The following is a 288,358-nucleotide window of genomic DNA, read 5'->3' as shown; positions in this document are numbered from 1 at the left end:
CAAAGCGTAAAAAAAGATTCCTTTTTTTGTTTCTCCACAACCATTTGAGCCTGCATTGTACTGCTGCAAATACTGCGACTGTATTTGATTGGAGTGGTGGCTGGTGTTTGTTAAGTCACACATCCTTATTGTTCCCAGTGGACCTGAACAGGATAGCAGTTGCCATGGATAATTAAACAAATTTCTTCCGCAGGCTGCACTGGGAGTGAATTTTGTGGAGGTTTGCCAGTTGGTCAGGCTATACACAAGCAAATGGAAGAACTCTTCAGTCCAATTTATACTTTTAATAGCAGACAAAATGTGTCTCATTTCTAATCTGCAGATTTCTTGTGTGTGTGCCCAAAAGGTGATGAATCATGTTCATACCTTCAACTCTGCTGTAACACAGTGTGCTGTACAAGGAACACTCATCTTCATTATGTGGCTTCAGATTTCTGAGCACTTTTTCATTGTACCTACATAAGTGCCACCTGCAAAAGAGGTGGTGCCTTGTTTTGCAGTGCTAGACAAATTTTTCTGAACTGATTTTCTTGTCTTTTTTCTCAATATTTTCTCCTTAAATGACGTGTTGTTTCTTTGCTGGTTGCCTTGTACTGTGACTTTTAGCCACGCTAGCGGCATGGCTCTATGGATGGCAATGTTGGTCTGTGAGTCATGCAATTCATGTTCCCCACAGGATAAACTGTAATAACTGTAATAAACCAACTTTTCATCTAGTGCCACCATCAGGCAAAATGTTTATTTTTGTCCAATACTATGGTTCATGACCAAATATCTGCAAAACTAATTATATTCCCATCAGCCTCTGTACTTTGTGTTTAATGCTAATTTGCTAGTGTTAGCATGCTAACATGCTAAACTAACATGATGAACATGGTAAACATTACACCTGCTAAACATCAGAGATGTCAATGTGAGCATGTTAGCACGCTGATGTTAGCATTTGGCTCAAAGCACCACTGTGCCACTGTGCGTACAGCTTCACAGAGCTGCTAGGCTCCTAGACTGTACCTTTAGTTCTCAACATGCAGCATTCAACATGTACTTCTGCACAAAACTTGTACCAACTGAATGTTGCAGATAAACTTCACTTCTACTTCACATAAGTTTAGCCTGCAGCTTTTAACCACAAAAAAAAATAACTTGTTTACTATTCAACAGTCATTCTTCTCCCAATGATAAATCCTATTACTTATACTGTTGGTGTTCTTATGTTACTGTACATACCATAGCCAACCTGATCTGCTTTCTCCAGCAGGTTTTGGCTGTTTCCACATTAAACTTACCTCTGTCTTTAGCAATGAAATGATTATGAAAAGCTAAAGATACAGCTGGGACATGTTTGCATGCTTACTGTATATGTGTTTGTGAGTGTGGGTCTAGTAATAAAGCAGCTGTTGGCTCTGCCTCGCACTTCCAGATATCTCAGCTCCCACTGTTCTTGTCACTTTGCATCCTTCCATGTGCATATGAATGCTAAACCCTGTCTACGGATCCAGAAGGTTTGTCTGAGCATGCTCAGTGCGGGGGCTTAGGAGTGTAGGAGGCAACGCACTGCTGCTGCAGAGTTTAGTGGCTGCCTGTTTTTTACTGACAGCACTGAACAGCCAGCCCTGAGGAAGTGGAAAATATGTGGCTTCACTCGCCAGGATTATGAAAATGAATGACTGAGTGAACACTGGGTATGACATTCAAATCAAAGCCAGTATATCATTAAAAATGTATAGCTTATTTTTTTTAGAAACTCTTAAACATCTTCTTCTTGTTTCTTCTACTCACGGAATTGGCTTCACTATGGCAACACTGTCTTCCCCAAACACATGCCAAAGTAATATTTTGCGAATTTATTTATTTATATCCCCATATCACCATGGACACTGGTATTTTTCATGTAGGCCTAACTCAGAATTGTTTTTCTTCCTCTTCATCTTTTGGCTTTTATAGTGATGTTGATCACAAATATGGCAGGGTATTGCTGCTAAAATGATCAGTATGCTGTCACAATAAATGCCAGGATCCATTAGGAAACATGATTTTAGGAATGTAAATCACATTTGTGGCTGGTACATTGGCCCAATAATTAGTTTTGGTTTGTTTATTGCGATGTAATGTGCTACATGATATGGAATGTAAAGGCTTGGGGACATACACACATACATATACTTAACTACTGTACTTAAGTATGTTACTTGATATTTCTACTTCACTACATTGCAGAGAGATATATTGTACTTTTTACTCCATTATACATATACATATATATATACATTATTACTCCACCCAGCCGGATAGTGCCAGTGGCCTTTCTGCCTGAAAGGTTTTAGGAAATCAGATGTAATATAAAGAGCAACAAAGTCATTGATGGGAGGAGATTGTGGTGGATGAATGGGTAAAACACAGGGCCTTGATCCAAAAGACACCAGTTCAAAACTTTCCAAAACGATTTGGTTAGGTTTTACTTGATTATGCTTAGTTTTATGTTATGTTTAGTCAGCTCAAGTATTGTTCTTAGGTACACATTTGCGGTACTTGAGTATTTTTGAGTAACTTTTACTACTACTCCACTACATCTCAGAGCCAAAGATTGTATTTTTACTCCACTATATTTGTATGACAGCTTTAGTTGCAGGTTGCTTTTTAGATTACAATTTTTCATACCCTTCCTGTCCCGTGAAAATCATGTATCTCCTAATGTTACTTTTATGTACTTCTTAAACTAAATAAACTATTTAAATCTCCCTTGGATTAGCTGGAAAATGTTGTTGTCACAAAGGCTGTTTTTTTTAGCTCATGAAAGTTGACTTTTTAGAGACATGTGGTTCTAACTCACAGGACAGCAATGCTACAAACATGATCTTCTAGAATATAATGCATAGTTGTAGATTAAACTACCAACAGTATTAGAGTAGTTGTAATTAGCTCAGCCTGGAACATCTACAGCAGTAAAATGCAACATACACATTTATGCAGCAGTAATATTAATCCTTTCTGGCAAAAAGGCCTGAAGACTAACTTCACCCAGTACCCTGCGCTACCCAGCTGGGTGGGTCGTCCAACTGGGTTTCTCTGTGCTGTCAACTGGGTCACACATGATGTCCACTGGGTAGGTGGTGTCTGGTAACTGGATAGGTGGTGTGCACTTTGGGTGAGGTTTTGAATGAAATGGCTCTCCATAAGTTGATGGTCTCAATTGCTAGTTTCAAGTCTTCTTTAATACAGCAATTATGTTAGAGTAAAACAGACGATAGAGCAGGATATGCTTTAGGGCGTGGCTACATTATCAACCGTCCACACCTCTCAGGTCGACTGGGACAGGTCTGCTTTCTGTCCCCAGAGTCAAAACTAAACATGGAGAAGCAGCTTTTATGCACCACATATCTGGAACAAACGCCAAGAAAACTGAAGACTGAAGACATTTCTGTTTGCTGCTGCCTTTTATTAAATCATTTAATTTCTTACACTGCACTGTAACTTTTACTTTCCTGTTTTATCTTGTTTTTATTTTCTATTTAATTATTTTTAAGTGTTCTTAAATGTTCTTAAATGTCTTTTTATGTTGCCCTATGTTGCTTTTATGTTTTATGTAAAGCACTTTGAATTTCCTTGTTGTTGAAATGTGCTACAAAGAAACTTGCTTTGCCTTGTGATTGACAAGTCACTACCACAGCGACCTTTCAATCAGGATAGAGACGTAGCAATGTGTATCCCTCCCCAGCTCCACCCTCTTGTCCAAATATGGTCACTTCTGGCTCCAAAAAACCAAGATGGCGACGGCCAAAATGCCAAACTTACGTCACAGGTGACATTTTACTGCAGAATGAGTACTTTTAATGCTTAAAGTACACTTTGCTGATAATACTTCAGTACTTTTACTTCAGTAAGATTTTGATAGCAGGACTTTAATGAAGTATTGTTGTATTGGTACTTTTACTTAGGTAAAGGATCTTCATCCACCACTGCTTAGCAGCTAAGAGCAAAACAGACTGATTTGCTGACAATTTCTATGTGCAGCATGCCATAAAAACTGGTGAATAATACAAAATGTATGTGTCTTTTTAGGGTTGGCAGCAATATACTGCACTAACTCCAAGTAGAGCAAGTAAAGTCACAAATAAAAGGTGAAAGTCCATTGTGACAAAGTATAACAAAAGAGAGTCTATAGGTTGATACTACTAGGTTGAAAAACAAAATATATGCTTAAGTTCACTGCTTTGTAATAATTACTGTTTATAATTTAACTGTAATTACTAATATTCTGCACATACTTATTCTCCTTTTGACAGCGTAGCTGGCACAGTGCTGCTATGACTCTGCCACTCCGTGAGTAAAGTGCTCCTCTCCTGGGATCTAAACAAGATTGTGCAAACAACCACCTCAAGTCACGAAATGGTCTTCCTTTTGCTGTTTTTTTGTTTTGTTTTGTTTTTCTGTGAGACATTCAGGATAGAGATAGATACTGTGGGATAAAGACCTCCTAAAATGCAATGGTGACTATGACTGTGAGGAGATAAATAGAATCTATAAGCATTAAATATAGACAAGACAGAGGATGAGGGGGAGAAAAATAGACGCAGGAAGCACTGCGTCATGCTCTCCCCGAGCATTTCCCCAGTCCAGTGGAGTGAGAAACAAAAAGCCCTGTCTCCACAAGCAAACTGCAGGCTTACATAACCTGTCTTAGAGTCATTTTGTGATAGAGTAGACTGTGTGTTTATGGGCGATTGCTTGCATACATGTGAATTTGGCACAGACCTTTTGGTTCTATTTCAGCAATGATAGCCTCTCAGTTCTGGTGGGTGCCTGATCACCATAGCGACAAAAATGTGCATTCAGGATTACAGATGTACTTTCCTGCTATAGCTGTACAGATAATAATGATGATGGTGATTAATATTATTGCTGTGGACAGCCATTCTTCCGGGGTAGCCTCTGTTCCACTATGTATTTTTAGACAGGGATTTCTTTTTTCGATCCATGTTTTTTTATATTTTTAAAATATATCCACATGTAGATGCACAGCAGTTCACTTGGTACATATTGATATGTACGAAGAAAGTGTATACATCATATTGTAAACGCATTCTCTTGTCCCATCCCCAGACTCAGCTCTTTTCTTAAAGCAGAAACTTAATTGGTATGCATTGCTGTATAATAATATTTGTGTACCTTGTTATTTTAACTAAGGATTTCCATTTGTTGACAGAAGAGAGCTAGGTATAACGTACTGTGATCTTGACAGTTTCTGCAGGGAAAGGTTCCTAATCGTTTGCGATATGGCTGTTGGCGCAGCAAAAATGAAACTAATATGAACATAGTAATAGTTCATATAATTTCAAACTAACTTTTAAATGTTAAGTGTTTAAACACTTAAATAGATTATAGAAGAGGTTTGGGGTGTAGTTTTCTTCACTTATGTGACTTTTGGGTGGAGAAAGTACAGTAAAGCCATAAATGTCTAATTCATAAGGCAGACATAAAGATGTACTGATTTAATACAGGAGACTGTGTTAGTGATGTTTCACTTTAAGCTGTAATATGACCTCTTGTAAAAAGAAATACAACAGCACTGACGATGTGTCCAAGTATATTGTAAGATGAGCGCAAGAATATGATAATATTGTGCAATTTCAAGTAAAATTCTGTGAATGATTGTCATGCAATTTTATTTGTTATCACAATGGGAGAAGAAGTTGTAATATAAATATAAATATAAACTTTTACTGGATCATGGATCATGCAACTGTGTAGGCTCTAAAAAAGACTGAGAGTGAGGAAGCACAAATGCAAGACAGTAGGAGGGAGCATAGAGGAGAGAGGGCGGGTACAGTGGTGGCTGCTGGCGCTCTCTGCAGTACAGATATGCTGAGAGCACCAGAGCAGAGCTCCTCCACAGACCACAGCCGCAGGGCTCCCACTGCAGTCCCGAGGAAAACCTCACACAGAAATATATACTGGAGGAGAAACTGCTACCTCACAAGACAGAAGAAAAAAGAAAAAAGTGATCAGACAAATATAGATTGGAGGTGAGAAGAACTGGACGAGGTTCTTGGCTTTTTCTTGGGCGAACAGAACTTCCAGAGCACACGGCTCTTCACGTTTTACTTTTGGAGTCCATTTAATAATTTATCTTCTGCCTCATTTTGGTTTGTGGAACACAACTTTGCTTTTTTAAAAGTTTGACGTACAGGTCTGGATTTTTAATTTCCAGTCAACATCTCTGCCCATTTGGTCATTTTAGCAATTCTAGCACCGTTTCAATACGTGCCTCTAAACTTCACCACAGTGTGTGTGTGTTTGTTCCTTTGAGTGTGTGAGCATCGGTTTCTGACTGAGTGAGTGAAATGTACCTGAGTGAATAGTGGTTGAGTCAACAGGTACTCTGGTGTAATCGTTTTGTTTTTAAGCTACGTTACAAGCTTTATTTTGCAGGTGAATTATTATTTATCCCAGTTCTTAATTTTTTCTCCACAAGGATCCCCTTAAAGGACCTTAATATGTCACATCACAAAAACTACTGAGGCATATTCTTCTTTGCAATACGGATCGCTCTCCACATTATAGCAACATCCCCTGAAAGGACACTGTGGAGACACTTGCAAGCTAAAACCTTTTTTTTTTAGATATACTGGAGGAAACTGTTTTTCTCTGGTGAAGCCTCGGCCCCACTGATCCCTGCCACTACCTCAGGATGGCTGGCTGTACCAGCCGCTGCAGGCAGGGGTTGCTCAAATTAATCCAGTCCCTGCAGAGATTGGTCTCAGGAACTCTCACAAAAGGTACTGTGGCTTTTTACTCTAATGCAGATTCACTGTACATTGTTCACTTAAATGCACATTTACACAGTTCATAACTTTTGTTCATGTGTACTTGATTAGATACTATGTGGTTTTGTGAGAGGGCTATTAAAGGGATATCAGAGTGTCTTGAAACCCAAAAACTGTTGATATCTGGGATAGTGTGATCCAGTCGTGTTTTCAGAAAATAGTGTGTAAAAAACACAATGTTAGTGTCAATAGCCACTGATATCCCACAACTTCAATTCTTTGAAATACCTTCGCTTTAAGACTCACAACTTTTGTCAATGGAATTATAGCTTTCTTTTCCAAATATATACCATTTGCATGCCACTATTAAGTTCTGATATATTGTGATATACATATGGTCCAGGTCAAGATTCAATTCCCAAAGTGTAGTCTATTCATCAACAGCCTTATGTCCTGTCACAGTGTCCTTGAGCAAGACACTGAGCCCTCGCTGTAACATGGTTTGATGTGGAAATGCAATACAATTCTATACAATATTTGCATAACTGAGTTTGAACTGCTAATGTCTCTGAGGACAAACATTTGGTGAGTTTTAGACAATGGAATAGTATGATATACTGCAACTGGTGCTGTGCTGATGGCAGCTATATTGAGCCATCAGATCAGATGAGCCAGATAAGAACAGAGGATTTGTGGGGTGACAAACTATTTCTGTTACACAGAATTATGTTTATTATTTCTGACTTTTCACAATTTTTTGCTTTTTTTCTTGTAAAATACTGAATACATTTTATTCTAAAACAATTAAATGAAACAATCTGAGAAGGAAAATTCACTCTTTGGTTGAACTGCTCACATTTCCACAATGCCAAGGCCATGGTGTGATGGACAGGTACATCAGTGGTTGTAGTATGGTTTATTTTGTTAATAATGCGCATGTTTGCAGTAAACTGCCAACAAGGGTGTTAAAAAGGAAGGGTTTGCTGGGTTTGCCTATGGGGTAGCTTTTACTTGCGATGGATTAGGACTTCCTGTATGATCCTGAAGATAGCTGAATGATGAGGTCGTGTATGCGCCATCGGTACACACCCCTTACGCAACAGAAGCAATGCACTCTCAACCTCTTGTCGTGTTCATCATCTTCGTGCTAAAAGCCCTGGCTCTCTTTCTCCTCAGGACCTCCATCACCCTTTAGTTAAAAGTTACTTTTCACCTTCACAGCAAAAAACAAGTGCTGAGTCACCAAGTCAGAGTACAGCTGGAAGTCAAGTCACGACTGATAAAACACACTGATCTGCTGTCACTTCAGAAAAACCTCTGGTCTCATATATATTTAAAGTTAAACCTGCTCACTATTCTTTCCAGCATTTGTCTCCTCCAATAAACATGTAGTCACCAGCTGCTTATTTTCCAACCAGAAACATTTACTATCTAGCTCTAAATCATGTGCAAGCATATTCACTGCAATGAAGCGAACCTGACAGAGCAAACACACAAAAAGAGCAACAATCCCATCACGCTGTGATGACTACAAATTAATAAATTCACAAATTGACCTTTATATGTGTTTGGGATATTTACTATTACAAACTATTTGTAAGAATACAGCTTAATAGCTGGTACCTTGTAAAATGATGATGATTCTATTCAGGCATTTTCTACAGTTTCTGTCAAAAGTATTAAAATGCAATTGACAGGAGCAACAATATTACTGCTTCCCATATAAAGCAGAAATCCATCCAATTTTGATCTGTACTGTTTTATCTTCATACTGTTCAAGTGACCAAATTCTCACAGACCTGCACAGAGTGAAACTATGTGTTCTAAACTGGTGGCTTTGTCAGCTACTGTGCTATTCTTGAAATAATACAGCCTACTTATGGCTGCATGGGTTGACAATCTAGGTCATGCGATGCAGCCACATATCTGTAGTGAGACTTTGGACTATCCATCCTTTTATATAACAAAGAAATAGGTGAACAATTCCAAACCTACATTTAGTTGCTTGGACTAAATACCAAAGTAGAGTAATAATGTGGGGAAAAAGCCTGATGTTCAGACATTGTCCTGTGTGAGGAGGCAGCACTTATACACCTACTGTATATTTTTCATTAAAGAGTGGCTCTTTGGCTTAGTTTGGGCAGCATGAGAGCGAGAGACTTGAAAGTGGCTGCTTCATGCCAAAAGCAATAGTAAATCTAGAGCACAAGTTAAGTAATCTGTGCACACAAACTATTAAATTGAGAGCATGAATTATTAAATCGAGTGTACGGATTAGTTGTTTTTCTCCAAGACACCTCCCGAGCTCCCTACTGTCATTATTTGTAGATGCCAGTTATCTTACCCTCTGCACTGACCTTTTGTTACTTATGGTTGAGATGCTTGTGCATTGGGCAGCACAGAGGCCGGGTCTTCATTTAATTCCATAATTGAGTGTCGCTGAATTTATTAAGTGCCTCTAGTCAAAATACAAAATTATAAATTGTCTAAAATTGGGCCCAATGATTCTATCATTTCAAGCGACAGTGGGAATTGTTTAAGTTTTGAATTTATGGTTATTGCCTGCTAATGAAGGGAAAATAGCTACATAGCTTTCTAATTTAGCAAAACAACACTTGGTGCAATGAATGTGTGTTTTTAAGTGGGAATTATGCAATATCACATCCTCATTGTGATATCTCAGGATAAATGTGCCAAAGCTTTTATATACACATTTAAAAGGGGTGGACACACTAACAGTAACACTTGTCTAACACAATGCAATTTAGTACAAAAACACTAAGAACTAAGAACTTGAGTTGAATCAACATGTTTCTGATACAGACTCAATAAAATCTGAACATTAACACAGATACTTCAGTATTTTTTGTAAGGATATTGTATTAGATTGCATAACATATTGTGCATATGTTCCCATTATTGTGTCCATAAATGTAAAAAAAAAAAAACCTAAATAAAAGATATCCATGGTATGGTCATTTTTTTCTCCATGTAAATTTGAGGAAGGTTCATACAGTATAGATACACTGATACACATACACAATTTGTATTGTATTGTATTTCTCAACCAAACGTAATTCCTAATCCAGACCAGTCTTTTATGAATGTCTTAAATTTGATGGTTGTCCACTGTTGTCCATGTATTAAAATATCTGTCAATCAATGTGCATAATACCAGTTTGAAAGTTTGTGTTTTCATTTTTAACAACAGGGTTAGCTTTTGTTTACATTTGGATCACAGATCGTACCTTTAATCTGTCCAAAATATACGTTTTAGGTATATTCACAACCAAAAAGGGACTGAGAGCTCCATTTACTGGGTAATGTTTGCAAAACCATCATGTCTTTCATTTAATTTTAGTGGTCATGAAAGCAACATGGAAAACATACATATTCTTTGGGCATGATGACATATAAGATATATTCAAACAACAGAATGGAAAGAGTTGATCTTGATATATAGCACGTGAGCCAATAGTCTATTTTTTCATTGTGGTTGTAGTTGCGTTCTAGACTGAAATTTTTCTCTGCACAATTCACTCATAATCATGTCATCAGCTCTGCTCTGCAGATTGTGCAGAGGAACTGCATGCTATCATATGCATGGAAGATGACATGAAAATATGCACACACATGCGTATTCAGCTTCACACATGCAAGCACATCAGGTAGACTGAAAAATGCAAGTCCCTCATCTCCAACACACACGTATCTCCAGTAGTTTAGTTTGGTATGCATATTTGCCTGCACACACTTATACAGATTGTGACATGAACCATAAAACTCTGCCTGTTGACCTTTATATGTTCTCCGTACAAATGCAGCACCATGCATATTCATTTTCAGACCTTTAAACACTGCAAGCTGTAGTGTCAGAGTTGGGGAAACAGGGGTGGTGAGATGCCTTGGGCACTGACTTGCACTTGCTGTTAGTCTTTGATCCCTTGTGGTTAATGTATTTTATGGTCCTGAAGTGTTTATTTATACTTTATACACTTGTTTCACATAGTTCTGCTTTTAAAACTGTTTTGTTGTAATTTGTAAGGCCACAAAAAAATTTAAACTTAATGAGAAATTTGATACTGTAGCTGTTGACATATCTGAGACAAGCTTGCTTTTTTTCCTAAAAAAGCAACTGCTGCTTGATTTCATCCTTATGACTGCCGAACAACACTATCAAGTCAGTGTCCATGCATGCAAAGTTCCTAGTTTCATTTGGGGATGTGACTGATAGTGTGTCTGATTTATAAGTGTACTGGTGTATTTGAAAGTATGAATAGGAGAAAAGAGACGCAACTTGGGAAACGGATTAGAAATCTCTTTTATTGTGCAAACAAACAGAACATTTTTTCATTCAGGTGGTTAGAAGGAATCGAGGAGGCACAAACTGGGGATGACCAGGTAATGCGTAATTTGGACTGTTGTACTGTAATATCTCTACTCAGAATCACCTGAGCACCAGCTAGGCTTTACTGTACTGTACTGTTGTGTTTATTGTGTAATGTAAACAGTTATCAGCTTGTGCAATGTAAGGCTAATACTCATAATGGACATTAGCTAACTATTCAGTTAGCATTGGCAGCTAAATGAGCCACTAAGTAACTATCAACACTTTTACCCCTAACCCAAGTATTAACATTTCCATATGTGATAGTCTGACAAAAATAAGCTATGTATTAACATTAAACAAAAACTGATAACTAAATATTAAAACGGAAATGCTTAGAGTTAACTGATACTGGCTTGAATTTTAATGTAATAAATTAATGTAATTAAATTAATAAAGTAAATAAAATGACCCTGAAAATGTTCTCCCCTCGACATCATCTTGTGTTAAAGCAGGACTGTGTAACTTTTGAGAGAACAAATAACACATTCTTTCACTTACAAATATAAAGTTCAATTCATAAGAAACAAAATGCACTCTGACCAGTAGCTTATGGTGGCTAATCTTAGTAAACATTGCTGTATAACGGAATGTATGGAGTCAGTTCACTGACGTTATCACTCTACTCCACTTGTGCTACTGTTACAAATTGCTTTAGTTAAATGCTAAAAAGTAGTTTAGCATTTAGCATTATCACATAAATGTCATTTGTAGCCACAGTAACCACTGTTCAGCAAAAGTTACATAGTCTCGCTTTGAAGAATCCTGTTGAGACCAAAATGGTGAGTATTTTGATGTGTTTGCCTAAACTGTAATTTACACGTTCTTGTGTTTACACCATTTTCAGTATAGACTCAGGTCCTGTTGGAAACAGTAGGAGTGTGAAGACAGAAACCCACTCATGCTGCCCCATGCTGCACCTGTCCCTCGCTATTACAAGTCACATGTGTCCTCTAAGTGCATAACCTTGCAGCAAGAGTCGCATCATCCCCCACTGCGGAGACAGATTCAGATCTATGTCCCGTGTACTTTTACCTAACCTCTACTGTGACCAAAACATAGAGCAGAATTACCCAGCATTACCCTGCATTTGTGAACTGTTCTCCCCAAAAACTCTCTCTTCCTTCTCCTCTCATTTTTTCCCCCCATTCTGTGGCTGTGAAGGCAGTGGATTGGAGCTGACAGTGTGTGTCTCTGCTTTTAATTTTTTACATCACCTCACTACACACTTTTATGTAACCGCCTTCTTCTAGATTTATTTTTATCTCTTGCTTCCTCTGTGTGTTTCATTCTCCACATTAAATCTCTCCAGCCTCATTGTTTTACTATCTGATATTTACATTCAGAATGCCCTTTTGATAGACAAGTATTTGGTGCAGTGAACAGTATGGTGGTGGTTGGGTGATGTGTAGTATTGAAGTAGGGTACTATAGGTTCTGCCTACATGTTCATTGTTGTACTCTGTTCATTTCTGCTCATGTTATATTTAGTCAAGAGCAAAATGAGCTTGCAATAGTCCCAAGCTGCTGATTGTATCAGGAAACATTGTACTCTGCTGCCACCTGTTGTTCACAGAGTAACACCACAACATAACAAAAGAGGAGTGAGCTGGGAGCTCTCTGCTAACAACTTAAAAAAGAAGTTGTGACTGTTCGCCGTCTGAACCAGTTAAGCACACAGATACAGTCACCGTCATAATTTTACAATTTGTGACTGTGCTGACTTATATCAATCACACTCTTCTCTTTAGACACAGTTGAAAAGGTGTTCTTCAGCTGTTTTGTGTGGACAGTTACTTGAACGTGACTTTTGTGCTCTAAATATAATCCATCTCATCGAAAAGAGCCAGTGGTATATTTTTCCAAAGAATATTTGTCTTGTTTTGAGGGCACGGCTCTGTACAGTATGAGCGGCACATGATTGTGTGAGTGAGTACAGTGTGGAAGATAACAGGGCTTTTACTCCCCGCTCCCCACTTTTGTAACTTCTCATTCATTCAACATACTTGAATATACATTTTTAATACAAGACAAAGACAAAAGAAAAGATGTATATTCTATTTTGTTATTATTCAATTCCTCTTCTTGAAATACATTTTATATAATCAGTATTTTTAAAAACCTTGTACCAATATAGGTAGAAAAGTAATATTTGTTACAACCTACATTTCAAATAACCAAAATATGGGGGGTTAAATGGCTCTTCTTGTCTGACCAGTTAAAAAATTCAGTCAAACAGACCTGAGGCTCAGGCTGCGGCTTAAAGCACAACTAGTTCTGATCTGGAGTATGCAGGTGATAGAGGAATGTCAAGGTGAAGGAGAGAGCAGCAGAGATGAAATAATTCACTGATGGGAGCTCTTGCATAAGACTAGAGAACCAGTGGGGGAATGCAGTGGGAGATTGAAAGAGTGGAGGAAATTCAGAAATAAAAGTACATGTTATTTGCAAAAGAAAGTCATGCAGTCATGCATCTATTGATTATTATGGATGTGAATTGGAATAATGATATACAAAAGATAAAGTGAGTAGCACTTCATTAATCTTGATAAAATTTTCATTGATATTTCACCTTTTCAACAGGGCCTCAACACAGTCGTGACTGGTGAGTCCTGCCTGTTGGTGGTGGTGAGCTGACTTGTGGAGATCATGAACTGGTTAAAACATAATGAGAGATTATAAAGTCAGTGTCCTTGGTGCTTGTCACTGTGCAGGGTGATACGGTGCAGAAAGGCAGTTCCAGATGGCAAACATCTGTCATGGGGATTACAACTGGTTACTTATAGTAATCTGAATACTTAATTCTCCATCTGCAAATGTTTGTATGTGTGTTGATGTGTCAGTGCGTTTATTTCTATTTATAATGGAAGCTGTGGCAGGGAAAGATTGTTTAAACATCTGTGATATCACTTCATTATCAATTTTTATTTATGCGTCCCAGCCTGAGCTTAAGTGACTGTGCTGATTTTTCCGGGAAGTAAAACTAATGAATATTTGATAGACAAATGCAGGGAAATCACTGCATGAGATGCACGAGTGTTAAATGATTTGTATAGGTGAAAAGGTCACTTCTTTATTTTATGTGTGACAATATTTAAATGGTAGAAAATTTGGATGCAAAAGGGAACAGGACAGTAAGCAAAAGGTAGGACACTTTGCGTGAGAGATTTAAAATAATTATACATGACTTTATGTTTAATTAATCAATGCATTAAAGTTTTTACCTCAGCTCCACCAGGGCAATCACAGGACTGCACACACAAACACACACAACTTAGTGACCTGCATACTTTGTTCTGCGCAGTCCTCTGCTATTCAAACAGTGTAGACAAAGACATAGCAGGGATAAGTTTTCAAGGCTTGCACAACAATAACAGAATAAATATTCTATTTATGAAAGACTACAGAGTTTAACATCTGTATTTTGCCAGTCAATGCCACCGCACTCCTTTCACATGGATTTTGCTCTTTTTACAGCTCTAACAGAGAAAGTGGAACGTAACTTTCAAGAAACAAGAAAGCTGAAACGGCGTTGAAAAAATGGCAGTCCATGAATTTTTTAAACCAAGAGAGGTTTAAAAAATTCCCCCCACACACACACACACACACACACACACAAAGAAAGAGTGAGGCAGAGAGAGCATTTACATTTCTGGTCTGCAGCCAGTGGAATATTTAAAAAGACATTCACATTTTCTGAGCTTCACTCCATGCAGCACATGGATCTCTCATAGACCAAAGCAGTTGCTTTTTAAATGCCTCACCTTAGATCAATTTATTGAGAATTTTGATCTTCAGCTGAGTCCTGCAGAGAATCACTGCCCCTTTGTGTCAGATAACATATCAAATCCTAAAACAGAGTGTAGTGATACTGTATTTTTACTCATTAGTTTAAGTGGTAGTTTAAGTAGAAAAGGCATTTATAATATAATAAACGTTTACTTCTGCTTCCAACAATCCTGGTTGATTTTTTAGGCTCAGCACTTGTAGGGAAATAAACATTACTCACTCCCACTGCTTTCCTTCCCCCAATGCACACAGTCATTTTCTTGTTCAATTGAAGTTGCTCCGTGAAAATACAATGACACCGTTAAACACACATGTTTGCACCACAGTAAAAAAAAAACACTCACTCTCTGTTGCCCTCCACATTAGAATGAGAGAGAGAGAGGAAAAGGTCTAGCTGCGTTGCTGTGGTGAATTAACACACACACACACACACACAGACCAGTGGGCAGCCTTCACAGCTAACATATATCTACAGGCTCATTATGATACAAACCATGTCTCAGGGAGCAGAGCACTAATTTGAAGTGGTATTGGACTGAAGTCATCATTAACCGTCGTTGAGATGGTTGTGTGTGTGTCTCTGTGTGTGTCTGTGTGTGTGTGTATATATGTGTTAGGGCAGTAAAGAGAGAAACAAGTAATGACGATCCGTGAGCTTTAAATACATGTCCTTCACCTGCTACCATTCACTTGTCAGTTGTGTTATTCCTGAGTACAGCATCGGTTACCAGCACTCCACAATAACATGAGGGCATGAGGAGGCAGGGAGCTAGAAAGAGGGGGAAAGGATGACAAATGAGTAGAATGAGGCACAGAACGGAGGGAGTGGCGCAGGAGTGTGCAGCTTGTGTGTGTGATTGGAGAAAGAGATCAGAAAGCCAAGAGAATCAGCTCAAAGAAGAGATCTGAAACCAGTGAGAAGAGTCAACAGGGGCAAAGCCCCTTTAAGATACAGAGCTGTGGAGGCTGATAAAGACAGAACAACAGGCTACAAAATCGTGAAATAAATAGAGGACTATTACTCTGGGTTGTTTGACCAGGCTGGTTTCCACGGTGACAACATGGGTGCAGTGGTGGGCACTTTGACCATGCAAACCAAGCAGAGGAGACCATCCAGAGGTATGTAAACATTAGTCAGAAAAAGATGGTGAGAAGACAAAAGAGCAACAGAAAGCTAGACTAAACTGAGAGGGAGAGCAGAGAGAAATAACCTTAACACACACACACACACAGAAAGAAAAGATTCAGATAATAAGTTGGACCAGTTGTAATTGTGTTTGTTATTTTCTATGCATTGTACACATGCACATTTAACATAAGCAATAACATTTATATGTTTGCCATATGTCTGTGGAGTGACTCTACATTTTTGAACAAGGAAATCAGTCAGAAAACAGCAAAAATAGCCAAATGGCATATACATGCTAAGTACATTAACCAGTAGCATTGATGCAATTTTTATATACAAGAATATGGAAAAACAGAAAATAAGAATAGTTATTTTTTTAAATTGTGAGGGATCAAGTGAGAAGAGGTGTGAAGCATAACTCATGATGGAGAGATTACAGTATGCCATGAAGTAGGATGTCCTTGAAAATAACTAGAGAGCAAAATCACTGCCCCTGACTCTATGATTATGTGTGTGTGTTGTGCATGGGTGGTTGCCCGTTGAATGTGTGAGTGAGTGAGTGAGTGAGTGAGTGAGTGAGTGAGTGAGTGAGTGAGTGAGTGAGTGAGTGAGTGAGTGAGTGAGTGAAAGAGAAAGGGGGAGCGAATGAGGGTTCAGGCGAGAGCATGTGAATTAAAACGCAGCTCACATATCATACCTCTCCCTGGCCTTATGCTTGAGATCCTCGTTGTCATGGAGACTGGGTTGAAGGGGCACAAGAAGAGAGTGTGTACAATACAATACTCAGCTAGGATGAATGATGAATTTATAGCAACATGAAATAGAGACAAAACAGACGAACCAGCAAACAAAGCAATTACTCTTTGACGTTAGATGTAACACGCCACAAGACACCGGCAGTGCTTGGTGTTTGTTTTTGCACAGACGGGATAGAATCATTTGTCCTTGTTTTGATAAAAAGCCTTTCGAAAGCCTTTGAACAAAATAGAAAAATAATGTACTGAGGTCATCCTGTTTTTTTTTAGCTCCATTAAAGTTTGTCTTGTGTTATCAGCCATGCAGAGGTATGTGAGATAAGCTAAGACAAGATAGATGAGACTTTATTGATTCCCAGGAGGGAAAATAAGTATTACAACTGGGCAGAGAGGTAGGTTGAAGCAGTATACAAATAAAAATAAGTCAGAGTTACAAAGCTAAGTGTATACAATACGATGTCGTAGACCACTGAGCATACAGTAAATGTACTGTATATGTGCAAAACCAGCCAAAATCTTTTTTCAAAAACATGCTGGATATTTCTGTCTGGAGTACTTGCTGTTTGTGCCACCTGCCACCAGCACAGCCATTCTATATGTCACCAGCATGGTGGATACATGTGAAGATTTGAAGCAACAGCTGCTGTTGTTCCATGACATGAATGTTAAAAAATATATAGTAAAAGAAAATAGAAACTAATTGCTGTCAGTGTGAAATAACCTTTTTTTTGTCGTTAGAAATACAGGAATAGTTTGACATTTTGGGAAATACACTTGTTGCCTTTCTCGTCGAGAGATAGATGAGAAGATTTATACCACTCTATTGTTTGGACAGTAAATATGATGCTACAGCCAGCAGCCAGTTAGCTTAGCTTAGCACAAAGACCAAAAGCAGGGGGAAACAGCTAGCCTGGCTCTCTTCACAGAAAGAATCTGCCTACCAGCATCTCTAAAACTCACTAATTACAACATGTGCAAGTGACACATTGTGGTTTTATGGTTGGTTATGTGCCGGACGAATTCTTGGCTGGGGGCAGTAGCTTCCTGGAGTTTTGTCGTCACTGTGAGGTTGCAAGGCAACAAGCAGAGACTCCAGGCAATTACTGGATTAAACAAACAAGATATAACCTGTCAACCCTATCAGTCCCTGCGGAACACCGGCGTCCCGCTCACTGTTTAATGTTTAAGTGATGCTAGCAAACGAACCGATTGGTCTATCACACTGTCAATCAATAGCCAATAGCCCTGGTCCTTACAAGCAAAATGAGCTATCATGCTTCCTTGTGTGTTATTATGGAAGTCCAATCAACATGTGAGCATCAAAGTTAGGTTGTGTCCTATTCTACGTAAAGAACTCACTGAATAGTTGCTTCTGTTATTTATTGGTTATGATGCTTTTGTAAATATTTCACATTCTAGTGGTTGACCCTTGACCCTTATGAAGTCAGAAAGGTTAGTGACAGGGTTTGACTTGAGCAAAACCGGAGTAAAAGTTACTTAATCTTTATCTTTGTTTTTGTGATCACTAGCTTAGTGTTTGTCGTTCACTAAATCCCTCTTTTTTGGTCTTTTTTTGTTCTTTAAACATATTGTGTAATCCTATTCTGCCATGTGTTGTTCTCTTCCTCTCCCCTTTTTTTTCTTCACACTCTGCCACCTCCTTTCTCCCTCCCCAACTCTCCATGTCTCACCCCTCCTCTAATCAACACCTCTGCCTGTTTCCTTTTCTCACCCTCATTTCATTTCATCTGTTTCTGATCACACTATTTGGAAAGCAAATGCTCCCCGGCAGAAAGAATACATGTATACAAGCACAGCAAAACAACACCTCATGTGATGAGGTACTTTTATTCACTGGGAAAATAAATGTACAAATTGTGTTTGACACCTTTTTTTTAATCAGTTGATCCAATATACCCACCACTGTTCACATTCTGTCCATCCCCATGACAACAAGGATCAGGGAGGAGGAACATGAGCTCAGATTGGAGGAGGAAGATTGAGAGAAAGCAATACATAACCACCCACTCTATGTTCAGCTGATAACTGACAGTAAATATTCTAAATATTCCACACTAGTTCAGCATTCAGTAGTAGCCTAAAAAGGGGGAATCTGTAAAAAGGAACAACAAATCTGTCTCAGAATATGCTAATATCACAATAAATTGGTTATACTAGCTGGTGTAGTATCTCTCTGGATTATTCTTATAGTTTTCCATGCATGTGGAAGATCTCTTTCAAACTTGTATTTTGTTATTTCATATTATTTCTAAATTAGCAAAAAGCTAATAGGGTAGCCTCATAAATACTGTGTGTAACCTACATATTTGTAAGCCTTGAGAACATGTTTCATCTTAGTAAACACACGTAATTGCAAGTGTGCAGCTGCAAGTGGTGTACCGATGGCTTGGATCAAAACTGAAATCTAATAAGTAACAAGCAGAATCCAATTGAAAATGACTCAAAGATTGAAGTAGAAGCAATTATTCTTGTACAAAGACACAAATACAGCTGATTAGAGCTTACTTTCAGAACTTATCTTCGGATGCAGCCTCTGGGAATTGCTAAAAAAAAGTGGATGACCATCAGGATATTTGATATGAAATTCTAATTAAGATTAACTCTAGCAGATGATGCATGATACCAGATACAGTTTCAGTGTTGAGGATTAATCTTGACACCACTGTTGAATGGGCTGAAATGAATGGGTCACCACCTCCATCCAAAAAGCAGGAGTATCATATTCATTTTAATCTCCTTTTCTTAAAGGCTGACTGAGCCAGATGATGCTGACACAGTTACAAAAGCTTGTTTGGACTCACGTGTGTGCCTACATGTGAACATTTGTCAAGTCATTAATGTATCACTTGCTGGTCAGCTTTCATTGTGGAATTTAGCAGGACTGAATGGGGTTTTGATCCTTGTGTTAAAATAATTCATCCAAGGATAATATCAGTTGGTCTGCATAACAGCAAAATATATTGCTTATATCTCAGGGACCAGTTGGGATAAAAAAGTAACCATGCAAGTTACTGAGTCCACCTTGTGTAAATATGCCATCCTGCCACACCAATATAAGGCTGTATGTGTGTGATCCGCCTACTTTAGGTTTCATTTTTCTCCATTCTTTCAAATGTTCTGCCGCTGCCAGTGAATGCAATAAAAGACTTCCAGAGAGCACTTTATGTGGTTGTTTTCTCTTGGATGTTTGCTCATGTTTGAGAACTCATTGGTGTGTGGATTGTGTCCACTGCCGGATGTCGGGATGTTAGTATTGCCCTGTAGCTGGAGACAGTCGTAGTGACAAACACTGGCCCGCAGCAGGACCAGAACTCTTCACATCATTAACCACCATCCATCTCCACAGCACCCGAAACTGAGCACCATGTTGCCATTAATAAAATCCCACAACTCCTAAGGGCAAATCTATTTGTGAAGTACATGCTGTTATTCTCAAATCCAGCTTTTTCTCTCTTTTTACCTCTATGTGATCCTCTTTCTGCCTTATTTTTCTGCTGTCTAATGAAATTTTCAACGTGTTTCCTGCTGATTTAACATTCTCAAGCTTTGCTGAGTTGTCTCTTTCCTGTGTACTACAGTTTTCATATTTCTAAAGAATGGGAAGAGCATATGTTAATTATGCATTGTAAAAGTCTTGACATGATTCTCTGTAATAACTATTCTTTCTATCTCTCTCACTTTCTCTTCCCTGTAGATAAAACAGATGATGAGCTCGAGATGACAACGGTGTGTCACAGGCCAGAGGGTCTTGAGCAACTGGAAGCCCAAACTAACTTCACCAAACAGGAGCTGCAGATCCTCTATCGTGGTTTCAAGAATGTAATCCCACATTTTCTGATTTTATTATTACATTACTTTGGTACAGAGCATGAATTCCAGATACTTCAATTTAAGATTTAGATCACCCCAATTCCTGTTTACCCCTGGTGGTATCTAGCCATGCAGATCATTTCTATTTGAACAAGACTAAGTCTACAGCCATGATAGCGGCTCTGTGAGGCTGTTGTTAGGCACAGCAAACGTTAGCATGCTAACATGCTCACAATAACAATGCTAACATGCTGATGTTTAGCAGTTGTATAGGCTAATATTTACCATGGTCACCATCTTAGTTTAGTGTGTTAGCATGCAGACATTTGCTAGTTAGCACAAAACACAATGACCAGCTGAGACTTATGTAAATGTTATTAGTTTTGCCAGTATTTGGTCTGAACCAAAATATTGGACAAATTAAAACTTTGACCTGCTGGTAGTGCTGGACAAAAAGTCAGTTGTTGAGATATAGCCATAATCTGCTAGCATGGCAGAAATGTTACTTTCCTGAAACTATCTTTAACTGTAGCTGATGTATCCCAAACTAAAGACTTTGCTATGAACAATTACTGGGAACTATTTATTTTCTGCTGAAGGTAAAAAAAAATAGTGTTGACTGTACAAAATGAAGTCTGAGTTGTGTCAGAGTAAAATAATGTTAGAAAACAAATGTTAGCATGCCATTCATGGTGGCTGGCTCACATCTTAAAATATGTTTGTTGCAGAAGATACTCCAAGGACAAATATGATTAGGGTCACATGACTGAGACTGCACGGTTCTGGTGAATTCTTCCAACAAACAGGAAAAAAAAACATTGATGTCATTGAGTAGAGTAACCTTAATTCTTTTTTTCCCACAGGAATGTCCAAGTGGTGTGGTAAATGAGGAGACATTTAAACACATTTACGCACAGTTCTTCCCTCATGGAGGTAAAGTGCAATGTTACTTTTTCATTGCTCTGTGAAGCTTTTTCATAACAGGAGACCTTACACATTCATTTTTGTGTGTGTTGCAGATGCAAGCATGTACGCACATTATCTTTTCAATGCATTTGACACTACAAACAATGGATCCATTAAGTTTAAGGTAAAAACAATCCTCATCCTCCTTTGTAATTGCATTTTATGTCAAATATTGCTCCTTTCTTTATTCCATGTGCTATGATGCTTTCAGAATCTGAGTTTGTCTTCTGTTCCATTGCTGCCAGGACTTTGTAATGGGCTTGTCTATACTGCTGCGAGGAACACTGAGAGAAAAGCTTGAGTGGACGTTTCACCTTTATGACATTAACAGAGATGGCTACATAAACAGAGAGGTGAGACTGCGCTGTCACAATGTATACAGTGGTTTGTGTGCCATCTAAAGTCTATGTCTCACCACAATGTGAATCTTCTCTTCTTTCAGGAAATGACTGATATTGTGAGGGCCATCTATGATATGATGGGCAAATACACCTACCCGGCCCTAAAGGGAGATGTCCCACAGCAGCATGTGGATGCCTTTTTTCAGGTTAATTTCCAATACATAAGATTAACATCAATAAGAATCAAAAGTCAACATTTTTGTTAACAGTGACAGGTGATTTTAAATCCATTGTGTTTACTCTTAATGTCTCTTATCATATCCCAGAAGTTTCCCAGTTAACCTCTCTGGTTTTATAGAGACACTTTACATATGCATTCTGTACTATACATACAGTATACGTACTACACGTTTTTGAATAAGGCTTATAAAGTTTTATATGACTAGAAATCCTAGTCCCTACAGTCCATATAGCAACTATTTTTAACCTTTCTTTATTCTCTAGTTTGTGTTCTATAGTTTCTACAGTTTTTGTATGCTAGGTTCGCTGCAACATGAGCTCACAACACATTTCCACAGCAACATAATTATTCAATATTTGCTTCTATTTGATACTGATTTAAATTATATTACATTGTTTTTTCCATAGAAAATGGATAAAAACAAAGATGGAGTGGTGACTTTAGAGGAGTTTATTATAGCCTGCCAGGAGGTATGTATTGTCGTTGCTGTCTATTTCTATATGTAATAATAAAAGATGTAAAAAAATATATAAAAACATTTAACCATATGTTACCAACTTTCAAAAGAATATATAAAGAAACAGATCATAAAATGCATGAATGTACCTACAGTTACTTAGAGATGTTCCTATACATGTTTGTTATATGTATGTAAAAATACATTTAAAATTTGAGCATGGAAGTTAATTCTTGACCTTTGGGAAACAATATGTAACATTCAATCGAAGCACAGAAGTTCCCTTTCTAACCTCTGGAGCTGTCAACTGCAACAGCCAGCAGCCATACCAACATGTACCCTGTTTCTGCTGAATGACTGAAGCTAGGCAGGTGTGGGCATGGCTAGTACTTGGATGCGAGATGTCCAGGGAAAACTGAGTTGATGGCATCTCTTGATAAGATGTGCAGATGTCAGGGAGTCCAAGTTAAGTGTGTGGTGTGTGGGGCAGGCAGCTTCACTCTTTTCCTCCGGATCTCTGGATGAGGATGTTATAGCTTGTAAATATGGAAACAGTTTGTTTGTGCTTCTCTCTCACGCTTTCTCTCTGGATTAAGATGTTACTACAGGTTGTAAATATGTCAATAGTTCGTTTGATCGTGTAAATATTTAAATTGTTCGTTTGATCTTCTCCCTCCTCCATCCCTTTGTAGAATTTTAATTTTTTTCTCTTTTTTTTACTTTCTTACTTCAAATACACGATGAACCTGTAGTGAGTTTGTGATTATTTGACCAAAGATTTCTTAAATTTAGGTGATTGCTCCCTCACTGCACTGCGCTGTATGCAAATGGTACTTGATGGCGTCATCAACATACAAATGAGCATATGACGTCACCTTGCGACTTTTAGCGACTTTTGAAGCTAGTGCTAGCTACTTTCATTGGAAACAACTTGACGCATTTGTCACTAGATTTCAGACCCTCTTAGCGACTTTATTTCTAAAAAGCGACTATAGACAAATTTAGCAACTTTTGAGAGACAGCTAGTGACATTTCTCCCTCACCTCTTCTACATGATCCATGATCCTCTTGCGCCGTGTGCAGGCAGTCAGTAGGTGTGGCGTGTGGGGTAGGCAGGAGACGCCGTCACGCTGCTCGCTGGGAGTTCAGAGAGAGAGCAGCTGCACCGCGAGCTGCACAGGAGGGAGTCAGACATAGAAATGAGCTGCGCATGCCTGACAGTCGTGCCAGACATTGTGCCAAGCTACCAATCACTGATCACCATTTCTTTCCCGGCCTGCATTGTTCTTTTTCCCTTTGTTTCAAAGTTTTACCACTGCTGTGACTTATTTGTGATTTATTTTATATTTACAAGTAATAAAAAGCTAATCATGCATCCATTCTTCTCCCATTACTGCTTTAACTTTCTCACAACTGTTTCTGCTTTTCCTGGGTCCTTAAACTTTTGCTACCATGTCAAATTCCAAACTATACACAACTATAGGAAGGAATGGGAGTCGACCACATCGGTGTGGCACTCAAAAAGCTGCCTTTGCAGATTCTGTTGCTGCCACACATTTCCGGATGCACCGCACTAAGTGTACGGAAATGATGAATGGCGTGCTGGCACCATGCTTCCTTAAAAAATTAGTGGATGGTGTTGGTGACCAGAAATACAGTCTCCTCCACCGTGATGAATCCACCGACATTAGCGTGTCAAAGTACCTTGGTGTGGTGGTCCGCTACTTTAATGAAGAGAAGGAAACGGTGATCTCCACATTTTTAGATTGAGTTGATTGAGTTGGAGGGTGGGGATACCAGGTCAATAGCCAGAACTATTTTGACTTTCCTTGAGAAATGTTCCCTCAAAAAAGAGAACCTCCTGGGCATTGGCACAGACACTGCATCTGTGATGACAGGGGTGTACAATCTGTCAGTCTGCAACAGTGTCATTAACCCGTTGGCTAAAATTGATTGATGTGCTCAAAAAACCATTGAAGGGCACATCAGCCCCAAGCCATACCTTGGCTACACATGTGAGGCCAAGGCAGCAGAACTGAGCCTCTCCTCTGAAAATGAGAGCAATGTGCAGATGAGATGTGTGAGCTACACCATATCCTTGGCAAATGAGCTGATGGCAGGGCTCCCCACTAACATGGAGATATTGCAGCATATGTCTCTCTTTAATGTGGGGGAGACACTGAGGCACAACAAAAGCTTGGCAGACATGTCCAAAATTACCAGCCTTTTGGGATACTGTCCTTCCACCATTGACAAAGTCATCAAACAGTGGAGGAACATCCACCTGCTTAAGTGGGAAGAAACTGCTAACACAAGGGCATTCTGGAATGAGGTTAAAAACTGCAGGGATGCAGCTGACCTAAACCCATTTGAGGAGTTGGCCACTGCTGCAGTCTCTGTCCTCTCCCTCCCACTCTCAAATGCTGAAGTAGAGAGGCTATTCAGTCAAATGGGTGTGGTGAAAACCAAACTCTGGAGCCGTATGTCACTGCAGACCCTCAGCTCTATTCTATATATCAGATATGGCCTGAAGATGGCTGGGGATTCATGCTATGAGCATAAGCTGCCAAATAAAGTGCTGCAACTCTTTGGAACCTCAGCTGGCTATTCATTTAAACCGTGCCCCTCAAGCTCTGCACCTAAACTCACCATCACACAGGAGGGAAGCAATGAGGATCTTGATGATGATGAGGACGAATTCTATATATAGCCAAATACAGACACCTTCACATTCTTGTAAACAGATACTGATTCATAAATAGTTTTGCATGAATAAATAGATACATAAATAAATACATTGTTTTAGATAATAAATAGTTGACTCTTTATATGACATTCACAGTATAGAATAATATTTTCTGATTCCTCTCTGATATGTACTAATACACACACCTTTACATTCATGTAAACAGATACTGATTCATAAATAGTTTTGCATAAGTAAATAGATAAATACATACATAGTTTAAGATAATAAATAGTTGAATTTCTACAATACATACACAACATAGAACAATATTTTCTCTGATTCTTCTGTGAGAGTAAATAGTTCGTTTGAGCTTCTCTCTCACTCTTACTCCTGTAAATATGTAAATTGTTAGTTTGATCTTGTAAATATTTAAATAGTTTGTTTGATCTTCTCCCTACCTTTGTAGATTTTTTACAAACTTGTTTACTTAGAGTAGGGCATTCCCCGGTGTTCTGACTTATCCAAACATCAACATGTTCTCCAGAGTTTCGAAACACTTGAATCTGATGTGCTGTTTAATGTGTAATGAAAAATGATGTTATATCTGTAAGCTGCTGTCTTCATGCAACTTATGTAGCAGGGCTGACTATACATTACCATATACAGGGGTGCATCATTCTGCCATGATTTCTTGTCTTCTCTCTCCGCAGGACGAAACCATGATGAGATCGATGCAGTTGTTTGAAAACGTGATTTAGGACAAGAGGAGATGATGGCGACAAAGACATGGAAAATGAGAGGGCTTGGTGTGAGTGCGTGTGTGTGGATGCATATGTGCAATACGTCCGGTCTCTCCTCCTCCTCCCATCTTATCCAGCTGTGGTCTGGATGCAGCCCGATTGCCCCACAATGACTTGAATGAAAGGACTGTACTGGAATTTTAGCCTTCCTGCAGAGTTTTAACACACAATACAAAGTGACTGATGTGACAGACTTGGACGTAAAAGACATCGCTCTCAATTCTGTCTTGAAGATTGGCCTGTTAAAGATAAAGATGCTCTTATACATTACAAGGCTGCTCCCAACCAGCAAAGCGCTATTGTTCAACCAGCAGAACTTTTTTTTTTTTGCCCAAATATAAGCGCATGCTTTTGCAAGAGGTTTTGATCAATCTCCAAACATTTGTCACATTTGTTGTTATGGGAATTTGGCCATAAGGATTTCTGTATTTATCTCATGCATCTAGTGGTTGACAGATATGGCATATTTCAAAAGTCATGTGTTGGTTTCACTGTTGCAGTGACCTCTCTACTTTTGTGATGACCTGGCTGTCGCTTGCCTGCTGAGTCTGTCTGCTGCTTATTGTTAAGACTCTGTCTAAAGCTTACAGTAGAACGTCAAACAATTTGGAAACAGTACATTACATTGGTCTTGTGTGGTGTGTGTGTGTGTGTGTGCCTGTCTTTGTCTATGTTGGAACTTAGGTTTTAGTGAAAAGAAAGAAGAAATCAAGTCATTCGTTTTATATTTCCACCTGCTGCTTCGCTTCTTGTGGTCAAATCAGTGTGTTGTCAAAAATGTACAAAAAAAAAAAACCCCAAAACAAGTTTTGTGAAAAATGTGCATACATTTTGGATTTCGTGATGAAGTGCTCGCAAAACCAAGATGTTGAATAATTCATCGAGAGGGGCTTGTAATCATCAAACCAGTATCTTTATTTGCACAGGTGACCAAGGTGCAACTCGGAGAGTAACACAATGACAGTAAAATATTTGTATGGTACAACCTAAGTGATCTTGCTCAAAGGTATGTCATTATACAAGAAACAGTCAGATGGTAGCTGCTGGGCCATTCAAATACCACTGAATGGCAGCTTTGGATTGTTTTGATGACACTGAGGACAGCTGCATCTGTATTAGTGAACATTTGGCACTTTCCTCCTCCATCCAAACCCAATCTGTGATGTCACACTGACATACAGGTAGAGACAGAACAGGGTGACTTCTGTAGTTACCTGCACATGGTTTTCTTTGAGTCAGTGTGTGTTTGAAAGCACCACCATAATAGAAAACTCACTATGATATAGTAGTTTAAAGCACTAAAATATTCATCACTGTTCTTTTTGCTGTCAGTGGAGCAACTCTTTGCTGTATGGTACATGAGTGTGACATCACAGCCTCTGGTTTCTGATATCTGACAGAGTTGTTAAATCTCACAAAAATAGAAAGTTAATTCTAAGCCATAAGAATAAATATGTAAATTATTAAACTAAGTGGTGTTTTCTTTCTTCTTATGTGTGTGTGTGTGTGTGTGTGTGTGGGGGTCTGCGGTTGTGTGCATTTATTCTGTGTATGCTAAGAAAATGTATAATTTAACCATAAATCGAAGAAGAAACCTAAATAAATGAGTGGAGAAACATAATAAATGCAGGTGTTTCCATACAGGACAAAAGGAGTCACTGAATGGTTTGATATGTATGAGCATTATGTGAGTCATAGGCCATGGCCTTCACAGTCCCCAGATTCCAAGCCATTTGGCTCGTGGTGGCCCAATACCTTACTAAGACAGTTCTTTTCTTTAATTCCTCACCCATATGTATAATTCAAGATCAGCTATTCAAACAGAAAATGCTGCAGACATACAGCACAATAACACCCAACATGAATTTAGCCTACAAACAGAGATCCAGATTGGATAAAGCAATTACAGTTAGAAAAAAGCACAGGGATAAAGATCTCACTATAGGTTTACTTAGTTATCTTTAGAAATACAACTCCTTCTGGTTAAAAATTTGATCCCACTAACAAAATATAGAAAAATATTTTCTCTGAGGACAAATGGCAAAGTAGTGTAACTGGTAGTTGTTATTGCCATATATTGTGGTTTCATAATTATTCTGAAAAGCGTACACATAGTTTTGTAGAATGTTCATTAAATTATATAGCCTTCTACAACCTGCACGCTGGATGAATGAATGAATGACATTTTTATTATCGTGTCATGCATACAACTATGCCCAGCTCACATGGGCTAACAAAATCAATCAATCAATCAAACTTTATTTCTATAGCACCCTCCAACAACCGAAACTGAACCAAAGTGCTGTACAACATTAAAAACAAGATAAAAAAATAATAATGATAATAACAAATAATAATAAAAGTACAAATAGGTCAGCAGAGCACATAACAACATTAAGATAAAGAGAAGTGTCACAGGGCCACTGAGTGTTAAAAGCTATTCTAAATAAGTGGGTTTTAAGTTTGGCACAAAACACCACAATGTCACATAAGCCACATCCAATCCACTCAATCTGCACTGCAGACCTTCATTGTCCACAACAAAATTCATCACTAACAAATATTTACTAATACAGGACAGTAAATACTATTACTAATACTATTAAATAGTCCATCTCGCCTTCCTTTCCAGGCTTTTGAGACAAAGTTAGCTAACTCAAACACATCCGGATTAAACAACCATTTGATCATCTATACACCTGAATATTTCAGAGTTTTGTCTAACCATCTCGTGGAAATCTGACATTCTTAAATCATCACTGCATGTAGACATTAAATCACAGAGTTAAGAACCTTTTTTTCCTGCCAACCTCAATGGCCAGAGGAAAAATACCAGTTAGCAGCGGTTCAACTAGATGTTTGGCTTCTAGAAAAGAGAATAATCAAGGTGTAACATATTATTCAGGCCCAAATGTACGTCCTTAATTTTAATACAGCTATCAATGACGAGGGCTGTGCTGTGTGCTTTACACATTGTGGTACAGTGGGTGGCGCTGTTACTCTTGTTGGTTTTCTATTCAGCAGGAAAGAGAAGGAGAAGAAGACAGGAGGCGGAGTCCCACGTTAGTCACTGTCTACCAGTAGTAGTTGGTTATTCTTTTGTCGCAGACAAGCAGCAGGTTGTCAGCGTTTTAATCTAAAAAGAAATGAACGGGTTAGACGAGGAACCAATGGCACCACAGACCTTTCTTTACGGTGAGATAACTTCTGCATGTCGTGTGTGACTTCAAGATGTTTAACATTACGTGTCTTGATGTCTGACTGCTGTTATCAGGACAAGAAAACGAATAAATTCAGCTATTTAGTTACGTTTGGCACTCTATAATGGAAGGTAACTTAATGTCCCTATTGTAATATTAAGTCATTTAAAGTGTAATATCTTGCGTGCGTTATGAATCACTCTAATATTGTAGCAGGAGGTTAAAGACCTGGTGAACAGCGCGGCTTTAGACAGTCTGAGTTAGCCATAACGTTACACGTGGTTAGCTATCAACATGGCGGCGCCCATGTGTTGTGCACAATGTTGATATTTAAGCATTTTCTTTACACTAGACGTTGAAAATGTTTTATAGTTTAATTTACATCTCATTTTGATTAACTGAAAACTTTAGCTTAAAGTTAGACCTGAGTTTTTAGTCCGTCTGGAAAAGCCATCTGAACGTGGGACCAAACACATGCGGACCCTGCTGACTTCCTCCTCCGGATTTAATGTAGACCTCCTTACCTTGTTTGACCCTTTCCCAGCAAACACTTAATAATGGTTTTTGGCCATTAAAGTCGTTGTGACTGAATTAACTATCAGGTCACACTATATCAACATGAATTTATCAAGTTTTCTTGGATCATCTGTATCTCTGCATCCCAGCACCCAGTTTATATTCTTAACTAATTTAGAAGAACAGTAACAGTGTATTTATCTGCCATTGTTCTCACCTTCACATTTTGTTATGAAGCAACACCTACTTCCAATAGTTGAATTTGCACCACATAGTTTTCAGGGAAATAATTTCTAATTGAGGGGATTCCCTGTGTTAAGGCCATGTGGAAATATTCATATCAGTAGTCTGTGTGGCTCCCTCTTGTGTGCATTTGAAATATAGCACTTTACACCCAAATCATTGCCTGTCTGAGGGAAAGCACACTACAGTGAAGTCACCTTTTCACATCTGTCTTTTCGGTTATGTTTTATAAAGCAAATTACTAATCTGTCACAGGATAAAATCTCAGTATTTATATGCTTCAGCCCTCAAACTACTGCTGTCGGGACATTTTGCGCAAGTTGTTTTCTTATTTGAAATCTTTTCATCAGGGTGCGTGCTGGAAGCTGGTAAGGAGGTAGTGTTCAATCCTGAGGACGATGACTTTGAGCATCAGCTAGATCTAAGGATGGTAAGTACCCTGACATCTAAGGTGTTCAAAGGTGGCTTAAACACATGTCATTTATTATAACTTGTCAGATGTTCTATATTTCTCTGCTGGACACTATTTTTGAAACCACTTTTGAATTTTTTTCACCACTGTATATGGATTCAATCGATATTGAACAAAGATAAGGGTACAGTATATGCAACCGTTATTTTTCAGTATGTTATATATTATAGCCGTTATATTTTGGCTATTGCACTCACTGTGTACAGAGATTTACAGTTGATTGAATAAACCTAATTACTTGCTTTAAATTATTTTAAAAAAGGCATAGTGTCAAGTGGCTCGAGGCTGGCTAATTGAATAGTGTGCTCTGTTAGCAGCCTCTGAGAAATGGTGCGCCAATCAACATGTGGAGAATAAGGTCCCGTGTGCCTGGATGTGGCACAAGAAGCTGAATATGAATGAAGCAAACTGAATTCTAAGTGGTGAAACCACATTTTAATTAGTAGTTTAAATGTAATTGGTAGTTAAAAATTAGCATACTGTCTCATAAGGTGATTTAAAAAAAAATAAAAAATGTTGTACCACCTGCTCATGCTTAGTGCTTAAGTTACACTCACATTTTCTTAATGACATGCCTGAGGTTGAAACCCAATTTGAGTCTTATCTAAACACCCCTCTAACAAGGTCAATGGGTTTTTCCCCACTGTAGTTCTGGGGTACACACACGCAAACAGTCATACATGCTGGCCTCTTTGTTTCTTACAAATGTTCCACACACTCATTTTGTTGAAGCACTCAGGATTTAAATAAAATTCTGTGACTGACAGCAAGTCATGCTGCACACTGCATCTTTTCTGGTGTCACACAGAGCTCACAAAAAATGATTATCAGCATTCATAGTATAAACTCTTAACTGGACCTCATATGCCATAAATGCTGTCAAATGAGTAGAAACAGGAGGGGAACGCACCTTTTCACTTACTTTTGATAAAGGAACTGCTAAATTCCACAGAATAGGGCGCAGGCTTAACATACCTCCAGTTTATGTATCAAGAAAATGACTCACGATACATGCTACCATGGTTACCAGGTGATATCCGATAAATGGTTATGTACAGCGCTTATACAGATTACTTTCTTGACAGTTGACGATCAGCAGATGGATTTAATTGTATTGTTTTGGATTCCTGCTAAAATCACATAAAAACCATCACCGAATCATGTGGCTGGTCTGCTTTGCTTTCACACCACAAACAAACTGAGCCAAACAGGCAAACGCCCCAGAGTTTGTTTGAATCGAAGCAAACCGGTCAGGTGTGAAAGCACCCTAAAGGTTAACATAGAATTACAATCAACTGTTGCCGTGTCCTCTTTAGGCCTGTGTGGACCCCACCACGAAAGATGAACTTCACATGGTGGAGGTGGAAGGACAAGACACAGAGGGTCAGAAAATCAATGCAGCGCTGGTTTCACTTAAGCCCTCTACCCTGCCAAGTGTAAGTAAACGTCTTGTTTTCTTTGCTTAGGTATAAATACACTAGCACCCAGTTAGTGTAGAGCGCACCTTTCAACACCGTACAACGTGGATGCTAATGTTGAGTGTTTGTTGCAGGTGTGTCTCGGTGGTTTCACAATCACACCACCAGCGATTTTCCGTCTGAAGGCAGGTTCTGGTCCAATCCATATCAGTGGACAACACCTTGTCAGTGAGTATTTATTGCAAGCAAAAAAAAAGTTGTGTATATTTTCAGTGTCTGCTTATTGTGGGGATTGCTAGGCTTTATGCTTTAGTAACTAATTTCGATGTTTGAATAAGCAAGCTTCTATCATCTATATCTCACAGCAATATCCATTTGGTTTTGGTGGAAGTGTTTTAAAACTAGTCTAACATCTCTAAATTGTTCTTAAGTGATGGAGGGTGATCAGTCTTTTGATGAAGATGATGATGAAGAAGAGGAGGAAGATGTCACAACATCAAAGAAAAGACCTGCTTCCTCCCCTGCCCTCAAGTCTCAGGTTTGTTTTCCATCCTTTACTATTTTAGTTTCAAATTGGTCAAAATTCAAATGACCACAACCTAATTTTTACTTCCCCACAGAAAAAAATTAAAATGGACATGGAGGAGGAGGATGACGACGACGATGATGATGATGATGATGACGACGAAGATGAGTGAGTGTCAAGCTTCAAACACATTCACGCTATGCTAACCTTTTCAGATGACGAACACAGTGGTGTTCAAATGTTCAACGCTAAAATCAAAGTCTGTTCTACTTGTCAACTTAAAGCACATTTTTATCTAAAATATTACATATAATATGTAATTCAACAATAGTTTAAAACTTTATGAAAGTTTCCTTGTTATTTATGTCTTAATGACATGACATCAATTTTACAACTTCTTGCCACATTTGAGAATCCAATTTTTTCCATCTTTCAACAGCTTGATTGTTTGCAAGTGAAATGTTGATGTGCTTCGGTCCATGTTAAACATTTGATGTGTCATTCAAGTTGTTCGGAAACGGCTACTTTTCTATTTGGAAGTTTGACAGTGACGCTCCTGTCCACTTGACTTTGTGTTTAGGGAGTGCTGTTCTAGGTTAGTTTGATTTACAGGTGTGCCTTTAGATCTGCCTGTTTTTGTAAATGGAAATAACTTGGCTTCTGAGTTGTACTGCTACCTGAGTAACATAAAATAACAGTTCACATTGCATGTAAAGAGCTTTTTAGCATAATGTCTGTTAGTGTTCAGATATAATGAAACAGTGGGGGAAAACAAGATATTGCGGCTTCCTACAAGCCTTTCTCCAAGACACAGAAATGATTTGCATCCGTTCTAAATAACTTCTAAATGTATTTGATTGTATGCCCTTTTTTGTTTTGATATTTAATCTTGGGTTTGTTTGTTTTTTTGTTTTTTTTAGGGACGATGAAGAGGATGAGGACGAGGAGAGTGAGGAGGAAGAGTCACCTGTTAAGGCAAGCACCTGTTTGATAGAATTTTTGGCAGTTCCAGCTGAATGAACTTCTTTCCCATCTAACAGCTGCTAATTTTTTTACAGGCCAAGCCAACACCAACCAAAAAAGCCCCTGCTCAGAATGGCAAGAGTCCTAAACCCAGCACTCAAGCCACAAAGCAGGTAACAATTTGTTTTCATAAACTGGACTACTACTGAATAGCATGTTGGTTAACCTCTGCTTAACCATTGTTGGATGTCGTCAGTATATTCATATTTTCAAAAATTATAAATGCCTATAAAGTTTTCTCTTATACAAATTTTAATTTCTCCAATTGGTAAGACAAACAAAAACTTTCCTCTTTCCTAATATCTAAACTTGTTCTTTTATAGGAAAAGACTCCTAAAGGTAAGGGTGACAAGTCACCTAAAACCCCACCAACTCCCAAAGGAACTTTAACGCTTCCTGAGATTAAAGCCAAGATGATGGAGGCAGTGAAGAAGGTTGGTGTCCTTTTTTTTTTTTTTTTTTTTAAATCAGTTTGTTTTATTATCTTTGTCCTCCATTTTAAAAGGGTAATATATGGCATGACTAAAGACCGTTTGAATTTGCTCATTTGTTGTAATTTTTTCCATTTTACAGGGAGTAACATTACCTAAACTCCAGCCCAAGTTTGAGAACTTCGTGAAGCATGGTTATAGAGTCTCAGATACCAAGGTACAGTACAAGCTCATGGTGCCGGGCAATATTTATCACCCATTGTTGCCATAAATTATCTAGGAAAATTAATTAGGAAACTGTATTTTATAAGTTTATTTTGAGTTTATTGGCTATAAAATTTGGGAAAGACATGTTAACATAAACAAACAAGCTTGTTACTGCTGATGCTTCTCATTCATGAGTTGATGTCTCTCAGAATTAAATTTGACATTTTTAACCTACCCAAACAATTTAACTGAAATCTGGTCACGGTTAACTTTGCCAGTTACACATACAGACCTTTCCTTAACAGCTGCAATGTGTCATAAACAGTACTAGTTTACTGTACTAGCTGTAAACTGATGTCCTCCCATCTCAAGAATTTGACTGGAAGATGAATCTTAACTAGAGGTTAAAAATGTTCAGAATCAGAATGTCATTTTTTGTGATTTATAGCATATTTTCTTTTTTGCATTTTAGAGTAATGATAGGAAATGAGCATCTTTCAAATTAAAATTCTGATGGTATACATTTGTAAAGAAGGGGTGGCAGTCCTGATTGAAACTGGCCCAGTCTTTGTTGCTTTTTACTCTTTTTTTTTTTTTTTTTTTTTTATTTATTTATTTTTTTATCCTACCACTATTTTCAAATTGCACACAGTGGAAGTAATGTTAAAGTAAATACACTGAAATCTTTATGTACAGGAGCAGATCAGAAAGAATGTACACAGGAAAGAATTTGAACAGTGATTTGGTTTTGTTCCTTTTTGTGTTTAGATATTTTAAATGTCTTTGTTCCTGTCACATGACGTAGGCCACCATGTTAACACAATTTTTTGTTTTTTCTTTAGGTTGTTGCAGAGCTGTGGAAGTGGAGACAGACGGTGAAGGATGCTAAATAACAATCTCAGTGGTTTTATTATCCAATTTTATGACTTGTTTATACCCATAGCACCTCTCAAACCCTCTGAAGCCAAACTCTGTGCCTCACACTTCATTAATTCTAAGTCTAGTCCAGCTCCACCTGCCCTTCTGTATGAAGAGACTAGAGGGATGGTGATATGGATTCCTCCTCCATCACTCTCTCATTAGGGCAGAGAAATGATCTGGTTTGTTAAATAAACCCTGGGAGAACCTACTTACAAATCTGCATCTTTGCAAATCTGTAAAGAAAATTCTCGCTAGATTGTTGGCATCCCCAGTATGGAGAATATGTTTGGTTTTTGTTTTTTTGTTTTTTTTAAATATATATACACACATACACACACACACAGTAAAGGTTGATTTGGCCTCATGCAGAATAATAAAAATGCATCAGATTATCACACACACTTAAAAGCACACAAGACGAGCAACGAAGCAGCTCAAGAAACTTCATTCCATTTAACGGTCAATAAAACATTGGATAATGTCGGCAATCGTCACATCTTTTGTCAGTTTTGGTAAAGCAGAATTTTTGGTTGACGTCAGCAGTGATCATGATATTGATTGAGCAATATTGATTTGTCTATTACTGTCATGAACGTAAAAAGAAACTTTGCACTTTTTGAAATGTTTTGAGTGTTTATGCTATTGTGAGATTCCTTAGGTAAAGCTCCCATAACAAAATAAGTGTCCACTTAGTTTCAGTTTCAAACATTGTATCAGAATTTTTCATGTATTTTACCGTCCGGAAATGATCAACCATTTGGTTGCAACAAGATGTGTTAACCTTAAGGACACAGTATCACAAATGAAGCGGCCTACCCATTTCAGCACTGTCATTGGCATAAGTGGAGATGGGGTCTGTTTCACTTTGTATTGCCATGACTACTGATAGCCAATAGGCCAAAGGTTAAGAACTTAACTCGGAGTGACTGAATGCATGAAGGAACCTGCAAATAGTTATTTTTTTAAAATTGTGAGTTGCTTATAATTTTCCAAACCAGGATTTGAAGATGTTATAATGTTCTGAGAAATGTTCACAAGTTTAATGAAGCCACACATTCTGTACTCATTTGACCGGTTAAAGTAACATTACAAATGTAAATGTTGATGCATGAGGCCTGTTACAGCAGATCATTCCATGTTCTCAAGAAACAAGTACATGTTTGTATGACTTTATATATGCTGTGGGTTTGGATGGACTATCCCAAAATTGATTAAATAAAATGTTGAAACATTGCCATTGTTCTATTTCTCTGCAGTGAGAATAACTGATATTTGAAGAATTCATTTATCTGCCCATTTAACTAAATTTGATTTTTTTTTGCAGCAGCAGTTTACTTATTAAAATTTAATAAACAGAACAATGTCTTGTTTCTTTGGACATCCAGTGTAGAATCAAATATGTAAATTAGAAGTCATTTCTATCCTAAACCTGTCCAGAATACTTTTTTACTTAGTTGATTGTTAAAAAGGTGCACATTACATCCTGGGATTCTAAAAAACTACTGAGGAAATCAGCCCCTCATCTCAAAATATGTATTCTTTTTACTTGTATGATTTCTCTTTTAATCATGAAGTAATTGGAACCCAGTTAGGGGCCTCTGGTCTGCTCACAGGTCATGAGGAGTACCACTGAATGTGAAAACAGTTCAGAAAACTTATAAATTGCCTGACTAAAGTGACTAAAAAGCATCCCACCAGTTAATAAAGAATGAGCGCAAGAAAACAGTAAAAGAAAGTAGAAAAGTGTTTTCTTCCAACTGCTTTCTTATTGTCTGTACTTCATTAACAAGACATTATTATTCAAAAGCTGAAAGGAGTCCTCTTACATACACTATAATACTGATATTTCATGTCATGTTATATATCCCAAAATATAGTTCATGTTGCACTCATCAGATTCTGCAGCCAAAATGTGTTTTGTTTCCAGTATAATTATGGCACCAAGGGCCCATTTACATTTTACTTGACATTCTGTATTTTTCTCACTGCCAATTTTATGATCATGTTGTCCCAATAATACTTTTTCTCTCAGTGTGATGTCCTGGTGGAACATAGTATGACAAAGCATGTTTTAGTGAGAAATGTATAGGGGATAGCGGTTTTCTTTTACCTCCAAATCGCTGCATTACTGTGATTTGTGTGTCTATGATCTCTTATTTTGTTTCAGAATATAACACAATGTTGAGACTGAAATATTCAATTCAATTCAGTTAGCTTTATTAGCATGAACAAAAATATGTTGTTGCCAAAGCAACATATATTACATATAAATTACACAGGTGTCACATATGTATGTTGATTGTTATACAATACAGTACACTACAATTTTATACAATTTAATACAATACAACTCACTATTTTATAGTGATTGTAAATCCCTCAGTCTGTGGCAGGCAGATACATATTTAGCTGCCAGAGGAGCTGCTGTTCCTTCACCTATGAGACCTATCAGTTTCTCTTCTGGGGTTAACATTAGGGAGTTTGTTATTTTCTTGGCTATTTCCCCGTAGTGGAGAGAACTTCTCACAGTGGAGGAGGAAGTGCGTCTCTGTCTCTACCTCCCCTATCAAACTGAGCCTGTATTTGGTCAGGATCATCTGACAGAGTGGAGATACTCAGCTAATTTGTATTCTCTGTTTAAAGTCAAATAACAGTTTAGTCTACTTTGGGTTTTTGTTTAACTTCTCCAATGTTCTAAACATAGATCTTTTGACTGATTCACGGTTAATTTTATTCTGTTGTGTTGTTTTGAATCAGTGCTGATGGGAGCCTGGTCGGTTAGCTTCACCATCAGCTCTTGAGTTTTTAGTGCTTTGAATGGAAGTGTGTCTTTTGGACTTGAATTTAGATGTGTCCAAAATGTTATTGCCCATTTAACAGTAATGGGAAATGTCCCAGTTCTGCTCGGCAGGCGTCATTTGGTGTTTTCCTTTGAACGTTTAGAGTTCTTCGACAGAATTCAGTGTGGAGGGCCTCTATTGGGTGTTTGTCCCATGAGTCATGCTCCAATCTACTGAGCGGGCCCCAGATCTCACTTCCACATATAGCTATTGGTAAATTTACATTATCAAATATTTTTATCCAGATTCTAATTGGAATGTTAATGTTGAATAACTTGGTTTTTAATGCATACATTGCACTGCATGCTTTTTCTTTGAGTGCATTTATTGCCGTCTTGAAATTCCCTGATGCAGATATGGTCAGACCAAGGTAAGTATATTTTTTGTGTGTTTAATTTGGGTGTCATTCAAAGTAAAATAGTATTTGTTTTCCAGATATCTGTTGTTTTTTTTTTTTAAAGGTCATGATTTGGGTTTTCTTCAAATTTACCTCCACAGCCTAATTATGGTAGAATTGTTCCTGGATGGTCAGGTTATTTTGAAGACCATCTCTGGTTGGGGACAACAGAATAAGGTCATCTGCATAAAGCAGGTATCTTATCTCTGTGTCTCAGAGTGTGAGGCCTGGAGCTGCTGAATGGTCCAACTGGTCTGCAAGTTCATTTATATACAGGTTAAATAATGTCGGACTTCAACGGCATCTTTGCTTCCCACCGCGTCCTTGAGTAAAATACTCTTTGTTAATTTTCACAGCACACAGTTGTGCTTGTACAAACATTTGATACACCTATTCCACTTTGAAGGATTTTGAAGAAAAGTCCTTCATGCTAAATGGAATCGAAGGCTTTTTTTAAATCGATGAAACAAGCAAATGTTTTGCCTCCCTTGTTTTGGTGGATATGTTTGTTAATTACTGTGTATGTATAAGGTGTATATATAATCAGAGGTTTGGTAATTTAGAAGAAAGCCAATTTGACATTTACTAAGTATGTTTTTGTTTTTTTCTTGAATAAAGGAAGTATCCTGGAATTTAGGATTCTACAGAATAGTTTCCCAAGGTTGCTGCTGACGCTCTGAAGTTAGTCCCTGGTTCCAGACATCAGGGAAGCAGCCAGCAGTCAGTTTAACAGTATAATTATAATGTTCTGTCTCTGTTGTTACAAACTGTAGAACTACTGTGATTAAATCAAGGGTCACTTATTGCACACTGGCTAACAAAAAGTGTAACACCTGGACTGTTTGCATTTTGTTACCCTTGATCAAATCACTTTTGTTATAGTCGTCCTGTACTGTGTTTTACAGAGATTTAGAGAGAGTTGGAAGTGACAGAAAGTTGTTATCTTAACACTGTCACCAATGGTGAGAGCAGATGTTTACTCATATCGAAGAAGAAGTACATGGGCCATGTTCGTAAGCAGGATCTGTTGCATTTTGTTTTGTCAAGTTACCCTTATGGAACGGTTTTCCGCAGTGTCAGCCTATTTTGCTCAGCTCTTATTGAAACATGAGCCTGAACTATGAGTCACAACTGAGAATCCTGTGATATAAACCCTGATGGTTAGACCGTATGCTTTCCATAATAAATTGACAAATATATAGGCATTCTAAAACGAATCATAAATCATACACTATTACTTTAAACAACAACTTTGCAAAGGTGTAATCTCAAGAACTTCACATAACAGACAGAACCACACTAACATGACTGTAGGTGGACAGACTGGAATGATAAGTGCCAGAATAGCAGAAGCAGCAATCATGAGCAAAATGGCTGTATTCACATGAGAAAAATCTATTGAAAATTGCACATCATCCAACTTGAGTGTCATTTATTACCTCAGTATTGAACTAGTCATCTGACGTGTGGAGATGTACAGGTGATTCAAAAACAGTTGAGACAAAGGTACTTGAAAAGTCCAGGGAAAGCAGACAACTTCCCCCTTCCCCTCAGATTAAGAGTTTATTTATTTTGTGTGGGTGGAGAATTGTATCTAATATCAACTCGATTTAATTCAAGTTTTGGGGAGATGAGGCCCTTTTTTTTTGCATTGCAGCTGTGCTTTGTTATTTAGGCTGGTAGGCATTGGATGTATTTTACATTTTAAAAAAATATTGTCCAACTATATTGTGCAACTTTAACACAAGAAAACACAAGTCCCTTGCATATGACTCCAGTCATTCAAGAACCAGTGTATGTACATGTTTAGTTATTTCACAACAGTTTGGGTAGTGGGTTCGCTCATGGTAATGAGGCCACTTGAAGACCATTAATAACAGCGTGTGTGTCACAGTATTCAGCATTCAGAGTGGCCTGTGGGAAATATTCTTTCCCTCTCATTCTCGCAGATGGGAGGACTCCTTCCCTCCTCTTCTCTGCTGGAATTTAAAATAAAACTTTTTATTGGAAAACATTTGCCTCCCTGCATAAATTCTGACAACAATACATCTGTTGGCTCCTCTAATCAGTAAACTAGGGCTATTTATCACAGTAAATCCAGGCCATCACACTTGAATTATTACTGGGCATCACCCTTTTATCACCCTGACAGTAAAACTGCTCTATTTAAGTGGTCATTTATTGGAAGGTAATAATGAGCAGAAAGGGCTTTATGACAAATTAAACTAATCAGCAAGTGTTCATTTGACGAATACATCGACAAAGTATGCACCTACGCCCAATTATTATCATTATTTACATTAAGGATGACCCCAAAGCAAGTTCTCTCAAAGCACACCACAGTGTAGATATAAAATCTTGTACTGACAGAGGCAGACTGGGGTCAGGTGGTTTGGCCACTTAGGAGTGAAATCATTATCACTCTTTGGATCTGGCCTAAGGGGAGGAAAGAATAATGATTAGAGAATGAACGGCAGAATGAGAACAGAGGAAAAGGAGAACTAGAACAATACACTGCTGGGTCTAATAAATCACATGAATCATAACTTGGAGACGTATAATGACAAAGTGAGAGGAGATGAGACACAGTGTAAAAAGAACAGGAGGAATAAGGTGCATTCAGGTGAAAATGCTCCACTGTAGTAAAGTATTACTTCCCACATCGCTGTAACAGCTTAAAATGGATCCAAAACAGCAGATGAGCCAGCATACACAAGACTTTTACTGATACTTGAAAACATAATACACTATAATGTACAGTACATATAGCAGCTACCCCAACTTAAAGCAGTTACCTATATACACCACACGGTGGCAGTAAAACCAAAGCAACTTTCATTTCGTTAGCCATTATGATGCTGTGTATCCATCAACTCAAAAGAAGATGGCTTCCAGCCAGAGTACAGTGTGGCCCTGATGCTTTCAGATTCCTGCCTCAGTGAGAAAATCATCTGCAACCTGAGTCTGTCACATTTGCTCACCAACATTTCTAAATGCATGTTTGAGGATAGTGTGTTCAGAATTAAATAACATCTGCTCACGCCAGCTGTAGGTTTCACAGCATGTGTGGTTTATGAACTGGTTTTCCTCAACACTACCCCAAGGACTAAGCTAATGTGTACTTTATTATTGTACTATTGGTGTGTATATTAGTGGATAGAGCCCCCCCCAATTGTCTTATTTTGTAAAGCACTTTGAGCTGCATTTCCTTTTATGCAAGTTTACAGTTACTTTGCATAAAAGGCATTTCCACAAGCTAGAAACAGTCAAGTGTCCACTTTTATTTGATGTACAACACAAACTTCACAAAATCACAATTTAGTTTTAAAAAAAATTAATTTAGAGTGCAACAGCTATTGTGACTAATAAAAAAAATAAGCAGATGCAATAAGCCAGCCACATTCACACAAACTAATTATAGGACAAGTCAAATATAGTTCACGTCTGTCATGCTTTATGTACGTCAGCAAAAACATTGGCAATCTGAGTTAAAAGGAATCAGTTTACTGTAATTTATAGTTACAATTTCACTCCAGCACTTGATTAAAAACAATAGCGTACAGCGTTACTGAATGATTTGTCATGTTCATATAAATAAGGCACAAATACGTAGAGATAATGGTAGCAAATCACTGCTCAGGTGCCAGATGCTTAACCTACACAGTAACAAATGGTGTAAGAGTTGTCCACTGCATTTACTGATTTCTAGTCAGTGCATTCACAAACACAATGTACATTCTAATGCACTGTACACTGGAGCATGCAGCATGTGAAAGATGTTTTCTACATACCAAGTTATATAATATCATTAGTGTCTCACTTTAATTTGAACTTAGAGCTTTACAGGTTTACTAGGTGGATAGAATACACATCAGTAAGTACTGACTGTAGTTCCAGACAGGGCAAGGCCAATAGGCTCTTTAAGAAGTAAACAGCCGTCATTTAAAACTTTAATGCATTTGTTAAAAAATATTACAGTAACATTACAGAAACTAAAATATAAAATAAAAAACAGGTACTGGTCACCTCCTGGGATACATCTTTTCAACGTTTTAATCTCTGACATTCATGCTAATCCAATTCAAAGTGTTCCTTCCTTCAGTCCTGTCCTATTCAAACATATTCCTTGCTGCTGGGGGGTCTGGAGATGGGATACTTCGGTGTAGATTTGTTTTTGGGGCACGATGCTGCCAGCATGGCACCTCCTATTACAGCCAGGAATGCTCCAGCCCAGCCAATGAAGATGGCAGAACCAAACTCGTACCTTCAGAAAGAGAAGTTACAGTAAGTCAGAAGGGTTAACAGATGCCAGCTGAGCTCTAACTAATATAAAACAAACATGCACAACACATTCATCAGCACTAGGAGTGCTCACACACACACACATACGTCTGGCTACAGAAGGGGGAGGAAGAGCTTAAAGCTGGTATCTTAGACAAACCAGCACATCTAACATGTTTGGAGACATTGTATTGTGCTAAAAAGGTATATTCAGTTTATTGTTGGGTGGCAACTGCTCTGACTGGCGATGTAAATTTGATTCAATTTAATACAAAAATAAAAATAAAAAACAGCACAGGCACAAAAATTGCGCATAAAAAGGTGAAGTTTTCGGCTTATATGTACTTACTTGGTATTGACAGGGGTGAAAGGGTTGTAGAAGGCTTGGATGATGTCGTGAGCATACCAAGAGCAAGCAACAATGGCACACAAAGCTGTGGGAAAGTAAAGAAGAATAATCACTGAAACTGTTATGAATCCAAAAACAAACAAAAAAAAAAACAACAAAAAAAAAACAAAAAACAAAACAACAATATTAAATGGCTTCTTACATCCAATCAGGATGATAATGCCACCAGTCATGGCAATGCGGGACTTGCGCGTTTTGTCATCTCCTCCACAGTTGGTGCACTTCATTCCCATGCAGGCTACGCCCAAGCCAGCCACCGTTACGATAATACTCACAATCATGAGAGCGCGAGTTGCCTGGAGGGCACCTGGAAAAGAGGACAGGATAGGGTTAATCCATCAGTTAGTGTGTCAAATATTTAACACTTAATAGGAGTAACAAACAGTTATTGGCATTTGAAATTAATTTCTACAGTGATTTGTACACTTCTATTAAAAGCCTCTATTATGTTTTGCTTTTGTGGATTTAGAAGCCAACATTTGTAAAAAAAAACAAAAACAAAAAATAAAAGCAGTGCAAACAAACACTGTCCATTCATGTACAACACAGTGGCTTCTGTCTCTTGTGTCTCATTGCCGCTCCCAATAACAACGAACCACAGAAACTGTCTCTAACCGGAAGTGGGAAGAAACTCTGGGGTGGGGGGTGGGGGATTGGGTGTGTATGCATGCAAGTCAGAAACAGGTCTAACCAGGTTTCAGGTTTCATTATAAGGAAGACACTCCCAATTTCAAGTACTCACAGCCTGCTTATCAGCAGGTGGACATTTTGTAGGTTCAAACTACCATCCAGAATGATACAGGCCCTCTACAAAATGTGAAGAATGCCCAATGTGGCTTCAACTAAAGAGTCACAGTCTAGTTGTCACACTTTCCCAGTTTTGGTGTCAATTGTTCCTGAACTTCAGGTGTGTGTTTGTAGATCTTGAGCAGGTATTTCTGAATAATGAGCTATTATTTGTGCACTTGCTCCATATCTAACCACAGCTTTAATCACACAATGTTTATCAAAGTTGGTTTGTGTTCATATTTGAAGAGGCGATAAGACTCATTGTGCTACAGATATTGTATCAAACATTTTGATAAGTGAGATAGAAAATAATAAAGCAAAAATAACAAGAGACACATAAGCTATTTGGAGGAAATGGACAGTTTTGTGAACTTCCAACTCACAAGTCAACAAGTAACTTACAGTAGTAAGTGCATTGTAGTGATTATGTAGCAAGCTAAGCACACAGGGAGGGACCTATACATCAAACTGTACAGAAGATTTTCCTCAGTGGCATTCAGGCAATCCATTAGTTAAATTTGAAACATGTACAATGAAGAATCCAACGGTCGTGCCACCATTGACCCATTTAGCCACTGCTTTAAGATAAGTCATAAAGACAGATACAGTACACAAATTTGTGATTTTTGACTTGTTTGTAACAATTGTTCCAACTTCTTCATTTAGCTTTATGTTCTTCTTTGCTAATGGCCTACATGATTACCAATGAATAAACAGTTCATTTGAAATAAATTTCCCTAAACCACCCACACTGCCACATACCATAGCCCGGAGGTGGGGCCTTTTGTAATTGTTTAACCTGGTTAATGTATAACTGTTGAAACACTTCAAATTACACTAAATGCTGCATTTACTAGAACTTTTCCAGACATTATGTAAGTAAGAGTCAACATTTTTGGGCCGAAAACACAGCAAAGGATGGTTGCGTTAATTTGCTGCCCTCTAGGCCAAAGACAAAGCAACTGTTGTGGGGCTGGTATTTAGATATGTTGACTAAACAGTGGCTCATACAGGGTCTGTGTAACCTGTAACTACCTATGCTGTGTAATGTAAGTCCTACACTATAGGGGTTTCCACACATGCAGGGATAACTGTACTGACCAATGGCTATAGGATAATCATTGCCTAAGTGTAGAAGTGATGCACACATTCCCGCCTATCAAGTGGAAAGAATGTAAGAATTTGGCTTTTTACAAATAATCTCTGGCACTGAACCATCAAGCCGCTCTGCTGCACAGTGCAGGTGAGGCCTCAGTGTGGTTTAAACAAAAAAAAATATATATATATATATATATATATATATATATATATATATATATATATATATATATATATATACATAGGATTCTGAATGAATAAGAAGGCGTGTTAATAAGTGACTAAACCATTAGCCCAAAGCCACGGGAACAGCCAAATGTTGTAAAAGAAAGCTCAGGAATAATTGTCAAAAATGGCCGAAAGACCAAAAAAAAAAAAAAAAAAAAAAAAAAAAAAAAAAAAAAAAAGTTAGCCTACAGGTGCATGCCAGTGTGTTGCATCATTTCTTGTTACACGATTACAGTACTACATGTTTTTGTATAGGAGTCAAATTAGTTGAATTAACTTTGAAACGAGTTTCACCGCAGAGATAAGCTTCCAGTGATAAAATACACAGTAGCCCTATGTGACTTTAGACTTTTAGGGTACTTTTGAGGCCTATACAGAAAAAAAGTCAGATACTCAGGTGCTTTCAAGCTATTAGGCCTACCCATAATATGGATACAAATATAACAATTTCGATTCTTTGTACCAAAGGACAAGAATTTTGTCGACACATAATTTGAATCCAGTAATTGTGTGACTTACTGTTGAGCTGCAGGATTGAGTCGTAGACCTTGCACTGGATTTGGCCTGTGCTCTGGAACGCACAGGACATCCAGAGTCCTTCGTACATGGCCACCGCTGTAATGATGTTGTCCCCAACATAAGCGGACATCTTCCACTGGGGCAAAATTGTGCCAATTATCAATCCAATTACACCCAAAAGGGCCAGGGCGAATCCCAAAATCTGCAGACCCGCGTTGGCCATTTCACTTCTTCTTCAACGACTCGAAGGCGAATCAACAAAGACGACGTCCACCTGCTCTGAAGGTACAAATCCCCCACTAACTTACTCTCAATCTGACGGTTTTTAGCTGGGTTTGCTTTGTTGCTGAGGAAGTTGTTTGTCTGTTATTTTCTATGTACGTATTCCTTAGCTTTCTGAAAACAAGTTAGCAGACAACAATGATGTTTCACTTTATAGTCTCACGGCACGGTCTTCACGCACCTGTTCTTCAGCCGCACCTTGAATGGAAAGGGACTAGCGGGAGCGAGCTTTTTTAGGCGGTTTCTGTTACAGGTGGGCGGGGACGCGCACGCAGTTTCGACTCATCAGCCGTAGCGTCAAACACCTGAAGTTTCATGATGTCAGTGCTTCCTGAAACAGACCCCTACGCTGAGAGACGGACACCATAGATAGATAGATAGCAAACAAACCAAACCTGACAACCTACAAACGTGGTTGCAAAAATATATAATGAAGCTAATTTGATTTGTAATGATTTGGTTTGTATAATTTCTAATGAATATGAATACAATACAATTTTAAATGTCAAGTTTATCATAAACATTTTAAAATGTCATATTATTTGATCATACCAAAACAAAAGTGGACAGTTAAGAGCCAGCATGATTCATAATACTCCAAGTCTAACACTGGCAGATGCTTGGTAAGCAGAAAAACACAGGGTGATTCAAAACCACAAGGCATTTTACAACATTTAAAGCTATTGTACATTTATAATACATTAGAATAATTGCACATCACATATGGCTACAATATGTAACGACATAGTACATACAGTACAGTATATTGTAGGCTAATGTATTAGATCAGAATTATAACTCCAGCCTCCTATAAGAAGTTAAGTGCCTACAATCTAAGTATTTATAATACTATTTGTTGTTCACATATTTTCATGAATAGGTAGTGTAGAGTACCAAGGAGAGAGCCATTATTGTATTATATAGCTGTGTATTAAAGCCAAGACATAAAGCCAATACATACTTTGTGTCATGTAAACAAAGGCAACTGCATCCAAAATGGGAAGTTGCATTGATGTAAGTGGAAGTTGAGTGGAAAATTAAGTTCCACACAATTAAGATAATATCATCGGGAGACATGAGTCTAATAAATCACATTACACTGTGTGATGTGATCGACAGCCATTTCCTATTTTCAGGACTATATGTATATCTATTTTCTATAAGTAAGCTATTTGTTGTGCTCATTTGAACTGCTAAGTTCAGGGAGATTTAACCTCAAACATACTTATTAGTTTTTAATTATACACAAATTGAAGAATCAACATCTAAACATGGCAGTTGGGAGCCATGAGCTGGGGTACCCACTACCAGCAAGGGATCTGGCTTTTTACAAATCATTTCGATTACCTAATTAATTTTTATGCCAGACACCAGACTCATCATCTCTTACATCATATGGACCACATGCCTTTTTTCAGGTATTATATTCTATTCTATAAAGAAGTGGTATTGCCCTGTATTACCTGTTTTGTCTGAATCTTGTTTTACATATTTCCTGCAAATATCACACAGTGTGTTTGCATATGTTTGTTTATTTACAACCCAATGCTAAGTCTAAAAAATAAAAAGTATTACATAGAATAATATCACATTCTTTCACACATATAATTTTGTTGGCTTTGTAATCTTCATTTTCAACACGTGTGTGGATGTGTGCGTGTGTGTGTGTGTGTCTGTCTGTCATGTGCTTGAGTTATAGGACACATTAAATGGCTCTCTGTGCACTGCACAGACAGAAGCATGTGCTTTGTCTGCCATAGGTCAGCAGAATTGACTTAAAGTCCACTCTGCCATGGAGGAGGTGCATTTTTAAACCAGGAAAATCAACAAACAGCAGCAGGAGTGGCTCGCGGGCTCTGAGACACAGTTCAGAAGCTAAATGACAACCCAGATGAATGGGATAAAACAACAGTTGTAGGTATGAGCACTGTGCATTGATAGGTCCTGTTGTTATGACATCATATAGTACATCCAATTAATAATAAGTACATCAGATGTACTGTAGGCTTTCAACAAAACTATCCCCAGTTATTATTTGGAAAGCAGAGTATGAGTCAGGGTTTCCTGATGTTCTGCAGAGTCTGGTTAAGCTGATGCCTGATACTGTATTTACTCAAGTGTTAGACTACAGAATGTATGACTGAATCATTCCCTGCCAAAAGTAAATGAGATAGATGACAGGCTTTCTTGATCAAGGCACTTTCCTACATCTACTCACTGGACAATATAATGCGTTTGTTCTTTGTTGTCTTTATTATCTGTAGCACTCACTTCCCCATCAGACACTCTTCTGGGCTGGTGCAGTAAACAGAGGGAAAAAAACAAACTTTGTTTTTTTTTGTCTTTCCTGTAAATTAGTATATTGCATGTTTTACTGTCAGTTTTGTAATCTTTTCCATTGGTTTATATTCTGTCTTTACGTATTACTAATTATGTGAGCATATGTGGGCACCACCACCACCACCACTGCAACAAATCATTTCCTTAGTATCCTAAACACCTAAAGTAAACGCCTTCCTCCTGACACACTAGCAAAATGAATAATAATGAATCCAGGAAGCTCAGACTGGAAGTTTTATTTTCAGTAGCACTGTGCCCTGAGGGAGAATTGTTTTCAGATGACAGTTTGCTCTGACCAGTTCACTATGACAACATGAGAGGAAATCCCAGGACTTTAATGTCAGTTTTCAGCCGGATAGAGCTTTGCTCTAGTATTTGCTTGAGGATTGGATTTTCAAATTTAATCTTTGTTACATACATAAATGTGTACAATGGAAATTTTTAAATTAGGTACATGTTAATCTGACTGAATGGTGCCTGTAAGAACCACTTTCTCTTTTGACTTTATTCTGTGTTGCACAGCTACATTATGGTCTGGCAACAGCGGCTTGAAAGATTTGGAGTTAATTCAGTTACCTCACCAGCCAAACAGGTTTTATTGCCACCAAAAAACAATTTACAGGCACAAGAAAGTCTAGCAAGCACGGGCATGTGAATTTCTCACACATTTTTATTAGATTACATGATGAGAACTAAACATATACAGTGATTTTCAGGTTTCGAAAGTACTATGATACTTGCGCAACATTGAGACTTCAGATTGATACCCACAGTCAGTCTCTGAGTCATCATATACTGTAGGTAAGACACAGGAAGTAAAGAGTAAATATTTTTTTCCTCGTGACAATTTTCTTGACCTGTCAAATGACTCATCTGAAGACAAACAGATGACACTGAATGGAACAAGTTCAATGTGTTTACCCTTCGTGTCCACTCTGGGTCAGCTGTCTCAGTCCACTTTAACAATTTATTCACAGTGCTCTTGAAGGTAAATACCAAGTCATAATTGAAGTTTAATTTGAATGGTTTGTACAGTATTGTTTACTCTAGAACTACCCGAGCCTCCAAAAACAGAGGAGCAGTTATAGCCTTTAGTACTAAAGTAAATTTGTTTTTAGGTTGAATCATGGCAATGTAATTTCATAAAATTACTCACACTATTAAAAAGTTTTTCCCCAGAAACTAATGAGATGAAGGTTAATCTTACTGAACAATATAAGTTATTACTACAATCTTTCCCCAAAATTCCTTTGATATTTTGAGTCATAATTTTAGGTGGTTAACCACTTTTTTCTCTGATCAGATGTTTTCCAATTAGGATTTAACCTCGCCATTTGACACTTGTGTGTTGATGTTACCGTAATGACTTATTGTAATCCTTTTTACCCTGCGTGTGCATGTTGTACCATAATTCTAGGGAAAAGGCTGTGGGACAAGGTTATATGAGGCTAGATGAAACAAACTCTGAAGTGCAATGCTGTCATCTGGTGGTTACTGTGAATATAAAACAAAGCTATGAACGCAGCCTTTTTAGCTCGTGTCGTGGTATCAGTGCCTTCTTGTGTTTATTTAGAATCAATAGCTGGTTTATAGTGGAGGTGTCAGTGAAGTTTACTTACCAGAATGTATTCTCAGAATACTCTCTTATATTAACAGTGCATAATTATTGTATGGTTGAAATATTAAATAAAGATTTGAATTTTAATAAAGATCATGTGGCTACATTGAGGCCACCTTGAATAGTTCAGCCTATATTTTCAACCTTGAAAAATTTAATTAAATAAAAGAATTACACCATCAATTTTACACAAATCCTATATATTGGTTCCCAGGTTTGTTTGAACAGGAGCAGCATAACAAATAAACCAGTTCATGAGTTTGATTTCAGCTTAGAATCTTTTTAAAGCTTTAAAGCTAAAGAGACAGTAACACAAAACAAAAGGGGTAGTGGGGCCACGTATAGTGATCTATAAAAATAATGCTCCTAATGGAGGTTGTCCCTTTAGTTCAATTGTACTTTCCTGTTCTATTTTGAACCATTATTATCTGTGTTTTACCCATTTTTATTACAGTTGCAAATATGGCCTCATTCTTCCCATTCGAAAAGAATAGCACTGTAAGGCACCATTAATAAAAAATTTAAAAAAAAATCTTTTTCATGGCAACATTTGTTTCTTGTTTCACTTCTGGTGGCTTTGTTAATCATTTCATGATTATTTTTCATCCATCTGATGCTGTGTTATTGATAGCAACATCAATGAAAGACCAGCTGAATTGTGTGTAGTCAGAAGAACATTGGCATTCAGTGCTTGGAAAAACATAATTAAATGCAACACATGCACATAAAACCTCCAAGGTTGGGATTTTCACACGTTTGTTCAAATTTAGCATGTAGATGCCTATAATGGGACCATGCGCATACTGAGGGTAATTGTTCCTCCAGCTATCGTGAGAACTATATTTGGTTTAATGCCTTAATCCTTATTTGCTGCATTAAGAAATATAAAGCTCCATTCAGTCTGAGCGCAGACTGCTCCTCTCTGTGTGGGTTTGTTGAGAATAATCTTATATAAATGCACGAGTCATGCTTCCATGAGATTTGAGATGCCCCAGTAAAGCACAAGGAGGATCAGAGGAGGAAAGAGGGCTGTCTGACCCTGACTGAGGTCACGTCTCAAAGGGGAACTCGTTGTAAAAGTCAGTGACAGCCCAGAGCACACAATAATCTGCCAGATCAGATGCTGCTCAACTTCAGCTAGTTCTACAGGATGACTTGTAGCTTAATTATCCTAGTCTGTGGGACGTGAGCCCTCATCCATTTACCATGGTTCTCACTGAGAGATTGTAATGTCTAATTGACTGCTGAACTAGAAGTAAATGCAGTTATTCATCCATCTCATTTCAGTTAAATAATATTGGTTCTTTGAAAAGATAGATGACTCTTCAGTAGATCAGATAGATGTTAGTTTGTTAATCTCAGACCAGATGAACACTGTATATTGTCTGGGCTGGAGGTTTTTGATATCTTTTTTTTTCAGTTCAGCTGATTTACATCAACTTTTTCATATATATCCTGCATGTATGTGTTGTAAATTTGAGCTGTCACTGTTAATCTGCCATGCTTAACATGGAATTACCTGACAGATGATCTCTATTTGTGTCCAGATATTGTTGTTACTACTATTAATGCCATGGTTGATAGCTAGAAGGATGATGCAAAGAGGAGTGAAAGATGGTATGGCAATTGTGAAAGGTCATGAGCCAGATTTGTTAGCCCAGCTTTGTTAAAACCGAATAATTATGAAAGCCAAGATTCTGCCCTTCTTCAACCTTTTCACCCTGCTGGAACACTGGCACTCACCTTGGTGTGTATGTACCATAGTCTGGATGCAGCGGCTACTCTCTGTCTATAGAAAGACACATGCGCTTCCTTGATCAACTATAGGCCATGTGGACCATTTTTCACACACATTATGACATCAGATGACATCCCAGAGGAGCTCCTTTCACTTGTCATTGCTGTACATTATCTACCTGACAACCTCTTCATTTGCAAGTTACTATAAAACATTAAAAGAGTGTCTCCACACAAGTGTGCCAATGCGCAGCAGAAAGGCTGAAAATTCCATGGTCCACCATCACGCCAGAGGCTCCTCAGTCCCACTATGAGGGAAAGAAATTGCCCCAAGCTAAGAGGGCCATGAGGCAACTTCCCGAGTTCTTGGAAGAAGTCATAGTCTCTTGAGAAGATAACTCATATTCTTATACATTTTATAAATTAATTATAAATATATGTAATATGTCTTTAAAGGTTAAAGTGCATGTTTTCATATTTATATGACTATATAATAAAGAAAAATTACACCCTCAGAAACAGATTTAGTTCATCATCCTGAGGGGCTCAGGGACGTAGTTTTTTCTGAGTCTCTCTGTGTTAGACTTGTGGCTACAGAGGTGTTTGCCTAAGTGTAGAAGCTAGAATAGGCCATTGCAGGGGTGGTGAGGATCCTTCATGATCCTACTAGCTCTGGTTATGTACCTTCCTTGTGTAAGTCCCGCAGGAGTGTAGATCCGATGGTACGCTAGGCTTTTGCCCCCAATCCCCCCTTCCACATCCCTAAACACCCTAAGGCCCATGTCCCTGCTGCGGCACATGTCGGAGCTCAAAACACCAAAGCCACCTGGCCTGAAAAGCCTTTCAACTCCCTCTCCACCAAGGCTAGTCAATCAGGGCCGTGTTACAATTCTTTAAAAGACAACAAGAAAAACAACTGTGGTTTGTTTTTCTTGACCAAAGTTGGCCACCACCGGGGCAGTATTATATAGCCAATATACACATTCTCTGGGAGAACAGAGATCTTGGGGGGACTGACAGAGCTTCACTCTCTTTATGTCTGGATTGTTGGAAAGCATGCCCAACGTCAGAGTGGGTTTTGAGGGCAATAGCACAGCAGGACAGTAAATGTGGTATGGAACAGACATCTCCAATTAAAACCCATATCAACTATTTGGAGTTATTAGCAGTCTTTCTAACACTAAAACACTTTCTGTGGTCACCCATGGTCCCTCCTTTTGAGAAGGGACCTGCTCTCTCAGGCGCGTGGGCAGATATTTCACCCCCGTCCAAACTGTCTCGCTCTGTGGTAATTGGAGAAGGGCTAAAACAGAATTTTATTAATACTATTCAAAATGCCAGAGCATCATCCACCACATCATGTAAACTGAAAGTGGAGAGTGTTTTAGGAATGGTGTGGCACATGAAAAGCCCTGCATATATGTGTTCAACCCCTAAAGTCCACAGGCAGACTAAGCAAGGAGTTCTGTGGGGTTTTTTTTGTTTGTTTTGTTTGATGTAATAGGTGCTGTGGGTGCTTTTATCACTGAGTTGATAAAGTTTCATTATAGCAGGCACAAGTGCGCTCCCACCATGTTTTTCTATAGGCTGTCCTCAACACAAGCCCCATAAACTGCTTCAATATGAAATATGTTAGAAACACAGCAGGGAATTGCGTTTTCTTAATACAAGTGTCAAATTGCTATCCCAATTAAAATCTAGCAAAAAAAAAAAAAAATCTACTGGAATCAAATATTGAATTTGAGAAATAGCTTGAGAAATTGCTTTTCCATACAGATTTCTGTGTACATATTGCATGTACAGAGAAAAATGGCAAATGATGCTTACATAAGAGCTTGACGAATACAGCCTATATTAAACAACCAAACAACAACAAAAAACGATCAATTACATTTTATAATCGCCAGGCATAACCTAACCAGATACATACACCATTGAGAGTGACACCATCACAAAGATCTAACCTGGCAAAGTCCCCTCATCCTGCTCAGACTTTCATTTACGAAACATAACGTTGGCAGATAGCCTACCAAAAAGCACAAAGCCATGTTAAGTCATTTTTTAGGAGTATATAGTTTACACACCCCCAAAACATGTAAGCTTAGGCCACAAATGAACACTCTCCGCCAGACACATACATGTTGTATCTTGTAAGACAGATTTCAGATGGCTAAACAAACCCAAGTTGGTGGAAAGACGCTACAGAATTGAAACATTTTTGTTAGAAAGAAGCAAAGGAAGAAACAGACAGCTACAACAATAGCCTATGACCGGTGAAAGCACAAACTTTGAGGACAACTGGGGAGGCATTAATATGTCATATATGACATATTTCTTATCATTTATCTGAGAAACAAGCCAAGTTTTGTGACTGATTCATTGATATGCTTAGAGCAAGTTGCTCTGTCTCCTTAGATGTTCCTCTGCAGCTGCCTTTTTCTTTTATTGATTAAATCCTCATTTGGAGGCGTTTATGAGAGAAATGTTGCATATATATAATGCAGTCATCTAATATTACTGTATGTGCATTTAGATTAAATATTTAGATATAGATGCATATGTTTTTGTTAGGAAACAGCACGAGCACAGGCAAGTCAGCCTCTTGTCCAGTTTTTTAGCAACATTTGGAGTATTGCTTTTGAGTGAAAGTATGACATCTTTTGAATAACATGATCATTTACTTAGATAAGCAAGTGGCTGAATGAATAGGTGTATTATTAAGATAAATAAGCTTCTCTCTCAAGTCACCCCTCCAAATAACTTAGCCGTCTCATAGCTGCTGCAGTCAAAACGTACTAAAACCAGCACTGCCAAACAATTCCACACTCCCTTATAAGCTATAGGAAGAAAAGAAAGAATTGGGGCAGGTCAGGTAGTTCAGCCCGCCCCACTGGGACCTGCAGAGCCACCAACCTATGCCACCTGTCTCTCTTAGCTCAGCTGGGACCTCCAGTCACTTATTTTAAATATATTGACATACGTTCTAGTAGCAATCATAGCTTTAACTTTGGCATAATAAACTCCAAAATATATTTCCCTATTTGAATATATATTTTTTGTGATGTTATATGGTTTAGACTCGTCATTCATCAAAGCATACAGCTCATCAGGTGACTGCAAGGACAAATACAAGGAGGACAAATATGCAGACAACCTACAGCGCCTTGATCAAAGAGGAAAATAATCTAGCATTTTAGAAGGACTTAAAAGGAAAAAGAAGACAAAACATCAAAGGGAACTGCGTACAATCATACAAATATATGTTATTTTATTGAATAATATTCCAGAATAAGACATCTCCTTTCAATTCATGTAGGAGTTACTGTAGAAATGTACACAGGTCTGATGGCAAACATGGAGAGAGGGTGAATCGAGGGCTTGTGTCTGATACTGAGAGGGAGTCATCCCTAATGAGCCAAAGAACAGTGACGTATGCATGCTTTGCAAAAAAATTCCCATGTCAGTCTGGACAATTAGCAGTTATTATTGCAGACCACTGATTGCCTTTGTAGCCTGCAAATTCTGACTGTAGTCTGTTAGCCTGTTGAATTTATTTCCCTTCCTTGAGTGTAGGCTTGTAGTTCTCATTGCATATTGCTGGTCTTCATTATTCCTGTTTTCTGCTTCCCAAAGTGGTCAAAAAAGCCAGTACGTCCCTGTTGCTTGCTTTGGCTCTTATTGTAAGGAGTCCAACATGTGTCTAAATCCCTGGAAACACTCAGGAGGTGCCTGAGGATTCAGGCCTTCTCTCTGTGGCTGATCAGTGCCAAGGCCCATTTTTATTTATGGATTTTTTTTTTCTTTTAATCTTTTTTTTTTTTTCATTGTCAGTTTTTCGGAAGACAAGAAGATTGGAGTTTAACCAAGAGTCCATAAGAGTAGGGGAGAGAGGTTGTGGGAACTTTCTGGAAGACTTGCGTGACCATAACTCTGAGACTACCAAGGTCATTGCTGTGTATGACAGGACACATGTTGGCTTTAGGAGTTGTTATCCTGCTGTTTTCACTTGAATACATTGCATCTTTCACAAGCACACAACTCAGTCGCACAGTGGGATTCAGTTTGGGTGAAGTTCACTCAGGGGACACATCAGTGTGGATACAACAGCGCAGATCAAAGACAAAAACACACCAAATAGGGAGGAACATTTGGACAGCACAACAATTCTTCCTCCTTCTGAGGAGTTTGTATTAGAAAGGAAACATGACAAGGTAGAACAACTGAAAGACAATAACAAAAAATCATCAACACCGACTATTTAAGTACATATCTGAAAAAAATAGACCTGACATAGTACATCAGATATACACTACTTGTATTATTGACATAACATATATGTAAACTGGCAGCATTCCGTACATTTAGGCAATCCAGACAGGTTTTGTTGTCTGGAAGCATGCCACTACGTTGAATAGAGATCAAGGGGAACATTTTACATCCTTCACATTTTTAGCATTCCTCAAAGAGGCCACTTACTTAAACAGGATAAATATGATACTGCAGCAGCAACAGTACTCTGGGCTTCTGGGTTGTGCCCTTTAATATGAATGCTTATTTATGTAGGAATATTCAAACACAGTGTTGCAGCCAAGGCTCAACCTTGTTGAAGTATCATTTTTCAATATTTAATACTTGGAACAGTGAGCATGGCCCACATCCATTTTGTACTGTAATTTTAGGACTGATTTATATTAAATTTTTGATGAGATTTGCATAATTCAGTTGCCACAAACAGTTCCAAAAAAAATCCAATAGTTTGTAAACCTCACTTGGGTTTTGCAAGAAAAAAAAGTAAAAAAAAAAACTGTATTTCATAATGCTAAACTTTGTTTTGTTTATCCAATTTACTGTTATATATTTACTGGATACATTTATTCTGTACGGAATACTGTCATGGACCATCAGTAACTAAACAGTGACATTTTAGTTAAAAGAATTCAATAGGAGAGCACCAATCCAGTGTAAGGAGCTGTTGCATTTGGAAGCCTTGCACATAAAGCATAACAAGGCATCATAACCACATTAGGAAGCCATTATGCGTGCGTTATCATCACATTACAGCATGATGTCAACAACCGAACCTCATTATAAATTGTAGGAAATCAAACAAACAGTAAAGCAGTGCACTGTTAAAATCTGTGTGAAAATATGATTTCTCAGCACAGTAAAGCAGCTTTGAGTGTGAGTGGATTGATGTTTAGAAATTATGCATGCAAACCAAACAGTGTTTCTTTGTGCCTCTCATTAACAGTGTTACCTTTTAGCGACCGAGTGCTTCCATTAGAGGGAGCCAGTTATACACAGATTTTCCCCATAAATTGACAAACTGCATGGTACACATTTCAGTATGCATATTGGCACAGCAGTACTTGGAACAATGTACTGACACTGACTGCAAATAACTGCAGCATATGAGAATATAACACTGGAACGAAGTGTGATGTTGGACAGTGATGAGCTTCTTGTTTGATTACAAGGGTCTGCTTTTAAGATGGATCATTCAGTGGATTTTTGGGCAATTCACAAAAATACCAGAGCATCGTTTGAAATTTCAACATTTTTCCCACCTTGATTAAAAAAAGACAAGTAACAAAATCCTGCATACAGACATTGTAAAGTTTTAAAATCAAAAGATACATAGCTCAGAATAGTCTGATGTTGTACACATTAATTTATGTGAGCGTAACCTGGTATTGTTATATTGTTATATTACACAAATAAAATACCTTGTTGGCTCTTCATAATACACTTCAAATCAAATCTTAAGTTAGGTTTCCCTGGATGTTGGCAGTGTTGTACAGTGCAATTAAAGCTTTAAATCTCCACTGCACTGCTCAGACATTAGTGATGACTGCAGTTTAATATTCATTATTGCCTTTTGTTCCCACTAACTCTGATAAAGTAGAGGGATTCCCTGTTTGTTTCTGATAATCTCATAAGAACCTCCTAAGACAGCAAGTTAACTTTTAAATGTTTCAAGCAATGCCCATGGCTTGTAAGGTGCAACGTGCTTGTAGTTCTCCAATGACTTTTAATAGTTTAGGGACGTGGTTTATGTTATGCACCTGTGCTACCCTTAGCAGATACTGTATATGGCTCAAAGGATAGTATGGCTGCTGAGCCTCACACTGTTTCAAACTGTTTGAAATTCTTCTTTCTGTTGTCGTCCAACTGGGTTCTTTACAGGTAGAAATCAAACAACAGCCCTCTGAGTTCATTATGAACAAATGGATTTTGCTGTCTTGGGGAAGACCTTGGGGACATTTTTGCACCCATCGCAGGGTGGCTGTTCTCTCGTGTGTGTTTTATTGAGTCTATCGATCATTGTTTCAATCTCATGCCCTTTCTTTTTCTCCTCGCCTCTCTGTCTTGTCTTACCCTTAATCATAGATGCACACACACACACACACACACACACACACACACACACACACACACACACACACACAGAAACACAAACCTTATAAACACACTGTATGTATACACCTACACAGGTAACATAGTGTTGAAAAGTTAATGGGCTGTAGATACTGTAGGTTGCGGTTAAGGAGATGTGTGTAGGAAAAGGGATTACGACTTTAAATCTCTCATGCGTGGGCACACAAACTATATTGGTATTTTTATTTTCCATGTTACCACCTCGCTGTTAGCTTTGCAAGATAAATGTATTCTGAATGGAAAAAACAGAACACTTTCTGACTTCTTCAAACTACAATAACAAAGATCCTATTAATACCTCTTCTACTATATGGCTAGCTTTTTCTATTGACCTCACGTGACCATTTTCTCCCAGAAATTTTACATGCAAGCGCAGAACTAGTTAACAGCTCCGTGACCAAAATCCTACCTTCTGTTGCCTTCAATTCACTTACTCTGAACACATTCATCCTAAAAACACACTGTTCTGTTTCAATCTTCCTGTCTTACATTCTACTTTGTTCTTCACTTCACATTCGACATCAGACTATTTAACATTCTCTGTTCTTGTCTGTCTACTTGCAGTACCACCGTTGGACAACTTACTGTGGCATTCTTCAGTGTAACGATAAGGACTGGTTGCTTTTTGGGAGAGAAATCTATGGAGGATTTGAATCTCTGATGTTTAACATGATAAAGTGACATTTAAGTCATGGTGAGGGTTAAATCTCTGAGTTTAGTTAGGCTACTTTCTAGCTGCTTTAATGCACTGTAAAGTAGAGCTGCAACAATTCGATTAATCGATTAGTCGATAGATAATCTATAACTATTTTCATTATCGATTTATCGTTTTTGTCAAGCAAAAATGCCCCTAAAAAGTTGCTGTGATGATGTGATACTTTTCTCTGTTTTATATCATTGTAATCTATGGGCTTTGGACTGTCAGTCGGACAAAAAAAACAAACATTTACAGACGTCCATTTGGGCTGTCGGAAACAATAACAATTTTTCACAATTTTCGGACATGTTTTAGACAAAATGATTAATCAAGAAAATTATTGGCAGATTAATCAATAATGCAAGTAATTATTGTTTGCAGCAATACTGTATTGACTAAGAGAGAAAACTATGCCATAATGTCTCATTTTGGCATACACAATTCCCTTGCTGTTCCTGAGTCACTGCTTTGCACTTCCAAGTGCTTTCCTTTTATAGAACGGACTTACACTCAACTTTGAAATGTGAACTGGCATGAAGAAGCTCCCAGATTAAAAGCACAAATATTGAAAACTGTATGAGTACTGACAGCTAAAATACGCCTATAGCAATGTATACTACCTGCTCTGCATACACTTCTATATCCTACAGTAGTTAGGAATGCACAATTAGATGCCATACTAGGCTGTACCAAATTCACCAGGGAGAGGGAGCATTGGCTTGTCAAAAATAGAGATTTGTAGGTCTACAATGCAAAATCTGCTACAAGGACAAAATATCCAAATTTGAACTGCATGATATTCCCCCTGGAAAAGCCCAGAAAATTAAAGACTTAATGAAAAAAAGCAAAGCCCTCCGACTAATTTCCTCCATGGACCCCCTGTCATAAATAGCGCACAGTGCCTTACATGCCTCTTTGTCTTACATTAATTATCATATCCACATGCCGCATAAAACCCTGCCACGAATTTAGCTTACTTTGCTGCAGAAATTCCTTATCAACATTCCTCAAGAATACACCTGCTAATCCTTCACTCTTTCTAAATAACTGCCTCCATGCGCTGACCTCTTTGCATTTCAGCACCCCATTTCAGACTTACTCTCACCCTCAATACATTCATAAAGCCTTCATTTCACATTCTGTAACCCGTCTTCACATTCTGTTACCATTAAAATTAGACACCGTCCCAATGCTTTGAACCGCCTAGAGATTATCTGTGATTTTTAGTAACCACACAATGTTTGTCTTCCACGTCTCCCAACGTTGCTCTTCCTGACATAGCAAGGGACTTACTGCTGTCTGTGTATGTTGGTGGTATCCATGCACTTTGACTGAACACTGTGGTGACATTTTTTCCCCTCAGTGGATTACCAGAGCAGACAGCACCCAACAGCAGCCAGCCTTTGACACAACAACAACCAATGCCCTGACAGCTCCCATTTAGAAGCCTCACCTTCTATGAGGTCATTGCATATTTTTGTAAAATTGTATCTGATTGAGAGACTCAGTGCAAATCACATCAAACATTAGTTGATTGCACCTAAACAAAATATTGAATTAATGAAGTACCTTTGTAGGTTCAGTCCACATGAGGTTGCCCAGAGATCCTCCTCCCTGCTGTTTTGAAATGTATACAACTCTCTAAAGTCAGTGGAAATGGTACATAAGACGGATGTCACCTATTCCTAGACACAGACATAACAAAGACACAATGTCGTGTCCTGTCTGAAGGACATGGTAGAGGTTACCCACAGTATCTCAGTCTATCTCCTGCAGAATCTTACTGTGCATCCATACTGTAGAAGACATCCACACACAGGGGTTAAAACACAATCACACCAAGCATTCACTCAGACAACTACATTTTTGAGGGCGATTCTTCCAAGGTGATTTGATAAAGCTAGTGAGTGGATAAGCTGCCAGACATCCTCAGAATAACAAGTGTTCCAGCTCAGAGGCTCCTCTGGCTTTGATGTTTGCCTTCAAACCTGGCTTTATGCTGACAGCAGATGCTGAGTGAAGTATACACTATGGCTCCTTTTTCAGGTGACTTGAGTTCAGATCCACCCTGGGTTTAAAACATGACCCAGTTGTCCATTTGTAGCCTTTAACGAGCTAGTGCATTAATAAATGGTCACCTGGTAGAGAAGAGAGGCTGGTAAGAGGGTGACGCTCACTCTCTCACTCATTCACACACTTCATTTTTTCTTTGCTGAGAATTATCTTCTGGCTTGTTCGTACAAATATTGCTCAGATGTTTTGACCCTATCCACAAGAGTCTAGAGTAAAAACAATATTGATTTATGCTCTATTTTATGGCTCATCTTCCCAGGAAGAATAGTTGCTTTATTTTGTTTTATTTTATTTTATATGACACTCATGCAACCTCTCTTGTGAACTTATTTATATCATACTCGCCTTCTTGAATTCTGAAATCCTGATCTGGTGATTATCATTATCATAAGCATCACGATCATTTTTAATATTATCATCACTGCCATGCTGTTGTTGATCATATGTTTTTAGCACTATTATCATCTCAATCATCTTTTACAGACAGAGTTTCCATACCCGTGTCCATTTCCATCAGGCCTGTCATGAATTCCAATTCTTATCACAGGATTGGTTGAAATATTCAAACCAAAACAAACAAAACAAAACAAAAAAAGAAAAATAACTGCTATTAGTTTAATGTCATAAACTCTTCTTGAGTGTAGTTGTTATTTTGTCCACACACTTTCTCATGCACTCATCTTGCTCAGGTGACCTGACCTGACCCAGGATTCCTACTGATATCTTTCCCCTCTGAGCTGTTTCATCTCATTTTGAGCTTTAGTTGACCTTGGTGATTAGCTTAGCTGGTCGGCAGATGGTGGGTAGAAAGCTGGCTGGGCTACAGTGTCACCGACTTCAGAGCTCAAGAGGGGGCCCATGGGTGAGGATTATGATGCCGAGTCAGCGCTGGAAATGCGTGAGTGGTGAATATACAGTACAACAGAGCAGACAGTGGGTAGGCATGTGAGAAAAGATGAAAGTGTTAGTGGGACAAAGAAGCTTGAGCATGACAGAGACATGAAGGAGACTGTGCATTAGGAAGTCACGGGGGGCAGAGAAAGAGACAAACAGTGGGAGGGGGAGGTGGTAGTAGTTCTGGCTCAGGCCCTGGGCTTTCTTCTGTGGTGACAGGTGAGGGGGGACTCCTCTCTCAGGCCTTGTTGGCTGCTGATGGACTGTTGACCCTTTTATCCCTCAACATCTTGTAGTGCACTTTCGGGAATGTGGTGGCCGGTGAGGGCCATTCCCTCAGCCACCCTCAGTGCAGAATGGGCGACTGTGTTCCCAGTGTCACTGTTGCCCTTTGTCCCACCCTCAGTCTCCTGTGCTATGAGGCATCAGCCTTTGGAGCTTCTTTCTGTCCATTCTTTAGGGACGGCGAATCTGACGTCTTCACTGTCTTCCGAGGAGGACTCACTGGTTCACTGGCGAGTTCATGTAGCGATGGCTCCTTATACATCGCAACTGTGTGACAAAGATAGAAGCTATTGGTTAATAATTAAGGAGGTGATTAATGACTACGATAAACTGGTTTGAAATGTGCTAAAGTGACAAAAAGGACACAAACCCTCTATAACTTTAGGCAGGAAGTGTGCAGCTCCTTTGGTCTTCTTTACCCGGTTGCCCTTCATGATCTGGCCATCACGGTTGATACCGATATACCAGGAGCGGCCAGACTGGGTCTGGCGATAGAGCATGGAGGAGTATGTAACATAGTAGTTCTCAAACACACTCTCCTTGAACTTACACTCTGGAGTGAAGTGCTCCTGAAAATAAATATGGGAAAGGGGGAGAGATGCATTCATTTTAGCAAGAGAATAAAAATTATGTGCAAATGTCATGAGAAAACTCAACATTTCTTAACATTTGAACATGAACTCCAGTGCATGTAAGCACACTTGAAAAAAAAACATGGACTCAAGCAGTGAAATACATTAATTAGGAGACTGTTTCCTGAGGGAAAGGATGGATAGAATTATATCTGGACTTGTGTTTCTTTGAAAGCACCCTGCTCCTTTGGGACCAGCAAAACAAGGATGCATACTATACATGGACAAATAGCATTAACATCTCTGCTAAACACATTCCCAAAGGAAAAGGGCAGAAAAGATGAAAAGCACTAACACACCAATACAATATCAAATTCAATATATACACACATATTACGTACTGTTCATATAAAAGACTAATTCTGACATCAAACTGCAGTGACTGCTTCAGAGGCATCCAAGTTCAGAAAACCAACTTGCCGAGCCTATAATGAACAAGTCAAGTCAAATTTATTTATAGTATATAGCACATTACATACAAAGTAAGCTCAATGTGCTTCACACACAACAAATATGAACAAAATAAATTAAGACATGAATACAAATTTAAATACATATTAAAAGGAAAAAAATCATCCCCTGCCCACCCGGTCTTTAGGAAATTTGTAGGTTGGTGTTTATGACCTAATCCAGTTTTTGGAATCACTGTTTCTGCAGTATGCATATCCACATTTATTTGCTCTGTATCATGTAGCCTAAGCGGTCTTGGAGTGCCATATGTTATTGCTTTGTTTATAGTTAAAACAGTGACTTAAGTGAATACTTAAGCCACATTGTTACAAAGCATAGCCCAGCCATCAGTCTTTGTGCATTGCCTACTTTTGAGAGAAGCTTTATTTGATGCCATAGATATCTGTGTTATGAGCTCACCATTCAACATACATTTTAACTTCAAGGACAGCCATAAGAGGCATTAGCACAGTGGTTCCCAACATGGGTCAGGGCCTCTCCAATGAGTCACAAAATAAATCTGAGGTGTTGCAAATTGATTAATGGGATAGAAAAGAAGGAGAATCAAAAGTTAGGCAACACAAATTTTCTGTGATTTTCTCAAATCTTTGTTTTTTGTGTGTGAAATATTTAGCCTAATAGTTTTACATGTTTTACCCTCAAACAATTATTCAGATGAGACAATTTGAGAAGTCTAGAGGGGACCCACTGTATGTGGAAAAAGCCCAGCACAATTTCTCAAAGCCCATATGACATATTCATTGCTTGTTTTGTCTGACCAACAGTGCAAAACCCAAAGATATTCAATCTACTAGAATTGCGGACTAAGAAAAGCAGAAAAATATTCCAATTCAAAAAGTCGGAACCAGTGAATTTTTGGCATTTTTGCTCAAAAATATTAATTCAATTATTATTCAATTCAGAAAGTTGTTGCCAATTTATTCAGCGACAACTTTTCATTTTAATTTGTCGACCAATAGTTTCAGCTTTTTGTTTATTTATTTACTTAATTCTGTTAAAAAAAAGTTTAGAGGGGAAATTACTGGAACTGCTCACAAGAGAAGAGAACTGAAGGGAAAAGCAAGGTGAGCAGATTAAAGTAGTTTGTAAATACTAAATAAAGTGGAGAATTAAGTAGAATTAAAATTGTGAAATAAGAAATAACTTACTAGAAATAGCTGCTTGTAGGACGGAACTAAACCGTCTCGCAGACGCAATGTTATAGAGCCGTGCCTGGTGGAATCCCGGCGTAGACACAGTGTCTAAGACACTGCTTTATTTTAAGGGGTCACAAGCCAACAAGATTGGGAACCACTACATTAGCAGGTTTTTCAGACCCAGGTGTGTAGGAACAATAGTAAAAATCATTCCCCCAAAGGAGAATTATCCCTATTTATAGGCTACTGTCATGTACTGTCAATTATCCGTGACTGGCTGAATCTGAATCTGGCTATACTGTTGGATCAAACCCAACAGTATAGCCAGTTGTTGTAACTGTTCTAGCAACACTTCCCCTCCCTCTCTGTCCTCAACATCAGGACTACTGAACCCTGCATAATGTTGACTGGTGATATTAACCAATAGTGACAGATATACATCTCTCTTAGTCTCCGTCAGGGTCTCGACAGGGTCCTTCCCCTGTCAGAGAGCAAAGCCAATCTGCTGGATTGATTAAGTGAGAGCAGCAGGGCAGAAATGGCTGAGTAGAGAATTTCTCTGAGACTGAGGATGACAGAAGAGGGCCAAAGGATCACAACTTGGCATAGACAAGCTTTAATAAAGAGCCAAAAGTAGATTGAGAAGGTATGAGAGACCTCCAGTTTCACACTTATCACAGATCATCACTTGTCTCCTTCACAGGGAGGCGTCATCCTTTAGCTGAGAAGGCAATTCAGGACTGTGTGCCCTTTCTTCATCCACTCCTGCCCTGCTGCTCCACCACAGTTTATGCCCTTTTAACTGCTGTCTTCACACCAGAAAAAACAAGCCCCTACCCTCAACTCAACAAACTCTCCCACTACCATCACCACCACATCGCAGAGCTATTTTAAGATCCTCTGACAGGTTTGATACCTTCTGCTGTGCTAACACAAAGGGGATGGGATCGATAGATGATCTGCTTCATTCATTATTAATCAGGCCAGAGAGCGAGAGGGGTGGGAAGTGCGGGAGACAGAAGGGGAAAGGTAGGAGAGACAGGAAAGAAAGCAGAAGATCACTCGGAGAGGACAGAGGGGTTGCTGGGTAATGAAGGAGATTAAGAAGAGAGAAAGGGAGAGGCCTGCTTCTTCTTCAGGACCAAAGCAGAAATGCTGGGCAGACGAGGGCTTTAGTTGCCAGCACCCCACGATATAACACTCATGTCCAACAGGAAAGAGAACCCATCACTACAACAAAATACCCTTCAGCTCACCCTCTGAAATGACACCAGAGGTAACCCCTCTCCCAAGTCATCCTATAATTACCCTTCATAATCACTCCCCTGAAATTAGCCTAATGATAGAACCCACACCTTCTGTATTTCATTCAAGTAGTCTCCAAAGGTCTGGAGAAAAAAATCACACTGAGAGAGCAGACAATGTGATAAATGTCCTGAAAATTCAAAGACAGGCATATAAAGTATTTTTTCCTGATAACCTACCACAATGGCCAATATGCCTGTCACTAGCTGATACAAATATGTTGCTATAATTATTCCCATCTCTGAAACTCACCTTGAGGTAACCTCCAGACCTCAGGGTGTACTGACTGAAGATATCACTCAAACCACCAGAGTTACCTGCGCAGATGAATAATTGTTGAGAATGTGTTGAGGGTTGCACATTTTTAAGAGTGATGGGGGAATATGTCTATCTAAATGGTGGGTGCCCGGACTAGAAATTAAATAAAAACCTCTTTCTTCAACCCTGACTTATTGAGAGACTTGGGTAGCTTCCCTTCCATGTGTCTCAAGCCAAAATGAATTTAAATGAAAGCAGACGAGAAAGGTAATATGTAGCGTCCGTGCTGAGAATCCCCAAGATGGAAAGGAACCTTTTTATGATGCAGAGCATCACACACACACACCACCTCCTTCCTCATCCCTAGTGTCTGATTACATCGATTCTACCTGCTTCAGGAAGCTTAACTCTCCATGCTACCATACACTGGGACTGCACTTACCATGAAATAAGGACAGTGAAGTACTAATAATACACAGTTATAGGGCAGAGTTCCCTAAATCTGGCTAACATTTTCCCCTGCATATAATTAGGATATAGGAACAGGAATAAAAGCTATGACTAAAAAGATAGCGAATCCATGAATAATATTTAATATCTTGTTGACTTTCATTTCATCATGCATGCACAAGCATGAAATCAGAACTAATGCCCCTGAAAATGAAGCTCCACTTCTGGAATTCAAAACATGTTTTAGCATTTCTGACATGCAATTATTATTATTATTTGCAGTCCCCTATTTAGACAGCAGGGGTCACAGTGTCATGCAGGCTTCTAGCATCTATTGACTGTCCCATCAGCTCCCAGTGTAATCTATGGCAAACTGTGAAATCTGCCCAGCTGCAGTAATCCCACCATATTTCCACAGTACTGCATCACTGCTGCAGCAACCCACTCACATGACAACGTGAAATGTCAAGCTTATTCACAACAATGCTCTGTTACACGCACACAGACACATGCTCCTAATCTGTGTGTGATTGTATGCAATGCAGAACGCCACCAGCAGGGCATGTTGCTGATGTTGTTGTCGAGCCAGATGTAGATGCACTATGACACGCCACGTTACGTAAGTCAATAGGGAATATATGTGCTTATTAAGAGGGGTTTACAGAGGATGAGACTGGCAGTTTGTACTGTCTAGCACCACACGTGTATGGTCTGTCTGTAATGCTTTATGATAGCCCAGGGAGGCATGGTGCTTGCATGACAAGAGAAGAGTGGATAATAATGTGCAGGCACTCATGCCTCTGCAGTGTTGACTGACAGCTGGAAGGCCCCTGTCAATATAATGTAGCTGAGAGTGGAGTGGTAGCTGACATTCCCTCTTTGACCCTCAGTGACAGAGGTGACCGGCTCCACACTGCCTGCTTTCTTCATCAGAACTCTCCCTGCTTTTAATTTTCTAGGTTAAGATAGGACACAAAAAGTGGCGGTTGATTGCGTGTCATCGTCATCACCATAGGTATTTCATATCTTGCCAAATCACAAGGACTACGTTCTGAGACAATTTTAGAAGGAGAACACTGATACAAGGTAGCCTGTATCATGAGTCAATCAGAAAGGATAGGTTTTGCCTTCCGTAAGTGCTCTTAATTGGCTGCCTGGAAAAGTGTTTGTCATCTCTTTTCTCTTGCTCTGGCCAATTATTCTCTCTGCTACTTTTTCTAATGTCCACATTTTATCCTGTCCTGTGATAAAAGCGATGCTATCTTGCTGCTGGTGTTGTCCTGCATCTCAATGCAATCCTCCCATGAAAAGAATAGAAAGGACATTGCTTTTCATCAATAGGTCTCACGCTCTTTCTCTTTCTTTATCCTTCTCCTCTGTCTATCTGTCTGCCTTTCTCATTCTGTCTATCACACACAACTATCGCAGGCCTACACAGATCACAAACAATAGTATTTATTGAGCTGTTGTCCTTTAAGTGTTTCTTTAATGCATTAAAGGCCCATATACACTCTGTGATTGTGTGCTTTCCCAGGCGAGAGTTGACAACGGTGAGAAAAATGTGGTGAAATCTTTGGTCAATCCAAAAAGGCGGTCCTAGATTTCAGTGCAAGACATGTCCCCAACAGTCGATCTAAAGCTTTGGCGACGAAAAACAGCCTGTGACCAAATTCTCACAATGTGCTGTATATATACCTGCATAAAAACCATCCACTCTGAATAAGGCATGCCAAAGCGTGATTTTTGACTTGCTGCATGAGAGCAGCGCAGATGGATGACACGACTTGGTGACATGCCTCTGCATCTTTACATATTTCTATGCATTCTAGTTAGGGATGTCCCGATCAAGTTGCTGCTACCTGTTTTGTGCACTGTTCTGTGCTACTTAAGAAAGAGGGAGGGGAGATAAAATATTCTTTAGCGTCTGAGTTTAGCAAATCCGTGTATTTTGCCAACCTCTCTGTCTGAACTCAGTCACTTACTGGTGCGCACAAATAATTTTTACATCACGCACTCTAATTTTCACTTACAGTAGATATGCAGCAGAATGTTCGCACTGTAGAGACGGCTGTGGTAAAGGAGAGCAGCACTGCAACACTAGCCGGCTGAGGGGAACAAAACACAATACAGTAAAGTAAAGACAGGATCGGAATTTGACAGGCTTTATTTTGGCCAATACCGATCCTTTAAAATATGTCTGGATCAACATCTCTAATTCTAGCCATTCATCGACCAATCTGACATGCCTCAAAATTGACATTGTACATTCTGACAAAGATTACAACAAAGATTTTAGTTGTGTGTAGGGACCTTTAAAATGTAGAATTTGCACAAACACCTGCATGAAGGCACCAAATATTTACAATAACAGTCAATGTGCATGCCTAAATCTTGATTGGCACAAAAACTGTTGAAAACTTGCCTGTCAACAGTCATGTCAGCCTCCTTCAACACAAGCCCTTTTCTCTCTCTCTTACTCACTCTCTGTCATTGAGGAGTTTTCCAGAGCAGATAGATTATAAAATGGGGCACGAATGAGCCAAGCTCTATTTTTATATCAGGATCAGCCATTTCCTGTCGTCACCTACAGGTAGTGAGGCTGAGATTTATGTCTGAGACAAGGCAGCAGTGGCCTTCCTCTGCTTGTCATAGAGCCTGGCCCCACAACCTGACCACTAAATGTGTGTGCGGGGGGCATGAGAGAGGGATTCAAGGAAAAACTGCAAGTTATTCAGGAGAAAACCATCAGTTAAGTAGCAAAAGAGGCAGTATATGCAAGAAGATGAGAAAACAGCTGTAAGGAAGCGATTAGTCACTCTGTCAGTCACCTCGGCTCTTCTGAGAGTGACATTGATGAGCTGATTTATCGTAAATGAAAACATTCCTCGTTGGTGTCACGCACTCTCTTGGCGTGCTATTTAAACGTAAAAGCAAATATGAACATGCTCTTAGAGCACAACGATATGTATGAAGGGCCATATCATTCCACCTGCACTCCCTCCCACACCAGCCAATTAATGCATCGGATACACGATAGACAATAACATGGGGTCATAAAATCAAACATGCATGATATTACACAAGAAGACAACTGTTCTATTGCACAGCACCTATATCAACTCATTCTTGTAACTGTATGTGTGTGTACGTGCGTGTGTGAGAGAGAGGAAATTCTCTGAAAGAGGTCAGTGTGGGATGCAGTACAGCTATTGACTGGTGCTGAGGAAATCCCTTCTCCTCCCTGTTCACAGAGGCAAGGCACCAAAGTCTATTGCATGCTAATCAGGGGCTCAGAAGATAATAGGCGTTGACGTATTTGCCATAACTCAAGATTTAACTCTCACATGTACAGATGATGCTCGCTCCTTTACATCTCATCTGCATAAAACCGCTCTTGCATTCACTGCTTCTGCATATAATTTTCCAAACATTCTGCTGAAACCACAATAACAAATTTATAGAGGGTTCTCGCATCACGGACATTTTTTTTTCCATAAGTGCCCAGTAAACTGCACAATAATAGCCTGGTCACTGCTATTTATAGCAGCACATGTATAACTTTATTACTATTGCGCTATACAGACATGGATAGATAACAATGGCAGTCACAATAAGGTGTAAATAGTCAAAATTTCACATAATAGCCATGCATTATTAACCATTTAGCTATGGTTAAGTGATTTGACACTGATCACGTGTTACAAGTGTCATGAACATTGTTCAGGATGCTGATCAGACTACACAATCTTAACTGTCACTAACGCTATCCAGGGAGCTGATCAAACTGAAAGATTCACTAGCTGCCGAGATGGGCTTCATCACTTCCTTGATAAAAAATGTGTGGTTTTACACGATGTTAAGTGTTTTGGCAATACTATCATACTAAAGCAATGTTACAAGCACTGTCGGTCTCTAGCGCTATCCAGGGCACTGATTAGACTGCACTCTGGAAGCAGCACTGTCCAGTGAGTGCACAAGTGCTCTCACCAGAATTCCCGTTCACGGCTCAATCTTGAAACTGAATGCTCATGAAGACAATGCCTGCTGCTAATATAGCAGCCTATCTCTTGATTTGAAGATTTTGTGTAGTCGTAAGTTTACTGAATATATCTAATTTGCCACTTTTACTGAATGTAGCCCTTATGGCTAATTGGTTGATACCCCTTTGACACTTAATTAGACATAATTGAAAGGATACTTAAGAGCTAATAAGGTGCTTTACAGCATTGACTAAATTAGACAAAACAAGTTGTGATAGTAACACTCTGTCATGGGTATTGCACCTCAAAGAGTTCCTCATCTCTCTTTTCACCCTTCTGATTGAAAAGTCACCTGGCGTAATGTATGTTAATGTAATAAATCAATCAGACCAATCTTTTTTACCTGCAACTGATTACTAATTGCATTTTTGTCTTTGTCTGCAATATCATAGACTCGATGACTCAGTGATTCAGAATCTCGTGTAGTTCAGGCATTAGTTGATTACAAACTGCAGAACTTGATCTCAGTCATTATGTCAACATGCTTGCAAACATTCAGTCTTGATTGGCCTAAAAGCACCTGGCACCTTAGTAACATTTGGAATATGTATTAAAAGTGAGTGAAACTGGAAAACAGTGAGTGAAAGTGTAAAAGGTTATGGGGCTGTAAAAGGTGTAAAAGTACTGATCTAAACAAGAAAACAGAAACCGCATAACATGCCACGTTCCCACCTGCCCTGGACCCAAAATCTGTCAACAGTTCCTGCACTCAAGAGACCCCAGATTCTCCAACAGTATTTTTACACCCACTCTATCTCCATTCTTCCCTCCCTGTCTTTCCAAAACTAATTGGAACTCATGCAGGTAGTCTAACAGGTTGTCACCCTATCGCTCACTCCCCACCTCTTTGTGTCTCACCTTTTCCTCATGCACACTTAAACGTACACACACAGCTATCACACACTAACATGGCACTGCTTATGATAAAGCAACTAGTTTCTTGTTTTCTTGTCTGGCAGCGTAGAGAATTTACCGCCATGTATTATGCATACACATACATGCATCACATACTGCATAACTTGTGTTAAAATGATAAAATAATGTCCTCTGCAATTTATGACTTCAGCTCACTAGTTACACTATAAACTCAGGTCCACATCAGCCATATTATCCTGAAATAAGAGAGACACTAAACTGAAGTCCAACTAATAAAGCCCTAATTGGTATTACCCCTCTTAAATTCCATGTCAGTGATGTGGATAGGTAATAGCTTCTCTACTGGGCAGATATCAGGACCATGCACAACAAAACATGAAGCTTATATTCCAACCTGGACACTTACATTACTAGCCAAAACCAGAGCAATCGTATTTGGGTTTTCACTGAGATTTAGTGTCACAGCAACAGCATGGTTGAGATATGTGATCAAATAGAAATTAGTTTCTTCTGTGTACACATGACTGATCTGTAGGGCATACTTACCGAGGTATAGAGGTATCCTTCACTATTCATGGCAAGGTATAACCCTGTCTTTGCCCCCTGGATTGCCACTATCCGAAGTCCCACCGGAATTAAATTGAACTGTGCTAAAATGGGGAATAAAGTAGGAGAGATAGGGCACAACAAAGAGAGAGAGAGAGAGAAAAGAGAAAGTCAGAGAATATTGTGAAATCAAACTACAATAGTGTATAGCAGCTTTTCTGTTTTCATTGTATTAGACTGAATGGCTGCAGTGTCACTGCCGCATGCTATATCTCTCTTAAGCCCAAATGCTGTGACCTCTCAGAGTTTATGTTTATGTAAACACAACACCATGTCACCTTCACTATGCTTTACACTGCCTAAACCTGCATGATAATGGAAGTGTTCTGCTACACCAAATGGAGCTAAGGGCAAAGCCAGTGAAAAGTGGATCGATAGATACAGTATCTGGGTTGGTTAAATTACTCTGAACTTGTTAACAATAAAATACTCAACTCGTCAAGAAATAATGTAGGTTGTTGAATAAATATGATTTTAAAAAGCTGCCACATTCACACACTACACTCGGAAAAGTGGCCCATGTCTGAGTCCTGAAGGTCAAACTGTCAAATACAAAGACATGGATACTAGGAAGAGAACACTGCATTTTTAGCCATTCAGATTGCTGAAGGTCAGGATGAATATTCACATCTTCTCAACAATGGCAGTATCTCACTTAGAAGCACTTCAAGCTCAGGCAGCAGCCTTACTTTTTGTGGTTTATAAACTTCAAATACTGAGTTGCAGATCCAATCAGAATCAGTATCTGTGATTTTAACAGTATCAATGGCTTTTAACGATGAACACGTATGCCAAGGACACATTCATTTGCCAAAGTTTGACAGGCAGTTTGACGTGATGTCCCTCCCTATTAAAGACAAAAATAACAGTACAAATTGGAACAAATTTAACAGATGAGCTGACAAAATCCTAACTTTTGCCTTGACTCTTCAGCCACAGGGCCCCTATAGCACAGTGTGACACCTACTGTGGTTGTCTTTAGCTCAGTGCGTATAATGCAGCACTAACTTTGCCAAAGTTGGAGATTTGGAGCCCAATGAGGGTATGAGCTGTTCCATACTTGAGCTATATGATGATGAAAACTGCAGGTGTTACTTGCATTTAGTACAGTATGGCTTCTACCCAGTTCCTCTAGTAGTGCTAAAGACTAGACCGTGAATAATTTGGTTAAAATTGCATAACACAACCACAAGCAAAGACATGTAGGCTAAAAACAGAAACACACACACACACTCACAAAATGAGCTGCTTTCATCCCTCGTGCTGTCCATGGTGCCGTCAGGCTGCATCTGCAGGTAGTATCCATGTTGGCTGTATAGCCGGGTAACAATGCCCTTCAGCTGTGGCTCTGCAAGTGAGCACAGGAAAACAACATCGTATTAGACAGGTGCCGCGGCCAGAGGTCGAGAGCAGAAATGTCACTCATTGATTTACAGAACCTGAAAAAAGAAAAGGGTTAGTCAATTATGTCAGAGTTTAAAGAAACTAACCACAGAGGAGTTTTACTTTGTGCAATATTTGAAGATAAGTTAGAACATGGTTTATGTATAATATCTAAAACATTTAACTAGTTTTTTTAAATAAGACGATGTAGTCCCTCATTCTTCCAGGAGTGTTCTATCGTAGAAAAGGTTTCAGTCGTAGTCTGAAAACTGTGTCCAGATGACTATGACTGAAACCTTTTCTACCATAGTTTTTTTAAAGTTCAACTATTGTATGGATTGCATTGACATTTTGCATTCATGGTCCCCAGGGGATGAGTCTTAATGATTAATATGGTGATCCACTAACTATTTGTCTAGTGCCATAATCAAGTCAAAATTTTATTTTTTCCAATACTAGCTACAAAACTGACATCATTCAATTGTTGTTTAGTGTTAATTACTAAATGTTAGCATGCTAACACACTAAACTAAGACAGTAACAATGTTTAACATTATACCGGCTCAACATCAGCATGTCAAGATTGTCATTGTGAGCATGTTGGCATTTTGACGCTACCATTTAGCTCAAAGCATATAGAGCTGCTAGCATGGCTTTAGACTCTATCATACCATCGTGCAGTGTCGAAATGGTCTAGAAACACTTGAGACTTGTGAACTCATACAGTGTCAGTGTGAGGTATGGTTATATGTAATACCATACTTTAGGTTCTGCTCCTTCATTTCCAGTATATAAATAACAAAATAATCAGTTAAACATCAGTGTAACGACTTTAGGGAATTTTACCAGGAGGGAAGATGCCTGGCAGAACAGATGATGAGTGATCTCTGCCATCATTACCATAATAGAGGAACACTTATCCAACAAACACTTTATGGTACTACAAAAGAAAAGAATACAGCTATTTATGTTGTGTATTTCTTCTTAGAAGTTAGAGAAGTCTCTCTAGAGGAGAGAAAATATAAAAATATTCAGAACAAAAAAAAAGAGTTTAGGCTTTTAGTATTCAATAACAATTTCTTAGTTTATTAGTGAATTGCCCAAGGTACAGTTTTGGATAATTCACCAAACACTGGGAATGTATAACATACAATGAATCTGAAATTCTATAGCTGCTAATAATTCAACTAACTGATGAAGAAAATGCATGTATAACTTAAGCTAACACATCAGTCCACTGTCTTGCTACCAGTGGTATTTTTAGCAAGAGCTGGGGCCATCAGAGGATGAAGTCAAGTGAGAGAGTTAGTCTGTCTCCTGCTAAATAAAAGATATATAATCAAGGGGGCTGGGTGGTGGAGGAGAGGATGGAGGGTGAATAGAGAGGCTGAATGTTTCATGAGCGGAGTCCCTGCAGCCTACTTTGCGTTCATTTAAGAAACAGACAGAATATTTGCAACAGCTCTCAGACATCACCAGTGCTCCCCTCAAATACACGAACCACTCTCTGTGTTGTGGAAATCTAAGTTGTCTCCTGAGCTCAGCACCTCACTGCCTCGGCCAGGCTACTCCAACAGCAAGGAGAACCCTGCAGGTCCCCTAACTTAGCTTAAAGCTCAGTCATTTAGTCTGGTCGGTGAACTAACCAGTCTCCTTCAGTGCAGCTTCAATAAGGGAGATGAAACATGGATGAAGGAGCAGTTCATGACGGAGCCACTGGAGGATTGAGGGCCATCTGGGAGATCCCCCCCTGCTAAACCTCACCCATGTCCTCACACACACTCCCCAGGGAGGGACCTGGGGCACTGCGCAATCTGCCTGTCTTTTGTGGACTAGCATAGGGAGCAAGAGAGTGGCAGAAGATGTAGGGATGAGATCTGTAGGACAATTTCCCAAAGGAAGTGTGCCAGGGTTGATGCATCAGTGAAACTGTGACCTACTCCCATTGTTACATGTAAGCATCTGCAGCCCTCCCCATCCTCTCTCTGTCAAAGATGCTTGTCAAAACATTTCAGTGTCTCTACTCCTGTACTTTCTTCTTCTTTCTTCTTCCCTTTTCCATTTCATATCCTTTGAGTTATGTACACTTTCATCCCACCTAATAACTTCATACATCATCCAATCAGAGTGGGGAAGCCATTCATTACTTGTCCCCACAGATGCAAACCAGAGAGATGAGAGAGAGTGAGAAAGAAAGGGAAATAGGAGGATCAGGGAGGAGAGAAGTGCGCAGAGGGACGGCAGGGGAACAGAGAGAATGAGATGACACTGTCATTTCATTAAGAGTGACGGCTGTATGTGCTAGAGAAAAAGCACTTTTAGGACGAAATTCAATAGACAGCTTGTGCAATATGGCTGCAATCAAAACTCCCATGCTTGGTGTCAGGGACACTAAAACTAATGTTTCACTTAGAAGAGCTGGCTCGAACTTCAAAATCCTCATCCTCCAACACCAACGCACAATAAATTCTGATCCTGTGTAATGAAAGCATGCTCCCAGCTAAAACCACAACAGTTATGTTTTACTGCAGCTGCATTAGAAATTCATAGATGGTAAAACAAAGAACAACTTTGGTGCACTCTTGGCTCTTTATTACCATACACATATTGCAACTTTGAACTATTTAGGCGCAAAGTCATATTTTTGGTGCTCTAGATGTCAGTGTCCTCCTGAAGTGCACTCATGTTTTGCTACTGAGACTAAATTATGAAGTGGTTGAAGAAGTTGCAGACATTTAGAACTGGGATGTACATGTCAATATGTGGCCATAATAAGGTTTTTCAACCTTTACTGTAAACTGACAGAACAGTTCTATTAGAAGGAGTCACAAATAAGGCTCATAAAATCGGTTTTGTATTTTCTGTCATTACTATGATCAACATACACAGCTGTATTTGCCTGTACACCCAGCAGCGCATGTAATCTGAGCTTTCTTGACTTGAATTTCTTACAAATGTGCTGAAGAAGATTGACGATGGCATCTCAAACCTTTTACTGTGTGACTGATTTAATAAGAACAAATCACACACACACACACACACACACACACTTTTTCTGCCATTGTTGTTAATGTTGCAGGATGTTGGCATTAGGAGTAATACATCAAAACTTTAACAAACATGTCCCATTGTTGCGTAACACGCCCGTTTCATCAAAATACAAAGTAAAATGGAGTACATCACACAGAACACAAACACACATCTGTTTGGAAAATACATATATATTCTATAAACAAGACCCAGTACTGAAGATCTGTGAGGATATTTTCTCCTCCTTCACAAAATGTATAGGCTTTACTAATTTTAACAGTAATTATTGCAAAATCATTAACAATGCTTTCCATTTACATGCAGAATGTTTTATACCAGATACTTGAATAGCATGTGACTAATGCCGTCTTCATATATGGCACTGAACTGGAACACAGCTTCTTCTTTTTTTTTTTTTTTTACCTTCTGCTGCAGGGGATGAAGGAAAGGGGTACTCGAGAGATTGTCTATTGCATTTCAATAAATAAACTCCAAAGAGACAGATTTAAAAAAAGAAGGGTCAAAATCGAAGCAGCAGAGGCAGAGAGATTCTTGACTTTAGTCCATAGTATGGTTTAAGCTCCAAAAACACTGGATCCTATATTTCACATGATGCACCTGGAGAGCATCTTTCATTAGACCTTCCCAGCCTCCTAAATGCCCACTTCTCTCAAACCCAACTTGATGATGAGATGAGTTAACCCTGATGACATCGCCAGGGTTATTTTTTCAAACCTCGGAAGGCTCCATCCAGAGCCACAGAAGACATTATACAAATGTAGTACTCCTTGTAACGACTAAACTGAACTTCATGTGTAAAATCGCTGGAGTGATTTGTGTCCAAGCCACATAAGAGGGAGCACACATCACTAGGCAAGCCAACTTTCTTTCCCCTTCATAAGCCCTGGATAAGTACACTGACAGATAGTGACAAACTGTGACAGCAGTCTACCTCTGGTTGGTCAGAGAGTTGTTTACATGAGCAAAAAGCTTGTGTTTGTATCATGAGGATGCGTAGTGTGCACATGTAGTCTCTACTACTCCACAGGGGTAAACAGAGAAGATGATAACTCGGAAAGCTACTGACTCAAAGGTCATGTTTAGTGATTTGGGTATGTTAGGGCATACTTGTATTCAAACAGTAAGAGCATATTTTACATGGCAGGCAGCCAAAGGCAATCATAGTTTTATAAGACCATACCCCAAACAAATCTAATACAGTGGTGAAAAATACCTAAGTACATTTACTCAAGTACTGTTCTTAAGTACAATTTTGAGGTACTTGTCCTTGAGTATTTCCATTTTCTGCTCCTTCCTTCTTCTAATCCACCACATTTCAGAGGGAAATATTGTCCTTTTGATTGCACTACATTTCTCTGACAGCTGTAGTTACTAGTTACTTTTCATATTAACATTTTACAAAAAACAACATATAATATGCTGATGAAAACAAAAGCCTGGTTAAAGATTAAATCAGTGGCTCCCAACCGTTTTGGCTTGTGACCCCTTAAAAGTCCAGTGTGTAGGATTTAGTGGCATCTAGCGGTAAAATTGCGGTTTGCAGCCATTTGAATACCGCTTGCCTCACCCTCCCCTTCCAAGCTTGTAGGCGAAACTACAGTGGCCACGAAACTCGCACAGTGAGTTTGTCCGTTCTGGGCTACTGTAGAAACATGGCGGTGCAAGATTGCGGCCTCCGTGGAAGGGGACCCACTCCCTCTGTAGATAAAAACAGCTTATTCTAAGGTAATGAAAACACAACGATTCTTATTTTCAGGTGATTATACACTAATGAAAACATACTTACAAATATTATATTCTATAGCTCCTCCTAAATGTTACACACTGGACCTTTAAAACAAGCAGTGTCTAGTCGGGGCCCAAAAGTTTACAAAGAGAATGTATTTTTGCTTGACAAATTACTTATTTTCAGATTTTCCACTATTTTCTACTATTCCACTATTTGATTAATCGACTAAATTATCATTTCAACTCTAGTGTATGCCTTTTATTAAATGCTTAACAATTCAGAAGAGCCCTGGTGATTTGACATTAATGTGACACAACAATGTGAGCCCCCTGAGGAATTTAAAAGACGGCCTTTTTTTTTGCATGAAAGTGAAAAGGGAGGAAAGGCATTTAAAGGACTCATGACTGAAAAGGCAGTAGGTTGACACTGAAAGTGTGGTGGGAAATTAAACTTGTTGTCTTCAGTTTGAAGGATGGGATGTTTAACTCCAGCTCAGATTAACAGGCTTAGATTCCCAGCTCATGCTAAATTTTCTTCTGTGAGCAAAGTATTTTTCTCAGGTTTTCTGTAATCAACCATGACCATACAGTAAATGGATCAGCACTTAGTAAAAAAAACTCCTCTCTTGAGCCAATTGAGACTGCTTATAATCATGATTAATCCTACCATATGTATTCTATCTGGTGTGAGTCATCTTGCGTGAGGTGCATCCCTGTTCTGTGGTTAAAAGAACAGCAGGACGGCACATTATCTTTTAGGGTGCAGGGACGTGCACGGACATTTTGGCAATTTAATGGCATCCAAATAAATTTCCAGTAAGTACAAGAGCCTGACTGAATTTTTTATTTGTTTTATTTTTTGAGGCCAATACGATACTGATTTTAGGGGAGAAAAATTTGAGATTCTATTAGAGATATGGAGGTAGATATAGTAAATGTCTGAGCAGGAATGGAAAAAATAGACCATTTCTATGTGGATCATGCACCAATATGACTATACAAAGGTACTTAGTTTTGTTGTGCTTTCCCACCTCACATCACTACATTAGTGTTGTAAACAATGGGGTCAGAGCACTTTCTACTGGACCTTTCATTTCTGTGCTTTACCCTACAATCAGCAGATGATCAAAATTAATAACTGACATGTTTATCATTAGGTCTCTCACAGTGAAATCGCAACAAACTTTGCAGCATAGTAAACCTTGTTTCCATTGTTTTGTTGGTTGTCTGTAATTATTTTCATTAAATCAAATAAATAATTGAATTAATCAAATTATTAATTAAATTGCATTCAGTTAGTCAAAACTACATTTAAAGGCTTGCAATTTAAGCTGTTTAGCTACTTGATGGTTTAAACTGAAAACTCCTCATAGTTCTGACTTAAGTAGACTAACAGACTAACCTATTATTACAGTTTCCAGAGAGAAATGTGGAAAATCTAGTTAAAAAAACAAAACAAAACAATCAGATTAAACCAAAACAATTATAGCCATGTTTCTGCTTTACCACACTGTGTTTTCATCTCTTTTGGAAATAAAAACGTCATGCTTTCAGGAGCTACTTTTAGGACACCTGTTAGAAAGGAGACAGTTGCTCCCTGGCATTTTTGGATGAAGAGACAGTGACCACAGATGATGCTTTTCACTGTATAAACTTCAAGTTATAGCCGACCAGTTTGATGTGTACAAAATCTGGGTACTTCTGCAAGAGCCTGGTGCTGGTGGCGTGTGATTGAATTGGATTCAAGTATCTACGCTGGATAAATCTGCACCACTTCCTCAAAGGGATAGAATTGGCATCAGTTGGCTGTAGAAATCTAACTCCAAATATGATTGTATAGACTATTAACCATGTAATGCATACCGGAGTTCACTCGTTTTCATTGATGACGCTATTTTACACTTGTTGTTAAGCTTAATGGTGGGCTATTGCCTAATTTAGACTGTATTGAGATGTTTTAATAGTGGTTTAATTTCACAACAGTGGCAAACAATGCCAAAGCTTAGGGCAAACACTATCGTTACCTGGCTGTCACCAATGAAGGCACGTCAGGGAGACGTGGATCATGCTGGTCCGCAGGGCGCTCGATTTGCATGCTTTAGGGCCTAAAGCATGCAAATCAAGTGCCCTGCCACCACAGTTAGCCTAAACTTTAGGCTAACTGTGGTGGCTGTGACAAGGGAAGCAGAAAGGGGGGCAGCAGGGGCTCTTCTTCTTCTTTGAGGTTTTATGGCAGTAAATATCGTGTCTTGCAAAAAGGCCACTTACCTAGTCAGAGGCAAAAAGGGCAGATGCTTGAGCACTTGAGTCTATCTGTGTGCATGCCTGTCAGGGTGAGCACACCTACATCTGCCATGCAGAACTTTCACTAGCTATGCCAGAAACAAAACCTGCAGCCTCGACTGTCCTGGGTATTTCCCGTGGAGAGGAGGTGTGTGACTACGTTCATCACTCCTGGGACACGTGTGGGCTTGAGTGACAGAAAACATTCGCTGATCCAGGTCAGTGGAGTATGGGTCAAAGTGAGCTCCCTGCCTGTTTATGTACATCAGCGCAGAGGTGTTGTCAGCGCAACCGACAACATGTTGACTCATCAGCAGGCCCATTTCCAAGTGACCTCTCCACTCATGAACGATTACACACTTTTCCACGTTGACAAGTGGGAAAGTGTGTAGAGAGAGTGCTTTAAAGGATACTGTATATGCACCGTAATAAGTCACATTTGCCTCTGCCAGTGCTCAAAAATGCTTGCATTATCACATTTTATTGCAGGCACTGTAGCCTATTGTAACTGGTAATATAATTCTATGTAACTGTTTAGGTAACAAGAAGTACATCTTAAAGTGAACTTCAACTTAACACTAGTCACATGGTTGATGCATAAGTATGACGACCAGTTGACAGAGACATTTTCTTGTTGTTCTATTATGTTGGAGAGAAATATCTAATTTGCATTATTTTAAGACAGAGGCAAACGGATTATTAAGGGGGGGGGGTATGCGATTCTAATCCAATACACGTCTTTTTGTCAAAAATCTCCTCACAGCCCGCTAGCTGTCCATTCTGTGTGTGCGCGCTGAAAAAAAAACAACTCTTTTTTTGTTTTTTGTTTGTACACAGCTCTGGCTATTCCAGCCATGATTTGTGTGTCAGGTAACATTATATGACTTGCCCACGGACATTCAGCTTACTTTTTAGTTTGCCAAGATATGCTGTTGTTGTGGTGTTAGCTATAGCAGCAGGAGAGTTGTGAGTATCGCTGTCTGGAGCTGGTGTGCTGCTCTGGGAAACCGTCTCGTCCTCTCTGGCTGTTAGCTTCGCAGCAGCAACTGTAGCGACAGTTTGCTAACCCACAACCTAGCTAACATTAGTTACATTACTTGCTGTGTCGTTGTTCGCTCTGTATCATGGTGTTTGTCATGGTATTGGATTTCTCCAGAATTGCATACCCCTCCTTTAAGTAAGTGTTAAAGTTTTGTAAAAGCAGGAAAGATTATAGTCATAAGGGCATTTTCTTAATTAAATTGTGTTTGCCTCTAATCCCAGCAGTAACCACTGCACGGTCTACATAGGGATGCCCCTCATCAATTTACATTCGGCACTGATAATCATTTCGAAAATCATCTGCGGGAGACTGAAGCCTAGTGTTATAGTACAGCCATTTACACCGCAATTATATGTGTATCTGTATAAATGAGGTCAATGCACATAAGAACCCAAGGTAATCACTTCATGCATCACAGCTGCCATCAAGGACACTTAAACCCTTCGCTGCAGTGTAATTGTTCTGAAAAATAAGCAGCGGTTGAGGTTTATTGCTAATCAGCATAGTGTATGGCTCTGTGTTGGTTATCATTACACTAATGTATTTATCTGGCTTGATTTGAGCTCAGTATGTTGCTTGCTGATCTCCCTCTAGCCAAGATCCTCTTGATAAGGTCGGAGGTAATTACTGGGAGCCTGCAAGACTGAAGAACCAAGGGCATTTCTTCTGCTCTGACCGAAGCAAACAACAGGGGTTTTCCTTGGCTTATATTTTCAGGACTCCCTGACTCCCCCTCCCTTCTCATCATGCTCTCTTTCACTCTCAGCTGCTTTCTCTACACCTCTCAGCTCTCACTCTTTATGTATGCATGCCATAGAGTACATGTGTGTTTGCATGCACATATGTGCATGTGTACTGCATTTATGCAAGAAGAAAAGGGAGTCTGTCTCTCGTGTAGTGTTTGATTCTGCTTCTAATAAAAGGAGAACATGGTTCCTCCTTTTTTTCCCTTTCCCAAACTGGGCCATGAGCTCTACAGCGCTGCTAGTAATTATCAACCTTATGGGAAGATAGAGGGGGAGAGACGGAGAGTAGCAAGGGGAATGAAGTCATGAAAACTAGTTAACAACATGGACGCAAGAGGAGGAATGCTCTACCTTTGTCCAGAAATAAAAGAGGGAAGGAAAGCAAGAGAAAAGGGCAGTAATGGAGCGACAGAGCGATACAAAGATACAGAGTGTGACAAGCATGAGAGGTAGGGAGAGGAGATAGGGGAAGACAGGCTGAAAAAGGATGTTTTAGAGGAGGAAGAAGAGGGATAGCAGGACAGAGGCAAGGTTAAAGAAGGAATAGGAATGAATGAGTTGTATCACATCACCTGCAACTCCAACAATGGCCTCTTAATTTAAATTCAAGGCTTCATAAATCATTCCATGTGACAATGGCAGCAGTTCACATAAGTGAGACAGAGTTATTGCTGCTTATTAATGGTGCTGACAAGAGCATGTCAAACATGAGCAGAAGCAAATAGGACTCACACTGCTTCCCTGACACACATTCAATTTTCACATACAGTATGTGCTTCATTAGCATTATGACAGGAACATATCAGTGACAGTTAACAACATGCTCAGCACAGGCGTGTCAGTGTGATGTGGTGTGGCTGCATACTGCGGCCTCACAGCTTTATCAATAACATTAAAGCACCAAATTTTAATTCTCCTGGTTAAAATGTTCTACTTTCTCGACGGTTCTGTCACATGAGCTACATAGAAAAACATGGAGGCACAACAGCAAGAACCTACCAGCTCCCCAACACACCTCACCTGTCCTTTTTCCCATGGACCCTCCAGCAAAGACACAAATAGGCGCTTTAATATATGCAGAACAAACAAACATTCATCTGCACTCCCAGAGGGGCCCAGACCTCTGTCAGATCGTGTGGTGATCACACAAGTAAACAAACAACTGAGCTAAACAGCACGGTGATGGACAACAAAGGATTCAGATTTTGAACTTGCATTGATTTGCTTGCTGAAACACTTTGATATAGTCCTTACACGGTGCACTTTTCCCACACAGAAGAAGAAGAAAACCATGAGTAGAGACATTCAAGAGCAGCTTGGCATGGGAGGAGGGACTCCATTGTGTATTTAAGTTCTATATTAAGTTTAGCAATACTCACACAGCCGCAGTGAAATGTACACACAGATATACACACAAAGAAGCAGGCACATAAATATGCTTGAGCAAATGAATGTACAGTACACATTATGCAAACATGCATGCCAGTGAGCAAAGCACAAACTACTCTTTACTATTAATTTAACGATACTGACGTCTAAAAGTCATCAGATGTAAATGTAAAAGAAAATCTATATTAGCGCATTACAAGTTGAGGTTAGGGGAAGCTAAAAGTTATGGGTCGTTCCCAAGAGCTATATGTGTGACAACAAAATACTTAAAACTCAGTATTTAAACTGAGTTTAAGCACTTAAAACCTGGTGCTTATTACTCGGGAACATGTTTAAATAGCAAGAGGAATTTCAAATGTGGTATGATGTACTTCTCGTGCAAACCTGATTAAATAAGACTATATATGATGGTCACAAACAGCTTTGCACCTCTTGAATCAACAGTTAACACTGGTTATGGGTGATAACACTGATAAACTGGACTCTGCCAATTTGAACACTGTCATGTGAGACTTTAATCTGGCATTTCAGTAAAATGTAATGTGATTTTCATAGTAACTTCTTCATGTGCATACTGTCTGTACACGTGTACACACAGACATATCTTTTTGTACTTGTTCTTGCGGTACATGCCCCATTCATGCCCTTCTTCCTCTCATATTCTCTCTACCTCTCCTCTTTGTCTTCTCATCATTAGCTCTATAGGTGTCCTCCAACCTCACTGTCTTTCTCTTGTTAGAGGTAAATTCAATCTGTCCTTGTCAGCTTTAATCAAACACCCACAGATTCAATTTGGTAGGTATGTGTGGGAGGTTAAGGTGGTATCTTCAGGATGAGAGGAAACAAAAGGGTGTTCTTTGTACGAACATCCGCCGCCACACTTTGAATAACACATAAGGCCACTGTCAACAGCCTCTCTACAGCTCAATATCTTTTCAAATGCCAACTCCTAACTCTAAATGCAGTAATACTCAGAAAACACACTGATCCCCCTGATCCTCTCATGTCCATTGACTTTATTTGCTGAGCGTCTAAAGAGTGTTTGCAACCCAGAGACATAAAGTTAGATACACCTTCAAAAGTAAAATAAATACATAAATAAATCCCTTAATCTCGAATGGGTTTTTACTTAATATAAGACATGCAAAAAGATTCACGCTCAAAACTTTGTTGTTTCATTGTGGTTTAATCTGACCTTCTTCGCATGAACAGCTGCATCCCCATCCTTTGGTACCAGGAACATTTGGTACCAGATATTTAAGATCTCTCTGATGAAACAAGAGTTGTTCAAAGCTGAAAATCCCAAGAAACTGGATGACCTCAACAGCAATCAACCACTAATCTTTTGTTTGTCTTGTCTAGATGCAGACAAACAGAAAGCTGTTGTTTGGAAATTTCTAAAATTTTGATTAGGGCTGGTTATTGTTGGAACATTTTCAATACTAGTGCTGTTACTAAGTTCACAAATGTTGAATATTAACAAGAACTTTGCCTAAAATTGGCAAAAGTTTGATTTAAATCAGAAACTATCTGATTAAAGTAAACAAGATTCCAAATCTGACCAGGTATTCAATGTCAACTTTCAGTACTTTTTCACTTTTACTCATTTTGGTTGGTACCAAAATAGTACTGAGGTTTTTACGTGACTTATGGGGCAGCTGAGAGACAGTTTTGTGAGTTTCCTAGCGTTTACCGCATGCTCAACCCAGTTTAAGTATGTTACACTTTATCATTGCAGGAGTGTGACAGTAAATTGCTCGTGTAATTTATTCCAACCCTGTCTCCTATACATTACAGCAAGTAAGTTCAGAACAGATGTGCTGGTTTACAGGTTTTACTAAATACCGCCAACAATTTCTGTTACTGCCATTACCGTGATTATGGCCATTTTCTGAGGGCACCATGAACACATCACAGTTCTCTTGTCTTTATTAGCAGTTTGATTTTGACTTGCCTTTCTATTGGTCAAACAGATACACAGCAGTCACAGCAGGACCAGCGAACCAGGCTCCTTGTCTGTCTAGCTCTACCTACTCTGGCCATGACTTCCTATGCTAACATTAGCAAGTCAAACTTCTGGAGCGCGGCTAGTTTATGGGTGCTGAATCATAATGTTCAGTGAGACAGAGGCACTTTACATGAGTGACTGCGTTATTAACAGGTGGGTCATGCGAAAGAACCAAAAAAATTCCACACTCTAAAATTCACTGCACTGATAGTAGAATTTCAGGAAAGTTTAATGATTATTATGATAATACCGTTAAATGTGACCTTTTTGGCCATAGTACACCTCTAGTTTAGAAAGTAATGTAATGCAACCTGAATTTAGTTTTTTTACCAACATAATGAGGAAACGTTTCTGATGAACGTATCTACCAAGTTGCAAAACGCTGATACTGAACGCATCTACAAATGTTCAGTGACAATGTATTTAATTTTTTTATGGTTATGTTTAGGCACTCACCGCTCTTGGTTAAGGTTAAGGAGAGATTGTGGTCCCAAATATTGAAAAAGTCAACAGTGACTTGAAGCACGAGACAGGACATATATATATATACTTTTTAAGAATTTACCCAAAACCAAAATCTTTCCCTAAGCTAACCTTAATCAAAGTGCTTTTGTTGCCTTTAAGCCCCTGAAAACTTGGTTTCAATTTCTAATTATTTCTCTATAATGTTAAATCCTTATGATTAAGTAAGCAAGAATCAAAGTTTTGAAAAAAAACATCCTTTTGTATCATTTATTATAAGTTTAACACTCAAGAACTCAGCTTCATCAGGGTGTACTGTAGTTTGATCAGATTTGATTGACAGTGGGCTGGCAACATTAAAAGCAACCCACCCACTATCGATGGTTTTGATAACAATGTTGGTAAATCATGAATAGTGCATGGTAGTATGTGACATCAACTTCTTCCAACTGAGTCCACTTCAAACCAGTCAGTAGTAAAAAAATGTATAAAATAAGTAGCGTATAAAAGTAATTTCCAGGAGACAGGGTTCTATATTCAAGCATTTGCAAGCAGCCAACTTTAACTAAAACACCTGCAACATTCATTAAACAGAAGAAAAATGCTCAGCTTTCAATTAAAAACAACCTACTTTCTAGACAGATTATTAAACAAGAGAAGAACTTCATGTCTGAAGAAAGCTGTTGCCAGTTAATATCCAACCCCATGGCTTCCCATCTCATGTTCTTCTCCACATGCTGCCTCTATGTCAGGCTGATTAACAGCTCTTTTCAGTCCCAACAACCTTCCCTTTAATCTTCACTGCTATCTTTCCCCACATCTCTTCCTGTATTTTTGATTACCTCTTTATCTGTGTCCACCGCCCCCATCATTGCCACCCACCTCCACCTTTTGACACAATTTTCTCTGACATCCGTAATATCTTGACTTTTCTCTTTAAACCTCTGTTTATCTCCGCTCACTCACCCTCCCTCTCTGTCTCTCTCTCTGTCTCTCTCTCTCTCTGTCTCTCTCTCTCTGACCCCTGTCACAGTCAGTAAAGTTCTGATGAGAAGCTACCTAACTCTGCATTGTCTGATCAGGTGTTGTTGAGTAAGCGAGTTTGCAGCCCTGATCTCTTGGGGTCAGCTTAATGCTATCCTCTGCTGGATCTCTCCTTGTAACCGGGTGTGCTGCCCACCAGCCGGGGCCTACATTCGTGCTCCAACTGTCGACTGGCTGCTCGGATGCTTACTCCTACAACATACTACAGTGAACCTCCATGCCAAACAGCCCACTCAGTGCTACAACATGTCTAGGTCCGCACTATATTTGTATGCATTAGTTTCGAATGACTCAGCTAATAGTGTTGCTATTTTTAATGCATATTTGTATTTTTGTGGTCTTACTACTGTAAAGCCTAGTGACATTTCTTTTCTATCAAAGTCCAGATAGTTGTTAAAATTATTATTTCTTTGTATCACATATCTGGCTAATTTGGGATTTAAATGTCTGCTGTGTGTTATTTGGTATTTTTTCATTTCCATGCACACATATGTTTATGCTAAGATTGTGTGCTCATTTGATCTAACCTAGCGAAAGGTACTAAAGGTGATACACAGGGGCAAGCAGCTCAATATCCCTCCCTTTTCAAGTCAGATTCCACCTTGAACAAACTAAGAGGGTGGTCATTGATTAATTGCTATACATTAGTGAGCTGAATTGATCTGAAAAGAGCGCAGCAGTGCAGATCACTGACAGTGGAGAGTTTTTTCATAGGTCAGGCCAGCACTTGAAGAAGTCTTGGAAGAAGTCTAGAGGCGGAGGATGAAGAAGGGAAGGCAGGTAAAATCAGGCAGATTCTGTGGTTTGTCACAGATCTCATCCAGTGTGAGCTTTGTGCCAACTACATAAGCAGCAGGGTTTATGTCCATCCCTATCATTTCAGTAGCCCGTTGCTTTATGGCAGTAGTAAATATAGCTTATGTGTGCTGGTGTGATGCTAATATGACAGCTGAAAAAAACTCTCCTCTCAAATCTACAAAATCCTGTGATGGTTGTGCTGTGTGGAGAAAATAGATAAATGCATTTCCTGGTAACAAGGTATTAACTTGCAAATGACAAACTATTATGTGCACTTGTGTTTCAAAAATGTGGAAGTGTAATCTCTAATCTCGAATCCTTTTTCAAACCCACAGAACTTTTTGAAGTATATGTACAGTATATGCAATTGTTAACTAAAGCAGAGACGGTTCAGAAAGGAGACGTGCACTTAGAGTCATTTCCTGTGTCTGTGTCACATGGGTTTTGCCACTGCCCCGCCCCTTTAGGAGACTAGCGGCAGGTCCTGAGTCTATTCACTCCAGTGGGAGAAGTGAACGTGAGCACAGATTATGACAGATTCTTTCGCCCTATAGTCACCGACGTAAATATTGGACCCATTTTTCACAAGCCACATGTCCTCCGAACATTCTGACACTGAAATGGCATTTTTCAGACGGACAAATCAGGAGAAAATTAACTTTGTTCGAGACCTGTCTCTGTCTCAGCAACACGCTCTCACGAGATCTGGCACCACAGATCTTTCTTCTCTCTGTTGGTGCTGAACCGTCGGTCGGTTTCACTGACGTCGCTTTCCACCTGGATAAACTTTAATGGGACTTATACATGAAACCATGCATTAAAAGTTGAAACTGAAATAAATTTTGTGTTTCCTTGCTTAACAATACTATTGTTAATTAACTCGGAGGAGGCGACTGCGCTTGTAATGCATCATCTTTTGTTATAGAGCATCTTTGACTAAAGCTAGCCAGCAGCTAAGTAGCACTATTTAGCTACAACAGAGACTCGTTTGAAATCCTGATCAGGTACTGCTTGTACTGCTTGGGTTGCTATGCCAGAGTCTGTAGTCTGCCCAGTCCCAACAGACTTTCTGACACCGGTTCAGCAGAGGACATACACCAAGATGTTTTATGCTGTGGCAGTTCATGTTGTTGTAGAAGTGCGTTGTGCGATGTATGGCTCTGCATGGCAATGGCGGTCTGTCTGTCGGTCCAGACTGAAATATCTCAACAACTAGGCTACTGGATGGATTGCCATGACATTTGGAATTTTGAATAACTTTGGTGATCGTCTGACTTTTCATCTAGTGCCATCATCAGCTTTAAGTTTCAGTTTGTCCTATACTTTGGTTTATGACCAAATACCTGCTAAACTAATAACATTCCCATCACCCTTGGCTGTACTTTGTGTTTAGTGCTAATTAGCACATGTTAGCATGCCAGCACGCTAAACTGAGATGATGAACATGGTAAACATTATACCTGTTAAACATCAACATGTTAACATTGTCATTGTCAGCATGTTACCATGCTAGCATTAGCACAACATACAGCCTCAAGGAACAGCTAGCATGGCTGTAGACTCTGAGTCTTGTTTTTGAATTTAATTTGTAAAAAATAAAATAAAATAAAATAAATTCATATAGACACTTTGAGAACATAAAGAACCACCAAAACATACGCCTACTGTACAAAGCTCTTTCTTTCTCCACACTGGTACACATGGGTGCATGCACAGACAAACAAGCACAACATACACACTCACTCAATATAAACCCCAAAAGCTAATGCATGTCACACAGAGCCTTATAACACAATGAGGAAATGAAGTATCTCAGAACAAACCAAGACACCGATAATATTCTCATGAAACCATAATGATAATAACTAACTGTATCTGAGCATAGAGTCTTTTCCTTCATGTCCACAATCAATCCCTTTGCCACTGCAACAACAGACAAACATCTGGTATTATTATGTAAACAATTTATTGCCAGTTTAATAAAAAACAGGGATTGTCCAGGCTACATAGAACAGATGCAAAATAATGCTTCCAGTACTCTTTTTCTAAGAAATAAAGCTGTATTATTACAGTATGTTATCACTGTTATGTCACAAGTCTGAAAATTAGGACGTTGTGTTAGCAACGACTTATTTCATCCCCAGACAAATTCAGGTGATTTGAATTTGAAGCTTTATTCAATTTTCAGAATAAATACTGTACAATATCTCATCTTCAGTACATCAGTCTTTTGGCCATGCGGTGGACTTCAAAGTTTTTGAATTACGATCCTGTTTGAAGAATTGTAGAGATATGTATAGTGGTGCAGAATGAAATGAAAGTCTTTATCAAGCACAAAGCTCTGCTCATCGCTCATCATTCTCACGTTCAGTCTGCTTAGATGCAGTCTTTAGCTCCGGGGGGGGGGAAACACTCTAAATTCACTGTTTCTTCCCCAATCACCATAGAATGTGGCCTCTTTATAAAGGATGTTTGTTCTGCAACATGTCTGTTATATGCATAATTTAACTTAAGCATACTACACTTACTAATTGTGCATGAATAAGGCTAAACATTTCTCAGTCATGAATTAAATAATTCAGCAGGCTATCAGTCACACCAAAGGAGTGAGAAATACTGCACAAATAAATTAAGAAATGTCATTATTCTCTCTCCTGACTTAATGCAACAGTGCATTTAGAAAAAAAGCAATTATGGAGAAGAATACACAGGGGTTTACATATTAAGAAATTAAACAAAAAAAACCACAGTGCACCCACAAGCACATCAAGAAGATTGTATACTTTAAAATGTACCAATTTGTGTTGTTTCCGTTGAAAAGTTGCACATTGGTAAGAGAGAACACATCACATAACTCTCTATTCAGAGCCTCAGTGTTGAAGTTCTTCTTTCAAAGAGAAAGTACATCAGAGAACCTGACAGAGTTACCCAGCACAGGAAATCTTTTACCCAGATTTGGTTGTGTTGCAGGTGTGGATGTCAAGACAGCATTACTGTGATTTAACTTTGAAATGTTTCCATACATGACGTTATACTGTACTGTAGGCCAGTCCAACAGGATATGCTTTTTTAATTGTTTGTATTGTTTGTGATAAAAAATACAGTTTTGTTTCATATTTTAATCACAAATCTTACATATGACCAAACAATACCCAAACAAGTAACTGATTCATCCAAACCCCTTCCTTGTGTGAGTGTGTTGGTGTGGATGTGTGTCACTGCATGCTGCATAAATTCAATTCATTAATTTAAATCTTAACTTCTACACAAACTAGTCAGCATGACGTTAGGTTTGTGTATGTACATCTGTTAACATTTCAAGTTTGTTAACCAATAATTTTCCTTATTGTACGAGACAACTCTTCGTTGTGCAATTGTATGCAATATTATGAAATTGGTAATTGCAAATTCTGCTGCATTTGGAAAAAATGTGTAGAGTTGCATTCAATTCCACAATCTGCAGATGTGCAAAAAACTGTAGAGAGTACTTAGAGTGCATAAAACTGCTGATTGTTTTTTAGCTAATTTCACAATTTATTGTTCCTGCAGGTCTCTGCATAATTATATATTTGGGAATGCAAAAGCTCCATGAGGTGTATGGAAAGTAATTTCAGCTGAGTGTTGCATTTATTCAACAACTTGTTTTATTTTTACTTTGCAGAGCTGAGTGCAGCAGCTACCACTGGTCAGTGTATCAAACAGATGAAGAGGTGGCTGCACATGTGAAACTATCTAACTTAATAAAGTATTTCTGATTCTGAACTTTTAACTGTGAATCTATGGTAAACAGATTGTATGTGCATAAACACTAGCTGTCATGCTGGGCGATTCCTTGTTTCTAATAGAAAGGTATTTTAATACAATGTTGATCTGCAGTTTCATAAATTTCAGATAAAATAGAACTGAATAATATGAAAAAAAACAATCAGACAGCTTTTTGATCGACTAAATAAACAACAAATTGAATTATTACATTTTATAATGTGGCTACATTTTGTATTAGATTAATTGTGAAAATGGAAAACTAATTTGTTCCATTTTCAGTTATTTCATACAAATTTAACATACATTTGTTCAGCTTTCATTTCCAGCCAAATATCCCACCATGTGAGCAAGAAAAGGAACAAGCAGAGAAAGATGAAAGCGATAATAGTGACTCACCCGGTCTTTTTTCGTTTCGACCTTTTCGACCCCCGCATAGTCGTACTTTGGAGATCAGGACCAGGATCTGTTTCTGGCACAAGGACTTGTTGCTCTTAGGACAGGGCTTGCGCTTGTTGGCTACCGGTCGGTTGGCTTGGTCTTCCTTGACCGCCCGTTTTTGTCTAATGAGAGAGCTGGCGAGAGCTGCCATCTTCCCCCCCTCTCACCTTTGGGAGGGGGGTATCTTCCTTCCCAGTACCCCCTTTGCTGGTTTGGGTTTTGCTTTCCTCAAAAAAACTAGAGTAGGACGGACGTTTTAGAGAAGTCCCCACAGGGGAGATCGGGGCGTCTAAGTGGGTTAACAGGGAAGAGTTTAGTTTGAGGGTTCCCTTGGAGAGCAAAGAACTGGAAGAGATGCAAGTTCACCTGCAGTCCGAAGTAAAGCCTCCACTCTGACCAAAAATAAAAATCTGACACTAACAGAGCACACAAAAAAGTGTCACAGTCACATTTTCAGTTTTAAAAATAACAGAAAGACCAAGGTTAGAGTGGCTGACTTTTAAAAAGGTGAAAATGGAGACATATTTCTACCCCTCTTCCCCACTCATCTTTCACATCAAAATGCGCTCAATAGCCAAGTTCAAAATGTTATATTGCAAAATGACTAACCTACTTAAAATAGACAATACCAAAGAGAAGGATCTCAAATTATTTTACATATAAAAACACTTTTACTGAAGAAAAGTGAAATCATTTTGAATGCTAGGAAGCTCTTAAAAGCACAAGAAAAATCAAACTGTTTGTCACCATTTGTGCAGTCCACGGAGGTCCAACTTTGCCTCCCATTTAAATGTGGCAGCCTGGAATAATGAGCTGAGAGTCCAAGCGGTAATCCAGCCGACTTAAATCCAGAGGTAGAACAGCAGGCGGGACATTGACGGTCTTTGTAGGAATGAAGCCTTGAACAGAGCGGAGACATGGACACAGAGAGACAGAGATTCTTCTTCTGCCTCCGATGGCACACTCCTTTCCCACAGTCCTCACTGAACCCCCCCCTCCTCCCCCCTCCTCCTCCTCCCCCTCCTCCTCCCATCCAAAGTCAGCGAGTGGCTGTGAGAGTATATGTGCGTGAATTCCAGCAGCCACCATCAGTAGAGGTGACATTCATGAGAGAGAGAGAGAGAAAGCAAAAAAGAGCGAGGGAGACAGGAGGGGGGGAAGACGCTGTGATGTGTGAGAATGAGCTTGACTGGGAAAGGGAGGGAAAATGTGGGAGAGAGACGGGCAACAGCCACTTCACAAAATCACTGCACGCAGAGGCTACAGTTTTGTTATATTCCACTAATGTCCCCCTGAAAAAAAAACATTTTGACTGCCCTACTGAAACAGAGAGACAGTGCCAGAGGGAGAAAGCGAGAGTGCTTTAGGTGCAGATTGTGACAGTTCTCCGTCTCCTCGAGAGGAACAGCATCACCATGTGTTACCTTCCTCTCACATGCATCCACACATCCACACACATATACACAGCACATCAGCATATTTTGTAGTGGAGTCTTCGCTGCTGTATCATTGTGTGTCTCCAGTCAGTATTCTTCTTTGTCTTCCTTCCTGACACCCGCTCATACAGTAGTAACCTCCACGGTCTCTCTGTGATTTGTTTCCTTGAGCTCTACATGTGAAATGGAGGCAAAATAAATAAAGTGTCTTTGTTCCCTGAAACTGGCATTTAGTGTCTGACATGTCTGACTGCTGGCTTACGCTAACCCCGACAGAGAAACATGAGCTTGGACAGATTGAGTTAGACAGCTAACCATGCCAACACACACACACACACACACACACACAAACTCATATCACCCCTGCTCCCCCCTGCAAAATACCCACACAAAAACAACAAACAATACAATACATTGCGGATTGTTGAGTGTTCATGCAGCTCCCTCATTTATTCTACTTCAATTTAGATACAAATTCAAGGGCTGGCATAAGAGATTTCTCCAATAATTTAGGACAAAACAGCCTTCCACAAGTATCAGTAGAGAGCACACAAATCATGCTGACACACTTTTGCACAAAATAGCGGGTTCTGGTAAATGACAATGCCCTGCAGTCAAGCATTTCATGTTGAGTTGTAACGAAAACAAGGTTTTATGTTTACCATTTTCATTTTGCAAAACAAAGACAACCCGATTTAAGTAATAATGGAATATCAAGCAAGTCTGTTCAAACATTTACACTGATTTCTATAAAATTTTATTCTCAAAGGATATGTTGTCCACCTGTCTTAACTACATTCTTTTGGCTACATGTAAAGTGGATGTTAGTGGTATGAGCATGTATAAATTGTTAGATTTCTGCAGGAAATGTGTTCACATTCAATGTAAAAGAACACTCATGCATGCATTAGCTTGATTAGCTCATTCACTGTCAAAAATATCATTGTGCACCATGAATCTGTAGTACAACTGAATATGAAAACACTATGAACATTTCTGGTCTTGCCCCTCAGACTCGAATCCAATAAATCAGCTTATCTGAGAGCCAATCAATCCAATTATATTTGGCATGGCACCTCTTTTACAAGCCAACTGCCGGGGAAACCAGCAGCAGAAGCAACTTGAAAATGCAAGGTCGATTCAAATCGTTTCTAACAATGCCGAACAAGGTCACTGTCTGTCAGGGCTTGATTGACAGGTGACAGCGGATGTTTGGTCTCCGCGGATGGACAAGGGCATGGCGGGGGCGGAGAAGGGGGAACCACAGATGAGATGATGCGGTTTGTATTGACAAGGAAACAGATATTTCTCTCCTTTTCTAATGATTCGTTGGCCCTGCATTCTCCAACAATCCTCAGCCATGCGCTCGTCTTCTTACTCCGGGTTAAGAATCAATCTCCTAATGGAGACGCGTTGCCAAAAAGGTTGTTCTCCTTTTTGCTTTCTCCAATCACAATTACATGCCAAGTTACATCAAAAGAAAGCAAAGTGGGGATTCTTGGGACATTAGACAGTCTCAAGGTTAAGAAGTGTTTCCATCATTATAATGAAATTTCATGCCAAAAACTAAGTGGACTCATTAAGAGTAAAGCCATGTTTCCCTAAGAGCTACGCTATCACCTGTATGAACATACCCCAGCTAACAACTAAACACCCAATATGTCAGGACTCTATGTTACTGCCATTAGTTTTTCCAATTTCCAATTTATTTGGTAATAAATTTCCAATTTATTACCATATAAATGTTAGTCTTTGTCTTGCTCAAATATAAATTGTGCACACTTTTTGACAAAGTTCTTATACTCACATCATCGCAGTCAGGATTTACTGTGCGGGCTAGCTCAGCCACATTGTCATTATTGAAAGCTCTTTGGTAAAGTGAAGAAAAATAAAATCTACATAAAATCAAAATGAAAGTATGAAAATTAAAAATAGCAAATAAGCATTCTGTCACGGGTCCATATATGAATTCTCATCATCTGAATAATGCACCAAGGGAGATTAAATGCAGATGTTTTGCTAAAAACAATCCATGCCACAATCTCTGCGTGCATATCAATTGAAATGGAAGCCGAGGGTATTAACAGCATATCCTCTTTGATAGTGCTTTATGTTGAAATGTTTTTCCCACTGTAATTGTTCTCAGGCTTTGGTGCATTCCATGTTTCCTAACAAAGACTTCTATAATCTTTACTGGATGGGATAGATAGATAGATAGATAGATAGATAGATAGATAGATAGATAGATAGATAGATAGATAGATAGATAGATAGATAGATAGATAGATAGATAGATAGATAGATAGATAGATAGATAGATAGATAGATAGATAGATAGATAGATAGATAGATAGATAGGGTTTTTGCTTGAGGGATAGTGTGTTTCTCTATTCATCCCAGTGGTAGAAAATAACCAAGTACATTTACTGAAGTACTGTACTTACAGAAGTACAATTTTGAGGTACTTTACTCAACTCTACTTTATAGTATTTCCACTTTATGCTACTTCTTACTTCTACTGCACTACATTTCAGAAGGAAATATTGTGCATTTCACTCCACTACATTTATTTAACAGCTACAGTTGCTAATTACTTTTAAGTTTAAGATTTTACTGTGAAGGCCCTTAAAACACATTTTCTTATTCAGCTTCTTACTATGAGCGATGGAGTCCCACATACCCCAAAGTTTAAACAGTTTTCATTATTTCATAAAAAAGTTTTTTATATTTCTTTTTTGTCTCAGTTGTTGGCTTGTTTGCTAATGTTGTCAGGCCACTGTCAATCACATCTGATCAAATCATACCTAAACAGTCCTGATGAAGCAGATTAGCTGAATTTTGTGTTAAATAATACCCAAGGATGTTTTTATTTTTTATTTTTAATCAAAACTTTAACATTGATGGTTGTTTATTTAACCATGAATAAGTAATGTTGTTTTGAAAAATTTAAGACTGGAAAGTTTTCAGGGAATGTAAAAAACATATTCATATAAATAGTCCAAAAGATGAATACAGATTTGTGTAGCAGAACTTTGCTTTTTCTTCTTTCCCATGAATCATTTCATGACCCCTCAGATTTATCTTGTGACCCTGTGGAGGCGCTTGACCCCTAGATTGGGAACCACTGGACTAAACTACCTAACTATATATAAAGTAGTTAGCTCCACCTCGACACCTGCTACAACAATAAAATGCTACTTATGCAACAATTCAAACATGTAATATATATAATTGTTTCTGCAGAAAAAGTACTTTTACTTTTGATACTTTTAGTACATTTTGGCGATAATACTGCAAGCCTCTCAAATGAGAGGATTTACTGCTTTTGTCTGTTTTATATGATAGTTAATTGAATATTATTGGGTTTTGGACTGTTGTTTGGACAAAACAAGCAATTTCAAGATGTCACCTTGGGCTCTACAAAATTGGGAATGGCATTTCCTCGCTGTTGTCTGTTTTTTATTCAATAAAAGTAAACAATGGATGAACATGATTAATCAAGTACACAATTACTTGATTAAACAAAACAAAAAAAAAAGACAGATCAATCAGTATTGTAGGCAGTGTGGTGTGCTGCAAGGTGTCCTTTAGTGTGTTGGTCCAGTGTACTGTGATATAATGTAGCTATACTGAATAGCCTGAGTTAAGACATGCACGTGTCACATTTACGTAAACACAATGATGCACACACACACACACACAAAGCCAGAAAGAGTTAAGCACATCAAAACAATTGGACCAGTTCTGTCTCTTTCTCCCTCCTCTCTTTATCACTCTCTCTCTCCTTCAGTCCCCTCTGAGCTCATCACGCTGTCCACAGATGACAGGAGGTATTCTTCGTTAATCCTCCTCCATTATGCGACCATGTGGAATCTGAGGCCCGCCTCTTGCATACAGAAATAATATTTCCAATGTCCATGACCCATGGGTGAGTTGCTCATTAACTTTGAGCAGCACGTATCATTATCTGTTTCATTCTTTATTTAGCCCTGTTCAGATCAGTCTCTGGTAATTAGGTTTTAATCGTGAGAATTACTCGGTGTGTGAGACAGATGCAGATTCTTTTTTTTTTCCCTGTATACAACTGCTCCTGATTTTACTTGATACGAGTCAGGCTTTTTTTTTTTTTTTTTTTTTTTTTTTTTACCACAATGAATGTCTGAAATGCTTTGCTTTTAAGTAATGCCAATTATGCTGGATTTTCTAAATTAATGCAGTACTCGTTATATATAATATATTCATCATTGCTTTACATTTTGTGTTGTCCAGCTGTGTTGGGAAAGTAAATCAGACACAGTAATCAGTAAGTTGCTCATTTTATAATACTCTTTTTGTCCATTTCCAACTTACTCACAACACATAAACATAACAATGCTTGTAATTGTTTTGTTAGCCCAAATTCACGGTTTTGTTTGTGTTCAGAATTATATTTGAGAGTGGTGATAGTGAACCAAGACAGTAAAGCTGTAGCTACTTTATGAAAGTATTAGACCCAACATACACAAAATGTGCCACTAAAGCCTCATTTACACTGCATGGTTCGGCATGGTTCGACTCAACTCAACTCGCTTTTGGTACCAGGTACTTTTCTCGATTTCGTTTTCCACTGCATATGTACCCCCTCTATGCAGGATTCTTAACTGATCGTCACAGCGACACCGCATGAAACTGCCATTACATCATATTCAAAGCGACACAAACACAGGAATAATGGAGAATATCAAAGGGATGGTGTTCTGGATTCTCGGTATGTAGCTGTTAGTCACAGCAAGGAGACAAACGTTGTTTCAGAAAAGGCTGAAGGCAGCAAGACAAAAGACTACTGAAAGAAACAGGAGAGTTTGGGAAATCCTACATCAGAGCGCAGACGACGAGACGACTTCTAGTGACGATTCTCTCTGACCAATCAGCAGTCTCCAGTGTTTTAACTTCACCTTTTAGTATCGGCTCAGCTCGCTTGGAACCTTAAACGAGGTGATACCAAAAAAGGTACCAGGTATTATCCACAACTTCTGCCAATGGAAAAACAAAAAACAAAATAAAAAACGGTTCCAGTCGAGGCGTGCCGTACCATGCAGTGGAAATGAAGCATAATAGTCAGAGCAGCCTCCCTTCATCTATTGTTTACTTACAGCAATCACTAGAAATGGACTTTGACCTGAAATTTATATTAAAGGTTTCACTTTTCTGAAGTTATTCTGTATCAATAAACCATGGGAATTAACAAGCAGGAAAATGAACTCCACTCTTCCACATTCTATTTGTAAGTAGGGCGTTATCTGTTCTCATTGCCTTCATCTTCACTGTTGCCTGAGGTAAAATCTCAGCAGGTAAATCTGTAGGATTAAACCTGCCTTTCTCAGAGTAAGTAAAGATTGCTTGATGAAAGCAGATTTTGGAAGGCCTCTGTGTTATTGCTGTTAAAGCCCACCGTCACCCCAGCTGGTTCAACCACCACCACCCTCCCTAACCTCCTTCACTCTCTCCTGTGTGATCCCCTTCATCGCTGGCAGCTACTGCTGTGATGACTGATAGACCTGCTCATGTGGAGGAAGACAAGGGATACTTTATAATTCATTTTATTTCACCTGTGTCTTCACAAGCATCCTAAAAATCTCTAAACTTTTTCTTAACTCCCCAAAAGTTATATATTCACATCTGTCAGTCATAATCTGGAGACACACAGTTTATGGTATATATATTATTATGCTCTGCACACTCTTCACAGCTTCTGGTTAAATTTGAAACATTTAAAATAAAAATGTTGCACTTAAGGTGTAAAGTGCTTGTTAAAGGAAGACCAGCTTGATGGTTTCAGTCCACCAGCCTGAACCTAACACCATGATCTGGATGGAGTAAATTGTTGCATTGCATTGTTGCATTTTCCTCTTAAAAATAATTGTAGGTCACTTAGCATTAGGGTTGTTTAATTCACTCTAATGCTAACCATTTTCAAAGCAGTTAACTGTATCACATAAATAACTGCCTCTTAACTTCAAAGTGTTCCATTTGTTTTGTTTATGGTCATTGGATGCATGTAGAAGTTAAATTATGCAGTTGAATGCAACAGTAATGTTAGTCTGATTAACCCAAGCCAGGGATGATCTCTGCTGTTCAGTCCTCAATCTCTTTTTTCCAGCTCCACAGTCTTCATCCCTCATTCCTATAAAATGAATGATAACAGAAATAGGCCTATGTCAGATTAGGATGACCTTTCATTTTGTGGATTAGGAGTAGAAATGAAACGTTTGGGTTCAAATAATGACTCCTGATTTATGAAGTAATCTAGCTAGAGCCGAATCTCATCATCCCTCCAAAACTGTTCTCAGTAACAGTGCGGAAATGTAGAAATCAAAGTGTGTTTACGTGTGTGTGTTCAGTGTGCACAAATGTATGGTAATGCTGCTGCTTTTTTATTATTATTATGTATTCATGCATATATGAAGCAGATCCACAGAGAATCAAAGCTAAGCAGGAATGCAGAAACAAGGTAGTTTTATGCCAGCAAAATGAGGTCACAGAAGTAGGTTTTGAGATTGGCTGTGTATTGAGTATAAATATTGATTTTGTGTTTCTGGAGGTCTCTCAAGTGTTCCATCAGTCTTTTTGGCATTTCACTACTTGGCACTTACTGCAGATTATAAGAAAAAACTCATTCGGAATAACTCATTTAGGATTCAGACCACATTATTGCATATCGTCTTGATGGTTTCACAAATCAGATTTTTCTCATTCTGCTGGCACTGATGACAGCTAAGACAGCTAACCATGCCAAAATGAGTGAACATGTAAACTACCAAAACTACAATTACTGTATGTGCGTGCATCTGGTAGTTATTTACATGCAGGGTGATATAACATTACTCCATTTTGGGGTGACTGTCTGATGTAGAACTGCAGCTTGGATGGTGGAGGAGAGAAGTGATAGGTAAGAGCTGGCATGTCCTTGGGGTTATCAGATGGGCACCTCCCATCACAGATGTTCTGCTGAATTACAATCATAACACCTCTAGAAGGCTCAAAACTAACTTCTGGCACCGAAACCACCACACCTGCTCTCAGCACTGAGCGCTTTCTGTGGATTTTTACAGTTTCATGCTCAGTTCCTCTCAAATGTGGGGACAGACACCTTATCTAGTGCTGAGGATTTAATGCTTTGTACTCATTAGCCTAGCATTAACTTTTTTTTTTTAAACAAATGCTTTCATGCGTACATGCCAAATCCATGACAAGATTCTGTGGCTTAGCGAGCAAGCAGACGGACTGAGGAGCACAAACAAACTCCACCTCCTCACATTTAAGATCAGTCAGGAAAAGCAATTCAAAAAATGTCTTTCTCTTCATAGCTAAACCCCTCAGAATACAAATAATATTTAACAAATTTGGAATTTACAAATATTTGTACAAAATGCTTTTTGCCATGCTAGCGGTATGGCTATATGGATGGTAATGTCGTTATGTTGGTCGGTCCACCACTTTTGGATGGATTGTCATAATATTTGGTGCAGATATGCATGGTGCCCAGACTGTGTATCCTAATGACTTTGGTGATCCCCAGACTTTTCATTTAACACCACCATGAGGTTGACATTTGTGGTTTTGAGTGAAATGTCTCAGCAACTTTTGGATAGATTTCCACAAAATTTGGTACATACATTCATGTTCTTTGGTGATACCAGACGTGTCATCTAGCGCGATAATGAGGTAAAAATAATTATTTAGTCCAAAACTTTGGTCTATGACAAAATACCTACAAAACTAATGTCTATACCCATCAGCCTCAGCTTAGGTTTAGTGCTAAGAGACAAACTTAAATGCTAAACTAAAAAAGGAGAACATGGTTGACATTATACCTGTTTAACGTCAGCATGTTAGCATTGTTGCTTTGAGCATGTAAGCGACATCCCATTTGCAGCCGAAATAATGCCAGGAAAATACATTGCAAGAGAGGTTTGCACGCTAGGCGGACAGTGCCACTAGAAAACAATGCTTTGCAGATGAAGCATCTCTGTGTGATTTCCCCATCAAGAAGAACTTCAGTTTAGCTACATTTGGCCATAACTTGTCGATAGTTCAGCTAACCTGTTTTAACACATTATCTTAACCATTCCACAGTCTGTTGCAGTATTATCTTGCTGTAGGCTTCTTTTTCCACCCCTGATCTCTGTGTACAGCTCATCTGTGTCAATGATACTGCTGGTATGGGCTTCTGTTTATGGTCACTATAGAGTTTATTTCTAGCTGTCTTTCTCATCTATCACACATATCAGATGGTCACAGCAGCCATTGAGCAAATCCACTTAAATTCTTCCATGCTCGCGTAATTATTTCTAGTGCTGCTTTTAATGTCCCTAGGGTTGCATTAGAGGAAAGTGAGGGTAGGTGAAAGAAGGTATGTCATTATTTAGTTTTTAACCTTTATGTACCCAGGGTAGTTTCACTGAGAGCAGTGCTCTCTTTTCCAGGAACATCCTGCTCACACTCACACAGTTCAGCACATTCACACCTGGAGGTTGGCCAGTGTAACCAGTCTTATCTGCTGGCCACTGAGCAGCCTTATTAGAGCAGCTGGGGATTAAGGGCCTTGCTCAAGGGCACCACAATGCTTGAAATGCAGGAGGGGCAAGCACTGTTTTTTCCCCACCCAGAGTCAGTTACGTTGATTAATCTACACTAAATAAAGTTAATAACTAACTAAATAAGTTAATATTTGTACCATCAACGAGAATGCCGTGTCTTTAAAAGCGGCACCAGTCAGTTTATTTATTGTATTTTGGCAACACAGTAACTAACCACAGTCCTGATGTTTTAATTTTTTCTTTTAATTAAATGCATATTGAGAGCTTTATATAAAAGCATCAGTGGTTGTGAAGCTTAGCGCAATGGGCATTTTTAGTCAGATTACAATTGGGAACATAATGTATTCACAGTGAGACGGTGCATGCAGGATTATGGTACAGCAGAGGGCTGTAAAGCTCAAGAACTTCCATGAAACAAACATGACCTTTACAGATGTGGAGAGCTATAAGGGTGAAGCAAGGAAAGGAAGAGGTGAAACTAAGAGGAAAACGAGTGTGGCTGACCTTTAAAAGACACGATAATCATCTGGAGAATGGATGGCATCAACAGTTTATTAAATTAGGTTGACAGTTCTCAGGTGTCTAAATAAACATGATATTGTGTTATTATTTTTGTGGAAGTGTTTTTATGAGGGTTAATAATTTAACATTTAAACAGATCCACTTGAAGCATATGTTTTCTTCTTTGATTCTCAGGTTTTAGACATTTCAAAACAAAGTCCATGGAAGCAAGTTATTATCCAGTCTTCCTCTGTGGTGCAGGGTTTCTACACAATACTCAAAATCCATCATAGACCATAGGAGAGGAATGTCTAGAGACTTGACTTGTTGTTTATTAGCTGCCCAAGCATCAGACCCAGAAAGCAGCATATATGCTCCACATGATACAGTATGTAGCAAAATATCTAGAGTCTGTTACAGATAGATTTCTCCAGAGGTGTATGAATGGGGTTCATTAGAGAGGACACTGATGTGGAACTCTTTCCAGTTTAAAAAAAGAACTGCATGCCAATGTTTTTGGTGGTGGCAGAAGCAACAGTACGTGTTCCGTGTATATTTAATGGATAATATATTATGGATCTTGATGTTTCTTGTGCAAGAGAAAATCATGTGAAAACCCACATGATATTACAAAGTACATGTTTGTTTTGGTCAAAAATAGAGTTGAAAGGAGCTATTTTGGGTATCCCATTCATTTTCTCCATAGACAATGTAATGTGACTCACAGTTGGAGCACACCTATAGCTTTGATGGGAGACTGTACATAAAAACTTGAATTTTCGTCAAGCTTAAAATTTCTGTTATGTGCACTGCTAACGCCGAGTGGAAGCTAAAGATTATCCTGTTGAGAAAACTAATAATAGCCGCAGCTTAAAGTGCCTATAATCTATATTTTCATAGTAACAATGTATCAAATGACAACGTGAAAACAATGTGACAGAGTGAAAGGGGTTACTCGTAGTGTTGAACCTACAGAGAATCTGCAGCTCCCCTCAGCTTTACGGAGCTTTATAGCGAGTTTCAGCTCATTGTTTAGCTGTCCGCCTCACAGCTTTACTGTTTTGGTTCACTCTCACGCTTTAATAGAGTTGTTTTTGGCCTTAACAGGCAGATGTTTTCAGTGAAAAAGCTCTGAAAACCCAATGTACACTACCTGTTCAGCACCAAACAGCTGACAGACAAAGTTAACGACTAGCTGGTGAACATAGTGAAGCATTTAGCAGCTAAAGAGCCAGATATTTCCCTTTGGTGGAGACCAAAAACAGAGCTAAAAGTGATGATATGAGAAAGAAATGTTAATATCGAATGATAATGTTGCTCCGTAACTGCTGGCTATGTATATAAGCAACTGTTTACTAACAAGTGCGCCATATTACTTAAAAGGTGATGATATGTCAGTGTTTATAACTGTCTGCTGACTCAGAGTGTCCAAAAAAATCATTTATTGCTGGTTTAAATCAATTTACTCTGGGATTCTGGGTCCATTTTGGATGAATTCAATAACTATGGCACAATGTTTTGTTCCTAACTGCAACAACAAAGCATTTGCAATTTGCTACAGCTCCTTTTCATGCCTCTGACTGGCTTCTTCTCCATAGCAACGGCTACTGAGGATCAAGAGTATTACAGTATTTATAGGTGTCATGCAAAGCTGACAGACAAAACATGATTTCTCAGAAACTAAGTTGAAATAATTAAAACTAATTGGTATAACAGAAAACTATATGGTCGTTATATTATCCGTGAGAATCACATATTTCATAAGTAATATTGAGGATATCAGAGAATTTTGAAATGGGAACACAGAATGGGAAAAATTTTCAAATGCACATGACAATGTAAATTTAGTGTACAGTGTAAAATAAAGTTGCATATAGAAAACCAATATGTCCCTTAAACATATGCACTTTCAAATATGACATTTTCAGTCCTTTATCTTGGTTATGGATTATATGAAACTAAGTTTGGAAACAACTTAGATGACCTGACTGCCAGCCATATCATATTTAATGTCAAACAGTTGTGCCCTTAAAGGACTGGTGATATCACTAGAGGGCTAGAAGCAGAAGCAACTAACTATCTGTTTCTCTTCACCTTTGGCAGGCCATCAATGCAGAGGTCTTAATTGCATCTTTTGGTGAATCCCAAAGAGTCTTCTGCAGCATGGTAGATAGCTGAGCTGAGAGTTCCACATTTCACTGCTACCCTTCATAAGAGAGTACTCTTTGATGTTCTAGAGCTCTGCTGCAAGACAGCCTTTGAACCAGTGGGAAACTGCAGTGGATTAATGGATATTGCAGTCAAGTCTCTTGCTGGGGGCTTGCTTGTGCTATTGTGAGCAGACCATGCAGATCTTTGTTATTATGAACTTACCACAAGCCATGCCCTGCATATGGCCCAGTCAGAAGCAATGCCGTGGGCTCTTATGTATGTTTTTCAGATGTAAAAGAAGGGTTGTTGTGAAAAGGCCATGCTCAGCGCAACTGTAAACAGGAGGACATTGATATCCATGTTTCAGACTCCATGACAGTCTGTATTGCCAGAGTCCATGTGGGCACTTGTTGTAACAAGGACTGTAAGAGCAGTTTGTTACTAGATTATGTCCTTCATAGATAGGATCAGCTCATTGCTGTTATAGACACAATCTGTCTCCTCTTTACCATCATGCAGGTTGGGTCCATTGATTTTGCTGCTGTGCTTTGGAAAACTGAAAATCTAACACTGACTTTGCATGAAAAACACACAGAAGACAAGCATGAATGTTCCAACACAAGTCGGCTGGCATATGATAATTCATTACCTGCTGTGATATGAAGACACACGCGCACATAGATCCAGACAGCAGTAAAAATAGTTTCCTGTTTGCTCTGTCAGATCCACCTAGCAGGTCACTGAACAAGCACCGTCCCACCTGTGGAGCCCAATTAAATGACATGCAAGAGGAAACCTAATAATTGCCACTACAAATCAGGAAAGCAAAGCGTGGCAAATCTGGGGGAGAACATTATATTTATTTTTGGGTTTGTGTCGTTAGGGTTTTTCTTTGTGGGTCTTAAGCCTGCATGGTTTGAGATTAGCTAGAAATATTTTTGATCACAAAATAAGTGCCAGGTTTTATTTAGGCCTAGTTCAAAATTTCTGTCAGCGCTCACCATCCATGCTCCACTATGAGCGCTGCCTTCAGAGATTTGCACTGCACGGGAGTAGTGCAGGGTAAGTTTAATTTAGTGGTCAGAGCAAGCTGTTTATCTCACGTGAGCCAACGGTAAATCCAGCTTTAGGTGTATTGCCAAGGCACAAATTGAACTTGATTGTGAGTGTGTGTGTGTGTGCGTGTGTGTGTGTGTGTGTTTGGAAGGAGGCCTGTTCCAGTCCCTGTCATGTAATTTAAGTTGAACTAAGGCGATACATTATGGATGACTCAGCCCTGGGTCTGCCGACGAGCCAAGGTAAAGCTAAAAAACACTCAGGCTAAGGAAGAGAAGCTGTGTTTGATAATTGTTTTCAACTTCATGTGCTGTTTTTAATGCAATGTAAGAAAGTTAGTTTAAAAATGAGACATGCTCTACCTTTAACTCACAGAGGGCAAGAGCTTATCCCAGCATGCATTGGGCAGGTTGGCAGTCCATTACAAGGGTAACACAGATTAACACGATCACAGTCACATTCTCACCTCAGAGGAAATAGCACCTTCGTGCTGTGAGGCAACAGAACAAGTCACTGACCCACCATGATGTTCCAAATTGTTTAAAATGCAGCTCAAATAACACCTGTACTGTGTAGCATACTGATGGCAAAGACAGGCAGTATGCTTTTGTGTCTAAGACTGATCCCTTCTTTAGGATTTTTCTTCCAGTCAGCCTGAATTAATCACACATTATGTATGTATTCGTTAATCTGAAATGTGACATTGGATATTTGAGATCATGTAGTGAACTAGTAGGCCTAAATGGTGTCTACTCATGCCCCCGGTAATCAGCCCTTGGAATTGCATCCATGCCGCCACAGGCTAGGTGCCTTTCAGCCAAAACTGCGGTTTAATCCACCGACTCTGTCCTCTCAATTCCTGTGGAGGACGGCCAAATCCTTGTTTACCCCTAACCCTCATCTGTCACCACAGTAAGCCTGTCTCTCAACAGAAGCCCTGACACTGCCTGCAATTAAAATATTAATATGATACCTTTTACTCTCACCATTAGATATCAGAAATATCCCCACAGATGCTTCTCTCTCACACTAACACAAGTGGATGTGTGGTGAGTGCATACAGAGTGCAGATGTGCTCTTGTGCACACACACACACACACACACACACACAGACCAAGTGGATATTTATGTCAGCTTATCAGACCAAAGCGTGGATGTGAGTCCCCTGATTGTTTCTCATCGGCACTTGAATTCTCTGTGTGTAAAGATGATGTGTCAGTCATATGTACTCTTGCATGTTCTTTTGTCTTGTATTTATTAAATTTTATTTTAACGTGAGCATTATTTACATATCAATCAATACAATCAGCAGAGCAATTGCCACACATAATACTGTACATAGAGGATTCAAAGAGGGCAATCGAACAAATTTAAACAAGACTTATGCCTGGTTTATGCTCAACACAGTGTCCCCGGCGCGAGGGTCAGCAGGCCAAAAATGACGCGCCTTTCACATTAAGTCGCAATCTGTTGCGCCGCTTAGTCGTGCACCTCTTTGTAACTAGGCGCCCCAGGCGCGTGGTGCATTTAACATGGACACCGAAGGTAGACTGGCCGAGCAGGTTCGCCTCTACAAACACCTCTACCATCCTTCTTTGAGAGGCCACAGGGACAGCCAAAGTTCAATAACCTAGTTCTATAACTAGCCAGAAAAAAGGTATCTTTAATGGAGATAGAGATTTCTTTTTTTAAATTCTGACTTGTGTCTTCAGGTCTTTACATGGAGATATCGCCACCACACTGGCAAAAGAGAAGTCATTTTGTAGGAAAGCGTGGAAAAGTATGAGGGATCGCCATGTTGGATAATGACGGTAAGACTTGTTGACTTCTTGCTTATTCACAGGATATTTTGTTTGTACATCCCCTGGCGTGTCGGAGAATACTGCAACAAACAATGCGTTGAGCATAAACGCCTTTGTGCATGCCCGCAGCTCTGCGGAGGCTTGCGCCACGCTGTCTTGTGCGAGTATAAACAAAGCTTAAGAGTCTCTGTAAGACTGAACTTAGACACAGCAGTGCTTTGAGCTAAATGCTAATGCTAGCATGGCAACATGCTCACAATGCTATTGTAAAACGCTGATGTTTAGTAGGACTAATGTTTATCATGTTCACCATCTTAGTTTAGCATTTTAGTGTAGCTAACATTTGCTTATTAGCATTAAGCACAAAGTACAGCTGGGACTGATGGGAACTAGTTTTGCAGATACAATAAAATAAAAGTATTGGACAAATTGATTTCTGACCTGATGGTGGTGCTGGAGGAAAAATGAAGGGATCACCAAAGCTATTACAATCCAACAAGTCCTCCAAATTAAATGAAAAAAAATGTTTTTTTTGTCCATGCCCTCTAGAATGACACAAACAAGAGTTTTCTGATCTGATGCCCCTATCGACAAGATGACATCATTTGTCTGTGCCTACCAAAACTATTACAAATCACTGCTCAAAAAATTATTCAGTTTTATGATGTGACTACACTACGGTTAAGGTTTGGTTAAGTTTAGGCACAAAAACTTTGGGTTAAAATAAGCACTTTGTTAAGGTTACAGGACCTTTGTTGTCATTGTTACAATAATAAACGTGGTTATGGTTAGGGAACGATCATGATCATGATCATGCTTTCAAAAAAACAACGTTGACTGTCGGTTGGAAATGGGAATTGAACAGCAGTGCCCTGTGTTGGAGTCTGTTATTTTGCAAATTTTATGGCTAACCATCCAATAGTTGTCAAGACATGTCACTAAAAACCAACAATGTCAACCTCATTGTGGCACTAGAGGAAAACGCATAGCTTTGAACCATCTTTGCCACTTGAATGCTGCTAATACTGACTCAGAAAAATCAATAGGCATATCTACTGATATGATAATAAGTAACAACTTAAATCCTCCTCCTCAGAGATTTCTCCTCAGTGATTATTAGATTATTAACCCATTTAGCCTCTGCAGCACATGACATATGTGGCATCATAACTCTTGCAAAGTTAAAACAGATACCTTGAAACTCTAAGCATTAGCATGGAAAGCCGTTTGTCACTGCCATCTGTGTAGTAGAAACTTTTATTTGAGGAACAGCACATATTGTAGCTCTTACTTAAAAATTGAGCACTAAAGATTTACATCCCGGTGATATGAGGGTTTAATAGGCCACTGAATCTGCCTCTAAAGTAGACATCATAAGCTTTTGGCAATAAGCATTATAAATTGAGATACATTTCAAGTCACAATTTGTTGGAAAGAGGAGCCATAAAATGCATTACACTCAAGACTTTCTGTACACTGGACGTTATACACCTAAAGAGAGGAACTCCAGTCTCTATAAAAATTGACAGTGAATTAAAACCTGTTTTTTCTTAAAAATAAGTAGAAAAATCTAGTGCCATAAGGTGCTCTCAGATATGGCCTCAGTTTTCTCTTTTCATAACTACCACTGACTGTTTTTATTATTCACATTTTGCACTAGTTTGCTTTTATTGGATCATGTGGGAACATTCCAGTCTGAGAGGGCTTCCTCGTCTAATTACTGCCCTTGTTTTCAGACTGCAGCCCATCAAGTGCGTCATGGCTTACGGAATAATTTGTCACACCCCACTAGGAATGTTTTCTTCTCTCCCAAGCTTTCTGTCTCTTGCTTTTTCTCTCAGTCTGTCTGTGCGTCATCAACTGTGTGTGTCACCTTCTTCCTTGTCTTCCTTGTCTCTTCTTACCTCTTTGTGTTGTACAGTTTTGAAATTGAATTCTAATTTAGAGTTTACAAACATTTCATATTCACCAATCAGTTTATCTTTAATTTGATTACAAACATTTGGCAGTGAAATTCATGGAACTATGAACCTGACCACAGAAAAAGTCAGTAAAGTAAATACAAGCTATGATGCATTCTCCAGCCATAGTGCCACCCCTTGTATGATCAGAAATTGCAGCAATGCTCACACAGGGGGTCTAAATTTGTCTATTTCTGGTTGTATACTTTAGTTAATAATGTAGTGGGGAGAAAATGTTATACCATAGACTGTGAAAGTATCCTGCTAGAGCTGCTCAAATAGGAATAATACAGAAAAGGGAGCAGAAAGCACGGAGGATTGGTGAAGAAGCAGGACAGAGGAAGAGAGATGACACAAGCAGAGAGAAGAGTGAAAGCTGATAGGGAATGAAAAACTGATTTTAACTGAACGTATTAACCCCTTGACTCTTGAATCCATTGGCTGAATCAACTTCTGAGAAAGAGATATTTTTGGGCGGCGGAGGATACTATTGTACTCATCAGGAGCAACAGTGTGTATTCCACAGATGCATGCATGACGTAGAATAAGACTTTACATTAAAATTATTTTAAGGGTAGTTCATTTGTCCATTTCTCTGTCTTTCACATCATTTAGTTTTCATTAGTTGATGAAAAATGTAAGACATTTCTTGTTATCAAAGGTTACTTTTTACTTAGTCTTGTTTTCGTCGTGAAAAAAAGGTTATCAACCAATATTTAACACTGAAAATTAACTACTTTATAAGAAATAGACTAAATGAACAAATAAATCTATGGTGCAGAACATTGGCCTTTACACTACTGCTTACATGTATAGCAGCAGAAACCAGACATTTCGACCAATACAGACACAGTAATAATAAGAATAAGGACAATCACATGTGTATACACATGCATACAAGGTAAGAATGAGACAAATAATGTAAGTCAACCACTCACTGACCACTGTAATCTGCCCCTAAAACCCCAGCAGCTCTCTCTTTTCATTTTCACCCCAGGAACTATTAATACTCTCACTGTGTTAATGGAGATTAATGGGTGCGGGCAACAAACAGACATGGAAGAGCAAAAGAAAAACCATCATGAGTGTTGGTGGAGGGGGGTGCGGCACGCTGTGAGTGGGTAGAAACAAGGACGGACTGAAAGATGGATAGATTTTATTAGGCGGGGGAAAGGAAACCGTAAGTTCTGAGGTGAAAAACACCTTCATACGTCTAGAGCAAGGTGTTCTCCAAATAATTACAGTTTATTGTCCCTTCTCAGTGTTAAAGGGTGATGGTCACGTGGTGGAGTGCAGTGCAGTATACAAGAGGATAACAAAAAGTCACTTTGTTCTACATGAAATTAGAGACATAGAGCAGAAGTAGCCGAAAAGGTAAAGCATATCCTGGAATTGCATTGTTCACAGTTAACAAAAGCTGATTCTATGAAGCTGCTAAAGCATCTAAGACAGTGTCAAATGGCTCAGATGCGATACGTATGAGGCTAATTGACTGCAAACAGGCTCTCCTGTAAGCTGGGCAATGTCAGGCCGATGGAAACAGCGTTTGAGTGACGGGGCCCGGGATGGTGTGTTCACTGGGCAGCGTTGGGGACACAGGAGAGGATGGGGCTGTGCTTATATAACTTGTGGAAGATCAAGGCATCCAAGCCTGAGTCCACACCACAGCCTGGAGAAGAGAGACAGACAGTGTTTTGTGCGGGTGGGGGATGGGTGGTGGTAGTTGAGGGGGTACAGCAGAGAACATTCTAGGAAACTCAGAGGCATAATCTTCTTATCCATAGCAGATTGGTTCAATGTGTGATGTGCAGCTCGTGCACATGCACGTGTGTGTGTGTGTGTGTTCATGCATCCATACTGTATGTTTGTGCACGAGAGGTTTGTTTGTGCTCCTTCACATCACTCCTGCTCCTCCTCTTCTTCGTCCTTCACTCGCTTTCTTTTCTTCCGTGTATTTGACCCTAACCTTCTCTGCCCTTCCCTATACACTCTCTCCATTTCGTCACACACACCGGATCAAGATCCGCTCATCTGCTTTTCATCCTCATTAGTGCCTCTTTTCCTCCGTGTCAGTTTGTTCTTTCCTCCGCGATCAGAGGATGAAAGTGACCCAATGTAGAAGGCAGAACGAAGGAAGGTTTCTCACTGAGACTGCTGGTGTTCCTCTGCCCCTGGCCATGGTGGGGATTCGTGTGAGAAGCGGGAGGTGGGGGTGGTGGAAGGGCGAGGAGGGGAGGGGGTGGGTGCTGTGGACCAGATTCTGCTGATTGTAGGAAATTATATCCTCTAATTTCACCTGCAACTCCAGGAGACAAAGGCCTTAGGGAGAGAATAGGATAAGGAAGTAGGGAGGGATGAAAGAGGGAGAAGATGGACATAGGGGGCATGAGAGGGGATGTAACACTAGAACAAGGTTTGGTCTGAAGCCAGTCAGGGAAGACAGAGAAAGAGGACAGAAAGAAGAGAGGCAGCCTCTGAGAAGAAAAGTGGTTCTGCTAAACCAAACCATGTCCTTAAGGATCACCCATCCAGCTTTAGCACACATGCACACATGCCCCCACTTTTCATCTTAACACCTTACTAAAGCACCATTTGCCTTGCCGGTCCCTGTGTATCCTCCCATCTTCCTCTTCGATCCTGGTTTCCCTCTCCTCCTTGATAGTCTTACTCACAGACCGTGACTATCTCCCACTGACAGAGCTGCTACAGGATTAGAGAAAGATGAAGAAAGCGGAGTGCAGTCAGCCAGCACCTCCTGCTGTACACGAAATGCAACTGACTCACAGGTCTGCTGCATCCTTGAAAAACACAGCAAGGGCATTTCTTGATTCAGACAAAGGCCTTTTCTTTCATTCACCTATGGTTTTTATAATATGGAAAAATAAATTCAGTACACTTAAGCTTCAGACTGAATTAATGTGGGGGTATTAAATAAATATCATTAATCAATCATTAATAAATCATTAATCATCATTAATAAATGATAAGAATGAAAAAAAACATCTTCATTATTGTCCTTTAATATTGGAAGTTATTCACTGCGCATAACAAAGTGTGTTCCTGCTTATCATTTGTATAATGACAAACCTCCCAATATTATTCTGTATCAGGAAATGCTCACATCTGATTGGTAAGTCCTGAAGGTGACACAAGTGGAGTTAGCTTTGAATTGTTATCTACTCATATCAAATAGGAGATTATTTGTGGTATGATCAATTTCTTAATGCAAGCGACATTATTTCTGAAGAATTTAACATCTCAAAGCTGTTGTCCAAAGTGAGTAATGAGATGGAGAGCTGAAATGATTAGTCCATTAAACAATTAGTTGATCGATGGAAAATTAATTGCCAACTATTTTCCTAATCGGTTTACTGTTTGAGTCACTTTTCAAGCAAAAATGCAGAACATTTGCTGCCACCAGCTTCTTAAATCTGAGGATTTGCTTCTTTTTTCTGTTCTATATTATTGTAAATTAAATCTCTTTAGGTTTTGGACTGTTGGTCGCACAAAATGAGCAATTTGATTATATTACTTGATTTTTTCTTCAGTTTTCTGACATTTTATAGACAAAATGATTAATAGGTAATAATCGTTAATTGCAATTAATTAGACAAAAGGGGGCCATGACATAACACCATGTATTCCCTTTAATGTGGAAATACAGAATTAACTGAAGGAAGGAAAGCAAAATATTTAATTCAAATGTGTCATCTACTTTGCTAAATCAATGGATGACCCACATGTCGTTTCCCATCTGTTATACTAATACAACTATTAAATATAACACATTGCTCTGCCCAGAACATCATATTGTAACGTAATTTCAGTATCCATATTTAATCCAGTCAGAATGGGTTTCAACTGATTTAAAAGGTCTTTGGCAAATTTGAATACTATGAAGAAACTGGGACACGGCAGTACACGCAGTACCCTCTGTGTTTCACAATTCTGATTCCAACAGCAGCCTCAAGTCGAGCTCCTCGAAACTAGACAGTGTTTTTTCATCCAAAGACTGAGACAGCAGTCTTCTCTCCAATATTTAATGCTCTCTGAGATCCTACAAATGATCCAGCCACCAGAGCTCTCTTGTCTATTGAACTTTTCACGTGGCATGTGCTGTACATCAAGTGTGAAAACATAGTGACACAAATAGTGAGACATTTACTATTGCTCCTTTTTTTTAATGCAGTGTCCTTGTTGGACCTCTGTTATTAGTTGGAGTCAGTGGGAGTGAACAGTATCAGCCAGTGCTAAGTAATTCAGAGAGAGAGAGAGAGTTTGAGTGGAGACAGAGAATGAGAAGCTGAACGACAGAGAGTGAGCTTGGCAAAGCTACAGCGTTTCACTGCAGAGGTTTTAAATCCTTTAACATGATTTCCCTCATCCTATTAAAGACATAGCTATGGATAGGGAGACTGTAAAGTGTTACGTACAGGAGGGAGGGGGACTGAGTGAGAAGGAGAGAAAGGGAATGCAAGAGGCAGAGAGATTAAATGGGTGTTAAATATAGGGAACAAATCATCATTCCAGTCCCATTTCTATCTGCAATCAGGCTTCTAAATGTTCTCTCTGTCATCTCTTGTAGATTGGGCTGGATGACCTTCATTATTTGCTCTCCTCGAATATCATTTCTTATTCTTCACATCTCCCTTTGGTTAGGCTTTAGCCATATCAACATGTATCTTTTGCATTTTTTGAAAGGTACTAGTGGTGTATTTCTTCACTGAAAACCACTAAAAAAAGAGTAACACTGGTGGTTACAGCAACCTTTTTGGGTGCAAAGACACCTCTGCAGTGATCTATTTTAGCACATGTATGTGGATAACAACGTATTAGCATTTGTATTGCTTTGGACTAGAATGGCATAATGGCACAAAATAAGTCAGAGTAGTGTCAAACGCATCGGAAGAATTGTTAAAGAAATTTCACGTTTTTTGGTGCATGGCCACCTGTTTCCAGGTATCAAAATAGTTTGGACTGGCATATTTATTATAGCAGTAGTCATTTTTGGTGTGAGCTAAAATGGCTATAATCGATATTTTTATAATAACAATTTATTAAATGACAATGTTAAAGGGATCGCTCGTAGTGATGTACTTACAGAGAATTATCACCTCAATCTGTTGTTACACTGCGGCCCACTGTTTTGGTTCAGTCTCACTGCTCTCATAGCGTCGTTTTTGGCCACACAAGGCAGCTGTTTTCAGAAAAAAAGTTCTAAAAACCCACTGTACACCACCTACTCAGCACCAGACGACAGACAGACAAAGTTAGCGACTAGCTGGTGAACATCTCGCATGGCACATATGCATTTTACAACAACGGTAGCAGAGTTACAACTTGAAACTCTTAATCATTTCTGAAACAATGGCTCCTTGATTTTAGACAACCATCGAGTTTGCCGGCTGAAATGACAACTGTTGCTAGCAGATTGTATATAGATTATATGCTAGCTAATTAAGATAATATTAGCTACATAATTGGTTGTTTCTGGCTGAATTATTAAAATGACTCCCAGCCGAAAAGTTAGCATCCTACCAGTTAATGATCTATGTAGAAGGCATGGAAATAAAGAAATAGCACTGTTCTTGTATTGCAGTGTAGAGCTAGTTAGTCCTAGTATTACAAGTACTATACTTGTTTGTATTTTAAAACAGTATGTTTTCCCTTTTAACGTTACAAGAGAAAACAGCGTTTAGGATGGTCACGAATCGACGTGTTTGGCAAATGTAGCACATACTTGGTACCATTGGCTGGGGTTGCTGGAGAGCAGGACAAAGCAGCTAACGTTACCCTAAACTCTGATAGCATCCTGGACCGGGTTCCACACAGTGTGGAAATACTACACAGTGGATGTGCTAGCTGTGAACCCGGCTTTTTATAACATAACCTGTAAGCTCACAAACGAATGTAGTTAGCTAATTACATGCTCTTTGGCCCTACGCTTTGGTGCTACTGTATACTAAGCCAGATACATGCTAACGATTACAGCTTACAATAGAGCACACAAACAAACTGTAAAACTTACACTTTTGCTGTTGTGTCTTTGGTTTTGAAAAGGCTAAGAAAACAGCCATTAATTGAACACTAATGCTGGAGACTGGAAAGTTGATAATAACAGAGGATGTTTGCTGTTTTATATTAATAATTAAAATTATTATATTAGAAAATAGTGGACTTGGCTAAGGGCCTTTAACGTGTGTTTTGGAGTTGCCTCTACTTTATCTGTTAGTTTCTTACCTTGGAACACCTTGTCATGAACTATTGTCTGCCTAACCAGCAAATTATCTTTGCATTAGCCATATTATATTCACAATACAACATTCATGGTTACCTTCACATTCTGTCATTAGTTGTTGGTTATAGAAAATCAAATATCAAAAAGGGAAAGAGGACAGCTAATGAGAGAGCAATGTCAGAGTGAATGATGGATTCATTGGCAACAAAACAGACATTCAGTCTCAGCATACTTTTCATGATCTAATGTAGAGATTACACATCTACTCAGAACAGGACACAGAAATGGTAGGAAGTGAGGCAGAAAAAATTCTTAGCGTCAACCTTCCCTCTGTCGCCACTAAATTCTACAACCATAAAACATAAAGCTCTGAAGTTGTTCACTGACCCCTCTGACTCAGGCAGTTCATATTTTCTCTCTGTGTTCCCATGAGGGCTATCAGGATGAGGATTCATCATGGTATCTTTCCTGAAGCAGTACAGCTGTTAAGTTGATGGAAGTGGGCTCTACAAATTAAAGGACTCATTAACTCTGTATTTTGTATTATACAGTTTTATAAATCTTTTAACTGGTCTTAGCTTGTTGATTTGTGACTTGATGATTTGATTTTTACAACTTTTCCTTTCCAACTTCTCTCACTGATTAATCATCGGAAGGCATGGTAAAAAAATAAATAAATCAGATGAAGGGATTTACTAATAATTGACTAAGAATTAAATTTTTTAACTAATATAAATTTAAGTATTCAAAAAGATGTTTCTGTTGATGATGTCTTTTTATCCCATGTTTAGTCGATCACTGCCATCAATCATCTGCAATTCTTTAGCTGTTACTGTAGATGTTAGTCTCTTGTTTGCTCTCCTCCATTTTGAACTGCACTTGTAGCCTAAAAGCTATTTGTCTGAGGTTGTTTGCTGTACACCCAGATGTCAACATGGCGGACTTTGCAAAGAAAAATAAAAAATTAAGGACTGAGGAAAACATCCCTCTGTGTCATGTTCTCAGCCTTAAGAAACATTACAATGACACTCTGTATTCCATTCATACGTCCGACCTTTAAAGGTTATAGTCCATCGTTTAAAAAAAACAGCAACTGCCGACTTGAATTGTGTTCTCTTTAAATACTTTGCAGGGACTTCAGACAAATACAAAGCATATACAAAACAGTAACGTGAAACATCAGTGCCTAGAAATGCAATATCAACTTTTATCCAGCAGAGTGAGCTATTCTCCAACAACTGAAAAGTGGAAATGCGTCATCTCCTCATGAATGCATCTCTGAACTGGATCCTGTGGCTTAGCTCAGTCTCTTGTGTGTTGCCTTGATACACAGATTTGTTCCTCTCAGTTGCAGCAGCAACTGTGTCTCCTGATTGTCTATTAATGTCTTTATATGGACTGGTTTAATGGATTAAAAAACCTGATTTTTTTCAAAGTATACAGTGCATGTAATTTGTCAACACTTTGTCTTAGTGGCCTTCAGCGCTATACTTCATTGTGTTTCCATGTCAGAGGCAGATTTATTTAGTCCAGTGTTAGTCCAGTGTTCCAGTGTTCTTTTACATTTTCTAATTACAAGGACAATTAGAGTTCCTCTAAGGACAATTAGAGTTCAAGTTCAAGGAAGTTTGATTGAATTCAAGATAATGTTAAGCTGTAGTACCGAAATTTATTAGCATTTTAATATGAATAGTAACATTTTACTATAGAATACCCACTACCGCCTCTTATTCTTCTGGCAGTTACTTGGTGGTAACTGACATGTCAAATGTGTCATATGTGGAAAGATTAGCAATACTGACCCTGGATATAAAGTTGACTTTTGATGTAGCTTCACTGAATGCACATCAAAGTCATTAAACCAGTCATTCTACCTCATCCATTTTTCCAATCATATACCGCCTCCCGCTGCATTTCAACTCTTACAACCCAAGGGCACAGGAGCAGCATGCACAACCTTGATTTAGGAAACAGTGAGCTTATATCACCCTGCTGAATGCCACCCAAACAAGCCAATTTAATTCAGCAGTGCAAAGTTTCACTGTTCTCCCATCAAGTCAGTCAGGTGATGATGAAAAGCTTGATCTTGTGATGCAATCCAGGCAACAACAAAAACAAAAAAAAGACTCACTCCCACTCACAGTTTCTGACAGAAAAACTCTGGGGCCAGCCTGGACAGAGACTGCTTTGTTGTTTGCAGTTAATAATATTCAGTAAGCAGATGATACTCCTGCAGCTGTTGGCTCTTTAATCTCCTCCCTAATCTATGATAAGTGGTCAGAGCCCCAAGGACCTTAGCACCTACAGTACCTCCCCTCTCATTTTAACATGACACCTGAGATTTGCCCTCTGCACAAGGACTATTGAGAAATTTCCCTCCATACTGACCTATAGTAAGAAGTTGTGGTTAACAGCCTTTGGCTTTTGAGTCAGATTCTGTTCTTTCTCTCTGTCACAAGGCTTTTCTAGCCTTAAATCATTACTGTCAGTCATCAAAGGAGGTTGTAAAGAAGACACATTTGACTTGTAGCATGTCTTATGCATTTAAAGAACATTTCTGACACACAATGATCTCAAGCTTGTTACAGTTACTCACATAGTTCATTGAGAGTAAATACATTTTTCCAAATCTCATATTTTCTCATGATGGAGCCAATTAAGTAATTAAAGCTCAAATTAAATATGTAGTATGTTTAAGAAATGCTAGTTGCTAGTGCTAATGTTAATGCTAGTTTTAGCTACTCAACAGTGACAGGGTAAAATAAATCTTTGTGAACATAGCTTGAAAACTAATGCAAGCAAACAAAATCTGATAAACCAGTAAATCTAGAGGTAGTTGAAGGTTCTGTTACAATAAACAATTACACTTGTTATAGTAATTTAAGGATTTAGTACTCATTTTTGAAATAAGAAATAGTTGTGAGAAACAGAGCAAATTATACTCAAATACATAATTTAATGTGTCTGCAAGCTACATCAGGTGAGTATATTGCTAATTTTGTTTTTACAGATAAATTAGTGGCAAGTTATCTTTTCACAATTAAATAAAATTATTTTTGTGCTTTTTATATTGTAATAGCTAATTCAGGTAAATATATTGCCTTGGTGTATTCCGCAACTGCACAGTATTTATTCACACTTAATTAGCAGGTATCATAACTGTACATAGAAAGGGAATGGTGTCAATAAGGTCCAATTATATTTATTTATGTGATAAAACATTGTGACATTATTTGCATGTATGTTACTGTGTCTTGAAATTTGACAGGGTAGGGAAAAATCTATGCCTTTTAGATCCAATCAAACAAATGCTATAATATTCCAAGTGGACTTTCGTATCCATTTATCTATCTATCCAACCATTTCCTGCTGCATATTGTGGTTTGTTTGTGTGAGAAGCAGGCTAAGTAGTCCAGGTGTCCTCCTCCCCAGCCACGTCTTCCACTTCCTGGGACATCCCGAGGCATTCCCAGGCCAAATGGGATATTTCATCCCTCTAGTGCCCTGGATCACCTCCCAGTTGGATATTCCCGGAAGACATCCAGGGAGGTGTCCCAGGGGCAACCTCATCAGATGGCTGAACCACCTCAACTGGCTCCATTCGGCACAAAGCCACATTGGTTATGAGCTCTGTTTGTATGTTTGTGAGCTTCTTTGGGCCTCTTGTATCCTCGACTTTGTGTCATCTGTCTCATAACCATAGGTGAGAGTTTCAACTTTGGAACTCAGATTGATGACTGGACTCAGATTCAGCTCCCCCTTCACCACCACAGTTTGATAACGCCCACATCACTGTGGACGTCACACCAATCTTTCCTGTGGATCTCATGCTCCATGTTACCCTCCCCAGTGAACAAGACCCAAAGATACTTGAACTCCCATCCCAAGGGCGGCAATCCACCATTTTCCAGCAGCGTTACCATGGTCACAGTGCAATGAAGAACAAAAAGCTGAGATGCGATGCTGAGGTCACCAAACCAGACACTCTCCACATATGGCTTACCTAAAAGACTCAATGACTCGTGACTCGTGTTTAGATGGACCCCTCAGTTACACCTTGACATTCAGTCTACGAAAATCACAAAAACAACTGGTGACAAGGTACAGCCTTGAGTCCAAAATTCCTTTCCAGCACCTTAGCAGAAGCTTTCTCAGGAGGTTGAGCAGTGTGATCCTCTGAGAAGTGGAGCACACCCTCTGGCCCCAGCCTTTAAAAAAGGAACCACCAACCTTAGTTTGCCCTTAATATAAGGGTAATACTTTATTTTACAGGTATGTCATTTCTGGAAAAAAACGATGGCAGTTATTTAGTTGTGTTCAGTTTAAAAGCAGATTTCCAGAGAAAATTACCAAATTAAGAAAATGCTTACTCATTAATTCTTTACAAACATACAATTCAACAAATCGAGAATAACGTCTCTAATAATTGACAAATTTTACATTTTTGCATGTTCAGCTGACCTGCTGTGACTAAAAGATCCTTTGGGTTATGCTAGCAATTAATTAACGCTGCTATAATCAACATTTGTACATTAACAATAGAACAAATGACTACTTAAAAGGGGTCGCTCGTGATGAACCCAGTGATAATTATCACATGACTCTGCAGTTCCCTCTACGGAGTATTTTAGCATCTTTCAGCTCATTGTTTTGGTTTTACAGCCTCCAACTTTACTGGTTTGGTTCCCTCACACGGCTCTTATCAGTGTCGTTTCGAGATGCAGCAGGCAGCTGTTTTCAGTGAAAAAGCTCTAAAATCCTACTGCATGCTACCTGCCCAACACCAAACAGCGTTAGCCAATCCCAGCTGACATTGACATCGAGCTAGAGGCAGGGTATATCCCGGACAGGTCACCAGTCAACCGCAGGGCTCATATCATCTTAAAAGGTGATTATTTGTCAGTGTTGTGTTTCCAGCTTGTTTTTGCTGCCCCCAAGTGGTTAGATCAATTAATGCATGTTTAATTGGAAGTGTACCAATTGAACATTTTTCCTATTGAATTTCTTCCTAAAACTATCACCAAATTACAAAGTTCTTCCCAGGACCTTTCTTGTAAATTTATTGTTAAATATCAGGTACTTTAAAGGAACTTATAGGGAACTATGGGACCTGTAAAATATAGCGTTACCAATATTGCCTAAACAGATTTACACACATTATATGGAATAATTCACACACACACACACACACACACACACACACATATATATTATAATTAGTAGTAGTAATATGTTTTAACATTATTATTTGTATTACTATCTTACTGCACAGATGCCTGGCGCCAAAAAGCAAAAAATAAATAAATAAATAAATCTGACGTCAGCCTGGTGCAGATCCTTATCAAAAAACAATCAAAGCAAATCCCTACCCTGTGTTTCAAAGGCAGATTGTTTTTTAACATGACGATTTCAGCAGAACAAGCGCCTGTTCATTGAATTATGCGTCGCACCTCCTCGACATGACAACTAGCTGTGAGATTGAAATATTGCAAGTGGTGTCCTGTAAGCGAGAGAGGCGATGAGACCGCACTGAGAGAGCGAGAGAGAGAGAGAGAGAGAGAGAGAGAGAGACTGTTGAAGCACAAGCCGCGGGATCCCTTTCAGTGCAGGCATCGCGCTTCAAAATAATATCACTGCACCCTAATATTTAAAGCATTTATGGTGCTATTCTAAAACCATGAAGGCTAAACGGAAGATCCCCGCGCTGTTTCTCAGTCTGAGTCTCTACTTTCTGTTGAGAGCATCAGATACCAAGTGAAACCAAGAGAGAGCACCACGCAAGCGCGCAAACAGGAGATTGGACACCTGATTCTGTTGGGTGTCTTTAGAGCGCTATTTTACATTTTACAAGTCAAACAATCCGTGTTTTAAAGGCCCTCGCCGTGCAGTGGGGCAGATACCGTGGATTAATATCAGCGTGGACAAATGAGGAAAAGAGGACAGATCACTGCGTTGACTTTTGGAGCAACGCGCAGAGTCTTGACGCTATAGCGTTACGCATTTATTTTACTGAGTGCTTTTTGTTCCGTTTGAATTATACTCGCTGCTGCATCTCAACATTATTAAAGTCAAATATCTGTGGATAAGGAACAGAGCAGGGTGTTGTCAGAGAGGGATGAGAGGAGGAGGGGGCAGTATGAGGTGTGCTTTTTTTGGAAGAGCTGGAGAAAGACAGACACCGAGAAGGTGTACTGATGTGCGAAAGCCTGCGACGCGCTACCCTCCTGAGAAATAATTGCGATCAGGGAAGAAATGGCCTAGTTAAAACATCATCGACACACCGGCAGAGGATAGAAAAGAAGAATCGTGTTTAGATGGACGGGCCATCATCATCGTCATCATCATAATTCCGGTGCTTGCATCGAGTCTTTTAGGTAAGCCATATGTTCACTACCACCACCTAAACGTGACTGGAGATTTTCTGTCTATCGTGGGTTTTATGTGTGCGCAATCTGTACGCTTCGGTGACTTTGCACATTGCGCACGTTATCCATCTTGACGCACTGTCACAATTGGGGAATGAGATTTCAATGTAAATCCTCATGCCACTTTGTTGCTATAGCACATATTTTCTTCCTTTCAGTAGGAGCCTTCGATTGGCCTTGCCTGTTGATAAGCTGTCACATCTTTAAATGATCAGTCTACTTTGTGCATTCAGCATCAGTATTCTGTCGTTTTGACCATGCTGCTAACAAGATGATATTCTTGTGATTTAATTGGAATCAACTCATCATGTAGACTGTCAATCAGACCGGCTGCTCTTCTCAATTGGGCTCCGAAAGTGTCCTGTTTCCATTGGTTGTGAAGGCATAGATTATTTTAATAATGCTTCCATTACATTTATTGAGGACTATATTACCGCTTAATTAGAAACACATGCTGCTATGCTGCAATATAACTAATCTCAACCAGTGTGTGACAGGCCTTGAACTCAGAAGATGTCCTCTCTAATGAACAAACCCACAACATCTCTGAGACACACACAGTATGCCCAAACACTCACACAAACACACACATGAAGCCTGTGCCCTAGAAGATGCAGATAGGATTGTGAATTAAATGCACACACTCTGATGATCCAGGGAATGCTCCATTAATATTCAGTGGTGGTTGGGCAGTGCTCAGTTAATGGCAGACAACAGGACCTCTGTTCTGACAGGTCATGGATGAGAAATGGTATATTTTCATTTTTAGGGAATAAATGCATTTTTTTTTCCCACTGATATGCTGCCTGTAGCTACGGAGGAGTGACATTTAAAATCCATCAGAAAACAAATAAAGTCACTTTGTAGACTAGACTTTTGCAGAATTTGGTATTATTCTTGTTCGTGTACTGTTGCAATAGCTGTGATTGCTTTCTAAGGCCGGCATCATGTCAGCCTGGTTACTGGCATTTGGACACTTACTCAAATACAACAGAACATGGCTGAAGACTTGGAAGGCTTGCATGGGCTTCATATATGCCATACATTTGCCTAATTTAGTATATTATTAATCAAACTGTTGACATTACATTCAAGAGAAAAGTACATGGTATATAGAGCAAAGAGTGGAGACCAAAATTTGGCAGAAATGTACTCAATATACCCCAAATTTAAATGTATCTTGGGAACATTTAAAACCTAAAATCTTTATTCCTTCCAAGATAATAATTTGATTATCTATTTCTGAAAGTGATCCATTTTGTTCTAGTTACTCACTAGCAAGTGGCCCTGGAAGATTTGGTGGCAAATTAAATTAAAGGATGATCCCTTGCTATACCGAAGAACATAGTGTGGTGACATCATACGCCTACTGCAATCAACCAAACAACAGTTAATTCATGTACTTTAACCTTTAAAACTGCCAGCATTTTTTGTTTAATCTCCAAGAAAAGATACTGTGGCTGCTCCCATCCCCAGATTGCTGGATCCAATAAACTACAGTAAAGGGCCAATAATGCTAATATTGTGGTGAGCACAATGTCATTTGGTTTCCAGAGAGAAAATAGATAAATAGAATAAAAAAGAAAGAATGGCAGCTTAATTGATTGGATGACAACAAGTGGAGAACAAAACGTGTTTAGTCTTAATGTTTAATGAAGTATGTTTGGGTGATTTGTGGGTGAGCAAGGTGAAGTGTCAGAAGGTGTTCAGTGTGGTATTCTTCCAAGTCAAAACCAGAGCTTTCTTAAAGGAGGACAGGGTTGATGTCCACTTGTTTTGTAGATTATATACAGTAGCTATATAGCTGTTTTTGAGAGAGAGCTGCCTTGTCAAATATCAGTGCTTATTTCCATCACCAAGGCCCAGCGTTTAAAAGGGATAATCAGATCATCTTGCCTTGGTACTGCACAGTTCCAACTTTTAGGGTATTGTAATTCTTGTTCTTGGTTAATTGAATTTTTGGTTAAAGCTTAATTTTGAATTTATAACCTTATTATGGGTCCAAGCAAGTAAAATCAATGAAATACTCAATACTCGTCATTAAGACTTTAATATGTGACATGTGCATTGTCGTGGATTGAAGTGCACACAGCATACTTTAAAATAATACGTAGCTAATATGTAGAACACGAGTTTGACCCTTTAATCTGCTCTCTGACGCTGCAGTGCTGTGTGCATGAATAATGTTTCCATTTTAAAAACAAAATTTGCTGTTCCACTGAGTCAACAAGCCTCGCTATGAGAAAGAATGAGCTAATACTGTTTAAAAGCATACTGTATGTGCGCTCCCTGCACTGCTGCCCCCGCTGGTGCTGTATGGGCATAGGCCGCTTGCTGAAGTGTCATTTGTTTCTTCATTTAACTGTGTCCATCTAGTAGTAGAGAGTAGAGACAAAAGTATGATTAAGTTTAAGTTTAAATTTAAGTTTTATAATGTGCACAGAAAGGTTGCATGAAAAGATCTGTGAATATACAGTGATTTATCAAAGACAGCTACAATTTTATTTTATTCCAATTGTGCCTACATGTTTTACTTCAGCTCGTTTACTTCTCCATTTATTTTTAACTCCATAGTCTGTGATTTGGTCACTGTTTTTTTGTCGCTCTCCATTTTAAACGTATGCTCATAGTACTGTAGACCAATGTCTCAGTCACCAATTATGCTGCTACCAGAGAATCTTGTCTTCTGCTGTAAAACAAGCTGTGTCCAAGTAGGATATATGTGAAAAACTCCTCATACCAAAAGCATTACAAGCGCTACAGTATCAGTATGCTGCCGTCACATCAAGAGGCCACACTGGAAAAAGTGTTAGAAACGAGTGGGCTCCTTGCAATGATGCATTAACACTTGGAAAAGTGCAAAAATATTATATATTCTTATATAATTATATATTCTCACATAATACAGTTGCACTTGAAGTGCCTTTGCCACATGATTTTAATGTAAGAACAGCAGATCCAGGCTGATCGGAGAGATTTTCATCACCAAACATCATCTTTGCAGGTATCACTGCTAAAGTCAGTCTAGTATTTTAAGCCAGCGGATGTTAGAATAACAGTGATCCAATATCAATGTCCACTGTATGACTATATAAGTAATTTAATGATTAAAAATTATTGTTGTTTGCCATTTGAAAAATAGTAATACTGTATCAAATTGTCATCATGCCTCCCTGCCAGCACCTTCCATGACTTATGTTTTTGTTTGGTTTGTTTATTTTTTTCTGGGGTTGCTTCTGGGGTTCCCCTTGTCATTCTTGTTTTTCATGTCACAACACTATGAATTGTGGGTCAGTCCCTTAAGGAGAGTCTGCAGGATTGTGCACTTACAAAAAATGTGTTTCAAGGGCTCAAAAAGTCCTCGGGAGAGCCCTTGTGCTCTCACCATTTTTTTTTTTTAGTGTGGGACTTTCCTGAGCCCTCTGAGATGTATCAAGAACATTCTACAAAATCTGTCATTTCTTGGACTGAGAGGTTGGACATTGGGATTGGACGTAACCTATAGTGTCACTGCTGCACCGGCAAAAAGTCCAATTTACTTGCTGTTCAGAAAGCTGCACATTTATAGCACAAAAACAGACACATTAACATGGGATGGCACGTGTGACTTTTTAGATTAGAGACTTTTTAGTTTTTTTGAGTTTATACAATTATCATGAAGCAAGAAAAGCTAGGCTGAAGTCCCAAACAGCATGACAGTCCAGCCCATATTGCCTTATATTTGAGCAGCTTGGAGGCGTGGCAGCTGTTACTATCCATACATCCTCTCGCCATCTGACCAGCCTAGATTTTCACCATGCTACAGCATCTTTACATAAAACATTTACTGTATGGTGTAGCTGCTGTAATGGAGGCTTGGACATTTTAATTTCTGTGTGAAGATGTTAAGTCAGAGAAAAGGGAGGTTAAAATGACCCAGCTCTAAGTCACATCACGACCAAGGAGGAGAAAAGCAAGAGAATAGCTTGACCTGACCCATTATCCGTGGGCAAAGTAAAGCTGGAGAAACGCCTGTGCAAATGCCATGGTAACCATCTTGTGTAACCTCCTTTGAACAATATCACATAACAGTCGACCATGAGATAAGCCAGGATAAGTGCCGTCCTGTCTTGAAAAGTCTGGGAAAAATATCACACCAAACCCCATTAAAATATCTGGTGATTTAATGCGTCTTTTATTAGCGGCAGAGGCACAAGCCCATTAAAATGGGACACGTGACCTTTCCTGAATCGCAGAGTTCCACCCTTCATTTCATCAGACATGATCCATTAAGCAGCTGTAACATTTCATTCACTGATATGTTTTGGGCAGTGATACACAAGCCTGAGCTGCCATTCAAAATATTCTTAAAAAAAAAGAATTGTTTATTTCAAGCAGTGTTAGTGTATCATTTAAACTACTCTGATCATAATTCACCTTGTTAATGACACGGCACATGCATTAGGCAGCTGGTGATCTTTAGAATGGTGTGGGCAGTGTTGACATCAACTGGGCAGATATTTAGTTTGAAATGTAGCCTACATGATGCATTGGGGATGCAGCCCATTTATTATTAGTTAAATGCCATAGTTTCTACATTTTCAGATGTGAACATGATAGACGGTTAACGTTGCAGTATGAAGTTAGCTAATGCTAGTTTTATTGGCTTGGGATACAGAGAGGAACTTTAATGTTTGAACAAATATGAGATAAGGTGCTGAAGGAAATGTTTATAACCATGCCTCCACCTATTCTTTACCCCTAGTGCAGAAGTGCACTTTCGCCCAGTGGAAAAAAACACCAGAGTATGTCCTTGTCTGGTGCTTGGCTGTGCACTGAATGCCTTGTGGAAACCCAGTGTAGCTAATAAAAAGTTCAAGACATAATTAGGGACAAAAAATGAGTGAAGATTGACATACGTTGACCGAAAACAAAAAGAGACAGTGCCTGTAGTGTAGTCACTGCCTCTGTGAGTTGTCTGAACCGTTGAAGAAGATAAACCAAAAGGTAACAGTAAGATGTTAGACAACATAGTCCACAGACAACTATGATCTGAGGCAAACACTGACAAGCACTGAAATGAGTAATACTCTGAATAATACTGGGGCCTGAAAAGGCTTTTCAAATTATACCTGACATTTAAAATGGTGCTCATTTTGTCTTCAGTGAACATTTTTTTAAAAGCTTGTGTCATGCTATCGGAACAGTGCAAAGACAAGCCGCAGAAGAAGACATTCACAGTAGTATTGACAGAATTACACCCTGTTGTCCAAAGTAGAGAAATCCACCTCAGAACCTCTTGATAGAACAGTGATTAGTGGAAACAGTGCACCGGTAGGTTATCCTAAGGTTTTTATTTGCCATAAACATGATAAGCAGACTAAAAAGAATGGCACATCATTGTGAGGACCTGGGTTGGTTGTGGAAAATCAGACACAGAGCAGGAGAAAACCATCAACAGCAAGCTTTGACACATCACTGCAAATGGCAACACCAGAAATCTTGAATGGGAAATATGAAAATTACAACCTTTTTTTGATGATTGATTCAATTAAAATGTTTGGTGTTCCAAATACAACTATGTACACTACTTGACCTTTATTTTTTACCTTTAATTTTGAATATAGTGCGCATGCGCTGACGTTCATGCTGCCTGTTGCCGTTGCTCTGTCTCGTCGTCTTATGTCTATTTCTATTCTATTAGTACTTCTTCTCTCCTGTGTGACGTGATAGTGAGCAGCTGTAACAAAGAGTTTCCCCTCGGGGTTCAATAAAGTATTTCTGATTCTGAATTACAGGTGGGGTATGCGATTCTAATCCAATGCACGTCTTTTTGTCAAATTCAGCAAATATCTCCTCACGGTCCGCTAGCTGTCCGTTCTGTGTGTGCGCTGAAAAAAACTCTGCTGTTTGTACACAGCCCTGGCTCTGTAAATAGGAATCAAACACTATTCCAGCCATTCCAGCCATGATTTGTGTGTCAGCTAACGTTATATGACTTGCCCACGGACATTCAGCTTACTTTTTAGTTTGACTTAAATGGTAAGCAAAAGACATTTTATACATAGTGTCTACTGTTTGGGGGTACTGCAGTGTGTTACATTACGTTAGCTGGTTTAATCCTGTGATTTCTGATGATCTAGGCATAGTTATTGTCACACACTGTGGATTCTGAGCTGCTGATTTGGCCCTTACAGTATAGGCCGGGACATTTAGCCATTTTTGTTGGTGTATGAAGGATTGTTGGTGCATTGTGGTTTTTGAACTGTTTCATGTCAGGAGGTGGTTCATAACTCCCTTAATCTTAGTATGTTGTAGATGTCAAATGTTCTGATGAGTCAAGGTCCCTGGGGTGGTCATCTAATAGTTGTAAATTATTGTCCGTCCTTGTTAACTCGAAAACGCCTGTCTGTTCAAATAAACTGGGCTCCACTCCTCCCCACTCCCACCTAATCAGCTACAAAATGTGGAAATACCAGGGTTACTATGTCTCTAAAGGCCAAGACCTCTAGTTTGAAGGCAGAAAACCTTAATGTTTATCAGCAGTGCAAAAGTTTGGTCTGCAAGTTTCACAGACAGTTGCAGAATCAGTAGCCTGGTGCAAGTGGACGAAAAAAGTGTAGATAAATAAAATTCAGGTCCAGCAGCACCAACGCAGATTAAAACTGATTTACCTGAACAATAATATGAGAGTGAACATTTGGTCCCATATCATCCTAAAAATAAAGAATTGTTTCTCCTAATTTACAGTATTTTCTATGACCTATTTAACGAAATCCATTTCCTTTTGCATAAGTAATTATAATTAACCGTGAAATGTGTTATAGGTTATTATATTACAGAGGCAGCATGAGATTTGTGCTATAATACTGTGGGATGGCATGAAAAATGGAATTTCAAAAATAATTGTCAGCATCGTAAAACAAGACAGAATAAGGCAGGTTACTAAAATTGAGTTTTAAAAAAATTCACATAAATTCTCACTTCACTAGTTATTTTTTTCAATTTTGTAAGAAAATCTGATTTGAAGTGAATCGTTAAGACTCAGTTTACACTCAGAAACATTTGGAATTCCAGATGATTTAAATAGCAGTATTTCCATAATCCCTTTTGTAAACAGTGGGGGCTGGTGTCTGGAGCTACCAACAGGGTAGGGGGTTACACTGACAGGACAGATTTCCTTAAAACATCACACCAGAAAGTGGCACAGTGAAATGCATCCGCGCGTCTTTGCAAAATGTGTCATTCTAGAAGCTTGTGACTCGTTGGTATACCACTGTGGCTGGTGAACTAACCAGCCAGGCTACCGCTAGTCAGTAACAATAGCTCTCTTTTTATTTCTGGCTCTGTGCTGGGCCGTTTAGTCCCCCCTAGGAATTTTGTTTTCAGGATTGTAAAACATTGAATTAAATAAAGAGTTAGTGAAGGGGGAAAAAGTCCTCTAAGCTTGCAAGCTTGCTAACTGTCAGTTAGCAAGATAGGGTCTTTATTGGATTTTTGTTGTGCCTGCTGTATATATAAACTGTATAATAGTAAAATTAATGCCCAGTGTAAATAGAACTTCATAGTGTCCTCAAGTTGCATTTTGGCATCCAACAATCCGTCAAATCACTTGAACTTGGCGAACAGGTCAGTTTTAGTGAAGTCTTTTATATCATACAGCCGACTTCTAAGCAGGTTCATATGAGCACAACCAAGGGGTTACATTGTGGACTAGTGAGAACACTACACTGTACAGTGCTCTTGTCAGGCAGTTCAGTCAAACGCTTACATCAAAGAATTCAGGACGATTTATTGCAAATAGATGTCCAGATGCACTTGGTGGAAAATGCTCTGCATTTGAAAGCGCTCAAAGTAGCAATGGAGAGGCGTACGACCCGTAACAGAAGCAGTGACATGAATAATCACAGGAGTGAGAGTGTGAGCTTGTCAGATTATCAAGACCACCTAATTACCTTGTTTTAATCTGATAGGTGATTGTAAGAGTTAGCTGATAGTGATCAGCTGATGTTATTGCAGGAACCCAGTGCCCCACCTGAACCAACATCATGCTCCATTTCGCAACATAAGAACAGGAATCCATGTTTAAAAAGCCATCAACACAAAGGTGTAGCAATTAACATTCTGGCAATTTATTAACAATCCTTTCCTTTAGTGGTGTATTTGGACTCTTTATATTCAGTTGTCAGACTTAATGAGGCTGCATGATGTCTAATTTTACTTTGAGGTTTTAGAGTCAGCTTATATAGACAATTGGTGCGGATAAAATACCACTGTCTACTTTTTACTGAAATATTTGACACAACATGTTGTATTTGTCCTGTCAATAGACAATTTAAGGATTATTTAATTAAATAACAGAAGGAAGAAGATAAAAGACAAAACACTGTATTGGAGAAATCATACATATAATCAAATTTTAGCAAGCCACAAAGTCTTGTATGTTTTGTAAACTACCCATATTTGAATGATTTGTCCATTTTCAAAGTCAGTACTTGCACTGAAACCCAAATTTCATCCCCCCATCGTTTATTCAGCTGACCTCAGAGCAGTACCTTTGGAGTACAGGGAAGCTCTCAACACTTTAAAGCATACAAATCATTTCAGCAGAATACATCACACATACAGCGAGTCTCAGTGCTCTACTTAAGCTAACTTACACATCATCAATGCAGCCAGCCCATCTGTCAAGGTACACTTTCCACTGAACGTGACAGTCCTCTTAAGGCAACATTTAAATTTCAGCAGCCAGTTTTGTGTTGTGGCAGCTTGAATAGCATGGCAAGGTAAACTGTATGTATTTACTCAAATGAATGATGATCCTGAGTCAAAATTCCCCCTGTGTGAGACAATAAAGGAGGTTTATGTTCCAGGACGTGTTGCTGAACTAGTCTGCTTTCCCCTACCTGAGCAGATGAGCAGTGTGTAGCTGTAGGACCAGCTGCATGACCTGTAGATGATTGTAATAGCCATTATTATGCTTGTCTGTGGTCAAACATAGCACATCTGCTATGTCCCACACATATAGTATATACATATTTTAGTTTTCCATATGTGGTTGATCCTCTATTTTAAAATCTGCAAGGTTTCCGCCATGCTGTGCATCTAGATTCCCAAATAACAACGACAGCTCCTTCCTTATACTGTCTGTACAATGTCCCCTCCTATATGAGGTTAAAAGGGCCTTCATTATGGCTGTAGACAAACTATTATAATATTGTCTCCATTGATTTATGCCAGAGTGGTAATAACACGTGATCTACAGTATGTGTTGCATCTCAAGCAGTATTACAGATTCCCCTTTCTGTTTGCCATTATTACTTGCATATATTCAGAAATTATAGATGTAAAACAAACTGTATGATAATGCTTTCCTAAAGATGTAAAGGAAAGTACATTGCAATTCCACAACCCTCGGACAGGAATGTCAATATTGGACGATTCTGCAAATCCCTTGGTTTCCTTCAAAGAATTTTTTCTTTTTTCGTCCAATGCCAGCATTTTAAAAATTCTCGTTTTCTACAATGTCAGCACATGGCAGCTGCGCTGTGGTTAAGGATAGGGAAAGATTCTGAATCCAGAGCAATGGAATAGTGGACACCGCCACTACCAATAGAAAGTAGCATTAAGAGAGATAATTACTGAATGTAAATACATTGAACAGCTATTGACCATAAACAGTATCAAAAATGGGGTTTGATTTCATGAAGATCTTAAGGGTTATAACTTTATGGTTAGGGAAAAAATTTAATTGAAAATAAACATTTTCCTTTTTGTTAACTCAAGATACAGATGGGGTTAGGCAACCAAAACTCTTGGACTGTAGCTGCAATTAATAAAAAGGCTAATCAGATCAATCTAATCAGATCGGTGTATCCCTAAATCCTAATTCTCAGTTGTGTTTTAAATATCTCAATTTCCCTTGGGTTTTCTAAAGTGCATCAAAATGTCCCTTTTTTGAGCAACCAATGGTAAAAAAAGAGAAAACAGCAAAACATTAAAGTTAATTTGTTTTTCTTGGGATCCCCTGTCAATGTTGCAGGAGTAACTGCATTTACACATATATATAGAGCTCCTCTGGTTTATTTTCAGAGCTAAATAGTGGTGTGTTGCCAAAGAGGAAAACACTATACAGGTTATCCCAGCCTTTCTGAAAACATTTTAATTATTAATTTGTTTGGATACTCAGAACACAGCTGGACTACAGTACATTGCCACAGCAGTTAGGGAAATGCCAGATACTTAAAGAAGGATAAGCATTAAATCAGTAAAAGGGAGATAGTAACATGTTGGTGTAATCATATCAGAAATAACTTCAAGGATCTGCAGTCGAAAGGCTAAAATGAATCACGTTCAACTTTCCACTCCCCATGCATGATATATTTTATATTAGACAAATAAACATTTAACTTAATACAAAACGGCAGTGATACAGATTTTACATTTCATAGTCTGATCTATCTCGTGATTTACAAAAATTTCTTGTGTGGAGTTTAAAAAGGGCTGAGCAGTACTGACAAACAAATATCACAATTTCTGACCAAAAACGTCAATAATATGACGATACATGGGGAAGTTATACAAGTGTTATACTGTAGACTGTCAGATGGCCCTGCAAGAAGACACAATGGACTTGTCTTTAGAACTTTCAACTTAAAATAACTTTACACTTTACACTGAAAAAAAAATCTGTCCACACATGGAATATGTTTATGGGCATTATTTATATCAGTGGAAAACCTAATATGCAAAATCCTTCCGGATCTAGAATGGGACCAACCCCGAAATGAATGTAATGTGATTTTATTCATTCTTTTGCAAATTGTCTTCTTGTAATAACATTGTATTTGGACAAAGGCTTATATAAACCCAGCTTTTATTCAATTCGTATGCAATATTATTTAAAACATGCTACCCCCTCAAGTTGTTCATCTGGACTTCTGTTCTACACAACATAACAAGCAATTTACTTAGTATACAGTGACAGCAATACTTTGTATAGTCTGATATGCCAAACCTGCCTTGCATTTTGAAAAGCTTCATTGATAATGGTTTGAATAGGGTAATGGTTATAGGAGCCAAGGTGATGGTTCTCAAATGGCAATAAGGTTGTTTGTGTGGGCTGGACGATGATTTCAAATTATTGTTTATGATGAATTTTAGTGAAACCGTATTTAGTGTAATTATTTTACAAAATTCTGCTGTCCAAAGGAATTATTCTAAGTAAAATGTAATTATAAACAACATTAGTAGTTTTTGTTGATGATGTAATGAATACCAGTAAATGTTTATTGCACTGAACACCAATTTGATCATTTTACATATGTTATGCTTACAGTTGCTATATTGTGATATACTATATCTAGATAAAAGAATAAAATATTCTTATTTAGGAATGCAAATTTCAAGCACTTTCCTTAAGTGTTTTTTGGACGTATAAACAATCAATAGTTGATTAACCATTAAAATATCATGCAAAATGCACGTTTTTCCATAACAGAGTTGTTAAACTGCTGGTGTTGTCCATTATTGCAGCAAGTAAATACGTATTTGAACAATGAATGAAATATACATAATTCAAATTAAAATAACAAAACAATGCCTTGACTTAAAATAGTTGTGTTCCGACTCCCATTTGTCGCTATTCAACGAATGTCAAGTTCAAAACCCTAAATATACCTAGCAAATAATGCTGCACAACTTCTAGGCTTAATTGGAGAACATAAATTAGATTGAATATGCTAGGTAGGTCTGCCACTTAAAACAACAAAGGGCTGTAGCTTTAAAATGCTATTATAGAGTAAACATAAAATAGGTTAAACCAATCTCTCCATAACAGACATCAGTCTAAATAATTTAAGAAATAGGCATACCTTAGCTACACGATCGAGCACCGTTTGTTCACTGCAAAAATACGTTCATGTCGCCTTTACCAGCCCAGGGAATCTTTTTAAATTTCACTTCCACCAGTAGACAAGATTTACACCCAGAATAGTGGGATGTCTCTTAAAAGTTCCTGACTTGATGTTGATGATATGTTGTTGCAGTAAGTACTGTTTGTCTCCAACGTTAGCTTCGTAGCTGCAACGGTGCGCTCCTCTGACGCACAGCGTCAAACAGAGGAGGAGTGACTGTGCAGCTAATAGCTGGCTTTGCTGAAGCTGCTAGTTTGGCATTAGCCTGAGCTACTGGATAGCTAGCTAAACTGGACAGACAACTCAGTGGGCTTTTACAGTGTCATCAACACACTGGTTATTCCATCAGGGGAGTTACCTAGCTCTCAGGACTGCCACAGTCATCATCTATGGAGGGCAGAGGAAGAGGGGCGCTTGTTTTTTTTAGTTTGCAGCTTTTACAGGCAGTCAGCAAACACACGTGTAACTCCATCTTATTAATATCAACAATTAATAGAGGCACCAGGTACTACACGAAAACCCCAGTATGTCATCTGACAGTTTACACCGCATGTCCCTGGTCTTTTACGTTGTCGGTTAATATATTTTTAATCAATTTAATTATTAACCGTGATTAATTGATCTTATCAATGTTGTGACAATGATTCCAACCATATCTCCCAGCCCTAGCAGATTAGAAATTCTAATGGGGTAGCCTCAAATTTTTCACAACTCAAATCATCATTGCTTCCCTCTGCTTTGCTTAAATAGTTTTACTCGTCCAGGTATCTTCCATTCAGCCATGAGTTACCCTTCATTCCCACCTCTTACCTGTCATTGCCCATGCACCTCAACAGATACATCTGTAAGTGCACTGCAGTCTTTTTGTCTCATTACATCTACATATCACTTAGTGTCACTAATATAACTCTATGTTCCCACCTTTCTGTTGCAATTCATGTCACTTCATCTTAAATCTCACACTGCTTCTCCAGCACAGCCCTTATCTGCCCACACTGGTGCAGCTGCTCTTCCCAATCCCCCCCACTGACTGCACACTTCTCTAACAATGAGTATAATTGTATAAATATGCTGCCTGGTGTCAACCATGTGTGCTGTTTCCAACCCAGTATTCTTTGTACTTGCATGATCTTATGTAAGAATAAAGCAGGTGTGGCTGACATGTGTCTCTCAGTCGCTCGCTCTCAGGATGCTCCTTAAAGCGTATTGCACTTTCCACTGGGGATTGGAGGGATAACAGGTAACATTCAAACGTGAGTGGATACTAATGATTTATTTATGCAACAGATGAACTAAATAATCCCCAAACAATCACGTTTTGGATGTAATTTTCAGAACATAACTGGCTGGACTTGTTTTAGTTTTGATTACATGATAGGAACACTGCAAGGGCATGCTTGTTACTGTGACAACAGAGATTGCTGTAATAGTTCAATTAAGCATACACAGTTCAAATTAAAGTGATTTCACCCAGCAGTTGTATGTTTGATTAGACTGGGGGCAGTTTACATAGAGATGAATTTGGCACAAGGAATTACTGGAAATTATTCACAATGATAGCTTAAATCATTCACTCCAAAAATGTGGGCTTTTGTTACCACTCATCTTGTTGTCATTCTTGTAAACAAACACTCCAAATCCCCCTGTGTCCCTTTTGACACAAGAACACATTTAAGAAAAGAAAATGAAGAGCTGAAATCAGGGGATTTTAACCAGGTTATTCTCACATTACTCCTGTTGACATACAGAGACAAGAGTTAACGTGACAACTGCAACAACTAGATTAATGCCTTAATTAGTATACAGGCCTATTAGTGCCGACATAAATGTACCCACTATCGTGTACGGCTGTCAATTGCCCCTAAAATCAATGCTGATGATTAATTGACTGAAAATAGCTTCATTACGTAACACACCGCTGGCAGGAAATTTGATGTGTAAGAGACGTTTGCTTTTACACTTTGCGTCCAAATTGGGTTATATTCTTACTGTAGTTTAATGTTAATTCTGTTACCTGGTAGTTTCTCTGTTCTATAAAACTACTTAAACTAGTTCACCTGACATCCTGCAGAAAGGCAGGTTACTTATTAAAGCCAATAAAGCCCTATAGTAAATTATAAAAAATATAAACATACTGTACAGAGAAGTTAAGATTATTGCCTCCTAGAAACTGATCGGTTCTTTTTCGACTGTGGCTTATAAAACCACAGCAAACAGCCAAGCTACTTCTCTTTCGACACTACTGAGATTAAATAGGTTTGAAATAAGTTACGAGGGAAACTTGATGGCAGAATGACTGTTTGGAAATGTACAGTGCAGTCAGAAAGTATTGGGACAGTGACATGATTTGATTCTACTCCAGCACATTTGATGTGAAACGAAACAAAGGCTGTGAGGTTAAAGTGCTGACCTTCAGCTTCAGCGAGGGGGTTGCTCGTAGCCCATTTTTATCCATCATGTTTATATGTAACATCCCAATCGTAGAGCAATGTAGTAGGACATTGATCCTAAACATAGAGACAAGGCAACCAACATCGGTCAGACCTCAGTCCAACTGAACCCTTGCTGAAGACCAGACTGAAGGTGAAAGACCCTGAAACAAGCAAGATGTGAAGGTGGCTGTGAAAGTGCCATCTTTAAATGTTTTTTTTTTATATACATTTACAAGAATTACGTTTTGCTTCCATGCCATTGTTCCTGCACAATAGGAATGAGGTCATTGATGAGAAAGTCCTAAATATTGTCTTTCTAATTGCACCGTGTGTTTAAAGGTACTTGCACATGCTGTACTGTAAGTATATCTCAGAAAATCAGCAGCATTCAAGTTTCATGCCATTCAACATGCTATGGTCTACATATGTAATGCATATATTTTATTGCAGTTTATAGCAAGTTTCATCTTTATCTGCCAAGTTTTGTTCACAAACTATCAGTATGGTGGTGTTTTAAGAAAGGGGATTACAGGATGAGCTGTAACTTGACATTCAGCAAACCACTTAACCACGCATGTCACCCCTGCTGTCTGCACCTGCCTCTGTTTTAGCCATGACAGTTTTTCCCTCTATGTTTCCTGCCATTGGTTTCTACTCCTTGCATTTTTTTAAGCTGTCCTCTTATCATTCTCCTTCCTGTGATCACCAACCTTCTTCAGTTTTGCAGTGAGCAGGTTGAGCTTACAACCACAAAGCCAAACCAAAAAGACACAGAAATTACATCAATTATCTTGTGGCAACAGGCAGAAGTTGCTGAATAAACTTTAAACACCTAACACAATTTGAACAAATGATATAAATAAAACAACTACTCTGGTACCACTTTAGGAAAGCACAGATTTGATTTGATGCTATCAATCCAGAAAACAAGGCTTTTTAAAATAAAAAGAAACAATATGCTGAAGTAAAGTTGATGATATTGAAGTAAAGCCATAAAAAATAGAAAACATCACATCTTAATTTTAACAAAAATTAAAAAAAAAAAAAAATCACTGGCTGCTGGCAGACTGGGGTATTTTGCGTGAGCTTGAATTTTCATTTTTGTGTCATAAAAAACACAAACAGAATACAGAATACTATAATTAATTTGGCAACCCTGGACTTGTTTAGCGACAGTAAAGTTTGAAAGTTTGACACAGTATTCAATGAAAAACTAAAATAAGTCCTGTAAAATATTCCTTCAATGTTCAGTGAGTCTTAGGGTATCTAGTAGCATACTGTAAATTTACAGTGCAGTCCTTTGCTCAGTGAAACAGTGAGTTTGGGATATTTTTCCCATGGCATTATTATAATATTATTATATCATTTGTATTTGTATAGTAGCCTATCCCCATTTATTTTATTTCACCAACTTACTACACATCCTATCCAGACACTCTCCAAATAAAAGGAGAGGGATTTGCTTGTCAGTTGGATGTGGCTGTCACAGCTGGTAATGAATTAGTCAGACTTGCACATAGCCAGCAAAATATTCATAACACATCCACATCAAGAACATGAGACACACATTGACAGTATATTACTTGGGAGTCCTCGGACGAATGGGATACTTTTGAAAACACTAATGCAAGATGTAAACTTGAAATTGTGGGGCTCTGGCTTGGTGCCATCACTTTTCAGTGATCACTGAAGTAAAGTAGGCTAAAGCAAGGTCTGGCCCGTGGCTACATTCAGACTTTGGAGTTTCCAGTCAGCCTAAGATCCTGTGGCTCTTTTGACTCTTTCTCAGTCTAGAGTCAAGAATAAAGCTGATTGCAGTTTTGCTAGGGGGGCTTAGCGTTGAAACGTGCCTGCCTGAGGAACGTAAGCTAGTTAATTCAATGTTATCCTGTAAATCTCGTTTTAAATTGCACCCCTCTAGACATACTTTTATGTATTGTCTTCATCTTTGAAACCACCTTTTCCGTTTCCTCTATTTTATTTTTTCTAGATTTTAGATTTGAAAAAGATTATCATCATTCTTATTATTATTATTATTACATTTAACAGTAAATATGGGCCATCATGTTAACATGGCTAAGCTGCCTTCTCTGTTTAACTTAGTGGGCCATTTTATTCTTAAATTAGCTTTAAGCTTGAGGCAAAGCAGCTGTCAGACTGCTCCCTCAAACTCTGTGTATCGCCCACAGAAACCTATATACACGCTAACACAGCTAGCATTTCACCTAGATCATCGCTAATTAGTGTGTCTCCAGATTGTGCACACTACTTGGCTTCATTATGACACATTCTCCCACTCACAACTACCAAACACACTTAAGAAACCAGATAAATAAAAAGTAACAGCCCCCTGGAGGCAGCAATGTTCGTCTATACCAACTTTTTAAGAGTGTCTGGCCTGTAGCTGTCAAGATTTCTTCCTCTGTTTGTGCACTGATGAGGAGAGCTCTAAGATAAAGGGGTTTCCATGATCTACAGGTGTTAAGCAAAAAGAACAGTGGTGACCATCAGCAACATATTGATTTTCTGGTCCAGCAGTGACAAAGGGCCTTTTGTCTGACATCTCCTATCTGCTCCTACTGCCTGCTGCTTTATGATCCCTGCTGCTACTTTAATAACCTGCATTGATGCTTCATTAAGGCCCCTTTAATTGACTTTCTGCTTGATCATTTGTGAACTTTTTTTTTATCCTAACTTGTGTTTTCATGTTGTTAATTATTTGGGTGAGTCCATGCAGCAGTGCAGTGAAGAAATGTTGTTGTTTTTTTTTTTTTAAATTGAGCTTGAGGCCTCTGCTGCTCAGTCAGGATCTGTCCAGCAACCCCTTATCTTGCATGAGATGTTTGCAGTCATTTCTTGGGTTAATTGCAATAAGTGTAAAGTGATATTTCCTTGTGGATATTCCCACACTTTTCTGGCTGCAGTGTGATGAGGATGGGAAGCAGTGGCAGACAGAGCAGCCATGGTATCTGATTGAGCTGCTCTTTGAGTCTGGAGAGCTTATGGTAAATAGAATAAATTGTGGGATGAAGCTCAGAGCCTTCATCAACACTTACAACACAGTGGTTCTCCACAAGTATGGCGGCACCATGAAATTAACCCTGTGACAAGAACTTACAACCTAAAATACAATATCTTGGTGTAGGGCATCGTGCAATATTATTGGTGTGTATGTTCTGGTGTTTATAGATCTGTGTGTGATACTTCATGTTAACTATAGTTTGATTGTACATGTGTGCTGTTGCCAAGACAGATTTCCCCTAAGGGAGACAATAATGGCTAATCTAATCTAAAATGTTTATTTTCTCAGATGGATTAATGGTAACACTTTATTTTAAGTCCCCCTATTTACCATATTCAGTGCCAATTTTGTGGAATTTTTGCCATAGGTTTTTAAGATACCTTGTGATGCATGGTAGTGTAAGATGAAAGGTCATGGGGTCATGAAGATCATTAGAAATCATCCTCTTGGGACAATGAATATCCATTTCAAATTTCATGGTGTTTTACAGTGCAGTAAGAAAAACAAAAGATAAAGTATTTTGGTATAAAAACACGCCTTTTCTAATTTAACCAAGTATTACTTCTATTCTTTCTATTCTATTAAGTGTGCATTGACGTGATAGTGAGCAGCTGTAACGAAAGAGTTTCCCCTCGGGGAAGTATTTCTGATTCTGATTCTGAAGTATCCTGTATCATAAATACATCTCTCATTTGTAATAAACCAAGCAGCTTGAAAATCAACTTATGATGATATTTTCATTGTGAATAGACCTCCTTCACTGATAGACATAGGAGGCACGGCTTCCCTGTACCAATTTGGTGGTTGCATTGATGCATCACTGCAATGAACACCAGCGACCCGTGCGGGTATCTACGTGTATATATCTATGGTCTGACGATATCAGGCGGATGTGTTGTCTGTTGTCTATCTGTGCTAAACTGATTATTAAAGTGGATATCCGTGCTCCGTGCATCTGGTACTGACAGTCTATAGCTGTATTGGATAACCTGTATTTTTTTAATATGCATAACAATGAGATTTGAATTATGATTTAGTCTTGCTGCATTTTGCAAAAAAATGTTTTGTTAAAATCATGAATCGCTCCCAGGCTTGAAAAAAAAAAGTATTTTATTTTTTGACCACATCGCCGCCCAGCACTAGCCCAAATGATGTGATGTCCAAATCAACTGGCTGACCAACCTGTTAAGGCTCAGCCACTACCTGAGCAAAGATATTTATTAAATGATTATAAGCTAAAAAGTAGTTACTTAAAGGTTCTGTAAATGAGATTCTGAACATTAATATAGCAGCAACTATTTGCTATATAAAGATATAGTGGGGTAATGGCTTCCTGAGCAGAGGATGACATCACACCCCCTCTGCCTGTGTTGTTATCGCATCTTCTCTGTGCTTTGTTTATACAGCCGCACACGCCGCATGTGCATGTTAGTGCATGTGAGTCCCTGGTGTGTCTGTCAGGAGAGCTGTATTTTCTCATCTAACGCTGTGAATTAAGGATTTATTTCATCCAAACTACAGTTGGTTTTTGCTGGAACAGTAGAAAGACTAACAAAGATGGGATGAGTTTTATTTTGTTTCTGTAGAGTTTGAATGAAGTGTGTTAAACGATGGTCTGCGAGGTAAAATTATTGTTTTTTTTCAATTGAGTCTGGCGGCGGGCGAGAATGAAAAAACAATAATTTGGCTGTTTCTGGTTAAAAAAAAAGGATCTTACTGTTTAACAAAAAAGTCTAGCTCTGTAGCAGTCCTTTCCATAATGTTGTCAGAACAACAATCTGAGCCTGTCAGTGCAAAAACAAGCACTTTTAGTGGACATACTTTCACAGGTGCATTTGTCCACAGCAGCCATTGCAGTTTCGCGGCTGCCAGCTGAGTCGTAGAGCCAGAATATTTCGATGAATTAAGGGTTTATTTTGACCAAACCAGTCAGTGTGTTGATGATCTGTGAGGTTAAATGTTTTTCTCAATGGAGTCTGGTTTGGTCTGAGATGCCGGTGCACTAGTGCAACATTCAGTGGCAGCGAATGTCTTACAGCTTACAGCTCCTTGAAGGTTTTTCTTGAAAAAAAGAACAAAACATACACATAATGTTTCTGTGATGGGTATATCCTCCCAACACTCCAGTATGACTCAACCTGCCTGATTAATATGTTACAGACATTCTTATTAGCTACATGAAGATACAGCTTTAATGACACTGTTGAAGTCAGCTGTGATTTTTCATCTCCGAAACCGAAAGAATATATTACAAAATAAATATGTAGAAGGTTCAACAGTGATCCTATTACAATAATCCTAATATGGTTTAAAGCTCGATTGACATAAAGTCTGCCAAATCTCTGCCTATTACCCTCTGCAGCCCTCCCCTTGTCTTCAGGGGCTTCAGTCTTCATTATGTGACATGTCATGTGGTTGAAGACAACAATCTTTTAGGGGCTTATCTGTTTTCTCTAATTAAAAGACACTTTTTAAATCAGTTAGGAAGTTAGTGACCTAAAATTAACTGATGACAACACAGAATGGCTTTTCTTTAAGTTGACTAGATGGGTCACAAAGCAAATGAATCACACATGATCCTAATTGATACAAATTGCCTGAAACTGCCCTATAATTTTAACTAATTTACCCAATACTGTAGGACTGCCAAATCCTTCGCCTCCACCCTGTTGCCTCAGCATCATCGGTGCATCACATAGGTGTTACAGATTACAAAGGAGAGGAACTGACTTTTGATCTGTTATCATGTTGCACTTTCCGGGAGTGGTAGCCATTTCTTCCCTCATCTCCTATTCCTGTATCACCCAGTGCTCTGTGGCAGTCTATACAGGGAGGCATTGGGGCAGATTCTGGATTGCTTCAATGTCTAGTGTGAAAAGAGGATGAGGCCCTTTGGCTGAGCCTAAATATGCAGCCTGACAAGTCTAATCTTAGCTCCAGTTCTCCTATTAGCCTTTCACTTCATCAACAAGACGACTTATTCATCTTGCCCTGTCCATTAAAGATTTAAGGGAACATTAAGGACTCTAAACATCCCTTTTAATCAAAAGTGTATAAATCCTTCTCCCTATACCTGCTAAAAAGAACATTCCCTTAATCTTCCACATCTTCCACCAGCAGGTGTTACTACAACACTTTTTCTTTAACATAAAAAATGTGCATTTGCAATCAGTGCAGTTAAGTCATAGCAATTCATTTTGTACTTGCCTACCATAATTCTAGCCCTAAGATACTTTGCGTGAATTATAAGCTCGACGTCTGGTTATTCCTTTCTCTGAACCGGCGAGAGTTAGCGCTATGCTACAGGTGTATTCCCTCATCTTAGAGATTTTTTTAACAGTACCCAACATTAACATAAACTACTGGTCATACCAGGGAAGGCTGTAGCAAAACCCCTGAGTGTATTGAATTGCTCAAGATTGTGTTGTACTGCATATGAATTCAACGTTTCATTCATAAGAGGAAGAATATGGTATTTTCTCTTTCAAAAGTTATAGCTACAGGTGTATTCCCTCATCTTAGAGATTTTGGGGAATGATCCGTATAATGGCAATTTGTCATTTTGACACTTTGTTTATGTATGGATTAAACAAACAAAGTATAACGTGTTAATTAGTGAGCATTAGAAGTTATAGTAGTTCTCTCAAAATAAAAACACAACCGACTATGTTACTTTGGAAGTACCGATAAGCGTCAGAGTTTTTCAGATTGGTGGCTCACTTCACCGTTGGTAGCGACAAAATCAATAAAGTATCTAAATATGATACTGTATGTTATCCAGGCCATTTGTTCAGGTCGTTCTCCCATCCGATGGCAGTAGAAGGCAGAGGTATGATCAGATTATTCTGTTTAAGTCACAGGCTGTGTTCCCACATCAGTTGTTTCCCCAGAATCTCTAAGAAAAGGGAGGACACTGTAGCATATTGCTAACTCTCGCAGGCGCCGGTTCAGCGAAAGAAAGAAATAACTACAAGTCGTGCCCATAATTCACGCAAGGTATCATGGGGCTAGGAATAGGATGGATTTGCATTCAAAGCCATTCCATTCAAACTCTAAATGCCACTATTGGTGTCTACTGCAGAAGGGAGTTATCTTTCCCATCAGATCTCAATGCATAGAGACAATGGATTACTGTATCTACACATTGCTGGTTGCAGGAGAATACAACATACAGCCATCAGAGCTTGTTTTTATATTTTAATTAAAGGGTCCCTTTTTCTAAGCATAGTGACAGTAGATAGCAAAAAATTCAGCACTCTGTTTCTGGCTTGCTAAGCTGCTTGTCATCCACAGATGTTGACTAGCAGAGAGCAGCTTGACAGCTGAAGTATTGCATGTAGTTTTAACACTCAAAGTGGAAACAAAGCAATATAAAATCCCAAGGCAAGCTTTTTCCCAAACACCACCATTCTGCAAAACTTTTCACAAACCACTCTGACCATTCAATTTTAAACATACCCATAAAAGTGTCCCACTGGCAGAGAGACATTACCTTCTCAAACAGCTTCAGCTGACAGGACTACCTATTATATAAAACAGAACAGAAAACAGCTTAAATCAGCCCTGTGATTTGTGTGTCAATTTGTCCCATTTTATGCGTGAGGATGCACGCTCAATGCCGTTTCAGCTCACGGATAGTTGACATGAACAGATGTTAGGGATGTTAGGGTACTACAGTACCATTTTCAAGTCACATGTGAGAGGTTGAGAACAGACCAATTTGTGCAAACTGTAGAGCCTCTATTCATATGCAACGTCTAATGCCTCATTTGATTATATGCATGTGTGTGAACATCATTGTTAGTACATCCAGGGAGGCAAGTATTACAGAGAACAATCTGACAGGCTACAGACACTTAACCCACACCTATGCTATCACAGTCAGTAAACACATACTATTGTGTGCATCCCTGGATCTACTGTGCATATTGAAGGTGTTCCGACCTTGTGCTATATGTTCAGTCACATTTACTGACAGAATACGAGGAAAGATGGCTATTTTAAAATAAAAATGGGTATGTAACTATAGCAGTAAGCAGCGACAGCAGCTCTGTGTAATTCATTGTTATTTGGAACCACAGGCTTTATACAATGTTCTGTATAATGTATATTGTATAGAGATGTGTGCGTGGTTGTACTTACAGTACTTCAGTCTGTGTCTGCATCATTTTCAGTCTTCCTCTTGGACTTACCAACTTGCAGTACCTTCCTCTTACTATTGATTGTGTGTCATTTGTAGCTGGAAGATCAATACCACTCTCATCTGTCTGTTAAATATGAAGCCACAGCCAACAGCATGTTAGTTTAGCTTAGCTTAAAGACTGGAACTAAGCGAAAACAGCTCGCATGGCACTGCATGTCCGAAGGTAAGAGAACCCACTAACCAGCATCTCTAAAGCTCACTAATTAACTTGTTATAACTTGTTAGTTTAATCTGTACAAAAAGAGAAGTGTAAAAACGACATTTTGTGGTTTTATAGGGGTTATGTGTCTAACATTTTCTTGGCCAGGGGCAGTGACTTCCTGGAGTCTCAACTGGTTGCCTGGCAACCTCATGGTGATGACAAGCCCGGCCAAGAAATAGTCCCACACATAACCCCCTGTAAAACCACAACTTGTCATTTTTTCACTTCAGTTTTTGTACGGATTTAACAAACATGATACAATGTGTCAATTAGCGAGCTTTAGAGGTGCTGGTAGGTGGGTTTTACCTTTGGACAGAGCCATGCTAGGTGTCTCCCCCTATTCACACTTTCTATGCTAAGCTAAGATAATCGTTTCCTGAATGTAGCTTCATATCGATCTTCATCATCTAATTCTCAGCAAGAAAGCGAATAAGCGTATCTCCAAAAAATTATGAACTATTCCTTTTAATGTACTTGGCTGGGTAAATAAAGATAAAGCAAAAATGAGATAAACAATTTTGGAAAATTAACACATCTCCCCAATTTCTTTGCCTCTTATTCCAAATAAGTCTAATGGCTTCTCTAAATCACGCAATCTTACCCCCTCACAATGAGTCTTACAACAACGTGAAGAGAGTCAGGTAGTGTGTATAATTCACATTAATCTTTTTCAAAGTTGGATTTTCAGCTTGACTATGTGTATGCACACTAACTTTTTTGATGGAAATTCAGGGTGTCCTTACACATCTTACCCCCTCCTCAGACCGTGTAGTGTTGTCATAAGATGGAGTCACTCAGAGGGCTTTAATGAACTGAATATTTTTCCAGAGAGCTTGTTCCTGTTTTGTCCTTATGAAGCAGAGTACCACTCACATCACTAATTTTGAACACCCTGTAATGTTGCACGCCATCTTTCCGCTGTATTTTACTGTCATCTTGTGTCTGCTGGCTCACAGTGGAGTGTGGATATTGCCGGGTTGAGGGTGGAGGGATGAGGTGGCATTCAACCAACAGTTAGCGCCACATAAAGCCTTTATCACACCTAAACGGCTCTGTCTCCCAAAGCCAGAGCGAGATAAGCACTGCCCATTCATCTGTAATGATGTGGAAGCAAGAACCAACTGAACTGAGTTGAGAGGGAAAGGCTAACTCTGACACAGTGTGGATGGCTGAAAGGTGCAGGGCCAATGGGGTTTTGCTTGTTCACTCCTCAGAATGATGTGTGAACATGCTTTTATATATTTTGTGTTCTCTGTGGATTCAAATTGATTACAAGATAAGTGTTTTACACTTCAAAGTACTGTAATTATCTGCAAGATGAAAATATGAAGCAGGGGCCACAATACACTATGGTAATTGAAAAAGTTTCCCTTTGGACTGCAAATTAAGCTTTTGCAACCACATTGAATATTCTTAAACACTTAGCCCTGCCTTCACATGGTCATTGTAAGTTTCTATTCTGAAGTAATTGCAAAACCTATTGTCTTCCTAGTGGGAGACATTTTGGAGTTCATGTTCAACTTCTAAATCAGCAACCTGATATTTCCAGTATGTCTGATAACATGTTAAGGCAGATTAAAATGTAACCAAGGTATTATTCATGACTAAATTTCCAAACCTAGCATACCACCTTTGACTCTTTCCACAGTTTGCACCCCAGTGTGTCCGTGATCACAAGTTTACAACTCTAAATGCAGCCGTGTGTTTGCATCCAAAATCTATTAGGGAGGCATAACACAAGCCACTTTTGCAGATATGATGTACATGGTTATTTGCATAATCAGCAAGGATGTGATATCTGACAAAAGTTGAATTAAGAACACGTCAGTTGTGAAATGCAGTTTGTACACAATCTGGATAAAAGACACTGATTCTAGACAGAGCCTTTAGGAAAACAAGAGTCTTGCCAGACTTGTGAACAGCAAGTTACTTATCATGAAAAGTAGTGATAAAATACAGCCCACAAATGTCACTGAAATCGTGTGTCAAGATTGATAATGCAGTCAGATAGCTTACAATGGCACAAAAGAAAAGATAAATAAATAGAAAAAACAAAAACTACAAGCACATGACTCAATGGTAGTTGCTGGTCAAGTAGCAATGAGCTAGCTGGCTAACATGACAGTTGAAAAACAGAAAAATCAACACAGTGGCAACAAATTAGTAATCTGCAAAGACACCAATGAATACAGAATATGCCCTTGTGGAGAACTCAGAGGAATGCAACATAGTGGCATATTTTCTGGTGGTTTTACATTTAATAAAGATGTGCACCTCCTATTTTGGACGCTATTTCTGTTGTAGCCTACTACTACTATCAGCAGCAGTAAAGCCTGTGAAATGGCACATTTTAAATGAGTTGTTGGTTAGAAGTAAGTCTTGGTAACCTCTATAAGACAACCAGAACATGTTTAATTACACCAATTCAGTCTGGAGGATAGTGTGACAACATTTTAATTGACATTCAAAGTGGACTTGGCTTTTGTAAAAAAACAAGACTAAGAGTCTATAGCTATGCTAGCGACTCTGTGAGGTTGTACTCAGACACAGTGGTGCTATGAGCTAAATGCTAACATCAGCATGCTAACATGCTCACAATGACAATGCTAACATGCTGATGTTTAGCAGATATAATGTTTTCCATGTTCACCATCTTAGATTAGTGTGTTAGCATGCTAACATTTGCTAAATAGCACGAAACACAAAGTACAGCTGAGGCTGATGGGAATGTCATTAATTTTGCAGGTATTTGGTCATAAACTAAAGTGGTACCAAAACAATCCATCCTAGTTGTTGAGATATTTCAGTCGATTGTGGACCAATCGACCAACAGACTAACATTGCCATCCATAGAGCCATGCGTGTCAAAAAATGATAGCTCTCCTATCTTTGACTAAAGAGATAGGATAGGAATTTCATTAATTCATATTTAAGTATAAAATGCAAGGAAAATAAGGAAAACAACTCAATTTCTAACAAATGAGTTAGCCCTTAGGACATGTGGCAGCGTTTGCAAAAGTTGTTGAGGCATTTACCATGATGCAGTTCATACACAAACCTATTACAAACCTGTATAGTACAGTATGTCTGGAAACATTGCATAACTACATAATACAGGACACTAGGTGACCACATCGTCACACAAATTACTTGTAGAACTTCATTCTAGGTATTTAATGATGTCCTCAATAATTTATTGCTGTTCTGCTGCCAACTAGGAATGCATTACACTGTATGTGCATTAGGCCTCAATCATTTTTAAAATTAATTAATTTTTAAAATATTTAAATAATTTAAAAATATAAGTATTCAGTCATTATAAGATTCAATCATTTCAGGTAAATGAAACCTTGTGGGTGAATTCTACTGCAGTACATATGTTGAGTTTTGAATTAATTTGACTTGTGCATTAATAATTCACACTAAAAATAAGTAATTGTTGCTCATTTTGTAACTTGGTTCTGTGCATGAAGTCTGCATAGCTAGCTTCTTTGTAGATGCATCATTGGTAATTCCAACATAAGCAATGCTGTGTCACAAATACATTTTTGTGAAACAACTTTACTGTAAGTGTAAATTCTTACTGATAATAATATTTTCAGGTTAAATCAATTTGCTTCAAGACCACTAAATCACATGACATTACATATATAACTCTTGGTGCCAGTTGTGGTAGACAGAATAGCAAACCTTAGGGTTGGGTTAATATAAATGTACCACAAAGGAGTCCTCTGCAGTCAAGTGTCATTATTCCTTCTTTTTTGAGCTAACAGACACTTCATCTTAAGTAAAATCAGCTTACCCATATTGCCCTCTTGTGCCTTTTTAAACACACTGACATGGCTTAAAGAGCACACCTATTCACGCACAATGACTCAAACCTGCAACCTGTCTGTGTCTTCCAGGTGTTATTGGCTTCCTGTCTGCAGCTCTGGACCCATCAGGAGTTCCAAAGAGGAAGACGGATGAGACCACAGAGTCTACCTGAGAATGCTACCTGTCCCTCTGCCTCACCTTGTCACCCAAGGAAAACTGTTAACCTCTCTGTCCATAAATCCTCTTTTTGCCTTTGTTTACTCCCATAACCCACTGAGTTTGTGATCCCTCTCTACACCCAAGTCCTAGTGATATGACTAAAAGAGCCTTTATTTTGGACATGTTGTTTTTTCCTCTCAATGCTGCCAGCCACCAAGGCTATGGTGGGAAGCGTCATTATACTTCTCAGCAGGTTGCTAATCACTGTCTGCTGTGGTTCTTGGGACTAGTGCTATACCTCACCCTTTCCTCATGTCAACGAGTTGACTTGAAACACCCCATAGTATCCACAGGCTATGGAAAGATACGTGGTATCAGGAAGGAGCTCAACAATGAGATCTTGGGCCCTGTGGAACAGTACTTAGGTGTGCCATATGCCACCGCGCCTGTCGGTGAGCGCCGCTTCCAGCCTCCTGAAGCTCCAGGCTCCTGGCAAGAGATTCGCAATGCCACCCAGTATGCGCCAGTGTGCCCCCAGAATGTGCATGGGGTTTTACCTGAGATCATGCTACCAGTGTGGTTCACAGACAACCTGGATGCTGCAGCGACCTATGTTCAGAACCAGAGTGAGGACTGCCTTTACCTCAACATCTATGTACCCACTGAAGATGGTGAGTGAGACAAAACTCTCCTACTAGATGTAGGAGGAGATGAACTTAGTTTTGGCCCGTTAACTGTTCTTTACATTTAAAGGTCAGGGTAAGAGTAAAATCCCAGGTCTGACAGACTGAGAGAAAAGATTAGTTTGTGTCACAACTGTTTCAGAGTGTAAGAACAGCTTGTGCCTTTCTAATCAATGTCATATTTGTGTCAGTGCTCCAGTACTCCCTGGAATAGTGTCATTCTGATCAGTTAGTCAGGATTATATTCTGTGGAAGAAGAGCTCTAACGTGAGCCAAAAGACAACCAGGAGATTACCAAAGAATATATTCTCTGATAATCTCCTGAGTTTGTATTAATGTCGGCCTCAATTACTATTGGTTGTTGAGCCTAATCGTTTTCTAGATGTACTGCAGCATAGTCACATGTGCAATCTTTTTGTGCTAATACTCCTGTGCTAACTACTACTACTAACTACTGCTTAATTTTAACATTTTATCAAATATTCAAAATTCATGATGCATGCATGCATGAACATTATATCTTCATACAAATTATTGTGTTAGCTTTTTAACATTAATCTTTTTCATGAGAAATGCAGAGTAAGTCACATTTGTTTTGAGTGACTGAACAAAGTGAACCACTGGTGTAGTAAATCAAACAGTGACTCACTGACACCATTGACATTTTGTTACTTCAACCTAGTCAAAGGATCAAAGCAGCGGTTTTAATTAACATTTTAAAGTGGAAGTAGAGAACTTTTGATCATAACAAAACATAGTAACTTTCACCACTTCTCATTTTAAATCACACATCGCAAGTTTTGTTGGAAACTAGTGGGCTCAGGAGGGAGGACTGCAGTTGGACCCTTCTCCGCCAACCGGGCACGATGCTGGGAAAATGAAGGCTCGCTAACTAATGCTGGAAGCCAGAAACAAACATCTATGATCCATTGTTGGTTTGATAATCTAAACAAAGAATACATTTTCTTGTGGTGGCCTTTCTAAAATGAGCAGTGGTGAAAGTTATTATTAAAGTTAATATATTCTGTTATGATCAAGGAGTTGATAAGCCATAAGAAGACAGCGTTAGCTAGCATAGCTGTCCGGTACAATGGAGAGTGAGTTGTTTGTGTACCTCCCCCCTTATAATACTTTGAAGTGATTTACTGAATTAAAAAGTGATTGACTACTGGTTTAGGCGGCGTATTGGTGAAATTAGTTTTTGACTGACAGTGGATTGTAAGCCACTGATTGGCCAAATAAAAAAATGATTGACAGTTACCACATTCTCTCAAAGTCTCCGGTCTGCAGAGATACAAACTTGGGTCAGTTGGCAGTAAACATGCTAGCAGATTAGCTCATTAACTGTTGTGCTAGCTTGGCTTCCCCTGTTGGTCACGTGAGCCTCACATTTCCTGTCGTAGTGGTAGAGTATATGAAAAAGGCATGGTTTACTTTTAATCATCAACAAGTAAGCTGGACTAACTGCACATTTTTATCATTTCAGTTAGCTGACTGACTAACATTCACATTTTCATACATTGCATTATTGTTAAATAGAATTGCATGTGGTTTTAAACCTCAGTGACCATACTGATGGGATGCAACCCCAATTTCATGGTTTGAGTGGAATGAGGCCTTTGTACTTATTCTTCAGGTTTGTATTGTATGGATGCTGCACTGTGGTTACTATGGTTAGACTAAGAAACACATTTTGGTGTAGCAGCTAGCTTAGGAGAAAATATAACAAATACAATACCAAAAACAACCTTGTTTAGGCCTCTTGGGGTGAAATTAGTCAAAAACTGAAAATCACTATAAGGCAAAGCCTCAACCTCTTCATCTGGGTGTACTTGCATTAATGATCCAATGGAGAGCGTTTGAGAAAGCAGATGGACAGGTAAAAGAACACAGGATTAAAGTGTAACTTTGGAGTCAAAGTATATACTACTGATGATAGTAAGCAAGGCTAATGATAAAATGTTAAAAAGTCTATGATTAATGGGCTCACCTGAGAGTTGCCTGAGAGTACTCAAGAAAACATGTTTATGCATTACTGCTACTGCTCATATATGAAGTCATAGTTGTATTTTAACACTAAGCTAGATTGTGTCAGTGTCGCAAATTACTTATTTTATTGATGAATGTTCCATGGCCCAACAAAAAGATGGAAACAGATTAATTGCTTGTGGAAAATATCAAGTAATACTGTAGTATAAAGAGAGACCACAGCACCAGAGATGCTGTGAACCAGAGGGGAGAAACAGAGATTGAAAAAAAAGACAATGAAATTATTTTTAACCACTTGTTGTATATAGGAAAGTGTACACACATGGGTAAAATGAGAGGTTACGGTATGTATGCTGTATAGTACATATGTCACATACTCATCGAGGGGATGATGTAGAATCTCCTGTGTTATTCCCAGAGGAGTAGGTGTGCAAATGAGTGAGAATGATTTTACATGTAGTCCTGTCTGCTTGTCAGAATCTGTCACTTATTGTCAGGGGTCACTGCTTACACAAGGCTGATGCTGTCCCCAAGGATATGTTTAGCCTTGTGTGTGAGAGAGAAATAGAGACTGAAGGAGAGTGAAGTGTCCCTGAAATCAAACACACTACATTTTACACTTAACTGCTGTCAAATAGTTTACATGGTGTTAGACTAGCGAAGTACCAGCTTTAAAACCCCTGAAACATTGGCTTCAAATCTTAAGTATTTCGCTATGACATTCAATTTCCATGACCAAATAAACAACAATCAAAGTTAAAGTTTAGGGGGAAAAACTCCTTAGTGAGTCTGGTTTGATCAGATTTGATTGGCAGTGTGCTATTGATTTATAAGCATATTTTAAGTATAGAGATGAACCACAAAAAAGTAAAGTCACAACTAATTTTAAACCTCAACACAGTCCTCTTGCTGGAGATGCAACTCTTCATGTTCTCAAAGACATGCACAGAGTGATGCATATGATTATGGTTATTGGTCTCCCACTGGTCTTCAAATTGTCTGCCTTCAGCTCAGCATTACTGATTTAGCCACACTGGGGATGTATATCTGGAGATGGCAATGTCCAGACTGAAATATCGCAACTTCTGTTGCATGGATTGCTAGAAAAGTTTGTATAGACATTCATGTTCCCCAGAGGAGAAATCCCTGTGGGTTTGTTGGTCCCCTGACTTTTCCTTTAGCATCACCAGCAGGTTGATATTTTAGTTTTTAAGGAAATGTATAACTGTTGTAAGATGGATTGCCATGAAATTCTGTTCAGACATTCAGATGATGTGTCCTACTGACTTTGATGATCCCCTGACTTTTCCTCACAATGAGGTGACATATGTGGTTTTGAGTGAGATTTCTCAGCAACTGTTATCGTCATGCGATTTGCTACAGAGATCCATGCCCCTTTTTGGATCATTTGTAATAACTTTGGTGGTCTCTAACTTTTAATTCAGCGCTATCACCTGGTTAAAATTTTAAAGTTGTCCAATATTTTGGTTTATGCAAATACCTGCAAAACTAATGACATTCCCATCAGTGTCAGCTGTAATGTGTTTAGTGCTAAGTAGCAATTGTCAGCATGCTAAAATGCTAAACTGTGGTGAACATGATAAACATTCTAAACATCAGCATGTTAGCATAGTCAGTGAGAGCATGTTAGCATGCTGATGTTAGCATTCAGCTCAAAGCACTACTGTGCCTGAGTACAGCCTCACAGAGCTGCTATTGTGGCTGTAGACTCTTAGTGGTATTTTAGCTAGACTAAGCTGTTTTAGCTAGTAGGTTAGCTTGCTAACTTGGTACCAGTGGGTGATGGTCAAGCATGTTTAAAGGGAGGATGTCGGTGCTGTATTGTGCTGTGTTTGGCAGCGAGCAGCTGCATTCCCACTCATGGCGGATGTAGGTGGGCCAAAATGAATTGGCAGCACAGAATCATACGCAGCCAGGATCAAAATGTTTTGGTGCCAGATCTGGCCAGAACAAATTGATTTTGACACATTTAATCTCCAGAGTACAACATTATGTATTTATTATCTTCTTAATCTATCTTAAATCATACCCCTATCTGATATATCTGTTTCAGACCTAGAAATACTATGACTGAACATGTTCTCTGCATAATTCTTTGGACAAAAGAAAATTCACAGCTCTTTTCTTTCTGCATCTGTTCACCCCTCCTGCTCTCCCCTCCCTGAAATCATCCCTGCCTCTTCTCTCTTCTCTCCTCCATCTTTATGCAGATGGCGGTAGAAGGGGTCACTGTTCTGAATGCAAATGAGCTCCGTGCCCTTCCCCACCAGGCCACTATGTAGCCTGCTACTTCTTCAACACAAATGAAATTCAAATAACTTCTTAGAATAATGTAAATAACACAAATGGTACTGTTGTTGAACAGTGAGTTTTACATTCTCCCTTTATCTCTCACTCGCTCCCTACCTCCTTCTCTTGTTCCACTCTAACTCTCCTGTGTGGCCAGGCTTCTAGGCATGAGCACTGTCTCACTGCATTCCTATTTCCTCAAGACACTCCTCAGCCAAGGGCCTAAGATCTTTCATTTTTATTGCCGCTAGAGCAGCCATTTACCGTGCTCTTTATTAAAAACCATATTTCAGGAGGCAGGACAGTGGAGGCAAGAATGGAGCTGGAGGCTGGGGGCACTGTGGAAGAGTTGGAGTTGCAGAAGGATAGGACTGCATGTGCTGGAAGCTGCTGCCTGGATGCAGAGGGGTTGAACCAAAGCTTTGTCTGACACCTTGTCAAGCAGACAGGCCACCGTAGACATGACATACTGCAGCTTCATCCCGTTTACTGCACTGAGGAAATGGAGAGGGACGGGAGACAGCTTGCGCTCTGGCCACTAGCTCACTGAACCGAACAGAAATGCTGTTGACTGAGAGATGGAGCTGCATTAGGTCAAACAGTACTGGGAAAACCAGAGCTAAATGCTCCTGCATAGGCCAATGCATTTCAGTTACCAGTGGTCCATTACATCATGTGACAGTCAGCCTACCGGCAGGCTTCTCTACTGAGGCAGATGGGAAAGATGTTTTTAACTCTAAAAAGTGTGTGTGTTTCCCTTTGGCTACATCCTACTTTTTATCTTGTCTAATGCATTGTAGTATTTCTTCAAAATTCAGAAGTCCGTTGTCTGAAGTCAAGACCTAGATAGCTACTATGTACATTTATTTCAATGCAAATCTTTATTTGATAAATTGGGTTTGTGCTTTTTACCAAACACCCAAATAACAACCACATATACAATTTCTGTAGAGGAGCGATAGCAGTAAGATACAGTAGCCACAATATACTGACTAGTAATGGAATGATTAATCCATTAGTCAATCAATGAAAATATAGCTGACAAATTTTTGATAATCGGGCGCTCCATTAGCTCACGTGGTAGATCGCGTACCATTAAGGCTGAGTCCTCACTGCTCCTTTCCTGTCTATCTCTGCAGCTGTCACTATCAGATAAAGGCAAAAATGCCCCAAATTATATAAAAAAAAATCATAATCAATTAATTGTTGAAGTCAGTTATCAAGCTCAAATCTCAGATGTGAAACTTATGCTGCTTTTCTCAGTTTTATATCATTGTAAATTGAATACCTATGGTTTTTTAGCCATGATATCAGCTTGGCTCTTGGGATGGCAATGTCGGTCTGTTGGTTGGTCAGTCCACCACTTTGGTCTAGACTAAAATAATTTTACAACTACGGGGTAGATTGCCATGAAATTTGGTACAGACATCCATGTGTCCCTCATGATAAATTGTAATAAAATTTGTTGATCCACTGACTTTTCATCTGGCTCCATCATCAGGTCATTTTTTGAATTTGAATTTGCAAAACCAATGACATTCCCATCGGCCTAACTGTACTTGTGTACTGTGTTTTGTGCTTATTAGCTAATGTTAGTACACTAACACACTAAACTAAAACTAAAACACTAAAACTAGCATTGTCATTTTGAGGATGTTAATGTTAGCAACCTCTGTTTAAGTGAGGTGACCGTATTAACTCTTAGGGTGAAGACTGATGGTCCGCTACAAAGTTGGACTGTCTGTTTGAGCGGAGCTTATCCTCACGTATAGGTTAGCTCTTTATTAGGCATTAGAAAACAAATGAAATCAGAGTAGTCTCCATTAAGCGGTGAGGTGTGGTTTTAGAGTGGTGCTAAGTAGTGGGGAAGTGCTGACAAGATGGAGGACTAATGTGCCTTTTTATCCATTACCGGCCTGTCTACCTGTTCACTCTGTAGTCCAGTACCAACTACTGTACCATCTCCCTCCATGGCAGGAAATGCTCTCTGGATCAGGCGCCGGCATGGTGGCACTTGGAGGATGCAGCAAATCCATTCAGCATTGATCCTTTTCCATTTAGATGGAAGATAAACATTTTATATCAGGAAACCATATTCATATAAAGGGATGGGTGAAAATGCAGCATTAGAATGATGGAGTGCAGTGATGCTCTGTGTCTCGTCTGTCAATAGCATTGTGAAAAAGGTATATGCTGTCACTTAACTGTGAGGTTTCCAGCAGAATGGTACAAACAGACATGTCAGCAGCACATTGGCAGAGTGATAAACCCCTTGGCAACCCAAAGTAGAGTATTCTTTAAAATGAGAGACCGCAACGCCTCCCCACCGGAGAGCAAGGAACGTGCTGCTGGGTGGAGTACGAGGAGGACAGCAACAGATGATAAGGACACTGTTAGCATGCTTTGTATAGCGTGTGGACATTTAATGTGTGTGGGGCTGCGCGTCTGTGTGTGAACGTGAGTGTGTTTTAATGGCTTTCTCGAAGATGTGCGTATGTAGACAGTGACTGAGAACGACACAAAACGCAGCGGTAATTGTGGGCTGATGGAAAGCTCCACTGACAGAAACCAAGAAAAAACAAATTAATGGAATCCTTATCAGTTAAGACTTACAGAGGTTGACGCGCCAGGGCATTGGTTGGTCACTGTGATAAATGCTTGTTATTGGCTATGCCCTATGGAGCATTTAACTGGCAATACCATTAAAGCTTAATGTGGGGCTCCTCTTTGACCTTGGTGAGGGGAATCCTGTCACAAGCCTTCACAGGCGGTGTACATATCAAACACAGCTCTCTCTTTGCTAATTTGGTGGGAAAGACTCACATTTCGGGCTTTATGTCGGTATTTCTCTGTGCACAATGTGTGTACCTGGTCACATGTATTCAGGATGAGTATCTGTTCCTGCCCCTGTGTGTGTGTGTGTGTGTCTTCAGTGTTATGTTTTGACAGTCTAGTCTCTCTGAGTTGTGCAGGGACATTTGCCTTAGGACTGCAACACTGTCCTGAGCTGGAGCAGGATACAGAGTATCTTGGCATTCCTTTGCTTTTTCTGACCGAAGAGAGTGATGGCTCAATGATTTTTCTTTACAAAGCAGCAGTGTGTCAGGACTGATTGGGAGAAGGGTTGAGGAGAAGTGGCCCCTGGGGTCATTTTCGAGGCAGTCTGTGACTAGATCCTAAGCAGTTAAAACAGATGAGTTTGGGGTTATCTTTTCAGGAAACAGTGTGTAATCCTTGTAAACATTTTGTCTTCAGCTGTACGCAGTCACTGAATGGTAACAGAGCATAACGGCTCAACTTCTCCTTATTTTTCTCTTTTAATCTTCTCTTGTTTTTCTGGGGTTTTTTCCTGCAAATGCAATCTTTCTGAATTTTGTCTTTTGTCCCCCCCCCCCCCTTTTTTCTGAACCTTAGGTCCGCTCACAAAAAAACATGATGAGTCTACAATGAACAGACCAAGGGATGAAGGTATTTTAATTGCATGTTGTTGTTTTTTCAAACTCAGTGGGGAATGTTGTGTTTCTATCTGTATTAATATTCATCTTACTCTCATCACTCTATGTACAAATTACATTGTCCATTGTTAACTGCTTTTATAAGCACACAAATCTGTCATTCCTTCTTACTGGCATGCTTTTAGCTAAAATGCATAAAGAGCTCCATACAAAATAGTTGTTCTTCATTCCCCCCGTCACAAATGCTGCTCATTGGGTACTTGCACGGGAAGCTAATTTACTTTCCTCTCTCAGTTGCTATGTGGTTGATCAACCACACGCTGATGTTCCGACCATCCTGTGTGATGCATCACTGAAAATCAGTATTCAGTCCTTTTTCACCTTATTCTTGTACCAAAGTCCTTATGAAATGGTCTGCTAAATTTTTGTCCTTCATAGTGTTTTTGGGCTTTTTCCAGTTCTTCATTTTTCAAGTAGGAAAAACTGGAGGGTTTCTGCATATTTCTGCCATTGCTGGTACATTTTCAAGTTCACTGCAGTCAAATGGAGATGCTCTCATTACTCTTTACTGATGCAGCCAAAATCTATGCAGACAGTGTGTGCATCTGTTTCTGTACACATGCCCAGGCATACTGTATATTACATAGCACACACAGTGCATAATGCAATACATTTCCATTTGTGCATGTGTGTCTACTCGAGCAGAGTGCATGTGCTCTAATTTGTGCCAATGTGTGTGGGTTTTTTTTTTTTTTTTATTTTAGGCTCTGTGCTATTTGGGTATTGAATTCTTTCTCCCTTGCATCTCTAATTGCTATGGTTTAAAAAGAGACAGATGTAGCTAATCCAATTGTTTGGTTTCTTAACGGTGAAAACAGAAGGAAGGATTCATGCAGGATTGACTAGGAGAGGGGCAGAATGATAGTATAGAGATGAAAGAAAAGGAAAAGCTGAGCACTGCGAGAGCACAGGGGAGGGCAATGAGGGGGAGAAAAGGGAAAAAATAGTCATAATGAAGACAAGTGCATGATGAAATGACATTTATAGAGCTTTGAAAGTGAGAGAGATGTAGAGAAAGAGAGATTGAGAGAGTGGATGAGTAGGAGACTGGTAGAGCTTGACATTTATGCCGACACCTGATGGATCTTGACAGGATCAGGAGGGCTCGGGTAGGCCTGAATTCCTCACTTAATTGCTCAGGTATGGATTGGACACAGGTTCCCAAACGTTGTTGGAAAATACTATTATTAGCATCTTGTTTTTGAAAGTTTTTTACAAGAATCTGCAGTGCTCGGGCGTGGGTTTGGGTGCAAAAAATAAAAAAAAGTGCTGAGTCAGGCTAAAACTTTTACACCCAAATCAATTGAGATTTCCATAAGAGAACGGACAAGGACAAGTAGAAAGTAGGCAGTTTCTATTGGGAGGTAAGACATTACATTGAGAATAGATGTAAGGGAGGGGGGTAGTATAAGGTTTGGTAGAAATGAGAGGAGTGAATAATGTGCCAGTCTTTTGGAAGCAGGCAAGAAAGACAGTGAGCTCCTTGTTGGCCATATAGGCCTTGGATTTGGGCTGAGTAAAACACTTTCACCCTGTGACCCTGCACCCCTAATCACCCCTCTGTTTGTGCTGAGCCCCTTCCAGTCATAGTGCCATTTCCCTCACGTCAACACACATCCAACTCTGTTTCCATCTGTTTTTAATTTTATTTTTTGTTATACATTGTTGCACAAAAAATATCATCTCATGCAAATGGTGTGATATTTTCAGGTTTTTTATTATCACCAGAGGTCATCTAGACAGACAAATGCCTGTATTCTCATCAAAATACCTACACCATGTGCCCATTTTTTTATATAAACTAGACAAGTTTAAGCTTACCTGATGAAAGTCTAAAGCACCAGAAATGTGAGAATAAAGTGTGTACGAGTGATGACTACAAGAGAAAAAAAATTAGTTTCACCCTCTCTTTTATTTCCAGTATGACAATTTACAAAAGCTGAAAGTGAAACAAACGTTAAGTCAGTTTTGAGTCAAATATCACAGTTTAGTTTCATAGTCATGCACTTCATACAGTAATGATCTTGATGCCCTGTAACACTCTGTGAACTTTGTTTATTCTCAGTGGTAAAACAACTTAAGTGCATTGGGGCACTATGAAAAGTAGTACAGCAACAGATACCCATTTCACTTGGACAAAAAAAACACTATTATGTTTCAGCCTTTTAGAAAAACCTATGAATGAAAGCCTCAATGGAAGAAAATACATTTTCTGGTCAAGGATAGTTGAGCAGAGGCTAGCTTGAAAAGGGGGCTCCAAATTAAGGGCACAATCTGTGATCCACATGTAAACAAAAGAGTCTCCCCACCATCTCTTAGAAACTCTCCTATCACTACTCAGTTCAACTCACCTTTATTTATATAGCACTTTACACACAATACAGTTGATCCAACTACCAAACACATTGACAGGATACTGAAACAAAACTAAATTTAAAGGGAAACTCTGTTTACATGTGTTGGGGGAGTACTACTGCATATGTGAAAAAGGTTGTATAAAGCCTTTTGTGGCTCCAGGGAGAGCTGCATGAAATCTGATAAACTGCCTCAAATGATGTCACTTGAGTCAGCATCTATTGGGGCTGAAGACTACAAGTTGAAAATGATCAGACCTCTGTAGCTCGTTCCTCATCTCTCTTGAGGCTAGCAGCTCGAGGCTACATTAGCCACTACTAGTGTAACACACCTGAATCTCCAACCCAATTGTCGGCAGTCGAGTTGTATTGTGGGTAATGTAGGCGCCAAGTTTTGACAAGAAGAAAGACTTTGTGGAATAAAAAAGTCGATATCCAGTTCTGCTGCCTCGATTTTGATCCTTTTTTATTTCAACAATGTTGTAGAAATGCAATGCGAAATTGATGGAGTACTCTTTTAAATTGTTTTGTTGTTGTTTCACAGGTAAGTTTGCATCAATTATGTTAAACATCAGTTAAACACAGCAGTAAAACAGTAATTTAAAAGTATACAAAAAATACTGAGTGGGTCTCTAAAATGGCAGCTACATGTCACTGCCTAAGTTTCTTTCCTCTCAGGATTTAATTTATGGTATGAGTCTTACTGCGGAGAGAGGGCTGATGATGGCCTGCTGATATGTCACTCCACTATAGTGTCCTGGTAATGCCGGGATAATTTAACTTGTTTACATATCCTCTGGGAAATCAGCCGAGGTTCAGAATACACCAGAGAAGAGAAGAAAAAGAGCAGCGCGTCGGCGTGTACGACTGAACATTTTTATTTTTAGCCAGTCTGCTTGTGTCATACGTATGATCCATAAAAGATGTCTGCATGTGTGCAGCCATATGTGCCATTTTTCCATGCTCACTTCTGTGTATGCGTGTGTGTGTGACTGTGAGTGACGCACCCAAGTGCATGTGTAACCTGAGATTCAGGTGGTGATGCAGGCGGGTGTGCAAATACGTGAGTAGAATTTGTTACCACGGCAACAGGCATTCAGTGAGTCGGTGCAATGGAATGGCTGGTGCAGTTCTATTAGCGAGAAGCAGTTTCCATAGCGACTCAACATCGCAGCTGCCTATGCAAGAGTTTGTGTGTGTATGTGTGTGTGTGTGTGTGAATACGGTGTGAATTTGAGTGTTCATTAGCGTACCTCGCTATGTATGACTTGCTTTGTAACATTTCATATTTTTTCATCCTTGCTATAATGTTTTTTTTGGTTTGAACCTCCCATCGATGTCTCTACCCCCGTCAGTTCTCTCACACTGCCCTATTTTCATCTCCTTCCTCTCTCTGTCTTACCCCCCTTTATATCTCTTTCTCTCCTCCTATCTCTCTCTCTCTCCCCCATCTCTGAGTGCTGAAGCTCATCAGGGTAAACAGATGCTGTGGCTGTTATTTATGTTTCCACTTGGTCTGGCTTTCATACAAATTATCCACAGGCCCTGCACAGTGCAGACGCTCAGCCTAACTGGGCTGCACTGGCAGCTCTCTCAGCCTTATCCACGCTCAGACACTCAGACCATACCACAGACGCTGCGAGAGGGGGGTTTAATGGGGGGGGGGCACACAGAGTGAACCATAGCAACACACTGATGGGCACAAAGACACCAATAGCAAAGAGAGAGAGAAACACGATTTGCTCCACACATGGAGGGGACTGACAGTTTGGGAAGGTACCATCACTGCACAGGACAGGGGAAACACAGAGGAGTGGGGGCCCAGTGGGGACGACATGAAATGCTTGCTACCAACTTAAAGAAGGTCTACTAAAAATGTTCAGACTTAGTATCTTCATCTTCTTTTTCTAGTGAATTACTGGCTGTAGGAGGTTAGAAAAAGCTGCATATGGATCTTTTTACTTAGAAGACTGCTGTAGTTATACAAATCTAGAGCTGTCAGTTTAAACTGAGTAGACTACCTGTTGCCTGTGGACCCTTAAGCTCTTAAAAAGTGCGAGTGTGTGGTAAAGAATTTTACCAAAGAATGCATGAACATTAAAATAATTAACACCATTGTTTGTCTGTGTTGTGCAGATATTCGGGATCGTCGTAAGAAGCCAGTGATGCTGTTCATCCACGGAGGCTCCTACATGGAGGGCTCAGGGAACATGTTTGATGGCAGCGTCCTTGCTGCCTATGGAAATGTCATTGTGGTCACCATGAACTATCGGCTCGGTGTGCTCGGTAAGTTTGGTGTGCCACATCTTGCCGGCGTTATCAGGCACGGGTGCATCTGATGTAAATGTTTTGACTGTGTTTGACATGTGTCATCTCACCTTGACCTTGACCAGTACCTGTGTGTTACGAAGATGATGTCTATCAAAATGTGTGTTTTATAAATGGTGGTACATTGCATATATACATGTGAAAAAATACTAATTTGAATGGCATTATGATTTACTGTATGTCCCTTTCAATTCAAATCATAAATCACTGTACAACACAGAATTTCCAAGAATGAAAATTAAACCCCACCTTCTGCAGGCTCCTGCAGTCCTAATAGGTCTTACTCTCAGCTAACACTGAGGCATATGAATGTCTGTAATGGCATATACTGTGAAGATGCTATTTGAGTTTTTGACATAAAGCAATCACTCATCTCAAATTATTTCAGCAGTGTTGATATACTACTGCAGAAAGACCATGTAAGGGAAAGTGCAGGCAGCGTGCACAAAAGAGAAACGAGTATAAATGGTTAGTATCTCAAGAGAGCTACTGTATAAGACAATGTCCCATCAAACCCAAAAAATATATATAATAATAATATATTGCTTTTCTAATGTTTTAAATTGTTATTATGTTATATATTTCTTTTTTTTTTCCTGATGGCATGTGAACAAAAACAAAACATTTACATCTTTTTTCATCATTTTGATGGTGAAGTCAGACTGTCTGTAAGTCATGCTACATATTAAAAATAAAGTAAATGTTGTTAACCAAATAACAGGAATGTTTTATACTTGGAATCGTTCAGTATGAAAGCAAAGCTTAATGTACAGTCAACAGTCTATAGCTTTAAGGTTGCTGCCCTTTATGATACTGGATAGAAGTAAGTTTAAGAAAGTACACGTTGATTGATTTACCTGCTGCTTGATGTTACTCTTCAGCACAATTGAAGACTAAATTTGAGCAGTGATGGTTCCTATAAGTTTCATGAATATGCACGTCATCTATTGTGAATGTTATTCTGTCATCATTTCTGTATTAGAGCCACTGTGTATAAGCATGTTGCAAACAACATCCATCAAAAATAAAAAGAAAAGAGAAGTTATGGAAACTAAAAACAGTAAAGTTGCATATCAGCCAGAACAGATTAATATAGTATGCAAAAAGAGGGCGAGGAGGACGATGGCGACAGAAACTGGCAGATCAATTGGGCAAAACAAATGTTCCATGTTCCTCAATGTGTGTGTCCGTTTTCTCATTTTCTCAATTAATCTTCATTACATCATCAGTCATTATTTTACATAAAAAGTCACTTAACAGAGAGCATCAGTGGTCATGATAAAAGTATAGACTTTACAGGAACAAAACGTCAGTGAAACGTGTTGTTTTCAGTTTGGGCAGGAGATACTTTTGAATCTACGATCATTTCTAACTTAAGTTACGATGCTTTGGGGAAACACTTCTTAAGCTTAATAAGGTTTGTAGGATGGATTTTACAATGATCTCAGCCTTACAAAGCAACCTAACACCCCGCAAATAAGGCAAATATCTACTGTTGTAATGAACACTATAGAATGGAACCAGGATCAATAGATAGTGTAATAAAGTGATTGTACACAGAATTTTTTAACAAAAAAAAAAGTGGATTTAGTGTTATGTTGCTGTTTAAGAGCAACTTAAGAGGAAATGGGGTCCTGGCCTATGCCGGCGTCTTTAAGACTTGACCCAGTTGAACCCGACTGGAACTGCTAAATTTAGGACCTGAACCTGACCTGAGAATCAAAGCCATATATTTTTGTTTTATTTCATCCATTGCTGACCTTTAGCTTGCAAGGCTAATGCAACACAGTGTCTACACTCTGTCTCTTTCCCTCTTCCCACAGGGCATCTAGTTGCAACACATTGAGTAACAGGCATGGATGCAGACGATTGATACAGTCAGAGAGAAAAGAGAGAAATCTCTTATTACATTACATTTGAGAATAAACAAACCCGTACTGAAGCTTTGTGCAACCAAACCCAAACTGAACTCAACATGCCCCGACAAAGTATCAGGGTTCGGGTCGGGTAGCAGAAGTCTATTGCACACCTGACTGTAATTAATACAGACTGTCCTACACTACACTATATTACAGGTCTGGGAACATGTGTATGTAAAATAGCAGCCTTTGTGCAAACAGTTCTAAAGTGTTTTCAGTCTTGAAATCATGCACAATGAGGTCTAATTAATCCTGAGTTATCATTTCTGCTACCAAAGTTGCTCAGACCCAGTTATTCCTTTATCTGTTCACTGAGTGTTATTTCTGTGCAGCAGGGATTTCATAATAAAGCACAAACAGGTGTATTTACTGTGGTCACTTAGCCTGAAAATGTAATTTTTCTGATTAATTAATTGTTGTATTAATATGCACTTCTGCAGAAAAAAAGAGCCAGGATTTGACTCACTATACTTCAGAGACACCACAGACCACTTAGTGCCTTTGGTGTACATTCAGCCATTGAAAACATAATTGAAATGTGTGTCTGTTGCTTTCAGTGTATTTTTGGATTAAGGGGTATTCTATTTGTCCATTCTGTTGGAGATTTGCAGTGCTTGCATGGCCTGTGAGTGTGGGCTGAGTTGTGTGTGTGTGTGTGTGTGTGTGTGTGTGTGTGTGTGTGTGTGTGTGTGTGTGTATACCGAGTCCTCGTGTTGCTGGATATCAGTGGAGTCAAGTATTTACATTCGGCGTCATCTTTTGGAGGTGTTTGCACACAGACTATCTGTGACTGTCATTGCGGTTGCCAGGTTGGGTAATCAGATCTTGTTTATTGCATCACGTCTGTTTCAACATATCAGAATAATGATAAACAGAGAAATGGGAGTAGTTTAGGATGCCGTCCAAGAGTTGCAATGAGTATTAACAGAGGGTAACATGATCCAGACCATTATTGACAGTGCCAATGGAGAGGGACGGGTGGGGGACAAGGACAAACTGAGAGTTAGTGAAATGAGGACCTGGACCTGCAGCTTTATTCTGCTCGATTTCAGCTTGTTATGTGGTCTTTTTTCACAGCTGTCAGACAAATCGTGACCGTTAAGACACTGACCATGAGATTCAGTTCACAATTTGAAATCAGGTTTGTTGAATGTAGTATTAAATTACAGGCTGATCAAAACGCTCTTCGGCTGTATCTTTATTTGCTTCCTTTACAGACATCTTGACCTTGTTTCCAAACCTGGCCAATTTACATTGATATTGTTGCTGTGATTCATGTTGGAGGTGTTCGAAGTACACTCATGCATTGCACAGTGTGTTTATTACACTGAACTTCCACACACAATCATTAAAGTACATACAAAATACATACACATAGAGGTGGAGAGCGATCCTGCTGAGTGATTATGAGGGATGACGCAGTGTCCTCGATTCCTTGAACATTGTAGAAAATTTTGGTATGTGGGCGAATGTGTGCTCTCTTTCTCTCTCACTCTCAGATATGCTTTAAATGGGTTACTGTACTAAGGCGAATATCCTTGTGTGTGTGTGTGTGTGTGTTTGTATGTTTGTGTAGCATAAGCATGCATGTTTGCCCTTGTGCATGTGACAGTGTGTAAGTATGTGTGCACTACTTGGTTGAGTGCCGTGCGTAAAATATATATATGAATAATGCACCATCCATCTGAATTTTTAATGACACTCCTCACTGACACTGAATTGGGGTCAAAGTGGGAAACACAAGCATACTGTATTTTAATAGTTTTATGTTCTAATCTTTAGTATTATCCTGTACTTACACACACCGGAGCTTACACATGCCAACCTCTTTTCATACAATGCCTGCGCCTTTAAGAAAGTGAAAGGGAGTCAGGAATGAGGGAAGAAGAGAGAGCAGGGAATAGAGACAGATGAGCGAGGGAGAATCATAGAGAGACAGTGAGGGAAAAGGAAACAGAAGGGGGGAGATGGGAGCAGTCTAAAAATAAACCGTCAGAAATGCTTTTTTAAATCTGCAGTGATGCAAAGTATTCATTCAAATAAATGCTCCTGCAGTGTGACCACAGTACCCTTGCGTATGGTCTAACGCCTTATGCTTTCACACCAGTACTACACATACACATGTAATTTTCCAGAAAATGACATACTTTCTGGAATCTTCTTATTAATATATGATACGCCCTGTCGTTGTGGAGTGAAATGGGTGAATGAGAAGAAAATGTCTGCTGCACACATCCTGGTTCAGAGGTTTGGTGACAGTTGAGATTCCAGATTGCTTCTCGGCTCACCTTCTCCTACCTTCCTCCTGCTCCAGGCCCAGAGAGCCTTCTGATTTGTGTTGCATAGCCATCTGTTCAGACTAATTAACTAATTAACTAATTAATGAACTCTGGGGAAAGGCCCAGCATCGTGGGCTCTGAGAGAGGACATTTTTCACCTCAGGAAGAGAGATGAAACGCTTCTTCTAGAAATGTTTCTCTGCACTTTCTAACCAATTTCAGCTTTTAACTTAACCTATTTAGTAAATACCACCACATTTAATAACCACAGCTTTTACACTGAATAAAAGCAGTTATGAATTTAACATTTGTTTGGTTATCATGCTGCCAAAATGCACTTTTCATATTTACAATTGTGCTGGGTGATACTTTGTGCCTTTTTACTTTGTGAGGTTTTGGATAAGTTCAAAACAAACAAAATTTCTTCTTTTGAAAATTTGTCATGTTTTGTACATGGTAACACCCGAAGAGATCAATACTGGTGGTCTATTGATTAGATTTTTTTGACCACTTTGGGGAAGTGCAACAAGCTGTAAACACAACACTGACATACTGTATTATCACCTTACGAAGTTGATATGGTGAATGTGTTGGCAAACAGCTGCCTACTTACACATCCAGAAGATACTGAGCAACATTAACATTCATTTGGATGACCATTTATTCACCAAGCAACATTAGCATTCACAACAATGACCGTCTTTTAAAGCTGTTATGGCTAACCTGTTAGCAATTTCTTATTTACACATCCAGCAGACACAGAGCAACATTAGCATTCATTTGGAGTCATGTTTATGGGTTCCAAGTCCAACATTTAATCATTTAGCTCTGTTTTGGCCGCCACCAACTTCTGGGGTCTAATCCAGAAAGCAGGTTTAGTGCAAACTCCGAGTTTGTTAACTCTGAGATGAGGGAAATTTTTTCGGTTCCAGAAAGAGAGGTAACTTCAGCTCTGGGTCAGTTACCATGGTAACCGAGTCTGTGAACCTAACCTGCTGGCTGGCAGGTTTTCTTCAACAAACACTGAGTTTCTCTGCGTCTCCTCCCTCTTCCAGAGCCAGACACGCTGTTTCCTTTCCTCATTCATTCAGTCCGCATCAAAGCGCTATCGAAGCGCGTTAGTTAGTGGAGGTTTACTGTCAGAATCTAAATCCTGGTTGGATATTAGTTTGTTACTCAGGACTATCTGAAGTTACCACTTTTATGCGCTGTCAGTCATTTCTTTGAACAGCGTTTTTTGCCCTCACATCCAGATATTACACAGCATCAAGTTAGTTCAGAATAAAACCTCTGCTTGTCCTTCTGTTTTTAGAACACTGTGACTCAAGTGCACACAAGACAGCTGTCAGTATGTTAGAGCAGTAAAATGTTTATTGCACATGATGTGTAATTTCATTTTAAATAGTAAAAATCGGTATGAAGCTTTAGACACGTAGGATCAATGAATAATTATCTCTATCACTCATGATGTGATTGGTCGCACTGATGGAACATAATTCCTATAATATTGGAGATTATATGTTAATATTTCTCAGTGAGCAGGATCATGGTGTAGCTGCAGAATGTGGTTTGAAAGTGATTTTTTTTAAATACGCTACATATAGTCTGAATATGTTTTAACAGCATTTCAGTGACTGTGTTTAAATTTACTACATTTGTCGAAGTAGTTGAAATAAAGCTGAATGCTGTTGAGCCAAAATCCAAATAGATGTCTAAAATTTAAAATATACTGTGTTTTAACCTTGATGCCTTTTCTAGTGCAAACCACCAAAGACAAAATTATTGGATCAGATTGTGAGCTTACAATCATGTTTCTATGTCTTTGATCTATATTCATATAGTCTATATTTTTAAATCTTCAACTATATGTTTCATCTTCAGTTGCGTGCCCCTGTGTTTTGTCAGATAAAACTGAACAAATATATTAAAAATGTAAAGTAGGCCACAGCCTAATACACAGTCAGATTCCACCACTTCATCATCCATTAAGGAAATGTAAGTCTGGTAAATGATGAATTAATGGACTTCACTGAAGAAAACTCCAAACTATTGTGTTAACTTATTGATACTTTTCCCTGCTCTGACTCAGGCATTTTTTAAAAAAGATAAATGTGCACAGTCTGCATAAACATGCATTAATATCTCTACGCCCACTGGATTAAAATGGCAGCTCTGCCATTTATTTACCTGTTGCCATGATGAATTGTAGTATCGGAGCTCCATTGACGATGGCTTGCACATGCTTAACTCAGAGTGAACATACTCAAAGTTGATTGAACTAACTCAGATCAGCTGTTCTGGAACTGAAAACTCACTTTCCCATCTCAGGGTTCATCAACTCAGAGCTCAGGGTTAGGCACCAGCTATTGGCTAATTTTGTTTGTCTGCCATTTGGTGCTGGGCATGAAAGGAACAGGGAATTTAAGAGACCTTTTTTGTTGAAAACAGCTGCTTGCTGCAGCTGGAAAGAAGGCTGAACCAAAACATTAAAGTTGCAGGCTGTAAAACCAAAACAATGAGCTGAAAGATGCTAAAAGGCTCCGTAGAGCTGAAGGGAACAACAGAGTCTGCTGATTCTCTGGTTTCATCACTAAGAGTGACTTCCTTCACGTTGCACATAGTCCTTTCATCCATTGTTAATGTAAAAATATTCATTAGAGCAGCTTTAAGGTTGAAGCCTTGTTTATTAGCCTATTTGTTGTTTTTTCACAAAAAAAGTCGAGTTGTTAAAGCCTAACTGGTGACAGAGTACATGTAGTTGCACCCTTTCGTAGGAGACTACCGTCTGTGTAGGAAAACCCACTGGAATTAAGAGGGACACAGTCAAAGTGAAATGTCTAAAACCACAGAAATTCATATGGTATTGTTTAAAATTAGTTGAGACATTTTTAGTCTCAAGCAATCAGCTTATATGGCCAAATAGTGGTTTTGATGAAGGAAGTTAATGTTACGATTAGTCAAGCCAGGAAACAGGGAATGCCAGGGAACAGGACCCAAACGCAGACTAGCAGGTAGAGCTGGTGCCGATCAATAACTTTATTAACAAGAAAGGCTTACACTGAATAGGTGGGCAAAAAGCAACTCTCAGCAGGTAAGCAGTCCAAAACAGAAACACAAGTCCAACGGTGAGCAAGCAAAATCCACAGACAGGCAAGGCACAGGGGAAACAAAGACTCCAGAACAAACGGATACAAGAAACGAGGGTGCTTGACAGAGAATACAACAATCTGACAGAGAACAATGGAAGAACATAGACTGAAAACACTTAGGTAGGGGAGACAAAGAGACACAGGTGGAACCAACTGACACAGGTGAAAATAATAAAAGCAAATCAAGGACAGGAAGCAAAACTACCAGACACAAGAGGGAAGGAGAATATTACAAAATAAAACAGGAATAGTTGTGTTTTCATTACCTTAGAATAAGACATTTTTATCAACATAGGGAGCGGGTCCCCTTCCATGGAGGCTGCCATGTTGCCCCTGCCATGTTTCTACAATAGCCCAGAACGGACAAACCAATCACTGGCTCTAGATAGGGCCTTTTGCGTTTTTCGCGAGTTTCATCGTAGTGTCTCCTACACGCTTGGAAGGGGAGAGTGAGGCAAGCGGTATTCAAAGGGTTGCAAACTGCAATTTTACCACTAGATGCCACTAAATCCTACACACTGGACCTTTAAGTCTTACTTGTCTGTGAATGTTACATCTGTAACATCTGTTATCTTCAACGGTTTTGTCTTATTTTTGTAGTAAACCTTATGAAATTTAACTGCAATTAATACTCTTCGTAATACTTTAAAGCATGTAACTAACGTATTCTTGTAAATTGGCCTCTGTTCAATACCTCTACTACTATTACTACTCATAATAACTATTATATTTTATATTACTATTCTTAAAATTACAAAATGCAGCAAAATATGTGGTAACTTTAGCTTGTTGTACAGTTGTCCAGTACAGATCAATCAATAAAAAATGATGTATCCGAAAATAATGTACCCTGTTTGTGACACACTAGTAAACACCATCTTATACGTTATTAAATATAATTTTACAAGCCCATGCACATGAAAAACCGCACTCATTTCACAATTGTAACATTCTGGAAAATTAGAATTTACTGAGCTTTGAGAATTTTTAAAACTTAAATATGCTTGTTTTATGTATAAGGCTTTGTATGGGCTTGCCCCACCTCCTTTAAATTAATTCACAGTGGCACTGGCACCAGGGCCACCACTAGACGGGATTGTGAAGTGCCACATAGGCACACTACATTTGGACAAACTGTGCTGTCAGTAAAGGGAAGTAAATATCGGAATGGCCTACCACTTGCAATAAGGGAGTGCCCTACATACCCCACTTTTAAGACCCATCGCAAACAATGGCTCAAGGCAAACCAGAACTGTGATCATTCTTAACATCATGTTGCACAATGTATTTTGTCTTTTTGTACTTGTGTATTATATGTTTGTATCTGTATATTGTCACTTGTAATGTTTCTGTTTTTGTTACCTGACTAGCGACTACGGATGTAAATTTGCATTTTTGCTACTCTGGCATGTTTACATCTTGTATTTTTATACTGGTGTTTATTAACATGCTCTGTCCCTATCAAATAAACAAATAAATATTTTTTTTTTAGCAGAATTCAAACAATATCAGTGCATGCACAAATACTACTTAGCTCAGTAAGTCTTGGGAATCAGTTCAAATTGTGTTGCCCGTTGTTCTCAAAAACATTGCTTTAAATATGACATAAACAGTATTTTTAGCCAGCACAGATTTTGCTGTCAATTAATTTCACCCTGCTGCCTTCTCACAACTCAGCTGTCCCTAAATACAAAGGAAACACACCTCCCACTCCCTGCACAGAGCCACAATCTTCCCACTCGTTAACACTTCTTTCCCCACATTTTGCCTACAGTGCACTGACTGTGATGACTGCACAGAAAAACATAATCATTTTGCTTGTGTGTCAATCTGATTGTGATTAGATTCACATACAAACCAAGATTTTGGATGTACAAGTTAAACTTAAACATTAGAAATTATTGATTTGCAGAAATGGCTGCAATATTCTTTATCTGCTCTCTGGGCCTTATTGTAAGTGTGATTCTGTAGAATGTGATGGTAAAGTCGTGTGGGTTGGAGGCTTCAGGTTCTTGAGAAAAATAAAAATGTAGCCAAGAACAGTTGCTTCAATCATATAGGCAAAGTTCACATTGAACACTAATGACTTATAGGTATATTGACCGAAACTGACACCAATCTGCCTTCCAGGCTGGCAGCCAGTTGCACAGCTGGACCAATCAAATACAAGGAATTTAAAATGTCATGGTCTCTAGAGTACTTAAAAGATCAACTGTACTTTCCACATCACCGTATGCTGCAAAAGTCCCTAAACTTACTTAAAAGACATTTGTATCCTATAAGACATATACAGTATAACTATAATTAGAGAAATAGTTACTTCCTTTCTTATAGCTTCTGTTGATTTAGATCAGAGATTTTCAAACTGTGAGGCGAGAGTTGAAGAGGAGGAGCGGAGGGAGAGGTGTGAGGCAAAGATACTGCGTGAGGTGAATTGTGCAATTTGAGTCAAAATCTGTATTCTTTCTGGGTCAAAGTCAAATCTTAACACACAAAACACATATTTTTAAAGTGGCTTACACTTTCCGAGGATATTATTATCAGATGTCCATCTTGAATAAACGTCCATAAATCCTCTAACAAATCATAGAATAAAGACGCTCTTTATAACTCCTGAACTCGCCTGAGAATCATCACGTTTTAAGTTTTCTTCAGTATCAAAGTTATCCAGTGATAGTTGTCTGTACATCCATGGATAGATTGCAAAAAGGAATTGCTAGTAGCTAATTCGGCATACTTTTAACAGTGCCAATTTGCCAAAATGTAAACAAATATAGGTTAAAAAATGGGGCTCAAGTTGTAGCCTAGAACTACAGGGGAGGGGCAGTTTTCTCAATTTTGTCTGAATGGGGGCCTTTGATCAGTTTTAATTCTCACTGACTGTGATTTTCATCAATGATCAGTTGTTTCTGAAATGGAACTTCATTTGAAAAGCTTTGAAACGTCTTTGTGTCAGTGTGAAGTTTGAAGCATTGCTTTTTAAATTTGCATGACAGTCTGGTTTTATTGCACAGCTTGGTACCATTTGAATGGACCTTTGAGAGAGAAATTGAGTGAGATAAGTAAGGTAATAAATACAATGACATTGGAAGCCTATGGGCGGTGTAATGAAATGACATTAGTTCAGCAGGAGGAAGCCCAATTACAATATAATTTCATGTCTGGGTATACTTGACATACAGAGTGATACATAATTGAAACAGATCTGCCAGCAGGTCTTCAGATTGAACTTCCAGTGCCAACAAGGAGATTTAACAGATTTGTGTAAAAATGTTGATAATCCAACAAGAATGTTCAAGAGGCAAAGTACAGCAGCAAATCTTTGAATCAAAGAATGGAAATGATTTTTTTGCAGATATGTAAACTCATTATTATTTAAACTACATGCTTATTCACATAGATCGAGGCTCTTGTGAGAATGTGACATTACACTGCACATTTTGTGACAGTGCCCAGTACAGGATTTACTAACTTGTACATCTGAGTCAGTGCTTGTATTGACAGAAGTACTTTAACAAATATTATTATTATTATTATTATTATATTTAATTAGATGTTAAGTTATCAGTACATACAGTGCGGTACAGAGAAATGTCATATTCATCCACGGTTACATTCATACACAGCAGCTAATCCAAGGTTGCTGCACAATACTGAATAATCAAATCCACTTTATTCCAATCATCAAAACAGATTCTTTAGTCTTCAGTGTGCAGGAGACATTTGCCATCTGCTAAGGTTTTTTTTTCTTCCTTTTTTTTAAATAGTGCCTCTACTTTTTCTTGATTAATTTAGTGACTCATAGACACAGAAACAATGCCTTGTTTCAATCACCTTTTCTGTGTGTATAAAAAGGCAATATTGTTCCCTCTGATTTTGACATCTCTCATCATCTCCTGTGACGTCACAGTGAAATTATATAATATGTCCTTCAGTATATTCCTTTCACCTCTCTGTCATTTAGGATTTGACAGTAGCTTTGGGCAATATTCGGTTTAATACCTGTCTTATGTCTGGATTTTTTTTCATCCCTTTCTCCTCCCCACTCCCCAACCACTCCCTCTCCTCATGTTCTTTCTTCTCTGTTCACAGAAATATGTTCAGTGACCCACTGCAGTCATTCTGATCAGTCCTAAAAATGACTCTGCAGATGCATGTTCCCGTCTCAGTAGTCCAACAGTCAGATGACTGACCACACTTCTGGACTCTGAATTTGTGAATGTTGCAGGCTTTTACAGAGATGGTTGACAACAGAGGATGTACTGAGTAAAGCTGTTCAATGTAGTACACTAAATATAATGTGCAACATACTGAAAACATCCTCTTGATGTGGATGTCTATAATGCACCTCTTTTGTCTCAAAATTAAAAGAAAAAACCTCCTGATGCATGTCTTTTTCTCTATACTAATACATCTTCCTGTTGTAGATGCAATAAGGGATAATGGCTTTTACCATGACTCATCTCATTAGTGAACATTAGAGAAACACTAATCGTCCTATACTATTTTTTGCATTCAGTGGTAAAGTTCATTATGCTTTCATGATTTCATAAAATACCCTTTTTTAAGATTTTTGTAACCATGACAAGATATATGAATGGAAGCAGCAGTTGTTATCAGACACTCTGCGTGATACAATATACTGTAAATATTTCTGTTTTAAATTTCCCTCCTTCAGTTCAGTCATTCATTTCATTTCGTCTTCAGCCTGTATCTTTACTTAGAGGTTGATGACTCTCCTCACAGTTCCTTGGCCGTTACCTAAAGCAAGTGTTGAATATGCATGAGTTCAGCCTCATAAACTGCTGCTCTCAGCACTAAAGTCAGTAGGAAGCCCAACTCAGCAGATGGGGAGGGGGGGATCAGAAAGAAAACTTACTGAAAGAGAAAGAGAGTGGGAACTTGTTTGACTTATCTTCAATGGTGGAAGATAAACCAAATTTCCTCTCTTCATGTTGTCCTTGCAAAGAGAGCGACAGGAGGCGCTAGCTCAAGCTAGCATGCTAGTTCATACACTCAACTGTGTGCGTGCATTGACTTTGTTTTTGTGCTCATGTGCACATGCATGCAGCTGTTTGTATACTTGAATATGGAAGTGCTTGAATGTGTATGCAAGTGCTTTTGTGAGTGTCTGTCCATATAATTTTGCCTGAAGCTCTGGACAGTTGCCAGGCAACTGTGGCAGGCAGCTCAGCACTCGACTGGGCAGCCACGGAGCAGACGCTTCCACATGCCCACGGTTTTGATAAGCTGCACAGGTCAGCGGTGATACGTTAACAGGTCAGAGTCACATCAGGCTAAGAGCCAGCCAATTGCTGGGATGATCTAAGGATGATACAATTACACAGTAACATGCAAACTATATCTTGATTACTGGGATCAATTAATCCTTTCAAGGTAATATTTCTTCTACAACATTGATACATATTGATACATTGATACATACATGTGATTTAAAGTAACAAGATATTTATGTTTTTAATAATCCATCCAACACTCAACAGTGCACTATGGAAGCTGAGAGCAGCTGTGGTTTCTTATAAATTCCTTAATCCTGATATCTCTAGATCATAATTTAATCGAGCAGTGGTTTCTCATGATCATTATCTCATTATCATTAGGTAAGAAGAAAGATTATCGTTTTAACAAGACTGGGTCACTATTTGTGGTTGCATATTCTGCAGCTATCAGACTTACTAAAGCATTCATTTGTTCTCTCAAGATAAAAAGATAATTTGCACATGTGGACCAACGTGAGAACATTTAGTTTGAGGTGTTTTCATCTCTAGGTAGACATTCATATAGCATATATTCAAAAGCACTGACACGTGGACATTTTGATAGAGATTTCCATTAATCTACTTAAGATTTAATTATTGCTGTTCATGCAAACATACTCAAGCACAGTCTTTCTGTAAAGGTGAGATAAATACTGTCCATACTGTAGATGCTGGCGCAGTACCAAAACACAAAGCAAGAATGTTACTTGCAGTTGTCATTGTTGTTTTCTGTTTCTGGGCAGTTATTTTTGGCAGCCAATAAGTGTCTTTTTTAATCCCTAATGTGTTTAGCATGTAATAATCTTATTCATTAAATGTGAGAAATGATTATAGGCTAAAATATTTTACAAAATGTACTTAGCTAAAGCTGTTGACCAGGGGTGAACATTTTTAAAATAATCGTTCTCGTATTTCTTGGTAGCTGGTTTTATAAACATTATCCAAATGTGAACCACAGCAAATAACCACATTGAAGAAACAAATCATAATGATGTGAAATATATTCAGCAAAAAATTTGGATGACGCTCTGTAATATGAATCATAATTAAGCCAGGTGAACCCACCAAAAACACTCCAGGCTTAAAGTGTTGTTAACTGTAGTGTAAGTACAGTGAAGAGTGTGGAATGAGACGTGTGTGTGTCACACTGATCGTTGGAGAGAGGTCAATTTGGCAGGTTATCATCACCACCATCATCATCACTGCTGTTACCATTAATCATCATCACCATCACTTACATTCTTATCATCAACAATGAAACTTAATTTGCTGTTCAACACACTTTAGAACATGCTGACTGTCCTTTTTTACCATCTGTCTCTGTGTACTCCATATACTGTACTTACGGCTGTCCCATTCCCTCCAACTGCCCATTAGAAGATACTGCTTAATTCTGTCACTTATGTGTCTGTTTCAATTCACACACAAAGACACTTACTGAATTACAATCACTTTACACTATTCACCAAAAAAAACACTCAAATGTGTGCTTATGCCATAGAGAGACACATCATAGTTTATACAGACACACTGACTGTGACACCAGGACCTCAGTGTAATAGTATAGTTAGTGTTTATACTAGGCTATACTCAGTAGGGGAAATGAGGGGGGATGCCATCCCCCTTGTTAGCAAAATGATCAAAATCCACCCCCCTTGTTAACCTGCTCAAAAGATGCTCTGTGCTTTGTCTCGTAGTGGCACATTGCTGCTTTTAATAATCGCCACGGTCTCGGAACATAAGAGACATACTGCTTCTGAACTGCCTGTGAGAAGATTGAACATGTAAGAGTGTGTCCATTCTTGATTAAAAGCTCTGTTTCCGCTGTCTACTTTTCTCTTCTTAGAGCACACCATGTGAAATTATTTCTCCAACTTGTCTGTGTCTCTGTGTGTGTTTATTTCACTAACTGACTTGAGTCGCTGTCGCAGATTTGATTGGCTGAGTAGCATCACATGAGATGATTTACAACACATGCAATTGGTCTGTGAGTTTCCTGGGCCGCTAAACCAGTGCCGTAAAGGCTAGAAAAGCTGCGGCAGTGAAAATAGAAACACTCTGTCAAAATTTTATAATTCTCAAGAATTTATTATTTATTTATTTAACATTTATTGTTGCACTGTATAGAGCCGTACGTGTTTGGTGTTGCCTGCCATCCAGGTTTATTCAGTTCAAACCACACACAGACTGTCTCACTGTATTAAGTGGCTAAATGACAAGTTAGTGGACAGGGTTGTTGGCTTCTAAAGTCCTAAATATTGCGCCCTAGCTGTTAAATCTGTAAAGATGAAAATAGTGTCCAGCCATCTTATCCATTGAAGTCACAAGTTATGGTTAGAGAAAAGAAGAGAGCTCCATCTTCCTTAAAGCTGAGATTGTCAATATGTTTTATATTAACATGATTGCTTGTATGTGAAACAGGTCGCTCACAGTGATGAACCCACAGAGAATTATCACCTGAATGTGCAATTCCTTCAGCTCCAAGGTCAGAAATACAACAGAAGACAAGCAATCACTTTATATACTTTATATATATCTATACCAATGCAAATATGTTTCCTCTTCAAAATGCCTAGGATCTCCATTTGAACGCCATTGAAATCCATTGCAGGAATGGCAGCTATAGCAAGTCATAAATAGGGTCAGAAATTGGGTTTGATGTGATGAAAATCTTAAGGATTATAACTTTAAATGGTGATAATATGTCACTGCTGTGTTTACAGTTTGTTTCTGCTGCCCCAAAGTGGCCAAAGAAATCTCTTATTGCAAGTTTAACTGAGGAAAAAGAAAAGTTCTGGCATCTGTAATGGGCACTGCTGGGCAGTTCTGTTCATGCACAGGAAGTGACACAAGAAAATCAAGAGATGAATAGGACACCTTGATGATGGGTGCAGATGCTTTTTTTTTCATCACATCCTCCATCTAATCTGAGGAGTGTGCAGTTTACTGAAATCTTTTTGGATGTTTTCTTGGTATTGAAGTCATCCAAACTGTCGAAAATTTGAAGAGCTCCGCTTCTTGGAGGGTGAAATAGTCTGGTGTTGCTTGAAACACATGTAATGTACTGTAATCCACTATCATAAGAACAAAGGATTCTGTGTGTGTTTGTTTGTGTGTGTGACATTTTGTTCAGTTTATTTTATCTTGTTGTGGGTGTGCACCTACAGTGTAAATGTGTGTCCTGGAAGTAGGTGAAACATGCCTTCTGTTGCTCTCCTCCTCTCTCTGCTGACAAGTTCTCTTAACTGTGTTATATTTCCAGCGTGGGTATTAAAAATGAGTAATTTGGCAAGCTTTCTGTGTGAAATCTTCTCAGACTTGCAATAAGTTGGAGGCTGAGAAGTTCCTGACAATGACAGGATGCCATCTTCTGTTTGTGTGGGATATTTTGTTTTTTATGCAATAAATGCACAGGATTATGTTATCCTTTGCCCCTGAATTTCTGTCCCGCTCCTCTTTTCGCTGTTAATCTGTATTTTCTTTCTCTTTTCCTCACTGTGTTTGTTCTAATTTACCCTGCAGGGTTTCTGAGCACAGGGGACCAGTCTGCTAAGGGGAACTATGGCTTGTTGGACCAGATCCAGGCCCTGCGCTGGCTCAATGAAAACATTGGCCACTTTGGAGGAGACCCAGAGAGAATCACCATCTTTGGCTCGGGAGCTGGTGCCGCCTGTGTGAACCTTCTCATCCTCTCCCACCACTCCGAGGGTAAGGTTCTTTCACTGTCATTGTCACAATAGTAGTCATATACCCTGCTCAAAGGGGATTAACATTTCAGGACAGTGTAGGTAGTGTATTTCTTTACAGATAAATGACTCATCCACTATTAGCAGCAATATAGTATATATCTTTTTTTCAATAAACATGAAAAACCAAAAAGGTTCACTTATTTGAAAGAAAACCAGATTGGCAGGCTGGACAGTGCTAGAGTCGACAGATGGATGAAGACAGTAGGTTATTTGCCATAAAACCATTACTCACCTTGGGACACACGCCCTGTAATAATCCCAAATAACGTCATTCCATGAAGGACTAAGATCACTGAACTGCACTGACAAAATTGCCCTTCTCCAATAAAACTAATCCTGTCTGGACATGGCATTAGGTGTGTGTGTGTATATATATATACTTCATTGTATATGTTTTACTTGGACTTCAAATGAAGAAAATCATGAGCACTGAGTTTCATTAGTGAATTTGATATTTTTACATGGTTTGAATACTGTTACTATGGTGATTCTATGCAGACACATTAATGTATCTCAATGAGGACTGGACCAAAAAGACTGTAATATTTCTATCCCTTTAATAAATGGGCAGTTTAAAGTGCCCCTTTTGGTCAGTAATCTTGCAATTTGGGCTTCTAAGAGTCTTCAGTTCACAAGTCTGATGTTTCACCAATGTTGCAGGCAGGTGCAAAATCTGATTTAAGGGGTTTGTTGAAAACACCTCCTCAAATTTTTTATAAACGTATAGGAGCCACAACATCCCTTTACAGTAATGTTCCATGACACTCCCACCCCTATGGTTCCTGGTTAAATAAAGGTTAAGAAAAGGAATAAATCAGTAGCACACAACTGAAAATTGATATAGGCCTATTCTCAGTTTTAAACTCAGTTAAAACTCAGGCCATGTTGCTGTGCAGATTTGCAGATAAACATTGAACTTAAACTAAACATAGAATAAAAATGAAGTATGCTAGTTGGTTAAATTAATTTCTTTTATTCTGTCCAAGAGTAAAATTTGCTTACATTTTAGGTTTTCAATGAAAAAAACACACACATTTTGCTTCTTTTGGTCACTACTCGAACAGTCATCATTTCTGACCGCTGTGCATCTTGGGTACTGGGAAATGTGTTGGGTTACTATGATAACTGTGAGATGCCTTTATGAGTTACATATTTAACAGGGTTTTTAATACAGTGTTTTAGATTCGTGTTTTAGTTTATTCCTCCGTTTTGATACGTTTGAAAGCATAATATGAAAATACAGTTCATGTGAATGTCGCTTTAATATTCCATGAGATGAAAAAAAATACAAATAAATCTTGCGGCACCACTGACCCATCCTGATAGCACCACATCTGGAACCACTGCAGTATACTACTTATTAGGGACTATATTGTACTTTCTTTTGTTTTTGAATGGCAGATCTCTAAAATACCCAGCAGATGTTTGATCACTAATCCTCTGATGCGATCTTGGTTGGTAGAGCTCAAAAGGGGAATGTCACATTATACTTACCAAGAATACCAAGAATTCAGATTATGTTATTAATGAACTGTTAACCTTCACACTGTCAAACTGACCTTGGACAGATGATTTTTTTTTTTTATCTGTACTATATGAAGGAGATTCTTAGAATTCTGAGCGCATGGGAACACACACATCTTTTTATCTATCAAGAGTCAGAAAACATTCAGGGGGACATGGAAAAGCATTTCAATAATTAGGTAGTATTGGCCAAGTTGTTAGTTGTTGTCAAGTTGCCAGCTATTGTTGGCTGTGTTGCATGCTGTCCATAGACAGACAAATACTCACACCAGCAGACTAGTGTTCAAATTAGACTCTGGGTTTCCTGGTTTAGTATTCATTCTCACAGACAGACTTGAATGAACATATCTTATATATTATATCGACATTGATGGCACTTTCACTTGACTACTTGTTGTATTACTACAAAATTCCCTTAAGAAGTGGGTAGGTTTGGCTCTTTTTGTTTTGATCATTGTTGGATTATTTTGGTCAAGATTGTGGTAAGTCATTGCTCATGTTGAAAATTGAACGTTATCATTATGGGTTGCATATATTTGTGGCAAAAATCCTCTTCTACTCCATTTTGAAGTCAGGCTGTAACACCACGAAGTGCAGAAAAAGTTGGAGGGTGAACAGTTTTTAAAGGTACTGTGTGTGCAGAGGAGAGATGAGATGAGGAGTAGAGCTGGAGCCGCAGCTGAGAGGCTTCTTAATTGATTTCACAGGGAGAGGAGCGGGGGTGGGGCACATGCAGAATATGGGGGGGCTTAATTATTAATGACAGAATCTGCAGATAAAACAGAGGGACAGCAAGCCACTTTACATAACAGTGCAGCGGTGCAACAGTGCGAGCAGCTTTCTTTCTCTCTCTGTCTCTCTTTCTGTCTTTCTTGCTTTAGCCAACACGACCATCAAGCCCACTGCTGTGTGTAAAGTTGTCACCATTTTTCTTGCTGCTGTCTCTTCATTTTCCTACCCTAATGTTCATAAAGATTTTGTCCGGCTATGAAAAGCAGCAGAATATCTACTTCATCTTGCTTCGTATGTAATACTCTGCGATTGCTCCTCCTCCAACATGTGCATTATTGAAAGCATTCTCACTGTAAGGCCTTGAAAGCCCCATCAGCTGTTAGCAAAAGTGTGTCAGAGGTTAAAAAAATAGTGCTGAACTGAGAGAGAATAAGTGAGTGCATGTTTTCTATATGTATATCTGCTATATATGGTCCTGCTCTGTGTAGGCCTGTTCCAGAGGGCCATCGCTCAGAGTGGCTCAGCCATCTCCAGCTGGGCAGTCAACTACCGACCTGTGATGTACACCAAGATCCTGGCGAGGAAGGTTGGCTGCACTCTGGGGGACATGGCTGAGTTGGTGGACTGCCTGAGGAGGAAGAGTTTCCGGGAGCTAGTGGACCAAGACATCCAGCCTGCACGCTACCACATCGCCTTCGGACCTGTGGTAGACGGGGACGTGGTGCCTGATGACCCTGAGATCCTCATGCAGCAGGTCAGAGCTGATTTCTCTGGATATATCATCCAGTGAATCCTTGCATTGTTTCTGTTGATCATTTCCTTGCATTTGGTGTATGACTACCGCCCTAGCGTTGCTGCTGCATTCTGTACTGTCATGTCATGCTGTGTGTGTTTGTCGTGACACCAGGGCGAGTTCCTGAACTACGACATATTGCTGGGTGTCAACCAGGGAGAGGGCCTGAAATTTGTGGATGACAGTGAAGGAGAAGACGGAATATCAGCAGCCTCGTTTGACTACACGATCTCCAACTTTGTGGACAATCTGTATGGATACCCTGATGGTCAGCCTACCCTATTTTACCTTAAAATTATTAATCACTTTAAAGCTCAAATCTTCATCTTTCCACGGGCCTCTATGGCACTGTGAAATACTTTAAATGATGTTTAAACTACAGATGGCAGAGCAAAATTGGAAGTACTCAGATCCTTTACTTAAGTTAAAGTAACACTACCGTACTATAAAAATACACAGTTAAAAGATAAAGTCATATGGTAAAAATTCTGCCTATTAATACGAAAATGTACTTAATGTATCAAAAGCAAATGTATTCAGAGCAGAAAAATGCATCATGTGAATTATATTATTGGATTATTATTACTGATTCATTAATGTGAAAGTAGCATTTTACTGTTTTAATTGTTTGCGGCTGAGCTAATTTTAACTAGTACACACTGTTGAGTAGTTAAATCTATATCAATGCATTCTATTTTATAAGCTCATCATATAAATTAATTAATACATGCGTATTAATGCATACAATCATGCATGCACAGCTATGCCCAGCCCCCATTGGCTTACAGTGGATTTACATATATTTTATATGTAATGTTTTAATTTGTTAAGTAACTAGTAAGTATAACTTATAATAAATATAATGTCGTGGAAAAGTACAACATTTTGCCTTGAATTGTAGTAGCATAAAATGGAAATACTAATTGAAGTACCTCAAATTTGTATTTAAGTACAGTACTTGAGTAAATGTATGTTTCCGCCACTGCTACAAGGTGACAGTCATGTGACCGATAGCCAAGCCAGCACTACAGGTAGCGAGCTAAGCTGCTAGCATGTTTACTGCTGCTATAACAGATAGATTATGGCTATGGGTTTGATGGTGCTGTTTTGTAAGTTTTTTATTTATAAAATGGATACATTTCAGAAGGAATTGATATTTAATAATCAATAATAATAAGTTTTTTTCTGCTCCAGTAGCACTGAAATGTGTCCTCTTCATATCTGATGCTTTTCCAGCCAGACATTCTGAACAGAGCTGGTGCAAGTCTTGTGCTGAGCTACCCACCCACACATTAAAGAATATGAGAAAGAAATGATAACACAAGTGTAATACAGAAAAGTTTTCAAAATTTGATGAATTATGCGTTTGCATTTGAATCACAGTTATGAACTGCTTTGTCAAAAATAAATGAAAGTTAATGAAAAAAGAAACGCTGTAGGTTGATAAACAAGCTTTGCCGCATTTTTCCCTTTGCTGTAGAGTAGATTTGTTGTGTTGTGCACTTCTTCGCTGATTAACTTAGCTATAAGGATTCAAGCTAGCAAGACTACCAAAAACTAGCCTGCTGACTCCTTTGTCTGTCTTCGTTGGTCATGTGACCTTCGTCTTGCAGTCGTAGTGGTCCCTCTTCTTTGATAATTTATTTGCTGTGATGAAACTACACACTAAAGTAGCATAGGATAACATAGATTTTGCAATATAAAACTATATTCACAGTAAATTTTCTTTATGTTACTTCCTGTGGCCAATGGCTCTGGTTTGACTTTATTGGCACAGTCCAAGCAATGAGACTGAATAGCAGCACAGTGACAGGAAGTCAAAAGAAAATCTAACAACACACCACTGTGAAGACTACATACATTTACAAAACCAAACCAAAAAAGTTACAGATTTCAGCCTTAAACCTTTATCCACACACACTATCACTGCGTACATACTCATGTTCCTTTTCATTTCTTTCAAGGTAAAGATATCCTGAGGGAAACCATAAAGTTCATGTACACAGACTGGGCTGACAGGGACAACAGTGACATGCGTAGGAAGACCCTCCTGGCTCTGTTCACGGACCATCAGTGGGTGGCCCCGGCTGTTGCCACTGCCAAGCTGCATGCTGAGTTCCAGTCGCCTGTCTTTTTCTATACCTTCCACCACCACTGTCAGACCGAGGCAAGGCCAGAGTGGGCAGACGCAGCCCATGGAGATGAGATCCCCTATGTGTTTGGAATTCCCATGGTGGGAGCCACCGACCTGTTTCCCTGTAACTTCTCTAAGAACGATGTAATGCTCAGTGCTGTAGTCATGACATACTGGACCAACTTTGCCAAGACAGGGTTAGTATAATGCCAAATTTAAGAATTACTTTCTGATATTAAGTGCATTTATCTTATTGTAGATATCAAGTAAGTGTGTACAGTAAGTATTTACAAGCACATATGTAACACAGTGTAGATTTCAGTCCGATGTCCCTTTAGCCTACTAATAAAGTCAGAATTTGGCATATTGAGCCCAATTATGGGCACATAGTTAGTCTGCTGGAGGTGAATATAGAATTTGTGTTTAGTTTAGATTTGGGGATAGTTTCTTGGGTGAGAGAATCTGTGGAGCTTTTGAACATGATCTGGGTCTAAACATCTGGCTTGGGACTGGGTTGCACAGTGACATACAGCACCTGCTCTTTCCAAGGCATTCTTTCTGGTAAAATCCAAACCAGGTTTCTACACAGGTGCTCACCTTAAATAGCATATCAGCTCTCGTGTTTTCATATACTGAATTGCTGTAAAAATTTTATTTCTCTCTTCCAGGGATCCTAACCTACCAATTCCTCAGGACACCACATTCATCCACACCAAGCCCAACCGCTTTGAGGAGGTCATCTGGACCAAGTTCAGCTCCAAAGACAAGCAGTACTTGCATATTGGCCTGAAGCCTCGTGTCAGAGACAACTACAGGGCCAACAAGGTGGCCTTCTGGCTGGAGCTGGTGCCACATCTTCACAGCCTCCACAAGGAAATCATTAGCTCCATCACAACTCGACTGCCGCCCGGAGGCACCAACCGCTGGAAGGGCCCTCACAGCCCTGGCACCCGCTCCACGCGCCATCCCGTAATCTCCACCTATCCACCTGATCCTGAGCCCGACGGTTCAGAGAGACCCCGCTATTCTCCCTTCCCCAGTGAGACTAGGGACTACTCCACCGAGCTGAGTGTGACGGTAGCTGTGGGCGCCTCGCTTCTTTTCCTGAATGTGCTGGCCTTTGCCGCGCTTTACTACAAACGGGATAAGCGCCATGAACTAATGCAGAGACGCCACCGCCGACTGTCCCCGCAACGTGGCACGACGATGGGCATGGGTGTTGGCATGGGAGTAGTAGGGGCCCCACCACACAATGACCTGGCGCTGAGTCAGGAGGAGGAGCTAATGTCGCTGCAGATGAAGCAGCAAAGAGTGGAGCTGGAGCATGGCACACCCCTCCCTTCCCGCGGCGTCCACGGTGACCTGGAACCCCTGAGGCCGCCTGTGTGCCCACCTGACTACACGCTGGCCCTGCGGCGGGCACCGGAGGATGTGCCACTCATGACGGCCAATACCATCACCATGATCCCCAGCACCATCAGCAGCATGCAGCCCCTTCACCCCTTCAACACCTATCCCCCCGTCCCAGCCCCCTCCACTACACCTGTCCCCAGCCACAGCAACAATGCCCTGCCACACCAACACTCCACCACCCGTGTATAGGACCAGGCACAACCCTACTCTGGGCTTACAGAGACGCACCACACAAACTGCTCCATACAAACTTCACTCTCACCGCCCTCTATTCTTCTTTACTATATCTTTGTCTTTTCTCATTAAGCCCTCAAATAAAGCTGCAGTTTGTAAGATTTTAAGCAGTGAAATACCTCTAAAATGTAATCATAAATCAAGGGGGAGTTGATTAAAAAAACTCCTTTGCCAGAAGCCTGTCATCATAGGTACATACTGCTTTGCCCTGTTTCAATATCTCTTGCTACCAAACGCAGCTTTAAGCTTGTAGCTCTCTCTCTCAAAGAGGTATTGAGCTAATCACGATCAGTCAGGCATCTTATGTGTAGCTTGGTTGTTTTGCGCATGTGTTGTTGTGTCAGTGTAAAACTATGTTTGACATAGAATACATATATTAATTTTCATGCGTTTAGTGAAAAGATAATACAGTAGCGAGTAGCTTTGTATGAGGCAACATATGCCCCAACAAGCTGTCTGTCATAAAGCGGTGATTTCTTGAAACTTACAAATTGCAGCTTTAAAGGCCCAATCTGGAAGTGAAATTTGGCACCCTGTGTTGAGCACTATATCCCAACAGCTGTCTCTGTGTTCTGATTTTGGAGACTTTTGTTTAGTGTGAAATGTATTGACAGCACTGGAAGCGCAAGGATGAACTATTTGACATTTAAGCATGAGTTTTTCATTGATTTTAAAACCTAATTTCTGCTTTTTACAAATTTATGTACCTGTTTTCAGTTAGGATGCAACCTAAATGCCATCAAAAGTCCTGCTTTTTAAAAATCTGTATACTCACAAATGCTGCTTTCAGAACATTTCCAGATTGGGGCTTCAACTGTTGGGCGGTACAGGAAATAACTGAATCATACTCAGTCTGTGGGATGCAACCTGGAATCCAGGCTGCCCATTAGAACTCACTGCATCTCCGCCGCACAGGCTCTAATCATGTCCATTACTTTATTTGTTTCTCGCTCATTATCTCTTTGTCTGCATCCCCATCTCAGCCCATTTAACCGCTTCTCTCTTTTCGCTGCCTCACACTCTTTCTCTCTCTGCATCTGCCCTTGTAGCTCTTCTTATTAAACCATTGACATAATCCATTTCCATCTTCACTTCTTTCCTCTTTCTCGCAATCACTTCTAGACTCTCTTTTCCTTTTGGAGTCTTTTATACAAAAACACAAATGTAAATGATGTATTATTAATAAATTGTAAGGATATGAATGAAAAAAAAGATATTCTGATATCTCGTTTTTACCAGCATTCTTGGTGCCAAGTACTGTGATAAAGTTCCTCTTTCACTGGCGTCCAGTGGACCGCCTGGAGAGGTCCATCCTGACTGTATCTTACAAAAGGAATTACCATCATAAAAAGTGCCAACCCCTTCATCTTTCTTTTTGATCCACACACTTTTTTTTTTTTTAAATTACACTCAATGTTGCACTGTGGCTAGTCTCTTCTTTAAAAGGAAATCAGATTCAATATATCCTCGTTTAAAAAAAAAAGAATATAAAGTTTTATTAACTACTTTGCTGTCTGGGATATTTGCATGATGTTTTTTTTTATAAAGAGTGTGGACAGATAGGTTTGTTTGTCACTTTGATGATTTGCCTTGTTCTTCATAGATTTTTTTTTTATTTTGAAAATCATTTACATTTTCTATTTTAATATCAGCTGCACTTTGTGGTACTTCAAAAAGGTATTAAAGTATTAAGAGATGAATATTGTGTAAAACTATGATTATAACAAAGAGAGTAAATATTTCCTCTTTATTTTTTTCATTTCCTAACACTGAGGCTGTGCCGCAAAACTACCAGAAAGACTGATGAAAGCCTTTTTCTTTCCTCCCTCTTTTTGCTCTGTTTCTCTTTATCTTTTGCAACTGTCAAGTTTGCAGTCACTGTATCTCAATCTCACCTGAAGATAGCACTTTTTTAAGTTACAAAAAAAAAGAAACGACTGAATACATGAATAGTCTAAATAAGGTTTTTGTCTGTGATGGACATCAACCACATGCTTCAAGTGTTTGAAGACTGCCTGACGGTTATCTTTTCCTCTGCTCTTTTGTTGTTTCATGATTCTCCCGTCTGCAAGGTGGGAGAAAGGATCAGATATATTTATGACGGTCAAAAGGTGAGAAAGCCTTGTATGCGCGTTTCACATCTTTCGCACAACTGAACACAGAGAAGGGTCACACTCTGGACAATTCTGAAAAAAAAACCCAGTGACATTAGGACAACACTGGACAAATGCCGACAGTGATTCAATGGTGATGACGAAATAGCTCGTCAGTTACAGTATGATCTGTCAATGCACAGAGGATGCATTCTAAAAACCTGATTTAAAAAAAAATCTTTAATGACAGACATTACTCATACACCATATACCACAAAAGCAAGTCGGGGGGGATTCCTTCCCCCTACTTGTTATGTTCTGTATCCTGTCTGCTTAGGATAACAACACTCTGGAGCCAGACTGCCATCCCTCACACTGGACTGGAGCGAGCTGCGAGGACAAAAGAACAAAAACCAACACACGAAACAAACTGTACATTTTTTAAGTGTAAGAGAACAACCTGGAATTTGTAAATATTATGTTTGTCGTTTGGTTTGAGTGATTGGCTGGATCTTTTCTTTGTGACAACAGGTGCAAGTTTAGATGACTTACGTGATTTTAGCACTCATGCGTATGTTTGATTCTCCTTTATTTCCTAGATCTCAAGAGCAAATTCGAATAGGTTATGGGCACATGAATACATCTGTTAACATACATGAACAATTTTTTAAAAATCACAGCATGGTTGAGGTCAACAAAAACACAAAAAGGAATGCTTGCAGCTCAGGTTAGCCTTGATATTGTGGTGATAAAAATGTTCTTACTGCATATAGGGCTGTCTAAAGCATAACGGACACACCCGGCACTATCCCATCTATCATGAAGGCAGCTTTTGAGTGAAATGAGTCCTTTCATTGGTTAAAAAGCCAAAGAACAGCTGCAGAGAACAGATGAAGGAAGGGAAAACGGATGATTCAAGAAATGAGGCTGAAAAACAAGAGATCGGGTGGATGTTTCAAATGTGCTCAACACAAACCACAAATCAAGGAATTTTACTCGTGATGCTGTTGGATTTAGTTGCTAGTGTCTCACCTTGTCTTGAGCATTGTCATACAGTATAACCCGTAATTCGGGGGTTGTGAAATCCTTTGTACTCTTTTGGTCTTATTTCAGACTCTAATCACGGTGGTTGTTTTGCTACCTTTTGCAATTTTGTCTGCACATTCTGTTCATGGGATTATTGGCCCAGCTGTGTGATGTGAGTTTGAGTTGCCCACGCTTACAAAAACAGCACTGCAAAGACAGTTTTTTTGTTTTTGTTTTGTTTTTATACAAGGGTTTGGACAGCCAGCAGATAATGGAAGCACACTCACCAAGTTTACATGTTTACACTACAGTTTTGATGTTGGCTTAAGGTAAGGGGGGAAAAAAAGAAAAATAAAAGCATTACAAGGATCCAAATATCTTCTTATTACAACATTTCTTGCTGGAATGGTAAAGTGAAGGCTTGCACCTGTTTGTCTGTTTCATTTAGTCTGATTCAGTAACCTGCTTGAAGCTCAAGATACTGTGAGAGAGCATAATGAACAGAAGGGGTTGAAAGAATTAAAGTTAATATTTCTATTTCAAATAGAGGCTATTACACACTGTATGTTGTGTATCTGAACTGGAAAACATTAAAAGACATTCTTAAACAAATGCTTTGCCATTTTTATCACATTGTCAGAGATGCAGTATTAAAGCTACTGTATATTACATTTTCTCCCCACTAAGGGGCAGAAGAACACAACATGTAGGTACACACAACCCGCGGCACCTTTTAACGTTGTTATGGCTAACCTGTTAGCTTGTAATTGCTTATTTACTGACCCAGCAGATACAGAGCAATTTTAACTTTAATTTTAAGGCGTGTTTCTGGACACCTTTTAGCTCTGGTTTGGTCTCCACCAACTCCTGAGAAAAAATACCTCTTTAGTTAGCTGCTATGTTCGACTGCTAGCTAGCTTAATTGCTAACTTTGTGTATTTGCTTTTTGCTAGTGTACAGTAGGGATAGAAAAAATGTGCTCATAATTGCTGCCCGCTGCTGCAGACCGTTGAAAATGGAGAGCCTGAATAAAACAGTAAATTTGAGAGACATACATTTTAAAACTATAAAGCTTTGTAGAGTTGGTTGGTTAGGTCTGTACACTGTGAGCGACTCTCACATCGAGCCATTTGATTCATTGACAATATTTCTAATACTGATTATTGGAGCTTAAGAGAAGTGATGATGAATGTTGTTTTCATTTTTTAAGTAAGAAGAACATGATGTGGCCGCTCAGAGAGAGAACAGCTAACACCAAAAACAACATACACACAGTAAGATTGACGGTTATCCCTTATTACTACAGCCATGACCACTGTAACTGTGGTGTTTATTGCTATAGTAGTGGGTAAGGCTTTGAGGACATCATAAAGTTTTTTTTCCATTTTGGTTGTTGTTTAGCATATAGCTAGCATTCACCATAAATGTGTCATCCTAATGTGCAAGCCACACAAACTGAGTTCTGACTTTCATTCCATGAGGTCCTAAAATAACTTGGCAGCACCAGTTTAATGAAGGGAACGTCCTCTGATCTGTGTTTATTCAGCTGGTGTACACAACAAATCAATATTACAGCAAATATACTGGAACAAACTGATGCACTGGTCCTGTTGGATAAAGCATTTGTGCTTTACGCACAGCTTTCCAATCATTCAGGCCCTGATGTGGAAATAACTGAATATCTTTTTTTGCAAAATACGTTGATTTCTGTGTTGTACTGGCGAATAAGTACTTTTAGACCACGTTGTGCTTCTTTTCACCTCTCCAAAGTCACATTTTGAGCTCCAATCAATTGATCTTTTTACATCAATTGACATCAGTTACATCTTTGGTATTATAAATATCATAGGTAGACTACAGATAATTACCTGAATGAAGATAGATCATTTCAATAAGAAAACCCTTCCTGCAGTTGTGTTGCAAGCAGTTTTGAAAGTTTTTTTTTTAGAGTACAAGAAGAGGAGAAAGAGAGGAAAAAAACAATTCTGACCTTGCACAAGTGTACAAGTGTTTAATTTCTAATAGTTTTTCATATCTGGAAAACCAGAGCCTTACTTCTGGTTTAGAATAACTGGCTTGAATTATTGCTGCAATAAGAAGCAAGTTATTAGAACCCACTGGGTACCCTTATGGTTGATGGGCACGGTAATCAAAATCATCTTTGTTATAACTTCAGCAGATTCATCATAAATAGATTGCACAATTGTTTAGATGACTGATACGGTAACGTAATAGCATTTTTCTTTTGCACTCAACCCAATTACCTCTGCAGACAATAATACTCTGTTGGTTTCCTGTAAGCAGTGAGCACAGAAAATACTTTTCCTCCCTCAGTAGATGGCAGTTTGCAACTATAATGTATAAAGGCCTGCTGCTTCAGAAATTTGGGTCAGACAGCTTCTAAGCCAAATGAACCAGTCTACTGAAAACAAAGAACTCAGCTTTGCTGCCTTTACTGTCATTTTGAGATGATGGCTGATGCTCTAACAGCTCAGAAAGCATCACCCTCTTTAGAATTGCAAATAGAAACTTCATTCTCAAAAACTTAGAGAAGATATCTTCAGCATCACATGAAACCAAAACCACTTTTTAAATTATGAAAAGTCAATTATGCCTTTATGATATGATATGATATTCACAGAGGTAGTCTAATATTTGAACATGTTTAATTTTTCATTGTATACCCAAATATTTTCACTGTCTTTTAAATAATAAAATGTAGATGCTAAGTAAGGGTTCTCAAATCCTGTTGGTTTATTGAAAACATATAAAGAACTTTACAACAAATGTATGCGCCTGTCCATGGATTTCATTATATTCAAAAGACTTTTATTACTAGTAGATTACCTAAATGATTAAAGACACTAAAACCCATCAGACAGCCATAAAAGTCAAATCCAATTTTTATAACTGACCAAACATTCAAACTCACATATGCTCAAAGGTATGATGAGAGGAATATATTACTACAGCTTTACATTTACATTTCTTACAAGAATTTAAGGTAAATGACTTCAGGGGACCTCAGCTTTAGTAAAAGATGAGGACTGGTTGTTTTTCTCTGTCTTTCAGTCTCTTAGCACATAAGTGTGTTCAAGCCCCCTTGTGAAGTTTCACTAGTTTACATATTAAAATGTTTTAGTGTATATATGATAAGTAACACAATCACAATACAGACCAGTAAATTAAGGTATTTTATTAGATTAACCAATTTGCATAACGCCCCATACATCAGTATTATAATCCCTCTCACCACAAAGTAGCTCTCATGTTATTATTATTATATTATATTTTGTAAGAGGAGAGATAATGAACGAAAACATTCATCAAAAAATCTAATTAAAGAAAGAACAATTTAGTTCCTTTTTTAAACTTTTTTAAGATCCTGTTTTTAAAAATCCTGTTTAAATAAATCCTGTTTTTTCCAAACAATAACTGAGCTGCAAGGGACATTTTAAATGAACATTAAAGAGAATTACCACAATGTTACTTTTTTTTTCATTACCCTTGAGCCAAAAAAACACAAATGTCTACCATTATACATGTTAACCTGAAAGAATGTAGAAACCCACGTGCACACAGAAGGGATAACTGGAAGAGCTTTCAGATAGTATGTTGGAGGTAAAGAGGAAGGGGTGAGGGAGAGATGCAGTTGTCATAAAAGATCTGAAGGTTCTGGTCAACATCCATATTATTTTTCAGAAAGATCTCAAGTTCCTGGACCGGCAGCTCGTGAACGCTGTTGCCCTCTTTGGAGTTTTTGGCGAAGGCTCCGTAGGACGGGAAGCGGATGCGAACATCGTGGGGTGCGTTGCGGTCGTAGTCGGTGCAGCAGTAAGCGGACCACACATCTTCAGGGATGGCCACGCGGTCCTGGTTGTTTCGACGGATCATGTTGCCTCTGGTGGTCACTCCGGTGACGATGTATGCCGTGCCACGACAGAAGTTGTTGAGGCGGACCCGGATCCGCTCCTCATACTCGCGCCAAGGCCCGATGTTGAACTCCCGTATCTCTGGGACCACATTGGTCAGAGTGTAAGTGGCAGCGCGGTCGTGTGGGGTGGACTGGTGCTGGTCTGGGTTCAGGTGACCTCTCTCATACAGGACCACATCAGAGTAGTCATCCAGGACTGCCTGGCTGTCCTCAAACTTCATGTGTAGGTAACCGGTGGGGAAGGGCAGCATGTTTCCATTTCCATCCACTTCTGCCAGCTGGGGAGACACAGACACAGAGCACTTACAGTCGTTTTTGGATATGCTGGGAAATAATACAAAGCCAGTATTGCCTATGAGGCCTCATTGTTTCCCCTTGCTTCTATTGCCTATTTAAGATGCTTTTAAACAGTGGTTAAAAATGAAAATGAATGAATGAAAAACTCTTTGTGAATGAAGTTTTTGTCATTTTTGAAAAACAAACTTAACCTATTACTGAAAGACAAGTCTCTGACCTGTGGCTCATACATCCAAGGGTAGTCCACACGTCTGTCTCCCTCTGTTTTCTTGAAGGTATAAGCTGAGTAAACTGGAATCCGCTTTTGGGGGTCATACAGGGTCACATAACGAGGTTTGTCTGCGTAACGTTGGCAGATCTTCTTCAGTTTGGTGTTGGTGATCCCCCGCGGCGGTGTCCCCATGTACAGGGAGTCCTTGCATCTCTCTATGTGATTAAAATCTTGAACAACCGTTGCTGACATTAGAGGCAAAAAACAGATTATCAAAAGAGCAAAAACTAAAGGTGCTAACGGAGTCATGGTCACAAGCGTCTCCTCGGTGTGTCCTACTGTAGCTTCTGCAAAACAATGACAGAAAATGTTTGCAGTTATAATTTAAATGTCACAAAGCTGATATGCAAAGCAAGTAGAGTGTGACCAAAAGACAAGGCCGCCTGACACGTGGGCGTGGATGTGCAGGTCATTGCATTGCTCAAATGTGCAATTTTAAAATAATATTGAATAAAAAAGATGTGTTTGTTCTCTTGAATATTATTAATTATATTGTCAGGTTTGTCCCTGTGAGTTCTTAATGAGGTTAGATACTGGATCATTGACGCCTGCAGGGGTGCAGTGCTGTATGTGTTATGGTATAACATTTTTAATCATGTCATTATTCTACATATTCATAACCGACACTCTTATTCTGAACAGCAATCGCTACACTTGTGAAGCTTCCATTTGGCACACAATGTAAAACCCCAAAACTACCTTTCAGAATATCTTGCCCTTGCAAAAACATTTTGACCTTGCAAGATCCTTTTTCTTCCAGTGACATGAGCATATTAGTTTCCTGCTTCAGAGGAAGACATCTTTTTTTAGCTATAAGTGAAATTCACTCTCATAGAAACCTGAATTCTGCTGAGTGCGGTGATGACTCACAAGACACTGAAATGGGATATTCAGAGACGTGCTATCAATGTAATGGTAAAATGCAAAACTGTCCAATCTGTCTCAGTGATGAACAAAAGGCCTACAGTGACCAGTGTGGTTCAGAGGTACTATGCTACTCTGTGTGAATGGTGGATAAGCCACTGGGCAAAAGAGAGATTAATCATAAAGGTTTAACTACGACACAGCGACAAAGAGTGTACATGCACTGGACAGTTTCAAGTCAAGGTCTGTGCATAAATGCCCGCTCAAGACTGCTATTACATAATAAAAGACAATAGTTAAACTTGAAATATAACAGAATAAGTAGACAGTTACCAGTGATCAGAGATAATTCATGTTTTATATGCTTTTGTACTGGTGAGGTTTATTTAGAGCAGGAGGGAAAAGAGATCCAACTGAAATGAAGGTGTTAGTGTTTTATTTAACAAGCCAATCAAGAGCAAGAATAGTATATACACCAATTGTGAAGATAATGATGAACATGAAGAAGCAAAATAAGAAAGTAACCCAGTACTCCATAGAAAGTGAAGCAACTTAATGTGCTATGAAGTAGAATGAGTATTTCATAGCAAATGGTTCAATAGGTCAAGCACCCATTTTGGCAGCTCAGTGTGTACAGAGCAATTACTCCATCTGAAACTCTCTTCCTGTTTCCAGAGTTTTTTTATCCTTAGTCCTTCAAAACAGCTTGGACACATTATGTAAAGTCTTTGTTTTTATTCTAACACATTTACTGCCACTTTTTGATAGATATTCTCTCCCCAGTACTGCAAGGGACACGTGTATGTTTTCTTGATTTTGCAAGTGTCATGTGGCTTGGTGGTTGCATTCACCATCCTATAACAGAAGGGTCGCGGATTGATCCACTCATCAACCACATGTCCTGTCAGTGTCCTTGATCTCATTACACATGCCCTGAAGAAGATTAGCATCTTAATGAGTGATTCCCAACCAGGGTTACCCGTACCCTAGGTGATTCTTCTGCACTTGCTAGGGGGTATGTGGAAAGATTGTGGATTAGCTCAAGTAATAGTGAGTAAACAACATAAATTATTATTTGATTAAAAAATGTTTCAGCTGTACCTGTACACCCTGAAGTGCATGAAAACTAGTTAGCATGCAAGCAGAGAAGTTGAAACACTTAGCTAAAAGTGGTGGATGAATGGCTGAAATAGCCAAAGTAATGGATAAATGGTGGTAATAGCTAAAACTGAACAGTTGAAATAGATATCTAAAAGCAATGGAGAAATGGTTGAAATAGCTGAAAGTAATGGAGTAATGTGAGGGTACGTCTGACAAAAAAGATTGGAAACCACTGATCTAAATGTCTGGAATGTAAAGGAAATAAAATGCGCTTCATATCAATGGCTGGAGTTTCTGGTGCTGTCCTATGCTGCCCTCTTCTCAAGTCTGTTTTATGCAAATGGAAACTGTTTGTCAGATTAGCTGAAGCAACAATCCTTCACTGCCCTAATAAGTCAATTTGAGCGACTGACTGTTGTTATTCATCGAGGGACCAGCTTGCCTCTCTGATCTAATCTTGAGTTATGACAATCATAACTTATGTAGCTGGGGCTGATGATGCAGTTATGTGAACAGACATTTTTCAGCTGTCAGCATTTTTACCAATTAGAATTATAAATTCAGACCCAGCTCAGCTGCTTTCTGCTGCTTCATCCTCAGGAGAAGAGGGAAAGCACTTTACTGTCGTTGAGTTAAATCTTATCAGTTCTTCAATAGAAAATGTAACTGCTGGCCATGACTGTCCATGCAACAGATTTCAGTTTACTAAACAGTCATTCTCAATGTGAGTCATGGGGGCAGCACTTTGGGGTGGCTTTTATGATTCTCAGATATGTGACAAGAATCATCTCATCGTCTGGTCTGTTTATTTGCTTGTTTCTTGGGGCGGATTAAAGACTTCAACTAAATCTCTGTGATTCTCAAGTCCCTTACAGACATAATTCTAATAAATTAAAATCCGTGTTCCTTAGACTGGCTTGGAAATGTGGTCAGTCAGAGTAAAATTTAAAGACATGTCAGTTGAAAGATGCGTCTGGCTGACCTGGAATAAGGACATTAGACATAAGTGTCATAAGTATGACAAATTTAAGAAAGTAATGATTGATTCTGGTACTGGGAGCCACATAGTATGCAGTGATTTTAAAATATATAATAAATGTAGTATGACAATTTAATGTAATGCATACTTTAAAAATATTTTACCCATTCTGCTGTATTTTTAGCACCCACTCTACTTAACACTGCACTTAACAAAACATTTGAATGTTTCTGGCAGGTCTACTTCATGTTCTGCACGTTCATAAAACCCAGGACGTCGTCATGCAATAATATATATTGCCCACTTGGGGGCAGTGTAGGCTTGTTTGTTGCTTGTTCCCATTCCCTGTTCCGTGATGATAAATGCATAAAAACATTTAAAAAAAAAAAAATTTAATCCAACGACACAGCTGCGTTTGTAAGACTGAAAAGTGTAACAAACAGTATAATTGTCATTGTAAAATAAAAAAAACCACTGATGTGAGTTAAGCATTAAATCCAATTTGTTTAAGATTTGAATGCTTGATGAGATAGATACTCTACATTGACAGACAGTCGTTAGGCTGTACACTGGGGATTATACAATATTACATACATATATAATATACAAAAATGTTCTGATATGTAAATTAATGTATTTCAGTTTTGAAAATTATAATACAGATCTATGTTTCTCGTACTCAACATGAATAATTTCATGGATTTGAATATAAAATCGACTAAATCGTATCTTCCAATTTTTGGGCTGGTCTGTTTCCCTTTCCTTTCTTAACTTTTTCCTTTCGTCTTTGTTCTTTTCTTGTGTCATTTAGTTTACCATAGGATTTTGTCAGAATATTAGTTATTAGTTAAAAAAAATGGGTTAACACGTTTGTTAATTACTGTCACTGTTGTGACTTTAAACTAGTGTTTAATAATATAACTTAAATCCACATTAGTATGATATTTATATATTACCGACATTGTAAAGCATTTGCTGTATCATTACTGTATCATGAGAACCCAAGCATGACAGCTTTTTGTTTTTTGATAGGAACTGTCGAGACAGAACAGATGCTCCCTATGCAGGATACAGTTTCTAGGCCTTCACTGAGCCACCAGGGGGCTCAATTTAGCAGATATTCTGGCCTATGAAGCTGTCCCTTCTTACTTCTGCACCAGAACCTGCTGATTGGTCCAAATACCCACATGGGGTTGGGCATCAACCAATAGAATGTGGGCTGATCTGGAGCTGTTGCTAAGGCACTTCAGAAGTAAAAAAAAAAAAAAAAAAAAAAAAAAACTCAGCAATCTGCTTCCACCATTTCACTCTCACAGTCTGGCTCCTCTCACTGTGCACTCAGGACCGACAGCGCTGCATGTATTCCACTGGGCGCTGATGATGAGTGAAATGAGCAGAGGAGTGAGTGGTGGTTTTGCATTTGTGAGCCACAAAGACTAGACCCTCCCTCATGAACCCTGAGCTGTAGCCCCACCTCCCCCGGTTATCCTGTCACTTGACATTTGAGCTCAGCCAGCAGCCCCCCCGTCACCATTTCCCTCTGCCTCACTTCCCAATTCATCCAAAAGATACCTGGGTATTCAGCTCCACTAAGAGCCACAAACATGGGAGAAACCTGTGCACTTCCCCACACCAACACAGTGGTGTGTATTGGGATTCTATGACATCTTTCTTCTTTAATTAAATCTTTAAATTTCCTGTTTTCTGAGGATTTGAAAATAAGTGGTAGCGAGGAGACAGGAAATGTCACACTGCTGTAACAGTGAACAGAATAATGTTGGCAGCATGATAATGTGCATGTATATTTTTGCACAGATATGTGTGTGTAAAGCCAAATAATCTTGCATTCAACGTAAAATGAGTGTCACACACTTGCAGAGATATTGGGGGGGTAACATGTATCAGTAGGAGAAGATTCTTTTACAGCTCTCACTTACTCTGTGTGTACATTGATATACACACACACAAACACACACACACACACACACACACACACACACAAGAAGGAAATAAAGACCCCCTCCATGCCTCTGTCTGCTGTGTTTCCCCTCCTCCTGCCGGCTCACTGCAAAATGTCATAGATAAAAGATTCTCCCTTCTCATTGGCTCATGTCTTGTGATTGGCAGCTTGTTGGCCCGCCTTGCCGGTCTCTGTACATGGATCGGTCTGCTATGAGAGCCCCGGCATCAGAGAGTGGAGTGGAAACAGGAAGAGGAGGAGGAGAGGGGAAGAAAGGAGACAGAGGAGAGAGGATCGGGTGAGACAAGGTGGCGAGGAGTGAAAGAGAGGAAAAGGGGAGCAGTGGGGCGTGTGGACCAAACAGAACAAAGCCAATAAAAGAGGTAAAAGAGGACTACAGAGGTGCAGCTTGATGTGCTATTTGCTTATGGCTGAATGTAATTGTACTGCATGCATTGTGCAGTGTGGAAGAAGTGTGAGCTTGCATTTCTGCTTCTTTTCTGTTTGTCTCCATTTGTTGATTTTTGTGTATTTTCTGTGTGTCATTGTTCTGAACGATCTGTCTTGGCTGAACATACTGCAGTGTGTGTCTGCAGACTGTGCTGCACATTCATGCATGAAGCTCACACACACACACACACACACAAACATGCACACATGCAATACTCACATGGAGACACACAGGGCAAGAGCAGAAATGTGAAATGATGAATGCAGTGAAGGGGAACTGATGCGGTTACACTTGTGTTGTGGTTACATTTGTGCTCTGTGGAACGTGTAACTGTTGAATATCAGCCTGTGTGTCTGTGTGTGTGTGTTTGTGGGAGGTGTACTGTAGAAAGAAGCTATAGTGTGGCCAAGTGTGATAATTAATCTTCACTTCACAGTACTTGGCTCCACTGAAAGTTCAGCTCAGTCTGTTAAACACATCTTGCACAGAGACCTTTTGTCTTTGTTGTGTTTTTATAAAATAATTTACTCAGACACTCATTTTTCAGTTGTTTAAAATAGAATGAACAAAGGTTATCTAGGGTTACTGTCACATACAACATGCAGCCAATGCATGCTTTCAGTTAATATGATTGCCAGCTTAGGTAAACCACCTGGACGTGCAATTCTAGGTTACCATTCCGCACACAAGCCAGCTGTCTGACGCGTGCGCACACACACACACGTGCTTCCAGTGCCTTCTTCGAACCTGTTAACCTGCTTCATTGTCTTTGTTCATGAAAAACTGTACATTTTGCATTGTTTGCAAAAGACACCCCTCTTTCTTGTTCTTGACCTTGCCTTGGTACATTCCAGTACCCCTCAGAGGGCTGTGCTTTATGGAGCATACACTGGGAGAAGCTGCTAGAAAGGCAGAAGGGGATATAGCAGAGGGAAGTGGGGCTGCAGGGATGTTATTTTTAGAAATGTGATTGATATTCGGCTCATACTGTACGCTCATTCTCTGTGATCGCGATGCTATTTCAGGCCTGAATCCAATAAAATCATACATGTGTCCAGGTTCTGTCCATCTGTACATTGTCGCTTCTTGCTTCCCCTCCATCTGTTCTCTTCATGTCTCTGCTCCTTGTGTTAGCTAGCTTAAGAGCCACCAGAGACAGGCCTGTTCCGGTGCAGCACATCCTTCCTTTTATGGTATAGGATCAGTATCCTTGCTGGTTACACACACATGCACACATAAAGCCTCAGCAAGAGATCTGCAGTGGTTCACTGCAGCTAGCAAGCAGTTCCAGATAGTGTGACATATTGAAGCATGTGACAGACTGTTGATTTGTCCAAATGAGGACACAAATTGGAGTGTGTTTGCACAACTGCGGCAGCTCTTCTCTACACAATGAATATTTTTTATTCAGCTGTATAAAGGTTGCATGTGAGTAGAGTTAAAGAGAAAAGATAGAAATGTGGAAGTATACATTAAATCCTATGGACCTTCTCTCCCCCCCCCTCTCCATGTCAAAATCACACACACACACGCACGCTAACACTCCCCTCCTTGCTTGAGGCCTTGCTCCCAGCTCTGGACTAAATGATATCATCGGTTGCCAGGGATACAAGGACACAGCGTGCAGAGAAAAGGGAGGGTGAGGCATAGGCAGAGCCATACACATAGCCTGAAAGGGAAAGGAAGAGGCTGGGATATTGGGTATCAAGAAAGAAAAGGAGCCTTGTTGAAACAAGTAGCGAAGATAGCAAAGGCAATGGGGCAGGGCCACAAAGAGGAAAGACAGGAGAAAAGAATGCTTACCAGCCTGTCAGAGGTTACTGACCCATTCTTCTTCTTTCCTACATCTCATTTCATTCTCTTTCTTTGTCTGGAGAGGTCCAGGATTGCAACAGTGCAAATGTGTGTGAAAGCATATGTTGCAGGAAATATGAGACAAGGGATGGAGGAGAGATACTGCCCTTGATTTGAAACAATAAAACCTTCCTGTCTTGTACATCTGTGCACCAACTGACTATGGTATTTCCTCACTCTCTCCACTCTGTGTGTCTCTGTGTGTGTGTGCCAGCTAGTGGAGGCTGAGCATGTCTATTTAAAGGGATCCTGGACTGCACAGGCCTGCTGTCTTGCTATTCCTGACTGACAGAATCATCGAATTTAGACCAGAGTCTGTCTCCCCCTTTTCTCTCAGTACTCATTGCAAGGTAAGACTGGTTATAGGGATGCAAATGCACATGCACACACACACACACACACAGACACAAGTTGTTAGGTTTCAAATAAATGTCTCCAATTTACACTTAGCAATCAGGATTAGTGTGGTGAAATTGGTTAGACAGCCAAAAGGGGGTTTCAGAGGAGACATGAATGGATGCATGGCTATCCCTCTGTGGTGACAGAAAGAGGACCAGGGTTTCCTTGGTGACCAGAGGGAGGGAGGAAGCAGACTGAGGGGTGCAGACAGCAGGTTTAACCTACCAGTAGGTGTCAACTAATCAAGCACCAGCATAACGAATTAAAGATTTTATTTGTAAAGCATAATTTGTGCACAAATAGTTCACTTTACAAGTCAGGAACAGAATTGTAATGTCTTAGAAGTAATGCCCTAATTTTATACAGCTGACATTTAACACAATACACTGCTATACTGTACTGTTTGCATTGCACATTCTTTTGAGAGTTTACCTAACAGCAACTTAACTCATTTTGCACATGACATCATTTGGCTGTGGAAAAAATTTGCAGATGTCTGGAAATAACCCTGCACAGATGGGTTTAATATTGGAAGCACCGAGCCATTGTTGTGAAGAGTCAATTTTATGCAGCTGTTGACTGACAGCTCCCACTACAACATTGTAACAAAAGTGTGTACCAGTGTGCAACAAGGAGGGTCTACAACAGATGCTGTCTGTGTAATATTGCTCAAATACTAGCAAGCTCAGGGTTAAAAGCATGGTAAGGTGTCTTGTCAAAGAAACAGGGAAATTGCAACACTGTGAATGACACCGCACAAACTGAGAAACACAGTTTACAAGTTGTTGGCATGAATTAAGCACACAGTGAATTTCTATCACAATTCAGGATTTCCAGTGATGTGACACTAAAATAAGTTGCCATTCTCGGACACAAGTCAAACAGGCAAGTCTGACAATGAAGTCATACAACCCAAGATCCCAAGCAAAGAAAGCTTTAAAGCAATTGATGAAGAGGTTATTTCAGCATTAACAGAGATTCGTAGAAGCTCAGAAAGCTGGTCTCTCAAAGAGCAGATTTTAGTGGAACAGGAGGTGATGTGAGGATTATAGTGGATATAACCAGACATGCTGTGTCTATTATGCAGCTCTATGTAGCAACTGATGGTATATAGTACAGTGCTGTATGTTAGGATAAAGGCATGCAGTCTTATTTTACTGTATTTGAGCAGTATAACATTGTATGTATATAAAGGCCTTTTGTGTCCTCTTTCTACTCTAAAAATAAATCTAAATGCAGTTGACTCTAAAAAGCCTAAAGCCACAGCAGTAAGAACTGTCTGGCTTCAGTTGCTCTAGCAACTGGTTGGAAATGGACTCTTGAAGAGGCAGCTCACTTAGCTCATTCAGCACTCACAGAAAGGTTATTATAGCACAGATGCAACAGTCTTACCACAAACAAACCTGTATGAAACAAAAGTACAAAAAAATGTACCACTAAGGAAGTGGTAAAATGTTGCACAGCAGTTGTTCGTACTATTTATACATAGCTGTGGGAAATGAATGCATATAGAGGTGCAAGCTATCACCAGTATAGCAATGCTCTCTTCAGCATGCAAAGTTGATCTTTACAAGGTATACACACTTCAGCGCAATATACTAAGTGTTGAAGTGTTTGGCAGCAGCAATAGAGACAGTAAGAGATCTTTACTGTCCATGGTAAAAGAGACGACTGTATGCAACAATTCTATTTATAGCATAGGAAAACAACAATCAAAATTAAAATATGCAGAATAGGCAGAGGAGGTGAAGGATTAAAAATTATAATCAGACAGTAAGTCATCAATTTGAAAGCCAAACACCTGACCTGGTATAGTGGTTCAGTACTCAGCAGGCAGCTACAGAGCTCACTGTGCTTCTGGAAGTTGGTGTACTTGAAGCAAATGAAAAGAAGAAGCATCGATTTCCTGAACTAGCAGCTGATGATGAACAGTGAGATTGAATGGAAGATGGGTGCCGTTGATTTGAAACACATTCACCATCAGTTCTGTGAGAGAAATAAAGAATGAGGGCTTATACTGTACGGTGAGAAAAACACCACAGCAGCACACCCTGTTTTCTTCTCTGCTTTTCTCTCTTTGCTTTGTTCTTAAAATGAGGTTGCCTTCATCCTAGTGCCATGTTTTTTTCTGTTATTGGATGGCCACTGGTTGTGGTGGCTGCTGGGTAGCAGTGACTAAAGAGAGGCTGAATGCACAATGCAGCTCTGGCTGAGGGATGACATGACCGCTGAACAGATACAGTGCAGCAGAAAATACAGCATGAGGAAATAAAATCTACCAAAGATGCACAAAACAACACTTTAGAAATACATGTTTCTCTCTCTCTAGTCATATACAGATTGTATCTCTCAACCATGTGTCTAGTCCACAGTCTGTTTTTTGCTCTCAGGTGTGAAGTGGAGTGCCCTGACAAACACAGGCCAAGACTGGTAACCACAGAACATTTGTTTATGTCTCTGTACTCTGCGTGTGTGTGTGTGTGTGTGTGTGTGTGTGTATGGCTGTTTACATCCAAACATGTAGCACTTTATAGTATCACAGTAGTACTTACTACATTCAAGTTTTGCAGTGCAGTACTGCAAAGGCACTGAGTGTCCAATTAAGCAATTATGTGAAGGTATTGTCAACAATACTGTGTGTGAAAACAAAGCTCAGCAGTTACTGCAAATGTCACAGATAGTAGAATGCTGAAGATGCAGTAATGCACATAGATAATGTGTTCACCTGCTGGGTAACTGGATTTTACTTTACTTGATTACAGGGCCCTTCCTGTAGGCCTTTTCAAATAATCAATCAGTGAGTAAAGCAGTCTTCTGAATAACCATCAAGGGACTAAAGCTTCTCTTAATTTTTTCATATATTGTGTATGAATTACTCACAAATTAAAATGAGTGTAAAATCCAGAGTGGTGGACATTGTCGTTGTGTAAGCTAAGATCTTATTGGTTAAAATTGGCAGCACTTCCAAATTGTATTCTATGTAGTCATACGTTCTATAAATTAGATGTAGATATTTGTTCATGTATTTATTCAAAATCTGAACACCATACACATTAAACAACATCTGTGTTTCAGGCTGCATGTATCACCCAGCAGAGCTGTACTCTGGCCGTAACACATGGGGCTCCTATCCAGCTGGAGGACCTAACAGAGGACAATGGGCTCCGGTAAACAGTCGCCCCTGGAGCCACACACAAAGGTGTGAAAGCAACACCATCACAACACTCACACACACTTGTTTCTACAGTGTATTTCTAAAAGGACTGTAGTCCATTCTCACGGGCACACATACTAATTCAGACGCAGTAGATATAGCCTCTTATGTATTTACTGTACAATAGTATAGTTTTTTTCTCATTTCTTAACTGATCATACATTGTGAACCCCAATCAAGACTTCCAGTAAGACTACAGTAACCTTCATTGTAGTCAAATGTGACATTGTTAGATGTAACAGTTAAGAAAGCACATATAATAAAAATGCCGCTGGTACCAAGAGAAAAAATGGCTGAAACCTTCCTGAAAAGAACTGAAACTCAGTGGGAGTAGATAGTGGAACAACTTGAGGCTTGAACTTCCCCAACATGGGTCATTTCAGCAGGTGGGACTCCAGCCTTTGTTCCCTGGGTTGATTCAAGATAAGCACCACTTTAAGGGACTGACTGATTAACTGAAACTGTGATGAGCATATTCATGAAAAGCTCTTACTTCAGCTGCAGCTGTGAGCATGAGCCCATCTGCAGTTTAAACAAGCAGGACTCTGGTGAATGAAACTAAACCTTCAACTGCAGCTGAGAGAAGCCTCAATCTGACTCTACAGCTGCAGCAGTTGAAGCTGGCTCTGATTAATGTGATTGTATCTGTAACTATCTGGTTGTCATTTTGGCAATAGTAACAGTTGTGACTCTTATAAAGAGGTGTGACTCCCAAAGAGACAAAAACACTAAACTATAAACAATAACTAATTTTATTACTTCAAGGTTGGTAAAATGTATCAAAATGTAATCCAGATCAGCTGAGAAACAGTTCCACAATTCTCCTTTCATGGTGAAAATAAAGATTTCAATATGCATGTCTTCATGTAGAAAATGAACAAATATCAATTATTGGGCTATCCAGTTGTCTGTTTAAAAAGTTCAATAGGGTCACAATGACAGCTTTGTTAACAAGCTTTGCAAAATGAACTCCATATTCAGTGAGGTTAAAGACATTTATTGCGACACAAAATGTATGTTTTTTTCCTCATAAGATATTTACAGAAGTCGCTAAAAGCTGCTAAAAACAGATGCCCCTCAAATAAAATCTCACTTTTGAGTGTTGCAAAATTAGCAATCATCAACGAGGAAGCCTTGATTAAGACCTTCAAACAAAAAGCGTATATACTAAACAAACACGTGGAAAGAGAAACTGATGGCTTCAACGTGACTTCTAGCCACTAGCAACAAGGTTTGGAGCTCCCAGATTTGCTATATTCTCACATGAGCTTAATGTTTTGTCGTTACTACAGATGCCAAGAAGGGCGCAATCAGTCACATCATCCACCATCAAGTCGTCTTTATAATAGGTGAGTAGAACAGTATAAACATCATTCTTACACTGCATTGTATACATGTTGCTTATAGCACAGGTAATCTTTGCATTGCAATGCATCTGTTACTGAAACCGCTTGGATGAATGAAATATGGCTTTTTAAATGAGTTGCAGAGCCAACCTTGTACTTGCCACGTGCAGCAGAACAGTACAACACTGATGCCACCATGGATATGAATATTCACTTGGTGTATAAAGTACCATTTGTGTCATCTGTTGCATCATTGTTTTGAATCAGTATCTACATCATGATACTTGTTGCTTAGTTCAGTTGGTCTTTTGCGTAGGGGGGAGAGAACAGTCAACCATGTCCAGGACAAGGGTATCTCGAAGGGGCACAGACAGCCTCTACGCCTCTGGGATGGTAAAGAGCGACAGTTTGATGCCCAGAACTGGCATCACAACTCCACACGCTCATTCCACAACCGTGCTGGCACAAACAATGGTTATCTTACAGGACAAGGAGAGCGCTACGGAAACTGGGACAACAATGTTAGCAACTCTGTGGTGAGACCTGCAGATCTGGGACAATATTACTTTCAAAGGAATTCATATAGTTCCAAAAACAATAAGTATGTCATCATTTGACTTTTTGATTATGTTTGACTGTTAGCATTTGGGTCCTCGCCTGCATCGCAACAACAGAGAACTCCAGTCCCCACCAGAGAGATGGGCCCCCTCAGACTGCCACAGGAGCTTTCCAGACAGAATGATAAACTACAAACCAGGACCCTGGAAACGGCCAGCCCCCCACCAGCGCCGAGACCTACTACACCAGCACAGTCCACCTCCACAGCACCCTTTATCCCCTAGAGAAGAGTTTCCAGCCAAGAGGAGAAGGGACTCTGGCCCTGACCAGGTAAAGTTTGTTGGTTTAGCACAATAAACTTTGATTCTAGTATTCTAGTATGACAGGATGTGCTTCTCTGTTTAGCCATCTCATCCAGGATCAAGGCATTTACCTTTACTTGTCCGTGCCCCATCACCACCTCGCCACCACCGCTGCAACCAAGAAGATTGGAAGCCTCTTAAAGACAGGGGGGGTCCTTACCACCTCTCTGACCACAGGACCTCAACAACACAGCAACAGGTAACTTGTATAATCAGTACATGATTACTAAAATCTGAACAAACATATTGATCATTGTTGATTTCTATTATTGGTTTTGAAATTTGCAGGAAACCTCTAAACTGCGAGCTGGAGGACATGGGTTCAGTAACAGTAACCTAGCAGCTCTAAACCAGAGTTGTGGCAGCAGACCACCACATCACGGAAGCAGAGGGAAGGCCGACCGGAAAATTTCGTCTTCACCAGCAGACCACACCCGTGTGCCTTACAGCCACCAAAACCATAATTACCACTATCAACGGCACACAGGCCACCCCAGAGCCCTACAGCACAACCCACCACTACACCCTCTTGAGGAAAAGGACTCACGGAGCCATCACCACAAACAAAGCACAGTGAGAAATAAAAATTTAAATAGCACAAAATCTGTCTGTGTTTTCAGGATTCAACCAAGTTTTCTAATACACTGTTTATGCTCTTACTAAAGGTAGAGTGTGTCCAAATAAATATTTATCTTCCTCTCTCCATCTCTTCCTTTTCAAAAGCTGTTTTTGTGCCATTTCACCAGGCCTAAGTTATTATTATCATTATTATTATTATTAATGTCAGTATAACAGTACATATGAATGCATATGGTTCAATGTAATTGAGTGTCATATCCTTAGACAAAAGTCTAAACAGATATAATGCTAACTCTGCAGGAACCTCAGCGCACTCATCAAAGAGGCAATTCAAGGGATCCAGCCCTCTCCAAGTCTTCTGGTGTAGACTCTCCTCCCTATTCATCCCTCCTCTGCAGTCCTAAAGATGGAAGTTCTACTGCCAGCAGTCCACGTGCTCCATGCAGTCCATCTTCATACACGGTGCCCAGTGGCAGAAAAGATCCATCAATCATTCATCAGTGTAGTCCTGGCCTCAGCGGACAGCAGAAACTCCAGGGAAGCCCTAATCACGCCCCAAGACCTAGCCTGACATCTACTACGTCTCTTACATCTCACGCTGGTCCAAAATCCAAGTTTTCAGACGTCAAATACAGAAAGGCCTCGCAGACCCTCTGCTCACAACAGTCCCCCCACAGCAGATCAAGAGGAAATAAGCCTGAGAAGGAGCTGGAGGAACACAAAAAACCTGATAAGTTGGTGAAAAAGGAGAGAAAGTGTGAAGAAACAAAAAGGCGGAAGAAAAAAGAGGAAAAAAGGTTGGCCGAGAAAAAAAAGAAGAGGGATAAAGCAGCAAAGAAGGAAAGAAAGTTAGGTTTGAAAACTCAAGTCACAGAAAAGGAAATGTTTACTTCCATCTCTACTTCCAAATCTTCAGGAGAGGCCAAAATAAGTAAAAAGGAGACTACAACTCTGTATCCAGAGAATCAAGGCCCGTCACCACCCAAACACAAGCACAGGGTGAGGAGTGAACGAGCAGAGAAGACACACAGGCCATCCACAAATACTCCTCATCCCAGCTGCACTTCACCACAGCCATCCTCAAAATCTAAAAATCACAAAATGCCCAAGAAGAACAGGAGTCCAACTAAGCTCCCTGTCAAGGATCAACTAATACAGTTTCTTCCCAGGAGCACCAGCCCCAGCCAGACCAGAACCGGACCAAAAGCAAAGACTGATGATACACTCCCCTCCCTTTTATTTAAAGCATTAGCACCTCTCAGTACAGCATGTTCTATTAGCTTAGAGCAACCCATCCATGGCAAAGAAGGTGGGCAGGGAGGGGTTCTCAACGCCCCAGACCTACAGCCTGTGGCTGTGATGGGAAGTTTGAGGGAAATGGGAGACAACCTTGCGAATACTCCTCCTGTTCTCAGCTGGCAGGGCTCTCCTGTATCAGCTCTGGGAGAAGATGAGGAGGAGCTAGAAAAGGGAGTGATAAGTAGACCTGTCCTCCAGCCCAGCCCCACCCAGTGCTTTTCTCCTCCTCCTGTCGACAGTGAGAGCATTGATGATATGAATAAGGAGCCTTTTGAAGGTACACTGGCTGATTATTCCCACAATGGCATGTCTGAACTCTCTGATCTACCTTGTACAACTGAACAGGTTGCTGAGGAAGAAAAAGAAGAAGAGGTGGACAGCAGCGGGGAAACTTCTGGCTCTCTTCTTCGTGAGCTTCGCCACCATAAAACAGGTTTGGATGATGTCTTCAAGAGCCTGGCCACCTTTCTCGGAGGCCAGAGGGTGACATGTCGAGGCGGTCCATTTGGGGGGCCTCCTCCTGGCACCACTAGAGGAGTGAAGTACTCCTCTTCTCTTGCACTGGGGCCAGAAATCCACTGTCATGAGGATCAGGATTTCTCCCCCAAATCAGATCCCACAGCATCCTCCAAACCCGGTAATCAATCACCTACTCACACTACCTCAGACACACTTCTGAAATCCCACAGTCTGGACACCCTGGTGCAGGAGAAGCAGGAAGAAATTGAGAATGACATTAAAGAGAAACAAGAAGGTAAGGCCATGGAGATCCTCACTGAGAGAACAGAGTCATCTCTTTTGGACGGGTCACTGAGTGCAAAGCTAAGACTGACCACAACACATACAGCCTCTTTCACCAGCCTCATTACTGTCTCTACCAAGGAAGAGAGAGGAAACGGCAAAGAGAAAGAACGCATAGGCACAAACAGAAAAAGGAAACAAAAGGCTAAGGATGGTGGAAGAGAAGGAGAAATCAAGATTAAGATAAAGACAGAAGAAAGCAGTGTCATCTGTCCTAAAAACAAAGCAAAAGAAATAAGAGATTTGGAAAAAAGGGATGTTTCATCCTCAGTGCTCGTCATCTCCAGAAAGCCAGCCAGACCTCTCAAAGATATTACTAAAGGCCAGAGTCCTCAGGAAAATCGAACCCCACATGGCAAAGACATCCAGAGAGAAAAAGTGGACACTGGGAATGCTGAGGTAAAGATAATAACAGAGAAAAAGGAAGACATTGGTGTGTTAGAACATAAGATATCCTCAGCAGACGGAAACACAAATACCAAGACCTCAAGCTCAGCGTCAACTTTAACAATCAATACATCCAAATTGTGTGTGTCCACACCAGCAAGTAAACCTCCCTGCTCATTAGCTCCAGTTGACCCATTGAAACTGAAAGCGCTGTCCATGGGTTTGTCTAAGGAGCTAAAGATCCTCTTGATTAAAGTGGAGAGTGCTGGAAGACATACATTCAACATTTCAGAGGTGGAGGAGCAAAGAATCCCACTTTCCAAGATCGGCATCAAAAACACGGCCACTGAAGTGATCAAAGCTTGCAAGTGAGTACTCTGACAAAGATACTCCTGGTCTGGGTGTCTCATTAAACATGGAATTTTGAAGGAATTGTGAGTGGTTTCACATCTAAGTTGTTCCTGATGATGTATTTTGTCTTTTATTGTCTTCTTTTTCCAGGGGGACAAGGGTGAAGGGGCAATTCAAGGAGTCGTACCTGCTTCCCGCCTTCTCTGTTAAACCTAACATTGCCATTGAGACCCCCATTCCTCGAGAAAGGCTTAACCCTCCTACACCAAGCATCTATGTGAGTGCACATAGATTAGCATAGTCAAAAGGATCCAACCTAAAAAGTAATCAAGTACCTGTCAGTAATAATCAAGTTCTGAATCCTAAAAACTAGTTTTTAGCCATGCTAAAATGGTTCTAGGGATGGCAGTCGGTCCACCACTTTACTCCACACTGAAATGTCTCAAGAACGGTTTGATGGATTGGCACAATATTTGGTACAGAGATCCATGTTGCCATCAGGATGAATTGTAAGGTCTATAGTGATCCCTTAACTTTTCATCTACAGCCAAAATTTGAATTATTCTAATACTTTGGTTTATGACTAAATACTCACAAAACATAAGACATTTCCATCAGCCTCAGCTGTACTTTGTGTTTAGTGCTAATTAGCAAATGTTAGCATGCTGACACGCTAAACTAAGACGGTGAACATGGTCAACATTATAAAACATATAAATATAACATCAGCATAGCATGCAGATGTGAGAACAGCCTCACAGAGCCCCTACCATGGCTGCAAACTCTTAGTGTTGTTCTTATATGAATAAAAGACTTCACCACCATAACTCTTTGAATTACTTGAAATCACTTGAATTATTTCTTGGATCGTTTCTCGATAGCAGCAGAGAGAGCTGCCTTATCATACCTTGTTTCAGGACATCTACAGGTTTCCAACATACTGTCAGTATTTTTTATTTGTTTTCAAAATTCAAAATTTATTCCTTTCTTATGTTCAAATGTTCATAATAACACTGCGTTTCCTTTGCAGTTGGAGAGCAAGAGGGACGCCTTTTCTCCAGTTCTGCTTCAGTTCTGTACTGATCCCAAAAACGCTGTTACTGTCATCAGAGGCCTTGCTGGGTCCCTCCGCCTTAGTAAGTTTATACATCACACTCTCCTCAGCTAATGTACCCCACTCAATTTACTCTATTTAGCCCAACAGAATTTATCAGACTCCATTCACCCTCAATGGGTTTCTGGTTATTAGTAACACATTGTCATTCATTAGGGCCTTTTGTTTATTGTTTTGTGACATTTGTCATGCAAGGAGCAGGGAAAGAGAAAGGAAAAGGGAAGGAGGCATTGATTATTCATATACAAGTGTAGATTATCATAAAACTGTGGGGTTTATTTTAGATGTAGTAGAAATTTTACACATGGCATTTTAGACATTTGATATTTTGAGTATTTCTGTAATGAAAATATGTGAAGGCAATCTTTGGGCTCTCTGGGCCAGCCCTTTAACCACCCTGTACGGGTGCTGCATCTGTCACTATCATTATGAGAGCAATCTGCAAATACAGGGTTGGGCTGAAGATCTGACAAACAATGCAAAGACTGCTGGTTGTAAGTGCTGTGTATAATCTGCCACTAGGGAGAATGCAGCACTACATTCTCACACACACCTGCACATCACAGTTGTGTCAATATTTGAATGCAGATCATATATGATCAGCCATGACTATACTGTACTATGATCATGGACTGTTGCTTTGAATGTGTTTGCATATTTCAGTGTGTGTATTTTACAGTCATCCAGTATAGATAAACAAATTTCTATCCCTGCACCTTTTGTGTGCATATGTCATACTTTGTTGTATGAAATATTTTAAGCTTAGGGTGAGAAAATAAATATATTAATGCAACATAACTGAGATAATAACCATTTTTGAGTATTTAAAAATCCCAACGCCTTGAGAAATCTAAAATTAAAAATAATTTAAAAAATACAAAGAGTTTGGAAATTCATATTTATCTGATAATGATCTCTGCTCCCTGCTCTCTCCTCCCTATGTGAGACCTTGGTCTGTTCTCCACCAAGTCACTGGTGGAGGCCAATGCGGAGCACGCGGTGGAAGTGAGGACTCAGGTCCAGCAGCCCGCTGATGAGAACTGGGATCCCAGTGGTTCAGCACAGGCGTGGCCCTGTGAAAGCAGCCGCTCACACACCACCATTGCCAAATACGCCCAGTACCAGGCCTCCAGCTTCCAGGAGAGCCTGCAGGTAGACATTTTCCTTCATGGCAAACACATGTACACACGTGCACACAAATAGTTTGATGTTTAATGTTCAGTGGATATAATTAAAGGCATTATTAATTGACTTACAACAACCTGTATTGCAACTCTCATGCAAATGGAATCAAATGAAATGTCTGCTTGCTCTACAGACATTGGGCCTCGAGAACAAACAGAAGTGGCATGTACGAGCGATTTAAGATCATTTGTGGTGTTTACCAATCACCAATTTTCTCGTACTTAAAATTTCTCCTAGATATGAATGAAATTCATGAGTGGTCCAGACCTGTCGTACGAGTCATGTACAGTCTGCCTTTCTCCACAGGGCATAAAAAACAAATTTGACCTGAAATTGTAACACCTTCATCTGAATGAATGAGTTTAAATATGATACCGAAATTAACTAAAATAAAATGTATAACTAAGACAAAGTAAATGCAAAATTAATATTCTAATCACCATATCACCATCATGGCTTGCCATTTTACTGAGTTTTTTTTAATAGATTTTATGATTTTAATTTGCATATTTCGGCACAGTTATTTGAAAAATCTTCTCACTCTGACAGCTGCCTCTGGCTCTTCATCATCCTCTGTTGCACCCGTCAATGTAACATCACCTACTAGGCTAGAATATTCTCTCGTCTAATATCTTGTGACTGTCACATCCCCCGTGACCACCTCTCATATCGTTTTTTTAGCATCTAACATCATGTCAAATATTTTTTCTTTATTTCTGTCATTATTTCTGTGAAAGTCTTCTTTTGATTCTTTGGTTACATTTTTATGAATGAAGCCCACAAAACGGAGCCGATCAGATATATGACCCTATATGACCATTTTAGGAATCACTGAAACAAGAGATTTATGACAAGTTTGTCCAGTTAAGAGAGTTTGGTGAATCCAACTTGAAACACTCACAGAAAAGAGTAAGAGAGGTTTAGGATAAGAATACAAAAATGTTTTTGCATAATGCCCATTGTGCGTCAGAAAGAGCACAGAGAATAAATATAATATACACTAACTGTTGGTTTACTTAGATAAATAACACTTGCTGAAAAAAAAGGCTTTCTTTGTATTATCTCTGGTGTACAATGCCTTTTGAGCTTTCAGGAGGTTTCAATAAACTGTTTTTTATGCTAAAATTATAATCAACACATATATTTTCCCACAATTAGTTCAGCCCCTTGCACCACAGTGGTCCAGTGGTATTAAACATTCCTCTCATAATCCTGCTAATTTAGAGCATTTTCCATAAAAAAGCAAAGGAAGCACACTAGCATCGACTAAAGTAACTCTTCAAGATGTATATATCTTTTTATTCATTGTCAGCTGTTACAAGTGAATGGACTAACAAAATCCACACATGTGGTAGGTAAATAATGATCTATTTCACATAATCTTTGTTCAGGACTAACCTCCAAAGAACTATGAACTATGTAATGATGTATCCATTTTTAGCTGTTGGCCAACCTGTCAGCTAAGCTCATGTAGATGTGTTATAGGAGGAGAAGGAGAGTGAGAATGAAGAGGAAGGAGAGCAGGCCTCAGACTCATCAGCCGCCACAAAAGCTGGTCTGACACTAGCCAACAGTAAAGGCAGTCCTACCTCGACTGCCATTAAAGCCAATTCTGCTCCTGTCTTCAGCAAAGCCCAACCTGTTAATGCCACCAGCACACCCAGGTTAGCACAAAACTGTGACCTGTTTGTATAATTCATTGTTTTACTGTCTTAACAATACTGAAATCAGACTTTGTATTTTTCCCCAGCTCAGAGCAGAAAACAGCTGGAAAGATCATTAAATTTGGCACCAATATTGATCTCTCTGATCCTAAAAGGTGAGATTATGTTACTAAATTCTGCCCACTCAAACTGAGCTCACTGAGGGTCCTTGTCGTTTCACATTACCAGTCATATTTTTTCACAAGGTGGAAGCCTCAGCTGCAGGAGCTGCTCAAGCTGCCAGCTTTCATGCGTGTGGAATCCAGCAACAACATGCTCAGTCATGTCGGTCACACCATCCTGGGCATGAACACTGTCCAGCTCTACATGAAGGTGCCAGGCAGTCGCACGCCAGGTCAGTGTGCGTCTGACAACACAGTTAGGCATTAGTAATCCTCTGACTTTAGAAGTGGGTCTGTTTTTAATGTTTCAATTAATTAATTAATACACTTGCATTTCTCATCAGGTCATCAAGAGAACAACAATTTCTGCTCCGTCAACATCAATATCGGACCTGGTGACTGTGAGTGGTTTGCTGTCCACGAGCACTACTGGGAGGCAATTAACAAATTCTGTGAGAAGTGAGTGACGAGGCTGTTAGATTTAACAACAGATGTAGCAATAAGATACAGTATCTGTGCATGCAAAAAAAAATTGCATTGTTGCAAATTGTTTCCTGCAGGCATGGAGTAGATTACCTTACAGGGTCCTGGTGGCCAGTCCTGGAAGACCTCTACAGCTCCAACATTCCTGTATATCGCTTCATTCAGAGGCCGGGAGACCTGGTGTGGATTAATGCAGGGACTGTACACTGGGTCCAGGCGGTGGGCTGGTGCAACAACATCGCCTGGAATGTGGGACCACTCAACTGTAAGTTACAACGAGGACCAAAAAAAGAAGAGAAAAATAGCAGCTTAAAATTTGCTAGTCAGGTGTTGTTCTTTGTCTCAAATTACCAATGTAATATGCTGTTTAATGTGCTGCCTACTTTCAGCCTCGCCACTGTGTTTTTTTGCCCTCCCAGCGTACCAATATCAACTCGCCCTGGAGCGCTTTGAGTGGAACGAGGTGAAGAAGGTTAAGTCAATCGTTCCCATGATCCACGTTTCCTGGAATGTGGCTCGCACCATCAAGATCAGCGACCAGGATACCTTCAAGATGATCAAGTAAGAGTCTCTTTGTGCGTATCCGTGTGGGTGAGTGAGTGAGTGTGTTTGTTTACATCTGTCCGCTCCTCTGTCTCCTTCAGACACTGCCTGATGCAGTCCATCAAGCACATCCAGATTCTGAGAGACCAGCTGGTTGCTGCAGGGAAGAAGATCTGTTACCAGAGTCGTGTGAAGGACGAGCCAGCCTACTACTGCAATGAGTGCGACGTGAGTCCCTCGTCCGCTGGCCTCGCTGTCTGTCCATACAGTAAATTGCGCATTTGTGTATGACATGCATGATATGAACCGCAGTACCAAAAGTGTGTCTGTGCAGGTGGAGGTGTTCGACCTGCTGTTTGTGACCAGTGAGAACAGCAGTAAGAAGTGCTACGTGGTGCACTGTGAGGACTGTGCCCGAGCTAAGAGCACAACGCTGGCAGGAGTAGTGGTGCTGGAACAGTATCGGATAGAGGAGCTGATGAAAACCTACGACAGCTTCATGCTGGTCAGTCTCACTTTCTAATCTTGTACACTAACAGTAATGTCAGAGAAAAGTTCTCAGGCTAGACCAGGTACAAACAGGGCTCCATATTGCTTCAGCCATATAACATTGTCAAGTCTTCTACAGTGCAAAGGTGCAGGGCTGTGAGAAAAATGAAAAGAGTATTACAAATCACATATCAGATGTGCCAAAAACATGAAATCATAACTCAGATGAGTTAAAGAACAGTGATTTTGCATATTGTAGTCTGTTATCTAGAATTTGTGCTTACTTTACATTACTCTTGACATCACTCATCTCTCCTCCAGTCACCCATTGGTTCAGTTCATGTCAGTATAATATGAAAATCAGCTTTAAGAGTCTTGAAACTCGTTTGCAATAGATGATGAATAACAGTGAATACCTGTTTTTGTGTTTATTTGTTGTCCCAGAGTACATAGTTATTGCTTTTTTTCCCCTTTGTTGGTACCTTTTAAATAAACTAATGTTTAAGAATAGGTTAACATTTTTTAATTCTATCTTAAAACACACTGAAACAGTTTTTGGTCGTTGTACTCATTCCTCCTGTCTGTACTGGTTGAGAAGAAGTTACTGACAGTGTTTTTTTATGCTGAGCTGTGGTAGAGTAACACAAAGAAGGAATTCTGTACTAAGAAACATCAGCTGAACTTTAGAAAGCATTTTCACACAAAACCATGACTATAGATTTGTCCCCCATCACTTTTCGGCCAGCGACCAAAAACTGTTTCAGTGTATATACAGTATAGACATGAGTGCTGTTTTAAGACGGACTTTAAAAATTTTAACCTAGCAGCAACTATTTTAATTGAAGAAACTCCACTGCATCCTTTAACAATACACATGTTCACCTTTGTTTGCTTTCTTTTTTGGCAGCAGACAATAAAATCTCCGATGCACTACAGAGAGAGATTTTTCTCTGGTCACAGCAGCATTGTCAGACAATCATAACTTTCATAAAGCAGTAATACAAACTAAATGTCTGCTGTGGTGAAATACCACAGCAAATTTCAAGTAGAAACTTCATACCGCTTCACAAGGATTGTTTAACAAAATTAACAACAATTCACCACAAAATAAAAAAAATACAAACATCCGGACAAAAAATATTTCACAAAAAACTGGAAAATACAAATAATAATGATACGTTATAATATGCTTTTTTTGATTAGATATTTTGTAAATGCCTTCTAATTAGTAATTGGTTCCTAATTGTTTCCAAATCATAACTTCATGTGCATACACACACACACACACACACACATAGCTTTTTCGAGTGGCCAGCTGAGCTCTGTCTCTCTTTTTCTTCCTCTTCAGGCTCCATCACCCTTGTCAAAGTGAGGACTCCTCCCTGGTGTCTTTCAGCCATAACCAAAACTCTAATGGCAGCACAAATGTTGTCTTCAAGGCAATCTATTCCTGAAAAACACTCTGAATCAGCTAATCACGTTTACTCAGTATTGTTTACATCACACAATAAGGTATGGATACTCAACCAATCCAACTATAGCTCACTGTCTTCCCCATACCAGCTGCTGATTGGACGTGTGTTTTGAAATAGAATGACTAGACTGGTACTTCTCATGAAAAGCATTTCAGATGTGTACAAAAAAAATAAATAAATGTGAGCACTGCTAGCACTGAAAATCAGGTTATATGTTCAACGGACACTGCTGTGATTCAAAAGCGTCAAGTAGCCGGTTCTGTGTATTAATTCAGGTACTTTTATGCAAATTCAGTAGAACTTTTTTACACCAATCTAGTTATTCTATATGTCCATGAATTTGCTGTGATTCTGTTGTACCAGCAGGGGAATGGCTTCACAGGAGAAGTAGCTGATTGTCACATTTGGCATCGTATTTGGTACTGTTTTTGTTTGGTATTCAGGTGAACTCTGACATTTGTAATTCCTGTCTGTATACTTTTTGAGGTGCTATTCCAATCTTATTTATTCTCATTAGATACTTAAAAAGTTTTACCAGCCTAGAAGTACACCACATTGGCCTTGCGAACTGTATTTAGAGGAGAGGTAATTAGAGGATTAAACACATACAAATAAGGTTTTATGTAAGTATTAAAAAAACTAATCAAAAACTTTTATCAGTTTCTCTAAAATACGGGTTTACTAGAGGACTAATATGGCTTCATCCTTAGTTAGAAATCAAGTATATAGATGGAAAATTAGTTTTTTTTGTTTTGCTTGTTTTTTTTCACAAGTCTAGCTAAATAGTTGTTGGTGTGGTTTCTTTGATACACCCAGAAAACAGATAGTAAATAGTTTTGTTTTTATTTTTGGAATGGGAAAATCCCAGTTTTATACCTCTTTTGTTGTTATGTTTGTGTTTCTCGATGGCAGAGAAAAGACTTAATTGTAAATTGTGAATGAATTTATGAGATACACGGTGGTGTGCATAGACGGGGTACAGAGAAGGGGAAGTTACCATTGATGTTTGTTTCAATGAAGTTCCCGTTACAGTCTGAAAAAAGTAATATGCCCAAAGAGACACACAATCATAATCTTTATAATGCAAAAGCCAATGAGGGCAAACAGATGACCAGACCGAAAGGCACCGCTGTGTTTTTATTTTGCCCCAAACATCCGTCCTGATGAGGTTCAGCTCCATGCACTGCCAGGGGGTTTAATATACTGTGTTTCCAGTTTAACATGTTGAAGAGCACATGAATTGAGACATGACAAGAAAGGCCCAGTCTTCATTTAAAAACAAAAAACAAAAGCATTTAGACAGTCCTTCAAAATAAATGGTCTCATTTTGTTGAGGCTACATAGTCCAACCTTTGGCTTTAAATGTTGTCATAATGCAAGGATGACAAACTGTATACAGCTTCAAAGTAGAGGACTGGATTTCTGAGGCAGATACTGATATTGTTATTTGAGAGTTTAAAGAAATCCGATACCAATAAACCAACCATTTTTCTTTTTTTTTTTTTTTTTTTCAAAAAATGAATAACAAAAGCAATCTTGATATGGATCATTTACATTATTTTTTTTTAAAGAATAATTGTGACCGAGATACATACATACATTTTACAGTGTAAAAATCTACTTGTCAGCGCTCTCTGGTGGACAAACTATGTAATGGAGACACTGCATTCTAAATGACCTCAAACCTTGTTTGGCATTTCTGTACTGCAACTTCTTCTTACTTATTGGCCAATGTACACATGATACCTGCAATAAGCTAATATCGGCCTGGCTGTTATCGGTCTAGCTCTGCTTCAAAAGCTTTGATTTCTACTTAAAATCTGATAATAACTTACTACACTGGACTTTATTCACATGCAATGATTTGGTTGCATATGTTAGACCTATTTTTTACCATTTAAATGGATGTTCAGCATTACTGCTCTATAATCATTCTAATAAAATCCTCACTAATGACAACTTTCAGATCTTACCCCGGCCCTCATCAGTCTGTGCACACCATTAAATGTACATAATGTATCTGTTTTCAGGTTTAGATAACTTATGTAGTTTTGTTCTCAATCAAAAATCTAATTTGTATATGGTCAAATTTGTCCACCTCAGTCACCTTGTTTTTGTTGTTGCTGTATTATAATACACCCTAAAAAATATCCTGTTTCACTCTAGTTAAAATTACTGCAATGGGAATTTCTTCCCACTTTTATACCTCTTTTTGTTGTCAGTTTCTGTTTTTTGGATTGCAGAGAAAATGGAAAATTGTAAATTGTGACATTATTTATACTGTACATGGTTGTTTTCTTATATATTTATTGCATATCAAAGGGTACTTCACTTGATAAGGGGCTACAAGGTATTTTAAATGTAGTATGGTCATTATGTGTGGATAGGGGAAGTGCAATCAGGGGGCGGTTTAATTTCCATGGTGCTAGACCCCTCCTTGCCTCTATGCCCCCTCATTAAACAGCATATAATGATGTATGAACATGAGTCAGTGATAAAACTCAAACCAACCGGTTGGTGCTTAGAACCATTTCAATATGATTACTGGTAACAAGAATGGAATGATGTCTTTGTACTGTATCTAACAGATAAATACAAGATCTTTTAAAACTTTTTTCCCATTGTATTAAATTCATAATCTTGTGAGGCATTAGTGGTTTTATGATGAGCATTAGCAGTAGTTGTAATTCCTAACACTTTTGCAGAGACTTTTAGGGATGTGACTTTTAATGACGTCGAGGTTTCGTTTTCTCGTGTCTCGTATCCTCATTATTAGTATTATTTGAAGGATGTAATAATGCTCTTTTTCCTCTTGACTTGTTTGATTTATGCTGCACTATTGTTTCAAAAAGAACTCACATAGAAGAAAACCTGAGCCAGACCTGTCTTAAATCCCTCTGTGATTTTTCTGTGACATATTGTATTGTTGTTCAAGAAAATAAAATGTTTTGATAAATTATTCAACAATCAGTCTTTACCTTTGATTTCCTTTCTGTAGTCTCACCAGCTGCCTTCTGGTGTGGAGAGTCAGATTGATTCAGTCCTATCTCTTATCGGCACTTGAGGAAGTAGAGGGGGTTTGCCATCAACTGTAAAGATGGAATGTGAGCAACATTTTTTTTTTCTTTCACTGTTTCATTGGAAAACCTTTCCTTCATGATTCAAATACAATTCTGCATATTGTTTCTCATACAGGGCAAGATACAGTATGTATTCTGAGATATTCTGTCCCAACTTCATAACTACTTGATAGGCATAAAACTGGCTTCTGTGTGAAATTCGTTTTGATACCGTTTTGATTAACTAATTGTAAACATGTAAATACTGAACCATTATTTGAGTAGCAGAACTGTCTTGCAGAGAGGCAGACATATGCAGACTTCTGGGTTTATTGTTTATTGTCCCTTGAAAGGTGTTTAGCCATGCTAGCGGCATGGCCTTAGGGATGGTAGAGTCGGTCTGTCCGCCACTTTGGTCCAGACTGAAACATCTCAACAACTATAGGATGAATTGCCATGAAATGTGGCACAGATATTCATGGTGGCCAGAGAACGAATCCTGATGACTTTGCTCATCCTCTGACTTTTCATGTAGCGTCATCATCAGGTTAAAATTTTTCATTTGTCCAATACTTTGGTTTATGAATACATACATGTAAAACTAATGACATTCCCAGCATCCTCAGCTATACTTTGTGTTTAGTGCTAATTAGCAAATGTTAGCATGCTAACAAGCTAAACTAAAACGGTGATCATGGTAAATATACTGGCTTAGCATCAGCATGTCATTGTCAGAATGTTAGAATTTACCTCAAAACAGTATCCTTCTCATGTTTGAAAGTGTGTCGGTGGGTGACAGTGAGCCCGCATTGTGCACATGCTCTGTGTATCAGAATGAGCTGACAATTCATAAGCTCCTTGCTCTGTGGTTGCATAGTTCAAACATTTACTTGTTGCAGCTGCCTTTTAGTCACAGTCTGCAGCTGATGGCCACTGGGTGGCTCTACTGGACCCATTTGCTAAAGGCTACCTTCAGAGTTGATGTTGTTTATATTTCCCTCCAACATTTTCCTGACACCACCTTGGCAAAGCTGCAGGCTGCAGCTGCTCCATTTAGTTAGGAAGGATAGTAATCCAAAAGAAATAATAAGTCATCTGAATGACATCAAACCATGAAATCTCTGACTAGTGTGGCCTAGATGATTCAACAAGGTGGGACACATACGTAAATGGTCATACTGAACCTACAGCTTATATACAAACCAGGTTATAAACTAAAATAACATACCAGATATAGACAAATGTCAAGCCATTGTTAAAACAGCAAACAGGGCACCACATGCAGTCAGAGATTTGTCTTTCTGGTTGCTATTTTTGCCATATATTTCTATCTCAACCTCCAGGGTTAGAGGACATGAGAGTGACAAAACTGCAGATGTTGCGACATCTCATCATAAAGCGTGGACACAGCAGCGGATATCCTGGTTCCAAAGACAGGAAGACCGCTCTTCCTCTACCAGCCCCCTCGGACATTGACATGCACATATAACCAGTACACTGTGGCATTGCTAATGGCAAAACCACCCATTGCTCCCACATTTTTTTACCCAGAGCACTAATGCCATGCACTCCATGATCATTTTTCCTGGTACCAACTGTTAAAATGTCCTGATTCTCTCCTGGGAGAATGTGAATCTACTCCTGTGAAAATGTAAATAAACAAAGATGCCCAGAGTGGGATGAAAAAGTGAGACTTCACATCAAAATACTAATTTCACTCTTTGAACTGAGCCCCTCTGGTTTCTTATCAGTCCCATGATAGCCTCTTTTCCCCACTAAATTAATCAGTGTTCCCCCCTCCATCCTCATTTCCTTATGTTTTCTGAAAGCGGAGATCTGTTTTTCATCAAAAGGTCAAAGGACACTCCTCTGTCATTCCTGCTTCTGAGACAAATCTAAAGCATCTTTGGCTTGCCTTTTACCTTCTTATTTCAGAGGTCTGTGTTTTACCGGAGTAGTTGAGTAGTGCGGCCATATTGTTCACCCTCATCAGTACAGTAGCGTATGATGGCCTACATCTTAACACAATCGTAAAGCCACATAATTGGTTTACTGGCAATTTGTGAGGATGCCATGTCAATATAAATCCAGCTCAGTTGTTTTGAATTTTGAACATCATTTACATCAGTGAAATACATCAGTATTTGACAGTGGAGTAGAGAAAGTCCTCAGTGAGGGTGTATAGTGTTGTGGATTGGGCAGCATACCACGACTCCTCTAATCTACCCAAATAAACACTCTTCCTCCCTCCCCCTGGTTCCAGGGGCTATCACAGAAAACCTCCACTGCTCCCCTGCCCACACAACAGCAGCCTTTAACACAGCCCAGCCTGCTTTCTGTGCGTACGCATCAGAGGCAACACAGGATACACACTCACACACACATGCACACTAGGTAACCACTTACACACTGAATCATATCTCAAACTGGAGTCGGAGCAAGGAAACAGAATGTCAGGGAAGGAAGCGCTGAAGTCAGTGGGAAAGCAGAATTTGCCTCATGTCTGCAGAGCTCTTTTCTGACCCACTCTATAAGAGGTCTGAGGTTCACAGATATCTGATGATATTTTTGGAAATAGACCAGAACACAAAAGGAGAAGATTTTTAAGATTTGGTTAAGTAGTAGAAACTAAACCTTCACCCTCAAGATCTGGATTTTCAAACAGAGAAGACATACATCAGGAGGAAATTCTTGAAATTCTCTTTGTCTCTGACCACTCACTGATTTTCATCATCTGCTGCCACCTTCGAACTGCAGGAGGACACATCGTCAGGTTTACCGCACAGTGAGTACAACAAACTCTATCACCATTTCTTTTTTAATAAAACCAGAAGAAACAGAAGAATACTAATCCTGGCCCAAACAAAAGAGCTGAATATGTTTCTTCACTAATGTTATTCCTGTGATTCTGGAGAGCTAGTTTTCAGGATTTCTGAAGTTGATCAAACTGGAAACAAGAAGGCTGTATTGACAACGTCATCAAAAGGCAAGTGTTTGAGCTGCTCTAGGATTGAATGGAAGACAGACTTTGCTGACATGTGCCCACAGGGTACAGGGCCACAGGGTTGTTGGAGAACCTATACACATCTTTTAAAAGAAAAATCAGAATCTTCTGATTTGTATTGCTGTTTATACAATCTAAAGAAAAGACAATAAACCACAAAAAGCCAAATTCTAAAAACTCATTCCCAAGAATCCAAAGTCTTCTGATGGTTTTTATACATCCTTCGTTTCCCACTGTGTGACACTGGAAGAGACTTTGTTCATGTACACTTTAGTCTCTAAAATCATACAATGTGTATGAATGAAGTTTTAGAGTAGATTTTCATCACAAACAAGCGAGCTGATGATGGAAGGGGGCGGTACGAATTTAGTGAACTGTAATTTACTTAAAATGATGTTGACAGGCAGAACAAAAATGAAAGATGTGTTGTAAAACCCATGTGTTCACATGGTACTTGGCATAATAACAGTAGCAGCTAACACACTCAAGAGCAGAGGGAAATGGTGGAACTCGCCCCCGTCATTTTCTCATCACTTTTAATTTGTCACGTGCAAATGTTTAGGGCTGTTGCAGTTGTAGCACAACATTTGTTCTTTCTAAATAAAAGTCATAGCATTGTTCTGGCGCTCAGATTAGTGATTAGTGGGATTTTTCATAGTTTTCCAGCTGCTCCTGGCTCATTGTTCTGGGTCGTGGTTGTCCTGCAGTTTGGAGGTGGGGTCAGTGGAGCCCATTTCCTTGCACTTAGAGCTGTATAGTTATCTGCGTTGACTTTCCACACATTTCACCACATTATTTTAAGGAACCCGTTACTTAATGGATTAACATTCTTTAGCTTTCCATGTTTTCAGTAGATAGACTGAAGAAATCAGGGCATGTGGGGAAGAGAACATTTTACTTTTTTATGGATATCATTTTTCAAGCACAGACACTTAAAATACTCTGATAATTGTGAGACACAAATTCAAATTCAGATTTTCCCCAAATGTAAACTTTCACTCCTAACAGTAGAGTTAAAATAAAGCCACTGCAATCCAGAATATTGGCTAGGTACACAAAATTATTGGTCAAAAACAGTATTTCTGTTCTGCAGCGTAGACCACAAGGAAGATGAGTCTGTCACGGAACGGGACGCTGGAGAAGACAGTATCTGAGCGGGGGTCCCCCTCCAGAGCGGGGTCAGGGGTCGTGGTGCCGCCTCCATACTCCCTGGGTGGCAGCGAAGCCACCGACACCCCCCTGCAGTTAAGGGGCTCTCTGGATTGTTGGGCATGCTCTGTCCTGGTCACTGCACAGAATCTGATCATAGCCCTGATCAACGCCGGGCTGGCCAGCATCGTGTTCGGCACCATCCTCACGCCTGCTCTTATCATGATCATATTCGGCTTCCTCTGCCACTCCACGGTAAGAATCTCCTGTGGAAATCTCTCTTCTTTCTTTGACTGAGAAGTGTGAGAGGATGCAACTGAAAAGTAGTAGGTCAGACTGGTGATACAAGAAATCTTTTGTACTAACAGGAAATTATGCATACTGTCAATCAAACTGTGATTTGGGATTGCCACCACCAATTAAACTACACAAATAGAAAGAAAAATGTTTTTTCCAGGGATTTGGTACTGGATCTTCTGAAGCTTAATTTTAATTTTCTGCAGCTGTGGCTAAGCTGCTCTGGTTTCTTTGAGCAATGCATTGTGGGATAATAGTGTACCCCAACAGCACACATTAAAAAATCCAGCATATTTAGTGCATACAGAGTTTTTTGAGTACTTGATTACTCACTTTGCCAATGTGAACACACTACATACTCAAAACCTCCTTAGAATTAGTATGTACTATGGTACTGGGGTAAGAACTAGAGGTAGTTGTGTGTGTGTGTGTGTGTGTGTGTGTGTGTGTGTGTGTGTGTGTGTGTGTGTGTGTGTGTGGGGGGTCATCCATGCCATTATTCATTCATATGCCCCCTCCTCTTGCTCTGCAGGTGCAGCCCCATGGAACATCTCTGTATTGCTCAGACGTGCTGGATGACGGCGGCTGCGTGGCTCTGCTGGTTGTAGGCTTTCTGCTGCTCACCCCTCTGTTGGTCCTGGCACTCGCTGCCTACTGCCGCCTGGCCCGACACCTCCAGCTGGGCCTGTGTTTCATTCCCTACAGCCGCGCCGTCTACAAGAACCTGCCCGCCTCACACCACCGCGGTGGTGGTGAGGGAGGCTGCTGTGGCCAGCAGGGAGCTTCAGAGAGGGAGGGGAAGGGTAGCGTATGGGTGTAGGAGAGGAGAGGAGGATTGTACATGGTTGTAATATGTATCTCTGTTTAATTACAAGAGCTGGGTTGTCTGGATCTTTTTTAAAAGCAAATTGCCATTGTATTTCTATTTCTAAAGCCATTGTAAAAAAAGAATCAATCATCTTTCATCATTTATAGAGATTGTTTGGAAGTCAGTATTGCTTTTTATATACAATTTCAATCTATTGAATGTATTTTATACCTTTTTACAATATAGTGTCACTCGACCTGCCGAGCTTTGTGTTTTACACAGACACCTGCAAACTGATCATGATGGACTGTGAACTGAACCAATTTCATTTAAGAGTAGAAGTTTAAAAAAGTATAGAATACACTGAATAGGGTAAACGGGTAAAAGATATTTGTCCCACGCAAACTTCCATACAACATCATTATTGTAAATCTGTGGATTTGGATTGAAGAATATGTCAGTCATCATAATGTACAGGAATAGCAAGGTTTTGTCTTGTTATTTTATTCCACAGAGACTCTATCTGCAAAACACATGTTGCCTGTTCTCATTAAAAATCTAATGTCCAAAGACGTTACAAGCTGCTGTCAGTCGAGGAGTAGGCAGATATCTTAATTACTGTGTAACATGATGGTACCTGTTAACTGGTTGATAGGTTATCTCTTTATTCACACTGGCCATTTGAGTTCTACCTAGAAGCAGCAAGCACACTGTATACAGTATATTAGCAGAGATATCACTGGTTTGTTAATAGTTTCATTCTGACTTCTACACATCATAGATTCATTGAAATGTACTTGATGTGAGTTCAGTTATTCATTTATTTAAAAAATGTGTTACTGTCAAATTATAATTTGTTAAAAAATAATAACACATTTTAGGTCAGACCAAATAACTGGTTTTGATGTCAAAAAATGACTCAAAAACAAAGGAGTTTAAATTTATTTTTGACCTTCACTTACCTCTAATGGTGATTGTTCTGCCCTTCTAAAATACATTGACTGTGAGGGTCAATTTAGATTCCATATTAATTTCATTAAACAAAATAAAAAATATTCCGTTTTAATCTATTTCATAAAAAATATCTTCAGTGTATCTTGAATTGACGTTCAAAAATGTGTTCTATTTTGTGATGAACATTTCTGTTTAGCCATTATTGTCATGTGGCCTCTGGCCCTTTGTGTTTGGAGATAGTTCAGAAGACACGCCTTTAGTGCAGTATTGGTGATATTATATGTATTTTGTAATAATATTCACATGAGGATACACATTAAAATGTTATACAGTTTGTGACTTTTCTGTTTATCTAATTAAGTGTGTCCTATGTGTTAGTTTATAGTGGAAAAACTGAACATGCAACAAGATTAATGATTTTATGTGATAATTTACAGTTGGATCATTATTAATAATTAGCAGTCACTGCAACAGCAATGATATAATGCAGTATTATAATGTATGTATAATGCAGTATTTGTAATTTGTTCACTTTGTACTATTCAGGTCGGAATGTCCTGTCAGTTTGGACCATAGGAACATCAATTCATTTATTTATTCATTTTCTTCATCTGCTTATTTCTTTTCAGAGCTGATCCCAGACCATCCTGGACAGGTCACCAGGTCATGATAGATACCAAACAAAGCTTTGGAAGCAAGAGTGAATTTTTTGGTTGAGCTCTAATAACACAATGTCAGAATAGGAGACTGTAGACATTTTACTCAAGTACTGCTCTCATTTTACTTACAAACAAACATTCTGGGATCATCAATCCCCATGTAGGACTTGACAACTTGACCTTGATTTTAGACTACATAGCTGTTGGTCAACTCACAGGATTTTAAATCTAGACCTGCTTTGGAAAAAAGTTGTTAGGATTAGCAATAGTTTACCTTGAATAGTTTTACCCTTCGAATCCACTAGGTGGAACCAGAGACAGAGTTGGAGAGAGAGCTAGACTGCAAAGTATGCAGTCAAACCTTTTGAAAGAGATATAAAACCTTTATTCATGTATAAATTACAAACATAAGGTTTGGCATGTGTTTGAATACATTTGTATTTCTTTAAAATGGTGGATAAAACTAAAGTTATGTTTTACTGTAATATTGTGCTTTAATAGATCTGTATTTCACATTGCAATGTCTGGATTTGTGTGTTTGATATGTCATCTGAATTTCCTGGCCTGGAAGGACGTGAGGTTAACAGGGTTGCTTGTTGATATTCATTAATAATTTGTGATGTGGGGCTTTGTATGGAGCTGTGAATGCACCAGGTTCCAGGGTACCACGTCCATCTTCATCTACTTGACCCATGATAATGTAGTTGACACCTATTGGAAAGGAAAAAATGAGCAGAAAGATTGATCAGTATTATATTTTTGAGTAAATGGAAATGCTAATAATCTGCGGTGTATGCGTTTGTGTGTAAATTCCAAGACGCTGATACCTCTACGGAGCAACGGGCATTTCTTGCACTGTGACACCAGCTTAACCGACATGGTCTCTCCGACTTGCGTGATTGTTAGTCGACCTGCCTTATAGGCCTTAATGAGGGAGACGCTAACAAGAAGAGTGCCTCGGGGCCCAGGGGCCAGAGAGGTCACCTTCCCGGTTATCACTGGAAAAAGGAGGGGCTCAGTCAGAACACAACATCTGATTGGTTACTTGTTGCATATGTGAACGGTAAGAAACGTACCAAATTCACTGGCACAGAAACTGGTCTTGATGGTTCCATCTCTTTTACAGGCTTTGGCACACAGAGGATTTTGAGGGACTAAAAACACAGAAAAATGCATAAAAAATGCACATTAGATACATCTTCTGCAGAATGACACACAACCATACTGTATACATAACTTCACCCACCAGGCCTCTTTCCATTTGGCCTTGTAATGGCCACCTTCCTGTCCTGGCCTGTGGTGCCCTGTCCACGGCCTCTCGTGGGCTTGACTGGTTTGGGTTTCTCGGTGGGCACATATTTGGTGGTGGGGACGGGTGGCAGTGCAGTGGTGGCAGGACGCTCAGGTGCAGCGGGTTTGACTGCAGGTTTCTGGGGGATGGACCTCGTACCGGCTCCTGATTGGACTGTTGGTATATGAGTACCACGTGGGACGCTGGTGTAATGGGCGAGGAATCCATCAGATGTCACACTGAGGTCAGACACAAATTGGACCAGTAGCACGTTGCCGCTTGTCATAATGGGCCTGGACAGAAGACAGGTAGAATTATGAGAATGAGATTTAATGTGACTTTAAAGGCCAACAAACAGCTTTAGAGACATCTGTCACTTACTGCGGGGCCTGATCGCCACAGTATCTTCCAATCAGGCGTGAATCATCTTTCTCTCCACCATTAAAGAATGCCACGTAGTCAAACCTGCAGTAGGTGTCAGCCTCCAAGACAAACTTTTCAAATTTTACCTGGATTACCTGGTACCCAAACAGAAACAGAATTATCATTTTAAATGATCACTTGTTATTGTCCTTGTTGGGTGTGTAAAGGCTTTGGAAAATAATATGTTTGCATGCTGGGAGTGTGTGTGTTGCTGACCATATCAGGCTCCACAGTGATAAGCCAGGAGCAGCTGGTTCCTGGTGGGTATTTCTTGTCAGGCCAGTTGGGTGTGTTGATCTCTCCCTGGGCTTTTGTTATCTTCCCCCCACAGAACTGTTGGTCTGAAACAAGTCGTACACACTTCATGAGGACAATGAATGAATGAACAGTAGACTATTGTAACTGCCTCATATTGTCAGTTTAGTTTCTAGTTTTCCATCTTGCTATTTTTGGTTCCTACCTATAATAATATAGTATTCTAGAGGTGGAATTAATGACTGCTGATCTAGTGTTGTTGAACATCATAATTAGTCAAAACCTTGCAAGCGAAGCACCAAGGAAGAATGGCATAAGTTTCAAGCCAAGTTTAAATATTAAGCATATTAACATATATATATATATATATATATATATATATATATATATATATATATATATATATATATATATATAACCTAGAGAAGACAAGGACGAAGTTATCAAGATTTAACTTCTCTTAAGTAGTAAGCAGCCTACGAGATATGTTTGAGTTCAAGTTCATTTCTATACGGTGAGATATTGCATGTTACCTAGCCTAGCCTAGCCACTAGCCACGAGTGAATTAGCTTTAATTACACTAGCATGTGAGTATACAAGTATAATGTTACGGTTATGTTTTTCTATGATATACAGTATGTAAGTGTATAATTTAGATACGCTACGTGAGTGTATGCATCGGGTAAGTAATGCTACGCTTTTATAAGTGAACAACTACTTACGGTTAAGCTGCAAATGATGCTGTGTGACGTGTGTGTGTGTTAGCTTATGCTATGTGCTATATGCTATGAATATGCTACCTATTGTATAGCTATAGGAGCATGAATTGTGAATACAAGACATAGATATATGCATTTCAGTTTATTGTATCTTTTTATATTTTCCCTTTCAACCCAGTTGTCACAGGTTGGTCTGACCTAGGAATAAACCCTGTTTTTTAACCATGACCTTGTGCCTCGTGTCTATTACTGGAGTGAGCTACAGTTAAACTTAAAAATAAATGTTTTCTTCTTGATGACTTTTTACGGTTAGAATTGGGTTCTCTGTTGATCACATTACATCAGTCACACTTATATGTAGGTTAAAGATCTTAGTTGTGCAATTAAGAGCTATTCTTAATCTATTAATGTTGGCAGAATCAAAAGTGTTCATGAGGGAAATACATTGTGCAAGCCCAAGGGCATAGCACGAAACTTTGGGCCCTGTTCACATGCATCACGAGTGCCCCCCCCCCACCTCTTATTACATTAGTTTTCATGAATGTACAAATAACCAAAATTTTCCGTCTTTATAATTTATTATAGCAGACAGTAGAGATTACAGGAAATGAGGGGACAGAGAGGTGGAATAGTTGAACTCAAACCAGGGACGTTGTGGTTAATGGTTGGCCCCTTAACCTCTATGTCACCAGGGTGGCCCCATGTATAAATAACTTAATAAAAACCAAACCCATGCATCAGCAGTGGTTATTAGGGTTATCAGTAATTAACTATTTGTACCACTTTTAAGCAGTATTACTTAAATAACTATGTGACATTCCCTGCATGGTTGTTTAGCTTTTTAATATACCCCAGGCATACGAAAAGGTGCAAATCTCCTTTCAGTGTAAACTGCTGCAAACAGTTGCTTGATACATCTTTTAGTAACAGCTTTATGAGCTCAGCAACATGAGAAGATGGAGAGAGGGAAATGTTGTAATTTATGGAAAAGATAAGCTAAGCTGTTATGTAGCTTGGATCAATCTACTTTTGTGGTAGATTCTAGCAATTTGTGTTCACTCTTCTGTCTTTTGACTTTGTTTCTCTCTCCTGTCTTGCTTTTCTCTTTTGGCAACCTGACTTTTGTTTCTTGAAAGATATAAAAGTCTTTGATTCTGCTGCAAAAGCATCATCACAGTTAGTGCGTTTTGTGTCCGACCATATAGCAGAAGTGGACTACACCATGTGCAGCCCTGAGAGGCTCCATTATGTTTAAGATACAACGAATTGTCTGTCAAAAGGTTTATTCAGCCACCAATAATAATTTACTAATGAGGCTAATAATGTAAAAAAATTAAATTGCTGATAAAAACTTTTAATTTTAGGCTTCTTGAGGGCCCTCCCCATGTCTGGGCCCTGGGTAGTAAATTCCACTATTTCCTTCACTACTATGGCCCTATGCAAGCTGTGTGATCTGGGAGAAGTAGAAAGTAAGTCCCATTTTCTTCTGTATTGTGAACACTACAGTGACTTAAGAGTCGTTTGTGAGTTGTTCATGAAATGGCTCAACAAAACCCTGAAATATTCTGTACCACTTTTAAATAAGGCTTAAAAAGTTATAACTAATGCTTTATTAATGGTTAACAAATCCTATAAGCCATTAATAAGAACAAATTTTGGGTTGCTGTGTTGTGAAAAACCCTCAGCAGTCTTTTTCCAGAAGGTAAGTGGTCATATGGTCCAACCAGTAAAAGGGATTTTTCTAGTTTATATAATTTGTGGTGAGTTGTAAGCCCATGCAGGCTGGACATATTTGTATGCATGACATAAAAGAAAAAAGAAAAAAACTTCTTCATCATCACTCTAAAATGTAACCACATACCATCTACGTACGGTTTGGCTCCACTGAAAAAGGCCACAAACCCTCTACCCTGCGTCTCTGCATCAGACACCAGCTCTACCATCATGGTGTTTGTGGTAGAAATAAGAGTGCCAGGCCGGAAAGTTCCACAAAAGCGACCTAGTTTTTGCACCAAGTTGGAATGGCCGTTGTAAACATCCAGATAGTCGTAGCGACATTGTGAATCAGCCTCCAGGTCAAAAATGCGGAAGGAGAGCATGACCACGTTTCCCTCTGGGACCTGGAAACAGACAAATTGTATATGACTCAGACACTGAAAGACTAAGTGAGGGAGGAGTCAGGAGTTAGACATGTTGCAGGGTAAGTGACTCACGGTGATACGCCAGGTGCATTTGCTGTTGGGTTTGTAGAAGCTTGGGAACCCTTCACTGCCAACAAAGCCTGAGTCTGAGACCAGGTCTCCTCCACAGTAGAAGACAGGCCTGTGATGAAGGAGAAGGAACACAGTGGGGAGAGAGTGGTGAGCATATCATGGACAGTACTAATGGCTTTGTAGGTCTATGAGAAAATAGAATTGCATTAATACAAGTCCACTGAGACTCTCTCAACTCCCATATATACTATAAGTATTTTGACTGACTTCCTTTAGTAGTCTGTCTCTAAACTCTGATAACCCACAGGCTGCTGAAGCATTGTAGAATTTAATAGAAAAACTGACTGAACTGTAAGTAAACAAGGATTTTCTTTATCTGACCGTCAGACCACAAGTTATTAGCCTCTACAGGGTGTAGATGCTGCGTTGCTACATTTATTCTTGCATTTGATTTCTCGGATTAAAGTCTGTAATGAGATGACCCAAGATTAAAGCAAATAAAAACAAAAGGGATAGAACAAATAGTCAAACAACCATCAAGTTATTTGTGTCGACACTTAGCAAGAACATGTTTAGATGAAGCTGATTTATTAACACAGACCATTGTTTACTCATACTCAGCCATCTCAATCATGAACTTTTACAGCCTTAAAATGGATGTGAGGCCTCACTTTATTTGAAAAGTAAAGTGCTGATACTGATTTTTACGTATGGAGCCCCAAAGTGTTCAATATTGAATAAATAAATAAATATGAGTAATGAGTTCATTTTATAGCTGGCTAACTACAGGGTTTGAGCTTGGTTTATTACAGCTAACATTAGCTGATTAATTCAGAGTTACCTCTGTTATGTTCCTCAGAGAAAGACACACAACTCTGTAAAGAGCAAGAAGACAGACAGTCTTTCTCTGTGGTCACTCAAACCAACAGGAGCTAGCTAACACTGCTAACACTGGCTCTTCACTATGATACTGAGTAATAATCAAAGCTCACAAGCCAGCCTAGCTAGTTAGCTGGCTAGGTAGATAGCATAAGAAGCCTTGTTAAGCTAATGTAAAGGCTTAAAAGCTAAAGAGGTTTAATTACTGTGTCTGTGTACTGTGTTTATTTACAGCAGATGCCTCTACTTGATTAATTCAGAATAACTTTAGGATTGTTGTTGCACTAATGTTAGCTAACAGCAGCTAACTAGCTAAATTTGGTTGTCAGCTTGCTAGCTTAAGAGAGGCAGGAGGCATGTGATTGGCTGACAAAACCACCGTCATGAAAAGTGACATTATGAAATAACATTTTATAATAACGACTTTAGTTTTAATAATTTCTTCAGTTATTTCACAAATGGTTGGTTCATGTAAATATTTTACACAATTTATTCATGTGATCATGTCTTTTTTTATTTAGTTGTTATTGAACACTTTTATCACTATGAAGTGAATACACAGTAATGAAGTGTTCGATGTGATATAATAGTTATGGGTTAGTGTTTGGGTTAGGATTTATTTTTGGGATTATAGTTGAGTTTAAAGACTGAGGTTCCGGTTGTGGTTTGGGTTGAGGTTAGGCTTTCCAGAGTCTACAGAGAGGTAGTGAATTGTCAAAAGTAACACACTGTTGATTATTACCTGATATTCAGGTATCAGCAATGAGCAAAGTAAAGTCTTACTTACTTCAATATAAACATAACCAAGCTGAATCCATGACCATCCACATTTTTGTTGAAATGCACAGAAAACAAAATACTGACAAAATATTATGACAAGTTAAATGATATTATCTGGTTACTGAACTGTAATGGTTTCTGAACACTAATGCTAAAACTGACTTCTCATGGTATAATCTTAATCCATCCCAATACTTTAAAGCAGTGGTTCAGTTCTGGATAAGATTTCCTTTTGTCCTTTTTACATTTTAATTATGTTTCATCACATTAAAAATTAGGCTTCATATCCGTTAACAACATTTTTATCTAACCAATAAACATCAGAATCACCATACAGTATTAGAAACTGTTAAATACGAAGTTGTGCCACAGCTCACAACAAGAAATAGCAGTCTGGATGGGTGTCATTGTTTAAAAATGTTAGGGAACTACTCCTTAAGAGTCATAAAAATTAAGACACTGAACAAAAAAGTTCTGGGAGCTTTTTTCAGATATAGCTGACAAGCACATTTTACAGCTGACAGACTTACCTAACCTTTTAGTTATTGTGTCACTTCATGTTATAAAATCTGTTGCTTTCCAAACACTCACAGAGCCCAGTGAATGTCAAAGCTCATTTCACAGAAGGGAAAATATCCTAGTTCAGGCTGTTGCCAGCAGGGATACATAAGACCCATTTGTATACTGCACTTGTGAGCCAAGATGAATATGCATGTTATTATGAAGTTATTATTTTTGGCATTTTATGGTCTGCTTATGGTGTGGAGAGTTTTTTTTTTTTTTTTTTTTTGCTCAACTGTAAAAAATTATGTTGTTTGAATTATTCAGGACATTTCACAAGAAGAAAGTTAGAAAAACATATTTTTGCCGTTTTCCATTCTGAAGAAGCAAACATATACTTAGATACAATGGAAAAACTGTTTCTCACAAACTATGAGCCCAGACAGCAGAACCCCAGCAAAGACAGACACTGGCTGATAAGAGCCAAGATGTCCAGAGCTAGCTATTTCGACCCCACAGGAAGAACCAAAAGAATAAACATCTGGCTCAGCCACTGCAGACTCAGCATGCCTCACATCATGAGCCAAAAACAGGACAACTCTGTGCCCAATCAAACAGTGAACTGGAAAGAATTCACTTACAGAGACAGGAAAGAATTCAGTGTGTTTTTCACGCAAAAGTTGCAGACTCTTGTGAACTCAATTAAGTGATTTTTGTTAAAACTAAGAATAGCATCCTCACCTAAAATCTCAACAAAGTCACATAAATGAAGATTACGATTCATTTAAAGAAGACACTTTCCATCACACATTTCTCAAACATACACATTCTCCTCACACTGCGACCTCACCTGGTGTAGTTGGTCTGCTGAGCCTTCGTCCATCCTAAACTTAGAGACAGGAACAAGGAGAGACCCCAGATGCAGCCCACATGCATCATGATGCAGCGTGCACACAAAGCAAAGCAGACTATTCCAGAAAAGAGAAATTTAAGCAGGAGGCAAGAGGTGAAAGACAGAGGAGGAGGCCACTCGCTCTGGATGGGCGGAGAGAATGAATGAGTGGGGAGAAATCGGAGGGGGGAGAGAGTTCGAGAATGAAAGACAGACAGAGATGCCGAAAGGACAACAGCAGCAACAAAGAGCCATGAAGGGGGGGCCAGGGAGGGAGGGAGGAGAAGGCTTTAATTAAAGCCAGATGTTTCTCTATAATAACCGTCGTTTCAATGTACTAGGAAATGCATCTAGGAAAAAAGGGGCAGAAGGGATAAGTGTCAGAAGTTGTGGCTGAGGCTTTGTGGACATGCAGAAAGGAATGTATCTTTTTACAGCAGATGTTTCTGGTTCTTCAAATGGTTGAAACTTAAGGTAAAAGAAACCTGAAATTGGGTTTGGATGGCCATTAACTCCATTAACATCCGTCCTCAGTGTCTGACTGATCATTATGCAGGGTGCACAGGTGGGGCCAGAGCCTGAGGCTCTATGGGCTGTAGCACTCGACTAGTAGGGCCATAAATCTTTACATTCCACAAACATTTAATTTACTAAACAGAATCTTTTCTTAAAAAGATTATTAACTTTAGCCATCTAGTTTAAACAAAATACATACAGGATCCAAAAGGAGCTCCAATAGGACCCAGACAATGAAGTATCATGAAACTAATGATCTCTTTCCTCTTACCGTATTTCCCCAAGCACCAGGGCCTCCTTTGGCTCCATAACATCTGAACCAGAGGGTGTTTTTTGTTGTTGCTGTTTTTATTTCACACTTGCTTTGGCAATGTAAACAATGTAACCCACCCAGTCAAGAACAACACTCTAGATGGGGGAGCATTCTGTCTCTGTTAAGGTTCACAGATGAGCCAACCCTCTGGCCTACACTACTGAGGCCTGTGGAGGGGATGTTGTTTCAATAATGCTATAAAATCAGCCACTTTTACTGACTGCAGAGCTGCAACACCTTGATCAAAGTCTCGAGCAAGCAGGATGGATAGCTCATAAAAACACAAAGCAGAGTTTCTGCAGAGAGACTGCGTCTGCAGTTACATGTGGCATATGACTTTAGCTGATTTTTTTACACTCAGATTGAATTTCTAATCTTTTTTTTCAGGTTTTACAGTCTGCTTGAAATAGTTTTGGTGGCACAGGTAAAGATGTGAGAACTTTGACAGTTTTCGTGCTCACAGTAGTGAGCTGGAGAAAAGAGCATTCCCTGGTCCTGCTGTGCTGTGTTTGTGTTAACCCAAAGTCCTGATAAGAGGCAGCAGCAGCAGGAATGCAGCGACGTGCAGAGTCTGCTGGGGAGCGGACAGCGTCTGAGTGTTCAGCCCCTGCCATTATGTGTGGGAGTAACAGTGACCTTTACACACTTAGCAAGAATCCAAGCCAAGGGTGTAGGTTTCTGCAATAACTCCTGATGAATCCTTCGAGCTGGACGTGCATTCCTTTTGGAGAGTCAAAGGGAAGCAGTGGGGGAGTAGATGACTGTTGTGAGGGGGTAGACAGATGGGTAAGGAGAGGAGGGGCTGCAGAAATCAGAAAAATGGAAAACAAACTTAAAACGATCTGACAGAGAGACAGCCTAACAAAGTGAGAAGTTGTTTCTGAATGCCCCCTGGGGTTAGGTCATGTTCATGCCTCCCTGAAGCCAACAGATGACTGTATTATTACTCCACACATTCCCTCTACAAATTACTCCCCTATTATGTCCAAGATCATCTCTTACGTTTATAAAAACACCATTCAATGTGACACTGCGCTGGATGAAAACAGGATGAAAACAAATGCATGCAGTTGTGTGAATCCATCTGAGAAGGTGATGGACCAAAATTGATGTTTCATAACGATCGTAGACTCATCTGCTCTCTGTAATTGTGGTTCCTCTCAAATACACTCTCCACAGTTTAAAAAAAGATGCAATTATGCAGTGCTGTACAGTTGGCCAAATTTCATGTGACCTCTGCAATAAATAGAAACACAAGCACAGAGATAAAGATTTGACTAGAAATGATGGTGTCCTGCTTTTAATCAGAGAAATCCTACAAGAGCATTACAGATGGAGCCAGGAATTAGAAGACTCCAAACTGTAAATATGAAATAACAGCTTTGTCATCAGTTTCTCACAACATCTGAGTTGTCTCAAAGAGCTCATCTGCTTCTCTCGGATTTAAAGAGGCACGTCAAGAAGGCATAATAGCTTTTTCCTGGATACACTTCATTGTGCACTCCATGAGAAAATGTGACATTGTGTGCTCAGTGTATGGACAATGTGCTAAAAAGCTCACCTCATTTGGCATTAACAGGATGAGGATGTGGCATTGAAGCGAAATCTTGGAAGAAGGACCACACTGCGGATGCATGTGTTCATCTAACAATAGCTAAAATTAAGCATACAGTACCACACTTAATGCTGTGAGCCTTCCCTCACTTCTCATGGCAACTGCTCAAGAGACACATCACCATTTGCCAGTAAGTCCAAGGATTGTAATGATAATATCATTGCTAGGGAAGTAAATTCCTTCCACAGTGGAAACAGCAATCTCTTTTCCTCAAGCAATAGACACAAATATACTGTGTATTTTCAAAAAGCGGACATTTCAGACATCCTCATAGTCATGCATAACTTTGTTAACTATATGGATGACTAATTGGCCAAACATGTGTGGTCTAAGAAAAGGTATTGTTTTTGCAGTGATGTACTTTTGCTACTTATAAATACATAAAGAGACTTTTCCCACTCCATTTACTGTATACTCTGTATAGTCTGTGTAGCAATGTATAACAGATCTAATAGAAACTAAACTGCCATCATAATCAGTGGGTATGTTCAAAAAAAAGTAAGTATTCAGGCTTGAATTGCCACACTGTGCAGTTTTCATCTTTAGCGCAAACCAATAGTGCTAAAACTGATGGGTTCTTATTCATCATACTTTGTAGCTATATGGAGAAACATCTTTTTAAACACAATAATTGACCCACAAATTAAGAACGCAGTGTTTATATGCAATGACGTTATGTAACGTAGACGTCATGTGATAGATATTTGTGATGAATTACTTGACACCTTTTCCTCTGAACACTGACAGACATGTTTGTGTCAGTGGGTCCACAACATGAATATGTTCATGCTGGAGCTCACTGTTGTCATGGTGACACCTGGTGGTGAAAACGTGAAACTACAAATTGGGCGGCAGAGCTGCTGTGTGAGAGGGAGAGAGGGGGTTCAATTCACCGTATTCAGTTCCTGTGTAGTTTCATTATTTTCTGTGGACAAACCTATTTTCCCTTCATAAACAGTGCTATATTTCCACTAACAGCAATGTGATATAACCAGACAAGACACTATCAGTTTCGTAGTGATGATAGCTTATTAGGCTTCGGTTAATATCATTTGGTAACGTTATTAGCCGGTAGTCCGGTGTGCTGTGGACCGACAGGTGGTTTGATTTGAAGCTAGTGTAACGTTAGTAAGTCGTGGGCGCAGGGGAAGAGTGTTTTGGGCTGACCAAGCAACTGAAGAAAGAAAATGAGAGAAATAAAATGCTAGCGCTGCAATGTGTCAACCGTCCTTGACCAAACACGAAAAAGCGCTAATAATGCACTAAATTCTTTTCCGTGTTTACTAGCATTTTCGAGAGCCCGGTAAGCTATGGCTGGTAATTTATAGGGAGTGTATGAAGATTATTCATTATGAAATACAGATAAAGCGAAAAAGAGCAGGAAATATCAGGTTTTGGAGCCACCTTGTGTACTTCAAAATAAAAGTCGCCGGAAGTGACTTTTTCTGGTGGCTCCTTTTACAAAACCTTTATTTACCTACCTACATTTTTTTTCCACTGCAATTGCACGACTCTACGACTACCATTACTAGTGATAGACTATCAACTGAATGAACCAGGGCACTGCTGCATCATTTTGCATGACTGTTGGAGGATGAAATGTTAGGATACAACGACCCCTCGAGTATTTTTAACCTTAATGTACTGCACTAGCCACAATAGAGGTTGAATAATGTTTGTGTGGAGGTCAGCTACTGTGGAAACATGACTGAAATGACTCTGGACAATGCAGAAATGTGCACTTTTATGGCTCCAGGGCTCCATGTATTTTTGAAACACGCTTACATGTAATTAGGATAAATTAAAGAAAGAGATTTATCTTTGTATTGATAATAAATTTATGCTTATTCATACAGGTCAGATAAGGTCCCAGAATTGCAGTCAAAATTGCATCTGCCCATTGTTGCACACCCACAAAACACATGAAGCACACACAAAAGTACAAGTTGTCATAGGTACTGTTTTTCCAATATACATATATTTCATGATGTTCATCAATATAATAAGACATTGATAGATTTACACTACAATTATTTATGTACTTTAGTTTTTCATTCAGTCTCCTTTCCTTTATGCTGAGTCTACTTTGCTTAGTTTCTAATCCCATACCAAATGACAGCACAATAAATCTATCAATAAATAAAAGCAAAGGAAAAGAAAAAGATCAAATAAAGCTGAGCACATTGCCCATGATCCTCCAGTCCTGTCCCTCCTGTAAGGCCAGATGACCAGGGGCAATATGGGCCTTCATCCCAGAAACCCCAGTCCCAAAGAGAACTCAAAATCTTTCCTCAAAAATAAACAGATTTAAACAAAAAATATATCTTGTAGATACAAACGGCAATCTGATGTAAACTGTAGAATCATTCTAAGCATTCTGGACAATTGAAGGTAAAAATACTTTTTTCTCCCATTAACTTCCCATTTTGTTTACCTTTACCCATTAGTGCGTACACACAAACAATTCAGTGACATCTGGAGTTATTACTAAATTAATGCAAAAGAAAAACACAATATTTGTTTAAAAAATAAAACATGTTAACATATATTAAGTCGAATATTGTATGTTTATAGCCATCCAGTGAACATTCAGAGACTCAGGTTCCCTCCTATCGCTGCATTCATCCCATTTGAGGGTGACTGTAAACTGTAAACGTTGTGGACCATTCCCCACTCTACATATTACATGACGCTTTGTTGAAGGATTGGATCTTCTGTTGGCCTCTTTCATTCTGCTTGTTTCCCTCCAAGTTTGAATTACAAGTTCACAAGTTATAACTCAAACCTGGAAGAGGGTTTTTCCATGCTGGCAACTTGCATTTTGGATCATCCCCCAAATGATCTGAACACAGCGTTAAGTTGAGATCACTGAACAATTCTTGAGGTTGACATAAGACAATATTCTCCACTGAATCATTCCCATTCCACCAAAATCAACAAATCACAACAGAAAAAGGGCCACGGTGTTAAAATATATGTGCACTTCTTTTCATACAGACAATAAAGCAACAGAAAAAGAGAGCACTCACTTCATTTTCACCATTGTGACCAAATTGGTTGAGCACTCACAACTGTTGGATTTATGGATAACACAGAAGTCCTACCCCAATCAGTAGTGTTATTTCTCTTCAGTCCACTGTGTGGTTAACTCCTGTAGGATGGCTAAAAGGACCACATTTGTAAGCCTATAATGATTTTCTATTGCCAAAAAACCCAATTTTACAATTTGCTAATATAGTTTTTGTCCTCATATATATTTAGGTAAATTGCTAATACCTTAAACCTGAGGATATAGGACCCCCTACCCCCAAAACACCCCCATAAACACCAAACAATGCAGATTTTTTATAACGTTTTTCTTGCTTTATGTCTAATAGCTATAGTTAGTTTATACATGTTTTCATTTTAGAACATGGCAGCACTATGGAGACAGAAAAAAGAAGAGTTGTGCTATTATTAGTTATAGGATCATGTGTCTAAAAACTTGTTACAGATTAGAGAAGATCTTCAGACCTGGATACACATGGTGGGGGAGACTGTATTTGAGATCTGAAGCACGCGGTCCTTGTGTTTTGGTTTAACTTGCATATGTTAGAATGGCACACTCACAAGCCAAACTGACACACCATGTAAATAGTGTGTAATAGTTAAAAGGTCCTGTAATTGTAGATAAATAGGGTAAGGGTATAAGCTATTTACCACAGATTGGGATAGTTTGGATAACCTGTTTCTCTCTGCTTGTTTTTGATGGCAATTGGCAGCGTAAGCATGGAAATCTCGTCTTTGGTAATCTTCTGCAGTTTACTTTTGCTCTGTTTGGAGGAAAACTTTTAGGGGAAGCGGGGAGGAGTGGGTTTGTTAAGGTCGGGGTCCGTCAAAATAGAACTGGCCGGCAGATCTGTAACCTCTCTGCTTGTGTACTTCAGTGGTCAAGGAAACAACGTGCCCTCACTCTGAGATTTAAGCGGCCTAATCTGTCGGGATAAACTGGGGATATTCCCAAGACAGAGCTATTCTAATACACACACACACACACACACACACACACACACACACACACACACACACACACACACACACACACACACACACACACACACACACACACTGTAGGATTCTGAATCTGAGTTGAGCAAAGGGGGGCAGGTTGGTCTCAGCTGGTGGGGAAGATAAAAAGTCATGTTGAAAAGAGACAAGGCTACTAAGGCTTTACACACACTTGTTTTGAAATATTGTCGGTGGTTTCATGGTCTCTATAGCTAAAGCTAAATTAATACATTTTAGGATTTAAGAATGGCATTAGTGGCAGTAATGCACGAGCCGAGTCGCTTCCTGTTAAGCATTTATTAATGCAGGCCTGCACATTTCTTCAGATTCATGAGACAGAGATTTGATTGAATAACTGATCTCCAACAATTTCAGAGCTTAGATTTACCACGACCACAAGTAAAACTCTGTAAATAAAGACCTTCTATAGTTGAAGGTAAAATGGTTTCAAATCCCCCAAAATGCAATTTGCAGTTTTGAGGGATTTTTGGTTTATGTCATCTCATGTTCATGTGTACAAGGCCTTAGTTTGACAAAGCATTAAAAAATAAGTGCATCATTTTGCCCTGCTCTCCTGCTCATAAAGTAGCCAAAAAGGTAGTATGCACAGGAGTAGATGCCAAAAAATGTAAAAGAATTGTTTAAGACCAAACCAGCGAGGGCACCAATGACAGAAATAACAATAGAAGCCTCTCCCTTGTTGCTTGGCAGTGTATAACGCACAGAGCTGAATTACAAAAAACACACCAGACAGAGGTAAAGAGGAGCTCACTGCTGTTGGCAGCAAATAGTACTGATTGCACACTTCCTCTTTACCTGTCTGTTTCACACAAAAATATACTATAATAAAAAATATAATCTATTATATTTAAAAAAGAAAAAAGGCCTTAACTATAGGGAGAAACACTGAGACAGACCACTGCGCTAGCAAAACACTCTTCAAAGGAGTGCTTCTAGTTTTTGAATAACTGCTTCTCACGTTTCTTGTCACTAAACTTTGACTGTAAATTTCTGAGCCTACCCCCAAAGTTGCTGAAACTAAAACTCAACTGTGAATTTGACATTTTCCTCATTAGCCTCTGTCCCTGTTCCTGGATTTTTATTTTTTTTTTATGTGCTCTTCATGTGGAGAGGTTTTGCTGCACGAGGATCTCCTTTGGCCAGGCTATTGACCAGCCAGACAGCGCCATCAAAAACAAGGTTGTTTGTGCATTTTAAACAGATTCCTTTTCTGCAGTCAGCCACTCCCCCTACACAAACTAAACGTGTGAGGGCGTGTTTGACTGGAAATATTCTACAGTAACTAATAGAAGTGACTGGAGACCAAGGCTTTTCAGTGTCCACGTAGGTAATGGGCCAGTGAGAATTAACCTTTGTTTTATGGAAATTAATCAAATTATGTAACGGCCCCATTTTATCCCCTAGCATTAGAATTTTTTTTGCAAGCCCATAGCCACAGTTTGACATTAATGACATCTCCACAGTATACTGTAAGTGTAATGTTAAGATAACATCACAAGTATTACAAAAGAAAATCATTTGGACAGATTGAAAGTCTAATCATGTCTATCCAAAATGTACCCTTACAGCTATTAACTATAACTATTTTCTCCTATGGTTTGACCAATGTTTTCGACACAAGTTTCATCGTGTGTATTTTTTTTTTTTTTAAAGATACTTACACTTACATGTGCTACGGTAAGACCATTTGCACTAGACTGCAATGAAGGAATGTTTTCGAAATAAGACACTACGTAATATTTAAATAAAATAGAAACATCTACAGACATTGGTCCAACTGTACTATGGCAGTATTAAAATTATCAGAAGAAACTGAGGTGTTCAAGCATGCTGAGAGACAGAAGAGGGCTGGGGCGTTAAAGACACTACAGATGAAAATTATTAGAGGACAGAAATGGAGAAAGAGAAATGACATTCAGATAATGGGTGGATCAGACGGAAAGGACTGGGAATGATGATTAGTTTAACAATTCATGCATTATTTGTATGTTTGATCAATACCAGTGAGCATTAACTCTCTCAGAAAGCCAGCAAAGAAGCTAAAACTTGATGGCATCAAGTTATAGAAATCTGGAGCTGAAGTAAGAGCAACCTGGAAAATTTTCAAGGGCAGTTTTGTCTATGTGATAGCTCAAATTTTTGTAACTTGATGATATTTTTTTTAGTACAAGTTTTAGTTCTCTGACTTATTTTGGACTTGGTCTTAAGTGGACACGAGTAACACAGATGGACTCGAAAAATCAATTGGTATTTCCTTAGTTAAATGGAGTCTAACTCCATTGTGCAAAAAAACACCAAAAAGAGAGAGTAAGCAGGGGACAGACAGATGATGATCACATGCATGATACACACTTTGATTAATAGGCAGTATTTAACGCTGAAGCATACGTAAAATTAATACAAAAATTAAAAAATACAAAATGCACACACACACGCACACACACCTACAAAACAGTATATATCAGAATAAAACTCTACAAAGAACTATATATATATCAGTTATGTAACAATTATCGCCAATCGTTGTTTCCTTTTCTGTTGCATCGTCACAAGTGTTTGGTTCTCAGTATGGCAGGTTAGAAAAGCCAAGAGTACCCAGAAAGGAGACAGGGCCACACACTCACAGGACAAATATTGACAGGGGTCCAGAGGCGAGGTGGTGGAAGTGGGGGAGCCATGGGGCCCTGAGGGGTTTAGGGGTGTTATATCGAGGCTAATCGGGGAGATATATATAATAAATTATTTTCTCATGGTTAATTTTGTAATCAATTTGAGGGTTTTTTTCTGTAGCAAGGAAGTTGGAATTAGACTGGGGTAGGAGCAACTCTTCTTAGGTGCTGAAGTACACTGTAGAAAGAAAGAAAGGAAAAAGAAAGGTGACAAAGTCTAATTCATAATGTTTAAAGTAAGGCATCAGCATAAAAACAGTTATCAAACCAATATTTGCCAACAACTTTCTTAGATTTGTTAAAATAAATATAATTGTGTATTTAAATTGTCTTATACATGCCTTATGCCTTATATTATACAGTATATATGTGAAGAATATGTGAAAGACATTTTTTTTCAGTTTTACAATTGATTAATAAAATAAAAAAAAGTAAAGAGGATTCTTACCAATAATGACGATGAGGACAATCACGCATATGACTCCCAGGATAATCATCATCTGTAGTCAGTGGATTTTCAGAAAATGTCATTAGAAAAGCAGTAAAATAAAAAATTTTAAAAACAGTCAATTTTACCATACTACATGTTATACACATCTTACTCTTTGAAGTTCATGTAGCCCAGACAAAATGTCTTTATCTTCAATATTTTTTTAACATTGCTGCACAGCATGAATGCCATGATGGCAACATGCCATTGTGTAATGTGATGTGGATAATATATGTGGAATTTCTACCCCAAAACAACCAATGACACAGTGGTATTGATGTCCCACATTCCTCAAGGTGCTCCTTTTTTGTTTTTTTCATTTGTCTGTAAGCGGGACAGTTTAAGGCAGCCTTTATACACACGTATTTGCTATTTGAGTAAGCACGTCTGCATCACCTTGGCATTCTTCCACCAGTATTTATTCTTCAGTTTTGCAGCGCTGGTCTCAAACTGAGAGGCTCCAGCCTGCAGGGCGTCAGCCCTATCGTCCAGTTCTGACAGCTTCTGATCACGCTCCAGAACCTTATCCACGTTTACACGCATGATATCCACCACCTGGGGAAAGACACGCAAAGCAGTGTAGTGTCATCAGCTATCAAGACAGAATGACTGTGTGTGAGGGTCTAACAGTGATTTGTTTTTTAAAAATGCATATAGTATGTGAGCTAGCAGAGAGGAGTTACCAGTAAGTGACCAATGAACGATGCTGTCTACATCTGAGCCTGACAACATGACTGGGTTTGCAGTGAGGTGTGTACTCACCTCATCAACCTGTGCCTGTGTCTGCTGCAGACGACGGTTGCTGGTGAGGTTGGGAGGTTGATTCCCTCCCTCTGCTGCAGGGGCTCCGGCTGGGGCAGACCTAATGACAAAAACAAATACAAATATTCAGTGGTTATATAAAGCATACACGCCAAGAAAGAGTTTAGAAAGCTGTGAAAACACAACACTAACAAGAAAACAAACAAACTTCATGACAGAAGCTTTCTATCTAATACAAAATACATATTAAATAAACCATAGGATTTTTATTTTAAGGATGACTAATGTTCTCCATTTGCAAAACAATTAAATAAAAAGACAGTAGTTTGGCTTGAAAAACAAATAATTCAAGAAGTAAGAGAATAAGAATGCTATGAGCTATTGAAGTTGATACATTTTTATATTTTTACCATATTTTAAATGTGTAATGTTCTAATTGTGTCTGATTCTGCCTGTCTCAGTTAAAAGTTCATTAGTGACAACAGGAAAAATGGCTTTAACACACAAACTACTCAAACGTTTGAATACAGATCAAATATATACACTAATACCCTAAGGTCATTGAAGATGCGTACCTTGCCCCACTCCTGCTCTTTGATATGTTATATATGTGATCATATGTTCTTTAGGAAGGAGGTAAAGCAAAAAGACATTTAATTTGGGGTGCTCATGAATATATTATTTGGGGGACCATTTGTTGTTTTTAACTCACTCAGTATATTTGCTCATTTGCTCAGTGTGGAGTTTTGCTGTGGATTGAACAGTGCTGGGAGCTATAAGATAATGGCAATGTGACAGAGACACTACTGGTACTTGCTGTGTTTAAAAAGGATGGAAAAGATTCAAGTTAGAATCAGATCAAATTTGTGGGATTTGTAAGATTTACTGTGCGCCAAAAATGAACAATTCCATACGTTTAATGATGAGTCCAGATAATTATCTTCTATCACAAAAAGAATCACTACTGCAGGCTTTGCAAAAGTCAAGTTGATCTGTCATGTCATGTTGTATCGTGACCTACATAGACCTATTCTTTTGGATGCACTATCCACCAATAATGACCTCAGTGAGAGACAGGCAGTTTAAGTGAGAGTGTCATTTACCACTGAAAAGTGAAAGCTACATGAAAAATGTCTCGTCTTCATGTTAACGTGTACTTGTACTGCAAGTACACCAGAGATATCAAAGATATAGAGTCATTTATGAATGTTTATTCAATATTTAGGAAGACCCGATGTAGATCAACAGAAACTAAATCACTTCTGTTTCCTTTATTTTTTCTTTTCGCAAGTTGAATGCTTATCCTGTTCCATCTAGCCCTTGTTGTTGATTGTGTAACTCTTACATGAATGATGAACAATGAAAGACGAACAGAAACCTGTGCTGAGTGGAAGCTTTAGGGTACACAGCAAAAACTACAGACCAACTGTATATCTCATACAGGCAAATCATTAGTGATCCAAGACTCATCAAAAACATTGCGAACAGCATCATGTTACAGCTGATCATGTAGTGTGGAGTAGCTCAGCATGCTTAATTTACCATGCTTTATTGCTATCTATCAATACAGATAAACCAGTAAAATTAGAAAGTGAAATTATTTCTAGAATTAGAAAGTGAAACTGAAGATACTACTAAGGCTGTAGTATCTTCTGATGAATATACCTTAGTTGTAACTAAGCTACACTACTAGTGTGAGACGAAACTCTGTATAAAGGTCACCTTTACACGCTCACACATTACTAATCCTCGAACAACAACAAATCCTTTTCAATAATTGGCTGATGACTGATGGTGCTGGTGGTCCCTATCAGCTGCCAACCAGCCCTAATAGAAACTGGCAACATACCTGGCTACCTGTGATATCTATAATGGTCAATTATTATTATGTGTCTTAAACAAAGATACATATGTAGAAAACATATATTGTTTTATTTCTTTAAACTAGAGTGATTATCATTCTATAATTACAGTTTGTTTATAAATCAGCAAATTTGATAAAGAATTGTCGAAATTCACTGCTTAATATTAAACTATATAACATCTATGTAATTACTGTATGCTTCTTTTCACTTGCCAGCAACGAGTATCACCACAAAGGTGTAATGTGTGCAGAGGTTCACGCTATCATCACCTCTGAACTGGCACCTCAACCAACCAGGAGGAGTTGCTAGTGCAGTGACAAGATTTCTCACCAGCTTCCACACCGTGTGAATGCCGCTTACTGTGTTTGATGGACGGACAAGCTGCAAGCTCCACACCCAGGAGGGGTAACTGTTTCTGATCTGTGCCACTTTGGTGCATAATCTTCACTTTTCATTGAAAATGATGAACTGAATTGGGTCTCGGCATGTTCCACTGATTATGGCACATGGGATAGTAATATCCTGTTTACTGATACATTTCTTGATTTGACTGATGCAGTCAACAGGGATTGGTGGTGAATGTAACGTGGTGAACCTATTTCACTTGTCTCAAAATCTCAAAAGTGCCCATAAAATTCAACCTTTTGACAAAAACTGTCTCTACATGCTGATGAATTTGTGTGCGGAGATAACTAGATGCAGAAAGCACATACTTCCGTTTCACCCTATTTCCAGAGCGTAATAAGGGTAAACAACAGAACAGAAATAACAGGAATTCACTTTTCAGTCAAAAATGCAAAAAAAAAAAAAACGCTGATCTGAAGAAGGCAGCTAACTTAACATATTAGGTTGGTAAGGTTTCACATTCCTCTCTCTACAGTCCACTGCTAATGTTAGATTTTCTATGAAAGCCAAATATATTCAACCCTCTTTCAAGACAGAGCTTATAAAAATAGTCTCGCCCTGTGGTTTCCAAAGAGGGCTCCTACAACACTGAGGGGTCTGTGCAAGGTTTTCAGGGGTCCCTGAGGAAAAGAGGAATCATTTAAACATTTCTCTTACACCTTTTGTACCCTAAAAGTAGATAGATAGATAGATAGATAGATAGATAGATAGATAGATAGATAGATAGATAGATAGATAGATAGATAGATAGATAGATAGATAGATAAACTGCCATCACATCATTTTGCATTTGATTTAAACTAATTATTAAAAGAAATAATAATACAATTAATGGATTTCTGTTTGGTCACTGTCATGAAAAAGCAGGCTGTCTGACGTTGAGCACTGGAGAGCGACATTTCAGCACTGGACAGCGCCACAGCAGTCCAGACCAGAAACTGTCTGATCCCATCCTCACGGTCCCATTCTGTTTGATGTTACTGAACTGGAACATAACCCACAACCATCACTTCTTTCATTTCTGGCCATATACACAGACACACCAGGCCTACATAGTGTCCTGTAAAACATCACGTTTCACGACGAGCACGACGGGCCTGTAAATAGAGTGAAAGCCTACCACATCGAGGGCGGGGAGGTTCCTTATGATTTTAAGCACTTGGATGAACAATTATAACGACATTTTGATGACAAATGTAACATATATCCCGCAGGAGGGAATGTTAACAAACGTGTTGCCACAGTCCCATGGCATGTCGTGTGTTGGCACCAGACTATTTCAACGTTTTAACTGCCTGCTATGCAAAAACTGACAGACGAGGTTGTCACGGCTATCTTTCCTTAGCCTACCCTTTATATATTTGCTTCATGTGCAGTCGAAAAGAGAAAGGGACAAATAAGGCAGTGGGAGAAAGACATTTTACAGGGTTAATTTGCCTCCGAGGACGCAAACAGCCTGAAATGTGGTGAGATATATAGCTGTCCGCCCTCGCACGACAATCGACGACATACAGTAGGAGGCTAGGCTATCCCCACCCCCCGCTGTAGGTTGCAAATATCACCTAAACTAGGCCTAAGCCTACTTCAGAGCTAATAATATCATCGTCTATGAGAAGGTCTGTAGGGTATTCGTTGAATAATGTCGAAGCTTTAAATGTTCAACATTATGTCCTTGCTGTTTCGAGAATTAGCCTAATCGTCACCTGTGGTTTAGCGACACAAAAATGAAGGCCTGGATATGTTCAGTGAGGACAAAAACGCTTTATTGTACATGTTGTTTTCTGAATGAGGTTTTAATTAGCCTGTGGGTAATCGCACAGACGGTGTCCTTTTCAAATCAAACCAGTCCAAACTGGAAAATATGCGTGCGTGCTGTCTCCAGTGAAAAGCACTAGACGACTAAATAAAAGAGACGCGATAAACACGGAGCTCGTTTACTATGTAAACGCCAAAAATAAGGCTAATTATGCGTTTAATAACCCGATGCCTCCGTCTGCCCCAAGGTTAGGCCGACGCGTTAGCCTCTACATTTACATTTGGGTCATATTATCGGAGAAAGAGAGCTGTAAAATTAAATTCAACAGCAATATATAGCAATGACATACTGACTAACGTGACACCAGTGAAATAACCTCAGTATTTGATGGCAAAGATACACAAGAGACCATTCAAACATCATAAATCCCAAATAGCCTGCCAACATCAGTCGTGAGGACGACATTGGAATTGATTAATAAATCGGGATTTTTAATAAAGAGCTTTAAAACGATGTTGTACTTACATTTTCTTGGTAGTATTAGCTAGACAGCTGTGCTGAAACCCGGACTGGAAATGTTAGCGCGTGCTAAATGGCTGGCAGATGGATGTGGATTGCCTTCTGCGCTCCTCTCAACCCTCTGGCACCCTTTGGTTGGTTATTGTGGCGTTTCCCTGCCTATATAGCCCAAGAGGAAAACTGGCTTGGATCTGCCACTGAGATGTGTCCCCTCACTACAAAACCCGTTTTCCTCTTCCTATTTCTACGGTGATGCGGCACCAGCAGGCTATTGCCAGAGCCTGGCGCTGTCAGAGTCCGTGCAGTAATGAAGGTGTAATAAACAGCCGCCTGGATTAGGTGGACAAAGATGGCTCGGTGACGTCAATCGCGACGAGTTTCATGTTGAAATGGGTGGCCGGAGACTTCAGACACACCGTTTTAACGCCCAGGACAGCGCTGTTTTTATCTGTAGATGTTATTGGGACTCTACGCATATTTCCTTTACAGGCATTACATGTCATGGTCATGCTTGGGTTTAAAGCTCCCGTAAAGAGGCTTATTTTGATTGCAAGTCTGTATGTCAACAAAATGGCGTTCCTCGAAAGGGGGTGTGGCGAGCTTCGCAGTAGGTTGCCTGGTTATCATTCATTATATATGTGGATAGGGATGTAGTGGAGCGTAAACCCACCTGAAAGCAATCTACCAGCCTTTTGTTTAAGGAGCAAGGTTATTGGCTAGCACTAATCTGCATTACATTCAGTATAGTTGTAAAAAGTCTGACATAATTAATGTGTTTTAAGGCACATGTTCTCAAGCTTGGCCCTTGGTGCCCCAGAGCCCCTTTCTGCTCCCTGAGAGGGGGGGGTTACAAGCAAAGTAAAACAAAAACTACGAATTATTACAAAATAATGAAAGGATGGATTAAAATTATGATAAGTGTATGATGACCCATAACATCTTTTTAGCCTTCTCTGTAAAACAGCAGTGTAAGCCAACAAGGTAATACATGCAAATGCTAATTAATGTTTGTTTCTTAATTTGTTAGTGTGAATTAAATTTCCTTAAGTGCCCTTGTTGATAGTAGTCTTGAATCTGTTATCTTTATGGACAATGGCTAGAATTTTTGAATTTCTGTACCATACTGTAAACCCAAAAAGGGCGGAAGCACCTGTCACCTAGTACAGAATCTAATCAATAATATGTGCATCAAAAGGCCTCAGTGGGTTTTATCTTTGGCTCGTTTCATGCGAAAAAAGCTTCACCAACATGTCTGTAAGGAATAAATAAGTATACATACAAACGCAAACAAAAATGTCCACTGTTTAGACACATTTTTGAATGTCTCTCATAAAAAATGTTGCATCACAATCATGGCGATGTTGGGAGAGATACTTTATTGTGTATATTCGTTTTGTACGTCCAAATGTTTACTGTTGTGCTGGTAACTAACACTGGAGGAATCTCTAGTCAGGTTGAATCCAATCACTCAAACATCCAGTTGCATATTGAACCAACTAACTTCACCTCACCTTACACATCTATTGGCTTTCTCTGCTGCATTAGCCCCATGGGCTCAAGTAAATTACACAGGCTGAAATCTCATGTGAGTTTGTAAGCCTATCTCGCCACTGAACTCCTGTTAGATGCTTTCTAGAATAGTTTCTTCTTTCTTGTTTAGTGGACTATAGAATCTCTGGTTTAGTTTTATTCTTTGCATTAACATCCATAACCACAGTATGTGTTCATATGAGTTTGACTCAACTACATTTATCGTATACCTGATGCTCATGTATTTAATAATAAAAAAATTATAATATTACATTTTCATCATACAGCGCCTTTCAGGTTGCATGCTGCTTCGCATGCCGGTAAAATCAAGATAAAAAAATTCAAAGACTAGAGAAGAATGAGAAAAAGATAAGAGAAAAAAGACAACTTGGAAATTTGAAAAAAGTAAATAATGAAGCAAGTTAAACAGAATAAAGTAGAAAAATAAACAACACAATAGTAAAACAAAATAAACAGGTTAAACAGATAAAGACATTTGTTTGAGAATTGTGTTGTTGGACAGGGGACTCACGGGCTGTTCAGACCTTTTTTATGTCTATGAAATAACACGGTTTTCAACAAGAACCTCATGTCAGCAGTGGAACAGTGGTTGAATGTAGGATCATTGAAGGAATCTTTGCTACACTGGCAATTGGGTAACATGACTGAATGTAAGTAAAGACTAAATGTATATTTGACTTGTTTCAATTATGATCAGTTGAGAAACACACAAAAGGCTTTTTTATGATCTTAGTCAAACTCAAACCAATTATACATGTGGATATGCCTGTCATTTTTTTTAAATTATTATTTATACGATGGAGTAAGTTGGATACAATCACAGATTGGGCCTTTAAAGAAGCAGCACTGAATTGCAAAAATGTTTATCTGTTGTCAGAAACAGATAAACAGAAGCATTTAGTGGCATTTACTGTGGCCAAAGATTAAGTAACAAGACATTTTCTGAAGGGAGGCAGCAACATTACATGTTGCATACTTTCCTTGATAGATAAGTAACATTACTGTCAAAACTGAACAGAAATGTTTGAAGACAGGTGATATTTTCACCACATATCTCTGTTTCTCTCCAACTTCTATTTGGCAATTAATATCATCCTCAACTGCTGTTTGTTTTATCCATGTTCACCTTATTTAATCCTCCATTTTTGGATAGAATATATAACCCATGTAATTACATATCTTCACTGCAACTGCAGTTATTTACTACACATGTTGTAGGGTGAATCATTTTGCCACAGAACTGACAAATTGTCAACTGAACACCGTATGTACAGGCTATGTATATATTTTGTGGTTTCATAAAGGATGTAGTAGGTTCAATCTTGTAGTCCGTAGGGTGATGTTAACTTGGTGTATATTCTCAGAGCCCACATGGAGGTGCCATACGACAGCTTTGTTTCATTCCTAACATCCCTACAAAGTAGGTGCAGAGGTAGCTGACCCCCTCATGGTTGTGACCTCAATGATATTTTGGAGAATGTACAACTGGCATGTCACACACATTTTAGGTGTCCACAACTTAGGGTGCACTAGTCAGTTATCACCCCTGAGTTTGTCTTGTCTTCAGTTGCTGTCTGCAGAACCCTAACCCTGTACACTCGAACCCTGTTGGAGTATACTGGCGCCTTTAGAAGACATAAAGAGTGAATGCAGCAGGCCGGTGTTTCTGGAGAAGAAAACTGGAATCACAAAAGCTTTTTAAGTTTTGTGACATATTTTGTATTTACATACACATGGTGATGTTTCATGCAAAGTACACACTTTTCTATTGTATTTCTGGCATCCTTAAACTCATTACTTTTTTATTCATTTTGCAAAATGTGGACATTGTGTGGACATAAAAGGTTTATACAAATAAAACTAAAATTTGTAGGTTATTTTGATATTTTCCCCAATTATATAGTTTTCCTTATCATCCCTTGTTTATGAGCTTGACAAAAAAGAAATGCTAATACAAATCAGATTTAGGGATTTGGGAAGAATTATCACAATGTGTTACTGCATGCCTTGTTATTGCAGTTCTGTTTGCAGCCAGTCCAAAAATATATAGTTGCCCTATGATGTTTTCACTTGCATTACTCCATGTGCCATGTTGAATTTTGCTACTCATTCAACTTATTCCCTTATGTCGATGTATTCCATTCAAAATGCATATTAAATATAGCAAATTTCTACTAATTAAATGATTTCAGATTTAAGTATTAACACAACACAAAACAAAATTTTGCATGATATATTTTCATTTCATTAAGTCTACAATTACGACAATGCTACCAGGAAACTGTGCAGAGCTGTTCTGGATAGAAGCTGTGAACAAATTCATTGTCATGTATAACCTGTAACCATTTCTCCCACACTGGATGAGGGAAGAATTGTAATGTGTGGGAGATAGAGGTACACTACCAGCTCAGACACACAAGTCTTGATGTATAATTGATCAAAGTATTCAGCCATGGCTACTTCTTCTAAAAAAATAAAAAAAAGAGGCAGACATGACCCCCCCTGCTCCCACAATTGTTCTGCTCCATATTCCAGTCTAAAATGTTAATAGAGATATGAAGTATGGAATATTCTGCTCAGACATGATGAACCAACATAAAATAAAGTGTAGTCTGAACAAACTGACAAAATGTTACCCAAAACTATAAAAGTGTTTAAATATCACCCTTTATATTTCAGTTATGTCTCCTGGATTTGCTCATCATTGACATTGCCATGTGTTTTCCTGCCTTCTGTGGATGTAGTGGATCTAGGGCTCTGGAGAACAGGTTTCCACATGAAACACAGTCAAAAAAGTGGTTGCAACAGAGCTGGGAAATTTATTTTTTGTTTAAAAGTGCCTTTACGGTACCCCATGAGGTATACAATTTTTGAGATGTGAGGTTGTCAATGACTGACTAAAAGGTGCTAGAAGACATTATCGTTGTATGGAGTTACACATACTGTATGAACAAACAGTTTCAGAATCTCAATTTCATGGCACAATCTAATGAGAAAAGAAAAAAATGACAATGAATCCAGAAACGATGTTTTACATGGTAAAATCCTGTCATTTAAAAGTGAGGATTTCATTCACAGTTGTGGTCCTAGTTTGCATTTGCTCACGTTCCAACAATCACAAAGGTGTGCGGCACCAAAACTATCCCTTAGCCCCTCAAAAGCCTGAAGCACAAATGTCTAAACAAGCAAATATAACATCCCTGGTGAGGTTCTTGACTTTCTAAAATAAACCTTTCTACATATTGCTTATTTTTTGGATGCATTTGTGCAAAAAATGTGTGACAAATTAACATTAATTACATTAAAAACCCACACACACCTGGGACATCACTAACTTGTTACGTGTAAGGAGTGATATTGCACTGCTTTTCAACAAACAAAAAGGTATTATACTGGTGCCAGACATCTGTCAGTATACCCATGATACAGGCACCCACTGTGGGGTGGAGGTGGCAAGCTCCATGGCCTCCTCCACACCTTTCACACTTTCATCCACGTCGTTGTTGACAAGAACCACATCGAAGAAGTGTCTATATGTGGTTGAAATGGCGTCTGACTCTTTCTGGATCATCTGCAGGTTTTCCGTCTAGGAGACAAGACACAGGAGATTAGCAGATAGTTGTTGGCTGACGGAGTTTGGTGTTTCAAAGTACTCGAGTGTATTCAAATAAAAATTTAGCACCTGGGTAGCTGTGTTGGTCGGAGCGATGAACACCACGAGAGGTGCAAAGTCAGCAGTCCGCAAGACTTTCAAGGTCTGCATTAAAATGTAAAAAAACAAAAGTGGATTGATGGATTGTTAATGGATTGATTAACAGCATTTACAAACATTTACCAGGCCACCTTCACCTATGGTGCACCTTTGATTCTAAAGGGATACTTGTTTTTGGGGTGAAGTATTAAACAGGATAGTTCGTTTTGGGGGGAATTTTAATGTTTTTTTTCCTAATTCTAATAAGACACACAGATACCTTTGTTATCTCTCTGCATGCAGTCTGTACTATACAGTATATCAATGGGAGCAGTAGCTGTTAAAATAATTGTACAATGTTTCTCAATCACAACTATTCCTTTCATGTTATGTCTCCAGAACAACCTGTGAATGCTAACCTGTGGTTCCACATCCAGCACGGCGATTTTGCCTTGCTCGTGGATCTTCTGGATGGTCTCAATTTTGGTACCGAACATATTTCCCTGGAAGCTGCCGTACTCCAGTAGCTCATTTCCAGAGATGCACTTGGTCATGGCTTCATTGGAGATGAAATAATATTCCTGTCCATTCTCCTCATCCTTACGTTGGGGTCTGGTGGTGTCTGTATAGACGGTTAAAGACTTAACCAAAAGACAATTTCAGCAAACTTAGCTGTTCGCTTGAAAGAAGACAAAAAAAACCCAAAGTCTGTGGGTCTACTTACGTGGGGCAGGGTAGGAAAATTTCTCAGGGTATTTGGTCAAAAGTGCATTTTTGATATGGCTCCTTCCTACGCCGGGTGCACCTAAAAAGAGCAGACATTTTAATCAAACATTAACACTCATGTCTGAATCTTTAGTTGCAGAGATATACCTTTAATTAAACTACTTTAAATTGCTTGAGGTCATATTAGAGTTCTGTACATTTGATTGGAAGATTTGTAACAACTACTCTAAAATACATGCTTTGAGATATATTGTGAGAAGAGAGCTCCAGCAGTCATTTTTTCGAGAACGTGTGGATCGCTATGGATGATCAGAAATGTCTTATTACATCCTTTAAGAATGTAACTGAGCTAGGACGCTTACCAATAAGCACCAGTGTTTTCCTTTTAAAAGCAGGGAGCCGAACAACCTCCTCATAAGAAATCACATCCAGCTGGTCAAAAACTGCAAAAGAAGGGATTTTGTGTTAGACAAACCCACACTACAGTACAACTGAGAAAACGTCCAGGAAACATCCAGTGGTACACTCACTAGAGCTGTGTTTAGCCAAGTACTTGTCTTTGCACTTCTTTTTCTTTCCAAACGGGCTGCAGGACTGACTGCCCTCTCTGGCCTTGCTTTTACTTGCCACCCTCCTGCAGTGCGGAAAGCGATTCAGGTTAAGCTGGGAACATTTTTGCTCCGCTCTGTGGTCTGTGCTGATGTGGCACATGACATTATGGCAATCTTTGGCATGTCATTGTAAGTGTGGCTTCATACTGCGGGATTCTTCATCAGTTAGTATGACAGAGCTGTTTACCATTCTTGGAGCTCTGGGGAGGGTATCAGTCCAGCGAAGTCAGCAACACTGCTCTCCACTCTGCCTTGCCACCAGTTCGGATCCCGCTTGTTGATGATCTGAATGATGTCACCGGTCTGAAACTTCAGACCTGCCTCTTTGCATGGAATGAGGTCATCCTTGGCGGGGTCATAGTCAAACTGGGCCCTCATGTACATCTGTAGATTAAGAGCACACGTGGTGTATTCACCTTTTGGGGGGGGAAAAGAGCTCATAAACACTTAAAGTATGTACTGTATTTGGTGTGCCTGGACATTACTGATAACCTGTAGACCTTACCAATGTGTTCAATAATCTCCCATCACCTAGGTCAGCTGTGAAAACAAAGTCTCTGATACCCGTGTATTATGGACAGTCATTATTTACACTGTGGGTTTTAAGTGAGCTCATACAAAGCTTGAAATAGAATATTCAACATTTTGTTTTTCTTACATGTTTAAACCATAAAGAAGCGGTACAACTAGAGTATATGTTCAAAATCTCAACCTCAGCTCTACCGTGATTGCGATGAGAGCTTATTAACATCTATGAATCAGCAAATGTCTTACTTTAAAGACCTACAGAACCTGTACATACGTCTAAACAGCATTCTCAAGAATAAATATTCATATTGGGACGTTCTAACACATGTTTGGATTCTGCAAAGGTTACTTGGGAAATTCACCCTTAAAGAGAATTTACAAGTTCATGATATGATCTCAGACAGCTCAATTCATACTGTGAAAATGAACAATTTTCTCCTAGGTCTAAGCATGAGGTCTAACTTATTAAATCATCCATTCACTTCCTGCAGCTGATACAGGAAACATATAGGAGAGTAAACTGAAGCTACATTTCAAACCAAAACTAACTTCAGTTAGTTCAGATCTCTGAGCAGCTGCAGAAAATACAGTTTGTTCATACTCCAGATTAGAATACTAACTCTTCCTGGGATTTGTAATTTTATATTTAAGAGAGATCAGTTCATGTACAAAGCTTGACTAAACTGTCAAAGACCACAGCAGGAACACATGGAAATTCTCCTCGGGGTAAATTACTACTATTGTTAGTAGAGTTCATGAACATTTGTGGTTTCCCCAAGTTACTCCAGTGGTAGTTGTACACAGACAAAATGAATACACCCATTGTGTACTAAGAGTGGGTATACTGGAGTGGTCTGGGTCACCAAAAATGAGGTTCTTTGAGCATTAAAGTATGAAAAGCGTATTAACTAAGCCTACATATTAATGGACTACAAGCTTTTAAGTAGACTGCCATCACTGACCACAGCAAATGCGGTGGTCATTAAATTTAAGATATTTTAAATTTATATCATATTATGCCATACACTATTGTTATATAATAAATCAATAGCAGTTGACAAGCCAGCAGGCATTTTTATGCCATAGGAGGCACATGAATGGCTGCTGGAGAACATGTGATGTGTTGTGGCCAGCAGATGGCAGAATGAAACACACTACCAAAGTGTTTCAAGTCAAACTAGCAAAACTAACGTGAGTGATGTTCTTTAAATTTAAACTCATTTTATAGTCACCTGGGTTGTTCATTGACTAACAGAAGATTCACCTAATAAAGAACAAAATCATTTTAAAAAGTAAGTTGTAGAGGGAAAAACTGAAAGAAATGCAATCAAACCTAGATTATACCGTTAACCTAGACGTTACCATTGGATCTGAATGTAAAGCTCATTTTCTTGGTTTACCCATGCAAATTTAAAAGGAGTTTGGAGCGAACAAATATGAAACACAAAATCCACTCAGAACAAAAGTAATAGGCACCACAAGGCCAAAGCTAAGTGCTTATCCTTCTAGTCATGTTATTACCTCACAGGCTCTGGATCGACCGTGCAGGTTGGGAATGATCTTCATTGTGACTACTCCATTGGTTTCTTTCTGTATGTAAAGATGACACAGTTTTACTCATATTTAGTTGTGAAATAATGGCATAAAGATTTGCATTGACTTTAGTGTCAAAAGTTAGAAGGTATCAAATTACCAGGATCTTTTGTAGCTGATCTACAGTTTGGTTTGTCACACTTTTTCCATTGATTTCTGCTATTTCATCCCCTTCATGTAAGGACCCTGGAGAGAAGAAGAAACCAGGAGAAGTGTAGTAATTCTAAACATGCCCTTCTGTGTTCCAGCTCAGTTTCTGTATCGCGGTTATTATAGTCCTAATATGTGCTAGCAGCTACTGAAGTAATATTTATTCTCCTGAAAGATAAGCTAAAGACAAGCTACAGACCTTAAAAACAAGAAATGCGATGCATCAACCATGAACTCTGTATCAAAATGGCCATTGCAGTAGAAGTAGTGGCAGACCGGTCAGGACATGAGGTAGACCTCCTTCAGTACACACAGATGCTAATGCTAAGACATATTTGACTGTGACAGAGACAAACTATTGACCTTTTGGGTAGGTTAGAAAACTTTCTTTCTAACACACACCAGGTCAGCACACTCCCCACTAACACTCAGATCAATGTGTGATTAATTACCTTGTCTGTGGATCATGCCGCCGTGTAATATTCTGGCCACAGTGCACCTTTGTTTGTCGTTCAGCTTCAGAGTGACCCCCTACAGACAAAGACCACAGTCAATGAGGAGGAATCAGCAACACAAATGTGTGTGTGTGTGTGTGTGTGTGTGTGTGTAGAGGCAGATAGTATACCATTGGCTCTGAAGGATTCTTTTCAAATGCTACTTCTTTCATCCCGGCCTGTTCTGTGCCGTTCATGTGTCCAGCACTACCATTGGTGTAAACCTCGGCCCCCTTATTCTCATAGGTTTGCATAGCTGCCTGTTTAAAAAAAAAAGAAGAAGAAATAACATTTACTGTTTTATCTCATACAAAATGTAATCAACTTTGCTCAAAATGAAGTTTAAACCTTCCTTTATGCAAATAATTTAACCCACTGCTCTACAGATTTACAGTCAGTTCACCTGGACAGATCAGATCATCATCACTCTGGTATTTCCAATAACTGAGGTGAAAGCTTTTTGCTAATGTGTGCCAACAGCTACGTTTCATTTGCAGTTTCAACATATGTTCAAGGTTGAAAATTAACCCAGTTTTATAACGCCTCATTAACCACGTCCAGTGATCTGGTCCACCAGGTTCATGTGGTCATGGATACCACCAGTCTCATCAGGTGATCATCATCAAAGAATAGCATTAATGTAAGGAAGCTAGTTCTTCTTGGACAAAGTAGAGTGTTTGAAAATGTCCATGCTACTTCCATAGTGTCAACACACTCCAGGTCCCCGTCAGAGAAGAGATCCACATATTTTTATACTTCTATGAGAAAGAGCTCCTCTGACAAATAAAGAGAATGCTATTATTGAGGAATCGCATTAAATGTATTAGGTACAAGATAAGCTACCCTATAATGATTCCTGGGGAGTAAACTGGCATTCTGTGGATATTACTCATGTATATCATAGAACGATGAATGTACACTATCAAAAGGTTTATAAATTGGTCACTAAACTGACATCAGAGACACAATTACCTGCATCAGCACAAACTTCCTGCATGAAAATGACACATCAGCACTGCTACAGCAAAAAAAGTATATTATCTATCTCCCAACATCAGCACTACAATAAACCAATAAATATCATCATCGCCCTTCCCCTACTCGCCTATAACCTCAGCCCTAAAAGACTGTGCAGAGCTGCAGTTTGGTGTGTAACACAGGCAGGAATTTCTACTGTATGTTTCATTTGTCTTAATTAAAAATATGTCTTCTTGGTAAGATTTGTATCTTTAATGTGTGTGTCTGCGTTGACATATTTTGACTTGTGACTCCTCTGGAAAACAGATCATTTAGTAAACTGTGCTCAGTAAGATGATTTCAAAATATTGGTGGTGGTCTAGAGAGGCAAAATTAAATAAATAATAATAATAATAATATAATTTTCCTATTTCTGTTCCTCGACTTAAAGACTGTGAGTCAAGAGAGTCAGTCAGAAAGTCAGTTGTTTTTCTGTGCAACATGATAGTTATTTATCAGCCTTGTGCTGTTATATGTCAGGACTGTACAGTACCAGGAGAAAGTATTTGGATAGTGTCCCGTGGTGAACAGATGAAATTACATCCTCTGAGGAAAGGAATCTGCACAGCGATTTTGCTACAGATAAAACCACCACATACATATTTATCCTGAAACACCACACACTGATTTCCAAAGCTGTCTTACTTGCTATTACTACTCCAAAACATTTCCTTCTGGAGCTGCTCCAAAGACAACAGGAAATTAATTTTGTGAATCCACATGTTTGTGATGTTATGACTGCTGTAAATGAACTTGATGAAAGTGCATAAAAGTACCAGAAATTGTACCAGCTGGAAGATCGTATAATGACATTTATTGTTTCTCCCAATTTAGAGAAACAATTTTGTGGGCCCATAATAGGCAGGAATAACTGTTAAAGGGACAGTTCACCCCAAAATCAAAAATACACATTTTTCCTCTTACCTGTAGTGCTATTTATCCATCTAGATTGTTTTGTGTTGTTGAAGATAATCCACAGATTACAAATCTGTGGATTATCTTCAGTAACCGGGTCATGATTTCTGGAAAGAGACATTGCTGTTGAGTTTTTCAAATGTATTTTTGGCGCTTTGAGCACCACAAGCCGAGTGCCATATAGTCCCTTTAAACCTCTATTCACAAATACTGGGTAGTTGTCCTCAAGGTGTGGAGCAGGAGACGTTATTTACAAAGTGTTGACCCTCAGGACTGAGCAGGAAGGAAACTGACAAAGGTTCAATCTAAAAGGTCAACCACTGTGATAATCTGCTTTAGCACAAAACAACTGAAGCTATCTGAGGAATAGACAGGTTTCTCACATACAGCAGGTAACAGAGGGAGTATGTCTTACCACTAAATGCTAAAATATTTGTGTGATTAGATTTGGATTAGCACTAAAAGCCATTTTTAATTGAATGTGTCTCATCATGATTTTGACAATGAGCCCCATCAGCTTTTATCACTCACACTATCAGAGTGCAAAGAGATAAACACATTATTGAAAAGGTATTAATCTGGTTTGTCACAGTGTGTTCCAGTTACTGTTAACAGTCAACACATGTTACTGTACTGGGGTCAGGAAGCCCTCTCAGAAACTTGAATGCCAGTTTTGGGTGTGGAGAAGAAACAGGATAAACAAGCAGCCGGGTGGAAGGCAAAATGCATTCAGGAAAGAGCAGAGTGCTTCCTTTTTCTGGACATTTGCTCATCTTATCTTAAGGTGGGTTTGGCTTTATCTGAACTAGATCAAACAGAGTGTGATAGGTGCATTTCAGAAAGCCAATCTCTGGATAAGATAATACAGATCTACACCTATTGCTCTACCTGCTTTCCTCCATATAGTACCACGATCTAATATGATATGATTACATTATAATACAACCTGTCTTATCTGCTCTTCCTCTTGAGATGATTTGCCTTTTAATCAAGAAATATTAATTAGCAATCAATGCCACCTGTAGGATCAGGGTGATGTCTTGAAGGAACACAGTAGGAGATATATATTTGACCAATATGGGACTCTGTCTTTTAAAAAGAAACAAACAGTGTGGGCAATGGACCTATCAGACGAACTCAAACCTTAAATAACAACAACCTCACTGTCTGTGTAGGGCTAGTGCACAGTAAATGTGAAGTATTTGAACGAGTCTCCAGAGGAGCATAACTCAGTGTAAGGCAAAACAACAACAACACTGAGCCGGAACTTGTACAGAGCAGAACAGGCCTACTCACTTTACTCATTTTTCACTACCAAACTCAAGATAAAGAATCCATTAGAGACAGTAAATCAGCCAGATGTCATGTTAAATATGCACTCATATACCACAATATGACCAACATTACACACAGCAGTCTGCACTGTGCGATAATGGACCATGTGACCTCACTTTAAGACACTGATTTCACAAATCAGCACTGAGCAGAAGAACACATTGGCAAGATTGTAGCTCAAGGCTACGGAACTGCAAACTGCTGATGTCAGGAAAGGAGTTTCCTCCCTTCCCCATTTCCCTCAGTAGCTCAGTGCTGACTTTTCAAATTCAGATTAGAAGTTTAGCACAAACTGTTCCCTCGGTATTACTGGCTGCCAAACTGAGGCCTAGAGGTCATCAATGATTTAAGTTGCAACTGTTTTAAGTACTTTGTGGTCATAGATGCAAGGTGCTGCCAAGGTTAAAGGCAAAGTCAGTGTTTTCACAATGTAATCCGGCCTCTACTTAAAACCAAGCTGTACCAGCCTGGTACATTGTGATGTAGTAAACAACCTGCCTGGCCTCAGCTGACTGTTCACACTAATTCCTCAGCAGCAGCCCAGCAATAGCTTTAGGCAACATTACACAAAAGTGGACTAACATTAACTTTATTTCCCGTCTATTGATCTTCTTCTATATTGCATAACATTGTCCCAGAAAATAGGCCTACTGATGTTACTTTAAGATGACTTTACTGCCACAGTTAATCATGTTTATTATGGGATTCTTTCAATACCATTTGTATGACTCTATACCACTGGCTTACAGGCTTACTGTCTTGTGATCACAATTCCTAGAAACATTGACCGTATGACATGTGATACAGCCTTGTTTCCTCAATTTTTCAGATGATTTCCATATGTAGTTTTGGGGGGAATGCAGAAGTGAAATTGCTAATGCAATGTCTACTGGGTCCCAACTAAAAGCCTGACTGAGCAATGCAGTTGTCACTAACACAGACCTGCTGATTTGAGAAGAAAGGTCTACATGTAGGCTACATTATAGTTCTTTGTTTAAGAGATCAGCACATTCAGTTGCTGTAAGTTGTATTACGAAAACATGACTGGGCCTATTTTTAGAGATCTAGTCGGAACAAACAACGGTCATGTGTCCCATCTCTGCTTCCCGGAAGCAAACAATCACCCAAATCTGGAGGGCAAAGAAAAATAAATGAAAAAAGGTAAAAACGACACCCTACCTTGTCAGACTTTGGTTTGTTTTGAAGGAGCTGCTCCAGGTACAGATCGGAGAGGGCTGTCCGGACGCTGTTAACAGGCTCCAGTATGACAGCAGGTTCGTTTTTATTGGATTTTAACGTCATCTTTTCCCTGTTAGCTAGGAAGAAAAAAAAAAAAACCCTGTGAACCCGATGTGCCCCCGCTCAAAGTCCGCAAGAGGCTGGCTAGAAAATGCTACGAGAGAGGAAACTGCTGATAAGGAGCCCTGACGATGTGATAAATCACTCTCTGAGATAAAAGTCCAAGGTTTAGATCAGCAGCAGGTGAGGTGCCTAAGATATCTGCTGCAGGGACACCGCTGACAAAGCAAGTAAACATGTAACTGACTGCTGCTCAGAGGGGCAGGCTTATGCTGCCTTCAGGTGCTCCTTGAAAGCTCCCAAATCCCAGCACTCAAGTCGTTTATATGACCCTTCCAATGAACTGTTTCTACACGGATGTTAAAGCACAGTAGATCATGTAACAGAGATGTTTTTTTTTTTCTTTTACAGTGATTGTTTCTTATAATTAACTCTACATACATACTACATATGAAGAGTTCATTTGCAGTTTGATTGATGTTCCCAGAAGTGCACAAAAAAACATGATTTAAGAAAATAAATAAAAACAGAGATATCTGTTTTTTTTGCAAATGAACCCTTCAACTAGCTACTATAATACTGTGTTTATATTATAGCCTAGCATATGCTCTTTAGTGCAGGTCTATTCACGTATGTGTCTTACATGCCTATTTAATACTTTCTATCAACCAATAAAGTAACTAGAAGGGCACTCGGAGAGCACAATCCTCTGCCAAGGCCAACAGTCCAGTCCTCTATGATATGCAAATCTGCAAGCACAACCACTAACAGGGACGTAGGACCGGGGGGTAAAAAGGAGGACTGAGTATACAGAGCCCTAATGTGAGGAAGGCCCACAAAGATTACTTTGAATAGCCGTGGATGCGGGGAGGGGCCCATAGAGAATTCCTATGTACAGGGTCCAGCATTCTGTGCTATACGCCCCTGTAGTCGTGGGGTATGGGGGTCCTCCCCCAAGAAAGTCTGATGTTATGTGATTAAAAACTATGCATTTTCATATAATTTCTTACAGTTATCATAAAAATATGTATTTAGAAAAACACAGGTTGTAGTTTTTCACATTACATTAGCAAGAAAAAAAGTGAAACAAATATGCTTACTGATGAAGTAAGTGCGATGTCCTGAAGTTATCCTTCACATTTTTGTGAGTGAACGAACTGTGTGCCATAAAAAATAATAATCATAAAATAACATTGGTTAAACGAGGCTTATAGTGAAGGGATTTGGACTGCGATTTGCCTCCCAAAGTCAGGGTGAATCCACTGTATCCAACCAGCTGTAGGGGTGGGTATCGATAGGATTGTATCTTTATCTTATCGGCCAGTTTTTTTTTTCTTTTTTCTTTTTTTTTCACATTACTAAAGAATTGGGGGGGGGTTACAATCATTTAAAAAAAGAATAAATTCAGAACAGGATTAGCATTTATTTATATTTTAAATATAGGCCTAACTAAATATTGTTTCTAGAGCAGAAACAGTAAAGTTTAAAACAGCAAAGTCTAACACTCAATAATACTTCACTGGAAACAAATCTAAAATGTCAGTAAAATGAATAGCCTAATATCCCTGACATCAAAATAATGTGTGAAGTTTAGAAAGAATGAAGACATCGGTCAGGATCAGTCCTTCATCCATGCTTGTTTGTATTTGTGTATTTATGTTTATTTTATGTATGCATGGATGCTGTTAACTTAGTCTAATTTATATGTCACTGTTTGGTTGCTTTGCTCTGTTTTAGTCTCTTTGTTTTACTTTTACCTCTGTTATTTCACGTTTTCTCTTTTTATTTTTATTGTAGCCTATCTGTAGCATAATCTCCACAATCTGCTCCAACTAACTAAACTTTTCACTTAATCTCATTTTCATAGAAGTGTAAGAGCCAACAAGGAATAATGGAAACATACAATAGGCCTATAATTATAGATAAGAATTGCGGAACAATTATACATCACCTGTGTCGTTAATCAAAAGCGCTACCCTGATATATAGCCTACAACAGACATGTAGCCTAATTCTCATTTTAAGCAGTTCGTGGACACTCAACGGAAACATTAGAAATTCCCGGCAGTCATTGAATGCAGCATTACCGCAGCGTTCTCAGCAGGGCTGCACTAGCAGACTATGAGGAAGCAAAATAACGGAGTCCTACTGACGGTGATCCCGGCAGCTGACTAAAGATGTCCGTTATGAAACGCGCCAGGCTGCAGTATGACAGTCTGGGTGCTGATTTAAAAACAGTACTACATCATTTATTAATACATCGGGCAGACAAGTTCCAAACAGTGTTGCAACATGCACGGGTGTGTTTTTATAAGATTAATTACTGTACGTACAACAGCGTAGTCAACAGGAGGGGTCGTATTCCAGAGGCTGCAGAAGCCAGCGCTCCTTGGACTAATGTGGTTTTCCGCAAATGAATACAAGTCCCCATAATATTAGCCCTGAGGCCCATAACATATAGTATATTCCTTGCAGGCTACTAATGTAGATGCAGCATTAAACATCATGCACACACTTTATTTTGTCAACAAGGCCTGAGTGTTAGTTTATGGATACATATTGAAATATACAAATCTGGTTAAATCTGGTCCCTAATGGTTCAAGTCCCTTCTCCTGTAGGCTATACCCCCGATTAAAAATGCATTTACACACCCTGCACTTCAGGCTCCTGAAACAACACAGCAGAGTGGTTTTCAAATGAATTATTAATTGACATGTTTAGTACAGAGAAGGCCTAATCATCCATTACCAGAGAAGAGGGAATACATATGATTTATGTGTGGTATATCCAAATGGGGATTCTTTACTTTGGCTGTATGTAGCCTACAAATCACTCCTGTGTCTGTGTAACCTCCTTTTTATACAGATGACAACTTCATCACAAATCAGACTCAGAGTGGTGAAAATAATGACTTGCTCCTCCCTTGTTGTTACACTTAATAACACAACTGTTTGGATGCCCTATCATGTTTTATGTGATGTATGTTCTTCTATTAAACTTCCAGATTTTTTTTTTTTTTTTTTTGAAACCCCAGTGTGCAGTGGGGCCCAGGCTGTGCTGTACAGACAGCTGAGCCCCACTGCTCTTCAGTGGGAAGCGCACCAAGACAGGCTGGTAATTAGGGAAGAAGGAAATAGAGGTCCCTGATAAGCAGCCAATTTCCAGAAGGGACTCCAGAGGGAGCCAGCATGCAGTTTGTATCAGCCATCCACCACTGACATGGCCCAGTCTGTTAATGCCTGACTCCTCATGAAAAGGGTCAGTGCCGAATAGTGATGGGAATTACGGCTCTTTGGAGGGAGCCGGGGCTTATGGCTCCTTTCCGAGAGCCGTTCATCATTCTTTTTTCTTTTCTTTTTTTTAGGGCTTGGGATTAGGTCTACTAGGTTTATCTGCGAAATAATTACTAGGATAATGATAGGGTAAGATTTGGATCAGACTCAAACTTAGACATCTCATCAATATAATAGGTTTAGCAGCACTAAATTACTCGCATTGCCAGACCTAATGTCGATGATCTGCGTTGTAAACATTACACAAGGTGACGCCATATCCCCCTGCTCTGTCAGTGAATTTATTTCTTTGAATCTACCCTCTGTACGAAATGTGTTATGTAAATAAAGTTGCCTTGCCTTGAATTCAATTCATGCAACACTTAATATTAGAAAACCTTTTAACTCCGCCCAGCTGATGCGACACCAGCGTGGGATAGTGGACCCACTATCGCGCTGTGAGTCGCAGACAGTTTGTGACTGGAGTGGTAACGTTACCGGTACACTGTTCACGCAAGGGGGGTGGATTTAGGGCAGGCGGTGAAATGTGAAATGTGGCAAAACGATAAAAAGAACGTCTCTCACCGAGTACGTTTGTACCAAAGAGCCGTTCGCGAACGTAACATCACTAGTGCCGAAAATCTTGTTCCAGGAACACATCTCTTAACAGTGGAAACAAAAGCAGAACTCCTGGCAGCTACCAGTGAAGGCCATTCAGTTTGCATAGTAGAAAAGGTCTTTCATGCTGTCAGAGGAGCAGCACACACTACTTGGGTGTATGGGCGATACCGCGGCTCCAACTCCGATCTTTCCAGGCAGACTCTGATCTTTTGACTTCATTTTTGTACAGTGGGAGGAAGTGAAGACGCGTCCATATTTATATGCAGTCTGTGATAGAGACCATAACCGTTTTTTGTACCGGGCCGTAAACGTGTTTATTTCTGCTTTAAAGTTGGGCATCCTCACATGTATATCGACAAAAACGGTACACTATAACTTTCATAGAGGAAGGATTTATTGCAGTGCTGTTGTATTAGACTGCATTAGTTTAAGCTAGGTGTGCCTAATAGGCAACTGAATGTATGTTCGCAAAGTGTCAGTGACGTTACAATCAGATAAAGCACATCCATAGACTGTACAACAAAAATCCAATGTGTTCTATTCATCCGGGTATTGATGTAAATGGAACTGCGCATGTGCCAAAATGCTCCACCGCTTACACAGCATTTCATTGCGTGTTACGGGTGTCTGGTTAATCTTTACAACAGTAAACATGCTGTGTTTAATAACTAATCTTGTACTTTCTCGGAATACTGGGAAATTTCATGAGAATAAAGACTTACTTGTGTGAAAGTGGAGCGCTAAAGGAGAGAGGGGGGGGATTTATTTTCCTTCTGGTGGCGTGCACATCGGCGACTGCACAGTGCCGACTCGGCAAAGAAGGGGGTTATCAATTGAAGTTTTGGGTTTGTTCTATTTTGCTGATCAAAACTTGCGTTTACGCCCGGGATGTTGGGCACGTTATATAGGGAACTGCGAGCTGCGGCGAAACAGGCTCAGCTGCTGTCTGCTGTCAGACACGCACAGCCATGGAGTCACAAGATGCAGATCCGTGCGTGTGCTGCGCTTCCAGCAACTTTACAGTTACTTGAAGACTGTCTTGGTGAGTTGAGTTACATTTACACTCAATGTATACGTATCTATGAGGCAAAACTCACTATTAACCCCTGCGTATGAAATCACCAGTGCTCGACTATGACGGGACGCCGATGCATTTTAATTACGTGTGGCTGCGGGATCACTGCCGCTCCGCCTCTTCATACAACTCCACGACTAACCAGAGAAACCTGGACACTGGGAGTATAGACCTCACTATCCGTCCTGACAATACAAGTTTGCAAGATGGCCATCTCGTCCTCACATGTAAGTCAATTTTTTTATGTAGCCTACAGTTCTACCAAACTGAGGTGGTCTGTCAGGCGGAGCGCGCCAAAGTGTTTTTAAAGCCTTGTCAAGTCATATGCCACTGACTGCACCTCAGAATAGATCATTCAAAATAAATGCAATGTAATGACACTGGCTGAATTACCAAATGGGCAAATTGGGCAACTGCTGAAGGGCCCCACACCCCCAGGGGTCCCAGAGACCCGGGGTTCACTGCATGTAACTTGGTGGTAATTTGATTAATTGCAAATTCACAAAAATAGTACAATATAAAATAAGGCGGGTCCTGCAGTATTGCATAATCTTGTGGTCTTGTGTCAGACCTGGGGCCAGGTAGTACTCCACTGTAGCGGCCTGTGGGTATACAGTGAAACTGCAATTAATCTGGCCATGCATTTACAACACTTAAACAATGAATTGAAAATTGTTCTGCATGTTACTACTACATTGCTCCATTGCAGCTTTGACAGGAGTTGACTGGGACATCACAGGACGTTATGATTGGCTGGTACAAAGAACCTTAAAGTTTCAGGCTGAAATGCAGTTTCTGAGAAAAAAGCATAATGTTTTCAGTGCTTAATAACAAAAGTCAGAACCTCAGTGGGATACAGTCAAATGTAATATATTTGAATAGAGGTTGTAAGCGTGCTTATCTATTCAAATATATCCCAACTTGTTACATCAATAATAGCACTTGTTATAAAATGTCTTACAATCCATCACTCTTTTAGAAATCATTGCATCACAAAAATTAAAGCATTTTCGTTGAGCAGGCAAAAGTTTTGAGAACATACACACCAAGAAAACTAATCCATAAAAGATGAAATGAGGCAGTAACAACATGTAACCTGAGCTCAATCATTTACTTTTAGTGAACTAATAAATTGCATCTAGCAATATTCAGTTAAATATAACACATAAGAAAGAGAATATAGCTGTGAATAAGTCCTCACACATGACGTTCTCTCCACAGGCAAAGGTGAAATGGACTTTTCCCTCTGTGATGATGGTGTTTTCTTGTGTAAATATTCACTCTGTTGTTAGGTAGTCCTTAGGGTGTAGTCAGGACAGTTTCAGTGGTATGCCATAAAAAAGACATTCACACTTAAAAGGTGCATTATGTAACCTGGATTTAGATATCAACCTCTAGAGACCAGTGAAGCTGTGTCCCTGAGAGGGCCCAGCAGGCCGAGTGGAACTAGTTTAACTGGCACCAAACCCCAACTAGCTGGAGCCATCCCTTATTCTATCGCCAGTAGCAGCCTGCTCCTGCACACAAAGGGGAAAAAGCCATGTGGGATTTAGTTACCTCCTTTTGGAGTAAGAGGAAATATAAAGGGCAGGAAGATAATTATAGTGCTGAAACATTCAGTTTTTAAAATGGAGAGCACACTATATACAGGGAGATACCATCACTATGAGCTTTTAAACCATAGCAGTGCAGTCAGAGTCTGGCAGCTCGGAGACGCCCATGCTTTCTCTGCGTGGGCGTCTGTCTGGCTTACGCTACTCAGGGTTGTCCTTAAGACTGACTGATGCCTCCCTGTGGGCTGCTGGGCTCCGGCTTTTTTTGGATGCTGGACTGTTACAGTGCTTTTACGTATGCACAAGAGTGGCACTGAACCTTACATAAACTGACACACGGGGGCCCGTCAGCCCCAAGACAGTTGATGATGCACGTACTCCCCGTGGGCATACTGGCACTTGTGCCTGTCCCTGCTAGTGGTGCATATTCAAGGTCAGCTGAGTCTGGGTAAATTTGCAAATTTACCCAGACAAATTTGAGCAAATTTGAGCTGCGGGCCCCTATTGACCCCCAGTTGCCCTCGCTCTCTTTGCATGTATCCTGGTGACGTACAGAGCACACGGCAAGCATCAAATCAACCACTGCTCCTTGAATATTCTGCTCCAGGTTTGCTGTGTTTGTTTTTGGCAGTTTAATTAAACATACATTTCTTTAGGCATATGTAAAAAGTAAGCATAGAAATAGAAATGATAAAGGTAGGCTTTGACACAGAGCCCCTGGAGAGGACAGGGCTTATGGATAAGAGATTCAATTGAAGATAAAATGTATGAGATGCCTTAATCAAATTACTTAAAGTACCCCTCCACTTAAAAATGTGTTTTTCATTCTTGTTCATAGATCCAGAATTTCTCAGATAGATGTGCTTCCAGCCCCTTTTCAGAGTTTAAAAAAAATACTTTTTATGTGGGATAACCATGTTAAACAAAACATTAATAATAGCAGAGTATTTTTACATACTTTAAAACATGTCTGGAGGGGAACTTTAAAAAACGAATTGCCAAATAGTGTTTGGTGCTCCGGAGCAGTTGTCCACTTTGTCCAGCTGGTAATCCAGCTTTGCTTGTTAACCTTGCTAATCATCATTTTAGATGTGTGTTGCTAACATTGAACAATAAATGTACAAATAAAGTTAGCATTTTTTTTCAATAATAGTTCATTCACACAGTGTGATCTTCCCAAATATGCTTTAACCTTTCCTAAATAATTGATTAATACAAGTCAACATCAGGTCATGCATAGTATTTAATGCAACATTCCATTAATTGTACCTAATAATAATGTTTTCCATTTCTGTATCCCAGGGCCTGGTGGTCATGTGTCAAAGTACAGCCTGAGCTGGCTAGCTGAGAACAGCTATGAAGGAAAGAAGCAGAGCTCTGTCCAGCCACACATCCTTTGGAATTCAGACATCTATAAAAATGCAAACATACCTTCTGCAAAATGGGACACATTTATGAGCTGTGATGATGAAGTAAAGAGGTTTCTTCAAAACTATCTTCTGTATGGGATCGCTTTTGTAGATGATGTCCCAGCTACAGTTGAGGCCACAGAGGCAGTTACCCAGAAGGTCAGTCTTATCAGGTACTAAGTGTTTTTTTTTTGGCCTATGCTACAGTGAAACTCTCCTAAAGATGACATTCTCATGCAACTCTTCTGGATTAGCGATTTGCATTCACTGGCAATGCAGAAGATGTTCGGCCTTGTCCACTTATTCCTAATTCACTTGTATTTTGTGTGTTGCTGATCCACAAGGGAGACTACATATGGAAGAATGTGGTGTTTTACTTCAGATTTTTCCAGAGGAGACACTGCCTACAGCCAGCTGGCCTTGGACTGTCACACTGACACCTCATACTTTCATGAACCATGTGGGTAGGTGCAGGAGAAATGGATATGGGATTTCAAAACAGCCCCAATACTGCAGAAGTGAAAGGATAATCCACAGACGTCAGTGTCAACAGTTTTCATCATACTGAGAAGTTTTCAATTTGGTACATCTTAAATGAAATCCAAGAAAATATGCATTTTTTGGAGTGTAGCAAACTATGCAGTAGCTTTAAAAAAACAATATGTTGATTTTATCACACGTTCTAACTTGATATGCTGATTGTTGTTGCAGAATCCAGGTTTTCCACTGCCTCAAGCATGAGGGAACTGGGGGAAGGACACTACTTGTGGATGGGTTCTACGCTGCTGAAAAAGTACGGCAGCAGTCTCCTGAAAACTTTGAGCTGCTTGCCCGTGTGCCCATCAGGCACGAGTACATTGAAAACACAGACAACCACCAAAACCACATGATAGGCATCGGCCCTGTGCTCAGCGTCTATCCCTGGAACAATGAAATATACCAGATCCGGTACGTCAGCGCTTTAATTTGATGTAATTTTACTCATATTTGTGCAGCAGTGAATTATCAGACACTGTATTCACATGTTCAGTGTTTCTCTTAAAATTCCATCTAATTAGCTTCACTCTAAAGACTTTTTTTTTTACATTTTGCACTATTTTCATCCAGTGCATTATTTCTCTTATGCATCATTTTATACACATTTGTAACAACTGTAATTCACCATGTCATACTGTATTTATTCTTTAAATTCCGTGGCTTGGTACACCGTCAAACTACACAACATATGTTGGATTTTAATATAGAGGTTAAAGAATTCTACCTTTGAGCTTTATACTTGCTATTTACGTCTCAGTAGTTAGAATAGTTCATTTCTTGCTATTTTTATAGTGTTTTTTTAAAGGAATATTCTGTAGTTTTAAAGGTATAGTGAAATGTTTTAAACTTCAAACCATCAACAAGATTGTTGTATCTTTTTTTCCCAACAGATACAACAACTATGACCGATCAGTGATAAATACAGTCCCCCATGACCTCGTTCAGCGATGGTATGTGGCGCATCGAGAGCTGACAACAGAACTAAGGCGACCAGAGAACGAGCTGTGGGTGAAACTGAATCCAGGGAAAGTAAGACAACTGCACTTCTTAAAGAGGGTGCCACTAAATCTTTGCATTCAGAAATGCCCACGCAAGAAATATTGTTTTTTATAAATGCTTCTCCAAATGTCAGTTTCAATCAATCAATTTACAGCTTTAGGAGAATTGAAAAGTAAACAGAAAGATACAAATGTAAGTGTATTTCAGTGTAATCTAAGGATTTTACTCTCTCTTGTCTTCATGAGGTGATTTTCATAGACAACTGGCGTGTCATGCATGGGAGGGAGTCTTTCACCGGCCTGAGGCAGCTCTGTGGATGCTATCTGACCAGAGACGACGTCCTCAGCACTGCACGCTGCTTTGGTCTGCAGAAAGCTGCGTCCAGAGTCCAAGAGTTCAATTGACACTAGAATTATTGTATTTTACAGTAGTGAGGTGTGTGCATACGATAAGTGTGTGTGTAGTAAGTTGCACCTCTCAGTCTACATACAAACTTATTTTAACATGATGATTTTTAGAATCACTGTCAAACACCTATCTACAGATAAGATGTCGTCATTAGATAAGAATGTGTTTGCTGACATGCTTACTTATATACAAATTCATTCATTGATCGTTCAATTGGCGGACTAAAAATTAACTTCAAATACTGAAGCCAGTGTGCAAAGGAACAAATGTTTGCAACAAAACTTTGTTTAGATTTATATGGAAGTAGTTTTGGAAATGCCACATTTAATTTACATATTTGCACAATGTAAGTTTGCTGCCACCTAGATGAAACTTGATATTGTCAATTATGGTCACACTGGAAGAGCTACATGACTCAGTGACTCAGAAAACACTATTTTATTTAATCAGGATCTTTGAACGTTATTACATAAAAAAGTCATACTTCATCCACAGCTGCTTGATAGTTTGTATTACCAAAGATCAACTAAAAATCGATCTGGAAGCCCATTGTTATATCCATTAACTGGTAAAGGATCCAGTTTTCTATAGTAGTTGTAATACTTAAGATATTTTATCATTTAAAAGATTAAATTTGAATGTATGCTTTTATCATTAGGTTTTAAAACACATTAATGTCTTATATTAAAAAAAAAGGAATGGAATGAGCTTGTTGCTTATCTCACTGATCATTTGCATGATGCAGACTCTGGTCAATACAACATAGTTTGAATGCCATACTAACTATGAGAAGTAATAGTTGAGGTAAAACAAAAGCCCGACAAACATTGTGTCTACATTCAAGCAAATTTCAAGTTAAAAAAATGGCACATGAAAAAAGCTGTTAAAGATTCAATTAATGGTAAGCATAGTACCTTTCTAGATTCAGAAAACCTGTAACAGAATGCAACTTCAAACCTGAACATGAGCTCCATCATATTGATTATATTTAATGACGTATGTTAGAGACTGAACATCATGGATCCTGTTATTCAGAATAGTGACGTTGCTCCTGTTGATTTCAACAGGCCTTTTTTTAGGCTTGTGGCTCATCTCCCTCAGCATGGAGGTTGCTGGCTGCGGTTGCCACGGGAACGCTATCTGAGGCTTCTTGGGCCTGAGGAGGGCTCCTCCTAGTGGACACAGAGAGAGAGTTGATGTTGCACACTTAAATTAGAAATGACATGATGAAATGCAACGTTAAGAACCTAAAGTCTCACTTCATCTCGTTGGCCTCGGATACTTTGACCGCTTTGTATTTGTGTTTCTTCACAGTGTGAGCGATGAACCACACGACCAGGACGATTAGGACACACCCGAGCAACGCGCCGATCACTGCACCAGCAATCACTCCATCTCCCACTTCTACACAAACATTGGTTTTTATATACGTGAATGAAGGCGTTTTAGTGTTTTTGTTGGTGTACATTTTTGTACATATTCTCAAAAACAAAAATATAAACATACCGTGATTCAGCTCTATAGTGCAAGTTGAAAATCCCACCACATTTGTAGCGTTGCACTGGTACTCCCCAAACTCAAACTGGGATATGTTTCTGATTTCCAGGATTCCAGTTTTGGTCACTGAGGAAACAAGTGCACACATGTTTAGAAAAGGATGAATGTTAACAAGTATATCACAAACACACACATATAGTACTCACTTCTTCCCAGTACAGGCCTCCTTGTCTTAGTCTGATCCAGTCTGATCCAGGTGTACGTCGGGGTCGGGCTCCCACGCTCACTGTGACAGGTCAGAGTGACCAGGTGACCCGATTCCACGTCACCGTGGACGGAGCAATATGGAGCAGAGGGCCTCTCTGTCAGACCACAAGGAGGATGCATGAGTTTATTAGGTGACTTTATATTTAGTCCACTAAATCTACTTGGCATTATTATGAAGCCCATGTTGAATCAGTAGAGATCATTAATATTATTCATACCATTTCAGCCAGAGCTTTGGACTGAATTGATCAGCTTTCATGAGAGGTTTGGTAATAGAACTTGTGGAGCACTAAGTCTGATACAAGTTAAATTTACATGTCAAACACCATACTGTACTCAAATGAATCAAATTTCAAAATACTAGTGGTCATCATCTTGATATGTGTTCGGTTTTTGACACCAATTACAATATGTGATGAGACTTATGTATTACAAGTCCTCAGATAGCTTTCATTCAAAACCCTCCATAAGTAAAAGTACAACAACATTATCACCAAAACGTACGTATAGTGTCTAGCCTTTGCTGTCTATTAGTCATCACGAAACAGGAAGTGTGTTGGGAGTGGCCTCAGAACTCACAACTTCAGTTGAGACTCAATCCTTACTGTACATTCCGTGGTGCCTGCCTACTAATCAGTAGGGTTTTCAGTATATTGATTGGACAATTCTGCTAAAACATCTTTAAAGTGACATAACATATATTTTTTATATCTACTGTGTTTTTACAATAGGGGTAAAGCTTACACACTTATTGGTAATATATGACAGACTGCTCACTCCCTTTAAAATATCACCATAATTCTATGAAACAGTAAGCGATGATGAAAATCATCTTTGATCCCACGATAATCAGCATGAGAACAGCCATACATATTCATACAGCTTAAGTATGCATCACATTCAGTATGTAGAAACTGTCCTGCAAACATTTCATAAAGGCCGAGGTTAAGAAATACAAGCAAGTTGTTAGCATGCACCAGATGCTGATACATATTCTGTATGCAGTACAGGGATGCAGTCACAGTCCTACTCTAATTTCCAACACTGACAATGAGGAGACTGCTGCAGTAACCATGGAAACTACTGAGGATACTGAGGCTTGCAAGGTTCTCCCTGGTAACTCAGTGAATGAGAGGATTCAAACTGAATGTATTTCCCTAATCACACTCTTCAGGGACACTATTTTAATAGATTTGTTAATGTAACAAATATAATAGATACAGTAATCTCAGATGTGGAACTGAACTATTTCATTGAAATCAAAGTACCCTTGCTTTAGTTAAATTTTAACTACAGCAATTCACACTCGGATTTTATGTTAAAAAAAATGAGGAAGCAGAATAGTAACTATGGGATCAAAATTTAAAAATAAAACTTGAGACCAGAAACTTAAAAGAGACTGATTGTGTGCTTCGGCTCTCCCTTTTCAGGTAGCCACACCCTTACAAGCAGGGGAATAATGGCTGAAGCACCAGCACGAGGTTCAGATAAGGTTTTTTTTCTTTTCTCTGTCTTAGTAGCTGTTTGAAACAGCACCAGCAGCTCATACTGACAGACTACACCCAGGTCCAGGTGTGAATGCTAGTTAGAAAGCAGAACATCAGAGCACCCTGCTGACACAAAAATGATCAGCTACTCCTGTTTTCTCTCATAATGAAAATGTTCAGCCAATACTGCTAATGGGTGTGGTCCAGGTAGTATGAAATCCCCTACACACCCAGTGTACACTCTCACAGTATTTTTGATTATTTTGCCTGATTAGAACTCTTCTCAGTACTGTATGGATGTGTAATAATATATTATTATTATATACTTTCTTACTCTTGCTCAATTAGTTATTTTGTTGACTACTTTTACTTGTACTCGACCAATGGGTGAATAAGCTCACAGCAGTCTGGCTTTTCAGTTTTACAATATTTAAAGCTCCTTACCCGTGAACTTTTCCCTAATGTTGTGTGTTTAACTTTACATCCAAGAGGGTAAAAACACCCCTTTTACATCCGCTGGAGTTAACCGAACTTACCAAGAACATTCACAATGATATTGGCCTGTGACTGTCCGTCCACATCAGGAAAGTTGTGAACCTCACAGGTGTAGACTCCGGCATCTGATGGTTGCATGTCGCTTATTACTACTGAGGCGTTGTTGGTCGTGCCGGGAGAAGAGGGAGGCTGAAGCCTGCCCTCATAAGATCTTGTAATGACATCCTTTCCTGATTGATAGTAATACACCTGAAAGCAAATGGCAACAAGTTAGATTATCTGACACAAAAAAAGACACTACTAATGTTTCTGTATACTGTTACGTTATTTCATAGTAGTATAAATCGATAGTGATTCAAAGTTGGGTAATTAAAGTACCATTGTTACAATTTATAGATATGATATGACATGTAAAATAAAAACAAACAAACTACAAGTTTGGGCCTAAATGAATGACTTCTTCTTCTCATCTTATTCAAAAAGTAACTTGATAAATTAAACATTAGTTGTCCTGTTAAATTGATTTAAAACTCTGATAATAATCATACTCATTAATACCTGCAATTTAGAATGTATTTTTTATTAAATCTACTTTTATCTGATTTCTCAATCACAGGCTTTGTTGTCTCAGTGAGGTGTGTCTGCTAACAGTTAGGCGCCATACTGAAAAAAGGAGCTAACCTGTGTGCGTGAGCGCACGTTCAAGCTTTGTAATGAAGTTGACTTTTCTATGAGTAATTTAAAATACAAGCAATTGAAACTTTGAATATCTTCCAAAATGTCGAGTTCTTTCATTAGATTCAACCAAAACTTCTGCATTTCATTAATTAAGTTAAGGCAGTGATTTTGTCCTTCATTTGCAAACTTGAAAGGAACACAAAATAACTGCTGCCTTTACAATATCACTCAAAGCCTTGTGCATTCACTAAACAAACACTGTGAGCTACTGGACTTAAACCAAATGTAGAAGGAAAAGGGTTGCTTTTCTGCTCAATAAATTTAACTTTTTACCAATGAAGGAAGTCACTAAACCTGATGTTACAATAACATTCTTCCATCTCAGTTGATAATACTATACAGTTTAAGCGCATTTGAGCACATCAAAACTGCCTCATTTGGTGCAAAGCTCTGATCTGAGCAGCTGTGTGTATCTACCTGCTGTGGCCTCATGGAGGACGGTGAAATAAAATCCCACTGGATGGTGAGGCCGTTGGTCTGCTCAGTGGTCACAAACATACATTGGAGTAGGACACTTCCACCCCTTGTAACATTGACATATTTCTGCGGAGTCGTGACTGTGATCAGTTCAACACATCCTAGAAAACAACAAGTTTATCAGGTTCAGGTAAGTTTAATCCAAAACCAAACATTCTTACATACTAAAAGCACTGTGTAATTCAAACCTACACATAAAGAAAAACTCCATAAAACACAGAATTACAAGAGAAGGAAGCAGAAATGTAGTTACCTATTATGCTTATAAGCACCAACAAGCGAAACATCTTCACAGAATGTTGGAGTACACTCGCAGAGTTTCTTAAGAACTGAACTTTCCGCAGTCTGAGCACTGACTCTTGCATGCTGCACCGGAAGAGAGGATAAAAACCTTACAGTATCATAGGCAAGGTTACACTATGCTTGGTAATGGACTTGTTGATACTGTGCATGTTGATAACACAATGTTTGCATATCCATGTTTGCCAGACTGGGTGTGTATACTCTGTTGTTCTTTAAAAAGCGTTTATTTAGCCGTTAATACATTTAAAAGGGGGTAGATGAAAATGAGAAATGATGGGAAAAAACTCAACTGTTCATATATATATATATATATATATATATATATATATATGAATAACTCTGAGGACATAGTGCAGCCTATTGTGTGTGTTTGAGGTTGTTGACTTTATATGGCAGGTTAGGACCACAGTCTGTTATGACACTGATGGTTAATTCATTTTTCAGTACTTTGGCAGTAGTTTCACTACAGCTCATCACTCCATCCTCCTTGTCTTGTAAGTCATTCTGGGTCAGGGCTTCTGGCAAAGGAATTAATGTAATTTAATCTCCACCTGGCCTTTATCGCTCGCCTCAAGGAAGTGTAAGCCAAAGCACTGCAACATGCTGCTTATCATTGGGGAGTTCACTCCCTGGTGCTGCATACTTAATAAAGACAGTTTTACCTATGTCTTTTTCGCTCACACAGCGTAGAGCACAATGCTGGCGGAGAGAGACAGTGAATCACACATGATTAATTGTCTATAATTACCAGAAGCTGACATAAGTGATTAACAAAGTGAAAAATGTTGATCAGGGGTGACTGGAGGGGTGAGGGAGGGAGGCTGTGGATAACATGGGGAGTGGAGGGAGGCGTGTAGAGCTTATTATCCAGAAGACACTTAACGTGATAGGTTGGAAAGTGAGATGATCTCAGTGTCTTAAGACATTGTCTGAACAGAACAACATGTGTTGGCAGCTGTGTGTTGTGCAGAACTGTACGGTACAACAACAAGGGGCAGTCTTTAAATAAATGAAATCAACAGCGTGACTCATGACTAACTCATCAGAATCCAAGACTAAAAAACATTTATGAAGAATCAAGTTGCCAGCAGGAATAAATAAGTGATAAGTGGGAGGGAAGAATGTTGCATTTTGTTCTGATTCCATAAAGCCAAGTGGGAAAACCAAAAAAAATGAACAAAATCTTAAATAATGCACACATTTGGTTATTTTTTTGGAAATGCTGATTATCCATTCTGACATAAGTTGTTCATCAGATCAAGAATACATAAATACAATAAATGCTCCACTGTTATATGGTTCCCTTTTTTTCAGGGTGGTTCACACTTCTGTTCTTGGGTATATTGATATCTATTTATTATCATATTCCAAACATATTTAAAGAAAAAGATTTAAAAAAATGAAACAGCATGTCATATTGAACACATATTTTTTTATTTTTTCTGTGAATGATTGTAAAGTTTCTTTACAAAAATCAGCCACTACATTTTTGCCATTTTGTGCGCATGGTTTGGATTCCTATTTGTGTGCTACTTTTTCCCATTTGTGGTGTATAATTTGCTTGCACATCACAATAATACCAAAATACAAAATTATCATCTAAAAACAACAGTGGACGAGCACAGTAGATGACGTGTTTTGTCGTTACAATGTGAATGAAACTATGTATATGAAAGTGGAACATTTATGAAGTGCTTTGTAGGACTTATATGTGTTAACACTAAGACTGCAGCCAAGCTAGAACCTCTGAGATTGTACTTAAGCATAGTGGTGCTTTGAGCTAACTGCTAACGCCAACATGCTAGCATGTTCATAGTGACAATGTTGATGTTTAGCAGGTATAATGTTTTCCATGTTCACCATCTTAGATTAGCGTGGTAGCATGCTAATATTTGCTATATTTGTGCTGGAGGAAAAGTCAGGGAATCACCAGAGTCATTAAGATTGATCAGCTAGGCACCATGGATATTGTTGCAAACGTAATGGTAATCCACCCATTAGTTGTTGAGATATTTCACTTAAAACCAAAAATGTTAACCTCATGGTGGCATTTGAAGACAAGTCATGCTATGTCGCTAGCATTGCTAGAATTTCTGTAATAACAAATAATCTACAAATTGCACAGTAGATTGTTGCCATTCTCTGATTGATTCACCTCTTAGCATACTATCTTTAATTATATTCCGCTCACATTAATGACTCTTCAGTTACTACTTTGGAAGTGAGTGGAGGGATAATGAATCCACCCTCCCCCAGCATTCACAAACCTAGAGAGCTGTCTCACACAGTGAAATGAAAGGTTGCTGGGCCTGGAACTGTGTCCTTCTCAAACCTCCAGCAGATTTCAGTGTAATACACACACAGACGTAGTCATCCACCCACTACAACCAGTGTTTCCCCGTCAGCAGACTATGAGGAGGTGTGAATCAGAGTTTTGGCTCAGAAAGAGCGAGTACACATTTGAGGTGTGGTGTTTTCTGTTCCTTTTTGACAGACCTGACTGAAGATAGCTTTTACATTACAACAACACATAGCGTATGTCAGGTATTACCAATTGATAATTGTAGTAATGTATTCATTTACTTAGTGTATTTGGTAGAGTACGTTTTGGTTGAGATACTGTAACTGCTCTTGCAATTAAGGAAGGCAGGGATGCAGTACAGAAGTTAGCCAGCAGATGACAGGTCAGGCTGTTAAATGTTGAGTGTGTGTGTGTGTGTGTGTGTGTGTGTGTGTGTGTGTGTGTGTTGAGAGATGCAGGGAGACAGCTGATGGCAACACAGCCAAGAGCGCCACACTCCGGCCTCAGCAGGCACCACTCCTCCTCACCCTCCTCTCCTGCTCCCTTGGGGAAAAAAAAAAAACATATATAGGCCAGACATTTAGCATGATTTTACTTAGTGTCCCTTCAGGTACCAAGCAACCACTTATAAAAATAGTGAAGGTACAAAACCAAATCATATGCAGGAACAAGAACACACAACCACAAACAGTTGTGTGAAACATCATCTGACTCGCACAGAAGAAAAGGTCTCCTTTGCATTGCATTTTTTTTCTTGCCACTAAAAGCCAAACACAGTGACACTGAACTATCATCTCACATTGGCATCAAATGCAAGCATGACACCCTGTTTTCACGGAGATTGACACAATTGGGCAAATAAACCAAAAAAAAAAAAAAAAAAGGCGGTCTGAGGCAACATGTCCTGAAACTTTTGTTATTTCTGAAATCTGTCATTGGAGAAGGTGACCTATCATGAATTGTCTAAGGAAGAAAGCATAACACAAGGGGTAGAGGAAGGGAGAAAGTTTAAATCAGCAAATCATCTGATTGACAGCCTGTCAGTGTTGCATTTAAACTACAACTTGCATAAAGTGCTGGCAGTAAAAAAGGAGCAAGCACATAGTTGACCCTTACTGGCACAGAGAAACATTATGCTTCCCTAAGACACATTATGTTCCCATATCCACTCTGTCTAATGGCATTTTTGATCATCTAAAGTCTGTCCTTCAGTAACTGACTTCAGGGAAAATGCCAAAATCAATTGAGAAGCAGGCTGTTGAGATTTGCCAGAAAAGTATAATTTCATGTTTGACTCAAAATTGAACTAAAAGATTTCACTTGGCTAGAGGAAGTTTGTGTTTTCCACACAGCATACCAAACTAATGTTCTAAAGTGATTCTCATTGTGCTTTCTCTAGGTGTAATATAAAATACTGGAGAGAGATTTCAGTGTCTTACAATGACAACTTGTGCGCTGATTGTTATTCATGGGATAATGCAAATGTTGGAGGGCAATGACAAGCTCAAACACAGCCAGTGTTAGCCACACAGTATCAATTAATTGTGAAAATTGACTTTGACACAACGATGGCATGTGTACCTTTTCATCACACAATATGCAGTGTTTACATTTTCTCTGGCACATATATGTATAATCTCACCTTTAACTGCTCCAACACCACAACCCCTTTTTGCCTTTTTGCTATACCCTAGGATTTCCTAAATGATGCTCCCTGGGAGGCTGGATTTAGTGGTTCAGCCGTGGTCACACTGCGTAAAAGAGATGTGTCTTAATATTTTATTAGACACATTATGTTTCCACTCTTCTTCATCTCTTCACTCTGTTTTCAACCCTAAACAAGATCTCCATGGCAACACAGATGAACATCCTGTAAAAGGAAAATAGATGGACACACCGTGCTACAGGAGAAGCATGCTTGTCATTTTATCATGCCAAAGATGATGCTTAAAAAAATTGTGATTCTTGTTTATTTGACTGTTTATTGGCTAAATAATATAAATTTATTTTAGTGGACATTATCACTCCAGCTAATCCAAGAAAAAAAAATCGATAACAGTAAATCCCTTGGAAACTGTATATCTTTTCCCTGAATCAGTTGCACCACTGTGTTGTAAAGTCCACAGTGATGTACGTTTGTTAACATGAGCTTTGCTTGAAATACTGGACTGATTTTAAGTATTGCACGACCATAGCAATCATGACTGTAACGCCAAAAGCTCAGCATTATTGACATTTTTTATATAATTTCTTTGCATAAGAATACATTTTGCATATATTCCATAGACTGTAGGTCAACCTTAATGCATTGGTTAGAATCAGTTAAGACAATTCATTTAAAACATACGTGGCAGAAAGCACAAGCAGGCGCTCTAAGCCACAAAGCCAAACCATCCACTGCTTTTTGACCACTTTTGGGGAGGGGGGGGTCCCACAGAGGAACAGCCATCAATTTCTGACCCATGTTAATGGACCCTTTCAATATTTTATGTTTTTATATGGAGTGCTGACAATAGAACACAGAAATGGAAGGCACATTTTGCCAAGCTACTTCACTGGCTCTGTATCCATCTCCTCAACAGAGCTATGCACTCCAGTGCAAAAGAAAAATTAAAATGCAGGCAAATTCAACAACAGCAAACCTGCCGAGACTGTATGTTTTATCTTTTATCCACACTAAATATACGTGTTTAAATGAAGCAGTAGTATTTGTACATATTCTTGTTTTGTTGTTGTTTTCCAAAGGCTACTTACAGTACAATTGTAATGAGTTTGGTATAATTTGATCTTGATTTAATATAGGTTGATCACTTTACATCATTACATGTTGGACGTATTATTTATATACCTTAGCTCCTCTCAAGGTGAACTCACTTAGCAGCGTAATCAACTGTCGAAGTGCCTGGTAGAGGCGACTGAGAGTAAATTAAAAGAAATCAATTAGGTGAGACAAACCTGTGCATTAAAACTGCCTCGTATCTAAAGGCTGACACGCCAAGAGAGGATCATTACACCGGTCACAGCTACTAGAGGAGGCTAAGCATGATTAAATATATCACACACACAACAACAACAACAACAATAAAAGAGCTTAGACACAGCAATGAATCTAATTGATTTTGAGAATATATCCTATCAAAGTTGAGGGCGATAGATCTTCAGCCACTTCTTCTTGTAGTTTACCCACAGGGTAAATGATATGTGGCCCAGAATAGTGAGGTGGTTCACTTTTGGGCATAAAGATGCGAAATCAACCACAACATATATTGCATCCAAGTGTGGCTGGATTGTAGAGTTGTAAAAAAAAAAAAAATGCATCTCTGGACAACATAAACAAAACCACATCAACCATCTTACAGTAAATAGAAGTCAATCTATTTAATCTCCTAACTTTCTGCTAGTATCTGTTTTAATGATACATTCAAGCAGACTTTGCTAATGCATTGTGATCAGATCACATTTAAAACAGATACAGTATGTCTTTCAGATGTTCCAGATGATTAAACGACAGCTCCATTACTGTATCTCCATTAGTGATGTTGTTGCAGTAAACTCATATTGCACACAAGCTGCTTTACCACAATGTTTCATGACTTGCTCACATATTAGTGGCATTGATTCTGTCCAAGTATGAAGGTCACCTGGTTATCTATTAGGCGTATTCCATTCCTTGGAATCAATATTTGACCTCTGACCTCAAATCAGTCTGGTTAATATGTGTAAACTCTGGTAATGACAGGGCTCTCCAAAGCTTAAGAAGAGTAATTGTAGTTACTAATCAATTGTTTGACAATTTAGATCTAATCGTTGGTTTTGACACAGGCAGCGCTTACATTATATACACATGGTGTATAAGAGCATACTGCATGTTGAATAGTTTTATAAGCATATCACAAAATTTAAGAAATTCTTCTCTAAGGATTCTGTATCTGTTAACTGTATTAAAAAGGCTTTGGGGAAAAGGAAATGTTGCCTGATAAAATATGGAAGACTGCACTTTCCCATATTCATAGTTGTTAATAAACAACAGACACAGGTTAATTCAGTTCAAAGTGATTCACTGTTTTCATTATTCTAAGGTCATGTTACATACATTTTACCCCTCCGTGTCTCCACTCTGCGACAAATGTAAATCAAATGATGGTACATTGTAGCATTTATTTTGGAACTGTGCACTAATTCATCCATTTTTTTTTTACCATAGTACTCTCTCTCCTGACAGGGACTTGGCTCTCTTTGGATGCTCAGAGGACTCTTTAATTCTCCCTTCACACATTCAAACAGCTCTATTGATGGGCATGGTACTAGAAAATAAACGTATTCTCAAAGACTGGAAGACCCCAACTCCACCGTGCTTCAGAAAGTGGTTGCATGAACTTGTCTCGGTTATTCACACGGAGAAATTGCAATCTAATAATTTAAAATGTCAACATAAATGGGAACAATCTGGGGTCTTTTTGCAAGATCTGGACTCAATCTGACCGCATTTGTACTTATGTATTGATTGGGGTTTTTCTTTCTTTCTTTTGTTCTTTTATACTCCTATTCTTGATGGGTTGCATTTAACAATCACATGTGGATGATATGTACTGCAAGGAGCTTTTGTGTCCTTGACACATGGTTAAGATGAACTTCTCTTAGTTACTTGTATCCCTCCCCCTGGGTGTGTGTGTGTGTGTGTGTGTGTGTGTGTGTGTGTGAGTGCATGTGTGTGAGTGCATGTGTGTGTAGGTTTAAGTTGGGTTTTGGGCATTGATTTTTGTGTGGTTTATATGTTGTTATCAAAAATATGTCAATAAAAATAATATATATATATATGAAAAAAGAATTTAAACTATCCAATTGTTTAAAACAATAATCTGCAGAAAAACATCTTATATATATTTTCTGACTAGACATTTTGTGTAAAGTACTTTGCTACATACTATGTACTGTATACACTGGAAATTTAGAGAATGATTCTCTCCTCTCTTAACTGTGCTGCTGCATGCCTTTTCTTGCCCCTGTGCATTATTTATAGTGAAACAGCTATGTCTCAAAAAAGAACTGATATGGAGCAGAAAAAAGGGGAAGTGGGGGAAAAACAAGAGCAAGGTAGGCTGTGGCTATTATTTTAATGGTTGCTAGGTGGCTGTTTCGCATGTTTCAGGTTAGGCCTACAGCTGCTGTCCAGTTTGGTAGCTTAACCAGAACTTTTTCCTTTTTTTTTCTAAGGCAAACCATAAACATAAATATAGGCATTTTAGTGTTTGAAGAGAATTAGTGGATCACTATGCGAGCTTAACACCGACTTGTTGAAACCCCATTTTGAATACCTTAAATTATTTTCCAATGTACCATTACATTTTCCATTTAAGTCTGACTTGGCACCTAATAAAAACGAATATTACAGTTAACTTTAGCAACAATAATATTTGGCATTTTAAGTTAAATCATACTTAAAAGTAGTGCTGTCTGGGATTCAAAGCCAACATCATCAACCCATCTTTTCTTTTTTCACCAAAGGATGTTCAGTTGCAAGTTGTTTGGTGTCCATTCCCTACCTAAGTTCAAGGAAACAGGCAGAACAACGTAATTCATGAGGCTTTAATAGGCCTTTTCCACAGAAGACATTTAGACATGTCACAGTAGGAAAAGCACTGGTGCGATTAATTCCATTTAGCTGCTTCAGTTTCAGGGTCCTGGTATTGTGCATGCTGGCTCACTGTCACACTGTCATGGCTTACTGGGACAGCTGAATAGAACAGAGCCATAGTTAATGTTATTAGTAACACCTGTGCTTTTGGCACTATGACAAGTCAAAATGTCTGCTGTGAAAAAGGCCTTGGCTGGCAGCACAGTTGACTCTGCCCCATCCCTTGACAGAAACAAGCAGATAAACGTCCAAGTGGTATACAAACTGGCATCAAAATACTGGATATCAATATTAACAAAATCAAGACAAAGAGAAAAATCCTGTTTTCCCTAAAGCCCCCTTTAACAAACACAAAGAATTGGTGGAGTCCATGATGATCATAAAATGGCTGAGCATCAGCACAATCATTAATGTGCTTTCTATTCTTATTTTATTGTATTATTTATTTATTTACCGTTTTCAGTGGAGATACAGACAGGAAACACAAGGAGAGAGAGAGGGCTGTATGACATGCAACAAAGGTCCCTGGTTGGAATCGAACCTGCTCAAGGGATAGCAATGTGGGTCCACCACTTTGGTCCAGACTGAAATATTTCAATTATTCTATTAAATGGGTTGCCTTGAAAGTTTGAACAGACATTCATGGTGCCCAGAGGATGAATCCTAGTTTCTTTGGTGATCATCAAGTTTAAACTTCAATTTGTCCAATACTTTAGTTCATGACTACACTTGCAAAACTAATGACATTCCCATCAGCTTCAGCTGTACTTTAGTTTAGTGGTAGTTAGCAAATGTTAGCATGCTAGCACATTAAACTAAGACGGTGTACCAGCTAAACACCATGTTAGCATTGTCATTGTGAGCATGTTAGCATGCTGATGTTAGCATTTAGCTCAAAGCACCGCTGTACCTAAGCCTCACAGAGCTGCTAGCATGGCTGTAGACTCTTAGTCTTGTTTGATCTGCTACTGTTCTAAAATAATTGTAGAGTTAAAATACTTGAAGGTTTTTGTGAGTCAGGATTTCTAGGGCAACAGGCTTGGTAATATAACACATATTCAGTTTTATCTTTCATGCCCTGGACTGTATACTGAAGTAATATTTCATAAGTGGCTATTAGAAAACTCATTTGAACTATAATAACCGTAATGACACCAATAAATTATGCTTCACCATACTCAAATCCTTTCCCAAATACGCATACTCATGATGTGTAGAATGTGCTCTCACGTCCAATGAGCTGTGTATGTGTCATGTATATGAATGTGTACCATTTACACGAGGCCCCAGGTCCTGTTCCTGACGACATTGAAGGATGTGTGTCTGGGGATGTCAACGCTCAAAAATCATAAATGAAGTGTGGAACTGATGACTATTTACAGCCATCAATGCACAATTATCAACACACTCTAGTATGCGTTAAACTTGACATGTAAAGAACAACCATCCATCCATTTTTTAAACTTCTTATCCTGCTAAGGGTTGCTGGGGGCTATCTATCTATCCCAGCATGCATTGGGCATGAGGCATGAACATGTTGCCAGTCTATCACATAGCTAACACATGAGACAGAGACATTCACACCTACAGGCAATTTAGAGTCTCCACTGGACCCAACCTGCATGTCTTTGGACTGTGGGAGGAAGATGGAGCACCCGGAGGAAACCCACAGAGACATGGGGTGAACATGTAAACTCCACACAGGAAGGCCCCTAGCATCTATATAGAAGAGTTTATGAAAGATGAGATTTTTGTGCATTTCAACTGATGTAAACAGACTTTAAACAGCATCAGTTAGCCTTAATAACTTTCCTGTGTATTAAAAGCCCTGTCAGTATATTTGGAAGTAATAACAGATTTCCCGTCCTGTGTTTTGAATTTTGGTGGTGGGAGCGACTATTTTGTTTACATTTTTTTAGACCACAGATTATAGTTTTAATCAGGTTGTTGCTTCATGTGGGACTCAAATTGTGGAAGAGGTTGCACCCAAAGGCCACCAAACCACCTCTGCTACAAATCTATAAAATCAATGAGCTGGTTTGGACAGCAATATGTTGTTTCATAATGCTT

The 288,358-nt window shown here is 39.2% G+C and overlaps 13 protein-coding genes across 24 annotated transcripts; 6 read left to right on the top strand and 7 right to left on the bottom strand.

Moving 5' to 3' along the window:
- The first annotated feature begins 5,850 nt into the window (after positions 1–5,850).
- On the top strand, positions 5,851–27,620 carry kcnip1b (Kv channel interacting protein 1 b). Of its 2 annotated transcripts, none has more exons than XM_044223183.1 (8): positions 5,851–6,776; positions 20,539–20,663; positions 21,518–21,587; positions 21,674–21,744; positions 21,866–21,973; positions 22,063–22,167; positions 22,610–22,672; positions 26,059–27,620. In XM_044223183.1, exons 1-8 carry the CDS (start codon positions 6,689–6,691, stop codon positions 26,104–26,106), a joined length of 678 nt encoding a protein of 225 aa, XP_044079118.1. In that variant the 5' UTR covers positions 5,851–6,688; the 3' UTR covers positions 26,107–27,620. The 2 variants fall into 2 exon arrangements, with proteins under 2 accessions (XP_044079118.1, XP_044079119.1); XM_044223184.1 differs by lacking the exon at positions 5,851–6,776 and adding an exon at positions 15,556–16,058.
- Positions 27,621–29,159: 1,539 nt separating this feature from the next.
- On the top strand, positions 29,160–36,338 carry npm1a (nucleophosmin 1a). Its single transcript, XM_044223182.1, has 11 exons — positions 29,160–29,343; positions 30,458–30,537; positions 31,896–32,015; positions 32,132–32,225; positions 32,429–32,535; positions 32,618–32,691; positions 33,444–33,498; positions 33,582–33,659; positions 33,870–33,980; positions 34,120–34,194; positions 35,027–36,338. The coding sequence occupies exons 1-11, from the start codon at positions 29,295–29,297 to the stop codon at positions 35,075–35,077; spliced, it is 894 nt and encodes a 297-aa protein (XP_044079117.1). The 5' UTR covers positions 29,160–29,294; the 3' UTR covers positions 35,078–36,338.
- Positions 36,339–41,603: 5,265 nt separating this feature from the next.
- On the bottom strand, positions 41,604–46,171 carry LOC122888567 (claudin-7-B-like). 2 transcript variants are annotated; one of them, XM_044223181.1, is made up of 4 exons: positions 45,667–46,166; positions 43,175–43,339; positions 42,973–43,057; positions 41,604–42,606 (listed from the first exon to the last, which is right to left on the bottom strand). In XM_044223181.1, the coding sequence occupies exons 1-4, from the start codon at positions 45,887–45,889 to the stop codon at positions 42,456–42,458; spliced, it is 624 nt and encodes a 207-aa protein (XP_044079116.1). In that variant the 5' UTR covers positions 45,890–46,166; the 3' UTR covers positions 41,604–42,455. The 2 variants fall into 2 exon arrangements, with proteins under 2 accessions (XP_044079116.1, XP_044079115.1); XM_044223180.1 differs by having other exon boundaries at positions 42,973–43,339; positions 45,667–46,171.
- Positions 46,172–54,886: 8,715 nt separating this feature from the next.
- fgf11b (fibroblast growth factor 11b) lies at positions 54,887–92,907 on the bottom strand. Its single transcript, XM_044223112.1, has 5 exons — positions 91,900–92,907; positions 73,042–73,152; positions 71,745–71,848; positions 62,401–62,599; positions 54,887–62,297 (listed from the first exon to the last, which is right to left on the bottom strand). The coding sequence occupies exons 1-5, from the start codon at positions 92,090–92,092 to the stop codon at positions 62,161–62,163; spliced, it is 744 nt and encodes a 247-aa protein (XP_044079047.1). The 5' UTR covers positions 92,093–92,907; the 3' UTR covers positions 54,887–62,160.
- A 28,295-nt stretch (positions 92,908–121,202) lies between these two features.
- nlgn2b (neuroligin 2b) lies at positions 121,203–188,933 on the top strand. Its single transcript, XM_044223110.1, has 9 exons — positions 121,203–122,039; positions 148,749–149,489; positions 157,215–157,268; positions 161,806–161,955; positions 178,146–178,331; positions 181,117–181,382; positions 181,536–181,689; positions 183,386–183,752; positions 184,224–188,933. The coding sequence occupies exons 2-9, from the start codon at positions 148,973–148,975 to the stop codon at positions 185,155–185,157; spliced, it is 2,628 nt and encodes an 875-aa protein (XP_044079045.1). The 5' UTR covers positions 121,203–122,039; positions 148,749–148,972; the 3' UTR covers positions 185,158–188,933.
- A 2,569-nt stretch (positions 188,934–191,502) lies between these two features.
- LOC122887714 (endonuclease domain-containing 1 protein) lies at positions 191,503–202,763 on the bottom strand. 4 transcript variants are annotated; one of them, XM_044221162.1, is made up of 3 exons: positions 202,238–202,763; positions 192,770–193,110; positions 191,503–192,533 (listed from the first exon to the last, which is right to left on the bottom strand). In XM_044221162.1, exons 2-3 carry the CDS (start codon positions 193,070–193,072, stop codon positions 191,925–191,927), a joined length of 912 nt encoding a protein of 303 aa, XP_044077097.1. In that variant the 5' UTR covers positions 193,073–193,110; positions 202,238–202,763; the 3' UTR covers positions 191,503–191,924. The 4 variants fall into 4 exon arrangements, with proteins under 4 accessions (XP_044077097.1, XP_044077098.1, XP_044077100.1 ...); XM_044221163.1 differs by lacking the exon at positions 202,238–202,763 and adding an exon at positions 199,982–200,156; XM_044221165.1 differs by lacking the exon at positions 202,238–202,763 and adding an exon at positions 196,955–196,970.
- Positions 197,922–221,173, top strand: kdm6bb (lysine (K)-specific demethylase 6B, b). Of its 4 annotated transcripts, XR_006380597.1 has the most exons (23): positions 197,922–198,110; positions 200,247–200,382; positions 203,507–203,630; positions 204,938–204,994; positions 205,308–205,527; positions 205,634–205,879; positions 205,955–206,110; positions 206,200–206,484; positions 206,791–209,345; positions 209,479–209,605; positions 210,359–210,464; positions 211,389–211,594; positions 213,113–213,291; positions 213,378–213,446; positions 213,537–213,685; positions 213,797–213,911; positions 214,013–214,200; positions 214,355–214,496; positions 214,580–214,706; positions 214,813–214,983; positions 216,316–216,479; positions 219,441–219,546; positions 220,845–221,173. XR_006380597.1 is itself a non-coding variant. In XM_044221157.1 (22 exons), exons 4-22 carry the CDS (start codon positions 203,512–203,514, stop codon positions 216,337–216,339), a joined length of 5,241 nt encoding a protein of 1,746 aa, XP_044077092.1. In that variant the 5' UTR covers positions 197,945–198,110; positions 200,247–200,382; positions 202,822–202,861; positions 203,507–203,511; the 3' UTR covers positions 216,340–219,409. The 4 variants fall into 4 exon arrangements, 3 of the variants coding, with proteins under 3 accessions (XP_044077091.1, XP_044077092.1, XP_044077093.1); XM_044221157.1 differs by lacking the exons at positions 219,441–219,546; positions 220,845–221,173 and adding an exon at positions 202,822–202,861 and having other exon boundaries at positions 197,945–198,110; positions 216,316–219,409; XM_044221156.1 differs by lacking the exons at positions 219,441–219,546; positions 220,845–221,173 and having other exon boundaries at positions 216,316–219,409.
- A 592-nt stretch (positions 221,174–221,765) lies between these two features.
- tmem88a (transmembrane protein 88 a) lies at positions 221,766–226,047 on the top strand. 3 transcript variants are annotated; one of them, XM_044221168.1, is made up of 4 exons: positions 221,766–222,286; positions 222,416–222,487; positions 223,599–223,909; positions 224,484–226,047. In XM_044221168.1, the coding sequence occupies exons 3-4, from the start codon at positions 223,616–223,618 to the stop codon at positions 224,769–224,771; spliced, it is 582 nt and encodes a 193-aa protein (XP_044077103.1). In that variant the 5' UTR covers positions 221,766–222,286; positions 222,416–222,487; positions 223,599–223,615; the 3' UTR covers positions 224,772–226,047. The 3 variants fall into 3 exon arrangements, with proteins under 3 accessions (XP_044077103.1, XP_044077102.1, XP_044077101.1); XM_044221167.1 differs by lacking the exon at positions 222,416–222,487 and having other exon boundaries at positions 221,767–222,286; positions 223,604–223,909; XM_044221166.1 differs by lacking the exon at positions 222,416–222,487 and having other exon boundaries at positions 221,773–222,286.
- Positions 226,048–226,453: 406 nt separating this feature from the next.
- Positions 226,454–234,573, bottom strand: pcolcea (procollagen C-endopeptidase enhancer a). Its single transcript, XM_044221160.1, has 9 exons — positions 234,284–234,573; positions 231,274–231,382; positions 230,922–231,180; positions 228,303–228,427; positions 228,045–228,181; positions 227,619–227,956; positions 227,449–227,526; positions 227,200–227,370; positions 226,454–227,083 (listed from the first exon to the last, which is right to left on the bottom strand). Exons 1-9 carry the CDS (start codon positions 234,370–234,372, stop codon positions 226,953–226,955), a joined length of 1,437 nt encoding a protein of 478 aa, XP_044077095.1. The 5' UTR covers positions 234,373–234,573; the 3' UTR covers positions 226,454–226,952.
- Positions 234,574–238,589: 4,016 nt separating this feature from the next.
- On the bottom strand, positions 238,590–249,724 carry vamp2 (vesicle-associated membrane protein 2). The gene is made up of 5 exons (XM_044222232.1): positions 249,310–249,724; positions 244,759–244,858; positions 244,393–244,551; positions 243,955–244,006; positions 238,590–243,684 (listed from the first exon to the last, which is right to left on the bottom strand). Coding segments are annotated over exons 1-5 (330 nt in total). The 5' UTR covers positions 249,312–249,724; the 3' UTR covers positions 238,590–243,667.
- Positions 249,725–253,650: 3,926 nt separating this feature from the next.
- Positions 253,651–263,487, bottom strand: mpp1 (MAGUK p55 scaffold protein 1). Its single transcript, XM_044222231.1, has 12 exons — positions 263,094–263,487; positions 258,779–258,907; positions 258,606–258,684; positions 258,104–258,189; positions 257,932–258,000; positions 256,070–256,266; positions 255,802–255,905; positions 255,634–255,714; positions 255,270–255,350; positions 254,965–255,167; positions 254,537–254,611; positions 253,651–254,440 (listed from the first exon to the last, which is right to left on the bottom strand). Exons 1-12 carry the CDS (start codon positions 263,214–263,216, stop codon positions 254,264–254,266), a joined length of 1,404 nt encoding a protein of 467 aa, XP_044078166.1. The 5' UTR covers positions 263,217–263,487; the 3' UTR covers positions 253,651–254,263.
- Positions 263,488–267,461: 3,974 nt separating this feature from the next.
- tmlhe (trimethyllysine hydroxylase, epsilon) lies at positions 267,462–273,795 on the top strand. Its single transcript, XM_044222708.1, has 7 exons — positions 267,462–268,148; positions 268,232–268,408; positions 271,037–271,316; positions 271,488–271,607; positions 271,855–272,091; positions 272,571–272,709; positions 272,925–273,795. Exons 1-7 carry the CDS (start codon positions 267,995–267,997, stop codon positions 273,081–273,083), a joined length of 1,266 nt encoding a protein of 421 aa, XP_044078643.1. The 5' UTR covers positions 267,462–267,994; the 3' UTR covers positions 273,084–273,795.
- LOC122888353 (V-set and immunoglobulin domain-containing protein 1-like) lies at positions 273,511–278,462 on the bottom strand. Of its 2 annotated transcripts, XM_044222710.1 has the most exons (7): positions 278,302–278,462; positions 277,989–278,149; positions 276,875–277,082; positions 274,791–274,946; positions 274,594–274,710; positions 274,347–274,491; positions 273,511–274,259 (listed from the first exon to the last, which is right to left on the bottom strand). In XM_044222710.1, exons 1-7 carry the CDS (start codon positions 278,411–278,413, stop codon positions 274,163–274,165), a joined length of 996 nt encoding a protein of 331 aa, XP_044078645.1. In that variant the 5' UTR covers positions 278,414–278,462; the 3' UTR covers positions 273,511–274,162. The 2 variants fall into 2 exon arrangements, with proteins under 2 accessions (XP_044078645.1, XP_044078646.1); XM_044222711.1 differs by lacking the exon at positions 274,347–274,491.
- Positions 278,463–288,358: the final 9,896 nt, after the last annotated feature.

Source organism: Siniperca chuatsi, linkage group LG14 (assembly GCF_020085105.1).
Source record: "Siniperca chuatsi isolate FFG_IHB_CAS linkage group LG14, ASM2008510v1, whole genome shotgun sequence".
Taxonomy (NCBI): Eukaryota; Metazoa; Chordata; class Actinopteri; order Centrarchiformes; family Sinipercidae; genus Siniperca; species Siniperca chuatsi.
Note: the sequence above shows the minus strand (reverse complement) of the source record. Positions and strands in the feature narration are given on the sequence as shown.

Excerpts from the sequence above, each read along its gene's own strand:
- kcnip1b (XM_044223183.1), top strand. The coding sequence starts at position 6,689 with ATGGCTGGCTGTACCAGCCGCTGCAGGCAGGGGTTGCTCAAATTAATC. Across the intron at positions 21,974-22,062 it reads ATGGCTACATAAACAGAGAG|GAAATGACTGATATTGTGAG; the intron begins GTGAGACTGCGC and ends CTCTTCTTTCAG. Across the intron at positions 22,673-26,058 it reads TTATTATAGCCTGCCAGGAG|GACGAAACCATGATGAGATC; the intron begins GTATGTATTGTC and ends CTCTCTCCGCAG.
- npm1a (XM_044223182.1), top strand. The coding sequence starts at position 29,295 with ATGAACGGGTTAGACGAGGAACCAATGGCACCACAGACCTTTCTTTAC. Across the intron at positions 32,016-32,131 it reads AGCCCTCTACCCTGCCAAGT|GTGTGTCTCGGTGGTTTCAC; the intron begins GTAAGTAAACGT and ends TGTTTGTTGCAG. Across the intron at positions 33,981-34,119 it reads TGATGGAGGCAGTGAAGAAG|GGAGTAACATTACCTAAACT; the intron begins GTTGGTGTCCTT and ends TCCATTTTACAG.
- LOC122888567 (XM_044223180.1), bottom strand. The coding sequence starts at position 45,889 with ATGGCCAACGCGGGTCTGCAGATTTTGGGATTCGCCCTGGCCCTTTTG. Across the intron at positions 43,340-45,666 it reads CTCAATCCTGCAGCTCAACA|GTGCCCTCCAGGCAACTCGC; the intron begins GTAAGTCACACA and ends CCTCTTTTCCAG. Across the intron at positions 42,607-42,972 it reads TTCACCCCTGTCAATACCAA|GTACGAGTTTGGTTCTGCCA; the intron begins GTAAGTACATAT and ends CTCTTTCTGAAG.
- fgf11b (XM_044223112.1), bottom strand. The coding sequence starts at position 92,092 with ATGGCAGCTCTCGCCAGCTCTCTCATTAGACAAAAACGGGCGGTCAAG. Across the intron at positions 71,849-73,041 it reads GGATGAAAGCAGCTCATTTT|CACAGTTCAATTTAATTCCG; the intron begins GTGAGTGTGTGT and ends TCCCCATTTTAG. Across the intron at positions 62,600-71,744 it reads AAGGATACCTCTATACCTCG|GAGCACTTCACTCCAGAGTG; the intron begins GTAAGTATGCCC and ends ATTTATTTTCAG.
- nlgn2b (XM_044223110.1), top strand. The coding sequence starts at position 148,973 with ATGACTAAAAGAGCCTTTATTTTGGACATGTTGTTTTTTCCTCTCAAT. Across the intron at positions 161,956-178,145 it reads CTATCGGCTCGGTGTGCTCG|GGTTTCTGAGCACAGGGGAC; the intron begins GTAAGTTTGGTG and ends TTTACCCTGCAG. Across the intron at positions 183,753-184,223 it reads ACCAACTTTGCCAAGACAGG|GGATCCTAACCTACCAATTC; the intron begins GTTAGTATAATG and ends TCTCTCTTCCAG.
- LOC122887714 (XM_044221161.1), bottom strand. The coding sequence starts at position 193,595 with ATGCTCATGTCACTGGAAGAAAAAGGATCTTGCAAGGTCAAAATGTTT. Across the intron at positions 193,111-193,522 it reads AGGGCAAGATATTCTGAAAG|AAGCTACAGTAGGACACACC; the intron begins GTAGTTTTGGGG and ends ATTGTTTTGCAG. Across the intron at positions 192,534-192,769 it reads CTTGGATGTATGAGCCACAG|CTGGCAGAAGTGGATGGAAA; the intron begins GTCAGAGACTTG and ends GTGTCTCCCCAG.
- kdm6bb (XM_044221156.1), top strand. The coding sequence starts at position 203,512 with ATGTATCACCCAGCAGAGCTGTACTCTGGCCGTAACACATGGGGCTCC. Across the intron at positions 205,528-205,633 it reads ACAATGTTAGCAACTCTGTG|CATTTGGGTCCTCGCCTGCA; the intron begins GTGAGACCTGCA and ends TTTGACTGTTAG. Across the intron at positions 205,880-205,954 it reads GGGACTCTGGCCCTGACCAG|CCATCTCATCCAGGATCAAG; the intron begins GTAAAGTTTGTT and ends TTCTCTGTTTAG.
- tmem88a (XM_044221168.1), top strand. The coding sequence starts at position 223,616 with ATGAGTCTGTCACGGAACGGGACGCTGGAGAAGACAGTATCTGAGCGG. Across the intron at positions 223,910-224,483 it reads GCTTCCTCTGCCACTCCACG|GTGCAGCCCCATGGAACATC; the intron begins GTAAGAATCTCC and ends CTTGCTCTGCAG.
- pcolcea (XM_044221160.1), bottom strand. The coding sequence starts at position 234,372 with ATGATGCATGTGGGCTGCATCTGGGGTCTCTCCTTGTTCCTGTCTCTA. Across the intron at positions 227,957-228,044 it reads TGTGGCGATCAGGCCCCGCA|GCCCATTATGACAAGCGGCA; the intron begins GTAAGTGACAGA and ends TCTTCTGTCCAG. Across the intron at positions 227,084-227,199 it reads ATGCCCGTTGCTCCGTAGAG|GTGTCAACTACATTATCATG; the intron begins GTATCAGCGTCT and ends CCTTTCCAATAG.
- vamp2 (XM_044222232.1), bottom strand. Across the intron at positions 244,552-244,758 it reads CACAGGCACAGGTTGATGAG|GTGGTGGATATCATGCGTGT; the intron begins GTGAGTACACAC and ends GTCTTTCCCCAG. Across the intron at positions 244,007-244,392 it reads ACTGGTGGAAGAATGCCAAG|ATGATGATTATCCTGGGAGT; the intron begins GTGATGCAGACG and ends CACTGACTACAG.
- mpp1 (XM_044222231.1), bottom strand. The coding sequence starts at position 263,216 with ATGACGTTAAAATCCAATAAAAACGAACCTGCTGTCATACTGGAGCCT. Across the intron at positions 256,267-257,931 it reads GTCGATCCAGAGCCTGTGAG|ATGTACATGAGGGCCCAGTT; the intron begins GTAATAACATGA and ends CTTAATCTACAG. Across the intron at positions 255,168-255,269 it reads ATTTTCCTACCCTGCCCCAC|ACACCACCAGACCCCAACGT; the intron begins GTAAGTAGACCC and ends CCGTCTATACAG.
- tmlhe (XM_044222708.1), top strand. The coding sequence starts at position 267,995 with ATGTTGGGCACGTTATATAGGGAACTGCGAGCTGCGGCGAAACAGGCT. Across the intron at positions 268,149-268,231 it reads GTTACTTGAAGACTGTCTTG|TGCTCGACTATGACGGGACG; the intron begins GTGAGTTGAGTT and ends TGAAATCACCAG. Across the intron at positions 272,710-272,924 it reads TGAAACTGAATCCAGGGAAA|GTGATTTTCATAGACAACTG; the intron begins GTAAGACAACTG and ends TGTCTTCATGAG.
- LOC122888353 (XM_044222710.1), bottom strand. The coding sequence starts at position 278,413 with ATGCAAGAGTCAGTGCTCAGACTGCGGAAAGTTCAGTTCTTAAGAAAC. Across the intron at positions 274,711-274,790 it reads GAGGCCTGTACTGGGAAGAA|TGACCAAAACTGGAATCCTG; the intron begins GTGAGTACTATA and ends TTGTTTCCTCAG. Across the intron at positions 274,260-274,346 it reads TCCGAGGCCAACGAGATGAA|GAGGAGCCCTCCTCAGGCCC; the intron begins GTGAGACTTTAG and ends TGTGTCCACTAG.